The 261016-nt window shown below is 43.0% G+C and overlaps 3 protein-coding genes across 5 annotated transcripts; 1 reads left to right on the top strand and 2 right to left on the bottom strand.

Moving 5' to 3' along the window:
• The first annotated feature begins 48709 nt into the window (after positions 1-48709).
• On the top strand, positions 48710-65631 carry KCTD6 (potassium channel tetramerization domain containing 6). The gene is made up of 3 exons (XM_072598816.1): positions 48710-48824; positions 62148-62235; positions 64231-65631. Exons 2-3 carry the CDS (start codon positions 62209-62211, stop codon positions 64915-64917), a joined length of 714 nt encoding a protein of 237 aa, XP_072454917.1. The 5' UTR covers positions 48710-48824; positions 62148-62208; the 3' UTR covers positions 64918-65631.
• A 499-nt stretch (positions 65632-66130) lies between these two features.
• Positions 66131-120124, bottom strand: ACOX2 (acyl-CoA oxidase 2). 3 transcript variants are annotated; one of them, XM_072598815.1, is made up of 15 exons: positions 119809-120124; positions 111339-111524; positions 106506-106668; positions 106063-106214; positions 105207-105314; positions 97532-97651; positions 97210-97325; positions 94323-94495; positions 91601-91763; positions 90571-90761; positions 88840-89019; positions 86717-86822; positions 79862-80079; positions 75219-75351; positions 66131-67375 (listed from the first exon to the last, which is right to left on the bottom strand). In XM_072598815.1, exons 2-15 carry the CDS (start codon positions 111496-111498, stop codon positions 67313-67315), a joined length of 2046 nt encoding a protein of 681 aa, XP_072454916.1. In that variant the 5' UTR covers positions 111499-111524; positions 119809-120124; the 3' UTR covers positions 66131-67312. The 3 variants fall into 3 exon arrangements, with proteins under 3 accessions (XP_072454916.1, XP_072454914.1, XP_072454915.1); XM_072598813.1 differs by lacking the exon at positions 119809-120124 and adding an exon at positions 111606-111801; XM_072598814.1 differs by lacking the exons at positions 66131-67375; positions 75219-75351; positions 119809-120124 and adding exons at positions 76726-76974; positions 111606-111801.
• A 20915-nt stretch (positions 120125-141039) lies between these two features.
• Positions 141040-174149, bottom strand: FAM107A (family with sequence similarity 107 member A). Its single transcript, XM_072598812.1, has 4 exons — positions 173921-174149; positions 149164-149341; positions 143424-143580; positions 141040-141721 (listed from the first exon to the last, which is right to left on the bottom strand). Exons 1-4 carry the CDS (start codon positions 174045-174047, stop codon positions 141617-141619), a joined length of 567 nt encoding a protein of 188 aa, XP_072454913.1. The 5' UTR covers positions 174048-174149; the 3' UTR covers positions 141040-141616.
• Positions 174150-261016: the final 86867 nt, after the last annotated feature.

The following is a 261016-nucleotide window of genomic DNA, read 5'->3' as shown; positions in this document are numbered from 1 at the left end:
TTGCATCTCAGCTTCAGAGGCTGCATTGAGTGCACAATCATCTGCAAACAGAAAATCATACACCAACACTCCTTCCACTTTGGTCTTGCCTTGTAGCCTTTTCAGATTGAAGAACTTACTATCGGTATGGTAGTTGACCTTGATGCCATGTTCATCCTCATTGAAAGCATTTGACAACATGGCTAAAAACATCATGCTAAAAAGCTTGGAAGCAAGCACACAGCCCTGTTTCACTCCACTGGTGACTGAGAAGGCACAAGAGCATTGTCCATTATCCAGAATCTGGGCAAACATGCCATCATGAAATTGATGTACAATATTGATGAACTTCTCTGGGCAACCAAATTTTGACGTAGTTTTCCATAAACCCTCATGACTAACAGTGTCAAAGGCTTTGGTTAAATCTATAAATGCTGTATACAGACCTCTGTTCTGCTCCTGGCATTTCTGCTGGAGTTGTTGGGGAGCAACAACTCGATTCTTCCTCAGCCCTTACTGAAGTCACACTGGCTCTCAGGTATATAATCTTCTTCCAGGTGAAGGATCAGCCTATAATAGGAGGACTCTAGCAAGAATTTTTCCAGTAATGACTGAGAGAGAGATCCCTCTGTGATTGTCGCAGGACAATCCATTCCCTTTATCTTTATAGAGATGGACGATGGAGGCATCCTTAAATTCCTGGGGGATAACCTCCTTTTGCCATATAACCTGAAAAATTTCAGTCAGCTTTTGCAGGTAAGCAAATACATAATAATTTGAGGAGGAACAGAGCGCACAGGATGGAAACAGGTCACCGTGCTGGAAAAGGAGGCATCAAGCTGACCCCTGCAGGAGAATAAAGATTCTGAAAGGTGGAGGTAAGGAATGCATATATTCTTCTATGACTGATGCACAGAGGTGGAAGGCTATATGTTAAATTCTGGAATACTGACCAGTCTGATTTGGAGGATTTGAAGGGGATTGGTATGAAATAAGACTAAAAATGTAAAGGGGCAGGGGTGGGGGGAGGCCCATTGTGGATGATTATGAATGTCAGGCTAACAAGTTTATAGTTTATCTTCAGACGTAGTAAGGAGCCATTGAATTTTTTTTTTTAACAATGACATTATCATACCTGTATTTTAAGAACATCAGTTGGAAAGTCATGTGGAAAGTGGGCCAAAGGAAAATACGTCAATTAGGAGACTTATAGTACACCAGGTAACGGTTAATGGAGGCCTGAACCAAGATGGTGGATATATGCACAGAGGAAAGAAGAAGCATGCAAAAGACTTTATGAAAATAGAGTTGTTTTGAACTTGCCAACTGATTGGATATGGGGAATGAGAGAGAGGTTGACTCCAAGGCTGTGAATTTGAATGATTGGGAGAATGATGATGTTTGATGGAGCCTCTATAATAATAGTTCACAAAGAGGATATGCGTTAGGAATGAATCTTTCCAGGCATTCACTTTTTATAGTAGAACTGGTATATAGTGCACAGCTCATTCCAGAGTTTCCTTTGAGGGAATTATTTTAAAATAAAATATTGACTCCTATGAGAAGTATATTTATTCCTCATAAAAAGAAGAGCCTAACAATTTCGATTTAGGTTTTCTTTCCCTGAACATAGAGGAATTAATGTAGGAAGCTAAAACATGAATTTCCACATTCTAAGGGGTAACAAAACGTAAGTTTTTATAAGCTCAATATAACATCCAGAAATATACTCCACTAAATGCTCTCATCAAGCTGTTACAGATGCTAAGCTTTGTTCCCCATTCTGTGCTCTGTCGTTGCCAAGCTTTTATGGAACATTCCATGGAAAGTGACAGATTTTTCTAGCACTTAAAACAATTATACTAAAGCAGCATCCCCAAAGATTTAAATATCACATATACAATCTATATTTAATGGGGATTTTTTTCATTGCTCTCATATATCAAGTGGCTGAGGAGTTAATATAACTCTCTTACAGTTTTTCTGCAAGGTCTAAGAATATCTCTGCCTTTGGTGCTCCAAACAGAAGCATTTAAGAGGATGAAAGCAGGATATGGAGAAAAATAAAAGGCATTTTAAGGCTGCATGTTATAAAGCAGTAATTACCAAAAACTGTTTGGTACTGCAGCAACAAGCTTCACATCCAGGATGACCTGCTAACACAGGTACTTAGATCTGCTTTTCTAAAAGGAAAGCAATTTTGGAGGGGTCAACAATCGTCTTTAATCATCACATATGCCAACAGAGAAAATACAAGCATAGAAATAAAGACTAACAGACAGGACTTTTAACTGTCCGACCTTAAGCAGTACATACATCACAGAGCAACAGACAGATCCAACCAGAGAGAGAAGCACCAACACCTGGGTTTTCAAAGGTGGGGGGGGGGGCTCCTTAGAGGCTACTCAGTCTCATCTGGCACATGTACCTTCTTCCAAAGAATAAACCGCCATAACAAAGCCTCACCTTGGAGTATGTATACACTTTTCAGAGCCAGAGGATATCACAACCCTTGTGACCCAGTGTGTCATTGCAAATTATCAAAAAGTGTGGGCCTTTCCTACAAAACAAGCTTCTTCTAATCAAACTTCCCTTAATGAGCTCCACTTGAGGCCTATTAATGGGTGGGGAAGGTACAAAACAAACCTCCCCTAATAGAAAAACAGATCAGAGGAATAGGCTAGGTAAAAATCAGAGCACCTCATCCAACAAAAATGACTGAAAACACTGGAAAGCAGTTTGGCAAAACTAAGTTTATACTGGTTGGTTGGTTGTTGTCCTTCATCTTCAAAAAGGACCAAAATGACATCACCAATGTAACGTGAAATTTCAGTGTGTCTGACTGTGGCTGATCAGACCAATACGAACTTGGAATGCTCTACCACAGGTCTGGCACAGATAGTCTGTATGAATATTTGGGGTGGATATCCCAAATGTGCATATCCTGCATTTACTTTGTGCTGTCTCAATTCTGCTTTGCTCAAAGAGCACAGCACCTTTCCTTATGTGGGCACGCCATGCTGAGCGGTCCTGTACCAGTGTCTCCTGTGTTGCACAGTCAAATCCAAAGTTCTTGAGAGAGACCTTGAGAGTGTCCTTGTATCGTTTCTTCTGGCCACCATGTGATCTAAATAAATTGTGATTGAAATATTACTGTGGTGTAAGAAATGAAAAGCAGGCTGATTTCAGAAAAACCTGGACAGACTTCCATGAACCGATGCAAAGTGAAGTCAGCAGAACCAGTGTACAATAACTACAATATTATATGATGGTCAACTATGAATGACTTAACTATTCTCAACAATACAGTGATCCGAGACAGTTCCAAAGGTCTTACAATGAAAAATGCTATTCACATTCAGAGAAAGAGTCGATGGGTGGAGTCTAAATAAAGATCGAAGCATACTATTCAGTTTTCTAATGTTTTTTTCTTTTTATCCGTTTCTGCTTTCACAACATGACTAATGTTTTACATGGTTGCACATATATAATCTATATCAAATGAATGTTTAAAAATAGTCTTTACGTGTAATTGGGAAAAAATAAAATAATATATTAAAATTTTCTTTTAAATAAAGGATTCAAATAAAAAGATTTGCCATCTGTGAAATAGTGATAATAATGGCTCCTACTTCCCAAGGTTATGAGGGTAGTCAATAATAGTTAATAAACATTTATTAAGCACCTAGTGCCAGGGATACAGATATGAAAAAGAAAGACAGTCTCTGCTCTCTAGGAGCTTGCAATCTGAAAGGAGATCGCTGTTGTGGTTGTTTGTCCCTTGTTTTCAAAGAGGACATCAAGGGGTGATATCTTGACTTGTGTGTGAATTGGATTTAAGTTGAGGCAATGCTGCACGAAGTCATCAGTTTCACTTCTCACTTCCAGAGTCAACCGACATCCAAGGGCAAGATAAATGACATGAGACTGACCATGGCCTGAGATAGTGAATGACCTTGGCATCTTCGATGTCTGACTAAGCTTTACTCACTTCACTTCAACCACCTTTATAGCCATTGGAACAAATTGTTCTCATCTGCCTTTTCTGCCAGGAGGAGTCTTCATGGGCTTGGGGTAGACACCCCTGCCCCACAACTCACCATTGGTTACCCTCAACTTGATTTAGTCCATCTGCTAAAACAGTTTACTAGGGATGTAGACTCTGCACATGCTACAGCTACTTGGAGCCACAGGTGAGAGGTGAGTTTGAGATAGGTGCCAAAGATGGATGAGCAGCCCTGAAAAGAGCTCAGCCAAGCTTCATACAAGAGGGGCTTGTCCTTCCTGAATACCCCATAGGGGAAGATAACCCACCAAAGAAAACTGAAAATGCTTTGGGGATAGAGAGAGCAGAAGGGTACCTAGCACTGGGACATGGTAAGCAAATCACAGAAGTCCCAAATGAGTGCAGCCAGGTGGGAGATGAGAAGATGTCTAAGGAGCTGTCAGTCCTATGCCATCTCCTCAAATGAAGGGATATATCTTTCTAGTTTTCAATCAAAAGGGCAGAAGGTACCGATGAGGTATGAGTAACAAAGCTGATTGCATCTTGCAAAATGATGGTATTTTCCAGTGATGAGTTTACTAGGAGTGTGGAGATGTCAAAGAAGTCCACAAGGAGTGCAGAGGGAAATGAGATACCTGAGGAAAGGAGAATAAAAGGAGATCATCTTTGTAAAGTGTTATATAAATAATAGCTATTGCTTTTTTATTCAAAAACAATTTTGAGGTTCTGCCCCATTCTTAGAAAACTGACATCTAGAAACAAAGCAGATGCCCATCAGTTGGAGAATGGCTAAATAAACTGTGGTACATGAATGGTATATATTATTACTTCACAGTAAACAATGATCCAAATGAAAAATAGAGAGAAAAATGAGAAGATCTTCATGAACTGATGCAAAGAGCACAATACCTGGAACATCCTCAATATTTAATAAATACTTAATGACTTGACTTGACATAAGCAGAAGCAGGAAGACAATATAGACTTTTATAATGTAAATAGACCAATAATCCTTAGATTTTCTCTCCTGGATCTATTTTCCAGGTCAGTTTTTCCAATTAGATATTTTACATTTTCATCTATCTTTTCATTCTTTAGATTCTGTTTGACTGATTCTTGATGTCTCATAGAGTCATTAGCTTCTACTTGCCTGATTCTAATTTTTATCAAATTGTTTTCTTCAGTTAATTTTTGCATCTCCTTTTCCATCTGTCCAATTGTTCCTTTTAAGGAGTTATTTGCTCCAATTAGGTTTTGTACTTCCTTTTCCATTTGTCCAATTGTCCTTTTAAATTCTTCTGTGATTTCTTTTTTCATATTTTTAAAGTCATTGGTCAGTTTTTCTTCTGTTTCTCTAATTTGGCTTTTAAAATCCTTCCTGAGCTCTTCCAAGAAGGCTCTTTGTGGTTCATACCAGTTCATATTCCCTTCTGAAGTTTCAGAGGGGAGTACAGTCTCAATGTTGACCTCTTTGGTATTTGTGTTTTGGTCCTTGTCCCCATAGAAAGGTTCTATGGTCTTTTCTTTTCTGCTTTGCTTCTTACTCATGATAATCACCCTTTTCCTGGCTTTTAAAATAGATCTCTGCATCTAGGGCACAGGGGGCTCTGTCCCACAGGTCTGTGCCTAAAACTTGAGACTTTGTGTGTTGTGACCTCAGGTTCTTTCAGCTAGAAGCTAAAATGCTGCAGCTTACCCAGTGCTGGGCTGGCTGGTGTTGGAAAGCAGAGGCCAGGTGAGGTCTTTTTGGGTTTCCCCACAGTTACGCTGGAGCTGGCTCATTAAGTGTGTGTGTGTGTGTGTGTGTGTGTGTGTGTGTGTGTGTGTGTAGGGGGTCTGGCCACAGGAGGTCTCCCTTTGCTGAACTAGAGCATAGGCAAGCTCAGTGGTTAGTGATTCCATCTGGGCTAGCGTCTTCCCGATTTCCCTGGGGTGCTGAGGCACACCTGGGGTCCTGATGTTGGTGCTTGTGGGCTTCACCCCCCTGGGACTCAGGATCTTCTCCCGCTTTGCTGAGGTGGGGTTGTCTGGGACAGCTCTGGTCCTGCACTGGTCCCCTTCAACCATAGCAAGAGGGACCCTCCTTAGCGATTTTCCTAACCTCACAAGCTAAGAGACTATTTACCCCTTCTGCCACTCCCACTGTTCCAGGGTTTTTCCTGAGGAGATATTCTCTGGGCTGTTCAAGGTCAACAAGGGGAAGGAGGTAGCAGTTACTGATCACTCTGCTGTCTTGGCTCCAGAACCAGAAAATCTGTAAGGTAAATAGAACAAGAAAAAGAGAATTATAATGCCTGAACTCAGCCTCAGAAGAGAGTTGAGAAAATGTACGTCCATATTTTCATGTGGTAGGGGGAGAGTATGGGTGCAGAAGGTGATTAGATTGTGAACTCTTTCAGGGTCTCAACTGCTTTTTGCCTCTTTCTGTGTCCCCAGTTCTTAACACACTCCCTAGCACAGAGTAGACTCTTAATAGTATTGACTGAATGATTGAATACTGCACGTGTAATCAGATACAGTGGATGTAATGGTCTGTTTACTGGCTTTTTTCTCTTTATTTTAAAATCTTTGTTTCGGAGGATAGTTTTCTGGGTAGGAGAGGAAAAGAAATATTTGGAGATGAATGTGCTATAAAAAGAATAGGAATCAATTAAAAAAAAATTAACTTAAAAAGATAAAAACAAACAAAAAATAAAACTAAGGAAGGTCAGAAGAAAATCCAGGATACAAATTACATTGTAAATTTTTTTTTTTAATTTTTCCTAAGGAAAGTTATGTGTAGAGATCATACCAGACAATCAAATAAACAAATCATATCTTGCTAGGAGAGTAAAGCCTTTAAAGATGACAGTGATGCTGAAGCCCATTTTGCCAAGCTATTTATAGATAAGCAGCATCCAAAAGCTAGAAAGATGCTTTTGTTCTCTTGAATTCTTAATCATCTCTCAAATCTTTTCTTAGTTTGTCTTTTGGTTTGGGAAGGGCCATCAAGCCACTGGGTTATTTCCACTGCTGCATGGCCAGGATTCAATTTTTCAGTGGTTAAGGATGCAGATGTTTGGTAAATGTCTTTGGAATAGTCTTTAATTAACTTTTAGAAAAAGCAAATAAATTCGATTATAACTGAGCTTGAAGACTAGGGGGCTCTCTCTTCACGTCAATAGCAGTATCATGGAGAAACAATTGTCTCAATGATGTAGGAAAGGGAGTTGTGCCTGGTAGGACTTTCCAAATGTTTCAGTACTTATGTTCTCTGGCCTTAGCCACATTTTTTGTGGGTTGCAAAATCAGACTTGAAAGCCCAAATCTTGGCATTTCAGTGCTAAAGCCTTTAAAAGGGAAAGGTTGCAGTTTTAGAGGACAAGGAATGACATAAAGGAAGGACTTTGAAAGCATTTGCCATCCCAAACACACTTTAATGCTCATTGGAAAAATCTCATAATAAGGAAAATCATGTGCCCCCCAAATAACTTGTGTTTATTTTGTATATATTTTCTTATTGCCTATACAAAGTTCAAAAATGTATACGTGACCATTGTGGAGAAGAAAGTGAGGCTGGTGATGCTGTACAGCCCTCCCTCCCTCAATCAAAGTCAACTGCAAGTCATCTCATCATCTTGATGTTGTGGTCCTCTTGGAGAATCAAGGACAAACACAACACAACATGACAATTGGATGTACTTGTCTCCTCCAATAGAATGTCAGGTCCTTGAGGGTGGGGACTGTTTCACTTTTGGTTTTGTATAATTGTACTTAGTGCAGTGTCTGGCATATATTAGGTGCTTAATACTTGTTGATTGATTGGTTGAACCTCCTTTGTTACATTGGTATTGGTAGATGGGCTGCACATCCTTCCCTCTGGGGGAGGAGAGAATGGCAACGTGTCCTCTAATACTAACATTCTGAAGGGCTTCCTCTTGTCTACTTGACTGTAAATCGTACGGTGCAATGCTCTCCAAACAATCCAAGTTGGGGGTGGCCTGATGGAGGACCACAGAGAGACAGCGGAAGGGCTGGTAGACTGCAGCATATTGTCAATGATGACTTACACTCAAGAAGTGATGTAAGACATCCTTCAGGAGACCTAGAATTGGAAAAAGATACGAATTGGTGATCCCAGCAGGCATTGCCAATCTGGAAATACAAATGTATCTGTAATGGAGCAACAGATAAGACAGTCCAGGACCCAAACTGGTGTCCATAGAATGTTCAAAGAGATGGAGAAAGACCTCCAACACTTGTGTGGAAAAGAGAAGGGAAGAGATATTTATTAAGTACTTCCTATGTGCTAGGCACGGTACTGAGTGATTTACAAATGTTATCTCATTCAATCATCACAAAAACCCTGGAGGCAAGTACTATTATTATTATCCCCATTTTTCAATTGAGGAAACTGTGGCAGACAGAAGTTAAGTGACTTGTTCAGGGTCATACTGCTAATAAGTGTCTGAAGCAGGATCTGAACTCAGGTCTTCCAGACTGAAGGTCTGGCATTCAATTTATTGTGTCACCTAACAGCATGGTGTAGTGCCCAGCTTGAACCCCTATTTCATGAGCTCCAACGTTCCCTTGTTGACTCCAGGATTGGCATTCAAAGCTTTCCACAACCTGACACCTTCCTACCTTTACACCTTACTCCCCACTGTGTGCCCTTTAATTCCTGGCATCATCCTCCTTGCTGTTCCTGGCACAAGACTTTCCGTTTCCACGCCTTTTCTCCGACTCCATGCTTGGAGTCCACCATGCTTGGAATGCTCTGCCCCCTCCACTCTTCCTCTTAGATTCTCTGACTCTTTAAAAGTCTCAGTTCAAAGCCTATCTTCTGCAGGAGCCTTTCCTAATCCATCTCTTACCTATCTGCTAGTGTCTTCCCCTTTTAGATCACCTTCACTCCATACTCTGTGTCTGTCTTATCTATACTGAGTTGTTGACACGTGGTCTCCCCATGACAATGGGAGCTGTTTGAGAGCAGAGGCAGGTTTTTGTCTTTCTTTGTAGCACAGTGCTTGGCACATAGTCAGAACAAGTTCATTGATGGCTTGGAATCAGAAAGGTCTGGATCTGAATCCCACTCCAGACCATCCCTGGGCATATCATCACAGAGAAATCTCTTAACCCCCCCAGCCTCAGTCCCCTCATCTTTAAAATACTGCCAATGCATACCTATCTCCAGGACTGTGGTGACATCCAAATGAAATGAAGTACATCAAGGATTTTGTCTATTTCCATCTATCCCCTCTGGTGATGGAAGGGACCTCAGGGACTATGAAGTCCACCTCCCTCATTTTAGAGATGAGAAAACCGAGGTCCAAGGAAGGAGGGGGACTTGTCCATGGTCATATAATTAATTAACTCTCAGAGACAGGCTTTGAACCTGGGTCCTCTGACTTCTTTAAAATGTTGTGTGAATGTCAGCTGTTGGTATCATGGAGGATTTCCAGGAGAAAGAACCAAGTGAGTGGAAAGATCTGTGCTTGTGGGCAGTCTTACATCAATGACATCACAGATTAATGAAAGTTCCAGAGGGTGGGCTGACTGTTGACTTTTTAGACTCATTTTATCTTAACAGGCTCATTTTGCATATATCCCTGTTGTATTCCTTGGTTGAACCCAAGTATATAATAATGACCTGCGTTAGAGTCTCGATTTGTTTTTCACCTAACTATAGGGCTAACTCCCTGGCCAGTAGACATCAACAAACAAAGCTATTTCTCAGACATTTTCCTCTCCCTAAATTTGGGACTGTTCTTCCCTTATGAGGAGGTACCTTGTGAGCGCACAAGTATATCTGTAATTATGATTGGAATGTAACCTATTATTGGATACTGAGGACGCAATTCACAGACCATGGTTCTGTGCCCACCGTCTCCTATACATACTTGTGGTTGCTGGTCACCACCTCTGCATCCCAGCATGAGGTTGACTGGGGCCTGTTTCTCACCTTTGGGGTGTCCAGAGGCAGAGGACCCAGCATCCTCTGTGGTTTCCAAGATAACCATCAAACCATGCCCGCTATCAAACTTCCTCTGGTGCTGTATTTATTTTAACATTAACCATATGTGCAAGAATATTTATGGCAACTCTTTGCTTTAACAAAGAACTGGAAACCAAGGGTGTCCATCATTTGGGAATGGTTGAGCAAATTATAATATATGAATGTAATGGAATGTCACTGTAACATACAAAAGGATGGAAGGGTTAGTTTCAAAGAAAACTAGGAAGACTTGTTTGAATGGATTCAGAGTTAAGGGAACAGATTCAGGAGAACACTATATATGATAACAACACTGCAAAGACAAATGATTTGGAAAGACTTAAGAATTCTGATAAATGCAATAACCAACTATAATTTCAGAAAAACTGATGATTAAGAAGGCTGCCCCCTCCTGACAGAGAGGGGATGGACTTCAAGGTGCAGTTTGAGTCATGTGACATGGCCAAGGTGGGAGTTCATTATACTGACTGTGCATAGGTGTGACAAAGCTTTTGGGCTGTTTTTTCTTTTTACTTGGTGGGGAGGGATAGATAGAGGAAGCTGGTGATAGGGTTGCCAAATAGGGGAAAAAAGAACATTGAACTATATGTATATAAGTGTGTGTGTGTGTGTGTGTGTGTGTGTGTGTGTGTGTGTGTGTGTATGCGTGTATGCGTACGTACACATTGGGGGAGATCAGTAGAAGAAGACAAGATATTTCAGATAAGCAGGGTAGCTCTCACAGCTACATGATGATTTTAGAGGGAAAGAAAAGGGAGAAGAATACGCATTTTAGGGTTTAGGGTAGCTCCTGCTGTGTACTTGGTACTGTGCTAAGCTCTTTACTTATATTTCATTTGATCCTTACAACCACCCTGCGAGATAGATTCTGTTATTATCCACATTTTATAGTTGAGGAAACTGAGGTAAGTGACTTGCCCAGGGTTACATAGCTAGTAAGTGTCAGGATTTGAACTGAGGTTTTTTTCACTTCAGGCTCAGTGCTCTAACCACTGTATTGCTTAGCTTCCTCTAACCAGGGAGCTAAACATCCAGTTTGGCTCTAATTTATGAAGTACCTAAAATGGAAAGCTTGCTTTATGTATTAGAGATGAACAATTTCATCTACGACCCTCTCTGTTCTACTGTGTATGTGGAAGTGCCCATTTTAGTTGGTTTAAGTTCAGAATTTTTAAAATGTAAAAAATAATATCACATATCAAATATGATGTAAACTCACTAATCCAAATAAATCGTAGTCCTGTGGGTCCACTTCCAAAACCTAGCTAAGAGCACACAGATCATTAGTTGGCCAGTCTAAACAGACCAATATGCTAAGAGATTTAGCACCAGAATTAGCACCAGGAATTATCTAGCCCAACCCTTTCCCATTATACATGGGGATACTGAATTTCAGAGAGGTGACGTGATTTGTCCACAGTCACGTAGGTAAAAGTTGGAATTAGAACTCAGGTCTTCAGACTCCAGATCTCACATTGACTGTTTGTACTACAACATCCTCCAGTTTCACTTTATTAGGAAAGGTTGATATGATGTTTGCTGCCCAACAACTCCAGGAGAAATTCCAGGAGCAGAACAGAGGTCTATACACAATGTTTGTAGATCTGACCAAGGCCTTTGACACTGTTAGTCATGAGGGCTTATAGAGAATTATGTCAAAATTTGGCTGCCTGGAGACATTCATCAGTATTGTATGTCAATTTCATGATGGCCTATTTGCCCAGGTTTTGGATAGTGGACAATGCTCTTGTGCCTTCCCAGTCACCAATGGAGTGAAGCAGGGCTGTGTGCTTGCTCCTATGCTTTTTAGCATGATGTTTTCAGCCATGTTGACAAATGCTTTCAATGAGGATTAACGTGGCATCAAGGTCAACAACCGTACTAATGGTAAGTTCTTCAATTTGAAAAGGCTACAAGCCAAGATGAAAGTGGAGGGAGTGTTGGTACATGATTTTCTGTTTGCAGATGATTGTGCACTCAATGCAGCCTCTGAAGCTGAGTTGCATCAAAGTATGAATCAGTTCTCTGCTACTTGTTCTAATTTTGGCCTAATAATTAACACCAAGAAAATACAGGTGCTCTATCAACCACCACCACACCATCCATACATAGAACCACTGATTACAACAAATGGAGATGTTTTGAATGTTGTAAATATTCAACATTTTTTCTTGAATATTTACCATGGTAGTGTACTTTCCAAGGATGTGCACATTGATAATGAGGTTGATGCACATGTTGCCAGAGCTAGCTCAGTGCTTGGGAGGCTCTGAAGAAATGTTTGGGAGAGAAGAGGTATTAGACTGACTACCAAACTGAAGGTCTACAGAGCTGTTGTGCTGACCTCATTGTTGTACACCTGTGAAACATGGACAGTCTACCAGCACCATGCCAGGAAACTGAATCACTTCCATTTGAACTGTCTTAGGAAGATTCTGAGGATCACCTGGCAGGATGAGGTACCAGACACTGAAGTCCTTGTTTGAGCTGAACTGCCAAGTATTCAAACTATGCTTCAGAGAGCACAACTCTGATGGGCTGGCTGCATTATTCGAATACAAAATGTATGCTTGCCAAAAAGACTATACTATGGAGAACTTACATGAGACAGGCAATCACTTGGTGATCAGAAGAAGTGATACAAGGACATTCTCAAGGTCTCTCTCAAGAACTTTGGATTTGACTGTGCAGCATGGGAGACATTGGCACAGGACTGCTCAGCATGGCATGCCCACATAAGGAAAGGTGCTGTGCTCTTTGAGCAAAGCAGAATTGAGACAGCACAAAGTAAATGCAGGATGTGCAATTTTGGGATATTCACCCCAAGTATTCATACAGACTATCTGTGCCCAACCTGTGGTAGGAGAGCATTCTGAGCTTGCATTGGTCTGATCAGCCACAGTCGGACACACTGAAACTTCACTTTGTCATGGTGATGTCATTTTGGTCCTCTTTGAAAACGAGGGACAACAACCATTAGGAAAGGTAATACTTAATATAAGCAACCTCTAGGTGTCGCTGTGAAGCATGTCCTGTTCAGGACTAATATAATAAATCGTTTTAAAATTACAGAAGGGTTTTTGGAAAAAGAAACGGGAATAGAAGTTTGAGAAATGATAAAGCAATTTAAATCCTAATATTCTGTTTAGACAAAATATATCAAAGAAGAACTGGCCTGCAGGACAGCAGTCAAGTGAAGGTAACTGAGAATTTTGAGACTTTCCTTGCTAGAGAAAGAAAAATTGACCTACTTTACATGGAAAAGAAATTGGGGGTTGTGGATGATGTCAGTGCCAGGAGAAAAAGTCTTATGGATGTTTTCCTGTTCACAGAAGATCTCGCTTTCCTTTAATCAGATTAGCTGTTTATTGGAAAGCCAGCAAACATCTCAGGGCATAAATCAATCATGACCAGCCCAGTCTTGTACTCTGCACATAGGCAAAGCTTGAGTCCTAATGGAAATAAATACAGAGATGCTAACATGATAATAATGGCATGTATTAGGTCTCTGGCTTCACTAGACAAATTATGGAGGGTATCAGTTTTAGTAATATAATACTATTAGCATTGTACAGACAGGAAAAAATACATATGACACCACAAGCTGGAAATGAACTGACTTCTCCCTTGTAGCATGCCTACTTTCTATTTCTATTTGTAATAAAAGGGAAGCCCCTTGAGGGCAGAAAACATTTTGTTTTTGTCTTTGCTTGCATCTTTGGTGCCTAGCAGATGCTTAATATGGTGGGGGGTTTTCTACAAATAAATGAAGGCATTCTTTCAGCAAAGTTGGTTGTAATGCTTACATCTATACTTATATATCCACATGTATTTATTGGGCCCCTCCAATGACTTTGGTGCTATCCATAGCATAAGACACAGACCCTGCCCACTTCACCAGATTCTTATGAGAATCAAATAAGATAATACATGTAAAGTGCTTTGCAAACCCTAAAAGCACCATAGAAACATTTACTAGTATTATTCCAGGATCATTTCCCTTCCCATTATCCTTTAGGAAATTTTCCCATGTCAGAAAATCCATTGACTCTACTTTGCAGAATTGTTTCCTCTCCATTTTTTATTTGAGCATTTAAGATGTCTGGGTTCCCATATTCTCTTTTGTGAGTTGTTTCCAGAATCAGACACATGATATGTTGAATGAAATATCACAGAATCACATTCCTCTCTGACTCTCTTATGTGGCTTGTCACTTGGTCATCCCTCCTTTGGACTTTCCATGGTGCAGATAGGAGCTCCAATGGGAAACATCCCTCCCCACCAGCCTCCTGGACAGCTGCTGACGCATGTCATCAGATACTAAATCCAGATGAGACCAGAACTCCATCTCATCCCCTGGATCATCTCCCATGCTTTGTGCTTCTTTCTCTGAGCTCAGCTGATTGACAGTGATGCTGAGATGCACATGAAGAAACTTCCTCCTGGGCATTGGTCTGGAGCCATTGAGAACTTGAGGTAGGAAGTGGTCTCAGATCTTACTACTCAGTCTAGTCATTTTTAACTCAATCCTCTCCTGCCCCCCAGCAAGGGGGTGTGGAGGCAGCAGATGAGGACCAGTCTGACACCTCTAGTTGTGCACATCTTTGATCAGGGGGCCTCCCAGAAAGGAACAGGGAAGATCTGTGATCAAAATAGGACCTCATCCAGGGGTGGAGCATGTGACATTAAAGGGAGCCTCACCCCAGATGTATTTCCCCAGAAGGGATGATCGGTGATGTTGATCAGTAGTATCTAGGAAATCAGGTCATATTCCTGGCATCCTTTGCCCCAGTCAGACCACATCAATAAGTATGTGTTCATTTCTGGCAACCTCAAGGTCCAGGATCCCTTGAAAGACCTGGGAATGTTGATCCTGGAGAGGAGAATCCTTAGGGCAGACATGATAGCTGAGTCCTAGTGTTGAAAGAGCTGCCCCCAAAAGAAAGATCTGACTTGTTCTGCTTGGCTCCTGAGAGCCAAACTAGGCACAGTGAGTCCAAGTGAGGAAGAGGAAGATGCGGGCTGATGCCGGGAACAAAATTCCTAATAAAGAGAGTGGTCCTAAGGAGGAGTGGGCAGACTCAGGAGGGAGTAGATTTTTTTGGTCACCGGGGGTCTTCGAAGAAAGGATAAGGAGGGGCCTCTCTCCATCCCTTCCCCACTAGACTCAATTCCATGAGGGTAAATATCATATCTCTTCTAAATTTGGGATTTGAATTTAGCACCAGGATCTGAACAGAGTAGGCATTTATTTTAAAGCTTATTTTAAACTTTAACCACCAACCAAAACAAATATTCATATTTTCAAACTAGAAAATGTACATTTGTACAGGAAAATATAAACTTTGATTACTCACAGTTGACATATACATACATGCACATATACACATATATAGAAACAAAGAGGCACTTCCATTATGATCTTGTTAAAACATATGTATAAAGTATAATAAGCATATATGTGTATGTACATATGTGTATACACACACACACACGCACACACACTTTCTTTAACAAGATAATAACAAGTGTCCTAATTGTTTCCATATCCCATGTATTTCTATCCTGGTAGGTTGGTGGTACTGTAGATAGAGCACTAGGCCTGGAGTTAGAAAGACCAGATTCACTTATTAGTGATGTGACCCTGGGCAAGTCACTTAACCTCTGACTGCCTCAGTTGTAGAATGGGGATAATAATAGCACCTACCTCAGAGGGCTGTTGTGAGGATCAAATGAGAGCATATTTATAAAGTGCCTTGCACAGGGCCTGGCACACAATAGGTGCTTAATAAATGCATATTCTCTTCCTCTTTAGAATTCCCTTTCTTCTGTGTATTTTACTGGATTTTGAACAAATGAACAAGCATCTATTAAGTCATTACTATATGTTTTCAAGCACTTTTCTAGGCATTGGACATACCACTTTAAACGTGAGACAGTCCCTGACCACAGGGAACTTACATTCTAATGGACTGGGTGTGCCATACAATCTGGGGATTCCCAAAGATTGTGATTGGAGCTACAGGACAGTTGACCATCATGTCAGTAGTACATAGATTTACTTACTGTTCCCAGAGTGAATGCAAGAAGCAGAAAAAGTGGTGTGTGTGGGGTGTGGTCCCTGAGGTCTGGGACCCGAGGGCCACTCATGTAGGTGGGGAAAATGATAGGGGCAGCAGGGATGATAAGAAGAGGCACCCAATAGACTGTGGTTTCTTGGTGGGTGTCTGAGTCTAAGGATATTATGATGAAACATCTTGTAAAAGGTTTGCTTGCCACATATATACATGAAAGTTTAGGGATTCACTTGGCAGGGGAAAGACAAGCCCTGGGCCCTGGGCTCCTCCCCACCCCCACCTCATTCATTAATGTGGGAGAACAAAAGGGTTTTGGATTTGAGTAATTGAAAACCTCAGAATTCTGAGGTTGGTGACTAGAAGAATAGTGTATAACAGATACCTACTGAAGGTAATTTACTGTGTGGAAATTAACAATGTGAGTATTGTGAAGTATCTGACCCTAAGTCAGAGTGAAGCCCATGACACTGAATGAGACCTCAGTGACAAGAAAATAGAGTTAAGAAGACAAATTCAAACCTAGGAGCATTGATTAGGGAGAGTGGCTCTGGCTCTGTGGTCCAAAGAACCTGGGGGTAATGAATCTGTTCTAGAGAAAGTACCCATTCTAGTCAAAATTCAAAGAAAGGCCACTGAAAGGAGTTTTTCCCTTAATCTGACCATTAGTTCTATTAAAGCTTTTGCCCTTCCAAAGAAGCCATAGCAGAAAAACTCAAGGTCAATGTCAGATCCTGTTCCTCCTCTTATGAAGAAGACATAGCCCTTCTGCTAAGCACTATTACTGAAGCCAGCAGCTGGACATGGCAAGAAATTCCATAATTTGGGGTGTCCAGTGGAACTCTACCTGGCAGTGACCAGCTGCAGTCATGTGTCTGGCAAAGCAATGTAGATCAAGAAGCCCTAGGAGCCCAGTGGAGAACAAAACTCAGCAGGGAGAGACTGAAAAGGAGGTGAGACCAGCAGGAGCAGCTCAATGCTGTCACCTGGAGTGGCTGGGGCTCTGTGGTGTCAGACCTAGAAGCTGCCCCACCCACTTCAGTCACTGTGTCTGCTGCTCCACGCATGTTCCTTACTAGTGTCTTTTAAGTGTCTGATGGTTGTTATATTTTGTTGGAGAATATGCTTAGATTTCAGGTGGGAAAGTTCTCTACTTTACTTACTATACTATTTTATTAAATAACTTTGCTTGTAGCTAATTATGTCCAAATTAACTAGCATTTATTAAGCCCCCACTATGTTCTAGGCACTGAGAAAGACAAAGAAAAGACAAAAACCAGTCCCTGCCCTCCAGGAGCTCCCAGTCTAATGGGAGAGATGACATGCAAACAACTCTGCACGAGTAAGATAAATACAGGATAAATTGTAGATAATCAATAAAGGGAAGGCATTCACATTAAGGGGAATTGCGAAAGGCTTCCTGTATAAGATAGAATTTTAGCTAGACTTGAAGGAAACCTGGAGACAGATATGAGAAGGGAGAGAATTCCAGGGAAAGGGAACAGCCAGGGAAAATGCCCAGTCAAGAGATGGAATTGGTCACAGAGTCTATGGGAAAGTACCTGGTATAAGAAAAATATAAGAAGATTGGAAAGGTAGAAAGGGATCTGAATGCTAGAGAATTTCCTATGGGGTCCTAAAGGTATTGGGAATCATTGGGGTTTATTGAATAAAGGGATTATATGATCAGACCCATGCTTAGAAAGCTCAGTTTGCTAGCTGAGCAGGGAATGAATGGGAGTGGGGAGAGACTTGAGTAAGGCACACCTCCCTCCCCTCCCCCTCACCCCAGCAGCTGCTGCAATAGTCCACAGGTGAGGAGGTGAGGGCCTGGACCAGGGTGGCTGCAGTGTCACAGAAGGGGGTGTATTTGAGAGATGCTACAAAGGATGAAATAATAGGACCTGACCTCCAACTGAATAAGAGGAGCGGGGGTGGCATTGATGCCTCAGTTGTGAGATTGGGTGACTGAGAGGAAAAGAGAAGTTAAGAAGAGGGGAGAGCTGGGAGTGTGGGAACATGATGAGTTTAAGATCTGTGGGACATTTGGCTCTAGATATCTGATAGACAATTAGATATGTGAGACCATAGGTGGAGAGATCATTTAGGGCTAGAGAAAAAGTGAGGGCGGGCAAGCTGGTTATGAGCAGGTGCCACCACCACCATTTATGTGACTCTTTAAGACTTACAAAGTGTTTTACAAATATGGTCGCATTTGATCTTTACAACAACATTGAGGGGTAGGTGCTGTTATTGTCCTCATTTTACAGATGAGGAAACTGGGGTAGACAAATAAAATATCTTGCCCAGAGTTACACAGCTAATAAATGACAATGGTTGGATTGGAACTCAGGTCTTTCTGATTCCAAGTCTCGCCCTCTTTCCACCATGTTACTTTTCTGCCCTGAGTCTGATAGTCCACTCCCCTCTTTTTTTGAGGCAATTGAGTTTAAGTGACTTGCCTGGAATCACACGTGTCTAAGCTTGGATTTGAACTCAGCTCCTCCTGATTCCAAGTCCAGTGGTCTGTCTTCTTTGCCACCTAACTGCCCCTGGGGTAGTCTTAACTGACAAACTCACTGCGAGAACAGGGAAAACTATTATTATGAATATTGCAACCCTGAATTTATCATCCGCTGAATAAGAGCTTATAATATTTACTTAAGCTTCAAAGATATTTGCCTGCGTCACAGGGTAGAATTTGCAGTATTTTAACTCTCAGGTCCTGCTCTTTCAAATCAGATATATTCAGAGCCTGGAGATAAAATGGAGATTCAGCAACAACATTTTCCTAGAGAAAAGGAACGATTCAGCAATGTCCTTATTGAAAGGACTAATTTTTATTGTGGTATGAAAACGGCCCATTCCCCAAGGGCTTCTGGATGCAAGATTAAGGTGAGCCAAATATTGAGCACAAAATGAGGATCTGAGGATGAGCTCAGTCCAGGGCTCATTCACATCGAAGTTGTTACCCATCACTGGGATAACTCTACAGAAGGACAGGTCTTGTTTTGCCTTCATAAACTGGATGTAGGCTTTCGATGTTGGTATAAAGAGATTTTACAGCACAGTTTGCTGTTACAGAAGAGTCTGACACCCACTTACAGGGTTGTTTTTTTCTTTTCAGCGTTTGTGAAACCTGATCTGGCTCCTTTTTATTCCTGGAGGGTGGCAAAGTGGGTCAGATGTTTTAACAGAAGTGAGCAGTGCTAACTCCACAAATTAATGCATCTGCTGTCTGTGCCACATTAAACCCGATAAGACAGTTGGGAAAGGGGATTACAAGCCAACACCCTTAATTGCCTCGAAACCAGAGCTTCCCTTGAAATTTTGAGTTCGGTGATAATTGGCTGCAAAAAAATGATTTTTGCTTAGTAATTTTCCATCAATTGTGTTTATTTAGTTTGTTTCAGAGAATCAGTTGTCTAGGTGCTCTGGTCTTAAGTGACAATAATGGTGATTTGTTAATAACCATAGTAGCTGGCAGGTCTATAGAACTCTCAGACACGCTAAATCCTTTGTAGGTTATCTCCTCCCATCAGGATGTTAAGTCCTTTGAGGGAAGGAGCCATCTTCCTCTTGTATTCCCAGCATTTAGCATAGCACTGGATACCCATTAAGTGCCTACTTAGTGCTAGGCACTGGGCATACAAATACACTGAGTGAAATCATCCCTGTATCCCTTTGAGCTTACATTCAAGTGAGGGAGAAGCTTGTACATAGATGTGTACATACAGAATAAATGTTGTTTTCTGTTGTTTAGTCATTTTCCAGTTGTGTCCAATTTGTAACCCCTTCTTGGCAAAGATACTAGAGTAGTTTCTCATTTCCTTCTCCAGCTCATTTTGCAGATGAGGAATCTGAGGCAAACAGGGTGACCGGACTTGCCCAGGGTGACCCAACTAGGAAGGGTCTGAGGCCAGATTTGAACTTTGGAAGAAGAGTCTTCCTGATTCCAAGCCCAGTACTTGAAATGTTTGGGTGCACTATGGCACCAGCTAAATGCCCTACAGAATAAATAGGAGATCAATCTAAGGAATTATAAAGTAGGTAAATACCAGGCAATTTCAGAGGAAGGATGCTAGGAGGTGGGGTAAAGAGGGGAGGCAGAACAGGTTGCCTGCACAAGGTGGTGCTTGAATTTCATCAAAAAGGAAGTGAAGAATTCTGAAAAGTTGAGGGGAGGAAGATGTCCATTCCAGGGATGGAGGAATGCCAGTGCTGAGGCACTGAGAAAGGAAATGGAGTGTCATAGGTGCATGGGATGGAGGAGACGTCAGTTTGACTAGACCAAAGAATGTAGTAAGGGATGTAACATCTAACAAATCTGGAAAAGTAGGTTGGGGTTAGATTGTTCAGGACTTTAAAAGCTAAGCAGAGGGGTATGACCCAGGGCAAGTCACTTAAACACAGCCTCAGTTTCCTCATCTGTAAAATGGGGATGATAATAGCACTTACCTCATATAGCTATTGTGAGGATCAAATGAGATATTTGTTAACCTTTTGGCATAGTACCTGGCACATAGTAAATGCTACATAAATGCTAATTATATTATTATATTATATTATTACTGCTATCGTTAGTATCCTTGAGGCAATAGGAATCTCCTGGAGCTAATAGAGTTAAGAAAGATTGCCTTGGCGTAGAGGTATGGGATAGACTGGAGTCAGGAAGACTGATCAGGAGGCCACTGTGGTCATCTAGCTGTGAGATGGTATGGGACTGAGCTAAGGAAATAGCAGTAGGAACAGAGACAAAGGGTTTGATATGAGCAATTTTTGAAGATAGGAGAAGTAAGATTTGGTAACTGACTACACCTTCAGGATTCTAAGAATAAACCTAAGGGATAATATTACTCACAAGACCCAACCTTGTGTGTGTGCAACTAAGTGGCTCAGTGGTTAGACTTCTGGGTCTGCAGTCAGGAAGACCTGAGTTCAAATCTGAACACTTTTTAGCTGTGTGATCCTAGGCAAGTCATGTCACCCTGTTTGCCTCAGTTTCCTCATTAGTACAATGAGCTGGAGAAAGACATGGCAAATCACACCAGTATCTTTGCCAAGAAAACCCAAAATGGGGTCATGAAGAGTCATACACCTGAACAACAACATGGATTAATCAGTTGATATCTCCCCAATATCAGTTAACTAGCTGAAATCAACGAGCTTTTATAAATAGATATTGACTGAGAATGTGATACAAGAAAAGAAGTATAAAACCATCCTCCAACGTGTGGCCATTTTCTCCCTGCTACACATACTCTGCCCCTGTGGAGAAATGGGATCCAATTTTAAGTGACTGACATAAAACAGTCCTCAGCAGTCTGTGGAATGACTTCTTGGACCTGGGAGACCTTTCTTCCATTCTCAGGGTCCCCACCAAGTTCACCAAATGTGGCATCACCAGTGGATGAGTCATTCCCCTACTCAGCTGAGATGGTTTCTTGCTGGACCGGTCACTCTTCTTTGGAGATTCCTCATTGAACTTAACTGCTCAAAGGTACAAAGATGGAGAAGCTCTAGACAGTCAAGTAAGACAAGACTGGGAGCTGACTCAGATCATGAGTTTCTTATTACAAAATTCAGACTTAAACTGAAGGAAGTAGGGCATAGGTATGACCTAAATAATATCTCTTGTGAATAAGAAGTAGAAGTGTTGAATAGATTTAAGGGATTCAATCTGGTAGAGAGCCTGAAGAACCATGGACAAAGGTTTGCAATATTGTACCAGAGGTAGCAACGAAAAACATTCCAAAGAGAGAGAAGAGCAGGAAAGCAAAATGGCAGTTTGATGAGGCTTTCCAAATAGCTGAGGAGAGAAGGAAAAGGAAAGGGAAAGATATATCCAACTGAACACAGAATTCCAGAGAATAGCAAAGAGAGATAAGAAGGTTTTCTTAATGAACAATACAAAGAAATAGATGAACACAGTACAGTGAGACAGGCAAGAGATCACTTCAAGGAAATTAAGTATCAAGGGAAGGTTTCATATAAAAGTGGGCATGTTAAAAAATGACATGGACTTAACAGAAGTAGAAAAGATTAGGAAGAGGTGACAATCATATAAAGAACTATACAAGAAAGAGTTTAACATCACTGATAATCATGATAGTTAGGTTATCAAGAGTCAGATATCCTGGAGAATGAAGTCAAGTGGGCCTTAGGAAGCCTTGCTAATCAGAAGGCTAATGAAAGTGATGAAATTCCAACTGAGCTATTTAAAACCTAAAGGATGATGCTTTTAAAGTGCTGCACTCAATGTATCAGCAAATTTGGAAAACTCAACAGTAGCCACTTGACCGGAAAAGATCAGTTTACATCCCAGTCCTAAAGAAGAGCAATGCCAGAGAATGTTCAAATTACCAAACAACTGCACCCATTTCATATGCCAGCAAGGTTATTGCTTAAGATTCTGCAAGCTAGGATTCAGCAATATGTGAACTAAGAATTATTGGAAGAACTGTTTGTCTTTTATTCTCAAAGAGGACCATGACATCAGGAAAATGATGCCATGACTTGCAAGTGAACTGGATTTAAGTGAGGGAGGGCTGTGCGAAGTCACCAGCCTCACTTTCTCTTCTGGAACCATCTGGGTCCAGTGGCAAGAAGTAAATCATGACCACTGGAGGTGGCCTTGGATGCAGTGGGAAACCTTAGACTTTTTAAGCTAAGGTCTTTCCCAGGTCTCATTTGACTGCGGCAATGCCCATTCAATAATTAAACATCAGAAGAGCAAGTTGGTTTTAGAAGAGGCAGAGAAACTAGAGACCAAATTGTCAGCATTCACTGGATTATGGAGAAAACAAGGGAGTTCAGAAAAATATCTACTTCTGGTTCATTGACTGTATGGATCACAGCAAAATGTGGCAAGTCCTCAAAGAGGATACCAGATCCTGTATCTGTCTCTTCAGAAATCTGTATGTGGGCCAAGAAACAACAGTTAGAACTGAACATGGAACAACTGATTAGTTTTAAATTGGAAAAGGAATAAAATATGACTATATATTGTCAGAGCACATCATGTGAAATGCCAGGGTGGATGAGTCAAAAGCTAGAATTAAGATTGTCAGAAGAAATATCAACCATCGCAGATATGCAGACAATACCACTCTAATTGCAGAAAGTGAAGAATAATTAAGAAGCCTCTTGGTGAGGGTGAAAAAGGATAGTATAAAAGCGGGCTTGAAGTTTAACATTTAAAAAGCTGAGATCTTGGCAACTGGTCCCATCACTTCCTGGCAAACAGGTGAAGAAGAAATAAAAGCAGTGTCAGTTTTTATATCCTTTGGCTCAAGGATCACTGCAGGTGGGAACTGCAGCCATGAAATTAAGATACATGCTCCTTGGAAGGAAAGGTCTGGCAAATCTGGACAGCAGACTAAAAAGCAGAGACATCACCTTGCTGACAAAGGTCTGTATAGTCAAAGCTATGGTTTTTCCAGTAGCAATCTATGGCTATGAGAGTTGGGCTATAAGGGAAGCCGAGCACTGCAGAATCGATGCTTTTGAGTTGTGGTACTGGAGAAGACTTTTGAGAGTTCCTTGGACAGTCAAGAGATCAGTTCAGTAAACACTTAAAGAGATTGATTCAGACTGCTCCTTGGAAGGACAAATACTGAAGCTGAAGTTCAAATACTTTGGCCCCATAATGAGAAGGCAGGACTCATTGGAAAACACCTTGATGTTGGAGAAGTCTGAAGGCAAAAGGAGAAGGGGATGGCAGAAGATGAGGTGGATAGAGAGTGTCATGGGAACAATGAACATGAGCTTGGACAGACTTCCGGAGCTAGTGGAGGCTAGAAGCGGCTGGTATACTGTGATCCTTAGGGACACAAAGAGTCATATATAACTCAACAACAACAACAAAGCTGAAACTGCCAGAATACTCTACGCACTGCTCCTGTTGCTTGATCTCCAGTGCTCTTCTGACCTTTCCAAGCTCACAAAATCTGCTTGGCAAAGGCACAGTGGTGGGAAATAGGATGTTGTGGAAGGGGTATGACTGGCAGGCAGGTCTGACTGCAACAGAAAGTGGAATGGGAAACATGACTGGAAAGGTGGGTGGAGGACTGAGGTTCATTCCACTTTTGACTCTCTCCTGTCTGTTCCTCTCCTCATTTGTATCAGTCTTCCAGGATCACATTCTCTAATCTATCTAAGCAGACAGCTCTCCCACCTCTTCCAGCAATTATGTTACCAAATGTGAGGTACACACTTCTTACTTAGCCCAAGGACCTGCTCAAGTACATGACTCAAGGCTTATTTATGGGTTTTTTTATGTTCTTATTTTTCTCCCTGGTTGTCATTTCAGCAGACTCATTCAAGAGTGCTTTAAAAAGAAATAAAATTGATCATAGTTCCTACTAATGGGGATCTTAACTATTGCCGTGGTGGCACCCCTAAGGAATACAAATAAAGTTATTTGCTGTGAGCTCCCCTTAAGTAGAAGAGGCTTTTTGAATTAACTTTTAATCTTCATCGGATTGTAGACATAAGATCATAGATTTAAAGCTGGAAGGGACCTCTATCCCATGTAAGGATGAAGGTCAACTGAGTCAAATAATCAAGTTATTTGGTCCCATTTAAAGTAAGTGACAAGATGTTATGCTCTGATGTCGTTGTCAGGTAAGGACAAATAATCTGAACCAGATTGGTTGAGAGATTTGGTCACATTGTTTAGGGTCTATGTAAAACCAAGTTTGGAAGCTGCTAGCCAAGTCTATGAGAAAGAACTGTCTTAGGTAGGGAGAAGTGATGGAAGACTGAGGAGCCTCAGTCTTGGCCTTGACCTTGGTCTCCTCTCACCATCACCTTGGCTAGAGGAACACTTTGGGAACTTAGGAAGAGTCAGAGGATTTTGTACTTTTCATGAGTATCCTGGTCCTCCTAATTAACCCCAGCAGTTTTGCCAGAACATTTGATGTAGTGCCTGCATAGGGAGCAGGCACTCCCTATGAGTGCCTATGCCTTTGAGCATAGATCAGGTTAGGCACATAAAAGAAAGGCAGCTTTAGCACTCTCCAAGGACCCCAGCAAAGAATTTACCATTGGAGGACCTTACAAGGAGCCCACAAAGAAGATAGAAGGACATTTAGTAGCCAAGAGCTATGAGCCCACTTTCCCCAGAGTCTGTCAACACTGGTGGGAGATTGTGTCCTATACTTTTGAGGGGATATCTTATGCCAATAGAATAGGGTTCTGTTCCTCTGTAGTAAATACCATCTTCTAAAAGCTAATGCTTGACTTACAAAGAAGAACACTGGTGGGGGGTCAGGACATTACTAGAAAAAAAATCTCCCACCACTCTCAAGGCTACTTCTTGAATCCTTAGTGGAAATATGGCAGCTACCAGTGCTGGCAGGGTTGAGAGACTAGCTTCAGAATTTATCTGTGCTACAAGGAGTCCAGAAGATGAGCTACACCATACCTAAGGGTATCATTCTGGAGATTCCTGCTAAAGAACTTCCAGGAGCTGTGTGTTACCCCTTTTTCAAAGCTAAAATCTAGTTTTGTTATAAACTGATAATCATGTAGAAGAACACAGTGATAGGGGCTGGTGAATTATAGCATTAGAAAGATACTCCCAACCCCTCAGGGCCACCCCTAGAACCCTGGGAAGGTACATTATTGCCAAGCTTTCTAGAGGGATGTTTCTGCCGGTGCATTTAATAGGGTTTGGAACAATAGCCCCAGAATCTATGTGTGCTACATATAGATGAGGAAACCAAGACCCAGAGAGGTTCAGTGTCTTGCCAAAGGTCATATGTTGTTTGTCCTTTGTTCAAAGAGGACCAATGACATCACCAATGATATCTTGACTTGCACATAAATTGAATTTAAGTGAGGCAGAATGGTACAAAGTTATCAGCCTTACTCTCTCTTCAAGAGTCACCAATGGCAAAAAGTCAAGATGACTGTCAATGGCTGAGAATGCAATGGATCACCTTGAGGTCTTCGATGTCTGACCAAGTTCTTCATACTCCACAGAGCCTGCTTTAGTCACCTTCATGACTGTTGGAACAAATTTTTCTCATCTGCCATTCTGCCAGAGAAAGCCTTCACATGCTTGAGGTAGACACCCCATCACTCCCTGATGGGTTTGAGGATCATAGGTTACCCTCAATCCCATTTAGCCTGTCTGCCAAGAAGGTTTCCTGGGGTCTGGCTGCTGTACATGCTACACCTTCTTGGAGCCTCAGGTGAGAGCTGGGTGAAAGATGGATACCAAAGGTGAATGAACAGTCCTGAAAAGGACTCAGCAAGTCTTCAAACCAAAAGTGCTAGTCCTGCCTGAACCCTCCATGCACTCCAAAGGTCCTTTGGGCGTAAATGACAAAGCATTGACAGCATAAGGAACCCTCCTCATCTCTCACCTGCCTGCGCTACTTTGGGATTTCTCTGCGTGATATCTCCACCATGACCAAGGAAGCTCATTATTGGGATAACCTCATCATCCTATAAAATCTCAAGGACTCCATCTCATCATCACCCTTTGTCTCTCTGACAGGAGGGTGAGGTCCTGAGCTCCAAACCTCCATTTAAGGAGAGAGCTAAGACATCTCATATCTCAGCTGGTTGCATCACCTTGAGACTTCTCTGGTGACTTCTCCACCATGGCTCCACCCATCAGGTACCTTCCCTCTCCACTCTGTTTTTCCTTTTGTGTTTTGTCTTCCTCTTTAGACTATAAGTCCCTTGGGGGTAGGGATTGTCTTTCTTTTTCTTATTTATATCCCCAGGGCTTAGTACAATGTCTAGAATATAGTTGGCACTTAATAAATTTTTATTGAATTCAGTGAATTGAACCCAGGTTTCTCATTCCGAATCCAATGCACTAATCCATTTCAAAAGTATGATCTTTCCTTCTTCAATTCTACTCAAAACCTGGTTGTCTCTGGTGATCAATAAATGAGTTTGCCCTTCCAGCTATTGCATTCCTGCCATCAATCGATCAGCCAATAAACACTTATTAAACAACTGCTATGCTGCAGATGTGGTGCTAGATGCCAGGGTACAAATATAAAATCGAGACAGTCTCCGCCTTCCAGGGGCTTACATTCTCCTATCAGCGTATTTACTGTCATCTATGCCTTGTGCTTCCTGCCACCTTGGTTTTTTTTCAGACCACTCCAACTTTGGATTGTGCTCTCCTCCCAGCTTACTCAAATCTCACTCATCTTTCAAAACCCAGCCTGAATTTCATTTCCTCCCCAAATCATCCCTGCCTGCACCAAAGAGAAGTGACCTCTCTCCTTCTTCAAAAATCTTGTAGTAATTATCCTTATAAATGCTTAGCATCTGTGCCTGGTAGGCAAGGTAAGGAAATTGTATCCTCCAGGGCTATTGTCCATTGGAGTCTTTGTATCTCACTGTGACATGGTTCATTTATCACAAATGAACAGCCCTGAGCCATGGGAAGTGGAATTTTGGGGCATTCAAAATATATGCTTTTCTAAAAGTAGTTTTTAATGTGTCCCTTTTTGTGACCTCCATTGTATGTTACGCCCTGTAAGGCGGGCTGCCTCACCTGCCCCTGGCAGGAGTTCTGATGGTTCATAAGATTCATCTGACAACGTACAACTTTATGGCATCTCTTAATGAAGGAAAGGGTTGCTGTTACTTCCCAGGTAGAAAGATTTCTTTCCTTTTTTCTTCTTTTTCATATTTAACACATTAAAAAGCTAACACTCAGTTTGAATATTTTGGGAATATAGCATGTAAATGTCTTAGCACTGAAATGCTATCAAAAATAGAATATGAGAATATTCAGTTCAATAATTCAATAGTTATTGAGTGCCTACTATTGGAAAATAGAAATAAAAACAGAACAATCCCTTTACCTCATGGAGTTTATATCCCACTGGAGGGATATAATATATACACAGATAACTAAATATCACAATTAAGGAAAACATGAATTGCATCATATAATCCATCAAAAAGCGTTTCTTAAGTACCCATTGTGTGCTAAGTACCTACTGTACAAAGACAAAAAAAATGATACAGTCTCTCTTCTTAAGGAGCTTACATCCTAATGCAGGTAACAGTAAATTGATCTAAGTTGATCTAAGATTTGGCACCTGAGCTGAGTGTTGCAAGAAAAGCTTGGAGTTCGGAGAAGGGAGTCCTGTGATCCTGGGCAAGTCACAACCTCTCTGAGATTCTTCTGTAAAATGAGAGGGTGGATCTCAATGGTCTCTAAGGTCCCTTTCAGCTTCATATCTCTGATCCTATGAGATGAGGTGCATAAGCGAAGGTAGGGAAGTAGATGATAGAACATTATGTAGGGTGCATAGCAAACAGGGCCTGGAATATAGAGTGAGTGGAAGAGAGGAATGGGAAAAAACAAAACAAAACAAAACAGCAACCCTGGAAAGGTAAATTGGAGCCAGATTATGGAGGGCTGCAAATGCCTATGAGTTTGTCTAAGACGGAGGTTTACACTTTAGCAAATCTCAAAATACTTAGCATGAACTTGCTATTTAAGAAGGAAGTCAGTGGAAACCACTCTTCATAAATCATTCATAGCAATGATCATTGTGGAGCAAAGTCAGATGCCACAGAAATAAATGGGGTGATGTCAGAACTATCAAGTCATTAGCTTACCTCAAAACCCTTTTTCTCAGCCCAGTTCTCCTGTTGCCTTCCAAATGGAGAGTTAGCCATCGATATGCTTCCTATCAAATCAGCATTACAGCAATTAGCCATGAAACTTGAATGAAGTGATTTAAATGATGACAAACAAATGCCTTGGAGAACATAGGACCACAAGGTGTGGATGTTCATTGGGCCTCTAGCTACTAGTGTGCAGGGCTGTAGTTACAACTGGTTTAAGAATTACATCAATAAAAACAGAGTTTGCCTGTTTAATAAGCAAACATCTCAAATTATCAAAAGCAGTTTTTAACAGGTTAAGGTGTTATTTTGCATTTTATTTTTTATCTCAGAAACTCAGGAAATTAATAGACATCTACCTAACCCAATATTTAAAGTGTTATTGTTATTGTGATGGCACTGATGTATCATCATTCAAGCGCTCACCCCACCTATCATGTGCATCTCCCAATATCAGAGTGTGCTCTTGGGTGTCAGCCGAGATCCTTGCCCCTCTCTCATCCTCTCTGAGAACCAGTTGCGAGTATCCCCTTAGATCTACCCTTTGCAGGTAGAAGCACAGATTCTTAGATTAGCCTAGTGTTGGTGCCCAATCAGATCATAATTTGCAGCCCCCAGATTACTTTAGGATAATTTTTCTTCTCCCTTACATCATTGACTGTACATTCCATGGAGTCACCTCTAACTCAAGGACATGTCATATAAAGATACTTTAAGCAGATGAAATAGTAAAACAAAAGTGGAGGCATTATTCAACAGGAAATATAGTAAAAAAAAAAAAAAATCATGCGTTCTTCCTGATGTTCAGGTTCAGACTTTCCCAAATGCACAGAACATTTTGGGGCTGACCCAATTTTTCTCCGTATTTCTGTCTGTCTCTTTCTCTATTTCCTTCCTTTTCCATCCTCTCTCTCCTCCATCTCTCTCTCTCTCTCTCTCTCTCTCTCTCTCTCTCTCTCTCTCTCTCTCTCTTCTCTCTTCTCTTTCTCCCCTTCTCTTACCCTCCTTACCCCTTTCCTCCTCTCCTTCCCTCAATCCATCCATCTCTCTTACTCCCAGAAGGGAGCTGATGTAAAAGGGCTTCTTTCCCTTTTGCAGGCTAAAGTCCCCAAAGTTAGATGGCTTATTCATTTCTCTGAATCATGACCCATGCCTGCAACAGCTTGAGTTTCTATCCTGCAATTTCCTAGATTGTTTAGGTGCCAGAAAGAGCAGGAGATGCAGGCTGGAAGAGCTTTAGGGCACAATCATCCTCATGTCCCAGTATTAGGGGGACATTTAAAAGAGAGTCATGAGACTTTATGGAAAAGATGCCAAAAATGAAAAAGTTAATGAACACCAGCAGGCTGGAGTTCAGGAGATGACTCTGCTTTCAATTTGACTGGGGCAATCTCTAGCCTCCCCTCTTCCAAGTCCCTTCCCCCACCCTCCACCCCTCCAGACCCAGAAACAAGACTAGAAAACATCAGGGAGGCAGGAGGCTTGAGAGAAAGGAAGGATGAGGTAGCATGATGGATTGCACTAGTCTGGGGATAGAGACTCCTGGGAAGGAGAAATGTGGTGTCAGCCCTTCACCTCAGACCTCAGGACCTCAAGAGATAAGTTTGCTGAAGCATCAGGCCACAGGTTTTGCCTGGTGATTGGATAGGAAGGGAAGACCCTCCCTTACAGGCATAGGAGTAAACAGCTGTCACTGGTCCTGCAGTGAGGTGGGATGAATTAGAGAACAAGAGTTGGTGACACCCCAACCCCCAGGTCTGGTGATTTTTAGACTAAGCTTGCTTAGTACAAAGGCTTAGGGGGGAGGGAGTATTAATCTTTCTCCTTTCCCTGTGAAAGCCCCCCAAAAGGATGGGAAATTTACGTTACAGACCTAATGAGGAAAGTAGGTTGCTCAAGAGTTTGAAAGTTGAAATCCCTATTTTTGTTTTTACTAGAATAAAGAGCCCATTTAATCTCCGTGTGCATGAGTAAGCCTTCTGGTTTGCCAAAGTTGGGAAAGATCAGAATTTCAATGGGATGGGGGCTAAGCCATGCTAGATTTATGAGTTCTTGCAGTTAGTTATTCCTGTTTCTAGACAGGGCGTCTGGGAAAGACAACTAAGATGGCTGTGGACTAAGGACAGTCATTGTCAGGGAGCACATTACTCAAGGCTGAAACCATTCCTGATGTGTCCCCCCGCCATTTCCAGTCCTCTTAGGCATCACTGCCCTTCTCTGTGATCCAGGGACACTATCCTCTTTGCTGTTCCTAGCTTAATACACTCCGTCTGCGAACTCTAAGCATTTTCTCTGACTGTCCTCTATGTCTGGGATTCTCTCCCTTCCCTACTGTGTCTCCTGACCTACCTGACTTCCTTCTAAGTACCAGCTAAAACCCCACCTTCTTCTGCAAGAAGCCTTTTCTGATCTGAAAAGACTTGTATGAACTGGTGCAAAGTGAAATGAGTAGAACTAGGAGAACATGGTACATAGCAACAGCAGTATTGCATGAGGATCAGCTGTGAATGACTTAGCTATTCTGATCAATACAATGACCCAAGACAATTCCAGAGGACTTAGGATGAAAAATGCTGTCCATCTCCAAATAAAGAACTGATGGAGTCTGACTACAGATTGAAACATTTTTTTTTAACTTCCTTTATTTTTCTTAGCTTTTTTTTTTGCAACATGGAAAAGGTTTTGCAATCTTTTTTTGCTAATATGGAAATATGTTTTACAAGATTTCACATGTATAATTGATATCACATTTCTTGCTTTCTTAATGGGAAGGGGAAGGGCAGGAAGGAGGGAAAGAATTTGGAATGCAAAATTTTTAAATGCTAAAAACAAACAAACAAACAAATAAATAATTGAATGAACCAGTTTCTGATCTGCCTTAATGCAAGTGCTTTGCCTCTAAAGGTCAGTTATCTAACCGTCTCTAATTTAGCTTGTGTATGTCACATTTGTACATAGCATGTTGTCGCCTTCACTTGATTATAATAGCTTCTTGAGGACAGAACAGTTTTTCCATTTTTGCTTGTTGATTTTTTTATTATATCTTTTCTGTTTTTGTATCCCCGTCACTTGCCACTGTGTCTGGCACATAGTAGGCATTTGATAAATATTTTTTGACTCGACATGTGAACTAGAGCAGGTTGGCCTTGAGGCAATATCTGAGGATCTGTCCTTTCTTCAGCTCCGGCAGGCACACCCAGTAGAAGGCTGAGGAAGTCTTAATTGTTTCAGTGGAAGGTGGGCCAGGTGCTTTTACATCACCATTTACAGGGAGATGGTGAGATCATATGTCCCACACCATGGTGTCTCCTTAGTTTTTCTGGTCAAGAATTGCTTGTGTTGCTCAAATAGCCTCTGAAACTCCTCTGGCTTCAGTCTGTCCACGCACTTTTGTCTCCAGGTGTGGGCAGAAGGCTTTGTCCATGTGGCTATAGCCTGACAGTGATCATTTTAAAGTCCACAATGGCAGAAGGCTCTCTGGGATGACTTCTTCCTTTGTCTCCTTCACTTTGGCCTTTACTGACAATGTCACTTTCTTCCTCCACCCACTAAGGGTGTGCTCCCTTTATTCACCACCTTTTATCTGCACCTGTTCATTCCTGTCCCCAGAAGAGTCAGGCAGGGAGCTGTGTTAGTATATTCTCCATGAGAATAACACACAATCTGTATCCAGATTTCAAAATCATGATTCAGGAGTCTCACTGGCAAAAAAGGGTGAATTTCATGCTTATTGGAATCCTAAAGAAGGAAGGGTATCTCATCTGGGGCTTCTCAGGGTGGTAGGGACTTTAGAGTCTGCCTTATGAAAGATGGTGTGGAATGAGGATGAAGTAGAATAGATGTTTAGAGAAGACAGGACCAATGAGGAGAGGCACACAGTAGCAGATGAAAAATACATATGTAATGTAGAAATATTTAAAAATCTTAGGGCTATGGTTTAGCATGTAAATGTAACTTTTTGAGGGCCTGGGAACCTGAGCAGAGTGCACATCTATTATCAGTCACACTACTTATATATTTCACTAGCTACCTCCCTAGACTCTGGCATGACTGGCTTTTCTCAGGTCCTGACCTACAATTCTCATCCTTGGTTGGCTCCCACCATCAGATTTCTCTTCAGCTGCCCCAGAGCAGCTGATCATTGCTGGCAAAGGAAGGGATAACATGACAAATAATGTCAACTGAATCATGGAGGCATCTGGACAGTCCCACTACTCTGCACTTGCAGAATTCTTATCTCATTCCCCGTATGGAAGACTCCCAAAGATTTTCTCTCCTCCTTGTCACCAGCTGCACCCCAGCCCCCTTCCACTGAGCAGATGGCCCTAACCTCCCACTTCTCTGAGAAGATCAAGGCTACCCTTTGTGAATGCCTTCAGCATTCTCTCTCTCTCTCTCTCTCTCTCTCTCTTCTCTTACTCTCTCCATTCTTAGTAGAATTCTCAGTTCTTTTCCCTTGTTATCACAGCAAAAGAATTACCATTCACCTGTGTCCTTGACCCAATTCCCTTCTGCCTTCACTAGTAACAGACGCTACCCTCTTCTTGACCCTCTCCTCAGACATCTCCTTTTCTCATCTGGTTATAAACATGTTGCGGTCTCCCCAATCTTTCCCTCTTTAGACCTTCTCTTGACTCATGTATCCCATCCAACCACTGTCCCATCTCTCCCTCCCTTCACTGCTAAACTTTTTGAAAAAGTTGGTTATGCCTGATGTCTCCACCTTTCTTCAACCCTCTGGGACTGAGTTTCTTGCGACATCACTCTTCTGAAGGTAAATTCTCGAAGGTCACCCGTGACTACTTGATTGGCAAATCCAATAGCCTTGATCTCTCTGTAGCTTTGGACATTGTTGATCACCCGTCTTTGTGAATGTCCTCTCTCCTCCCTGACTTTCAGAGACTCAACTCTCTCCTGGATCTCTTCTTACCTAATCATTCTTTGTCTTCTTCACTGGCTCATACGCCAACAAGGACATAGTTCTACGGGCTGAAAGGGACGTCAGAGGTCATTTAGTCTAAACCTTTCATTTTACAATTGAGGAAATTGAGATCCAGGAGGTTAAGTGACTTGCTGGAGTACACACAGATAACAACAGGCATCAAAGGCAAGATCTTAAGCCAGGTCCTTAGTCTCCAGAGTTAGGGTTCTATTCATTGTCCCAAACTGTCTCCCAAACCTCAGCCTCTTATCCACCCCTTCAGGAGAGTATTCTGTAATGATTTGTCTTTGCTCCTCCCCTCTTTGAACTCTCTGGGTGATCTCCCTCCCTCCCAAAGCTTCTATCTCTATCCAAATGAACCTTATTCTCTATCCCTAGTCTTGACCTTTCTTTAGTGGCTTTCTGTTGCCTTTCGATCCAATGAAGCTCCTGTGTTGACCCTTCCTACCCTTCTCCCAGATAATACTATTTAATGGAGTTACAATGGCCTCTTTGTCAATCATCATATAAAACAGACACTCCATCTCCCATCTCTCTGCCTTTGTACTAATTGTATAATTTCCTCACACACACACCCCTGCCCTGCCCTGGGCCTGGAATGCCACCATTCAACATTGCGACCAATAGATAAATGTTTATTGATTGATATTGATTAATTGGAATGTTCTCCATCTTCCTTTCCACTTCTCAGAATCCTTGACTTCCTCAAATATCACCTGAGGCAGGAAGCCTTTCTCAGTTCCACCTACTTGTCCAATTAGTAGAATTTTCCCCTTAAAGATGACCTTCCATTTACTCTGTATGTATCTTGTAAGTACCTATTTATTTTCATACATCTCCCATCAGAATCTAAACTCCTTGAGGGCAGGGGCTGGTTTTCCCTCCCTTTCTTTGTAAAGCTAGCCTTTAACAAGTACCTGACACATTGTAGGTTATTAACAAATGCTTGTTGATTGAACCCTACCTCAGGACATCTAGATGTCCAACAGGTCCCTTTAACTAAAGCTCATTCTCTCCCCACTCCCTTCCCAAACCAGCTAAATTCTGGGAATGTAAATATAAGCAAATATGAAACAGTTCCTATCTTCAGGGAGCTCACATTCTAATGAGGGAAGACTTCATGTGAAAGGAAACTACAAATTGGCTGAGGCCAGGGAAAATTTACAATTTACCTATATGGGTTCATGATGGAAAAAGTCCTGAGAATCAGAATGGTTGATCTGGGCACTTTCCTTTAAATGGAAAGAATGGAAGAGCTGAAGAGGCGCCAGGAATTGAGCAAACTTCCAGGGTGAGGCGGTCACAGGGGTACAATGAACTCTCAGGCTGAGAAGGCTGCAGTGAAATGGTAGAGAAAGTCTGTAGAAGTGAGAGTGGAACCCAGAGAAGAATGGAGAATGTTTATAATGTTGATATGCCTCAGGGGTTCTCCTTGCTGTAGGCATTCCCTCCATTGGTGAATATTGTTGCTCACCCATGCCTGCCTACACTTCCTGCATGATTCTCAAACATGTTCACCCATGACTCCTCCCCAGAGGGTCCACCTGATAAACTAGAGACCCTCCTCTAGCTCTTCTCACATTTTATGGGTCCTTTTGAAAGCACTCATAATTAGCCATCTCTTTTCCCTTATCTCTAATATATACACTCCTACTCCAATACCTTGGGATGGACCAGACATGACGGCAGGGGCTCTCAAAGGCCATTCCAGCAGAGTATATGCACTTTGGCAGGTTCATCCAAGCTGGAAGACTTCATGTTCAATGAGTAGTGATGGAGTCACAAAAACCCCTTACCACCAGTAGACTGGCCACTAGATCAAGGGAACTCAACCAGAGATATGTGTCCCCCCAGGGGTAGGAGAAGTTTGTCAAGAAGGAATGTAGAATATATAGCAAATATATTATATTCCAAAAAATAGATGTATTAGTGAAAAAAGATGCTATGCGCTAAATTATTTTCTTTCTGAAAAATTAATTCATCTCTTTATTTTATCTCTTGGCATATGCATGGCAAATTCTAGAAATTTCTTTTTATGTTGAATAGGGAATATAGGAAAATTTACTGTATTATGCCATAGGCTTCAGGACTGAGAAAGGTTAGGAACCCCTACACTAAGCAATGAATTCTCTGGCCACAGCAGCCTACCTGTCTTTTAATATTAGCATTAGCTGAGCCAAAGCATTACAGTTCCAGTCAAATAGCAGACTAGGATAATAATAGTAGCTGACATTTAAACAGTGTTTTAAGGTTTGCAAAGTACTTTTCCTCTCTCATCTCGCTTGATCCTTCCAATAACCGTGTGTTATGTTGGTGTTCTTGTAATACTCATTTTGTAGATAAAAACAAACAAACTGAGACTTAGAGGGATTACATGACTCGCCCAGAACCACAGAACTGATAATTGTCTAAAGTGTTCATGGAACTAAGACTGAGTAAATTGTGTCATATGGACGTAACTCTTGTGCTATAAGAAATGATGAAAAGAAAATCTCCAAGTTTTGTATGAACGGAGGCAGAGTGAAATGAGCAACACGAGGAGAACGAGTTACACGGGTACAACAACATTGTCACAATAAACAGTTTTGGAAGACTTAGGAATTCTGATCAATGCAATGATGCACTGTGACCTCCTGACTCCATGTGTAGAATAAGACATTTACCGTTGGACAAGGCCTACGTAGGAATTAGTGGCAGGTGGGGGGGGTGCCATAAAGCACAAACTCACTTGCTGAATTCAAATGTAACCTCAATACTTGCTGTGTGACCCTGGATAAGTCATTTAACCCTATTTGCCTCAGTTTTCCCATCTGTAAAATGAGCTGGAGAGGGAAATGACAAATCACTCCATTATCTTTGCCAAGAAAACCCCAAATGGGATCCCAAAGAGTGGGACATAACTGAAACAAGTGAACAGCAATGAAGGAATTAGTTTTACTTGGTCATGCATGTTTGGTAGAAGGGTTTTTCTTATCTTTTCCCCTTCTCCACCCCCTGCAACAGGTGGAGATAGGAGGGAGAAAAAACAAATTTGTGTTCATTGGAAAAATAAAAATTTAAATTAGAAAAGTGTTTTAGGTAGGTAGGTAGGTATCTTCCTAACTTCAAGCAGAATACTCTATTGACTCTACCTGGCGGCTTCTGTCAGCAAACTGATATTCGTGAAGTGCCTACTGAGTGCCTGGCACTGTGCTGGGCACGGGAGATACAAAGGATGTCCTCCGAATCTAAAGTGTTCTTTTCCTCTTCCTTCCTTCCTTCTACCTTCTTGCCCAAAATAAACGTTTCCCAGATTTCCCAGGTGCTTCATCATTTTCTTTATCTGTTATCAAGGAGAATTTCTAAAATAACACACACGTGCACAGAAATCTTAGGTAAAAAGCCTGCCTTCGGATGTGCTACAAATCTTTGTCATCACATTTTCCAAGGGAATAAAAGCTCACTATGTCAGTAAGAGGACGACGACCGCACGGCTGCCTCACTTCTCTCTCCCCTTGTCTGGAATTTTCTTAAGGATATTTTCATCACCAACATTGGAATTAGGCACCAGCTTCGGGGCATCCATCTCTCCATTGCCCTCAGGAGTGTGTGTGTGCGTGTGTGTGTGCGTGCATGTGTGTGTGCGTGCGTGCATGCATGTGTGTGTGTGAGAGAGAGAGGATTGCTAAAAATGCTGCCCAGTTTTTCCACAAGCAGTGCAGTCCACTGTCTCCCTCTGTTTCACATTTGGATCCAGCTCATCCTCCCTCCACAGTGTTGATCCCAGGTATAGGCACTGATGAATGAAATCAGGTGTCTTTAGCTGGAGTCCATGGATCTCCATGGGGTCTCTGGAAAGATTTCAGGGGGGTCCATGAACTTGGATGGGAAAATATTACATCTTCATTGTTACTAATTTCTACTGGAAATTTAACATTTCCTTCATTTATTTAAAAATATTCTTCTGTGAAGGAATCCATAGGTTTTGCCAGATGGATTGCTCAAGTGGTTCATGGTGCAAAAGAGGTTAAGAACCCTGGACTAGATCAGTGGACTGACCATTTATCCTAATCTGAACAAAGACATTGTAAAAAATCCTTTTAGGTTTATTTTTGCTACCCTCATCCATGAAGGGTCTCTGTATCTCTCATCATCTCTGTCCATCTGTCCTTGCTCTCTCTCTCTTCCCTCTTCTGTATCTCAACCCTCCCTCTCTTCTCCTTTCCTCTTCTCTCCTCTCCTCTCCTCTCCTCTCCCCTCCTCTTCTCCTTCTTCCCCTTCATCTTCTTCTTTTCTCTTTGTCTCTTTCTCTCTGTCTCTCTCTCCTCTCTTTTTTCCCTCCCCCTCATCTCTCTGCACTCCTTTCTATCCTCTTACCTCTTGGCAGATAAGCCCAAGAACTTTGAAAGTGGCAACAACCCCTAGACCACTGTTGTGCTTCTAGCTCCTGCTCTCAGCTCAACCTAGATCATCCTAGGAACTAAGCCCTTGACACCAAAATCCTTGTCACTATCAAAAAGTTCAGTGTCTGAAATAGATATGGCTTTCTTAATGGGATAACATTAAACACAGAGGCATTGCCCCCTGCTTTGTTGTTGCATCTTCCCTCTGACTTGGGCTGAAACCTCCCAGATGAGGTCTTTCCTCCATTAAAGGGCATGCTTTCATTTTTCAGATTTCCTGCTCTTAACATGGTGTTTGGCAGACAGTAAAGGCTTTTTCATTCATTCATTCATTCATTCATTCATTCATTCATTCATTCATTCATTCATGATGTGGCTCAACTGGCTCTCCCACCAAGCCTCATTTTCCCTGTTCTTTGCCCTTCGATGAGGCGTTACTACTCTTAACTGTTTGCCAACCTTGTCTGACAAGTGAATTTGTATTCTAAACAGGTTTAGCATGACCACGCTTTGGTTCCAGCAGGCAGGGAATGAAGGACACATCCTCTAGGTGTGGAATGTAAATGGCCACTTCCTGTTGTGAAAGGTCTTGTTTCATGTATCATGAGCATCTCAATATTGATGCCATCCACTCCTTAATAATAAATTAGTGTTTATATGGCGCTGCAAAGTTTGCCAGCACTTTACCAACATGATCTCATTGGATCCTCATGTACTTGCTATTATTGTCCTCAATTTGTAAATGAGGAAACTGAGACTCAGGGAGATTACGAGACTTGCTCAGAGCGGTTTTTATTGTTGAGTCATTTAAGTCAGTCCATTCTCTGTGACCCCATTGGGGATTTTCTTGGCAGAGATACTAGAGTGGTTTGCATTTCTTTCTCCAGCTCATTTTATGGATGAGAAAACTGAGGCAAAGAGAATTAAATGACTTGCCTGGGTTCACACAGCTAGTGAGTACCTGAACTCAGATTTGAACTCAGCAAGAGGAGTCATTCTGAGCCTAGGGCTCCATGCACTATGGCGCCCCCTAGCTGCCTAAATGACTCGCCCAGGTCTTGTAGCTAAGTGTCTGGTGCTGGATTTGAACACAGGGCTTCCTGACTTCAAGTCCAGTGCTCTGCTTACTGTAGCTAAATCAGTATGTGGTAGGATACGAACTCAGATCTTCCTGACTACAACTGCACCAGTTTGAATATCCATTTGTTATCACATATAAAGACATCACATTTAAGAATTAGAATTCTACATGTGGCACTCCTTCAGTGGCCATGCCCAAATACCCAAGTTTCAGTTCTCTCTGTGATAGACCTGATGAGGCCTCTTGAACACTTTGTACAATGATGCCTCCCGAGACAGCCCATTCCACTTTGGAACAGCTTGAATCGGCGGGCAGTTTTTCCCAAATTAGTTTCTTTGCTATTCCTAGAGCCTCCATCCCCGGGGGTCCAAGAGAACATGTTCAATCCCTCTTTTGTGTGATGCCCTTAATATACTTGAACACAGCTACTGTGTCTTCTCTTCTCCAGGATAAACAAAAGATTAGTAGAATCTAGAAACTGGAGATTCTTAGCTGCCTCTATTTTCCCTTACTGGTCCCAGACTGAAAATGAGTTGCATTTTTTTGTTTCATAGACTGTCAAAGTCCGAAACATGCTCGCTCTGTGGCCAGCCCATGGATGATGAACCATCTCCAGCTAGGTTGGGTCCCAATAGGGTGATTAAAAAAGTTTGAGAGACATAATTTTTAGGTAATGTAATCATTTAATTAATAATGCCAACATTTTAATAAAAGAATGGTCATTTGGTGTCCCTGTCTTAGACCAAAGACCTTGTGGCAAGCTCACAGTTTTTATGCCCTGCTAAGAGTAGTTATTCCAAGGCTGACCATCAACTCTGATTGGCTATTGATTAATGAGCGGTTACTTTACAAAGAAGAGAGCTTACTCCACTGGCGAGCTGAGAGTGACATCATGTCACCCTTAAACACGGAGACTGTTTCTATATGCAGACCAGCCCCACACTTAGACAATTTAGGGTCTTTCTCCACCCAAGCTTGATTGAATGGAATTCACCTTGGACTAGAGAGTCCTTGTAAGGTTAGGTGGGGTTGGATAGAGAAGATTAGCTCAACCTTCAGAGACTGAGGTCTTGAAATGAGGAGAGAGAAAAGCGGAAACTCTGAATCTCCCCAAATCATTAGTTATTAATAATCCTTTCTCTTACCAGGCACCTAATTCCCTTTGCTCCCAGGATCATCCATGATACTTTTCAAACATTTCAGTAGAATATGCCAACTTTGCATTTCATTGGCGTCACTTTCAACAATCCAGGTCCTCTCCATCACCCAAAGAGTCTTTGGAGTCAGACTTTGTCATTTAGCCTTAGATTCAAGAAGGCCTGTCTTTAAATCTTGCTTTAGAGAGTTCCTAGGTAGCTGAACTCGGGGCAAGTTACTAAATCTTGTGCGGTCTCATGTCCTCGTTTGTAAAATGGGAATAACAACAGTGTGAACCCACGGGGTGGTTGTGAGGGTGAAATGAGAAAAGACATGCATATAAAATGCTTGGGAAACCTGATAAAGCATATTACATGATAGCTATTATTACTACTACTACCATCATTATACTTCCCATTTCCAGAGTGCCTTAAAGCAAAGGGCTGGAGCCCTTTGACATTCTGGTGAAATCTATGGATTTCCTTTAAGATAGTGTTTTTAAATGCACAAAATAAAATACATAGAACTACAAAGGAAATCAATTATGTTTAAAGGCAATTATCAAAATATTAAAAACAAGCAAACAGGATCATGGACCCTCATCTTAAAATTTAAGAAGCCTTTCCTCCCCATACCACTTGAAGGAGGTAGGTACTTTATCAAATTACATTGAAAGATTAAAAAGACTGAAATGTCAGTGTATCCCCTGTCAATGCTCCAACTCTCTGCATCGACCAAGCCAGTAAGTCCTCAGTTTATATCTCTAGCTCTGACCTTCGTTCAAGCTCTAGAACTCATCTTTCTGAGTGTCTACAAGTTATTTCCATGAGGATGCTCTAACTCAATTCACTCCCAAAGGGTCCTACTCTCAATGTAATGCCAAATTTCACTGAGAACTATCCTGTTTCTCTCCTTGTCAACATGGTTTAGTAGAGAGGGTGCTATGGGCCTTAAAGGACCCATGAATCTAAGGGTGGGATAAGATCAGGAAGTACCACCCTCTGCTCTGCTCCAATCCCAACCAGAAATGATTCTCTCTATAACACAATCAACGAGGGTCACCCAGTCTTTACTTGAAGACTTCCCACAAGTAGGAACTCCCCTACTTCCTGAACCATCTCACTCTACCTTTGGAGAACTTGAATTCTAAGGAAAGTTTTCCTGATGTTAAGCCTAACTTGGAATCTTTGAGACTTCCAACTGTTGCAGTCTAGAGATCTTGGGAACCCTGGAATTCAAGAGCAAAGGCCATGGGTCTGCCCTGAAAGAATTCAAATGCTCAAGCCTTCTTTTAGTCCAAGAAATTTATTAAAACACTGGTTGGGGTGGGTGAAATTTCCTAGTGAGTTTGAGCTATTTGTGATGCCAATATAAGTGGGACAGATTTTAAGAACCTGAGCAATTTAATGGGGGAAAGATTGATAATTTATACTGAAAGACTGTGGGAAGATCTGGAAGGGATTAAGGAATGGCAAGTAGTGTGGGGTGGGCCAGGTGTAGACAACAGAAGGAGCTAAGTGGTCAGAGAGCCCCAGTGAAAGGGCAGTTAGAAGGATTATTGACTAGGATGGGCCCAGTGCCTCAGGCCAATGCCAGAGATCTGGGTTCAGGGGCTTTGGAGTCCAGGTCCCAAAGACATGGTCTTTTCCTTTTAGGGGTCCATCATTAGTGCCCCATCACACCTGTGAACTATTCATTTTACCCTCTAGGATCAAACAAGACAAGTCTAATCTGTCTTGCACCACCTCAGATGCTTGATGACAGCTCTCACATTCCCTTCTCCCCCTTCATTTTTCCAGGTTAAGCACCCCCAATTCCTTCAGCCAGTCCACATATAGCCTTGATTCAAAACTCTTCACACTCTTGGTTGTCCTCCTCTGTCCTGATCAAGGTCTATCCTGAGAATAATGCTCCAAATGCACTTGGACCAGAGCTAAGCACATCAAAACCATCATTCCTCTAGGCCTAGACATTATGCTCCTCTTAATGGAGCCCAAGATTGGATCCCCACTTTAACTGCCATCTGTTACATTGCTGACTGCTACCGAGCTTGCTATGTGACTCAGTAATATTGAGCTTTGAGCCTAGAGTCAATAAGAACTGAATAAAAATCTAGCCTTAGACACTGAGATCTGGGCAAGTCACTTAACCTCTGTCTGCATCAGTTTCCCTAAATGTAAAATGGGGATAAAAATAGCAAGTATTTCTAAGGGTTGTTGTGAAGATCAAATGAGGTCATATTGATAATGTCTTTAGCACAGTGCTTAGCACATAGTAGGTGCTTTAATAAATGTTCATTTCCCCCTCCCCCATGCTTCACCCTATGCTGATCCTGCCCTTAGAGAGTGCCAATAAAACCCCAAGATCTTTGTCAGACCATCTGCTATCTCACCACTTCTCTCCCATCTTGTATTTCTTAAGCAGTAATTCCTTAAACCCAGTTGTTTAAAACTTTACAGTGATCCCTATTCATTTGTACCTTATTCAATGCAGCCCAATGTCCTTGGCTGTCAGAACCTTTGGAGATCCTGTTTGTCATCCAATGGATCTGCTAGCCCCCTGGGCTCTGGCCCAAATGCATTGCACAGGGAACTTTCCATGAGAAATCTGCTTCCATAAGCAACCTTCCTACTGTACAGGTGAGAAAACTCAAGCATACTTTTTTGCAGACAACAAAGAGGGCTGCTCCTGGCCCAATATGGTGCCCATTATATATAATTATGGGAAGAATCATTTTGATGATGATAATAAACCTTGGATTTATAGGCTCCCTTTTTCTTTCTCCAGAAGCCCCAAGCAGTCATGTAAAAACCAGCTTCATGCCCCCTAGTACCAGAGACCTTAATCTAATTGGCAATCTTAATTCTGGAAGCTCATTAAAGGATGACCTTCAGAAAAAACAGGTGATTAGAGATTTTGTATAAAAGAAAGCATGAACTAATGTTAAAAAAAAAAAAAAAACCCAAAAAGCCAGTCCTCAAGGACCCTGCAACTTTGTCTGCCAGACTGACTGGGCAGTGGTCAGATATGGAGGGTCCAGGTTCATGAGGAGATAAGGTTCGTTAGTCCAAGAGAACACTCCCCAATGTTGTGGTCTGAGCAGCATGGAGGCCAAGCTACACAAGTGAAAAATCTGAAGCAAGCTAGGGTTCCTGGCAGTGACTTTGCTTGGCTTTACATGTACCAAGTTGTGGTTGGGGCTCGTTAAATCCTGGTTTAATTAGTAGGAGCCAGAGGTGAGGGAGAGAAACTTGTCCAGACCTTGAGTTTGTCTGTGATCATTACTTCAGGGCAATTGTTAGTGTTGTTGTGAGCTCTATTCTGGGGCCCGGAATTCCTGGGATTAATCATGTCTCCTTCCCAGCCACCTCCACTCCCAAGAACTTGAAGTATTTTCAATAACTGGTTTCTCATTTCTCCCCACAACAATTCTGCTAAAAGACTGAAAAGATCTATCTACTGTGAGAATAAAAGGTTCCTTCTTGTCTTGTAGTCCATGAAATGTGGATGGGCAAGATACAGCCAGGTCGAACCCTTCATTAAGAGTCCAGGGAACACAGCAGATAGAACCATGAACACAGAAATGAAAGTTAAGAAGACCGGATTCAAATCCTGCCACAGACATTGACTAGCTTTGTGACAATGGCCAAGTCACTTAACCTCTTTGTGAATCCCATTTGTAAAATAAGGACAACAATAACATCTGCCTCACAGGGATGTAGAGAGGACTAAATGAGATGACACAGGCCAAGTGCTTTGCAAGCCTTGTATAAAGTGTGTGTGTGTGTCCTCTGGGCTCACCCATTCAGTTACATTACTCCTTCAGGGCTCTAGGGGTAACTGTAAAGATTTTACAGGTATCTCTTCCCTAACGTTATTAACTTGAGCCCCCACTGGTGTCTCAATTCCATTTTCTCACTTGATAGCAATGAACTTTTACAAAGGGATATTGAGTTCAAAAGTCACAAAAGAAACAAAGTAGAAACACTTCCTCCCAATACCTCAGGGGACAATTTTATATATACTTACGTAGCTATATACATATATGCACACACACATATATACATATTCCCTTTGGTCTCTGGGAAGAGGGGGCTTAATCTTAGCACAGTTTCTACATAACATTCCATGTCCAAGTACGGCATGACTGCCAGAAAATTCTGCATTTTAGCTGTTTTGGGGCTCAGTCCTGAAGGTCACTCCCCAAGTTGACTCCTCTGAGTATGGATGCTGAGCTGGCTACAAGACTCAGATTGTGGGAAGCTCAGATGCTCCAGTCTAGATCATGTGATGCCGACAAGGTTCCAGGCTCTAATCCCTTCACCTGAGAAGGAACGGACCAAATGCATAAGCCAAGGACTGAAGCCTGTTCTCAGAACCATGTGACTTTGACTAAAAGACCCAAGGTCTCTCCTCTGCTTATAGCAGAACCTGTCTCTCATCATGATCCAAGGAGTTCAACTAAAGGGGATGAGGTGAAGAGCTTGGACCAAAGCTGACTCAGGCCTTTTTGAAGATTTCCTTAGTCCTAGCTATGAGGCCAATTGGAAAGATTCTTCCTAATCATGTGGTTAGCAGACCAGAACCAGTCACAGAGTGACTAAGCATGTTCAAGTCTCTACATGGCCCTTGCACTACACATCCTTCTGACTCCTCCAGAAGTAGAATCTCTGGCCTCCTGAAAGGGTTAGGGGTCACCGCACCACACTCTAACAACCTTGGATCTATGTCATTGCTTCCAGGAATAAGGAAATCACTGTTCTCTGCCCTGGTCAGACACCATTGGGAATATTGTGTTCATTTCTGGACACCACAGTTTAGGAAGGATTCTAATGAAACTGACACCAAAGGGTGTCCAAATTAGGACTGTGATGGGTCTCGAGTCCTTATCACATGAGAATACATTGGAAAAACTGGGAATGTTTAGTCTGGAGAGGAGCAGAAATAGCGCTCACATGATTATTGACCTCGGGTGCTTGAAGGGATGTCCTGTGGACCTCAGAGTGTCAGGGTCAGGAAGGACCCAAGGGGCCACATAGTCTCGTTGTGCTTGAAAGAGAATGACCTCAACATAGCTTCCAAGTAATCTGCCAGCCTTTGCTTGTAGATCTGCAGGGAGGGAGGGCTCAGTCTCTCCCTGAATAACCTGTTCTTCTCTGTCTTGAATTAGTAGGAAGCTTCTTTCTTCTGCCCGGGAGACCAAGTTGTTTTCTCTGATTTTTTTCACTGTGCTTTCTAGGCCAAAAGAAACGATTACAGTCTCTGGAGAAATGTAGGCAAAGTTCACCCACAGGGTGATAAAAAGGTCCATGGTGGCAGTGAGCATGGCTGGATAGTATAATCAGGAAGGAGAGTCTTCTGTAAAGGACGTCATCGGTGAAATTGGTGACATTTACAATGGCTGGGTTGGTTACCCATGAGGGAGAGCTCATAGGCAGCCAGCATGCTCCATTGACATCCATGCAGTGAATGTCACCAATGTGCTCTTATGCATATGTACCCATGAATGCATGTATACGTGTAGGCATGTATATGCACAAATGGCTATTTGCAATGCATATAATTATGCATGTATATATACTTGCATGAATACACACAAGTCTATATTTGTGTGCATGCACATACTTGTGTACATATGTATACAAGTGTATATTTGTGTGCATGCATGCACACCTATGGATATTTGTGTGCATGAATACATACTGTGATATATAAAAAATTCTAAAGACATAGTTTCTGGGTAATTGCTCATTTTATTAATTATTGCTAGTAGATAATTAATAAAAGGGGTGAGTGGCACTCTTGAATGCCAAAGACCTCTGGTGGCTTCTGGACACTTATATGCCTTTGGAAGAATGGGTGTTCCTGGCAGGCAGCAATCAACTCTGATTGGTTAACAATAATGAACATGATAATGAGAGGTGGACCTATTCTAATGAGGGGCTGGGGGACATGACTGATCACACAGACCTGCCGGAGGAACACAATAATCTGGATTTCACCCAGATTCCACTTTCTTTGTAAGGTTTTCTAGTTGGGTGGGGCAACATTTCCACCTAAAGAAGATGGTCTAGAGGTATAATTTTTGGGGCAAGGTCAGAGGTCTCTTTGAAAGTCTGGACTTTGAAATAGGAAAAAGGAAAAGATTCTGGATTTCCCCAGTAACTGCTTATTTACTCAACACCTATACATCTGTGTGCATGTGTTTTTGTATGTATGTATACACATACACATAGTTTGTGCACATTTATTTACAGGTTTCTTCCCCCATTAAGACTGTGAGCTCTTGGAGGACTATCTTTTGCCCTTTCTTTGTATGCCCAATACTTAGCACAGTGCCTGGCACATAGTAGGTGACTTACACATGCTTGTCGACTTACCTCAACCTGCCATGGTAGTGGGAGCCATTCTCCATCAGTAACATCACGAGTCCCTTCCTTATCTCTTAGCAGGACCCGCTAAGCCTTTGCTCAGGGCTGAGGGTACAAATAGCAGGGGGCCTGCTCTTCCAATAGGGAGGGAGGAAGCCACAGGAGGAGGGGAAACCAGGGTGGACTTTGGGAAGGCACAGGGATGAGGATGGGAGTCTAGGGGGAAGAGACTGATGGGTCCTTTTCAGGAGTGAGGACAAATGGGTAGATTTTCAGAGCTGGGAGGTGGGTGGAGGCAGGGCAGCAAGGGTTGGTGGGGTGGACTGGAAACCTTTCTGGGGTCCGCCTGGACATAGCCTGGTGCATGAATATACTGGCTTCTATCCAATGAATCATTTCTCCTTATTTCTTCACTCCATGAAGTAAACTTTGATGGTGGGAATTTCAGAGCTGAGAGGGTTAAGTCTGGGGGCATGAGATTGTTGAACTGAAATGAGTGTTACAGAATATTTTAAGCATTTCTGACCAAGAGAGGAGGCCCGGGCACAGCTTCTCCCCCATATTCTGGGTATTTATTAGAGAAGATCTAGCCGTCTGCCAGTGAGGAGGTGGGAGCATTTGGTACTGCGGGCATCTTCTGAGAAAAAAGAGCTTCTGGGCCGGCCTTGCCCAGAATCATAACCAATTACATTAGTTCAGCGCGACCAGCTTACCGAAGCACTTGACAGACGTTATCTCATAAGGTCCTCACCACTACCCTGGGAGGTAGGTGCTCTTATTAGCCCCATTTTACAGATAAGGAAACTGAGTCAAGCAAAGTTTCGTGAGCTGCCAGCCCAGGGTCACAAAGCCAGCTGTTGTCCGAGGCAGGATTTGATCTCAGGTCTTGCAGACCTGGTTCAGCCTTCTACATACTCTACCTATTAATGCAGCTGAAATGCCATTATAAGTGCTGCTGTTGGGAGCCCGGGAACCCCCCCCCCCCCCGCCCCCGCGGGAGGCAGGGGCTTCCTGGGGCCTCCTCTTGGCAGTCTGCTCAGCTGTCACATCTGGGCTCGGGCTAAACCTCTAAGGTGTAACCCCAGGTCAACCCGTCAAGCAGGGGCTGAGGCTCCCCTGGGGCTGAGGCTCTATGCCGGGCTGGAGGGCACCCTCTGGCAGGGGTCGGTGGGTGGGGATAGAGAGGTTCCCCCGACGGTATAGAGCCCTAGATTACAGGCTGCCCAGTCCCGAGCGCTCTTTGGAGCGCGGCAGTGACTCCGCCAAGGTCCTACGGAGGGCGGGCAGGCTGGGACTCGGGGTCGGTGGTCTTCTCCCACTCGGCTGAGCCCTGCACTAGCGGGTGCCGCCCGAGGCTCCATCGCAGCCCGTTGGCGAGAGCTGCGATCCTGACCACTGGGCAGCGCGGCCCCCGCCCGCCTGGGGCTTGGGGAGAAGGGCCAGGAACGCGGGGTGCGGGGAGCCTGCGGCGTGAGTGGGGGTGCGTGCGCTGGGCAGTGCGGGGGCAGGAGGCGGAGGGGGGCTGCTGCAGCACGGGGATGAGCCTACCCGGATACCCCCGTTCACACGCGCACCCCCTGCACACACACCCGCACGCGCACCCCCTGCACACACACCCGCACCCCCTGCACACACACCCGCACGCGCACCCCCTGCACACACACCCGCACCCCCTGCACACACACCCGCACCCCCTGCACACACACACGCGTGCACAGTACACACATGTACACACACATGTACACACACACACACACATGTACACACACACACAGGGAGCTCCCACGGCCAGTTCCAGGCCCCGCCCCCACCGCTGTCTCCCAGCCGGGCTGGCTCCCGGCTCCTGGGTCTGGTGCTGGAGGAGGGGAGCGGCGGCGGCGGGGAGGGCTGCGGCGCCGCCAGGATCCGCCAGGGGGCAGCCGAGCGCAGGCGGCCGCCGCTCCTCCCCGCCCTCCCGCTCGCTCTCGCCCGCGCGCTCCCGTCAGGCCCGGCTGAGCCTCGCCGCCCCCGCGGGAGCGCGCCCGCCCTGCCCGTGCCGCGCCCGCGCGCCCCCGCGAACCCCGCGCCCGCGCTCGCTCGGCGGCAGCTCGCTCGGCTGGAGGCGGCGGCGGCGGCGGCGGCGGCGGGAGCAGCGGGAGCGGCGGGAGCGGCGGGAGCGGGAGCGGCGGCGCTGTGTCCCCGGCCCGGCCCGGCCCGGCCCGCCTCCCTCCCGCCCCGGCCCGGCCTGGCCTCGACTGCGGCGGTGAGTGCGGCAGGGGGCTGGGGACCCCCCTCCTACGACCTGGGCAAGCAGGGGGGCCTCGGAGGACCCCTGCCCTCCCCCCAGGAAAGTTGGAGGGGGTCTGGGCTCAGGGGAGGGGCCCCTCAGCGGGGGGCCACGAGGATGCGCCCCCTCCCCTGGAGGCGTGCAGGGACGTGCCGGGGAGACCCCGGCAGGAGCGGGGGGCAGGAGACCCCGGGGGGGCACGTCGAGGGGCGGGGGGGGAAGGAGATTCCCCGGCAGGCGAGCTCCCCAGAGGAGGGGGCTTGTGGAGGAGCGGGGGCAGGAGACCCCCGGGGGGGAGCGCCCCGGAGCAGGCGGGGGTCGGCCGGCGGGGGGGGCGGGATGCGGGGCGGGATGCGGGGCGGGATGCGGGGCGGGTCCCCCCCATCCCGGCCTGGGCGGGCCGGGCCGTGGGACCCGGCGGCCGGTGCCGCAGCCGGTCCGGTCCGAGGCCCCGAGGCTCCCCGGGCCGTGGCCGGTCCGGATCTCTCCCTCAGGACGCTGTGCATCCTGACCAGACGTGCAGACGTCCGGCCGGCCGGCCGCCGGCCTTTTATCCAGCACTTGCGCGTCTTCTTTAACATTCTGGGTACCAGAGGATGGAAAATGAGGCAGGGAGCTGGGCACGGACACGAGGAGCGGGGCCCCGAGGGAGGCCGGCAGCCCGGGTCCGAGCCCCGCTGGCCCCCGGGCCATGGCAGGACAGTCGTTGTGGCTGGCATCGGTGCCAGCTGCCCTTTATGTAGGATGTCCATGATCTTGGGGGTGTAGAACTTTGTATGGTGAGAGTGGGGCCCCCCCAGGGTGGCCCCAGGGCAGCACCGGTGCCCACAAAAGGCAGGGGCCCAGGGGAGGGCCTTCAGGGGGGTGCTAGATCCTGGTGGAGGATCTGTGGTGCCCCTGGACCCAGAGTCTCGCAGGATGAAGAGACCCACCCTCCTGGGTGCTGATCTCTGTTGGCACCTCGGTGAGAGCCTTGAGAGAAGTTCTGAGTGGTTTAAAAGACTGCATTCTCCTTAAGATTGGGGTGACAAGCTAGGCAGCCCTGAGCTGGATTAAGGGTGGGGATGAGAACTCTGTCCAGCATTTTGTGTAGTCACTAATGCAGCAAGTAGGCTTGGACCGCCTATTGCCAGCGAGGCTTCATGGTGTCATGAAACATTAATTAAGTGCCTCATGGCTGCCCTTATTGATCTTCCCTTTTTCAGAGATACTAATTTTCTATCACAAATGCCCAAAATAGAAAAAAAACCCAGTGAGCAGTAGGTTATCAAGAAGTAAAGGCTGGGTGTTTTAAATGAATGAATGAATGAATGAGTGTATAGCTAAAGGAAAGCAGCCTTTTATTTGGGGAGAAGGCCTTGTTCCTTTTAGCATAGCTGAGAAAATTGTTCTTGGGCTAGCTAATAATCCATACAGGTATTTGTATTATGCAGTAAGACCAAGGCATCCACGATTGGGCACCAACCAGTACTAGGTACTGCTTCTGCGAAGTTTTGTGTAAATATAATCACATTGTAATTGTACAAGAACTTGCAATTTAAAGGAATCTGGGGAGGACAGTCATCATCTTCTTTTATCTGGATTTTTCACACTTAGGGTTTGCTTGGCTTCGGACTTCTTTTGTGGAACCACTTTTGCCATAGCAGTCTTCCTGAACAGTATATACTTTGGGCTAGTGGGGCCCCCCCAATTCTGATGAGGCTACCATCTGGAGGTCCCTCTGGGGGACCTTGCAGCCCCTTAGAAGAGCCCGGATGGGGAAAACAGAGGCAGCGCTGCAGTCCCTTACTCCTGGTCTGTTAGCTAGAGAGCTCTGTGGTCCCTCTCTTAACTCAGGCCTTCAGCGTATTACAGAAATTTCATGTAGTGAAGTTATGTACTACATGGAAAGATGATAAAGATGATATGGTACTTAAAAACAGAAACAAACTTCTTACTCACTCCCCTCCCCCCAACCATTTAATCATCATTTTCATATACAGAACTGAAAAGGAAGGAAATCATCCTGTTTCCAAAATGTATTCCCCTAATATCCATGTGCAGCGGGGAGGAAAGGTTGTATTCCTATTTTATCATCAGAGAAATAGAGGTGCCTCAGTGCTGGGAATTAATTTCCTCTCACCCATCAAGTTAGTGATGCTGGAACTAGCCTGTTCTGCTAGACTGCACTGTGGTGATGAATGGCTAAAGAAAAAAGATTTTAAGAATAGTGCCATCTTCACAGTACTGTCTAACAGCTCCCCTGTGGCTTGGAACCAGGAGAGACTGCAAGGACTCCAGACCCATGTCCCATAGCTCTAGGGTGTGACTCAGGGTCACCTCAACTCTTGGAGCCTCAGTAAAAATGCAGGTGATGCTACCAGTGTACCTGCCTGCCTTTCGAGGCTATGGCCAAGATCCCAAGGTCATGTTTGTAAGCTTTGAAGCATGCTTTCTGTGGGGCAGCATAGTAGTGAGTGGATGGTCAGCAGGTCTCACAGCCAGAAGGACTTTGGCTCGAGAGCTGTCACTGCCACGTGGATGTCCCTTCACCTAGCCTTGTGCCACGATAGCTCTCTGACACTAAGGTACAGAGAAGGGACTGAACTTCATGAGGGGAGGGAGTGTCCACACCTGGGAGTTCCTTATACCAATGAAATCACAAGCCAGTTCCTATTGTTATAAATATAAAAACATTCCCCCCCACCCCAAGATGCAGTGGCTGCCTGTGCTAGCTTGTATGTTAACCTGAAGGACTCTTTAGATTTCTCTGAACTAGTTGCTATAAAAAGTATTCTACTTTTAAACTCCCACATGGTTCTATAACTGAGAAACTGAGTACAGAGGTAATTTTGAAGGTATGTGCAGATGTTGGAAATTTATTCTTGTCTTGTGTTTCTAAATGCCAGAAGCAGGGACTTTAGTAGAATGGCATTTTAAGTCTGTCTGGAAATTCTGTGAAGGTAGTCGTTACTGGTCTTCAGTATTATTTATTCAAGTTGTGAGGTATCTATAGAAATTTATAGATTGTGATAAAGTAACAGGCTTTGGCCCCAGGGAGTTTTGGGGTCTGACATCATGGAAGAGACAGTAAGCCAGGAAATAAAAGTTAACTCAGCTCTTCAGAATCATAGAATCTGGAATACGGTTTCTGCAGCAGTAAGGAGATTCACTTTCATGCTGGTTCTCAAGTTGTTTAAATGCTCTCTGTGTTGACGGGTAGTTGTGAGCACACCAGACACATTATAGATTTTTTTTTAAAACAATTTGCTTATAAAGCTCCCATAAATTCTTAACTGAACTGTCTCTGAATTAATTGCCTAGTAAAGTTACCTTGTCAGAATTAATGCCTTAGTCTTAATTAAACTTTGAAGCCTAGAAGTGGATGTTTTGTCAGTATCTCTTCAGGATGGATTAACTGGTTCTTTCTGCAGACACCAGGATTGAACTCTCGGTATGACTTCAGAACAAAGATCTCAGGTGAACTGATTCAGTAGGGTGGGAATCGTCATTCTGTCTGTGTGTGTCAGCACATGGCCACCTCTGGCTTCGGGAGCATTCACAGGTTTTGGGTTTTTTTGGAGAGATTTCTTTATTAGGAAAGATGACTTTAATGGAAACTTTATTTGCTTTTTTATCAAGAAGCTTTTATTCCCCATTATAAGCAATTTCTCTGAACAATTAGATTTTTTTTTGTCATTATCTTAGTAAAACTGGCCCATGTAATTCTCATTTCAGGAGAATGCGCCCTGTTGTGTGATCATTTTATTCTGCATTAGGTGCTCTCCTAGAGACCAAGTAGAAAGAGAGAATATGAAACTAAAATCAATGGTTTGCTCATTGTTAACAACTCTGATCAGTTGTTAAAAGCTCTGTGTTCTGCCTCTCCTTTTTTTAAAGACCAGTGTCAGTGGTTTGATAAAAGGAGGAGATCAAACTATGGATGAAACCAGATTCTTTTGGATTAACTTTTGTTGATGTTCATTCGTTTCATTCACATCCAACTCTCTGTGACCCCATTGGGGGTTTTCTTGGCATAGAGGTTTGCCATTTTCCTTCTCCAGCTCATTTAAGAGATGAAACCAAGGCAAACAGTGAAATGAATTGCCTAGGGTCACCCAACTAAGTAAATGTCTGAGGCCAGATTTGAACTCAGGAAGATGAGGATTCCTGACCCCAAGGCACTCTAGGCTCTATGGTGCCTAGCTGAATGTTTCATTTATCCGAACTTTTCACTTGGCTGTTCCCTAGTCATGTGGTTCTTTCCCTCACCTCTGCTTCCTGCCTTCCCTGGCTTCCTTTTCAAGTCCTAGGTAAAATTTCACTTTATCTGGGAATCTTTTCACAATTTCCCCTTAATCTAGTTAATTAATTCTTAATTCCCTATTGATTATCTCCCATTTATCTTGTATCTTGTTTGTACATAATCATTAGCATGTTGTCTTCCCCATTTGCGTTTGAGCTCCCTGAGAGCAGGGACTGTATTTTTAACTCTCTTTGTATCCCTAACACTTAGCCTTCTGCCTGGCACATAGTAGACACTTAATAAATAAATACTTGTTGACTTGACATGGTGATTTTCCCATCTCCTCAGAATTAATCAGTTAACTATATAAAGATAATTCAGATACTGATTTTCTAGTTGATCCATAACCTGTAGTCCATGATCAAAAATGATGGTCTCTCACAACGTTAGTTGGAATTTTGAAGGTCTATCAATAATTATTACCCTTTATGGCATTTTATTTGTCTCTACAAAGGATTTCCTCTGGTAACATGAGTCTTTGGCTTATGCTTCTACCCTGATAACATCACAGTTAGACGCCAGACTAAAAGGACTTCCTATGTAAGTACTTGGACTAACAAGTACTGAATACTAGACAGTTTTCTTTAGCTTGATAAATAATGCAAAGGACTCATATCTGAGTTTATTAAACAGTCTAGGGAGCCCAGCTTCACTCTCCTCTGGGCTTTGCCTTCTCTGGGGATAGGTATTAACTTCTAAGACTGTGGTTCTACCCTGGGAAGACCTCCCTTGTATTCAGGGTAATTAAACAGTCCAGCAACTGTCTCTCCTGGTAGATCCCACCTTCCTTATGGGCTGATAGAACTAATAATAACTCATAGTCATCTCCATTTGGAAAGAGTTCTTTCTGTTTTCCCGCATCTCTGTCTCTGTGTGTCTCTTTTCTCTTTGTATAGTCTCTCAGGGGAGCCTGGACTTCTCAGGACCTTCTGCTGTCTTTCTCTTCAGGGGGATCTCTCTGGAGGTTCTTGTCTTATTTCCCTGAGGATGCTCCTTCTCCTTTTGCCCTTTGTGTTTATGTCAGGTGCCAGGCAGAACTGCTTCTTCTTCTTCTTCTTCTTCTTTTTTTTTTTTTTTAGAGAAGCTAGTAGAATAGTTTGAAATGGGTGGGTGGGGATAGAGACTAAGATCAAGTTTTTGGATTATCTGTGTATTATAACTCTATTGTTGTTTTCTATCATCATGAATAATGTAGTATAGTCTGTAATTCTTTTGTGAATTCAAGAGCCATTTAAATAATTGCTTGATGGGGAAACTGATATCCTTAAGGATATCCTGAAATTGTTAATGAGGAAATGACTGTGAAAGAGGCCAGTTTCCTATTAAGTATCTGCAGTTCCACTCCCCTAGTATTTATTGAGTTGTAAGGCAGTATGTCATGGTGTAGAGAGGGCTGGCCTCAGAGTCTGGGAGACCTGGGTTCAAATTCTGCCTCTAACATACAGGCCCAGTGACCATGGGCAAGTCACTCCCCTCGTAGTGCTCTAGGCAATTGTAAGATTATACACTGAAAAGAAAGTGCCTGCCTGGGAGTTCCTTACACTACTAAAATCACAGGTCCAGGTCCTAGTTTCTTTATATAAAAAAGGAATATGTAAATAAAAATAAACCAATATATTTATGGCTTATATAAAAATTACTGTCTTTTGTTTTTATATCAGTCATCCCCCACCCTCTTGTAACAAAGAAAAACACTTAAGGAAAATATCTGCTACAAAAACTTTGTGTATAACATCCTGCCCATTAGTCCCATACCTTTCCTTTAAACTTTTTTTTTTATTAAATTTGATTTTTTCCAGTTAACATACTTTTTCCTTTTCTCTCTACCACCCCTTCTATCTCACTGGAAGAAAAAAAAAAGAACAAAACCCTTGAAATAAAAATTGGAGGTCACACAAAAGTTTCTGTATTGACCATGTTTAATAGGATATGTTGCATTCCTCATCTTGAGTCCATTGCTCTGTCACGTGGGCAGCTTTCTTCAGAACTGATCCTTTGAAATCATGGTTGGTTAATACATTGAACAGAGTTCTTAAATCTTTTCAAGTTTGTCTTTACAATAATGTTATTATATGACTTCTCCTGGTTTTGCTCACTTCATTCTGCATCAGTTCATATAAGGCTTCTCAGTTTTCTCTGAAACCATCCCCTTTGTTACTTCTTATAGTACAACAGCATTCTGTTATATTTATAGATCATCATTTGTTCAGCCAGATATTTCCCACTTGATGGGTACCCCTTTAGTTTCTAGTTCTTTGCCACCACAAAAAGAGTTGCTCTAAGTATTTTTGTACTTACAGATCCTCTTCTTCTATCTTTGATTTCTCTGGGGTATAGACCTAATAGAGTTATAAACTGGGTTCAAGAGGACCATTCCAGGTTGCTTTCCAGGGTGGCTAGACCAATGTACAGTATCACCTATAGTGCAACAATATGCCTGATTTCCTATGGCATCCCTAATATTTGCTATTTCCCCTTTCTGTCAACTTGGTACCATTTCTTTTTCGGAGATACTGGATGTAAACGTTTTTAACAATTGGCAGTTTCCTTTCATATCATAGATTCTTGTGCAGAGCATTTTCAGTTTATGTAATGGACATGATCTATTTATTGCTTTGATTACTTCTATTCCTTGTCTGAGTTAACATTCTCCCTTCAACTATAATTGTAAAAGGCATCGCCTTTGGGTTTCTTCCATTTTTAAAAAGTGATGTGACCTTTTATGTTTAGGTTGAATATCCATTTGGAACTGATGCTGTATTCAACTTATTTCTTTATTTTCATTTCTCCAGCAGCTCTTGTTGAATAGAGAGTTTATGATTATGTTTATGTTCTTAGGGTTAAATTTAGTTCTTAGGGTTATTGCACAGTGAGCTACAGAATTCGATTGCTTTGATTCGAACTTTTCTATTTCTAAATCATTACCAAATAGTTTTGATAATTGCTGCTTTATCATACAATTTGAAATCATTCTTTTTTTCATTATTTCTCTTGAAAATCTAGACCTCTTATTTCTTTAACTGGATTTTAAGCTATTATTTTGTCTAGCTTTATAATGTAATACCTTGGCAGTTTGATGTAGCATTACACCTATGAATCAATTTAGGAAGTATAGTCATTTTACTATTTAAAAAAAAGTATTTTGCAGTTTTATATATATAATCTTGAGTGCATTTTAGTATATTGACTCCCAGATAGTCTGGATGTCTTGAATGAGGTTTTTTCTTGTTTTATCCAGGTTTTTGCTGTTACTGATATAAATGCTGCTGAATTTTTGGACCTAATTTGTATGTTGCCACTTGTCTTCATTTGCTGATGATGTGAAGTTTTCTAAATAAGTTATCATGTTGTCTGTAAATAGGGTTAAGTTCATAAATCAAGGTGGTGATTATTGGTTGTTTTTTTTTTTTTTTAAAGAGGGAACTGGGAACAAGCCAGTGGATTAAGAAAGAGTGAAGACAGAAAGTATGAATGGGACTAGCTGGCAGAGGATAGTGGAGGAGGGATGGGCTCAAGGGTTCAAGCAGAGGAATTGACTTTGGCAGGAATGATCATCCTTTACTTAGAGACTGGAGCACAAAAGGAGAGAATGGGAGATGCTGAAGAGCAGTTTTGAGGTATAGATCAGTGGAAAAGAGGGAGCTCATAGTAGGTGGTTCTGTTTTTTAATATAGTATTTTCATTTGCATGCTTGAGTGGTAGTATAACCTATAGTACTATACTAAATTATAGGGAACTTGAGAGAGAAGAGGAGGGAGCATGATGGAGGCAAGTGGGAAAGAATCTAAGAGTCACAATGCCACAATGAGGGCCCATGTCCACTGAGCTAAAATATGTTTGTAGTGGATCCATTCAGCACAGTTGTTTTGATTTAATCCTGCAGTGTTCTGCAGGAGTTGAGTAAGAGTAGAAAAGGTAGCTTCTATGGGTAAATCAAATCCAAATCTTGGAGTTTGTCAAGAAAAGACAAGGGATTTAGAGCTTGAACTGGTTAACCATAGGGTCAGAATTGTGTAGGGAGGAAAGGAAAGACAGAGGATGCGTGATAGATTGGGAGAACTGTGGAGGGACTAGAGGTCATACATAGTGTGAGTGAAAAAGCAGTATGGGATGGATATGGCAGAAAAGGTGGTTGAAGAGGATTTTATGCTCTGAGAGTAGTTTTAGAATTTAGGATAATGGAGTCATGGGTGATAAGATTTTTATCACCCTTGTGACTGAGATGGAATAAAAAAATAGACCATGTGTGTTAAGAAGTTTGGTGACCTAAGAGTGTTGGAAGGGACATTAATATGTATATTGAAGACCTGAGTATGAGGGCAGGGGTAGGTGTACAGAGGAATACTGTGAGCCAGGTCCTGAACTTCTTGTAAAAGAGAGAAGAGAGATCTGAAGGTTGGTAGGTAACTACCACCAGGACCTGGACCAGAAGCCGTGGATGAGGAAATGTACCTCAGAAGAATGGATGCCACTTCTTTCTCCTCTTCTAGTCCATGAGGAGTCAGGAGAAAAGGAACTCCCCGAAATGCAGGGAGGCTGAAGCCACATTTCATGAGTTCCAGATGATGGAAATAGAGACAGACAGAGGGAACTGGGAGAAAGAAGAGATTGTAAACAATTAAACTGGGATCCCAAAGGACCGACTCCTTGTCATGGAGGGGCAGAGTAGAGGAGGGGACAGGAGTGAGACTGTGTAGGGTGCTCACGAGGGGAAAGGATTTTCACCTCTGCTGCTAACTGAATCCTAGGGGTACAGAGAACAGCAAGTAGGAGGCAACAGCTATACAGTAGGAGAAACATCAATTTGTTTGGACCTGAAACAAAGGAAAAACAAAACCCTTGTAACAAATATGCATTGTCAGGCAAAATAAATGGCCATGTTGCCACTGTCCACAACAGAGTATCTTACTCGGTGTCTTGAATCCCGTCCCCTCTCTGTCAGAAAGTAGCTAGCCAGCGAGCTCCATCCCTCGGCATCATGGTTGGCGATTGCATTGATTCAAGTTAAGTCTTTAAATGTTACTTGTCTTTGTGACATTGTTATTCTACTGGTTCTCAGGGGACCACTTTCCCGGGTCCTCTGATGACTTTAGCCTGTCAGTATGTGAGGTTGTGGTCAGACTTCTTTAGTCATCACTCCAGACATCGGGGAGTGGGCACATGTGTGTAGATGGACGGTTAGTAAATATTTGGAGTGGGAGTCCCCTCAGTCAGACTGGACTCCTGCTGTAACCTCATCCCAAGGTAGAGGAGGATGAAGTACAGTCAGAAACAACCCCTCTCTCTCAGCTGTGAATGGAGGAAGCTCACCACTGCTCCGAGTCTTTCCAAGAGGAGCAGAGCGTGTGCCAGTGGCTGGGGCCCCGGCCTTGGAGTCGAGAGCACTGGCTTTAATTGTGGTTCTAGACGCCCACAGGCCCTATGCTCCTGGACGCATCACTTATCGTATGTTCACCACCCGCTGCCCTGCTGGGTTTCAGCTGCATCGTCACCTTCATCATGCGCTTCCCAGGATAAACTCGGCATCTGGAAACGAATCCTCCCTGACCTGGCCTGCTTCTGGCCCTCTGATTGGCTTCCTAGAAGAGTGGAGCCCTCCTCCTCTAGCTTGCCTTCAGAGAAGGCTCCAAATGCCAGCCATCTCACTTTTTTGCTGCCAGTCCCCCCGGGCACTCCTCCTACCCCTTTTAGCTTCCTTTTTCATACTGTCTTCCTCCAGTAGATTGGAGGTTTCTTGAGGGCAGAGACTGTCTTTTTCTTCTTTGTAGTGCAAGCATTTAGCACAGTGCCTGGCACTTAGTTGGTGTTGAGTAAATGTTAATTGTGTTTTGTTCTTAACCTCTTTGGGTTTGAGGTTTTCTGTCTTTTTTTTTTAAATCCATGAAATTAGGGAACAGTAGTCCCAACTTCCTAGAATTCGGAAACTCAGATGAGATAATGTCTGTGAAGCGCAGAATGTAAACTACTTCTGGTAGTGCTTGGTCTGAGGCTTAGAACCGCTCCAGGATGTGTGATCTTTGTATTGAGACGCTGGTAGACAAGCGGAGAGAGCAGGTCCTAGGGAGCACGCTGAGCTCACTGTAGGGGCCACCAGCTTTATGTGGAGGAAGCCTTTCCAGGCTTCACCTCACCCTCATTACTTGGCAGCCCTGATACTCAGGATCTCATATTTGATTAGCATATAATTTGCATGTGCAGAAATAAATCTGGATTCCAGATGCCAAAGGAGATTTTGTTCTCTGCAAAAAAAGACCAGAAGTTAGAGTTGAAGCAGGTTATGCTATTTTGGTGTTTCTAATACTTGCCGGAAAGGAAAATTGTTTTCATCTAGGCTTCTTGAATAAATATAAAGATCTAAATTTCCAGGTACATGATGAATATAGTTCCTAGGAAAGCCGATGTGTTGAACAAATTACAGTAATATTTTACTGAGAAGCAGTTGGGCACAGCATTGACATTAACCTTGCCATGCTGGGTGTTCTGCCTCTTTGGCAGAAGTTTGGGGGGACTTCGAGGTACTTTGTGTTTAATTGCTCTCATGAATTATGAACTTGGGAATTGCACAGCAGCCCTGTAACTGAATGTTGGTGTTTGCCATGATGCAGATGGGAGATAGTGTCTGGCTTTATTTTATGACCGTCCAAGAGTTTATCTGTTTTGATTTAGCAATAAAAATGGTTCCTAAGAGCCCAGATCTTCCGTATCAGATAGAATATTGAGGCTCTCTGCTCCTTCTTTATTTTTACCTCCTGTTTCACTTTGTGGATTTGATAATCATGGGCTTAGTTCTTCACATCACTTATGACAAAGAATTGTGCATATCAGTCCCTGCCAGTGACCTACTGCTGCTGCACCACTAAGAAAATTGGGAGTGGGTAGTGAATGGTGGGAAGGAGTTTATAGTTTAAGTGACTAATACTGGAAGGATTTTCTGAGTCTTGACATCAAACACTGTGCTTACTTGTCCCCATAAGGAAACTGCCTCAAGAAATACTTTGTCAAGCAACATAGCCTGACTTCTTTGTTTGGACAGTGTGGTTACCATGTGTGCATGTGGACCCCTGAGCTTGTATTTCTAGAGCAAGCATCAGAAGGTGGTATGCAGAGAAAGGTCTCGAAGGTGGGGATGCAATGGAGCCCAAAGCACAGGTGGATGGCCAGGCTCTAGGGTGAGGGTGACTTCGCCTGGCTTTGTGCCTCCTGCCATTCTCTCCTTTTTAACAGAAAGCATCCGGTTAGTGATGTTTGCTGATAAGAAAAAATTATTCCAAACTGCCAGGGACTCCACAGGTACGAGGTGTCGCCATGGACATCCCAGCCTGACTTGTTGAGGCCATTAAGGACTCATTTGGGTGGTAAGGAGAATGCACAAAGGCATCCGTTGCCTGGTGATAATTTTTGGATGACTTTGATTCATTTCAATAATCTGTCTCGTGGTAGGGACTGAAGTGGTTGTTGTCATTTATCTAAGAAAAATTGGCCTTGTCTTTCTTGGGCCCATTTGCTTCAGCTTACTGTTTGTATAAACACTGATGACAGAACCATGGGACTGGGATGTTTAGTCTTCCCTTAGAAGGGCACATCACGCTTTATCCTTTGAGGCGGGGGCAGGGCTAGGTGATGTTATTACTAAACCCTCAGTGAAACTTGGAAGTGCAGCGACCTAGCATGAGAGGCATGGCAAGCTGCCAGCAGCCCTGGACATTGGTTCCAGTTTTCCCGTTAGGGAGTGCCTGTGCTGACCCTCTGTGGATCCAGCTGCTGAGGGCAGAGCACGACCACAAAGAATGGCTGCCCTTCTGACTGCCCCACAGTTCAGCTGGTTGTTTGCTTTGAGGTGGGGAAGTAGATGTTTTAGGCTCTGATTTCAGTCCCTGCTGGGCTATGCAAATGTTCTCTACATGCCTGAGTGACCTTTTGAAAACGAGTCTATGTGATCTCCTGTAGCCAGGGCCTGTTTTGGGAATTGTGGGCCAGATCCCGCTAAAGTGGGAAAAGTGGGTCTGGTGAAGGATTCAGAACAGCAAATGATTTGCTTGTCAGAAGGGAAGTAAGTCCAGGTTTTTCCTTGCATTGCCTGGAGCGTGACACTTTGCTCAGCAGTTTTCTTTGTAGGTTGATTGTGGAGTGAAATGTGACTGAGGAAAAAACTGAGGCAGACCCTGGAGCTGGGACCACGTGTGCTTAGAGGCTTCAGGATAACTGATACAAGGAAGTGACCTCAGTGTATGGCCAGATGTGTAGCATGGCATCGGCGTTGTGGCACAGGAGGGGCTCAAAGTTGGTGGATCGATTTTCAACTTAAGGTTCTGAGAGTCTCTTAGTCTCTATTACACACACTTGTGAGTTGGTTTGAAAAATTTTTCTGCAGCGTTAAAGTTCATAGAAAAATATTTTAGAAACTTCGACATTTGCTTTAGTTTTTTAATGAGTAGGTATTGAAAGTAAAATGCCTTGAAAAGTTGATAAGGGAGAGATTCCTAATTTTTACTCTTGGTGTTTCTACTCTTTCTGTTGATGGGGAGAGAGGGTTTCCTTTTTCCCTTTTCATAAATGACCTTCCTGATACAGGGTCATCATAGATTCGAATCAGGATGAAGTCATACAATAATTTCTTTGTAAAAATTCTGAAAACTGTATTTCACAGAAGGTATACAGCTGTTGATTGATTATAGCATTGGAACTCCCGGTTTTACTTGTTAAGGTTTTCCTTCTTTCCTAACTGAAATAATTCTTTTACTTTGTGAGCATGCAGATAAATCACTTGTGATTTAGCCAAAGTGGAATGCATAGGACAGTCTAAGAATTAATTATTTGTTGTCCCCAGAGACTGTGGCCCTTGAGGTAAGGAGAGGGGAGGCTGGAAGGTCTTTGAAAATATGATACAGTATAGACCTTTGTTTGGTGGCAGATAAACACAAACCATGAGTTGTGACGTTTAGTCTTCTGTGGAAGGATGTGACAATGGTTTTTCTGCAAGTCCTTAATATTCTCTTTTCTCCTCTGGGGGCTAGGTGATATTATTACTGACCCCTCAGTGAAATTTGGAAGCGCAGAGACCAAGCATCGGAGCAGATGGATAATGGAGACTGGGCCTATATGGTGAGTGCAGTGTCGTAGCTCTCTGTCTTCAGGTTGCGAAATGTAGCTGAATAACTTTTTATTTTTTCTTACATGCCCACACAGATCCTTTAACATGAATTTTCAGAACATAAATAAGTTATAAATTCACAGATGTAATCTGTAAATTAGAATAATCTGGACCATGACATTTATTACATTCTATTATTTTTGAGGTGTTGTAATACATTTATTAGTGTATTTATGTATCCATATCCAATACAAGCATCTCTTTTAAATAGTGAAGTTTAATACTGGCCAGTGAAATCAGATTATGAAATTTAAAGTTTTGCTCTTAAATTTTTTTTTTCTTCGTCAAGGTCTAAATGCATTGAAATGATGCTCTTGGAAAAATTTATCCATTTATTTTGTAGTTATGGAATTTAGTGAGATTTATTTATGGAATTTAGTGGATAAATGCCACTGCCATTAATGTTAGCCTTTTTAACAGAGAATCACAGCAAATGTAACATTATTTTTGTATTGTTTTCTACCTTTCATTAGGAAGTACTGTTCTCATTAAATCCTGATCTCTTATTGGTACAGAATAGTAAGACTAAAGGTTCATGATAGTTTAGAGAAGATGCTTCTTCTCAAAATTAAAGGCAAGATTATGACATTAACATTACAAATATAAGCAAACTGTCAGGATATGGACACTCAGAAATAGCATTGTCTGAACTGCATATATCACGGTTCTGTGGTTAGGACGTATGGATGAGACAACCACATTTAGCTTACTTACTAATGCAAATCATTTGTTCCATAGAAAACATACCAGTAAACTTTGCCCATATTTTTATCTTAGCACAATTTTTAGGTTTTTTTTTTTCTTTTTTGGGGAAGTAAACAGAGGAAGTATGAAGAAGAGCTTTTTTGGTCATCAACTCACTTTCCTTTTTGTTCAGTAAAATGATGCCATTGATTTAGGGTAGTTCTTTTTCAGTTCCTCTGCAACAGAGGTTGGCAGTCAGAATTTCTCACAGGTCTCCATCCCTGAGTAAGGATTGCAGTAGAGACCGGTCATGCCGTGTATCCAGAGGTAGGGTGGCCCATTGATGCTAATGCCTGAGCCTTCAGCCCTGGCATTGTATGTGGTCACAGAGGCAGGTCTGATGTGTTCCAGATAGTTATTTTAAATGCAAGAGTTTTTGTTTTTAGAGTGTCTGACTCTGAAGAGGCTGAAGCTTTGCCTCTTAGCAACTCTAGTTTGGATAGGGTTTTTTTTTAAGTGAGAATATAATTGTAGCAAATATCTGTCTTTCTGGTCTGCAATGTTTATCTTTCCAATTTTGGCATCCCTGAGGCAGCTGGTGGTGCAGTGGATAGAGCAATAGGATGGGAGTTAGGAAGACCTTAGTTCTGATTTGGTCTCAGACACTTACTAGCTGTACGACCTGGAGCAAGTCACTTAATTTCTATTTGCCTCAGTTTCCTCAACTGTAAAATGGGGATAATAATAGCACCTACCTCTCAAGGTTTTTGTGAGGATCAAATGAGATAATATTTGTTTACCACTTGACACAGTGCCTGTTGCATAGTAAATGCTATATAAATGTTATGTTATTATTTCATTTTTTGTTGCTTTTAATAAAAATAGACATTTATAAGATTGAATTTCAAACATACTGTATTTTAAACTACATTAATCCTTTTTGGTAATATACTCTATTTGCTATTCCCTTTGGTTATGACAAAAAGTGTACATATCTGGAAGCATATAGAAAGTAATTCCTTATTTTCAGAGTTAGGCTTTGGAAAACAGTATCTTCAAATTTGGGCAATTTCTTTTTTATTCTGTTGAAGGAGGTCCTTCAATTTAGCAGTGATATTATACCCATTGCATTTGATCCCTTCAGGCCATCATTTGTCATTGAAATTAATGGGATAAACCTAATTTCCTGTGTGCTGCTAGTGTTTGACAATACAAGCTGGTCCCTCTCTGCGCCTGAGTCACACTGTCTATTGTGTTTTCAGATGACTGATCCAGTCACACTAAATGTCGGGGGCCATTTGTACACGACCTCCCTCACCACGCTGACGAGGTATCCTGACTCTATGCTGGGAGCCATGTTTGGGGGGGATTTCCCCACAGCCAGAGACTCTCAGGGCAACTACTTCATTGATCGTGATGGACCCCTTTTCCGATATGTCCTCAACTTCTTAAGGACTTCAGAACTGACTTTACCTCTGGACTTTAAGGAGTTTGATCTGCTTCGGAAAGAAGCTGACTTCTACCAGATTGAGCCCTTGATTCAGTGTCTCAACGACCCGAAGCCCCTGTATCCCGTGGATACTTTTGAAGAGGTCGTTGAGCTGTCCAGCACTCGGAAGCTCTCCAAGTACTCCAACCCAGTGGCTGTGATCATCACACAGCTGACCATCACCACCAAGGTCCACCCTCTGCTGGAGGGCATCTCCAACTACTTCACTAAGTGGAACAAGCATATGATGGACACCAGAGACTGCCAAGTGTCCTTCACTTTCGGCCCCTGCGATTATCACCAAGAAGTCTCTCTGCGTGTCCATCTCATGGAGTACATTACAAAGCAAGGCTTCACGATTCGCAACACACGGGTGCATCACATGAGTGAGCGGGCCAATGAAAACACTGTGGAGCACAACTGGACTTTCTGTCGCTTGGCCCGCAAGACAGATGACTGACCCATGACCCCAGGAAAGACTGGTGGACACTGGCTCACAGATGAAAGGTTAAAAAAAAAATCACCCTAGTGGGCTTAAAAAAAAAAAATCTGTATTTATTTAAAGGATGTGAGGACTGGAAAAGAAATTTGTGCTTATCAAAACTTTTCTCCTCTCCCCTCCTCTCCTTTTGTCCCATTCACACCGAGTATGCATGTGCCTGTTCAAATTCTCAAGATACCTTTTTTATAAAAAGAATTCTAAAAATCATTATGGTCTATAATCTACCTGTTAACAGAACTTTTTCTATTACAGTGCTAAAATTGTTACTGTTTAAATGGTTCCTAACGCAACTACAAGGCTAAAAACACTGGAAATGGAAGAATTAGCAGGGTACTTCTGACGCTTTTGAAAATATCAAAATTGGATGGGAGACCTCGTTTCCAGGCCAGTCAACAGTGTTGGGATATGGAAGGAAGCCCTGCTCCAATCGGTTTAAAGTACTTGTTAAGTCCTGCGTTTTCTAGCTCGGACAACGTTTCTTTCTATGCATATAAATCAAGCAACCAAATATCTGTAGCCATGGAAATGTTGGACTAGAAATATTTATATTGGAGTTGGGACACAAAATGTCCCCGTGGTAGAAGTCTTACTTTTTATGCCTGGTGCAATATTATTCCCAAGTGTACTGCCTGCCCAAAAGAAGCTAATAAAAAAAGTGAAATATGGAAATTAGGATTGGATTCATTCATTATTGTTGGTAACATGCCTGTGTGAGAGCATACACTTTTTTTTCTTAAAATAATTTCAGTATAATATTTTGGAGAAGCTATCTGTAGACCTTCCGATGGAAGTGTAACGATCACAGTGACATTTGGAAGACATGGAATCTTCCTGGATGCCTAAAATGAACATGTTGGAACAGTTTCATTTCATAATGTCCAGTTCCTTTTAACCCAAGTTTGTGCTCTAGCATAGTCCTCACCGAGTATGTTACTAATGTCCAGGTTTTAGCTCACTAGTCAGTTTTTGCTGCCTGTGTGCTAGGCAGAGGAATCTGCTAAAAACGGACCAAAGCCTCTGTGGTGCTTGAGATTTTTTTTCACATTTATTTATTTTATTTTTAACTTATGGAATAAAATGAGCATTTCCATGTGGTGCTTGAGATTTAAAATAAATTTAATTTTTCTGATGTGAATGCAAATAACCTTGCCACAATGAAAAAAGTACACTGTTTCTCTTCCATCGTCATGTTTTATTTTATATGACTTTTATTTGGTTCTGTTTCCTGCAGCAAAAAGGATTAGCTCTGATAGCTACAATTTGCTGATCGCTAGAGTATCAGGCTGCTGCTGTTTCTTGCTCAGGAAGATTGCTTCAGAGCCACACAAACCCTGGGTCAAAGAACTGAGGTTAAGTCATTTCAGCTCTGGCTCTCCAGGTCATCCTGGTAGGCTGCCTGATTTTACTGATGTGATGAAAGTCCACTTCGGGACTAACAGACAGCAAGAAAGGACCCTAGCAGGGAAGCCTGGAACCTCAACCAGGGGGGCCAAAATAACAGAACTGTCCTGTGAAACTTCTTTATCCAGTTTAGTTAATGGTCAGGTTCCTGTATTATAAACAGAACTTTTACAAAACCTTAGCAAGCTGACAATTACACTGACTGTACATTGGGTATAACAGAACCGTAAATTCAGCTTGTGTTTCCTTTCTGTAAAATGCTTGTCACTTTGTTAAGTTATGGAAAACCCCCCAGTTTAAGAAGGTCTGTCACTGTGTGAGAGGCTTTTGGAGTATGGGAAGAGGCAGAAGACCAATTGAATCCAGTTTAAGAAACATTTTGAACTCATGATGAAACCTTCTCCACATCTTTTTTTCTTTATTTACAGTCCCATGGTCGAGTCGAAAAACTTGAGACAAAAGTCATTTTCTTTCAGATTTTTGAATGATTAGTACATTGTTCCATTTAATCATCTAATAGCTAAATGTTTAAATGGATTAGTTGCAAACTTGAGTTGGTAATAGATTAATTTGATTTGTGGTAGGATATTCCTTAAAAATAGAGACAATCTAGTATTTTAATTGTGAAAAAGTAGTTTTAAATCTGTATTAAAAAGTCAGACATAATGATTGCCCTTCAAAGGATTAGGCTGATTTGATTATTAGAGCCTGCTTGTATCCATAGTTTCTTTTTTGTGAATTTAAGAAGTTTGTCAATAAGTTGGCACTTGACGAGGAAAGGTTTATTTTTCACAGAATACGTAGAAACCTACTGCTGAAGCCACTCAACTAATGATTTGCTTGATTTTTCTTCAACTTAAGTACTTTGGATTTCCCTTTATCACAGTATAAATTTAGAGTGTGATTTCGTTCTACTTCTTGAATGTAAAATACAGTTTGTAGTTAGCAAATCTCATAATTTGGATCGGTTACTTTTTAAGAATGACCTCAGGTATTTCTCGTAGGCAGGATTCCCCTGTTTGGAGAAAGAAAGAGATATTAAAATGACTATTTCAACCAGGATTAATGTCATTAATGTTTTTTTGTTCACAGCCAACTCCACGTTGGAAAGATTACAGAAGATTCTCAGTTTTTATTTTTAAAGAATTCAGGCTGTGAGTTTATGAAGAAACATTTTTCAAAGATCAGCCTCTCCGTCCCCCCCCTTTTTTAATCAGTGTAGATTTCATAGTGTGGGTGCACAAGGCCAGTTGCAAAGTAATCTTTGATCTTAAAATTCCATGCTCGGTGCAGAGAATATAAGGATAAAAGCATAAACATTCTGGGGCCTCATGAATACGTATATCTTTCTGCATAAGGTTCTTTAAAACTGAGGAAGAAAAATAGTCTGTTCCTAGACAAGTTTACCTACTCACCTGAACTGCTTGCTTTTGTAGCAGCAAAGGTTAAAGATGCCAGATGTGTAAGGTAGAGTGGGAAAGAACTGCTCTTAATTTCAGAACCCAAACCTCTGCTTTGGCCCATTAAACCCCTTCTCCTCCTTCCCAATGCAGTAGAATGGACTAAGTGGAAAGAGCCATCCCTTATGCCTTTCATAGTCTGACATAGGCATCAAATTTATCAGAATTAGACATTTAAAAAATAAATTGGCATGAAAAAATATTGGTAGGCCTTTTTAAGCCACATTCCACAATTAGTGGTGAAGCAAATCAAGATCAGTCACTGAGTCCAGCTAATTGGAGGGTTTGCCCCAACAAGCAGATAGCCATGGGATAAAGACGGAGGTAGTTTGGATTCTCCCTGTTTTTTAAAAAAATACACACATATATTTTTAGGATGGCAGAATTGGGAATAATGAGTCAAAGAAAGGCAGTTTGGGGATCCATGAAATAAAAATTTTCCTGATAACTAGAGCTACCTCAGATGGAATGGGCTGCCTTGGGTAACTATGGGTTCCTTGTTCCTAGAGGTCTTCAGATGGAGGCTGGATGAATACCTGGGGATGCTGTACTAGGGATTCTTGATCAGTTGTAGGCCAAATCAAATGACTTCTGAGGTGCCTTTCAACTCTGAGTGCTGGTGACTTTTTTTAAAAAAAAAAAACACACTATATCCAAAAGTACAATTGTAAATTGTAAAAATAAAATTGTAAAATTGTAAAATTTCATGTGAAGTTTTCTCTCCCCTCTCCCTACCCTAAGAAAAAAAATAATTGCAGCATAGCAGCTGGTACATTAATTTGAACCTATCTCTAAATGCATGGCTTTTCCATTTGTAGGTATTTTAAAAATTTATACACTGTGCATTTGTCCGTCCATGTAAATAGGTTAAAATATATTTTGTAACGACTAATTCAACTGTTTCTGGAAATTTTGGAGGTCAGCCAGGTTCAATTTGAATCTTTTACCACTGAAACTTTTGGGGCCCATGAGCCATTTTAAATTACACATTCTTCTAACCACAGTCACTATATTCTGAAAATCCATATAATAATGTAGTTGATTATGTATAGAGTTGAGAACCTGCCATTACTGTAGTAAAGAGGTCACATGTTCTAAAGCCTCATTTTGCATGTGACATTGTTAAATAGGCTGACACCCCATCAGCTTTAAAATTCAACAATTCACCAGTGTGGTTCCCTGTTTACACAGAAATAGGAGTATTTAAAAGCCACTTTATAGATCCTCTTTCAGAATGATATATGATGCTAGCATTACAATGATATTCTGTATGCTGACATCCTTATGGCAGTAATACAAAAATCAGCTAATTAAAGACTCAAATGCTTTTGGGATATACAAACTATTAAAAACCATATTTTTTTTCATGGTAACTTGGAGAAGGAGTCAATTCCTTTTTGCTGTCAGTATACCTGGTTTTTCCCATGATATTTCAGTTATTTTGGATATAGAGGAGTGGGTTGTTTTTTTCCTTTGTTGCATACCAAAGAGGGAAAATATATATTACCATTTAGCCATGTGAAAATTACATATTTTGCATATGTATATATGTATCTATACATATAGATATACACACATATGTGTATACATTTACATATGTGTGTACATATACACGCACATGTGAGTTTACTTTTCAGATTAGATCCACTAGTCTGGATAGGAATACCCTTTTATTTCTCTTTTAGGATTTGTACCATAATACCACAGAATATTAGAGCTGGAAGGTATCTCAGTTTCCTCCTCTGTAAAACAAAGATGGTCTCTGAGCCTCAGAGCTAGTGATTTACCTGAACTAGTTAGCAGCAGAGATTTATAATCACAGAACTAAAGTCTAGGTTGGAAGGGAGGCCATTTAATCTAGCCCACTGATGGAAAGGAAACCCCTTGATCCTATCTGCACCTGACTGTGACCAAAATCTCCTTGAAAACCCCCTACCCCCATCACAGTGGTCCTCAAACCAATGCCAAAAAACTTCAAATTCAGTGTCCACTATTCCCTTCAGAGGCAGCCCATTCCACTTTTGGACAGCTCTAATGGCTAGGAAATTTTTCCTTACCTTAAGCCTAAATTGAAGTCTTTGTGACTTCAATTCACCACTCCTAATTCTGTATTTTAGGAACAAGCAGAACAAATCTTGTCTTCTTTTTAGGGATAGCTCTTCAAATACTTGAGGACAATGATCATGTCCCCACTAAGTTTTTCCTTCTCCAGGCTAAAAGTCCTCATGTCCTTGAGCCCATCCTCCCATGCCATGATCTCAAGGCTCTTCACCTGGTTTTCCTCCTCTTGATACTTCAGATCATCAATGATCCTAAAATGTGGCACCTAGTGCTGAATGGATGTGGGGTTCCCAGATGCTTTCCTTCTCTTAATGTAGCCCCAAGTTACAGAACCTTTCTTGGCAAATATTCTGTTGACATATTGAGCTTGGAAAGCCCCAGATATTTTTTCAGGTCTGTTGTTGTTTAGTTTCCATCTTGTCCTTACGGCGTTGATTTTTTATACCCAAGTGTAACACTTTACATTTATCCCTATTAAATTTCATCTTATTAGATATGGCCTAATACTCTAGTCTGTTAAGATTATTTTTCATTGTGCCATCCCGTATGTTAGCTCTCCTCAGCTTTGAGTCATTTTACAGTTTTGCCAAGCATGCTTTCTCTGTTTCTAGCCAGATTACTGATAAAAATGTTGAGATGAAAGCATGGCCCTTCCTTGGAAAACTCCTTTAAAACTGACATTGAACTTACTGGGTCTGGCCTTTCAATCAGTTGTGAATGCACTTATCTTACTTCTGTCTAGCCCACATCTTTCCATCTCTCCTACAAGAACAGCATGAGAAATTTTATTACATGCTTTGCTAAAATCGAGATAAACCATCTCTATAGCATTCTTCTATTCTACTAATCTAGCATCCCTGTAAAAAAAGGAAATGATGTTAGTCTGGCACAGTGTGTGCTTGATGGAGCCAGGCTTTTCTCCAGAATCATGATTTATTTCCTTTTCTGAACAATCTCTGGTCATCTTTTACAAACTCACAGTTTCTTATATGAGCCACTCTCCTATTATCATTTGTACGTTGAAATGTTTGTATTGTCGATGAATAAATTCACAAAAAGAAAATTTGATTTAAAAAATACATTCTAGAATTTTGCCAGGAATCAAAATCAAGCTTGTTGGCCTATACCACAGAGACCCCATTCTCTTCCTTTTTTTGAAAATCAAAAGAGCATTTATTTTCTCTTAGCCCTGCAAATACCTCTTATATACTCCATAGGCTTTCAGAGATCACTGAAAGTGTCTTGGCATTCATTTTTTCAGTACCCAGGGATATAGTTCACTTGGGTTTGATGACTTGAACTCCTCCAGGGTAGCTAAGTGCTTAATATCATTTCTTTATTCACTGTTTCTTTCCTTTCCTGTCCAAAGATCATTCTTAGCTCAAAGAGAAGCAGATGCAGACATTAGAAGCTCTGGCTTCTCCCTTCTGCCAGTGAATTGCATCTCATCTACTCCAAGACGTGGTCCTTTTCCTTTTTTCATCCTTCTTTGGGCTAAACATCCCACCCAGAGCTTTTTGTTATCCTTAGCCTTCTCCATCAGCCTCAGCTCATTCTGTCGGTATTTCTGACACTGTTCACAGAGGACTGAGTTATGCTTATGTATCATCCCTTGTTCCCTGTCTTTGCTTTTATTTTTTGTATATAATTTTTAAAAATCTGAATTGGCTGGTGAATTCCTTAAACCTCCATATTAATCTCTTTAGACTGTTCATTTTCCTTATCCATTGTATTGAATTAGATTGTATCATGGGCATATTCAGAATTTTATTCTTGAGAATATTCCATCCCTTGTGGGTTGATTTCCTGTTCAGAATTTTAGTTTATGGGATCCTATTTTTCCTTTGAATCTTTTGAATTCTCTCGTCCTCCAGATATAGGATATATATGTCTGACTATTCCTGATATCCCTCTTCTTTATCACAAAGATTGAATGGTTTTTGTTTCATTTCAAGTTTCCCATCATTTCCACCCCAGCAACCAGGTCCTTCCTGTTGGTGAGAATTAGATCCTTAATAGAATTTCCCCATCCATTCCTCCATTTTAAAATGGTGTTATCATTAAGTCATGAAATTGTTAGCTACCCTACTTTTAATAGTGTGAGAGAACTCCAACTGATGTCCAAGTGACCGAATTTTCCCATCACTAATACATTATTCCTTTGTGTCAGGCTTTTCTTCTGTTTCCTGGACTTGTCTGTTTCCTCTTTTGGCCCAGATGGGCTGTGGTATGTGGCAGGTTTGTTTGTTGTCAGGTTTGTTTCTCCAATGGAACTCTGCTGAAATCCTCTTCGCCATGTTTCCTCAGTTTGACATTCCACCTCCACCTCTCCTCCTTGGTACAGGTTGTCCCCCAAGCCCAGAGTGCTCTCCCCACTCCCCTTGGCCTCTTGGGGTCTTCTTTCCAGCTCAATTCAAATGCTTCCTCCTATGAGAAGCCCTTTATGATTTCCTCAATCATTGGCCTTCCTTACCCATTAACTTTGTATTTATTCTGGACATGTTTTGGATTTACACATGTTGTTTTGACCTCAGTTCTTTAAGGGCAGGGACAGTTTTGTTTTTGTATTTTCTCCCCAGTACTTTTCATAGTTCCTGGTAGTTACCAGGCATTTAATAAATATTTGTTGAATTATATAAAATAAAATGCTTCTTCCCCCTCATTCTTGGCTTTCTGCACATGAATTTGCCTTCTTACTATGTGGTGCTATTTCCTTCCTTTCTTTATCTTCCTCCCCTCTTTCTTTTGAATATACAATAAATACATGTGCACATGTATGTGGGCATATATGTGTATATAGACAAATAATATATGTCATTGTTATATTTTAAGATGTGGACCATAAATTCAAATCCAATTGTCTGATATTACCTTCACTTCCCCAAACTGCCATTTATGAAGCTCTTGCCTTTGATGAAAATGCCCCCTGGGCATCTAAGGTTGACAGCCTCTTGCTCAAGACTTTGTACCCTAGCAAAGTTTTCTAGGTCATTTGTGCCCAAGGGAATCACCACATACCTGTAGTTATGTGGTCTGACCAGAAGTTCTGGGCTGCATCTTGGGTATATGCTCTGGGAAAGACAAGAGAACTTTACTCTTGAGAGGCAGTGGGCTGTAGTTGGTAGAATGCTAGACCTGGAGCAAAGATGTGGGTTCAAATCTTGCCTCTGACACTTAGCTGTCATGAGCCTCAGTTGCCTCATCTGTGAAATGGAGAGAATGCCTCTAGTCCTTAGCCCACAGGGTGATTGTGAGGCTCAAATGAGAGAGTGCATGTGAAGTACTTTGTAGCACAGTGGAAGGGGCCCTGGCTCTGGAGTCAGCCTTTTTCCTTTTCCTTCTTCTCAAATTTCTTCTCATCCTCAGGACCTTCTCCCACAGTCCTCCTCCTCCAATCTTCTTTAAGAGTGATTCCTTTCTCGGCTCAGCTCAGCTCATTCCCTTCTTTCATCTCTGGCCACATCTCCCCAGAGGAGGAGGCCTTTGCCTTTTCTGCTCCACCTTCACCTTCCTATTTTCTCTTCTCCAGAGCTCGTTGTTGCCCTTTGTGACAATTCCAGAGCCGGGCTGATCACCTCACAATTCCCCTTTCACCTAAAAACCTTCTTTTCTTACTCCTCCCACAGCTGGGAAGGGGTGTGCACCAGCAATGCCTGTGATAGGCCTTTGCTCCACTGCACGCCCTCCAGGCCATGGGGTCTGACCATTCCTAGACAGCCAAGGCATGTCCAACTTAGGCCCTACCAAGGAGAAACTGCACTGTCCTTGCTGTTGGCAGGTTACTTAAAAGTCAAATAGAGCTGATACAGCACTCTGGGTGCAGAATGGAAACTTTCAGGAGTGGAAAAAACACTCTGGACTTACTCTTTCCACTGGTTACCTTGGGAGGGGGTAGGGGAGGGGGGGAATGTGACTTCCTTTAAAATGGTGATCTAAAATTAAACTTGATATTGACATGACAAAATGCAAATTAAGTGTGAATTAAAGCCCGAGAGCTGTCAATGCAAGGATGTGGCAAGGCACCTTTTTGAAATTTCAAGAGAAAAAAGTCATGTTTATTCACTTTGATTGTCCCAGTAACACTTGTATGCTATAGAACATGGTGAAACATGTTTAAGTACTTAGAGGCAACAAATATGAGTTCTTGTTCTAAATCAGGGGTTCTTAACCTGAGGCCTGTGAACTTAAAATATATATATATATAGATATATATATTCATTACTATGATTGGCTTCCTTTGAATTCCCATGTAATTTATTTTATGCATTTAAAAACATTAAAATACAAATTTTGAAAAATTTGAAAAATATCCTGAAAAGGGGTTTAGAGGCTTCACAAATTGCCCAAGAGAGTCCATGATGCCAAAAAGATAAAGAACCCATCTATGTTAAATCTGCTGTTACATTAATTAGATTATAGGTCACAGAACTCTCAATGCATGTTATGGATTTTTTAATTTGAAAGCTCCATGATTTAATTGCTGGGGGCACTCCTTCCAGTGACTCAGATGGCAACCCTACCACATCTTAACCTGTATGATTCTTGTCTGATGATTTCCTGAGTCTCCAAAGAGTAGCTGTATACTGCACTTAGATCACTTCCTTATGTTCTTAAAAATTTTTTTGTGGGGGGTGGCAAATCATCTGAGCATCAGTTTAGAGCTAGGAGGGACTTGGGACCCACTTATTTTAGGGGTGACGAAGGTGGACTCCAGAAAGGTAGTAAGGGACAACTGGGATTTGAATCCAAATCTTTCCATTAAATACCATGAAAAAAATGAATGGTATTAAAGGCTGTGCCTGGGACTCAGGAGAGAGATGCTGCCTTTGGGACCAAAGTCCACAGGTTTCTGGTGAGGTTCCAGACTACCCCAACTTCTAATTACATAAAGTCCTTATCTTCCTTGAAGGAAGAGCTGGTCATCCAAGGATGGTCATCATAACTCTTGTGGTTGTCCAAGAGGGCGTCTGCTCTAACTCCACCTCCATCCATGGGACACTGTTAATCTTTGCAGCAATAAATGTCACGTGGATTTGTCGCTTGAAAGCCCCGTGCTATATGAGCACATGCTTTGGGCCCCAATTTAGAGCCTGGCAGGTCGTTCCAGCTCCCCATCCCTCATTCCCAGCAGTGCCTTCCTGGCTGGAGCTTCTCACGGCCCTACGCCCCTCCCCCTCGCCGATGTGCTTAAAATACTTTTAATTGATTTCCATTAGGTTGAAAATCACATGGTGTGGCTTGTCTCTTCTGCATTCTAGAAAACTAGACAACAAGGAGATAAATTCTGGCCTTGTTCTCTGCTCTCTTGCATAATTGATGGCATGTTGCACTCCTTACCTCAGTATTGGTTGGTGATAGCTGGGCCCACTCAAACAGCCTCTCATAGGCATTTCCATCATAACAGCCAAGTGCAGAATTTAAGGACTCATCAGAGAAGTCAAAGGCATCAGTTAATAAAACTGCATCTTTCCTAAGAGAGAGAACATAGGAACTGATGAGTATGTTTCAGATGATATTCATCTGGCAATTTCCTGGTGGGGATGTATCCATTGTGTTCATCATCACCAGAGCATCCTGATACCCAATGAATCAATCAACAGTGTGGGCTTCTCTGTTTTTGCCCCAGTGCAACCCCTCTTGGGTTATAAACTGCCACAGCCAACGTCTGAGTGCTCACAGAAGATCATTGTAGACCCTCAGGTCTCTGTGTACTCTATGATGTCAAGCACTAGTCTGGCTTATATCACTGTTACTTTTTTACACAATTCAGGGTCTTTTTGGGTGCCTTGAGCAACTGGGAGGCACTAGTGGATGGAGCCCTGGAATCGAAACCAAGAAGACCAGAATTCAAGTCCTGCCTCATTCCTTTAGTAGCTACATGACCTTGGGCAAATCACTTGACATAGCAGCCACAGTTTCCTTATCTGTAAAATGGGGATAATAACACCTATCTCAAGGATTGTTGTAAGGGTCAAATGAAGTACCATATATAAAATGCTTACATAAATTATTTCTAGACCTCCTAAGATATTGTATTATGATGATCGTCATGTCTGCCCTTATACAGGCATTGCCTACTTTAGCTTTAGAAATTTTGCCACAAGACCTGGGATTTCATTGATGTATACACTCCCTCTGCTGACATTACATTTGTGTCAACATAAAGCTGACAGCTTTATGAGAGTCTCCAGCTGCTACAAAGGAAATGCATCATCTGGTGGCCAGCCTTCTCATGACTAGGTGATTCAAGTACAGACAGTTTGGTTCTTGGGACAGCAGATGTACAGCTCATTTCCAGCCCATGTTCAAGTGCTTTCTCACTTAGAAGGACTCAGGGTCATTGCTCTGGAAGGAACTGTAGAGGTCATCTGCCCACCCCAGCATTTTACAGTTGAGGGATGGATGGCCTTTGAGCCCTTGGGGTAGAGAAATGCAGATAATTGGCTGAATGCCCTAAAAGAGGCATTCGGTAGTTCTGTGGGAACCAGGTCATAAGTGAGACCATAAAAAGACAGAACTCAGGGGAGTTCACACTGCTTAGACCCAAACAACAGCTGGGATCCTGCCTAATTAAAAGCAACTCATTTTAAGTAGGATAATGTGTATGGCCCAGAGATCACTGCCTGGAGTTCTGTTTCATTTGAATATTGGGTGAGGATGGGGTTTACTTGGATTTGGTCATAATTTGGGAAATGGCGGTGTTCAGAGTGATTGTGGGATCACAGATTGAGAGCTTGGCAGAGACCTTAGAGGCCCATTGAGGTCAATTTACTCATTTTACAGCTGAGAAAACTGAGGTTCAGAGAGGAAGGCAGTAAGTGACTGAGGCAGCAGTGTGCCTGTATTAAGGGAGACTTCAACGTCATCTGTTTTATTCAGTAAGAACATATGCAAATATAAATTTAATAAAATTATTCCATATATATTAGACATGGCACTTCGCATATTTCAGTTTGTTTTTTGGACAATCTTTGTTGGTTAGCAGAAAAAGCATTGGCCTCAGAATCCAGAGGCCCAGGGTCCGGACCTCATTCTTTCAAGCTGCATGACCTTGAGAAAATCATTTAACCTTCTGGACCCCCAGTTTTTTCATCTGTAAAACAGAGAAAATGTTTTGTACTATCAACTTCACGGGGTTGTTGTGAGTAAGGGGCTTTATTAACTTTAGAGGAGGATGTAAATGTGGGCTATTATTAATAATTAGCTTAGTTCATTATTAATATTATAAACATCAATGGCATTATCACAGTATTATATCATGTATAATAAATATTGCATTATAAAATTGAAATAGTGATAATGAATGTGATATGCCTATTTACATATTCACTTTAAAATTTTATCTCCCATTAGTAGTGTGGTATATGGATAGAAATATTAATGGCTTTTGAGTCAGGAAAACCTGTGTTCAAGGTCTGCCTCTGACACATCCTGGCTGTTTGACCCTGTGCAACTCACTGACCCACTTGGTGCCCCAGGCCACTCTCTAAGACTGAGTTAAGAGGAACTGCTGATCAGCACCAGTGGAGGGAGTTTTCATGCCAGGAGCTCCAAGCACAGATTACATCCTAGGCTCTGGCCTTGCCTTCTCTCCCCACACCACCCCCAAAAGTAACAGAGGAGATGTGCTTGCTTACTAATTAATCACTTTGAAGCACCTGTGTACATAGATAACGTGCTGTAACACGAGTCAGCATCATTTACTGAGTTGAGAACAAACATGAGTGTTCTTATCCCACTTTGAAAATCTTATGGAAGATTTTAAAGCCGAGTGACAACAGTCTCTGTCAATAGCAGGCTAAGAGAATAAGAAATAGATGGAAATGAAATGCCTGCTAGTACAGTCTGATTCTGTGGAGTTTGTCTGAAGTTCATCATGTTCATCAGGTTGTTCTGATCCCCTGCACGGCTCCAGCAAACCACTTTGGGCCTAGATCACAGGATCCTGGCTCCATAGCATTAGAGAGGGATCTGAGATGGCATCCAGTAAAGTCCCTACACAGAGGCAGGAGGGTCATGGTGAGGAAGAGGAAGAGTTGGTTCATGAATCCAGGTCCTGTCTTTCTTCTGCCCCTTAGGTAGCTGACCCCCTACCACGCCCCCTCCCCCAATGTGTATTGGGGATCATGCTTTGAGAATGCTCTCGCCAAAACTGTTCCTTAGCCTAGGTGTGTGTTTGTCCTTCTTTGCTGAAGAAGACTGTGCCATCAGAGAAATGATGACATGATTTGCACTTGACTTTGTTTTGAGTGAGAGAGGGCTGTGCAGGTCACCAGCCTCACTTCTCCTCCAGAGCCATCTGAATCCAGTGACCAGATATTCATCAGGATGACTGGAGGTGATGCAAGATGAGGCAGCTGGGGTTAAGTGACTTGTCCAAGGTCACACAGCTAGTAAGTGTCAAGTGTTTGAAGTGAGATTTGAACTCAGGTCCTCCTGACTCCTATACTGGTGCTCTATCCACTCCACCACCTAGCTGCCCGCCTTAGCCTATGGACATTGTAAAAGTAGTTATTCTTTCAGATGTATCATTGAGTTTGATAGAATATGCATTTCCAATTCCTTTGGTTGTCAGTGATTTCATCCTATAGCTCATAATATGTCTGTGACTTGGAGAGAAAATCTTTAAGAGGACCAGTCACTGAAAATTCATCACATTAATAAAAGAACCACAGCCAACCTAGCAACAACCCTCTCTGAACTTAGAGCAGATACCGGAGTTCTTGACCACTTGACCTACAGTTTGTCCCTGGACCTGTCCTCAGTGCCCCTCCAGAGCATGGGGCTGCTAGTATAAAAGCAGGACTTTTCTGGAGGAGGCTTTGCAGTTTATTTGACTTGTGTGGGCCTTGAATCTAGAGCCCTGGGGTCCAGCTCACTCATTTTATAGAGGGGGAGACTGAGACTGAGACCTAGAGATGACATGATTTATCCAAGGTCACACAAATGCATATGGTAGACCTGGGATTTATGTGTAAGTAAACTGGGACAGTGACTAAGGTACAAGAAAATAGTAAATAATCCATCCATGGTACCCAGTGGAGTCTGATCCATATTCCTCCACAATCCATCCCCCTCTGGCTACAGATGTGTCAGCTCTCTCTCTCTCTGTCTCTTTCTGTCTCCCTCCTTCCCTCCCTCCCTCCCTCCCTCCCTCCCTCCCTCTCTTTCTCTCTCTCTCTGTTCCTATCTCTCTCACACACACACACACACACACACACACACACACACACACACACACACACACACACACACACACACCCATGGCTTTTTAAGATACATTTTTATTTTAGTACGGTCCTTTGCCTATTTCTGATGTTGTCTCCTTACGAAGAGCTTGCTAATATCAGATTTCTACCTAGGTCACTTTCCCTGGACTTGGGATTTCTTTGGTATAGGGAACTCCCTCTCCTAATGAAGGAGGGCAGCTTCTCTACAGCTTATGCTTTTAGCTGCCCAGACCATTGCCAGTCACACAGAGTGTGTGATTTTAGGGCAATGCTGTCTTCCTATTATATAGTGTAAAATATCTCTTTAAAGTCTAGAATAGCTTAGGTCTTTCACATTTCTTTCCCCCAGGAATCCTACTTGCTACCTTAATGAAATCTTTGTTTCCTGGAGCCAGCCTATTGTGCTATGTACTGCATCTCCCTTCCTCCCCCTTCTGCCCTCCCCGCTCACTAACATGTATACACTAATGCATTCCTTCTCTTTCCCTTCCTTTTAAATTTGGCAAAACCCAAACCAAAGTAAAATATCCTCTTACTAATCTTGTTTTGGAAGCAAGTTGAAATTTGATGGTGATGCGTATCAGTGGGATAACATACAAATGCTTTGCAAACCACTAAGTGCTACCTAAATGCTGACTATTATTGGTAGTAATAATAATAAATAAAATATCATAAAGGAATAGGCACCGACATCCTCCCTGCTACCTCTCACTTCCTACTCCAGGGGTGTTCTCAGGATGAATCACTTACCGGATCAGAGAAAGAAGGTCGAAATAGGCCAGTGTTGCCAGGTCTGCTTGGGCCCCAGACATGTAGCCATCATATAGGAAGTCGCCCAAATTGGACAGAAGGCCGTGTAAGGCATACAGATCACAGAGTCGTTTAATTACTTGGTGGATCTCTGGCTCGTTTTCAAGTTTTCTTAGAGAGTCCACAAAAGTTTTCACAGTAAAGTAGTAACAGTGAGCCTAGAAAAGATGCATTTGTGTGAACCTTTGCCTCTTAATTCAGGCAGCCCTTTGACCAAAGGAAAGAACTGGGGGGAAGTAATCGTTTTCTGCTCAGAACTGCACAATGGTCAAAGCTGGAAGGGGATTTAGGGACCATCTGGGTCAGCAGGGTTAGAAACTGCTGTCTTTGAACTTGTTTTTTAAAATGTTTGATAATTGTATTTTACTATGGCTGGTTTCCTTTGTAATCTTATGTATTTTATTCTCCGTATGTAAAAGCATCATTCTGAAGGAGGCCAATAGGTTTCAATTGCCCAAGGGTCCATGACAAAATGATGATGAAACTCTGACCTAGGTCACTCCAGGCCCGAGCAGGAATTCTCTCTGCAAGGTCTAAAATCGGGGTGGGGAATTTACAGCCTTGAGGCCACATGTGGCCTTCTAGATCCTTAAGTGGAGCCTTTCGAGTGAATGATTTGTTCTGTTAAATTTGAATTCAGTCAAAAGACTGCACTTAAGGATCTAGAAGGCGACATGTGGTCCCAAGGCTGCAGGTTCCCCACCCCTGGGTGGGTTCTATCACCTTTGCTTGGAGACTTTGGGTTGGGGGAGCTCACTGCCCCTGAGGTAGCTGGGTTTTTTTGGACAGCTCCAATTATTAGGCAGTTTTTTTGTTTTTTTGGTAAATATAAGGAGAAAGCTGTGTCCTTATAACCTCCACCTATTGTTCTTAATTCTCCCTTCTAGGCTCAGCTGAGCAAGTCTAATATTCCCCATGATAATCTTTCCAATACTTGAAGACAATGGTTCTTTCAATGTTACTCCATATAAACATTTCCAGACTCAGCTGGTCCTTGTGATATGGTCTGTAGTCCCTTCACCATGCTGCTTACACTCTACTGGACACATTCCAGCTTCCCAATGCCTTCTTTAAAATATGGTGCCCAGAACTAAACAAAATACCTCAGATGTGGCCGAGTATAATGGGATTATTACAGAACCAAAGAATTTTAGTGTTGGAGAAGGCTTCTGGATCCATCTGGTTAGCCCCTACAACATACCTGACAAATGGTCAGGTAGCATCTACTCAAAGGCTTCCAGAGAGAAGGAACCCATCACTTCCCAAAGCAGTGCATCCTGCTTTTGGAGAACTCTAATCATTAGGGAATCCAAGCCTCAATATGTCTTTTTGTCCCTTCACTCATGCCTCTTGGTTCTGTCCTCTTGGAACCAAGGAAGACAAGAATCTTTGGATTCAGTCCTCCAAATATTTGAATACAGGTATGATGTCCCCTTCAGGCCAAACATCCCCAATTCCTTAATCTGAACCCCTCATGATGTGGATTCAAGGCCGTTTCCCACCCTGGTTGTCCTTCTCTGGCTTATCAATCTTTCAGTTTCTTGCTTCTGGACACTACTTCTGTTAGTACAACCCCAAATCACATTAGTTAATGTCAATTATTTTTTCCATTTTGTTTTATTTTCAATTAGTAAGCATCTGTTTTCTCAACCTCCTCTTTCCCCTCTGTAATTCTTGCACACCAAATGAACAACACAAAGAAAAAGAAAAGCTTGGTAGTAAATATGTGTCATCAAGCAAAGCCAATTCCTGAACTGACTGTCTAAAAGTGGACGTCTTATTCTTCATCTCTGTTAGGAAGTGAACAGACTCACCTCTAGCGTCTTGGTTGGTCATTGCGTTGATTAGATTTCTGAAGTTGTTCAAAGTTGTTTGCCTTTAAAATAATGTTGTTATATTAAACTGTTCCTGGTCCTGCTCACTTTGCTTTCATTCAGGTTCATTCAAGTCTTCCTAGGTTTCTCTGACCCTATCTCTTTGGTCATGTCTTTGGGCATAGTAGTGTTCCATTATATGCAAATACCACAATTTGTTCAGCTGTTTCCCAGTTGATGGATGCCTCACTTGTTTCTGGTTCTTTGCTCCTACAAAGAGCTGCTACAAATATTTTCGTATGTTTGGCCCCTTTCCTTCTTTCTGTGATCTATTTAGGGTATAAGCTTAGTGGGTCAAAGGACATGCACAGTTGAGTGATTATGAGGTACAGTTCCAAATTACTTTCCAAAATGGCTAGACCAATTCAGAGTTCCACCAACAGTGCGTTAATGTGTTCGTTTTCTCACAACCACTCCAACATTTGTTATTTTCCTTTTTTGGCTATCTTTGCCTATCTGATGGGTGTGAGGTAGAACCCCAGAATTGCTTTAATTGATCAATGTCAATTAGAAAGGAGGTCTATGAGTGTTCCTAGGATCCATCTTTGATTCTGTACTGCTTAACATTTTTTATCAATGCCTTGGCTTACCAAATTTGCAGATGACACAAAACTGGAAGGGGTAGCTAATATGTTGGATGATAGATTCAGGATCCCCAAAGATCTCAAACACTGGATCGAATCTAGTAATGTTACACCTGACAAGAATCCACATAAAGCTCTATACTTGAGTTTAAAAAATGACAAGTACAAGATAGTGGAGGGTATGGCTTGATGCCATTTCATAGGAAAAAGATCTGGGGGCTCTTAGAGGATCACAAGCTTAATACAAATCCACAGTATGATACATCATCCAAAAAAACCCTTTCAGTAATCTCATCTGTTGCCACATGCTCAATGCGCTCTACAGGGATGAGATCCAGCTTTCATCTCTCAAATTCCAGGGCTATTTCAACAGTTGCTTAGGAGACATCTCCCCTGGATGTCCCACCAGCTTCTTAATCTCAACATGTCCAAGATTATATTTTTCCTCCTAGACTTAATCCTCCTCCTAATTGTCCCTATTTCTGCTGAAGATACTGCCTATCCTTCCAGTCACCCCAGTCTGTGACCTCAGAGCCATCTACGACTCTTAACTGGGCTTCATTTTCTGTGTGCTGTCAGTTACCACCACCCTGAGCGGGCCTGCATCACCTCTGCTGTTGGCCTCTCCCTCCCTTAACCTTCCACACAGCTGCCTAGATCATGTTTGTAAGCATCTGCTTGGTTTCTTTAGTGGCTCCCTCTACCCCTTAGGATAAAACACAAACTTCTCAGCTTGTTATTTCAAGCTTTTCACAATCTGGCTCCAGACAATGTTTCTAGACTTCGTTCACATTTCTCACATTCCCACACTTTATATTGCAGCCAAATTCTCTGTTCAGCCAAATTGCCGCTTCACCCTCCCCCCGCCCCGACATGCCAACTCCATGCCTTTTGTGCACAGTGTGTCTGCCATATCTGGGATGCTCCCCTTTGCCACTCTCTGGCAGAAACCTGTGCTTCCAGGCTAAGTTCAGGTGCTGCTTCCTGCACAAGGCCTTTTTTGATCTCCCCTCGTACCCTTATCATATTGCTTTGGTTTTTAGCCATACTATATTCCCTGGTAGAAAGCTCTTTGAGGGTGAGTTCTATTACATTTTTGCTTTCGTATTCTCAGTGACCAGCACAGCACCTGGAACACAGAAGACACTGATTAAATGTTTACTGAATTGGATGAAATTGGTCAGGTGCTTCTAATGGTGCTGACGAATGTCTTGTTGGGGGCCTGCTGGTGCTTTTTCCACCCCAATCTGGTCTTGTGCTTTTCAAACCAGTGTTAATTTTTGTCTGATTTCTTCAAATATGTCATTTAACACTTTGCGTTTGTCTCTTTTGTTTCTTTTATCATCTGCTTTGCTTCTGTTTCAGATGCTCTATAGTACTGGGTGGGGGTCACAGGTTTTCTGTCTTCCAATCCAGTTTTCTTTTAAATAGAAATGAGTTGCTTTCCTCTAGGGATGAACTGAAATTCCTGTCAAGCTTCAAGGTTTGCAAACTATAATCTTGCAATGCAGGCACTGTGACTGTTTCTAGTTTACAGGCAGGGAAACTTAGTGACTTGCCTAGGGCCCCAAAACTAGTAAATGTCTGAATTGGGATTCTGGGTCTTTCTGACTTCACACCTAACCCTACATACACCACACCATAGTGTGTGCCACACTGCCAGAGAATAGCACTGAGTCATAGGATCACAGCTTGAGAGCTGGAAGAGACCTTAGAAATCACTTAGTTTAATACCCTTCTTTATAGATGAGGAAATGGAAGCCTAGAGGTGCTAAGTGACCAGGGTCAAGTTCTAAACTAAGGTCTCCCAGAGGCCTTATAGACTACACCTGCTACTGTGACCACCTAGTTGGGGAGTGAGGAGATTAAATGATCAGGTGCCGCCATTTTGTGACTTCACTCTTTCAGCATCCCACTCCCACCCCTAACATTATCCTAGGCCAGGAGGACTTTGATAGCATTGGCTTTATCTCATCAGATTTTCAAAGGAAGCAACAACTCTTCTGTCTGTCAGGAATCTGACAACTTTCTCTGACTCCGTGACTTTTCAAATCAAATACAAAAATCTTACTCCTGCAAATCCATTTAATTTATTCCCCCTTTACATTATTTTAACTTGAGGGCTACCTCCTAGAACCATCCTGAGTGGCCTGAGGTACAGGAAGAGGGGAAGATGATGTCTGCAGGTAAAGAATCTTGTACCCAAGTAGGGTCACTGAATGTGCTGCTTTGTGAAAGGAACAGTTCTGAGAAGAAACCTCTCGGGGAAAGTCACCACCAAGTAGGTCTTCATTTCTGAGAGACCCAGCTCACCTTTCTTGTTTTACTCAGTGGTCCCAGGTTTAAGAAAGCATTTTTGCTGAGAACTAATGAGGAGGCTCACTGGTCCCTCCACTTAGTTTCTCTGTGTCTCTTTTCTCTCTCTGTGTGTCTTCTCTCTTTTTTTCTGTCTCTTCTCTCTCTCTGTCTCATCTCTCATAGTGGTAATAAGCGTTTACATTTGAACAGTAATTTACACTTCCACTTTCTAAGACTCTTCCATGTTTCTGATCACCTTTGATCCAGGTTACCTTGGGACAACCATCTATCTGTCTGGGAGACCTAGGGTTGTTCTTCTGGGTCCTTCTGCTCTGGCTGAGCTCCTGCTTACCAAAGACAATATAATTCTGAACAGGGCCTATGCTGCCTATGGAAGGAAATGGTGCTGATGTACCACAAGGTGGCACTGTCTACTCAAGTCTGCCATCTCGCAACCTGTCAAAGGACGTCCCACTGGGGGACGTTCACTGGGCTTCCTTGACCAAGCTTGCTGTCGGCAGGATTCCAGTCTCTTCTCCCCTGTAGGAGTCTCAGGTCTTTTTAGGTTGCTAAATCTTCACCCGCCCAATAGCGACCTAGGTGTTTTCCTCAGCTCCTCCCTCTCTTACTGCCTTCTCCCCATATCCAGTCTGTTGCTGAGTCCTGTCAGTTCTTCCTACATAGAATCCTCTTCCTTCTGTTGATGTTGCTACCACACTGGTGGAGACCTTTGTCACCTGCTGTAATAGCTCACTGGTTTGTCTTCCCATCTCAAATCTTTTCCTATTCCAGGCTTTCTTCCTCTCAGCTGTCAAAGTGATCTTCCTCAAACACATCTGACCATGTCATGTCCCTACTCAATAAACTCCACTGTCTCCCTATTACTTCAAGAATCAAATAGAAAATGCTTGGTTTGGGTTTGGTTTTTAAAACTCTCTACAACCTGGCCCCTTCCTGCCTTCCCAGTCTTCCACCTCACTCCCTTCCCTGTCCTCTGTTATTCAGTGCCATCAGTTTCTTTGCACATGATACTCATCTCCCACCTCTGGGCATGTGCTCTGGCTGGCCCTCTCCCTCCTAACCTCTGCCCTGTGGCTTTCCTGGCTTCCTTTATGAAAAAAGCCTGTCCTGATCCCTCATGTTCTTGCCTTCCCTCAGAAAGTCCCACCAAATCACCCTGGCCACATCTTCTTTGGACATAGTTGTGTACATGTTGTCTTCCCCAGCAGATCGTCTAGTGAGCTCCATGAAGGATCTTTAACCTTTCTTTATATCCCCAGGGCTTAACACAGTGCCTGGCACATAGTAGGTCCTTGATATATGCTCACTGACATTGCCAAGAGGAGAGGAGGAGACCCTTTTCCCAAAACACAGAAGGCCAAAGTAGTCTGTCCATGAAATTAAGTGAGACCCCAGCAGGGTACAGGAGGCAGAAAGGGAAAGGGATCTGGACCCTAGAACCCTGCTCTCCTGTGCCTTTGAAGTGAAGTCTTTAAGCAGCCAGAAACCAATAAAGCTGTATTATTAGGTGATCTCATAACTCTAAAGCAATCTCATTGGTGGGGCTTAAGGTCTTCGATTAAAATATGGAATGCTGAAGTCTTGGTTGTAAAATGAGGGCAGCAGTTGAATGATGATGAGAAGGTAATGATGGCAGAGAACTGATGACATTTTTCCCTCCCCTGAATGTAGCTGTAGGTGTGAGAGAGACATGGGGGGAGAGGGGGAGGAGAGGGAGAGCTCTGTCATATTGTCATTCATGAGAGAGAGCTCTGTCATATTGTCATTCATTGTGTGTGTGTGAGAGAGAGATCTGTTACACTGTCATTCATGTGTGTGTGTGATCTGTCATTGTTATTCATGAAAGAGTGAGAGAGAGGGATCTGTCATATTGTCATTCGTATGTGTGTATGTGTATGTATGTGTGTGTGTGTGTGTGTGTGTGTGTGTGTGTGTGAGAGAGAGAGAGAGAGAGAGAGAGAGAGAGAGAGAGAGAGAGATCTGTCATATCATCATTCATTAGCCACTAAACGACTTACTTTGGCTGCCTGGACGAGCAGGATGGCGGTCTGGTTCCATGCCACATACTGGTCAGTCCCTGAGCTGGTCAAAGCATGTAGTTTATGAGCCGAGTTCCTTATAAGCCTGAAGAAGGTAAAACAAAAACTTCATGGCAGCATTCATCCGTTGGTTCTTTTTCTGTCGGGCCATGTGCACATGGGTCTCTGGCCTATACAAAGCTCTGTTAGCTGGTACTTGAAACGCTAAAGCCCTGGCTCTTCTGGGAGTCCAGCTTTATCCTCAGTCTCTTGTGTTAGGTGGACTTTATCTGGAGCCATCCACTTTTGAGGACACAGGTTCCACATAACTGAATTCAACAGGTATTGGGCAGAAAGAACCAAAACCAAGACAAGCTGTACCTCAAGAACCTGCCATTCTGCTCCATCATGTTACCTCCAGCCCACCTTCTAAGGCCCTTCCTACCCCGGTCCTTCCCTTCCTCCCCAGGCTCCTCAGACCTTTGTCCTTCTATGTCCTCTACAGCTCAGGGACAGGGCGCTCCTGGCTGTTCTTTGTGTTAAGACCCCTCCCTCTCCACACCAGGCTCTCTCTCAAGCGTGAGATTCTCTCCCTCCTCCTTTCTTTCTGACTTCAAGTCTCAGCTAAAATTCCTCCTTCATCAAGAAGCCTTTCCTGGTCCTCCTTAATGCCAGAGCGTTCTCTCTGAAAGAGGTTAGATTCAAACGAACCCATGCGGACCCGGTCTGGAAATAATAAAAGTTCATGGAAGATAAAGTACTACAGGGTTCATCCATAACAGCAGCTATCATCTATCTATCTCTTACATATATGTATGTATGTATGTATGTATGTATATGTATATATGTGTACTTCCATAGCTTCTCAAACTTGTGCCTAATAATTTTTCTTAGAACTTACTTCAATGCACCTCTTTTTCAGAGCTAGCACCCCATTGTTTCTTCATTGATAAGTTTATCATGACCTCGGTGCATCAATAACACGAGTTTAATACAGGCAGACCAATCTGCTTAGTTAGGGTTGGTCCCTGGTGGGAGCTGCTGTGCAGTGTTACAATTTAATCCTCTTTTACCTTTACAAAGTATCTTTAATTTTTCCTGTATATAATATGTTCAGAGTTTGCATGTTGTCTTTCCTGTTAGATTGTAAGCTCTTCCAAGGGCAGGGCCCATTTTTGCCTTTTTAAACATCTGCATTGCTTAGCAGAGTGCTTGGCACACAGTTGGCACTTAATAAATGCTTGTTGACTTGACTCAACTTGACTCAGTGAAAGAAAATCAGCATTCTCAGAAGGTTCTGCAGTGAATGTTTTTCAAGCCTACCTACTGTCAGAAGGATCCTAGGCCTCTGCCTTTCCCTGGACAAGCCCAGCTGACTAGCAGGGCTTAGACAGGAAGTGATGCTGCTGACCCCGACCCCTACTGCCAGGACAGCAGTGCAGGGGCAGCTTCTAGAAATGATGGAGGCTTTGGGGAGATGGCTCAGCCACACAAGTGACTGACCCTCTGAAAACCCTGCCAGCACTGGCTTCCTGCCCCTCCTTCCCTCAGCCTCCTCTCTGCTAGCTGGCTTTCTTACTCCTCTTGGCCCCTGGAAATCAGCCCTTTGCAGACTCTGGTACCACCCTGGCCTGGCTTCCTGGTTTCTCTTCGTTCTCTTCCTAACTTAGAATCCCCCTTTTCCCAGGCAGAGTTTGACCTGTCCATTCTAGAGTTTGTTTAGTCACTAATGTGTGTCAGTCTAGCCTTAGGCAGGATATGATGCAGCCTTAAGGTTCTTTAAAAGTTTTTGTATTGCAATTCTCTCTCTTCTCCCCCCTCCCTTCTTTTCTCTATCTGTCTCTGTCTCTCCCTTTCTCCTCTTCCTGTCTCTCTCCCTCCTCATCTCTCTCCCTCTCTTTGTCTCCCTTTCTCCTTTTTCTGTCTCTCTCTCCTCCCCTTCCCCATCCCTCTCCTGCTCCCTCTCTCTCTCCCTCTCTGTCTTTCTTCATGGATGTACTCCTCCAAATTGGCCCAGCCCAAAGGGAGCCTTGGTCATTTGGAAGGGAAAGATTTGCACAATGAAAGAAGGAAAGACCATCTGCCCCCTTCTGTGTGGTTAGAGTCTTTTGCATCTCACTCACCTTGCTGCTGCATGTGCATAGGCTTCAGTGTAGAGGGCTGGGCTGAGGAAGTCCTCTATCTTCTGTGCTGGACACTTGTCTGTCTGAGTTGAAGTGAGATACCGAATGGACTGAGGAAGGGTCGTCTGCAATGGAGAGCCTTGGGAAGACTGAGCCTGTAGGTAGCTCTTTACCAGAAACCTGAAGGAAATGTCAAGTGAGTAGGTGACCTGGTTCCTCATTAGTCACTCAACAACCATCTGGCTTGTGTTTAGAAGCATCTGGATGGGCCTCTTAAGATTCTCTAGAAGTACAACTGGAGGCCACATGCAAAAAGAGAGCCTTGGATCTCTTTCCAGTTTTCCACCTGATGTAGACAGTTACCCTTGCCCATCCCCCCACCCCCCATGGGTGAGTGAGTGAGCCTCCTGAGTTCTAAGACTCTGCTTAAATGTCTGCAGGTGACAGGGAACTCTAGTCCAGAGACACAATTCTGCTCTGTGGCTGCTTCATTTGGTTAGAAATGTTTTCTTTACATTGAACTGAAGTCTACCTATGCAACTTGTGTTCATTGTTCCTAGTTCTGGCCTTTCCAGCCAAGCAGATAAAGTCCAAGTCCTCTACCACACACTTGAAGACAGTAATTGTGCCCTTAGAGTTTTCCTCCTCCAGGTTAAAAACCTCCCTAACTTATCTTATCTGAAAAATGGGGGAAATGATTCCCCCACTAGGGCTGTTGTGAGGATTAAACGAGATAGCATGTGTAGCTCTCTTAACATGGCAGGGCCTCAAGCTGTCTCAGCCATCCTGGTCTTCCTTCTGTGCATGTGACTCATTTTGTCAATATCTTTGGTAAAATGTGGTGCCCTGAATTGAACACAATATTTCAGATACTGAGATTGACCCTTGTGTGATTCTGTGCTCTGGGCTTCCAATAATGTAGTCTAAGACCACCCAGATGAGATCTTCTGGCTGTTGTGTTGGATGCCCAGATCTCTCTGACATGGACAAGCTAAGCTGTCTCTCTCTTGGAGGAGAAAACAATAAAATTGCATTTGCTAAAAGCTTGTAAAATTGGGATCAAGCCTCCCTCAAATTGGTGTGAATTTGTGAGCTCCAATTGCACATACCCTGAATCAAAAGGAGGAAGCCCAGTCTGCCCAAGAATCTCCAGTTATTGTTACTGAGATCTGTGCTGCTGAGCCTGTCCCCAGGTCCCTCAGTGACCACTACAGATGGGAAACAACATGGCGTTCAATGTCAATAGATGCACATGTTGCTGCAGCCCAGCTAGCATCAGAACAATGAGGACATGGGAGCTTTGTCCGTCAGCAGTATGGTGCCCTGGAAAGAAGTGGGTTCCAATTCTGGCTCTGACCACTGTCTAGATAGGTTGACCATCCCCTCTGTGGGCCTCAGTTTTCCCATGTCTAATGAAATAAGATGACTAAGAATTCTTTCTGCTCTAAATCTCTGAACTTGATGTAAGCTTTAGAAAGTACTTCTTCATCCTCTTTGGGGTCTTGGTTTTTTCATTTGTAAAATGAAAGGATTAGAGTAGATTATCTCCAGGTCCCCTTCCAGCTTTGAAATCTATGGTTCTATGGAGTCACAGTCACAACTGTTGTGGGGAGGGGTCCCTTTTAATGCAGGGATACATTTTGGAGAGGCTTCAAAGAAGCCCAATGACATTCCTGGTCAAAGATGTCCAGCTCCCTGGGTACTGGACCTGTGAACAGACTTCAGACATACCTGGCTATCTGCAGGTACAGCACGGTGTTTTGTCCTTCATAGGTACAGGAGGCTGTTATTTTTGTGACCAGGGAGGGCAGGCCACTCAGCAGGGAGTAGCCGTGCCCCCCACAGGCTCTCTGACAGACCTCAGCCCCCAGGATGCTGTGGTCTGATATCATGGCCTTCATTCCTGCACTGAGTGCATGAAGCTGTGCAGATAAACAGATAAGATTTAGTAGGGGAGGAGTGAGCTGGGGATTGAGGATGAAGTGAGAGGGAGGATGAGGAGGAGGGAAAACTCTGAAATTCAACCTTTTCTGCCTCCCTCTCACTGCACCCCCCTGCAAGTGCCCAGTATTATGCCAGGCATGAAATATGTACTTAATAATTGCTTACTGAAAAATGAGTGAATGGAGCTGTGATCTGGAGAGGCTTGGCCACCTGGCCAGGGCAACAGGTGCTATCTGATTCAGGGTGCCCACTCCCCTCCACTGAAGAGCTGGATAACAGGGTGTGAGTGTCACTGGGTTCAAATCCTGCTACTGATACTTCTTGCTGACATCCCTTCCCTTCCCAAGTCCCTTCCATATCTAGAACCAAGATGCTGTTAGATCTGCCTGCTTCCACTGTAATGTCCTCTTCCTCTCTCTGTTTTTTTCCAAGCTCTCACTGTCCCATGTCTGCCCTGAGCCTCCCGATCTGTCTGACCAGTAACCACTTTGTTCTAAAGCTGTGAGCTCCTTGACAGCGGGTGGGCAGGGACAGTGTTTTGTCTTTCTTTGTGGCCTCAGTGAAAGAAAGAGACAGACAGAGAAAGTGGGGCTGGGGACCCAGAGAATAAGGCATGATGGGAAGAGAGCTGAGAGGGAACCTAGAGCCATGTCTGGGAAGCATGGTGAACATGAGCATGTGGTCTGTAATAACTCGACCTTTGAGAAGCTGTGCCTTGCTTTCTTGGCAGATGGCATGAGCTTCTGAGGCTAGGCCTATGTGAAAGGAGGGAATGGTCTATAGGAATATTCCCAAAGTTAGAGTCCCCCCCCATTACCTCTGGCAGGCTGATGGTATTTCCATTGAGTATCTCTTGGTAGGATTTTTGGAAGAATTCATTGATGCTTTTATCTATGAAATAGAAGGCGTAGGCCTTGGCCAGCTGGGGAAACAGCTTCTCTTGCTGAGTTTGATGGTCAAGGATTTTCACCTCTGGCTCACTGAGAGAATGGGAGGAGGAGGAGGAGAGATTATATGGCAGTCTCTGAACCTGGGGCCCTTGTGACTGAGGCTTAGTACCTGTAGTCTCTTCTCAGGACGCCAGTCCCAGAAAGCCCAATGTGGGGCTTGGATTTTGTGCAATAATGAAATCTCCCTCTTCCTCCTAACCCAGATCTGCCCTTCTTGGTGCTCAGGCAATCTGGTTACCTTTGCTCTCAAAGAGCACTGTGATGTCAGGCAGAGAGAGACCTCGAGATCTAGAAGGCCTCCAGCTGCTCTGGGCCAGTCCCCTCAGTCTCTGAGAATATTGAGGCCCAGATGGCTTGTGTTGGCCCAAGAACAACATGTCACAAGTAAGTGGTAGCACCAGGATTGCAAATCTGGGTCTTCGGACTCCCAGGGAAGTAGGTTTTCTTCATGCCACAATTGACTAGTTAAAAGCAATTAAAAGAATTCACTAACATGTTTTGGAACCCCAAGCCAGTAGCTGGAGCTCCGTACAGTGCAACTGAGATCTGTTAAAGACCATAGCTCAAAAAGACCACCGCCCCCACTACATCTGGGGCCATCTCCAGTTGTTTTGACCCATATCTGGCCACTGGACCCAGATGGTTCCAGAGGATAAAATGAGGCTGGTGATTTTGCACAGCCCTCCCTCACTAAATCTAATTCACTTGCATGCCATGGCATCTCCTCCCCTGTGTCATGCTCCTCTCTGAGAACAAAGGGCTAACAGTAGCCACAGAATGGAAGTAACTCTGTTCCTCTGCTGCCACCTCATCCCAGTAATCTCCTGAACTTGGGGAGTTCTTTTTGGGATCATAAAAATTCAGAGTCTGCAAGTCCTCCCTCATGGTTCAAATCTGTTTGCCCACTTGCTTTGCCCTGCTGTTCAATCAGTCAGTCAATCAACAAGCATTTATTGAGTGACTGTCAAGCACTTTGCCAGGCTCTGGGAATGAAACTGTCCTTGTCCTCTGGTAGCTGACAATCAGTTCCTTACTTCCCGAAGGAAGCACATTATTATCCACAAATAATAAATGTCTCTTGATTGAAGGAGCTCCTTCCTGTAGATCCCCATTGACTGAAGCTTTGCAGTGCACCCATTCTTCCAGTCACCTGCTTCCTGTTGGTCTACGTGGCTCATGACCCTCTGTCTGCCTGCCGTCCCAAGCTGATACCAATGCGTTTCTTTAATATGTGACACTCTGCCTCTGCCCTGTCTCCCCTTCATCAGCCAGGGCTTCCAGGGAGCGACTGCTTCTCCTAGCCTTTCTCAGCCTCCTCCCCATACCTAAAAACTGCTGAACTCAGCAGAAATGTTCAGAGGAAGACACAGAGTACGAGGAAGAAGCATCTGGGCTGCCTGGCAGAAATGGTGGGCCCATTAGTGCCTGGGGAACCATTTGTTAAACCCAGATGTAGATGGTGTGTTTCCCTCTTCCTGCCAGTTAGTGTAGCAGGAGGAACATGGCATTAGGATTCAGATCAATCATGTGGAGAAATGGGCATTTAAATCCTAAAGGCATCCCTGTTTTCCTTCCCTCCCCTCCCATTCTGGAGCATGTTCTTAATGCATCCCATTCTAGGGATGCTTACGCCCTTATACCGAATTTAGCAGTTGGTAGGGTAGCTATCTCACCACAGAACAGCTTATCCCCTCTATTAATAGTGGGAGAATGCTCTTTTGGAAGATAGGACTGACCACATAGTTGTCCACAGGGGGCTGGAATGTGGAAAGTTTCCATTGAACCTCAGGACATTATCATCAATATCCTGTCTTCTGTCCTTCAGCTTTGGGCAAGAAAGGTTTTTCCTTTCTCTTCTTCTGCTCCCATGTTTTGGTCCAAATGTCAAGGTCAGAGGAAGAAGGAAGCTGGGAAGGATGGATCCTCTTTGCTTAGGAGGTGGGATGGGAAGCTGCAGCTAGACCATTGTTTGTCCTCTTCCCCTCCATCCCCCTAAATTCATCGCTTTAGGATAAGGGAGCACAGCTCTACTCCAGCTGGCTCAGAAACCTGCTTAATTCTTGCATGCACCTAACAAATGCTTGCTCATTGCATGATGGGCCACATGCTCCAAGAGAAAGTGAGAGGATGTGGGGGGCCACCTCTAATGGAAATAAAGAATGACGATCTGTTTGGAAGTCTGACATAGCTAGACACACCTTCCTAGCCCCACCCTAGAAGAACTCAATTCTACCAACAGGATCCATGTGGAAGGGTGAGGGGAGGTCTAGACTACCTCCAGTAATTCACAAAATGGCCCAGTTTAGCTAGATTCTGATAAGGGAGGCATTGTGTAACAATGGAAATAAATAACACTTTTTTGGAGTCAGAGGTCCTGAGTTCAAATTCTGCCCTGGCTTTTCATGCCCTGTGTGAATTGAGCAAGTCGCTTATCCTCTCTTGGCTTCTTCAGTCTCTTTGATTGTAAAATGGACCAGTGGAGACATATGATTTTATGACCCTTCTGTTTACAGCCAGCAATTGGAGGCAGGGAAATTGAAGATGTGAAACGGGGGCTGGAGAGGGGACAGGTAGGAATACCACCCATACCTGGGCTTGATCTTGGATTGGCGCCGGACAACTGAGTAGCGGGTGGCAATGACGCACGCCTTCATCAGGATAGGGAGGAATTCGCCTCCCAGAAGCTGGACCCGAATCACAGTCATGGCGAGGTAATTGCTTTGGGGGGTGCCCTGCTTCACGTAGGTACCGTCTGGTAACACCTGGGGATGAGATGCAGAGAACAAGTGACCCTGGGCATCGAGGGCTTAGGGGTGAGAGAGGAAGCATGTGGAAGGTCTGTCTCCTTGTTGCTCCCCATAGAATCTGCAGGTGTCAGGGCTGTGAAGGACTTGAGGTTAGGCTGCTGCTCTTACAAATGGGAAGCCAACAGCATACCATCCCCCTCTGCCTCTTGTTCCTGCCAGCTTTAGAACTGGAAAGGACTTGAGAGAACAACCAGTCTAGTGTCATCATTTTATGGGTGGGGAAACTGAGGCCGAAGGATGTCGAGCGACTGGCCCAAAAGTCACTAAGGCAGTACTGTGTGGAGCCAGAATTTGAATGCCTGTACTCCCTGCCCTCAGGGAGTTTATATTCTTCTGGGCAGATAAAGCAGAGACATGACAAAGAAGCAGTAAGCTAATTTTTTTAAACAAGCAAATCCATCCCATTTATGCATTCAAATGATTGCTGTCCTTCATTCCTAGAGAAACCTGCTAATGTGACCATTACTCAAACCATGTTTAAAACTTCTACTAGGCTCTTAAAGAAAGTCAGTGGGAAAGATGGCAAAATTCAGAGGCAGTGGAGGATGAGCAAAGTTCTCAGTTCAGCATAGATCATAGACTGCCCCACACACATGTTCACCATTTGGCCATTCATTTGTAGTTTTCTCTAATATCTTGATGATTACCATTGTCCAATCTAATGTTTCATCAAATTATTAAATCATTACATGTCTGTGTATCAATTTTTACATTTTCAGTTGATTTTTCATTATATAGATACATCATCCTCTTTTGAAAAATCTTGCTTTCTAATCTCTCTGCTTTTTATAATATCTGAACCCAGGTGGAAGAAATTTTGAAGATCACCTAATTTTTTTTTATTTTACAGATTAAAAAAAAAGAACGTCATCAGAAATGCTAAGCAAGAGGCAGTGTGGCATATGAGATAGAGAGAACTGGCTTCAAAGCTAAGAAAATAATCCCAACTCTTACACCTAATTGTATATGACTCTGGGTGAGTCCTTTAACCAGTCAGTGCTCTAGGCAAATCTTTAAAACTCTAAATTGTAAAGTGCTAACTTGAATTAGTAGAATGAGTTTTCTCCTCTGAGCCTTCCCTCTACCAAGGAAATCACAGGGTGGGGCCTTATCACCCATGTCTAAGCTAATAAGAACAAAGCTGAATTTGAATCCAGATCCTCTGAACCACAAAACTAGCATTCTTTCCAATACATAGTACTCAACTTTCCTCCCTCTCACTCTTTGGTTCATGTACTCATTCTGTCAATATGCATTCAGACCGCCCTACTTAGACTCAATCTCAAGGTGCTGAGTGCAAGAAATTTAGATTCTCTGATCAATTACTTGTAACCTCTACTTAATTATCATTCATCCATTCAGAATCACATCTTTATTTTGTGAGACTCAGTTTCCAAATATATCATTAGACTAGATTAGACACAAGAATATTGGGCTCCAACAGATTTGGGGTAAAGCGGGTCAGATTAGAGCATTGCCAATTTTTGAGGGATATGTTTTGCTTAGGGCAAGATATGAAGAGCATTGTGTGCTGACAATAGTCTGACCAGATTGAAACCTGCCCAGACTCAGTGGCCAAACTATTATAAATCCCAACACAGTGGGGCTTCCTCTTTGGAAGAAGGTATGTGTGCCAGATGGCACTTTGGGTAGCTGTTAAGGAGCACCCTCCCCCAGCTTTGAAAACCCAGATCTGAGAAGCAGATCAAAGAGTCTGCACTAGCAGGCCATCGTGGATGTATCAGGGGCCTTGCTGCTACATCTCCTTGGAAAAAGGAATTGATGAGAGAGCACTAAGTTCCCACAGAGACAGGCTCAGTGTGGATAAGTTGGAAAAGATCACCTTTACTTGGAGAATGGATGGAGGAAAACCCAGGAACCTGCAGATCTGGAAGAATGTGAGGAGAAAAGCATACAAACAGAACAATTGTATCACTAATTGTTAATCTATGGATATATGTATGTGCATGTATATACATGTATACACACATGTATATATTTACATATAGATGTATGTACATGTGTAAATACACGTCTCTCTGTTATATATATATATGTGTATATATATATATATATATATATACTTAAAAAAAGAAACTATTAAAAATTCAAGTTTCTTATACAGTCTTCTTTTGTGTTCTTTTTTGTACACTAAAATGTTTGTGTTGTTGGGGATTAAATTCATGATAAAATTTTTTTTTAAGAAATCTCAACACAATAAAAAAAAAAAGAAATTCAGCAAGCATTTATAAGAGGCCTACTGTGTACCTGACCTGGTGCTAGATGCTAGAAATACAAAAACAAAACCAAGTCAGGAGGTACTTATTAAGTACCTACTATGTGGAGCTCCTGCTCCCTCAGAAGGGTGACCTGATTTTTGGAAACAGCCATAAAAAGGATGGAGGTTTGATGCTCCTAAAGCTATTCCGTGGGACACCTCATTTCTAATAGGGTACAAGCTCTTTTCATTTCATACTTTGTATCCCCAGCACCTAGGCCAGTGCCCAGAATACAGTAGGGGCCTAATAACTGCTGGTCAAATGAATGAGTGTTCTTCAAGCCTCAGATTCAAAACTCTCTCCTCCTGATGCTGATGATCTCTGCTCAAAAACAGCGTTGAAAGTTGAAGATCAGAGGCACCCTGGCCTTCTGGCCTCACAATTTTTTACCTGGGAGAAACGGTTCAGCATGTTTTCCCTGGGAATCCTCACGTGATCTAACTGGAGGAAGCCATTGTCTGTTTGCTCAAAGCTCATTTTGGGCCCGATATCCCCTACAATTATTCCTGAAAAAGAGTAAGAGACAATAGAGGGTTTCTACCCACGTCCCTCCCCCTGCTGTCTCCCACCTGAAGACAGGAAGGGGACATGGGGGAACCTTGTCATTGGGTGACTGGCCAATGTTGTTTCCTCTAGAAGCAGTGAGCTGGCTACCATGGCCCAGACAACCCCAGAAATGGATGGGTCAGTATCTCAGACCACCAAACGTTACCTGGCAGAGGGGAGTGGTTGTGAAGGCTCCGGATGGGCACTAAGAAGCCATGCATACCGTGGCACCTGCCTGAGCAGTACAGCTGTGCCAGGATCAGAGCGTGGGTTGCCGTTTTGCCCACTGTAGAATGGAGAAAAAATGAGTCCCCACCATCCCATTTTGGACCTGGGATAGTTAGTGTCCTGGGTGAGGGGCTGAGTGAAAAGGCTGTGTGGGTCAGGGGAAGGGAAATTTGTCCAGGAGCTAGGAAGAGACTCAGGTGAATGGAACTCAGTCAGATAGAGTGATCAAGCATTGATGGAGCTGGTCAAGGACCTGGGTTCAAATTTGGGCTCTGTGACTTAATGTGGATGTGACCTTAGGCAAGGACAACAGCAGCACTTGACATTTGTAAAAACCATGATATGCTTTAGCTCTCTGGCTTCTCTGTGAAGGAAGAAAATTAAATGATTTGCCCAGGGCCACACAACTAGTAAGTCTCTGAGGTGAGATATGCAGTCAGATTTTAATGACTTTTTGGTTTAACATTCTGTTCACTGTATCATGCTGCTTCATTCAAGTGACTCCACCTCTCTGGGCCTCAGTTTCCTCATCTGTAAAATGAGGAGGTTGAACCAGATGGGATTGGAGCTCACTTAGTCAACTACTAGTTACAACTATATAGCCTACGATGTACCAGGCATTGCGTTAAGCTTTCGGGATACCAAGAAAAGCCAAAGACAGAGCTCATGGTCTCATGGGGAGACAACATGCAAACAATGACCTGCCAATAGGAAGCTGAGAGAACTGGTGGGGGTGGGGAGGTGGCGTCTAACACAACGGTGAGGGAGGGCCTCTTGGCTACAGGGGACCCTGAAGGAAAGCATGAGGAACAAACAGTCTGGATTGGGTCTGGAACCAGAAAAGAGCAGCTGGGAGGCCAATGCTACTGGAGGGAGTCAAGTGTCAGAAGACAGGGAAGGTAAGAAAGAATGGATCTGAAGGTCTTTCAGTGCCCGGTGAAGGAGTTTATATTTGGATCTGGAGGTAACAGAGAACCACTAGAATGTGAACTGGGAGATGTTGTAGTCATTCCTGAACTTTAGGAAGATTCATTGGATGACTGAGAGGAGGAAGGACTGGAGTGGGGAGAGACTTGAGGCAGGAAAACCCCTCCCCACTCCAAACAGCTATTGCCATGGTCCAGGCCTGAGGTGGTGGGGGCCTACACCAAGGTTGGGCCATGTCAAAGGAGAGAAGGGGGCATATTTGAGAGATGTGAAGATGGAATTGACAGGCCTTGCCAACAGCTTGAAAATGGGGGGTGGGAGCTGCTTAGAGATAGTAAGGAGACAACTCCTAGGTTGGGAGCCAACATGGAGGATGGAGAGTGATGTTGCCTTCAACAGCAAAAGGGAAGTTAAGAGGACGGGAGGGTTTTTTGTTTTAATTTGTTTTTGCAAAAAAAAAAAATAATGAGTTCTGTTTTGGATATGTCACATTTTAGCTATCTATAGGACATCTAGTTCAAGATGTCTAATAGACACCCAAGAAGACAAGGCTGGAGACTGGGAGAGAGTTTAGAGAGGGCCAGGTAGATCTGAGAGTTATCTTCAGAGAGAGGACAATCCAAGCATGGGAGCTGATGAGATCACCAAGGGAAACTGTATACAGAGAGAAGAGGGCCCAGGTCAGAGCCTTCACAGGAGAGACATCAGTGAAGATCCAGCAAAGGAACTGAGGCCTGGTCACATGACTAGGAAGGAAACCAGGAGAAATGAAGACCTAGAAAAAGGAGAGTATTGAGAGAAGCCAGTGATCAGCTGGGTCAAGGACTGAGAAAAGCCGATCGACTGTAAACACAGAGATCCTCAGGAATTTTGGAAAGAAGGGTTTCAGTTGAATAATGTCAGAAGTCAGACTGCTAAAGAGTGAAGAAAATGAAGAAAGATATGCCTGCACCAGCTCTAAACCTATTGTGTGAATGCTGCCATATTTAAAACTCAGATTTAACATCTTCTTCTAGCAAAATCTGCAGGGGTAAATTGGTATCCATTAATCCAAACTACAATGGGGAATGGCTGAAGGCTTTTAAGAAGGGTGATAATACACACTGAGAATATGCATTGGAGCTGGGTTCCCTGAGGGGGAAGATCTGTCATTGGCCCCGAGTTCAGATTGTCTCTTCCTTCTCCAAACCATCCTCTGCATAGCTGCCAAAATGATTTTCTTAAGGCACAAGGCAGAACATGCCACTCCCCTACTCAAGAATCTTCAGTGGCTCCCTCTTACTGCCGGGAGGATAAAATACAAACTTGAAGCTTGGCTTTTAAAGTTCTTCCTAATTTGCCTTTGTATGATTTTTCTTCCAGACATTTCATATTACTTCCTTTCATGTACTCTACTCACAAAGTTTGTAGCCCACACTTGGGTTTTGATTTCCCACTGCCATGCATTTGTCTAGTTTTCTCACAAACATGTGCCCCTTGGAGCATTTAGCTCCATTAGCTTAGGAACACTAAGAGCATGGTGCTGTGGAAAAAATGTTGGCTTTGGAATCAGGTGACTTGAGTTTGAATCCCAGCGCTGTTTTGCCTGGGTGATCTTACAAAATTTCTTTGCTTCTACCTGCACAAGGGATCCCATTCCATCTCTGCCTACAACATGAGATTGCCCCCTTGATCATTCCCACTCTCTCCCTGTCTACTGGTTCCTTCCCTACTGCCTACAAACACAACCACATCTCCCCCGTCTTCAAAAAGCATCCCCCTTCACTCAATCCTTCCATCCCTGTTAGCATCCCATATCTCTTCTGCCTTTTGTGGTCAAGCTCTTTGAAAAGCCTGCCTACAATAGGTGCCACCACTGTCTCTCTCTTCTTGACCCCCTAGAATCTGGTTTCTGATCTCAAAATCCCTCTGGAACTGCTCTCTTCAGAAACCAGCTTTTAATTGGACTTTTCTCAGTCCTCATTCTCCTTTACTTCTCTGTGGCCTTTGCCGCAGTTGATCACTCACTCCTCCTTGAGATACTTCTTCCTCCTCTCTCTCTCTTCTTCTCTCTCTCTCTCTCTCTCCCTCTCTCTCTTTCCTGATTCTCCTCCTCCCTCTCTGACAGCCCCTTCTCAGTGTCCTTTGTTGGATCCTCCTCCAGCTCCTGCCCACTAACTGTGGGACTCTGTCCTGCGCCTTCTCCTCTTTGCCCTCTGTACTACTTGACCTCATCAGCTCTTCTGGATTGAATTACCATCTTTAGGCTGATGATTCCCCTTAACTTCTCTGCTGTCTCCAGTTGCCTTTCAGACATCTTGAACTGGATGTTCAGTAAAGAGGTTACATTCATTATATCTAAACCTGAGCTCATCTTTCCCCCAAACGCTCCTCACCTCTTATCTTTCCTGTTACCATTGAGGACATCATCATCCTCCTTGGGCCAACAATTGAGGTGTCATTCCTCCTCCCCCCATATCTAATCTGGTGCCAAGGCCTGCTGATTTTACCTTTGCAACATCTCTTGAAAATGCCCCCTTCTGTCCTCTGACCTTCCACCCCCACTCTAGCGCAGGCCCTCATCACCTGACGCTGAATGGTGGCAGTGACCTCTGGTGACTTTGCGTGCTTCCAGTCACGCTGTCCATCCTCCACTCAGCTCCACTCCCAGAGCACTGACTATGGTTCTGACTACACTCCCCTCCTATCCAGTAACTCTAGTGGCTTCCTGTCGCCTCTAGGATCAAATACAAAATCCTCTGGTTTTCATTCAAAATCTTTTCTAACCTAGCCCCCTCCTACTTTTCCAGTCTTCCTACACCTTCCTCCCCAAAAGGTACTGTAAGATCAGTGACACCAGCCTTCTGTCTGTTCCCCAAACAAGATTCTCCATCTCCTGATTCCAGGTATTTTCTCTGAACGTCCCCCATGCCTGGAATGCTCTCCCTCCTCTGCTCTGACTGCTGACCACTCTGGCTTTCAGGCCCAACTAAGATTCCACCTTCTACAGAAGCCTTTCCCAGTCGCTGTTCATTGCAGTGCTGTCCTCTTCATATGTCCTCTTTGTTCTGTGTATAGTTTGTGTGTCTATATTTATCAACTTATCTCCCTCACTAGATTGTAAGCTCTTTGAAGACAGAGACTATCTTTTGCCTCTTTTTGTAACCCCAGTGTGTTGCACAGTCCTTGGCACATACTACGTGTTTAATAAACACTTATTAACTGACTTTTTTGGCCTCAGTTTCCTCATTTGTAAAATGAGAGGGTTTGCACTGTGGAAGAGCCAGGAATCTGAAGAAAAACACATTGGACCCTGCCCTCAAGGAGCTTACCTTCTATGGGAGGTAAACCTTAAGGATGCAGGAAATTAACAAGTTAACTCTAAAGTAATTTCTGGGGAAAAGGTTTTAGCACTAAGAGCAGAGGAGATTTAGAGAGGTTTTCTGTGGGAAGCCCTGCCGCATGAGTGGATCTTTGGCAGAAGCCTGGCTTTCTCTGAAGTGGAGCTGGGGCATTCCAGGTGGGCAGTTCGGTAGTGCCCTAGTGCAGGGCAATAAGCCTGGAGCGGCAGACTGGAGTCAGACTTTAGGAGGAGCAGCTTTGAAAACCAAACAGAAGAGTTTGTATTTTACCCCAGAGGCAGAGAGCAAGGAGGCCAGACTCCTCTGGCAGCCATATGAAGGGCGGTTCTGAGAGTGGAGAGGCTGGATACAGGGCCCCACTGAGCAGGTTGTTGAAATGGTGCAGGTAAGAGATGAGAAAGGCCCAAAACAGGGTGGTGGTCTTGTGAGTGGAGAGAGAAGATGTTGGGATCAAGAGGAAACATCCATCCTGGACTTGGATCCAGGCCTGCGTTTGAATCCTGCCTCAGGCATTCCTTAATTGGGTGATCCTCCGCAAGTCATAGCCTCTCAACTAGAGACTAATAATAGTCTCTGTCATACAGGGGAGGATTGTGAGGGCTAACTGAGATACTGGTGCAGTGCTCTGCAAATGTGTTAAGATTTGGGTATGTGGGGCTGGGAACCTGGGTCATTGGAGGGATGGTGGTGCCGTCCACTCAAGCAAGGAAGTTAAGAAAGGGTGGGTGGGGGCATTCCCTTCTGTGATCTGACCAAGGCATGATAACTGGAAAGGACAGATGGTGCATCAAATACAAACTGCCTTGAGGAAGTGAGGATATCTACCATGGGAAATCTGTGGGAGGGGCAGACTTGGGCAAGATGGCAGGGACAGGAAAGTCCCTATGTTGACGGGACTACGGTGGAAGAGCACTGGCCCTGGAGTTGGAAAGACCTGAGTTCAAATCTGGCCTCAGGCCTGGGCAAGTGACTGCCTCAAAAAAAGGGGGCGTTAAATACTATCCTTAAGACCCTTAACCTTGGCCAACTTCTGGCTTTCTTGGAAAGTGTGGGGAAGACTGCCACCTAGTGTCCACAGGTGGACTTCCTGGCTGCCTTGGTAGCATTCCTATGGATTGTTGATGGACTGTTTGGAATAATAAACAATCAGACTTTTTTTCCCCTTTAGGAAATGAGGGAAGGGAGAGAGGAAGAGTGCAGTTAAGAGTAGTGTTCTCATCTGCAGCACTCCTCCGGATTTACTTCTTAGAGTAAAGGTTGTTTCCCTTTAATGGAATGTTCCGCTCCTGGAGGGGCAGAGATTACTGTGTTGTTTTGTTTTTCCAGTCCCAAGTACCTAGCCCAGTGCCTGACACACAGTAGATTCCTAAGGAATGTTTGTTCAGTTGGATCTTTCTAGGCTCATTCCCCATCCAGTCCTCTGTCATACTGTCAAACTGGGCTACTTTGATGCCTCACACATCTTGGTCCTCATGCCTTTAACCAGATGGCTCCCCTGCCTGGGATGCTCTCACTCATTACCTGTCTCCTAGAATCCCTGGTTTCTTTCAAAGATCAGTTAAAGTGTCACCTTCTACAGGAGGCTTTTCCTAATCCCCCATCTAGGAATGCCTTCCTTTCCTAAGTGATAGTATATAAGGTAGGGGAGGCAGTGTTCTATACCCTGGCCTTGACAATGACAGAGAGATCAGACTTCTCAACTGAGTCCTTCAGAGCTGTGAGCTCAGTGTGAATAAGGCCTAAATACCTCTGGAATCAATCAGGAAACAGAGACTGTAGACAAAATATGGAAAATCCTGGATCAATTCATAAGGAGTGAAGGCCACTGGATGTGAACCACAGAAGCATGTTCAGATTAGTAGAGGAGACATGGTCACAATATGATGCCTGTACCATAAAACCCAAAACACAAGCTAGTTTGGAATGGGGATATTGGGGATCTGTCAGTAGAGAGGAATGACCCTTAGTGTTGAATTGTAAAGAATCAGAGGCCCAGAGGCAGCAGACAGAAATAGAAGGAACAGAAAGAAAATTCAGTCTGAGCTGTGGTAGAAAAGGAAAGACTGAGGTCCACTGACCCTACCGGCACCTAGAACCGAAGGCTCCAATTGCACCAACCTCTCTGAGGACCGAGGACAGCTCCAAGAAAAGGCTGGCTTTCCTGAGAGTCTCCTCCCAAATTCTCTTTTAAAATATATACTCCGCTTTCTGTTTTTCTCAAAAATTTTCAGTAACTTGAATTTTTTTTCAATCATAAAAAGGCCAGAGGATAGCTGGAAATAAACATGAATTTGAATTGTCAGAGAGCCAAATTCCTGCCTAAAAATTAGAAATTTTCCTGAGGAATCAATATTTTAATTGTTCTCCTAACCTTTTGCTTAATATAAACTCTAAAAAGCAACAGCAAAGGAAACCTGAGGAGACATTATTTCACTCCTGGGCTTAAAAGAAAAAGGCCAGAGGGGTGGGGAGCTGATTGTAATATAGGGTGTGGCTGATTAAATATCCAAAGGGAAAGAGGACAGAAAGAAGGGGATAGTAGGGATTCCTGGTCAACAGCAGCCCTCAGTGACATCCATGTGCAAGATATGGCACTTCTATATGTCCCTGATAGAGTGAAAGGTCTTTTTGGGTCTATGTTCCCAGGCCTTAGCACAATGCTTGGCACATAGTAGACACTTAAATTGCTGACTGATTAAATGTTTGGAATAAATTAAGTTGGCAACACTCCAAGGCCCTTTTCTTAAGGATAGAGCCTGTGCCCTCAGATCTAGCTAGGAGACTCCATCTTCTTCCCTTCTACACCCCTAGGGCCTACTTATATTCTCTACAGGGTGGGAAACAAGCTCACTCCTACTTCTGACTCCCTGAGGGTCCTCCAAGGTCTAAGATCTTGTCTCTTGTGGGACATGATATTTACCTTTACTGTAATAGAACAGAAGGTATAATTTGGCTTGTGACAAAAATGTAAAAAAAAAATTGCTTAAGGTATTGAGGCAGCATGATCTAATCGGGATTGCCGAGGGTTAGGAATCAGGGCACCTGGGTTCTGGAGCCAGCTTAGAAGCTAACACTGTATGACATTGGGCACAGGATCATAGACATAAAACTGGAAGGGACCTTAGAGCCATTTAGTGCATTTTGGAGATGAGAAAGGTAAGTCCCAGAGAGGAGAAGCCCATGGTTACCCTGTAACTGTCAAAGGCCGAATTTGAACTCAGGTCTTGGAGCCTAATGACAAACTTCACCTTCTTACCTTGACTCAGCCTACCTATGGGGATGGGTACCTGGTTCAGAAAGAGGGATCTCTGGGGCATGTGGGCCAGGGTGGGGCTGGATACTCACAATCTCCAGGCCACCACTTGGTTGCAGATAATGTTGGTGTGTTCAACACAAACTCTTGGGTGGCAGCATCATAGGTGGCTGTCGTCTCAAGACCTTGAAGGTATGTCCCTTGGAGCCAAGGAAACCAAGCCATCAATGAGTAGAGTTTCTCTAGTTGTCTTAGAAGGGCTACTGTTGGTCAAATCTGCTGCTCCTCTGATTCCCAGACAGGGACGGAGTTTTCTCTCCTTTGCCCTTCTGATTTGTCACCAGGCAGACTGGACAAGACTGGTGACCTCCTGGGATATTGGGAGATTGCCCTCCAGCAGGGCTCCCCCACAGGTTCTGACTCCCCATCCCTGACCTTGCAATGAAAGCCCCAGTTGACCTGCCTGCTTCTATTTCAGAACCTGTCCCCACCTCTCCAGGAGTGGGAACTCAAAGAGAAAGGGCTTAATCAAGCGTCTCCCTCATTCTTTGTTACGTGATCTCCAGGCTTCCCTGCAACTCAGCTCTGCCTTCCCCTTGCTGCCATGGTTGTAGTCCCTGCTCAGACAAATGTGCTCTGTTGCCTTTCCCATTTGTCACCATGCAGAGTCCAAGGAGAATGGACTCTTTCTTGATCCTTGGTGAATGAGTTTAATGGAAGGGGATAGTCAACATGAATATAATCATTATGGTTCCTCAGCTGTGTTTGTCAGTGGTCTATAAATAGCCCTGTTTGGACCAGGCAACCTTGAAAGTGAGACAGCCCCATTTCTCTGACTTCTAGGTTGCTTCTCAGGACCCCCAAAAGTTGGTGCCTGGCTATGCCTTTGGACCAAGGCCATGGTTTGTGTCCTCCCAAGTACACAGCCCGCCATCTTCTCAGTCTTACCATGCCCCATTTCTGTCTGAGCATAGGTCCCAATGATCTGGAAATTGTCTGTCAGGGGGCCCCACTTCTTGATTTGCTCCTCTGAACCTAAGCTCTTGAGGGCTCTCTGGAAGACTGTGTGTATGTTGAAGGCTGTGTCTCCTGCGAGGGCCCTGTAAGACACAAACATGCGTGTCAGGTTGGGGGTGGGGTATGTGAAACTGGGGCCCAGATGGGCTTGGAGGCAGCCGGCACTTACTGTCTTAGAATCAAGGGAACAAGTATTTAAGCCCTTCTATGTGCCAGGTGCTGAGCTTTCACAAATATGAACCCATGTCATTGGACTCCACTGATGCCATTGCCAAAAGGTCAGCTGTGGGCTGGTGAGTTGGGGCTTTTGTGATGGCTTTGCCCCCAGCCAGTTTCAGAGGCTCCCCTAGCAATGGCCACCCCATGATGATCACCTGTGGATATACTTTAGTTCAATACTATCCTCCTTCCAGCCTCTCTGCTTCATCAGCTTCTTGTAATGAATACTCTTCTGAATGGCGGCTTCATACCGCTGGTTCTGGCTCATGAAATAATTATTCTTTAGGCTGAACACAGGGTCGCTGGAGATGATGCTCTCTGCCAGACAGAGACAAGAGGTCAGCAAATGGCTCCTCCAAACCCAGCAGTGATTTCTCCCCCATTTCCCTGGTTCACTTATTCCAAAAGGATGCACTTATCTCATTGTATCCTCATCATGTCCCTGGGAAAGGAGGCACAAGGGTAGACATTTGAACTCCCCATTTTAAAGTAAGGAGATCAAAGCTTCCAAAGGCAGTCACATATCCCAAGGCCAAGAGCAACCTTGGGATTCACACCCAGGTTTTCTCCTTGCTCTAATCCATCTTGCACAGGTGTGCCTAGGCACTCTGCTATACAACAAACACTAGTGCAGGGGTTGGGAGCCTGAGGTCTTGTGACTCTATGGGGCCTCTAGACCACAGGTTCCTCACCCCTGCTTTATGCTTAGCACCGTGTCTGGCGCACAGTAGGGGCTTAATAAATGTTTATCAATGGACTGATTCAAGTGGCTCTCAATTGCATTAAAAACCTTTCCTTCTTTCCAGTTCTGTGATACTTTACAGCCTTTCCCACCCTCTACCATCCAGCCAGCCTGGCCTTTTATCCTGTTCCTCACATACATATTCTTTTCTTTTTTTCAGTTTATGTCCCCAGCACCAAGCAGGTGCTTCATAAATAACTGTGGACTGATGAAGTGGACTTACAATTCACGGTGCTCTCCACGATATCTGTGTATCCTAAATAGTTATTTATTAATTGAAAGCATTTTATTGCTTATAAAATAACTAATATAACTAATAACATACATGTTTTAAGGTAGATATAATTTTTTTAAAGATGGTAATGAAACCCTGGCAGTCCTTGAGTCCAGGTTCCTGATGCCAAGGCTGGTCCTCCAGTGGCTGCACCACATTGTCACTCACTGGAAACCAGAAATGTTCCTTATTTGTAGCTTTAAAAGGTGCATATTAGCTTAGTCAAGTCAGTAACCAAATAATCCTCTTGGCTTCTGTGATCCCTTCTGACACTTTTTAGTCTGTGCATTTTCCCACACTGTGTGGCTATTCTTGTGGTTTGTGGTTGTTCAGTCATTTCCATAGCGTTCAACTCTCAGCGACCTCATTTGGGGTTTTCTTGGCAAGGATACTGGAGTGGTTTGCCATTTCCTTTTCCAAATCATTTAAGAGATGGAAAAACCAAGGCAAACGGCGAAGTGACTTGCCCAAGGTCACATAGTTAGTAAGTGTCTGGGGCCAGATTTGAACTAGGGAAGATGAGTCTTCCTAACTCCAGGCTTAGTGCTCTCTGCACTATGGCGCCACCTAGCAGCCCCTTGTGGTTTTTTATTGTTGTGGTTTATAGAGTTTCATTTGTGCACAGCTCTTGTTCTGCTTCTAGTTTCCTCATCAGATGTCACTTAGTAGTAATTTTTTCATATTTCTTTGTATACTTCAAACTTAAGTCCTAAAAGAGAAATAACCCTGTTAAATTCACATGGTGCAGTTTGTTCAGTCATTTTCCAGGCATGTGGTGAACTACACAGAAAGTTGGATTAGGAGTCAGGGGACCTGGGGTCAGATCCCCACTCTGCCACTGCCCCCTTGTGTGACTAAAGCCTCTCTCCTTTCTCATCTCTAAAATGAGGAGGGGTGGACTAAATGACAAGACTTAGGATCCTGTCATCTGTAATCAATCGCTGGACATTTGGACCTTTCTTTCCTTTCTTCCTTCCTTCCTTCCTTCCTTCCTTCCTTCCTTCCTTCCTTCCTCTGTTAGAAGCATTATTGTTATAAACATTTCTGTATACTTATTTTATTACTATCTTTGTATAATAATCTTACCAATAATATGTTTAGGGAACTGTTCTAGTCATAGGCCTCATGAGATCAAAGGGCCTAGACAATTTTGTAACCTTTATCACATGCTATGCTGCTTTCTGAAAAGATTGCATCCATCCACAGCCCACTAGGAGTGTCACAATGTGCCTATTTTTCCTTATCCTTATCAGCCTTCAATTTTACAATACTTAAATTATCTGTCAATTTAACGGAGGTAAGGGAGAATCTAGAGTTCTTTTAATTAGCATTTTTCTGACTATTAAAGAATTTTTTTTGATGGTTAAAGAAAATCTGTGTTTCTCCTTTGGAAAGTGGTCTGCTTGTATGTCCTTTGACCACTTATCCCTTGGGGAAATGAATCTTATTCTCATAAACTTGTATCAATTCTGCCTCAATATCAGATGTCATAGAGATGGTTATAGCAAAGATTTTTTTTTTTGCCTAACCCCTACGATAATTTGTTAAATTATTCATTTTCTCAGAAAGGAGTGCAGTTATCTTTATTTGACTACTACTACCCCCATCTTGTCATAACTGTAACACTCCCACATCCACACATCACACTCAGCATAGTTTCTAGATTTCATGCTGTTAACCCTCTAAGCCTTGTAAAAACTGAACTTCCCCATCCTTCTGACCACTTGAGAAATGAATCTGGGAGCCTCCCTCCTTTTCACTTGATCCTCTTTGCCCTTTGTCCTTTTTTCCCTTTCATTCTTTATCTGTAACTTTCATAATTGATTTGTTCCTTCCCTCCTTCATCCCCCACCCAGGGCATTCAGTTCTTAATTATGGCAGTACTGCTGTTATTTTATTACACTCTTGCAATAATTAGAGCTATAGGTTTCTAGTATTAATGCCATGGAATATTACTGTTCTGTAAGGAATGAGGAAGAATTCAGAGAAACATGGGAAAAATTGTGTGAAACTATTGTTGTTGTTTGGATCCTGACATCAGGGAGGTGACGCCAGGAGCTGAAAGGGAATTGGATTGAAGTGAGGCAGGGCCATGCAAAGTCGCCAACCTCACTGTCTCCTCCGGAGTCATCTGGGTGCAGTGGCCAGATACAGAGCAGGACGACTGGAGACGGCCCCCATGAAGTGTTGCAGAGTGAAGAAAGCAGAATCAAAAGAACAATATACACAATGAGTGCATCAATTTAAATAAAGTCAACGCTGGGAGAAAAGAAACCGAAATATAACAATGTTGGTACCATACTATCAAAGTGAAAGCACCCATCTTTTCTGCTAAAAATTGGTAAACAAGAGGAGTAGAAAGCAGTACAAAATTTCAGTCACAATCATGCTAATAGGTAGCTTTGCTTACATTTTCAGGGAATGTACTTTGGAGTGGGGTTTATTTGGTTGTTTGTTGGGAAGTGTTTGTTTTGTTGGAAAAAAAAGAAAAATGAATAAATTAAGTCAAAAGTAGGTTTGAGATGCTGTATTGTTCAGATATAAAAGGGTTAAAATTATTTCACCATAAAGCTTTAAATCTTGATGGCAAAAACAGGGTATTAGAATGGGGGTGTGTGGGGAAGGCACCCTGCATGGTCCTTACGAATCCTTATGACCTTTCTACTTTCTGCTTCCTTCCATGCTCAGTTGTATCCCACATATTTTGGGGTATCATTTTACCATTGTGATTCTCTTTACTTTAGTTATATATCATTTTTATTATTTTTCCTTGAACCACTCACTCTGCAGTATAGCCTTTATTTAGATATGCATCTTTTGTTTGTTTCCCTCATTGATCACAATTTTTATCACATTATGTTCTGTAAAAGGTATGTAGTGTTCCTGCCTTTCTGCTTTTATTTATGAATTATTTATGCCCCAGCACATCACATGATTAGTTTTCATAAAGGTACCAAGCAATGCAGTAAAAGGGGAAGTCCATTCTTTAAAATTGCTTTTCAGTAATCACCACCAATCTATCAAATTAATTTGCAACATTTGCTTCCATAATCTTCTTGGGTATCTTAATGTTGGATTTGTCAAGGTCTAAAAAGGTTAGGCTCAAATCACCCATAATTATTATCTTACTATGTAAATCTTTTGCATTTCATTTTGTTTTTTCTGTAATTATCTGAATATTATGCTACTTGGTATATGTATAAATATGTATGTATGTATGTATGTATGTATGTATGTATATATGTTAGCATATATTGTTTTATTATCTATGCTACCTTTATACCATAGTTTTCTGGATTGTCTCACTTGACAGTATCTTTTTTCTTTTTTAAGCCTTATCCAAAACCATAATTAAACTTCCTTTTCTTGAGGAAGGACTGGAGATTCAGCTGAAATATAATAAAAAAATTTTTTGGTGTCTCTACTTGGTGTACTTGAGAGGAGCTAGGCTCTCTTATGATCTCTCTGCTGTCTTCTAGGAAGTAGTATTTACATAGCAGAGTGGAAAGTAAATAGATGTGGCCTTTTCTCTTAAACATACACTCTGTGTATGCCTATGGGAAAGAAGACTGGATTTGCAGTCAGAGGTCTTGAGTTTGAATCTTGACTGCCACTTGCTATCTGTGTGATTATTGGCAAAATGCTTCACTTTTCTTAAGCTTTAGTTTCCTCATATGTAAAATGGAAATTGTGAGAATTACAGGGTTATCATGAGAATCAAATGAGATAAGGTATGTAAAAGTGCTTTACAAGCCTTAAAGCACCATTTATGAATTATTACTATTACTGTCATCACATCACATTGACTTTTATTACATCTCACTCAGAATTATTTGTATTTGCATCGAGGTTTTTTTGAATCATGGGCTGCATAGATAGCATTAATCTTCAGTGGGGAAATTTGGGGAAGATTTTTTTTTTTGTGGGTAAAAAAGGGAGAAGGGAAGGGAGAAGTTCAGAGGGTTGTCTCACCAATTTGTCTCCGTTTCTGGGTAAATTCTGCACCGCCATCTAGGATGTTTGTAAGTCTCTCGACATCGAATGACTTGTTCTGCCTCTCAATGTCCAGGTCTGGGTTCACCCCTTTGTTCCAGGTACTCCTGGGAGTTGTGCTGTAGTTCTGGTTGGTCATTTTGAGAGGTTCTGAGTCCCAGCCTTCTGCAAAAGAAAGGCCCCAATGTACTTAGTCAGCTCTGGCTTGTCGTCCTGCCCTAAGCTTCCCTTCTATGTCTAATCTACCTCTGTAGTGAAGAAATAACCTGGTGAGGAGGTAAAAGGGGATGGCAAAGAGTAACTGGTGCCCTTTGATATCTGGGCAAGCAGTATCAGAGCAGGACTGAGCCAACTCCTGGTCATTGATTAAACCTGGGGAAAAGTCATTGCCTGGGGCCAAAGCTCCTCCCAGCCTCTGTCCAATCATTATTTTCAAATGTACACACATTCAATTTCTACAGCTGGTATGTGATTTATATTTGACTTCCAAGTCAGGTCAACCACAAAGGAAGACAAAGAAAATGGTGCTAAACATGGCAGGGATAAAAGAGGGGACTGTGCTAAGATATATGATCTCATCATAGGATCATTATAGAGCTGGAGAAGGCCTTGTAGACCTTATAGATGAGGAACCTGGGGCACAAAGAGGCTCGATTATTTGTCCAGAATCATGGGATTGGTGAGTTGCTGAGTCAAGATTTGAGCCCAGGCCCTCCTGATTCTAAGTCCAGTGCTCTATTCATGATACCACAATGAGATGAAAGAGGCAGCATGGTGTAGACACCAGTATGCTGGACTTGGAGTCAAGATCTGGCTTCTGATACTGGCTGCTGACTATGGACATCTCAGCCTGAGGTTCAGTTTCCTCATCTATGAAATGGGAATGTTAGTCAAGTCACCAGGCATTTATTAAGCACCTACTATGTGTCAGACACTGTGCTAAGTACTGGAGATACAGAAAGAGGCAAAAGACAATCCTTGCCCTCAAGGAGTTTATAGTTCATCCTTTGATTCCCAAGAGGAGCAACGATAGATGTCATAGGTTGATGTCTTGACTTGTGCCCAAACTGGATTTCAGTGAGGCAGAGCTGCCCAAAGTCATCAGCCTCACTCTCTCTTCTAGAGTCATCGAAGTCCAGTGGCAATTCAGGACAACTGGCAAAGGGCTGAGATGCAGAGAATGGCCATGTTTGTGTTGTCTTTGATGCCTGACTAACCCTTCAGTGCTCTGTAGCACCTATTTCAGCCACCTTCATGGCCATTCTGCCCATTCTGCTGGGGGAAGTCTTCACATGCTTGGGATAGACATCCCCCTAATTCACCACCTGTTGGCTACCCTCAACCTAATTTAGCCCTTCTGCCAAGACAGTTTGCCAGGGTGTGGACACTGTGCATGCTCCAGTATCTTGGAGCCACAGGTGAGAGATGGGTAAAGGTGGACACCGAAGGTGGATAAGCAGCCCTGAAAAGGGCTCAGCGGCTCTTATACCAGAGGTGCTAGTCTGCCTCAAACATGCCATATACAAGATACACAAAGGAGGGAAAGATGCCAAAGGCATGGAAAAAATCTTGGATCTTATTAATACTGAAAAAAGGTGACCTAGAGAACATCGATAACAATGAAGCTCTATGGCTATGCTGCCATCTACACACAATCTTTTAAGAGTCATCTACATATGAATCAAGAACTCTTGATGAGGGTATTAGTAAGGAACTAACAGTCTTTTACAAATGATATGTTGTTTTGGATTAATTGAAAGATATAGAGGGTTTAAGATCCCCTTTGCTTATTAGCAAATGCTAATTATTTTAAAAATTAGAAAAAAACAGTCTGAGAGACTTATTTACAAAAAGGTATCTCCTGCCCATACATTGAAATTGTTCATGATTCCTTGGAAAACAGAGCAACAGAAGCAGATCCTTTCAACCACCCTCTGACAAGAAACATCAAGTGCGGTACAGAACAGGGAAGGATATGCTTGACAAAGATATTCCCTGTGACAGAGGAGATCTAGCACTGAATCCAAGCTGAAGAGGGAAGGTGAAGTCCTGAAGAAGCTCCTATTTATTTATAGATGGTTCTTACATTTGAAAATTAAGGTAAATTGAGAGACAAGTTTCTGAGCATGATCAGTTTATTAGTTAGGCTGGCAGTAACCAGCAAATTGGGTCCGTGGCCTCTCTCAATAACCAAAGACCCTGAGTGAGGATAGACAGGGTCTTTTAAACCTAGCTTCTAATTGACCTGACAGCACATCATTTATATTTCCCCTGGCAAAGGTAAGATACTCCTGATTGGTAGAAAATGTAAGGAGGAGGTGGGTAAGGAGGCACCTCAACTCCTTCCTGTTACTTTCTCTTTGGGACTTGGGAATAATCCTCAGGTGACAGGCAGACATGAGTGTTTGAATCAGCTTGAATTTAAATTAAGTGGGTAGTGGGTTACAAGGTTACAAAGGTAGACAATACAAGTTAGAGATTCAGTTCACCATTGAATTGTGTTCTGAGTGGAAGTAATTACAAGACAAAAGCTTGGTAAGTTTCTCCTACAAAGTTACAAGGGTAAGGAGCTCAGACTCACAGGGTGTGGGAGAGTATGACATCTGCACCAGCTCAACTATGTCTTAAAAATAGAATTAAAATCAATTTTCAATTTTATGTGGCATTGTCTTGATTGCATAAAGCTCTAGAACATCTCAGAGCCTCCCGGAACAGAGCTGCAATTGCTCAAAGGCATCTAGCCTAACCATCCACACAGAAAACACTGGTGGATGAAGAAATGTCTGTGATTCCAAGCTTCCAACAACCACTGTGGGAGTCAAGAAAGTTCTGTTTTCCACATTCCTAAGTGATAAGGCTTGTAACCTCGCATGCCCAGACCCAAGGAGCCCATCAGACAGGAGAACATGGAGTCACATGGCCAGGGGACAGTATTGCAGGTGATCCAAAGTTCAGAAAATAGTATAAGAAACCCCATCTTTCAGAACGTGTTGTAGTCGTCCTGTAATCTTACTGGGGAGGCTACCTGGCCATTCAGGGGGAATGGATGTAAAGATTAATAAAAGCTTTCCTGATTTCACAACAGGTATCGTTTTTTATTTAAGGTGAGCATGTTTCTCATTGTTGGGGGCTTGTTAACAAAACAAAGACCCATTTTTAAAAAGAATACTAACATCCTGTTGGTGCTGTTTTATGGCAGTGAGAAGTGGAAAATCGGTCTTTAAAAAACTGGGAATGAATATCTCTCAGACAGCAAAGGAGAGGTGCAGAGTAGGTATGACTAAGCTGTTAGATGTAACCAGTGAGGAATACGTAAGGACAGGAGTAAGAGATATCAACAAGGAATTGTATGATAGGAAGAAAAGACAGGTTAATTATGTGATAAGGATGGAGGTGGCAGATGAATGGACAGAATGCAGTTATCCCTTTCACATCTCAGGGGTCAGGGGTTTGATCCCCTGGCAATCTAGAAAGTACACACATAATTTTTTGGTTCTCCCTTCATGCCAGAATAGTCTGAATTATCATGGTATTAAAAGATAAAATATGTTGATATTATACAATAATATACACATTTTTATTTTGCATTTCTGAGTTTCTAAACTTTTTCTATGTGATCTTCTGGCCTTTGTGTGTCTTCTGCCGCTTCTGCAAAACTCCCCCAAATTCCCACTTAAATTCTTATGCTGACCTGCAATATATAGAAACCACGATGGGGAAAGTCATGATGTGGAAGGGATAACTGTACTCCACTGGGACTCTTGTGATGTCAGGAGAAAGTAAAGAAGGCTTCCAGCACATTGAGAGGACCCCTTGAGGTAAATTTGTTGGAAGGACATGGACAAACATTCCATAGAATGAATAAGCATGGATGGGTGGCCACCACCTTAGAGGGAGCCACCAAAGTGATGAGAGTTCAGATGTCTCTTCTCCTCTCTCCTCCCCATCTGTGTCTTGATCTCTCTCCCTCTGCTTTTTTTTCTTGAACTCTCTCTCCCTCCCTCTCTTTCCTCCTCCTTTTTTCTCTTTTTTGTTCTTTCTCTTTGTCCCTCCCTTCCTCCCTGTCTGTCTGTTTCTCCCTCCCTCCCCCTCTCTCTCTGCATCTCTTTCTCTGGGTCTCCATCTCTCCTTTCCTCCGTCTGTCTGTATATCTCTCTCTCTAAGTCTCTCCTTCCCTGTCTCCACCTCACCCCCCTTCCTGTCTGAACACCTCTCCTGCCAGCGCACTACCCAAGGCTTACTTGTCTACTTTTCCCAATCTATTTTTCTCTCTGGGAGTGTGTGAAGCCTTGGCACCATGGCTGGATGACACCCATAGGTATATTTCAGCTTTGGATCAAGAGTCTCAAAATAGGCTCACCTAGAAATTAAACTTCCAGGTTTTAATAAAATTAATAAACTCATTTCAATGGATATTTTACTAATTACCTTTTATAAGCAAAGTCCTCTCAAAAGAAAATTGCTAATATTGCTTCAAGAGAAGCAGAAAGTCATGCTGAGTAGACTGGACATCTCTAGCACAGACTGACCGTGTAACTTTGGTTTAGGCAGGTCACTCCCTTGGGGCTTTAGGCAACTGAGATTTTGAGTTATAGACAAGAGGCCAACATGGATTGGGGGAGGGAGTTTCCACAACTTTTTTTTTTTTAATACTTTTTATCAGGGAACACAACATGCACCTATGTAGATATACACAAAAAGGTGAGCTAGACGGTGCAGTGGACAGAGTGCTGGGCCTGGAGTTGGGAAGACTCATCTTCCTGACTTCAAACACTAGCCGTGTGACTCTGGGCAAGTCACTGTTTGGCTCATAATCGCTAAAATAAGCTGCAAAAGGAAATGATGAACCACTCCAGTATTTTTGCCAAGAAAACCCCCAACGGAGTCTCAAAGAATCAGACACAACGGAAATGACCAAACAACAAAATACATGAAAGGTGAAATGAGTCATATTAGAAGCTGGTTGTAATAGGAATTCTAAAGGGTCTCAGAGGCAAGGTGGGAGTAAGTTTCGGGCATGAGAGATGATCTGTACAAAGGCCTGGAGAAGGGAAATGGAGCTGATGTACATCAGGAAGCATAAGGCCAGACTGATCGGACCCTTGGTTCTCAATTGTGATCCTTCAGGGGATCTGGGACATTAAAAAAACAACAACTATTTTTTGTACTAATACTAAGACTTTTTCACTTATTATCTAAATACATAAAATAATATTATAATATAAATAAATATGATGGAAGGGGTGTCATCAGTAACTTTGAAGAGGCAGAACTCAAGCGAACACCTCCTAGTTCCAGGCTCTCCCTTTGACAACGTCCTGCACCACGGTTCCGATTGCCTCCCGAATAGAACGCTCCTCTGGGGGGGGAGCCGTTGCAGTCCTTCACCAGAGTCTGAGTCCAGCCTATTTTGGCAGGTTGCTCTATCCCTCCCCTTCCTACTTTCTGTGTGCCAGTCCTACTGGCCTATTGGCTGTTTGCTGTGCACAACACTCTATCTCCAGATCCTATGCCTTTGCTGAGCCTGGCATACCAGGTCCACCTCTTGGCACTCCTCCCTCCCTAGTAACTTGATTAGGTGTCCCCTCCTATAGGACGCCTTTCCTGATTGTCCTCCACTGTTAGTGCCTTCCCTTCCCAACAGGGGGTTTCCCCTCCCCCCAGGACCATGGCAACTCCTTGGGAACAGGGACTGTTTCATTTTTTTCTGGGCCTGGTGCTTAAGAAATGTTTCTTGAACTGGACAGAACCCACCAAGAAAAGTAACTCTTGGCTTTCTGGGTTAAAGAGCTCTGCGTATCAGAATGAGGTAGATTCTGGGTCCAAGTCCTAATCTTCAGATAGTTCAGCACTTTAGTCCTAATTCCCAGGGAGCCGAATCCCTTTGCTTGATGCAGTGGCCGCAGACAAGAGCCCTCACCTGGACTGTCATGATCACAGAATTACAGATTTGGACCCAGAAGGGACCACGGCCAGCCCAACCCCAGCATTTTATTAAAAAGGGTTACAAGCCTTGACCGTGGTACCAAAGTATCAGAGGTGGGATCTGAGCCACAATAGTTCAACATCTTCATTTTACAGATGATTAAATCGGCCCCTGGAGGAGAGATGAATAGGTTGTATGTGGATACAGTGCCCTAAGACTTAAAAATTATATTAAGGATTGACTTTGTAAAGCCCCTGGTTTATTTTCTAACCTCATGGCACCCTAAAGTCTATTCCCCCCTTATCCTAGATCATAAAATTCCTTGTCTCCCCCATCCTGGGTCATAAAGTTTCCCCTGTCTCCCTTATCTTGTGTCATCCATCTTCCACATCCTGTCACTAAATCTCCAACTCCCATTAGAAACCCTAAAATTACATCATCATCCTACAGGCAGTGTATATAAGTCTGGTCCTTTTCTTTGTTTAGTTCCTTGCTAAATCTCAGGCCCATTGCTTTTGTGACAATAAAGCTCCCTTTGGCTACAAAGGTCTAAGTGAACTCTTTCAAATTGGAACCAGCTCTCCCATCTCTCTCTCTTCAGCATAATGGTGCCAAAACTCAAGAGTCCACATAATTGGACTCCGATAATCTTCTAGCCACTGGGATAAGAGGTAAGCTCCCTTTTCTTCATCCTCTTCCCCAGACCTTTCTTTTTGCTCCCACTGTCTCCCTAGCAGTGAGACCCCTGGAGTGCCTAGACACTGTCATCGGCATCTGAAGCTCCTCTGATTTCTGGGTGGTCAGTTGGACTATGGACCCTTCTATAAGAGGATGCTCTTCTGGGTTGGTCACATTTTTTTCTCTCCTCTTCCCAGGATGCTGGGAAAAGTGATGAGAGGCTGCTTGAAGATTATGGGGAGGAAATTCGGGGAGGAGAATTTAAGAAAAGCATCTAGTGTTCCATTTCAACACAGCCTGGCCTCAGTGTACTCTAGAAAAGTAATTTGTGATAGGGGTTTCTAAACAAAACAAGCTTAATAAGAAGTTTGGTCTCCAAAACTTAAAGAAAAGGTACTTTGCTCTGCTTGAGGGGACTTTTTATACCGTTGTTCCCCCTGTACCTTGGTTTACCCTGTATTATTCCTTCCCCTCCCCCATGGCACGTTGGGGGAGGTGAGTAGGTGGGCCTCTGCACCTGGTTTTCTTTGGGGGTCCCTGTACCCCAGTGTCAGAGTCTCTGCACCCTGTGTTGTTCCCCTTTCCTGTGGGATGTTGGGAGAAGTGGGTCAGTAGGCCTCTGCACCTGGAAAAACTGCCTAGAAGTAAGCCTTCTCTAGGTTAGTTTGATTAGGTATGTAAAATCCCAGTCTTTAAGGTTTCCAGCTAACTTACTTATTGAACGTTTAGTCATTATCCCTTTTAGCACTGGGATGAATTGTGAGCTTTTTTGGAAAGGGAAATACTTTTTACAAAGAAATATTTTGCAAAATATTTTCTGTGTTATTCTAAAGGCCTACTAAAATTCCATTTGCAAGCTAATTTGTTTTGATAAATTGATACTGATAACAATTATATCCAAAACTACTGTGAGTTTTCTAAGTTTCATTCCTAGGTTTGTTGTGTCCTTGGATCAGCCTTAAATAGGTGCTTTCAGGGAAACAGTCATTGGTTCACCCTTCAGGTTTCCTAACAAAGGGCACTCTAAATGTAAGAACGTACTTAATACATAACCCTAACCCAGAATGCCTTAGGAAAAAAACTGACCTTCCTTCCCAAGGTACTTAGGAATTTGTGACTACTGAAAATTTTGGCTTTCTGGCACTCTGAGAATTTGTGATGTTTAAAAGATATTTTGTACCAACTTGATTTCCATAAATCCCAATCTTTAAGATTTCCAGCTAATTTATTTAATGAAAGTTTAGTCATTTAGCATCGGGATGAATTGTGAGCTTTTTTGGAAAGGGAAATACTTTTTACATAAAAGTGAAAAATTAGAATCCTAGCCCATTCTGGAGATTTTGTCATTGATCATTAAGGAGTTTTGAAACACCTCCTACAACCCTGGTCCCTCCATTCTCCCACTCCTTTCCCTTGAGTCAAGAGGGTGAAGGGGGATGGGGTCAAGCTAAAGAAGTCACCAAGTCTCTCTCTTCAACAGATCCAGGTCAGTCAGGTAGAAGAGGCAGAGACAGACTTTGAACTCGGCTTGTCTGCGGCCAGATCTCGGCCTCTTTCGACACATTCTCAGGCGGTTGGTCAGAAATCCACCAGTGCCCTTTGGCTGCTCTCCCCAACAACGCCCGGAAACAAACTCTGGGGATCCCTGAGGGCCAGAATCACGTGGTCTCTGCTCGGGAAACACCCTCCCTGGCCCCCCAAAGGGCCTCCCGGGTTGGGCCGTCCTTGGCTTCTGCTCGGTGTCCCCACTAACTCTTCTGCTCTCTACCCCTCCCGCGCAGCTGGGGATCCCAAGAGGGAAGGGGAGGGGTAAGGCGGGACCCTCAGGGAGCCCACAGAACTGACCTGGGGATCCTCAAGGGTTGCCAGCTTCTAGTCCTACTGCCGGCCTTCCTGGCCTCCTGGGGCGAAGTTCTCCTTTTAAGCCCAGGAGTCAGAGGGGCGGGCATCACAGTCTCCGCCTCCACAGTCGCTATAGGAGGCTGGACATTCCATTTTCCCGGGTGGACCCGAACAGTAGAATCTTGACTGGACCTGAGAGAGATGACTCACTTCCCTGCGAGCCAGTCAGAGGCAGGGGGCAGCAGCGTCGGTAACGCAGCGCCCATGCCCATCCCGGCAGGGCAGTAGAGCGCGAGCTCAAACCTGAGCGCGGACCCGCACCCCGATTGGGTCGTAACTTGGGGCGCAGACGCACATGGATGACGATCCGTGTATGTGTGGTGTGCGTGCACGCGCGTGTTGGGGCTTCTGTGTGACCATGTGCATGCGGTGTGCATGTTGGGGGTGCTGTGTGTGAGCCCATGTGGGATGGTTGTAAGGAACTGGAAGGGACACTTTCAATTGGGGAGCCTCGTGATAGGTCAGAGGAACCTCTCTTAGCCGCAGTGTCCCCATCTGGAAGATGGGTTTCATGATAGCCCCTGCCTCACCACTCCCGCGGTAGTTGTGAGAATGAAAAGGAAGCAATGTTTCTAAAGTGGTGTTGGAGCCTTAAGATGCCATGAGAAGGCAGTTATTCATGTTGCTGATTTAGTGCAACCTTTTCATTTTACAGAAGGGGGAACTGACACCGGGGCTGTGTCTTGCCCAACACGTAGGCTCTCTACACATGTTCACGGACTCTAGATCTAGTGTGCTGTTTAGCTCCAGCCTGGGTGTATGATATTAACATTAATGTACATGGAGTAAATGGACTGAGGTGGATAAAAAGTTTTACTGACGCATTTTTTTTTGCCAGTCACTTCCCAGTATCCCTTCCCCTCCACAAACAACAGAACCCTTTCTCTTTTTAAAACATTTTTAAAGTTTTGAGTTCCAAATTCTATGCCTCCTTTCCTTCCCTTCCCCCTCCCTGGGATGGTAAGCAATCAGATCATAGGGTATACATGTGCAAAAAACATTTCCACCTTAGTTATTTTATACAAGGAGACGAATAAAAGGGGGAAAAAATGAAAGAGTGAAAATAGCATGCTTCAGTCTGTTTTCAAGTAATAAGAATTCTTTCTCTGGAGGCAGATAGGATGCTTCCTATGAGTCCCTTGGATTGTCTTGGATCATTTCATTGCTGAGAATAGACAGTCTCAGTTCTTTATCGAACAGTATTGCTGTTACTGCGGACAACGTTCTCCTGGTTCTGTTCACTATGCATCAAGAACTCTCTTAACAACAAAACACAGTTTAGCAAAACCAACTGAGACAGCCTTTGTATGATTGCCTTCCTGTAGCCGGCCAGCTGTGCTCCCTCTCTCTTGAAGATAGATTGCTGCTTCCTCCTCTGTTAGTTCTCAGGACTGTGGTCAACCATTCTGTACGATCTCAATGTCTTTTAGTATGCTTCTGGTTCCTGGTGGTTGTAGACTCTATGTGGTTCTCCTCATTTCCCTTGCTTTCTTTTTATACTAGTCTCTTAAGTTTCTTGGAAGTCTTCCTTCTGAGCAGTATCTGACTTGACAATATGATTGTGTTGTATTCACGTGCTGGTTTGTCCAGCCATCCCGAGCGTCTCTTGGCATCCATTTTTCCAGTTTTTACTACCACAAAAAGTGTCCTTATGAATAGCCAGGAGGGTAAATGAAGGGCTCTGTTGAAGGAATTGGGGCAGCTTAGCTAGAAGAGAAGACTGGGGTGGTGGTGGGAAAATAGGACTTGAGAGCTATCTTCACGTATTTGAGGGGCTGTCAGTAGAAGAGGGATTACTCATATTTTATTTGGCCCTAGAGGGCAGACCTGAGAACAATGAGTGGTCAAGTGCAGCTTGATAGCAGGGAACACATCATCTCTGCTGCTCCGAAGCTTGCCTTGGGAGGCAGGGAACTCCTCTCTCAGCAGAGGTGTCTAAGCAGAGCCTGGGTGTCGATGGCCTCTTCTGAAGGGTGTGGCTCCAATTCCCTTCTGCCACTGGCCATCTGGATGACCTTGGGCAAGTCAATTCCCTTCTCTCCTCTTCATTTCCCTGAATTTTAAAAAGAGGAGTTTGGACTAAGAGTGAATTTTAAAGTCCCATCCAAATCTATATCTATGATCTTCTGAAATTTCAAAGGACTGTACAGTCTCTTAGGACATGATAAAATAAATAGATGGATAAATTTAATTCAAATGAGGACATAGATAAATAAGAGAATTGTGAAAGGGCTAAGGCATCATATAAGGCACAAATTGGTTCCAGCTTTGGGGGAAGAGAGAGAGAGATCAGGGAAGGCTTCATGAAGGAGGTGGCACTGACTTATCCTGAAGGGGAGTTGGCACTAGGTACCAATGTAGTAGGCAGTTTCTTGGGTTGCCATATGAGAGATTTAATGTAATTTTTTATAAATGTATTTTAAAAAATTTTATTTTCAATTTCAAATTCTCTCACTCTCTTCAGTCCCTGGAGAAGGCAAGCAATGTGATGCCCATTTTATACATGTGAGGTCATGCAAAATATATTTCCATATTATCCATGTTGCCAAAGAAAAAAAAGACAAGAAAAATAAAGTGAAAAAAGTCTGCTTCAACCTGCATTCAGAGTTCATCATTTTTCTCTCTGGAGGTAGATAGCATTTTTCATCATGAGTTCTTTGAAATTGTCATGGATCATTGTCTTGAAAAGAGTAGCTAAATCTTTCACATCATTGATCATCATGCTGTTACTGTCTACAGTGTTCTCCTGGTTCTGCTCACTTCACTTTGCATAAGTTCATACAAGTCTTCCTTTTCTTCTGAAGCCGTCCTTTCATCATTTCTTATAGCACAACAGTATTCCATCACAATCATATACCACAGCTTGTACAGACATTTCCCAATTGATGGACACTGCCTCAGTCTCCAGTTCTTTGCAGAAAAAGCTGTTATAAATATCTTCAGTTTCCTATATACTGTCCATAGGGAGATGGCTCCTGCTTCTTCACCTCACCTTTTTCTTCCCATTCCTCAAGCCTGTTCTTCCCTCTTCTAGCTTGATACCTCTTTCCTCTCCCCCTGTAGACATCTTTATTGTTCAGTTTTGTTCAAGCTTTTGTGACCCTACTTGGGGTTTCCATGGCAAAGATCCTGGAGTGGTTTACCATTTCCTTCTCTAGCTCATTTGACAGATGAGGAAACTGAGGCAAACAGCGTTAAGTGACTTGGCCAGAGTCACCCATCTAGTAAGTGTCTGAGGCTAGATTTGAACTCACATCTTTCTGACTCCAGGCCTGGCACTCTATCCATTGTATCACCTTGCCTATCAGACATCTCTTTACCTATCCTCATCCCCAGAGCTGCCATTGCCAATTGTGTCCCTTATATCTGGCTGCACAATCAGGAATAAAGCTGAAGGAAAACTTGCCTAAGAAGCATTGGTATACTTCACTCATATCAGCTTTATAATGCATGGAGGTGAAAATAATGCCAAGACTAATTAAAACAGATTCAGTTGAGAAGAAGGGAAAATTAGTTACTTGTATGAACTGACGCAAAGTGAAGTGAGGAGAATACTGTACACAGTGAGAGAAGTGTTGTAACAGTGACCAAGTATGAAAGACATAGCTACTCTGTTGAAAAGACAGTGACCCACATGGTGCCCCGAGTGACTCTGAAGTAGGGGCCATTAGGTAGCTGCCCGTTTGAATGTTACTCCAGTTAAGTAGGTGCTAAGCTTAGTTGTATCTGCTTTATTGGATACATTGATGTCAACTCTAAATGTAAATAATTTAGAAACTGCCCTATGTTTAAAAAACATGATCTTACTATAGGCTGTCCCAATACACCCACACCCACCCACCCACACACACACACACACACACACACACACACACACACACACAAATATAGTTATGTGACTTGGGAGTGTCATTAATATTGTCTGAGATCATTCTAGATCACCTTAGCGTAAAGTAGGAGAAGGACACTGTCAGCAATTTATTCAGGGTGGGGCAGGCAGGAATCAAGGCTGCCAAGGCTAGGCAATTTTCCCTATCTCTAAGAGGGTTATAGGGCTAGAAATTATCTATATATCTATTGGAATAAATATATTATACATAAATATGTGTGTCTATTCCAATACATGTGTTTATATGTAAATGCATGTATAAATATATGTACATATGTATACTGTATAAACTATAACAAAGTAGAGTGAAGACTAGTTACAAAATGGCGTAGGTGTGGTGTGGAAATCAAGAGAAGCCATCGGATTTGATTTCATGAATACTGATTCCATCTTGTGCTGACACATGTATCCTCATCTGTCTTGTTTTTCTGCAAATCATCCATGAGAAATTAGAAGGCATGAGCTAGCTATTGTTTTATAAGTGCAGTTGGGTGCAATTATTTAAATCTCTCAATTCTGGGAAAGAAAGGTCTTCCAAACTCACTTGCCCACTTCCTACTTCACTGAAATTCACTCTTCCCCACTCTTGACTTGGAAAATCCCTAATTTTTCCTGCAGTTAGAAATCAAATTACCTAACTGTATACCCTGATTTATATCTAGTTAACTGTTTTCTTTTAATGATAAAAATCTCTTTCCCCACTCTGTTTGGGTACATTGCCAAGATGAGGAGGCGTGCTCCCAATTTTTCATGCAGTTGGCATCCATCACTTAAAAAATGGTTATGCTTGAAAGCTCAAACCTTTGTTTCCTCATTCATTTCAGATTTTACCCATCACAACTAAGTACTATAAGTGTGTATGTGTGTATGCATGCAAGTGCATGTGTGTACATGTGTGCATGTGTGTTTGTGAGTGCTGGGTCAAAGTCCTGATCACCTCACTTTCTTACCCTTCTGTCTGCCCATCTTCTCAGAACCCTACCCTCTCTTAATAATGAATCATCTATTTAGCACCTACTATACATCAGGCTCTGTCCTGAGTACTGGAGATATAGGGACAAAAATGAGATATTTGAACCCCAATAAAGCAATAATAGTGAGCACTAGCTCATATTGTACGTTTTGCAAAGGGCTTCACATGTTTTATCTCATGGAAAGCAAGCATTAGCATGCCTAATCAGATTAGCTGAACAGAGTCCTTCAGGCTGTAGTACTGGAAGTGAATGGGGTAATTTGAGAGGTGTAAATTTCAGACACTGGGGCAGATGGAAGGATGATACAGGTGAATGTTTTGGTTTGTCTCAGCACAGAGGCAGTCATCAACTCCATTTGTATGTTTGATATTATCCTCCCAAGATTGTTACAGTTGACAGTGAATTGAGAGATTACAGGAACACATATTTGGAGCTGGAAGATCTAGTCCAATCTCATTTTACAGATGAGGAAACTGAGGTCCAGAGATGTTAAATGACTTTCCCATTTAGTAAGTTGCAGAGCTGAAATTTAAATTCAATTCCTACACTCTTTGGAAACAAACATTGGCATTTGTAGTTTGGAATGTTTATTTCATGAATTTAAAGCATGGATAATACATGTGCAGAGGAGTTGACTTTTCATTTCTAACTATTTCCATAAAAGAAATGTCAGCAATAGTATGAAAATTCAGTTTTGCTCTTTAAGTAAAAAATTTTGAGCCATGATTTTTGTAATACTGATACACGTTGGCATACAAACAACTCTCAAGAGGTCTTAGGTACTCATACGTGTGCCATTCCACTTGATTTCTGCTAATGGCAGAGGTCTGTTTGCATTTTACCAGTCATCCAGGGCTGAAACCTTGGGCTCATCTTCAATTTATCCTTCTCCCTCATTCTACCTGAATCTGATCAAATCCTGCTAATCAACAGCATTCATCCTATCTTGTCAATCCAAGGGCTACTATTTAGTTCTAATAGCTTGCTTTTATGTGGTGCTTTAAGGTTTGGAAAGCACTGTACATATGCTCACTTATTTGATTTCCACAATAACCTTGTAAGTGTAAAATTGAAGATTGATTTTAATTCCATTTTTAAGAAAGTCAAATTGCCATATTTTTAATATTCTCCTACACAGTTTGAGTCTAAACTCCTTGACTTCCTAACTCTACCCTCTGCCTACATTCTGGAGAAATCTGGCTAAAGGTTAAACTTTTATCTTGCAATTACTTCTACCCTTTACTCTGGTAGTCTCAAGTTCTTTGATTCTCAGTTCTATTATTTTAATGTATATCTCCACCCTAGTATTGTCCACCTTTGTAACTTCACTTACCACCATGCCAGGAAACTGAATCACTTCCATTTGAACTGTCTTAGGAAGATGCTGAGGGTCACCTGGCAAGATAAGGTACCAGACACTGAAGTCCTTGCTTGAGCTGAACTGCCAAGCATTCAAATTATGCTTCTAAGAGCACAATTTCGATGGACTGGCCATGTTGTTCAAATGCAAAATGTACACTTGCCAAAAAGTCTATTTTATGGAGAACTCGCATGGGGCAGGTGATCACATGGTGGTCAGAAGAAGCCATACAAGGACTCTCAAGGTCTCTCTCAAGAACTTTAGATTTAACTGTGCAACAAGGGAGACACTGGCACAGGACCGCTCAGCATGGCATGCCTACATCAGAAAGGGTGCTGTGCTCCATGAGTAAAGCAGAAGTGAGACAGCACAAGGATGCACAAATTTGGAGTATCCATCCCCAAAATTCATATGTACCATCTGTGGCCAATCTGTGGTAGAGCTTACTGAGCGCGTATTGGTCTGATCAGCCACAGTCAAACACACTGAAACTTTACTTTATCATGGTGATGCTATTTTGGTCCTCTTCAAAGATGAAGGGCAACAACCAATCAACTTCACTCACCACTCATCTAACTCAGATGCAAGTTCCTTTGTAATCTCCTCCTCTGTGTTGTTGTTCAGTATTGTCTGACTCATCCTCACCTCATGGACTCCTATAGAAGGCACACCAGGGCCTTCTATACTTCATTACCTATCAAAATCTAACTAAGCTCATGTTCTTTGTTTCCTTAACACTGTCTATCCATCTCATCCTCTGGCTATCCCCTTCTCCTTTTGCCTTCAGTCTTTCCTAACATCAGGGTCTTTTCCAGTGAGTCCCATCTTCTCATTATGTGCCCAAAGTATTTAAGTTTCAGCTTCAGCATTTTACCTTCCAATGAAAAATCTGAATTAATTTCTTTAAGTACTGACTTGATCTCCTAGCTGTCTCAAAAGTCTCCAGCACCACAGTTCAAAAGTTTTGATTCTACAGTGCTCAACTTAATTTATAATCCAACTCTCATAGCTATACATTACTACTGGAAACACCATAGCTTTGATTTTAAGGACCTTTGTTGGAAAGGCAATATGTATACTTTTTGGTATCCTGTTCAGATTTGAAATAGCTTTCCTTCCAAGGAGCAAGCAACTTTTAATTTCATGGCTTCAGTTGCTGTCTGCAGTAATCTTTGAGTTCAAGAATATAAAATCTAATAATGCTTCCAATTCACTTTTTCTCTATTTGCCAGGAAGTGATGGGACCAGTTGCCATGATCTTAGTTTTTTTAATGTTAAGCTTTGTTGACCTGAAAGTTTGGTTGAAAGAGACAGACTAGGTGATATGTAAATTCATATTGTTTATTCCCTTAAACCTAACAGATACATGCTGCATGGATCCAAAACATAAGTTCTGACTGTCTGATATAAGAATGACCAGACTTAAATATGTTTTAGAATAATCCCAACTCAGGGTCTCTATGTCACTCAAATTTATGCTTAACCATATTATGAGAAAGGAATGTTACTAATTGAATAGGTGGTAAATACAATGAGATAAGAGAATTTACAAAGTGTCAGTTGAAATTATGACCCAGGATACCTGTATTTTCTTTACCATTAACTTGCCATAACATAGCATGTGTACATAAAATATTAAGATAAGGAAAAGTTCCGTTATTCAAGATAGTGTCTCAGGATAAGAGTCTCATCCTTAAACAGAGGAAAGAATACTCTTAAATCAGCCCCATCTGGCCTTGTTGACATAGGAAGAGGTATTCTCTGAGTTTACTCAGAGGAAAAAGAAGCTGTTAGGTCCAGACTTTTCTTCTGGTTGATTATTTCAGGCTCTGGCCCTTACTGAGGTTATTAAATTGATATTAAATAATTATCAGTTTCAAGCCAACTTTTATACTCTCCTCTTTCACCTTCATCAAGAGGTTTCTTAATTCTTTCACTTTCTGTCATCAGAGTGGTATTGAGGGAATTATGGGATTCTCACTGGACTCCTAAAAAAGGAAAAGACCATGTCTTTGAACGTAATCCAGCCCCTAAACTTTCCCACACATTTCAGCAGGTCAGGTCACTAGTGTTTTGCCTGAGGCATCCTGTCCATCCCAATCTACCTAGATACTCAATAATCCTTTTAACTCCCCTTTCATTGTGGCTCTCAGACTGCTTAACTCTTTCATTGCTTGCCCTTGGCCCACCTCAGTCTACTTACTATTCCTTAATTTCATTAAGATCTTTTCACTGACCTGGTTTCCCCTTTTTTTGTATAAAAGTATTAATCTTACCCCCATTAAATTGCCCAGATTCCCTAAGAATCTTTCCCGCTTCTATTGGCATCACAATAAACTTGATACTATATTCTGCTAAAGGAATATTTCATATCCCTTGAATAAAGTAAGTTCACTCTGTCCTTTTGGTGACCTCTCAAGGAACATAACATGCGCGAGTTGGCCATGCCTTAATGTTTTGGGAACTAGCCACTCCCGGAATCCATAGATAATACTTGGAGGATCTGGCTAGTCCTCCCAGTATATGATTAATTAGCTTATATCTTGTGGCCCCCGTATGATATGTCCTTGATGAACAAACACCTGCATTCCCATGGCCATGTGCCTGACCAGCTTGGAACAGTGTGTGGAGCTGTTGGCAAGAAGCCTTCTTTGTCTAGGTCCCTATAAACTCCCCTTGCTTGGTGCAAGTCCTCGGAATCTCACCCATGGAGAGGACGCTCTGCCTGGGACCTCTGTGCTCCCAATTCGGACCCTGAACGCTGTATCCCGGGATTCCCCAGCTGATGAAATTCAGGTGTTGGTGCTCCCCGAATTGGTGATGTTTTTCTCTTTCCTCTTATATCTATATTAATATTGCTATAATTATATTAGCATTAGGCTATATTAATTATTTCTGCTGTAGCTCTAAACTGTTCATGCATTTGCCTTTTCTGTAAATCAGTAAAATATCCAGCTTCTTCTTCTCAAATGTGTCTTATTGTAGGTGCGAATCTGAACCATAAATTTCCTTAATCATACATAATTGGATGAATCTGAACCCCTTTTGAAATCACAATACCTCTGCACATAAGTTAAATAAATAAGGTGACAATATGCAGCCTTGTTGTATCCCTTTCCCAATCTTAAACCAGTCAGTTCCATGTTTGGTTCTAATTGTTGCTTCTTGACCTGCATACAGGTTCCTCGGGAGACAAGTAAGGTGAGGACTTGTCACATTTTGTTGTGATCTACACAGTCAAAGGCTTTAGTGTAGTCAATGAAGTAGATGTTTTTTTTTTCTGGAACTCACCTGCTTTCTCCATAACAGTGAATGTTGGCAATTTGGTCTCTAGTTCCTCTGCCTCTTTGAAAACCAGCATGTACTTCTGATAATTCTTAGTTCACATATTGCTGAAGTCTAGCTTGCAAAATCTTAATCTTAACCTTACTGGAGTAAGAAATGAACCCAATTGTTCAATAATTTGAACATTCTTTGGCATTGCTCTTCTTTGGGACTGGGATGTAAATTGATCTTTTCCAATCTAGAGGCCATTGTTGAGTTTTCCAAATTTGCTGACATGTTGAGTGCAGCATTTTAGCAACATCTTTTAAGATTTTTAAGTAGACAGCTGGAATTCCATCACCTCTACTTATTATTAGCAATACTTCTTAAGACCCACTTGTCTTCATTCTCCAGAATGTCTGGCTCTGGATCAGTAATCCCATCATCATGGTTATTAGTGATGTTAGGATCTTTCTTGTATAGTTCTTCTGTATATGATTTCTACCTTTTCTTAATCTCTTCTACTTTTGTCGAGTCCATACCACTTTTTTTTTTGTCATGCTTATTTTTGCACAAAATCTTCCCTTGTTATCTCTAATTTTCTTGAAGAGATCTCTTGTCTTTCCCACTCTACTGTTTTTGTCCATTTCTTTGCATTGTTCATTAAGAAAACTTTCGTATCTCTCCTTGCTATTCCTTTGGGTATATCTTTCCCTTTCTCCTTTCCCTTTCTCTCTCCTTCTTTCCCTTGTTATTTGTAAAGCCTTGTCAGGCAGCCATTTTGCTTTCTGACTTCTTTCTCTTTGGAATGTTTTTTGTTATTGCCTCCTATACAATATTACTAACCTCTGTCTATAGTTACAGTGCATTAGTGTCCCAATTTTTCCACTTCCCCTGAACATCATTCATTTTTCTTTTCTTGTTAATCTTGTTAGCCAATCTGATAGGTGGAAAGTAGTACTTCAAAGTTGTTTTGATTTGTATTTCTCTAATAAAGGGTGTTTTGTAATTGTCTTCATATGATTCCTGGTTTTGTCTTGGCAGGTAGAATCTCAAGTATTTTATATTATCTGAAGTTATTTTGAGTGGATTTTCTTTGTCTCTTCCTACTTGATTTTACTGGTAATTTATAGAAATATTAATGATTTCTGTGGATTTGTTTATTGTGCTGAAACTTGCTAATGTTAATTGTATCCATTAATTTTTGGTTGACTCTGTGTGAACCATAATATTGTCTGCAAAAAATCTGGCAACCATGTAGTGGTAACCTCCTCTTTGATTGAATTCATAGATGGAACTGGGGAGGGCAGACATTCAGAAGGCAGGAGGTGACCAGAAGAACCTTATCTTTCCCTTTGGTCTGTCTTCTTCCTGTCTGGAGTGTTCTAGTGAGACAAGAGAGGCAATGGGATGAGGCTGTTGACCTTCTCCTCTAAGACTGGCTTGTGGTTGGACTCTTTGCCTTGGCATTTGTTCTCTTGTTTCAAGTGAAGGATATTAGAGGTGAATTTCAAAAGGACAGGAGAGTGAGTCACTGAGAGGGCCAGGAGTGGAGTCTGTGGTGAGATTTGTAGCCATTTTAAGGCCCTGATGATCCATGAATGACCTTTGGAACTCAGCCCAGACATAGAAGAGCCAAGGACTCATCTCATAGTGATGCAGAGTTGGATGCAAGCTTGGTGAGGCCAAAGTTATGTAGAAATTGTTAAATTTGAACCCATTCATCTTAGAGCTCAAGGTAGGACAGGAAAGAATGTTCTGGGGGGAATTTGTATTTCTGTTTGAGCCACGTCTTAGAAGGAAAGATCCCTTTATAAAAGCTAACTGATTTTACTTGATTAAATGGGATAAGAGTGCTAGTCACTGACAGCTAACAGTAGGGGGCAGCACACAGGAATTGTGAGGCTTGAGAGATACTCCAATTTCTTAGTGATATTCCTAGAATCCTGTGGGAGAGATATAGCCAGACTTGCTTTGGAAGAGTGAGGTTGTAATATTCACTATAATTATATTTCTAAATTAAACATTTCAACAAGAATTTTACTAAGGGCTTTACTATGTTCCTTCTCTGATCTATGTGACAGGAATCCAAAGACCAAATGAGAATTAGGTCTCCTCAGGGGATGTGACATGTAAATACATAAGTCAACACTCCATAGTTTGAAGTAGGGGAGGATGGGGAAGGATTCCTGCAGGAGGCAGAAATCACACTCCAGAGTCTGAGAGGATATTTTCTAGTATTTAGCAACAAGGGAAGCTGAGTATACAGATTCAAAAATGATATACTGGCAAGATAATTCCTAAATTTCCCCCAGATCCAACCTGGCTACTCTGATTGTCCCTTGACTGTCACTCTCTCCTCTTTCCTTTCTCTTCCCTCCTGCCCCCAACACCATGAACCTAAAACCAAGTTTGAGGTTTACCCACTGGAGCTCTCCATTGCTCCTTCATTGACTGTTTAAACAAATCCAGCCTCATTTTCAGCCAATTAGGAAGTATCCTGATAGAATAGTGACTCTGTGTTCCTGTACCCTTAGATCACAGTGGACTAATGAGATAGAAAACTTCACCTTGACCTGTCTGTTCAAATAAGGAAATACAAACAATTGAGAACCATTTTCATTGCCTCATGATTAAAATGTAATGTGAGACACATGTCAGTCTTTAAAAACATAGTCCACTTTTTTTTTAAAGCATGGAAGCCCTCCCCTTTTCCTTCCACTTGAAAAAAAGTAAACCTTTCCCACTTTTCTCTACACAAGAACAATTTAATGTCTTTGGTTTTCATGTCACCATCATTTTTGGACACATCCTTTGCCCTACCCATCCCCCCCACCCCTGCTCTGATCCTTTATTGGGAGCAAAAACTTCGGTGAAAATAACTGTAACATTGACCCCATGAGACATTTTGGGCAACTTTCTGTGTTTATAGTCTCCTGCCTCTCTTCCAAGAGGAGGGATATATTTCATAATGTGTTCTCTGGCTTTTGCACTTTAGAACACTTGGATTTTATCTTCCTTCTTAGTGTTCTTTTCATTTGCAGTGTTCTAATCATGTTTTCCTGGAGGCAATAGGGAGCCATAGAAAATTCTTGAGAAAGGAAAGGATATGGTCTGACTTGTTCTTTAGGAACACTAGGGAAGCCCTGTCTCCTTTTCTGCATCCCACTTCAAGTAGTTAACCAAAGACCTCCCAGCACAACAGGATCTGGGCTTGTTATTGCCACCAAATAAGACCTATCACTGAATCTATTGGGAAGCAGTGTTCAACTGGTAAAAAGATTATTCAACCTTCAGTCATAAAACCTGAGTTCAAATCCTGGTTTTGAAACTTACTACTATCTGCGTGATCTTGGGAAATGATTGAATGAAAAAGCATTTATTAAGTACCTACTGTATACCAAACACAAGGGTTACAAATAGAAAAGCAGATATAATTCTTGTTCTCAAGGACCTTGTATTCCCAACGAGGGGAGACAACACATCGGAGGGTGATGACCAGGGTGAAGTAATTTTGTTTGAACAGTTGCAGGGATGATGGTGGAGCCACAGGGGAGTAGAATGATATATCCTTTCCAGGATGAATACCAGAATTGATTTGATTATGGTCCTAGAACTGGGAATTGGGGGTGGGTGGTGTAGTGTGAGCTATAGATCTTCCCCCTCCATTGATTTAGGAAGGCTTGTTTTGTAGGAAGGCCAACACCTTTTGTTAGTTAATGAGTCTCTGGCTCTGAAAAGTATATATATGTACTCTGAGATGAGGTTTTGCTTTGGGGGTTTACTCTTTGAAAGAATGTTGGTGTGCCAGATGAGACTCTGGGTAGCCATTAAGAAGCCCCCACCCTCTTTGGTGCTTCTCTCTCTGGTAACTATAAATACTTGTAATGGTCAGGCAGTTGGATCTGTCTGTTGCTCTGTGATATACATATTGCTTAAGGTCAGATAGTTAGAAGCTCTGTCTGTTGGTCTTTATTTCTCTGCTTATATTTTCTCTCGGTATATATGATGATTAAAGAAGATTGTTGACCCCTTAAAAGTTGCTTTCCTTTTAGAAAAGCAGATCTAAGAACCTGTGTAGCAGGCCCTCCTGTGTATGCTGGGGTACTTGCTGCTACAAGTGGCAAGATGGTTGGGAGTAAAATGAAGCATTGTTGGGGTCACTAGATATAGTGGGACACATGATCGCTAATCAGGAAAAGTCACTGAACCTCTCAGTTTCCTCATCTGTAAAATGTATCTGTTCAATGAGGAGTCAAACTAGGTGACCTCTAGAGTCCCTTCAGCTAAATCTATGATCCTGAGGTCCTAGTGGCTACTAAGTGAAGTTTAAACCCTTAGCCAGGCATTGAAGGAGTTCTCTACACTGGCACCTTGCTACCTTTATTTTGTGTTACTCCTTTCCAACCAAACAGGACCACTTGTGTTCTCTGTGGACTTCCTGTACCTTTTCACCTTCTGGACCTTTGCTGAAGCTCCTCTAGACCCTCCTTCTCTTCCCTACTGAATTCTTTTACTTCCTTTAAAGTCCAGCTCAAATTTTACCTCCTCTAGGAAACCTGATGCCTGGATGCCCAATCCCTAGTCACAGGGTTGGCCAATAATGACCTTTTCCAGCCTTGGGAAATGTGTCTCCCTAATACATTTATCAAGGCCATGACTAGTCCCAGTAAGGCAGCAGAAGGCAGCCAATAAAGAAGATATGTTTGGGTAGTAGGAGGTCTTTGGGGCCCCTCAATATCATGCCACAGAGCCCAATCTCTAGGCATAGGGCTGGCCTGCCACAGAGTGGGCAACTTTGAACATGGCCATGGAATGGAGGTGGATTAAAATCTCCTGAACTCTCTGAGGAGCAGGAGTTGGAGGGGCTTTCCCTCTTAATTTGTGATGTCTTGGGAAAAAAAAACCAAAATAAAATACCCCTCCTCCCACAGAAAACCCTATTTAGAAAAAAGTTTAAAATTTCTTTTTAATTTACAATTCTCATTTCTTCTTGCCCCACCTCCAAGGGAAATCAGACTTATGGTTATATTCTTTTATTTCCAAAGGGTTTGACATCTTAAAAAATATATATATTTCAATATTAAAATATACAAATGAGCCCTTGAGTGGTTTTATTTTAATATTAGAATGTCATAAGGACTTGTAGAGTTTGAAAAGAAGAATCAGATTCAGAAAACAAAGATTATACTGAATGTAAGTTGAAAGAGTAAGAGAAAACAAAGTGAGAAGAGCAGACGTGTCAATCAGAGGGGGGCCAGAGGGGATTAAGGGTATCTCAGGGGATCTGTGAATTTAGCTGGTTATTTTCATTCTTCTCTAATGAAGATTTTGCATTTCTTTCAATTAATTAAGAGCAGGATTCTGAAAAAGGGTTCAGAGGTGAGTAAAATAAGGATATTGGGAAGACTTTTCATAATAAAATATGGGAGAATATTATATTTTCTAAATAAAATTTCTTTTCCATAAGGCCTGTCTTTCTGAGTACCTGATTTCCAGGAACCCAGGGCTTGTGGACAGTTGGGCCCCTCCTCCCTTCTCTCTGTGATAGTGCTGTGGACTGTAGCTGAAACTTTGAATTTGCTCAGATCTCCCCTTTGATTGTTATGCTGTTGTCACATCAGCACTGCAAGCTCCCTCTTCTCCCCCTCCTCTCCTTTTTGCTTTAGTTATAGAATAGCCACATCTGCAGTTAGTTAGGTATTAAATAAGGAAGTGTGTTTGGATAAATGGATCATTCCCGGGTCTTGTCTAGTTTTCTTGCTTAGATTGTAAGCCTCCCTCCCAGCCAATGGAGAGATGGGATAGTGGGGGGGTGAGGTGGGATTCTCTGCATTAGGATATATGATGGTGTTTTATCCTCTGTAAGCTGCCTCTTTCCATTAGCCCCATCCTGATGGAGCGATGCCCCTTTCTCACAAGAATTGAATAAAACATTCATTTTCTGTTCTTACCTCAAGAAGCCTCTTAATTTATTTAAAATTTTGGGTAAGGGACTTTTAACCCACACAGAGATATCCCAGACTAAGTGCTGAAGGGATCTAGGACCCCAAAATGTAAAGAACTCCTGAACTAAATGAAAAAAAACTTGAAAAATGTATTTTCCCCCAAGAACAAGTCTCACACACTGTGGTGTAGTAGATAGGTGCTGTACTTGAAGCCAGGAAAACGTGGGATTCAAATCTTGCCTCTGATCTTTCCTAGCTTTATAACCCCAATAAGATGCCTCAGGAAACTCTCTAGGACTTACTAACAAAATAGTAGTTGTTTCTCTTTTACCCAGGAAACCCGAGGGTCTTCCCCTCCCAGTTTGATTTTTTTTTTTTTATTAAAAAGGCCATCCCTTGAGTAACTTAAAGAAGCATATTCATTCAATGGGTGTATCTCACTCAAAGTGAGAATGTGATAAGACCTTAGCCTGAAAGGGCCAGGGTCTCACATTGCATCCAGGGTCATCTCCAATCATCTTGATGAATATCTGACCACTGGACCCAGATGGCTCAGGAGAAGAAAGTGAGGTTGATAACTTTGCACAGCCCTCTCTCACTCAAATCAAAGTCAAGTGCAAGTAATGTCATCATCTTGATGTCATGGTCTTCTTCGAGAATGAAGGACAAACACAACCAACCTATTGGCTTGAGGCATCTAGGTGGTATAGTGAATAGAGTTCCTGGAGTCAGGAAGACTCATCTTCTTGAGTTCAAATCTGGCCTCAGACACATACTATCTGTGTGACCTTGGGCAAGTCACTTAACCCTGTTTGTCTCAGTTTCCTCATCTGTAAATGAGCTGGAGAAGGAAATGGTAAGTCACTTCCAGTATCTTTGCCAAGAAAACCCCAAATGAGTCTGAAAGGACTGAATAACCATGTTGGTAGAAGGGGTAGAAGTGTTAGCATGAACTAACTGTGCTTTAAGATTTATAAATATTCTCTCATTTTTGTCTTTACGATCCTGGGAGGTAGGTGCTAGTGTTATTCCTATTTTACAGATGAGGAACCGAGGCAGACAGAGGTTAAATGACCTGCCCAGCATTACACTATCTGAAGGGAGATTTGAATTCAAGTTTCCCTAACTTCAGTCTCCTGTGTCATCCAGGTTCCTCTATATTTAGGAGAGAGAAGAGTGAGAAGACAGTTAGGCCACAGTAGACTTTTAGATTTTCTATGTATTGTGTAAACCTTTGGTCCAATGTATTTGTCACTCTGTGTTGTTTGGTGAATGTTTCAAATTCTGTAGAATCATGAGACAAAGAAAAACCTTGTCAATAGGATCTGTTGAAGGACCTGGGGAATCTGTGGCTACTTCAGTTTTTGAGGGACTGTCAAAGGGAAGAGGGAGGAGGCCTATCAGAGGATCACAGAATTGGATTTGAGGCTGTTGAGTCTACCTCCTTCAGAGGAGGGAAATGAGGTTCAGGGAAAGGCAGTGACTTGTCCAGGGTCAAACAAGGTTCTAAATGGCAGAGGTGGGTTTTTATGTTCTTTCGTGCTCTGTACCTACTATCTGTCTAGACTTGTCCTTCTTGGCCTCAGAGGACAGAACAGGGGTGTGCAAGGAGAGAGGCAGGTTTAAGTTGGATGCAAAAAAATACGGTCCTAACCATGAGGGCTATCTCACTGTGGAATGGGTCATGGCAGGGAGATGTGGGCCTCTCCTCCATGGAGGTTTCCAAGGGAGGCTGGAGGACCACTTGTTGAGGATGTTATTAAGGGGTTTGGGGTCAGGTGAGGGGGTGGTGGGACCCAGTGGCCCCTGAGGTCCCTCCCAACTGTGTATATGAAGAGGTGAGTTGACCCCAGATGGACAGCCTAAGGCTGGTCTCAACCCCTAGATGTTAAAAGAGTAAGGAGAAGGGCCCTCTTTAACACACTGTATGAATTCTCTATGGAAAGACATGAAAAAGAAATGGTGGGATGAGTGTGGATGAATGGGCTTCAGTCTGTGTTCGGAGAAGTACCTTCCACACTGATGAGATACCCTAGCAAAGTATGTAAGTGCTGTGTGTATTTTCTGTCTATGCAGAAAAGTTGGAGAAGTGCTACAAACATTTCCTTCTTGTGTTTAATTGCCTGAGGCTGCAGTAGCTTGCTGTTTTTTGAGGGAGAGAGAGAAGGGTATTTGGTATGTGATGAAATTCTTAGACTTTGAGTCAGAATTTAGGCCAAAGAGCAGGTGGGCAAGGATCAGCTATGCACAGAAACGCTCTCTGTTTATTCAAGGGTCAGTGATGAAAGGTCTTCAGATCTGGACAGGTCCAGGACAGAATGATTCAGCCAAAAAGATTATCACCCTACAGATCAGCTCTCTGGGGTCCTGCTCTTCCCCCTTGCCTCCTGCTAGCGGTCAGCTCCTTTGTACTTATTATCTGTCCTGTGCTATAGAGCAGGGAATCAATGACACTTTGTTGGATTGAATTACTTTGACCTGGTTCACACACCCTGTGGTTTCTTGGAATAGATGATGTGTAGACATGTGGCCACACTTGGACAGTGCTGCTCACGGCTCTGCCACCTGCCACCTTTGGGACACATGCCCAGGAGCTGCTGGGTAATCCAGCTTTGCTGATGTGATCTGTGACTGCAGGGTAGAGTGTCCCTGCCTGGGTGTTAGTCCTGACTGCTCCCAAGTCACTGTGTGGTCTTTGACAAGTCACTGTGTCTCCAAGCCTCAGTTTCCTTCTTGTATGCCTGAGTTTGGGTCAGATCAACGTTTCCTAGACTCTGTTGCTCATATTATTATTGTTGTTTCCATAGTTATAACTCGGGGATACGTGGTTGGTCCTGATTTCTTCTTCCTCTAAGTTTCATTTTTCTTTGTATTTGTTTATTCCCTTATATTCCTAGACTAACTTCTTTTTGAGGGAGGAGGGGTTCCTGGGCAGGGTAGAGGAGGATCTCAGCTCAGTTACCCTCTGATAGCTTCCTATGTTCCATGTTCTAGCAAGTTCTTCTTGCTGACTGGTTGCCTTCTGCTAACTCTCTCACACTAATGTTAGGCAGCTGCTGCTTCATTGGTGAAGGGAATTCCTCACCATGGGCTCTCTACGCAGATACCACCACAGCTCTAGAAAGCAACTTCCTTGCTGAAGTCTGTTGTATCTGTGCTGCTGAAGGACTACAGACATGGGATAATGCCCCAATTGTCTCATCTGAGTTCCAGCCCTCATTCAGTGTCTGATGTATATCCCACAGCTGCTTGTCACGTCATGTGTCTCATCTCTCTGGCAGTTCTGCCCAATACACATCATCTTTCTTAACACTGTATCCACCCCTTTTATTTTGTCCCCCCTCCCTTTTATCCATACTCTTCTGGACTGAATTTATGGGCTCTGTCTATGTATTTCCAGTCCTTGTATGCTCTGTGGTCTCGTTGAGGCACAGCATGGAATAGATCTGGGGTCAGACCACCTACCTCCCGGTTTCTCAATTTCTCTGGATACTGTCTGTAGCCAGGCCATTAGAATTCTCTGAGAGGAGACCTTGGGCACATCAAATTTAAAGCTTTCCAAACTAGGATATTGGAATCATGAATCTAAAACTAAAATACACCTTAGGAATCATCTAGGCCAACCCGCTCATTTTACAGATGAGGAAACTAAATCCTGAAGACATTAAGTGACTTGCCCAAGGGCAAACAGAATGTGAACTCAGAGCCTGTGCTCCTGCCCCATCACAATGCCTCAGACAAATGAAAAGTCCTTGTCTTCTTACTTCTTGGGTCTTTGAGAATCTATGGATGCCAGGGGCAGAGCCACTGGTCAGATAGAGCCATAATATTGTGAATGCCGGGCACCATTTAGGTTCCTTCCTCCATCTCTCTGAGCTTCTCCCCCAGCCCCCTTTCCCCTCTGACATTCCCCGTGCCCACTTGCTGGAATCCTCTCTCCCTTTCCTGGGCCTGCTTTTCCTGCCCTACTCAATTGGCCCACATCCTTATCAACTCAGAACAATAAAGAGACATTTGAAGTGAGCTTTAGAATACTGGAGAACTCTCATCTTTATTTTGGAGCCATGCATCATTTTTGGTGAAAAACGTCAGCATTGTCTTGCTGGGGTCACATCCAGTTGCCTTTTTAGAAGGCAGACTCCACAATACAGATCACACCTGCCTATCCCACACTTCCCTGGAGAGCATGGGTGCATTGGAGAGGAGTGTCTTCCAAGAAGTCAGCATGGGCTCATGGAAAGGGCATATTCTTGGGATGAAGAGATCGGAGTTCAAGTCCCCACTTGACCATTAACTAGCCAGGTGGCTCTGGGCTTTTCCTGATCTGAGACTCAGTTTCCTTGTGTATCTTTCCCAAGGGAATTGGACTCTCTTTCCAAAGTCCCTTCCAGCATTACCAGGGAATGATGTAATTCAATTCAGTTTAATTCAATTCAACCAAATATTTGTACCTGGAATTAGTCAGGTAGGAAAGTAGAATCAGTCTGATAGATTTCTTGTGGTTGATTTTCTTGGCCATCAAAAAAATATGAATCAACAGATCTTTTTTTTTAACTGAACTTCTAGAGCTGGGAGAGAGATCTTTCACCTCTAGTTCTACCTTTGATCTCTTTTCACAAAGCCTGGAGAATGGAATTTTAAAGATGGAAGATGATGATCTTGTTTTGTTTCTCGAATCTTTTTTCTTAAAAAAAATTAGTGTAGGAGATAAGCTCAGTGTGAGTGACAGGCTGTGTCAGTTAAAAGAGACCTGAGGCAATCTTGGGCTGTCTTGAGAGGCACAGGCTCTGGGGGTAAGGAGGTGCCAATCCTATGGTGCCCCTAGCCAGGCACTTTCCTTGAAACTCCTTGTCTTAATGGCACTGAGGGCCTGGTGGTCTGCCAAGGACCAGGCACCAGTATGAACCTAGTTCTTCTTGTCTCTGAAGTGGGCTTTCTCTTCCCTGTGCAGGACCTGTCACAGTTTTGTTTTAAGCTGTTTTGTACTCTCCAAGCTTCCTTTGGTCTGCCTCTGATATGCAGTTAGATTAGGGAGGTGCTTAAATATGGTTTAGCTCTTAGCCCCTGGGGTTGCTGGCATTGGGGTAGCTAGCATGAACAGACACACTGGCTTTGTATGACTCATCCAGATTGAACTAACTCTGGCAAGGGACTGGAAGGAGCAAAGTGTGGTCCCAGCTGTCACTGCTCTCTCTCTCTGCCACCCTCTGCCCAGCCCTTCCCTTCCTGGGCAGAATTTTGTTCAAAACAATGATGATATAGGGTTCCAGTTGGAGCAACAGAGGTGGGGACACCTGGGAAGAAACATCCTCCAGTTTTCTCAAAAATACAAGGCATCACAAAATGGCACAGAAGTCAAGCAAGTGCAAGTAGCCAAGGGTTGGGGGGTGGGTGGGTAAGGAGACAAAGGATGCCCCAGCAAGCAAAAAAGTAAATGGAATGAGTGGTCAGAAGGAGCCTAGTAAGTCAGGTCTGAACACAAGATCCCGATAGGTCAGTTGCTCCTGAGGTGGGGGGAAGCAGGGACAGGGGCAGGGAGGGCATCTTGGTGATCACCTGTCATGACAACCTAGCATGATGCCTTCCCCCTAGAAGGCAAGGCTGATCCTGACACCAAGAATTATCTCCATGCTGATGACCTCAAGCCCCATGGGTGGCAAATCTGGGGAGAAATAGGAACTCAGGCTTCCAAATACTTGGCAGCATTTTTTTTTTTTTTGGCCAGATGGGGCCAAGCTCTGATCAGGACATCCTAGCTTACAGTCCCTGGGCAGATTCAAGCCAGGGGTCATTTGTGTGGATCAGGTAGGCCAGACCACAGAGAAGCAGCCACTAAGGGGCTCCTGTGACTCTCAACCTGATAACGTCAATGACATCTGGTTTACCAAATCTCAAACTTTCCCTTCAGACAAAAACACTTGTGTGGGGGCCTCCGCTTTCCTTCAACATACTTGAATTTCTGATGTGGGCAGGTCTTTGCTCAGAATACACCTGGGGGGGGGGGTTGTTACTGAGGAAGAAGACAATTAGATGTTAGTGAGCCCAAAGGGAGGAGAGGCCCTGGCAGTGTGCCATGGCCATCCTCATGGGAAGATTCCTACTAGTAAGTGCTACATGTACCTTGACCATTAAAATAACCCTGTTCTGAACCCAGAGCCACCACGAGGCATTTTAGAGCAAGCATTAGTTCCGGGAAGGAGTCCCAAGGGTCTGATTGCCGATGTCCATGTGGTACACAGAGATGCCGGGGTACAGGTGAGTGTGGATGCTGCTGGGGTTGAGGCTCCGGGAGTCCATGTAGCTCTCTCCTCACCTGCTAGACTTGCTCCTCCCCCACTATTGTGGCAATGCGCCGCAGATTTTCTTTAACTTTAATAAACTCAGGTGCCTGGTCTTCTTCCTTTTTGGTTTCTCTTTCCATCTGAAGAAAAAAGAAGTCGATATGTCAGGAGTGAATGCTGGGACTATTCCTTGATCTTAGTCAGTTGATGGACAGGTGTTTATTAAATACTTACTCTGTGCCTAGCACTGTATTAGTGGACCTTGACTTGGGAGACCTGAGATTGAACCTAACCTGGGCAAGTCATGTGAATGCAGAAGTTGGAGTTGGATGGCAACACCTTGGCCAGCTCCACATACCACTCTCCTGTAGATTTGGCAACAATGTAGTCAGTGAAAAGAGCCCTGGGTTCTAATCTCACCTCTGAGACTTACCATATACAGTTCCCAGTGTGACATTGACCAAGTCACAAGTTCTTTCTTGGCCTATAAAATGAAGGGATTGCATAAGGTCCCTTCCAACTTGAACCAGGACCCTATAAAACCTAGACCCCCTCCATGGTAAGTGACTCCTGCAGGGCCATTCAAATACAAAGGAGATGAGCAAAAATTTGACCCTGGGTCTTCTGACAGCAAATCCAGTGCTCTCTCCACCACACCAAGCTCTGAAAAACCAGTGACTCTATTTCCCCATCTATAAAATGAGAATCATAGTTTGGTAATAATACTTAGCATTGATCTGTTGCGTTAGAGCTTGTAAAACACTTCCCATGAGATGCTAAACTCATTTATCGACCTATATAGTTTATGTTACCTACCTCACAGGGTGGTAAGGAAGAAAAGACTGCCTCTTAAAGCTCTGTGTAAACATATTTTTGTCATTATTTGGAGCTATTATCTGGATTTCTTTTTGCCCTATCCTAATTTATTCAGCTGAGTCTGACTCTCTTAGACCCTATTTGAAGTGGTTTGCCATTTCCTTCCCCAGATCATTTGACAGATGCGGAAACTGAGGCAAACAGGGTTAAGCGACTTGCCCAGGGTCACATGGCTAGTGAGTGTCTGAGGCTGCATTTGAACTCAGGAAGATGAGTTTTCCTGACTCCAAGCCCAGGCTTCTATCCACTGCACCATGGGGCAGTGAGTATAGTGCTGCCCAATTCCAGAGGAATTGAATAATAACCCCACTAAGAAGCCTAACCTCAGGCTCTAGCTTCACAGAACTAGTGTTACATGGAAGGAACCTTAGAGACCCAGACAGGAAGAAACTGAGGACTGGACAAGTTAAACACTGCCCAGAGCAGAGCAGGCAGGATTTGAATCAAAGCTCCCTGGCTAAAAACCCAGTACTCTCTTCCTCTATTGATCCCTTTGGTTCTTTGAGACTCAGTTTCTCTGTCAGTAAAACTGGGGTAACAGTCTGTGCAGTCCCCACCTTGTCGGGAAAGCCTCTAGTAAAACATAAGATGTTATTTCAAAGTTCTTATTCTCAGAAAGGCCCTCCATGCCCTTGCCAGGCTTTGCTGGGCTCCCCAGCTCCACTAACTAACAAAGGAGGGTTTTGTTTCACTCGCTGACGCAGTAAGAGCCCTGATCTCACATGCTGCATTCTTGGGAGCACAGAATGTTCTTCCCAGAAAGGTCCTGGGCCATCTCCCCTAAGCCCCCAGAGGCTGCCTCATCCCAGGTGCCCATGGGGCTGGCGGGGCCTAGCTCCTTCCAGGCCCAGACGCCTCCATGTGGCCGATCCTTGCCTCCCCACCATGTGCCCTTCTCCCCCTTGTCTGCCCTGTATCAGGGCCGCCCCTCGCCTGCACACGTCCTGGACTCGGGGCCTTTTCTACCTCTTCCAGTCGTTGCTGTCTCTTCAGGAGCTCCTGCTCAAATGGCGATTTCAGCTTCTTGGCTTCTTCTTCCTCTTTCTTCAACCGAAGCAGCTGATTGCGCCGCCGGTGCTCCAGGACTCTCTGCAGCTCTGGCTTGCTGTCCACTCCCAGGCCTCTGCAGGTGGCAGGGTGCAGGTGGGGGCGAGGGAACAAGGGAAGAGTCTTACTGGAAAAAATATCTGGATTGGATTCCCTTCCTACCCCTTCGGCTGACGGTTTCCTATTGCTCCTTGTGAAAATGAGACCTTGGGATGAACATGTAGAAATGAAGGGGATGCCTCATATTTTGGCTTCTGGCTCCCCACCACCAAGGGAGCTTGGGGAGTCTGTGAAGCTATTTGCCTGTCAGTAAAACAGGGGCATAACGGGGATTTCCTGCAGACTGCCACCTGTTTGGGAGTGTTACTCCAACAATCAAGGTGTACTTTTGGGGTGGTTGTTCTTGGGCCTTCCTCCCTGAAAAGGCTCAGTGAGGTCATGAGGATAATGTCCCCACTTGCTCATGGACTGAATATAAGGATGGGTGGAATGAACAGAAAGTAAGAAAGGCTCTTGGCCTTCCTGCTCCCTCCTATCTTTGACGACTCAGACGACAGCAAGGAGGGAGTCACCTGATCTTAGGGATGGACATCCCTGCTGCGGGACCCCTGACTTCTCCCTGGGCCTTAGCTCATGCCTGCAAAATGTAAAGAATCCTAAGCCTTGCACTACTTACCTTACAAGGTGTAGAGAGGAAAACTCGCTGTAAACCTTAGAGTGCTAGAGAAATGTGAGCTCAGCCTAGTGCTGGCACAAAATGCACCTGGAGGGGTTGTGGGGAGTGCATTTTTCTTTCCTAGAACTAAATGCACTGTGAAAAGAACGGTGAAAATTAGAACTAGGGTGATAGTTATTTCCTCAAATAGGAGCAGGATTCCTGTTAAGGCAGGATCTCTGGCTTAGTGGATAAATCATAGGCAGCTGACTGCTTGAAGTTCAGAGGTTTTAAATTATTTGCCCAGTCACACAACTGCTAGACCAGAGGCGAGGTCTGACTGTAAGCCCAGAGCTCTAACATTATGCTGTGCAGCCTCTCTGATGGTATTATTTTTTTTTGGGTCGTTTTGTGATTTCATAGGTATAGGAACCCTCCGTCTACGAATGCAGAATGGCAAAATATTTTGCCATTTATTGTCTTGGAGAATTTCTTAAGGGCAGTAAGAGATTAAGTGGTTTGTCCAGGGTCACACAGCTGGTATGTATCAGAGGCTGGTGGTCAGGATTTGGACTGAGGTCTTTCTAACCTCAAGGCTGAATCTCTAATGGCCACTTACTAGGGCAAGAACTAGAACTCCCAAAAGTTGGTAGTTGCTGCTGCTGGGTCCAATGACCAGGAAAAAAAGCAGGCTTTTGACTCAGGCTTAAAAAAATCGACTTCATGAGGACAAGATGGAAATTCATCTGAAAAAATCTTGAAGTCTTAGTGGACTGCAAGCTCCAAACAAGCCATTCATGTGATTCAAAGCCAGAAGAGCTCTTTCAGTCTGGGGCTACATTAAGGGAAACCTTGTTCTTAGAAGTCAAGAGGACACAGTCTCTGATCAGATCATATCTGCTCACTTCTGGGCATCCCAGTTTAGTGGAAAGCACCCAGGATGCTGAGTGACCTTCACATCATACCATACTAGGATAATTTGAAGGAGCTGAGGAGGTTTAATCTGGTGAAGGGAAGACTTGGGACAGGATGCCTGGGTTCCAGTATTTGAAGGGAAGAGGGATCAGATGTATTTGACCTAGCTCCAGAGGGTAGAACAAGGGAGATGAGGAAGGTAAGAAGTAAAATTGAGGTTTGAGGTCAGGAAATATAGGAAAGAAAAATTTGTGATTCTGTGACTGCGAATGGAGGAGTCTGAAGGCCTCATTCCTGGAGACATCCAGAGGCCCGATGAATTGTGGTCCCTCCTGACGAGGTGAGGAAATAACTGACTGTTCCCAGTCAAAGGATTCCACTGGAAGAAGGGACCTCCACGAGAGGTCCAGAAAGAGCTCCCTCGATAACATCCCAGTGTTTAGCACTTAGTAACTGGCACATAGTAGGCACTTCGCAAGAGCTCATTGATTGATTGATCTCATCCTATCCTTTCTTGAGGACCTCCAGGGACGGAGAATCCACTACTGACCATTCTCCTTTTGGGAGGTGCTCACAGTTAGCAAGTTCTTCCCTCTATATCAAGCTGACTTGAACTTCCCTCTCCCTCCAGAGCTCCTTGTTCTGCCCACCAGGGCTATCTTTGTATGACTTGTATAAGCCACAGAGGGCATGGCAGGAGGCAATGAAAAGCCCTCCCTGTTGCCTATTGTTTTCTTTGGGGACATTGTGGGCTTATGACCTCAGCTGGCTTATGGCAAACTCCCTGAACTCTGAATGAAAGCCAGAGTTGAATTATTTCTTAGGGCACAGAGGCTTCAGGCAAAGCTCTTCTGTTTTTCTAGAAATTGGGTGCCTTTCTGTCTCTGTCTATCTCTGTCTCTGTCTCTCTGTATGTCTCTGTGTCTGTGTCTGTGTCTGTCTCTCTGTCTGTCTCTCTCTCTGTCTGTCACTCTCTCTAATGGGGGAGAACTGGTCAAGAACCACTATCCAGCGGACTTCATTGGCTCTGTACTTCTGACTCAATGCCACAGTTAAAATTAAGACACAAAGTTCTTAGCATGATCAATTTGCTAGCAATGCACAGGCATCCCAATAGGTAGGCCCTCAGCTGCCTCAGATAAGCTAAGACCCTGAATGGGGGATAGAACAAAGGAACAGGACAAAGAAAAGGGTTTTGTGGGCAGGGAGCAAGTTATAATTGGTTAAAAGAACTTGATATCCCTAATGACAAAATCAATGATCAGTTGGAGGACTGTGGTGTGGGAGATAATACGATTGGTTGAAATTGGGAATGTGGGGCTAGCAATAAGCTCCTCCTTCCCTGCTCTGACCAAGAAATGTTGTTCATTGTTTGAGTCCACCTGCAAGGTCACAGAGAATGGACCAGATGTCTTTGGATGGCAAACCAGACATCCTTGAAGGATAGTTTGATGATGCAAAGATACCAGACCAGACTCCCTGGTGTTTGTCTGCATCCCTCAAGGATAGCAGGTGTCCTTGAGTCAGGAATAGAGCACTGATTACCGGGAGAACTGGATTTTTAAACTTTACTTATTCCAGGCCCGCTGAGCTTCTGAACTAAGCTCAAACACAGAGAACCATGACTTAGGCAGTTGCAGGGCAAAAATCAGTTAATTGTAAATGATCCTATATGTTATTATTTTAATTTATTGTAATTTTAAATTTAAATTAATATATTTTTGGCTTTTGATGGGATCCAGCTAGTAAATTAATAAATAAATTTAATTAAATTTTAATTAATTAATTAATTAAATTTTAATTTTTTTTAAAAAAAGATAATATAGCCTCACTCTAAATATTTCACTCAGTCAGATCTTTGGGGGAGGTGGTATCATTACTTGAACTATAATCGTCCTTGAGAAGGAACAGGGGTTGGCATTCCTTCCCTTATACATAGCCTTTATTTAGTGTTTTTGGTCTGGATCTGGGGTTTCACTGTCATGGGGGACTCAGTGTGGAAACTATTTTGTGAACTTACTAAAGTGCCTTGCCCAGAGTTGCACGCAAAAGACAGAGTTAGTCTTTGAGAATAGTATGGAGACGCTGAGAGGTTAAATGATGCCCGCAATCACAGAGTTAGTGTGTGATAGCAGTGGGATTTGAACCCAGCTCTTTAGGCTCCAAGTCTAGCAATGCCCTGCCTCTTTTACCCATTTTCTGCTAGTTTTGCCTCAGGGACCAAACAGAACCAAACTAATCCTTCTCCTGGGGGAAAGCCCTTCAAGTCACAACTACCATATTCTTTTCTAGGAAAACTACTATCACTCTCATTTTACAGATAAAGAGAACTGAGGCTCTGAGAGGTATACAGTCATCTAGCTCCAGGGATGGCCTGATGCCAACCAATAGGGAAGATGGGTTGCATCTACCACCCCCACCTCCAGTAGCCAATTACAGACTTGACCCCAACATGGCTACATGACTTCCCCCATCCATTACTGACTACCACTCTTATCCCCTCCTGATGCTGGCCTCCCTTGGTGCACTGTTGTTACACACTCACAGTGGTTAACGCAACCTTGATCCAGGTCTGTCAGTGGCTGGTGAGAGAGTCACTGCTCCTACTTTCCATTTTTCACTGGAAACAGAATGAGTACACTATGAATGAGATCCATTGCCCATCTCATATCATTATCTTTCCCTCCTTACCAAACTTCCCCCTTTCCTTCAAGGGCACCAGCATCCCTCCAGGCTCCCAGGTTTGTCATCTCTGTCATTCCACTTGACTGCCCTCTCAACTGAGAACTGCTCCATCTCCAAGGATCTCATAACTGCCAAAGATAATGGCCTTTTCTCCGTCCTCATCCTTCCTGATGACTCTGCTGCCTTTGAACTGTGGACCACCCTCTTCTCCTGGGTACTTATTATCTCCCCTCTAGGTTGTTGAAAATGATATGTGTCACTTGTCTAAATTCTCATATTTATATAATTAAAAGTTAAAAACAGAATTTTGAAATGTGTTAAAAAATCTTCAGTGGGTTTGAACCCATTCATTAAAAATATAAAATTGCAGTATCTTCTGACTGATTTCTAAGAACAACTATTGACATCAGGGAAGATGGACATTTACCAGTTGGATTCCATCAAAAGCCCTTGCATGATTGGTGGATGGCACTGAAAAATGAAGATCATGTTTTAGTGTGACTGGTGATATCCTCCTTCTCTGGGGACCTTCAGAAGCCTTTGTGGCACTTTTGAAAAAGCTATGATGTTGAAACCATGTACTGAAATAAAGCTTTAAATCCCCATATCACTGTTGTTGTTCAGTCATTTTCAGTCATTTCTGACTTTTCCTGACCCCATTTGGGGTTTTCCTGGTAAAGATACTGGAGTGGTTTGACACTTGCGTCTCTAGCTCATTTTACAAATAAGGAAACCGAGGCACAGAAGGTTAAGTGACTTGCCCAGGGTCACACAGCTAGTAAGTGTCTGAGGCGGGAAATTGCTGTATCACAAGGAATTTAATGAAGATTTCAAAAAGTTATGAAGCCTATTCCATCCCATTGCTTTCATGAAAAAATTATTGATAATAATTTTAGTTAGAGCAAAAAGGTTTTTTGTGCCCCTCTTAAGCAAAAAACATTTCCAAAATATTTCATATTTACCTCACCCTTTTAATTTCAATTTTTGTGTAAGATTAGTGATGAACATTGTTAGTAATATAATTATAATTGTATTATGCTGTACATTTTAGTTAGCTATAATAATTATAAGCGAATAATATATAAATATTGTATTTATAATATATAATATACGAATGTATACAATATATAAATATTTATGTAAAATATAAATACAAGTGAATAAAATATAAATGAATGAATATACAGTTCCTGGATACATGCATAACTGAAAGGGGTACATAATTAAAAAAAACTCGAGACCACTGAAATAGTTCGTATATGTCAGAGGTGAGACTTGAACCCTTTAAATCCAAATTTTTTTTTGGTACCCAGTCTCCATGACAACCCAGGGGCTGTAGCTGAGGATGCTCAGGGTATCCCTAGGTCTAAGCAATGGGGTGTAGAGTCCACACCCACCCCTCACCTTCTGTGGTTCATGAGCAGTTCTCTGTGTAGCTCCTGGTGACTTCTGGAAGCTTTTACAGGATTCGTCAGCTTCTTGGGTTTGATAAGTTCTGCGTTCCAGTCTCTGTAGTCTGGATGGGCCGTGACTCCCCCAGCTCTCTCTGTTCTATCCCTCTGCATTTCAGAGTACAACGAAGCTGTGAAGAGAGGGGCAAGGAGGGTGCATAAATTAGAAATGGGGTGCTTCCTCAGGGAAGATGGTACTGCCCAAACTTACCTGTAGCAGGTCCTCCATTCCTGAGCTATAAGCAAATTCGAAGGATCAGAGTTTTAGAAGTGAAATCTACCTTTCTTAACCTATCCCCTCATTCTGCAGTTGGGGAAACTGAGGCTCAGAGAGTTCAGGTCACTAGCCCAAGGTTGCACAGGAGTAGGGATGGAGCCAGGATTCCAGACCTCCTCCCCTGGCTTCAGATGCAGGGCTCCCTCTCATGTAAGTCCTTAAGTCCAGTCCTGAGTGCTTCGGGGCTTGTACTTAGGACTTCATCGGTCCTTCAGCTCCCACTGAGGAATTCTTTCTACCAGTGTGGAGCTGGCTGTGCAGGTTATAATCTTGGGAGCTGCTTGTGACCAGTGAGAGGCTACATTTAAGTTTGCTCAGGAGCAGACAGTACCTATGTCAGAGGCAGGACTGGAACTCAGGTCTTCCTGACTCTGAGATCAGCTCTCTTCCACCAAGCCACACTGCCTCTCACTTCCATTGGGCAGATGGGGAAGCTCAGGCTTGTTTAGGTTAAATGACTTGCCTATGGCCACACAATCAGTCAACATGTATGTATTATTATAACTAATAAGACACCTGCTGTGTGCCTCTGTGCTAGGTGCTGGGAATACAAAGGCAGAAATAAAGCAGTCCCTGCCCTTGGAATATTACGTTCGGTAGGAAGAAAACTACCTTTAAACTTACAAGTGTCATGAGTGGAACTTGAACCCAGGATTTCTGACTCTAATGAAAAGAAAGGAAACAAGCATTTATTAAGTGCTTACTATTTGCCAGATGTTTTACAGATATTATCTCCTTTGGTCCTCACAACAAACCAGAGAATGCTATTACTCTCCCCAATTTACAGATAAGGAAACTGAGGCAAACAGGGTGAAGTGACTTGGCCAGGATCACACAGCCAGTAAGTGTCTGAGGCCAGATTTGAGTTCAGGTCTTCCTGACTCCAAGCTTGGTGCTGTATCCACTGTGCCACCTAGCCACCCCTTGAAGTAGGAAATTGCTTCTTAATTGGCCAGCACACAACACCCTGGAACCATATGGGAGAAGTCCATAACTATCACCAGTCCTATCCTCATCCTGTTTCACACTGCAATACCTTCACTTGCTCTCTGTGGAGCAGGTGGTGTTTGTGGATTAAATGCTTTTTAGAGAAGTTTTAACCTGGAGAAAAGAGGGAGTGAGGGTCACTGGGATATGCAGTACATTTATATACACATGTGTAGTGTACCCAGCATATTTTAATAGGAATAAATGTAAAATCTTACACTGGAGTTTAGAAATCAGCTTCCACAGCCCAAGGCAGGGGAGGCCTAGCTAGTGGGTGATTATTCTGGAAAAGAACTTGGTAAGTTGATATCCACTTGGTAAATGGACCTTAGGTTTCAATATGAACCTTTAGCATGCTATAACAACAAAAAAGCTAATGTACTCTTGGGCTGAATTGAGAGGAGTAGGAGGGAATATCTAGGACAAGGGGGGGGATAGTTGCACATCTCTGTCCAGGTCAGACCACAGTGGGAATGTTGTAGCTAGTTCTGGGACCCACAGGGTCATAGACTTAGCAATGGAAAGGATCTCCAGTTCTCCCTCTTGTGGATGAGGAAAGTGATGCCTAGGCAGGTGAAATGCATGCCCTTGGTCATGAGAGAAGGAAATGGCAGGGTGAGAATTCAAATCAAGGTCTCTTGACTCTAAACCCAGAGCTCTTTCTTCAATGAAACATTTTTCTTCCCTACTAGGCTCCTGATCCTGCCAGTTGGGCTCAAGATAGGCCAGAAAGTGTCCAAGACCAGGATCCAGTTCAGATTCTTCATTGCAAGAGGGAGGAAGGTGAAGGGGAGAATCAGGTCTTCTTTAAAGCTGTTTGAAAAGACAGTAATACAAGAAAAATGACAAGCAGGGCTTCCAGGTTTCCTGGTCTCCTCATATCCAAATATCTCCAAATGAAAAAGTTTCTATTTATCTATTGCTGAAACACTGATGCAGAATCAATCCTCTCAACACTATAGCTTAAGGATAAAGACTCTATGGGCAATCTGTAGAAAGAAATGGGTCTGAGACTCCACTCACTCTGAGGCATATTACCCAAGGACTTCAAGACAGAGAGAGGGACCCCACAGATAGAAAAATATTCATGGCAGGACTTTTTGTGGTAGCAATGAATTGTAAACAAATGAGATGCCCATTGATTGGAGAATGGATGGCCTTTGAAGATTATAGAATGTCATTGAACTATACGAAATGATGGAGAAGAGGAATTCAGACAATCATGGGAAGACATCCACTTTTTTTCCTGGTGAAAGGAAAAAAATCCCACATTGGTCTGTCCAAAGAATATATGTCTCCTTCTATGTTTTAAATCCACCACTTTTCTGACAAGAGGCAGGCCAGTGATTTTGATCTTTAGTCCTCCAGAATCATGGTTGGTGGTTGTGTTGATCGGGATTCTTTGTGGTGTTATTGTATAAACTGTTTCCCCCATTTGTTGTTGTCTTGATCAAAATGGGAAAGACTTGTATGGACTGATGCAAAGTGAAATCAGCAGAACCAGGAAACCAATATACAGAAAAGACCATAAGAGATACATATGAAAAGAATAGTAATCTTGGTCCTGAAGACTGTGTAAGGAAATATGGCTCCCTCTCCTGTTAGAGAGGTGGCAGCCTACAGCAGTGTAACGTCACATACACTTGTCAGAATGGTTCCTCGATTGATTGGTTCAATGCAATTTAACAAGCATTCATTAAATGCCTGCTGTGCCCTGGGCACTGCCAGGTGCTGGGAACACAGCTGCAAAAACACCAGTTCTTGGATCGAAGGAGGTTGTGTTACACTTGATGAGAAGCAGAGCAGGAAGGAGAACAATACTTACAAGTGTAAATGCAAATTACTTTTGGGTGGGGAGGAGGCAGGGGATAGGTGGGTAAGTAGGCTGAGAAATGTCACTTAGGTTTCACCTTGAAGGATGCTCAAAGTTTCAAGGGAAAGCATTCCAGGCATGGAACACAGCCAGGGAAAATGCCTGGAGTCAGGAGATGGCGAGTCTCACGTGAGGAACATCAAAGAGGCCAGTGTCTTTGGCTCAAAGATTGGGGGGAGGAGGGTATAAGGTATAAAAAGATAAGGAGCTCAGGGATGGACTTCTGTGATGGGGGCAGAATTTGAGAGAGTGGGGAGCCCCCATGCCAAAATTTCCCCCCTATCGGTCTTGCTCATGTCCTACATAATCACTAAGTGATTTTTTTTCTGGTTCATGTATGTCCAGTGTAAGACAGTGTTGTGTAATAACAATAATACTATGTGCTATCTTCACAACAACCCTAGGAGGTAGGGCTGTTATTATTTCCATTTTGTAGACTAAGAAACTGAGGTAGAGTTAAGTGACTTATCCAGGGACACACAGCCAGGAGGTGTCTGAGGCAGGGTTCCCAACTGCCTGGAGATCTACTATACTAAGTCAACTCTCACTATTTGGATGTCACTTGTTAAAGCAGGATTCCCCCTCCCCCCACCCCCCCCTTTTCCTGAATAAGTTTGTCCAGTTTTTCTTGGGGTCTGTACCAGCTAGAGAGAGAAGAGGGGAGGGCTCTCTGGGCTACTTGCTGGGAAGTTTTGTGGATATCTCTTGTTTCTGTGTCACCGTGGAGAGGCCCTTTGTTTCTGCTTGCCCTCTGGACCCATGCAGGATTTTGGACAGTGACTGCAGAGAGCTCACACGTGCCAGGTGTCAGAGCAGACCATTCCAGTGAGGGTCTGCCTCCTCTCCTCCTTCAGTCTACCGGCCCTTTCTTCCTCTGTTGGAGTCGAAGTTTTTTGAGGACCAGGCCTGACTTTCTGTTTGCTTCTGAATATTTCCTGCTGAAGTGCACCGTACCTCCAGGGCTGACCGGTCACTGCCAAGGGCTGGGGGGCTGTGATAGGTGAAGTAGGGCACTGATGTTGGAGTCAAAGGACCTAGATTAGAATCCTGGCTGTACCATTGTCTCTCTGTGTGCCTCAGTTACCCAAACTGTGAAATCAGTATTGGAGCCTTGGGGTCCCTTCCACTCTAGATCTATAATCCCCGTCCTGGGTTCATATAAAGGATTATTTTGTTTCTGAACAACTTTCTGGCTTTAGTTTTAGTTCTGGACCTTTGGGGAGCACTAACTCTTTGAGGAATTAGTCCAGTGCAGAGAAAATCATAAATAGGCCAAAGATTTCTATTCACTGCCTTTTTCTGCCAAATCTAGAACCTTCCTGAACGTCAGCCTGGGTGTTACTAGTGCTCTGGTTTAATGATCTATTCAACCCCAAATAATGGCTTGTTTTTAATGAATATCCTCTAAACACGCTACTGGCTGATTCAAAGACAGAATCTGACCCCCTTGGGGATCTCTATCTATATCAGCACATGTTCTCCTCCTCTATACCTACTCCTGGCATACTCCAAAGACAGAATCTGGCTTTCTTTAGAAAGTCTTCAGGAGCCCTACCTACATCAGCACCTATGCGCCCCCCCCCCCCCCCACTCCCCTACACCTACGTGCCAGGTCAGTTCTGACTTGATTTGATTGAAGTAACTAACCTGCATTGCTGATAACTCAATCCATGGACAGGAATCCTTAGTCATGATCAGATCAAGACGAAAGTGCAAAAATATCAGTCTTTTCAAAACCGGTTTCTAGATGTAACTCAATCACAGTTGACTATTTCATAGGATTAAAGTCATAGCAAAATTCATGTGGAAAATCTCATGTGTAAGAATTCCAAGAGAAACATAGTTTTTGGAAGAGGAAAAAAGAATCATTAAGAATCATGTGAAAAGATGTTCATATTCTCTGATAATGAACAAAATGCAAGGAATACAAACTTAGGATACCACATGATACCCAGTAAGGATTGGGTACAGCTGCCATTTCATTGGCATAGGGAACTTTCAGGTTAGGACAATGCTGGTCAGCATCTTCTCTATAACCTACAGCCTTAGAGACTTCCCTAGAGCACTGATAGGTTGAGTTACCTGCCCAGGTACTCTGAGTTACTCTGCACTCAGAGGGCCACCACGCTATGCTCTTGTCATCTCTCTATAGGATTGCTGCTGTATCCATCCTAACTGGTCTCCTTTTCTCCATGATCTCCCTTCCTTAAACTTCCACACGCATGGCTACCACACTGAGAACCCCCAAGTACATATCTTATCGTTTCACTCCCCTGCCTTTAGGAAAAATGAACTTGCCTGTCTGGTATAAAATCTGGTTCTAGAGTGTTTTTCCAGAATGATCACCTTCCACTTACTCACAAACAAGTTAACATTCTGGCCAAAATGGTCTTTGGCTCCTCCTCCCCACACACAAAGTCTTATCTCTACTTTTGTGTCTTTGTACAAGTTGTGTACATTTGTGGAATGTGCATTCCCTTGTTGCCTTTCTCTCTCTCTCTCTCTTTTTCTATCTCTATCTTTTCTCCCTTCCTTTCTTCTTCCCTCCCTTTCCACTCTGTCCCTTTCAGAAATACATTTAAGTTGATAGCTTTTATATCACCTCCATTTCCCAGAGTATTTTCCTCACCTCCACCTTCCAAAGAGCCATTGCTTGGTTTCTAGCAAAAAAAAAAAAAAAAAAAAAAAAAAAGAGGAGAAAAAAATCCACTTCAGCACAACTAACCATCATATTGAAAAAGTTGGACATGATTACATGCTGTTTTCCTCCATAGTCTCTCAGCTTGGATCTGTTTGGTATGTGCTTAGAACATAAGCTCCTTAAGGACAGGGACTGTTTGCCTTTTGTATTTGGCTCCCTAGGGCCTGATACAGTGCTGGGCACACAGTAGTTTCTTAATAAGTGCTTCATAAGTGCTGTTTCTTGTCTTCCCAGCACCTAGCCCAGTTCTTGACACAAAGTAAGCACTTCATTAATGTTTGTTGAATAAATAGATGAATGACTGGATAAATTATGGTATATTACTATGTTGGGATGTTACATTGGTCGATTATTTTTTCAGTTGCGCCTTACTCTTTATGATCCCATTTGGGGTTTTCTTGGCAGATACTGGAGTGATTTTCCATTTCGTTCTCCAGCTCATTTTACAGAAGAGGAAACTGAGGCCAGCAGGGTGTTAAGTGACTTGCTGAGGGACACACAGTTAATAAGCTTCTGAGGTCAGATTTGAACTCAGGAAGATTCCAAACCCAGTGCTCTATCCACTGCACCACCTAGCTGCTGTTATATTGTCATGAAAACAATAAATATGAAAAATACAAAGAAATATGGAAAGACCTGAGAATAAGGTCTGGTGTAGCTGGAGGACAGAGCTCTACACTCAAGCCAGGAACACCTGTGTTCAAATCCCACCTCATCAGACTAGTCATGCGACCTTGGGCAAGTTTCCTCTGGGCCTCAGTTTCCTCATCTGCAAAATGAGGAGGTTATACTCAGTGGTCTCTGAGGTCCCTTTTATCTATAGATGTATGATCCTATGTCCTTTCCAAAGCAAGATCACTAAAGACATATAGACACACATATTCACTACCACTTCTGACGGTACATGTCTTCCACATTTCAATGCTGGAGTAGAAAGTCTGGGAGAGAGGTGGTTGTTGACAGATTCATGACCTGGGGCCACACTGGCTCTTGGTTTTTGGCTTGAAACCCAAGAGGGACAACACCATACATTGGAAAGAGCCTTGAATCTGCAAAGTCAAGAGACCTGCTTTCAAATCCTACCCCTGATACTTATACCTTATGAGATCTTGGGCAAATCACTCAGGCAAATGAATCTCATGAGCTTTCATTTCTTCATTTGTAAAGTAAGGGGGCTGGACTGTATGATCTCTGGGGTCCTTTTCAGCTCTAAATATAAACCCATCATCCTATAGCACCCTGCACCCTGTCCTGGGCTATTTCCTCAACTCCCATTTGTATCCCAGAGGGTGGGTGATCACTACTTCTCCCCTCAGATTCTAGGGGTAACCCTGAGGGGTAAGGTTGTTTATAGTACTCTTACTCATGAATCCCCATTCAACTAATCAGCCAATAAACTTGATTATATTGTGCTAAGAACAGAGGGTACAAAGGAAGGAAAAAGATAGTCCCTGCCCTCAAAGAATGAGCTCATAGTCTAATGAGGGATTGTGGGATGGCCTCTGGGGTCCCTTCTTCCAGCTCTGGCATTCTTTGACTGAGACTCCAGGAGTATGGAACCATTTTTAGCTGCCAGGACAAGGGGAAAGCTTATAAAGAAGCAGAGAAGCCCTCTCAGACCAACTGCTCTGCTCCTAGGGAGCAGAGTGGCAATACCACCTGTAGAACAGACTCTAGGGCAGGGAACATGGAGGCTCCAGACTGACCAGTACCTCTCATCAACTCTGTGCTAACCATCTCTGTCAACTCCTGAGCAAGATCCAAAGATCTGTAGTCATGGACACCATTAGACTATTGACTCCGTCCCTCCTCTTTCCTCTGGGAGACTTTTGAAGATCTGAGGTTGGAGAACGGTCAAGGATGGGTGACCATAGGTAGAAGTCTGAAACTCATCTAAGCTAACGAGGACTGGGCAGCAGCATCCACTCCCAGGCAGGGGAGAGCGGGGCTGGCCAGGAGGTTAAAGAACTGAAGCCAGGATTGGGTGAGGAAGGCTGCTGTCACTTCCTTGACCAGGGTGATGCTAAGGACAGAAACTCGCTTAACATCTGGGACCTGGGTGGGGAGGATTGGGCCAATAGAACAAGGTCACAGTTCATGTCTCAGGGTTCTGAGGGACCTTCGAAGGGACGTTGCATCCCGTTCTGCCCCAGTTCTCCTCCATCTGTTGTCACAATTGGACAGAATTCTGGGTCTGGCTGAGTTCAAATGTGGCCTCACACATTTATTAGCTGTGTGACCTTGGACAAGTGACTTAACATCTGTTTGTCTCAGTCTCCTCAGCTGCAAAATGGAGATAATAACCTCCCAGGGTTGTTGTGAGGTTCTTATGAGATAATATTTGTAAAGTACTTAGAACAGTGCCTGGCACATGGTTGGGGCTTAATAAATGCTTGTTGATTGACTTACTGATCTAATCTAAAACCTTCATCTTACAGAGAAGGAAATTGAGGCTTAGGGAGGTTAAGGGAATTGCCCAGGGTCACAGGTTGCCTAAGAGATGGGCTTTGAACTTAAGGTTTTTCTTTGAACAATGCCCTGCTCATATCCAGCAAATACTTAATCACTCAGCCTTTGCTTGAAAAATCCCAGTGAGGGAAAAGAAGGTGGTTAATAATAACTGACATTTACACATCCCTTTAAAGTTCACAAAGTACTTTACATCCATCATCTCTTTTGATGCTCACAACAACTCTTGGAAGGAGGAACTGCTATGACTGCCAGAAATGGGATGTGAACCCAAGTCTACTTGACTCCAGGTCTAGTATGGTGTCCATTATGCCATTCTGGCTTCCTATAGTTTAGCGATGTTGGGGAAGTCATTACTACTCTCTGTGCCTCAGTTTCATCATCTACAAAATGAGAGAGTTCAACCAGATGACTTCCATGGTCCCCTCCAGCTTTGAGTCCATGATATCATGACCCTGCATCCTAAGGCAATCTCTTCTTATGTAAGCTCTCATCGCATCTTGGGCCCCTTGCTCTGTCCCCTGGAGCCCAAGAAAGAAAGCTCTATCCCAGCCAACTCTTTCCTCACCACTGGTTCCTGGTGCAGCCCTTTATGATGCCAGTTAGAAGAGTGTATACAGGTCACCTCCCTAGCAGTTAGTAAACTCTCAAGGCTGGGATTCTCATTCTCCCCTTCAGGTCCCCAAAGGCAGTTCACCCACTCTTTCTAAAGTGAGTTTTCTTTCTTCTTGATTACTTAGAGGATTTCCCAGAGTGGCCACCAGATGGCGAAGTATCAACACAACCTTGGCATAGGTACTTGGCATCTGGAGGGACCATGGATGGTGTAGGCACAGAGCAAATAGCCGTTTCATGTAAAAATCAATTGATTTGTTCTGTGTCCCTGGGAGAGAAGAAGGGATTACCAAGAGTGGAGGCAGTTACAGAGGACATTTCACATGATTTCACTGACCTCTACTGGGTCAGCAAAAGCTTATCTGCTTGTGGTATAGGCAAAGTATGTTATTCCAGCCTTGCTAATATTCTAAGAGTTCATAGGCTAATAGATAAATAGAGTGGCATGGACCTTGGAGGCCACTGAGTCCAAATTCCTCATTTTAAAGTGAAGCAAACTGAGGCACAGAGTTAAGTTACATGCTCCGCGTCACAAGGCTAGTAAGGTAGAATTTAAATTCAGGTCTTCCTGACTCTAAATCCAGCACATTAAGTTCTGTTCAAGAGAAAGTGAGTCCCCATCAGCCAGACAGGACAGAGACCAGCTGGGACAGACTTGTCCTATTCTAGCCCAAAAGATTCACCTTTAAGTTAGGTGATCTTGCCAAAGTGTCCTGGGTAGGTTCCCAATGATGCCAGGAGAGGAGCCAGTCTCTGCTGCTCTGCCTTCAAAGAAAAAGAATTGTCCCGGGGGCAGAAATGCTGGCTTGGCCTCTGGGGTGGTAGCTCTCTGCAGCTAAGGAATTTCGATCTGCAAGTGAGACAGCAGAGCACAGTGCACTGGAAGTCTGGAGACTCAGGTTCTGGTCTCAGCTCAGCCTTCAACTTGTCAAGTGACTTCTGATAAGCACTTGGCCTCAGTTTCTTCACCTGACAAACAAGGCTGGCCCATGTAGTAGATAGGGCACTGGCCCCAGAATGAGGAAGACTGAGTGTTCTCTCGACAGTGGTTCCTGGCTTTTTAAGTGAAACGAGGACGTAGGGCTGGGGAAAGCTATCCCAACAGCAGACACAAGGCACAGCTTAACTCCATTCTGCCCTGTGTCCTTCCCACGTTCATTAAATAGGGTATCCCTTATGAAGGTAAGCATGCCAGATTTGGAAGAAACTGGGTTCAAATCTTGGCAAGACCAGGGTTGTCTGTGTAACCTTGAGAAAGGTACTGAGCCTCTCTGGGCTTCAATTTTCCCCATCTGTAAAATGAGAAAGCTAGACTTGATGCTCTGTGAGGCTCCTTCCAATTCCAAGTGCATAATCCTATTTTTTCTATGACTAACATAGGGAAAAGTTCTTAGAAAAGTTGGTGACAGGGGCAGCTAGGCGGTGCAGTGAATAGAACACTGGTCCTGGAATCAGGAGGACCTGAGTTCAAATCTTGCTTCAGATAGTTGACATTTACTAGCTGGGTGACCTTGGGCAAGTCACTTAACCCCAAATGCCTTGCCTTCCCCACCTCCAAAAAAGAAAAGAAAAGCCAATGACATATTTGTAAACACCCTCAGAGAATCAGGGATGCAGGAATTTTGTGCTAAGATGACCCCAGCAATAGGGAAGGGGCATATTAAAAAGCAACCAAAGGTGGTATAACTTCTGTCTAGAAGTGGAGAAGTATGTCCCAAATGTTCTGCAGTAAGAACATCTTGGCGGTCTTCTCCTAGATGACTTTTCAAAGTCATTTGCATTGGTTAAAAGGTCTTAATAACATCATAGAATCTCAGCATAGGGAGGGACTCCGGTGACCGTCTACCCAACCCCTGCCAGAAGAAGAATTATACATAACATCTCCAGCAAGTAGCCAGCTAATCTAAGATAAATCTGCCACCCTGCAATTTCTCTTTAGGTCTGCTTTCAGGAGTTAGCGAAGAAAAGGGAGATCATTCACCCTATTAGCCCATCCTTCAAATTCTTAAAGACAGCCATCACATTCTACCTAAATCTCTTCTTGAGGCTTATGATCCACGGTTCTTCCATTGAATCTTTGTATGGTTGGGTTTCCAGGCGTCTCACCATCTTGGTTACCTCCTGGACATTCTCAGTTTATCAGGTAATCTCCTTTCTAAACCATAGTGCCCCGAACTGATCCCAATACTCTAGCTGGGGTCTGACCATGGCCAAGGACAGTGCAGTTGTCAAGTTCTCTTGTCTTGGAGGTCATGCTTCTCTTAATTCACCCTTAGAAAACATTGCCTTTTTGGGTTACTATTTCACATGGTTGACTGATATTGAACTTACAATCCAAAAAAAGTCCTGAATTTCTTTAAAAACAAATAAAAAAGAACTATTTTTCTACCTATTCCTTCCCCATTCTACATATATACATACATACATAAACATACATATGTATGTAAAATTGACTTTTTGCATCAATTTGCAACTGATTTTTTGGAACCCAAGTGTCAAACTTTGCATTTATTCAATTTCATCTTTCTAAGTCCAGCTCGAGTCTGATGAGTACTTTTTTGGAGCCTGGCTCCATCATCTAAAGTGTTATCTATTTCTCTGAGCTTTGTGTCATCTGAAAATTTGATAAACATACCCTATATTTCTTCACTTGTCATTGATACAAATGTTAAATAGCAGAGATATAAACATAGATCCTTGAGGTACATTACCAGGGATCTCCATCCAAGCTGACATGAATTCATTAATGATTCCTCTCTGATACGGTTCATTCAGTCAGTTCTCAATCCACCAGATGGTCTTTTAAAATTCATCTCTCCATCTTTTCCACAAGAAGGGCCTGAAAGCCTTTGTTGAATGCAGGAGTAATTTATGTCTATGGTGTTTCATTGATCTATTACTCTAGTAACTCTCCCCAAAAAAGACAAGTTAATTTGGCATGATCTGTTCTTGATAAAAACCATGCTTGCTTTTCATGATCACAACTTTCCTTTCTGAATGTTTATAAGTCATCCCTTTAATAATACATTCTTGAATTTTGCCAGGAATAAAAGTCGTGTTTACTGGTCTATGCTTTGCATGTTTCCTCCACTCATTTTCCTTAAAAAAAAAAACAAAAAACGATGGCATTTTCTCTCTCCCAATCCTGTGGTAGTTCACCCATCCTTTTGTTGTAGGTTAGTCATTCAGTCATGTCTACTCTTCATGACCTCATTGGGGTTTTCTTAGCAGAGATACTGGAGTAGCTTTCCATTTCCCTCTCCAGCTCATTTTAGAGATGAGGAAATGGAGGCCAACAGGGTTCAGTGATTTGCCCACACAGCTAGTCAGTATCTGAGGTTGGATTTGAACTCAGGTCTTCTGAACTCCAGGTCTGGTACTCTATTCAGTGCACCACCTAGGCTGCCCCTATTTTTCATTCTCTTTCAATGGGCAATGAAAGAGGTTCAGCAATTATATATTTCCATTTTTTCAATTCCCGTGGGATCTAGGTACCCTGAGCCTGGTAACAGAAGCTCACTGAAGGCACTGAAGGTGTTCTCTTATGACTCATTTTGGATTTCTATATTCTACTAACCATTGAAATTAGGTCCTTCCTAGGCCAAAGAGCATTCTTTGAAAAAGACAAACAGCCTCGGAATAAGAGCTGGTCAGTCCTGCCTCCTCACCAACCTGTACATCTGTCCTGCTCCTTCTATGACTTTCCTATTGTTTTACACAGAGCTAAGAAGTCCTTGTCATCAGCAGCATTCAGGAACCGTCTCAACTCATCTTGACGTTACTCATACAGACCAGGTTACTCTTCTGTATTAATCTGCTGTCCTTTACTCTTGCCTCCATCTTATAAACATGGCTTTTTAAAATCCTGCCCATGCCTTGAGGAAGGGCAGAAGAAACTGGGTATGTGAGGGTAATGGAACATTGTTATACCTTCTGATGTTATAGGCAGAGCACTGGCCTTGGAGTCGGGAGGACCTGAGTTCAAATCTGGTCTCAGACATCTAGTAGCTGTGTGATCCTGGGCAAGTCACTTAACCTCAATTGCCTCAAAAAAACAGATGTTATAGGTACAAGAAGCATCTTGGTGCCAGGTAGACCTGGGTTTACTAGGGACCTGATCATAAGTAAGTCATCTATCTACTCAGCTAAGTGAGCTAAGACTTAAGTTGCTTATCTCACCCTATACTGATGAACTCTCTCTGTCTCTGTCTCTCTGTCCATCTCTGTCTCTCTCTCTCTCTCATATACACACATATAGGCAGAGGCAAGAAGAAGAAAATGATGTATATGAGGAATTCAGAGAAACATCGGAAGATTTGTATGAACTGATGCATAGAGAAATGCATCAGACCAGACCACTATACCCAATGATGCTAGCAGCATAAATGGAAAGATGCCCAAAAGAAAGATGAATGTGCAGTGATGGCAATGATTGTCTTGGTCCCCAAGACAAAATGAAGCATATTTTCCCCTTATAAGCAGAGAGGCAGGAGAGTCTGGGGTGCCAGGCTGCATTTGATGTGTCAGACACTTTCGCTGGATCAGTTGTCTTGGCTGTTTTAGAAGCCAGGATTCAATGCTGGGGCAGGAGTCAGGGGGAGGGCTAGATCTAGAAAGGATTATTGTATAATAACTAAATCATCAACAAAACTTTTTAAAAAAATGAAATTCTGAGATTTTGGCAAACTCCTCATGTAACTGTGTAACCACAGCACTCTTTTTAGACAGCTTCTTATTTTCCTACTCACTGGAATAATCTTTGTATCTTCTGAAATTCAATTCTTGATAGTTTTCCATCTCCCTGGGCAGATTGTTCTCACAGAATTTTAGGTTACTAGATTCCCTCCTCTCTCTCCTGTTGTCTTTTTCTCCCTCTCCCCTTCTTTCTTCTTTTTCCCTTTTCTCCCTTCTCATTCTCTCCCTCTCCTCTTCTCCCCTCTGCTCTCCATTTCTCCAATCCTCTCCTCTTCTTTTCTCTCTCCTCCTTTTATCTTTCCTCTTTTCTCTCCTTTCTTATTTTTCCTTCTCCTCCCCTCTCCTTCTCTCCTCTTCTTTTTTCCTCTCCTATGTTCTCCTCTCTCTCCCCCTCTCTCCTCTCTTCCCCTCTCCTTCTTCTCCCCTCTCCTCTTTCCCTCTTCCCTCCTACCCTAACCATCCCCCTTACACACCCACATCCACATATACTATGTCGGACCAAACACACACCTATCTATTGATATTGGTCAAAGGTCCCAGTTGTCTTGTTTAGTTGCTTTTTTTTTCTTGAAACAACCTTGCTAAGCTTCTAGGAGATGAACCTTGACAGTCTTAGAAGCAGCCTGGTCCTAGACTGGGGGTCAGGAAGACTTGGGTTTAAATTCCACTTCATTCTCTTATGATCTGTGTGACCCTGGGCAAGTCACTTAACCTCTCTGAGTCTCAATTTCCTCATCTGAAAAATAAGGAGGTTGGAGGAAATAGGCTCTATTCCAGCTCCAAATTTAGGACTTTACAAGTCAAGAGAAGAAAGCAGATTATTGATCTGTGAAGGGGACATGAGTTGGAGGCACTGGGGCTCAGGGTGACCAAAATGGTACTCAGAGTCAGAGAAGCCCTTTAAGAGAAATACCTAAAGAAACAGCACTAAGGAGGAAGCTACCAGCTTATTTCTCCTTTCATAATTTTTTCTCCCCTTCATCTTCTCTCATTTTGATAACTATAGCTTGGTTCCTAGAGACCTTTTGCTGGGTTCTCTAGGATACCACGTGGGTATCCACCTCTGGCTTTTCTTTTGTTTTACTTATAAATATGATGGTTTGGGCACAGGGTGAACAAACTAGAGCATCTATATGAAATGGAATATTATCACTGTGTAAGAAAATAATAACAAAATAAAAATAATAAACATAAGGAATTCAAGAGAAACGTGAGAAGACTTGAAGGATGAAGAGGGAAGAAAGCAGAACCATTCAATGACTATAATGTCGATGATGATACTAACATGAGTCAGCTCTGATGAATTGGAAAGAACAACATTGGTCCTGGAGAACTTCAAACAAAACCCACCTTTCTCTTTGTTTGAGAGGTGGGGCCTGGATGCGTGTAGACTTTTGTACAGCGTCAGATGTTGTTATGATGTCACTTCAGTGTTTTTCTTTGTGACAGAGAAGCACTTAATGTGTGTGAAGAGATTTAAAGAGAAATCCTTGTGATTTAAAAACAAAAGGCAAACAATATTAAAATTAATAAAGAATGAAAGAAAGGATGGAGGCAAGGAAAAAAGGAGGAAAGGAAGGAAAGGGAAAAGAAGGGAAAAAAAGAATGAATTAATGAAAGAGGAAGGAAAAAAATGAAAAATAAAAATAAATGAAAAAGGGAGACAGGGAAGAAAGAAGGAAGCTAGAAGAAAGAAAAAATGAAAAAAGAATGAAAGAAGGATGAATAGAAAGAAATTTTCGGAATTTTCTACCTGTCCCAGAGCTATTCATCAGAGTCAATCTCTATGTCCCATGACAGTGATGGAAATGACAGGAAATATCATTGAGCAGGGAAATATGGAAATTTCTGTCTTCTCCTTTTTGCATATTTAATGTACTATTGCAAGGAGTTTAGCTCACCGAGTTTAACCACTTTGTTGTTTTGGGTATGGGAAAATCATACAGATGACTGGATTCTGTGAACCAGCTTAGCCTAGTCTACATCATGATGAAGGAACACACACCCCTAGAACGCCTATATCCAAAGATTCTTGCAGGTTTTTCTTGGGAACACATGTACTAGGTACGATGTTAAATAATCAGATAACAGCAGCTTGAAACTCCAAGGTACCAAGGTATCTTGTTATCATGGTAGTCCAAGAGTTAAGAAAGGAGAATCAGCTATAGTTATCCATTTTGCAAATGGGGAAATTGAGGCCCACTGCATGCAAGTAATTTTCAGATCAGGCAACAGGATGATGGAAGTTTTGGCTAGGGGGATAGGGTGACACCTCCTCACTTAATTTAATTGTTCATTTCTTCAGACTGTCCTACATTCTGTTCTCCCCTGAGAAAGTGGGAATATATAGCCCATTGATACACTAGCTGATGCTGCTGGAGAGTGAGATAAATGTTATTGATGTTCTAGGGATAGAATCAGAGGATCATAGAGTTAGGGCTTGAAAGTCTCTTAGAGGTCATTTGATGCAATTCCCTCATTTTATAATTGGGAATACTGAGGCCCAAAGGGATTAGTGCCACGCTCAAGGCTGTACAGGTAGTATAAGAGCCAAGATCGAGCCCAGACCCACAAGATTGACTATGCATGGCTTTCCTCCTATCACAGATTCTAAGATGGAGTTATAACCTTCATGCAAGGGTCTCTAGTGTCTGCTCTTCTGGGGGGTTAAGTCTATCTATAACCCTAAGGTCTTCTCACGTTTCTTTCTCGCACCCATTTCCAGGGAACTGCCATGAGAATGTAAGGAGCCAGTAGACATCAGCCAAGTCTCCATGACAACTCAAACTTCTTCCCTAGATCTTATACTCAGTCTAAAATTTCAAAAGCCCCCTTTTGAGCCCTCAAATGCATTTCTACAAAACCATCGCTATAAACACAAACAACCACGGCCCTCTGAAACTGCTCTTGGCTGGAAGAATAGAAGGGGGTGGGGGCATGGTGGGAAAATAATAACTTGTCATGGGATACAGTACAGAGGAGGGCACAAGGCCACAAAGAAAAGGAGCTTAAGCCTTTATTAACAAGCTTGGAGCACAAAGAAGTTACCCACTAGAGAGCTGGGAAAGGCAAGAGGCTGTTTTGGGAGAGAAAGAGAAAGTGTGTGGGGGTAGAAGAGAGGAGAGGAATTAAGACTCTTGTTCCTGGAAACCACCTTCCACTCAGTTGCCATTAGGGATGGTTAGTTTGGCCCTTTATCCCAGGGCCTGGGCCCCATCGGTTTCTCTCTCACACATTTTCATTCTGTCCTTGTTTGCTCTTCTGGGGTAGCAGATGGAGAAAAAGATGGAGAAGGATCAGCCTCTGAGAAGAGTGTGTGAAAAGGGAATGGATGGCTAGAAACCTCAGAAGGCACGGAACTCCATCCTGGCCAAACCAGGCAAATTCCCAAGATTCCAGGCCACAGTTGTCCCTTCTCTGACCTTGCAGGGAGCTAAAGTATGCCACCTGATCACTCAAGCCCAGGGAAAGTTTCTCAGTGCCCTTTAGGGCCTTGTTCTACCAGTAATGCAACAAACTTCTAATACTAGCTTTGGGCAAAGTACTGCGCAAGAGATGCGGTGGCAGAGCCATTACTTGCTTCCTACTGTCCCCCCACCATGGCATCGGCTGCTGCTAATCACACAGGGCTTTAAGGTTGGCCAGTTGATTTACATACAGTCTGGTATTTACTACTTCCCTTCCTAGCTTTATTACTTGTTATTTCCCTTTCTATATTCCAGGGGTCATGCAGACGGACCTTTATGCTCCTGTCACATGAAGCCTCCATAGTTAGCACTGACCGTCCTGCCCCCTCATCAGAATTCGTCCGCTGCTGCTTAGAATCCTTGGTCTCCTTCAGGGCTCAGCTCCAGGCTGTTCCTTCCAGGAGCCTTTCAGATCTGCCAGCTGCCAGTATCCTCTGGCAAATTACCTTCATTATTTGAGATGTATCTCTCTACGTGCAGGTCGTCTCTCCTATGAACTCCTGTGGGCTAGAATTATTTCACTTTTATTTGTGTGTCTCTGTGTCTATCAAGTGCCTCGTTCAGTGCCTACAACACAGTAGGTGCCTCATAAGTGCACACTGATTGATTGCTTGAGAGGTGTCGGGAGGAGGGAAGATCATTTCTGATTTATAAGGTGAGGAGTTATTTCACAGATCAACACATGTCAGTATATCCTGTGACGTTGATTAGGACCATAGGATGCCAAGGAATGTTAGAGACCACTGAATCCAACCCTCTCCTTTTACTAGATGAGGAAACTGAGGTTCAGAAAACTTAAGCAATTTCTCCAGGGTCACATAGCTATTAAGTATTTGAGGAAACATTCAAACCCAGGTCTTACTGACCCCAGGAGGGCTTAGAGGTCAGCATCCTACCTTCTTTACCACACTGCCTCTCTGGGACTTTGGAGGTCATCAAGTCCAACCCTCTCCCTGCCCCCCATTTTATAAGTGAGAAAAGGCAGACAAGGAAGCTTAAACTACTTCCTGAAGGACAGTAGAAGAATTTAAAACAGATTGAAGTGGAGCTGGGCTTGGCATTCCCCCAGAATAGGAAATTGTGCAAACATGACATGGGAGTAAGAGTAAACAGGATGTGCTCCTGAATCAGGTTTATTCCTCAGCCTAAATGGAGGAATGCCTGACAATCATCAGGCAGGACTTGGTGATAAGGTGGTAAAGACAGTTTGGGGTCAGACTGCAGATGGTTTTAGAGTTTGGGGGAAAAGCCTTCATTGGATCTTAGATCCAGAGTGAAAAGGAACCTCAGAAGTCATCAAGTTAGATGGCTTAGAGGGTCACACACAGTTAGCAACTGGCAGAATTAAGATCTGAATCCAGCAGTCTGAACAGTTGTTGTTCAATCATGTACAATTCTTCATGATTTCACTTGGGATTTTCTTGGCAAAGATACTGGAGTAGCTTGTCATTTCCTTCTCCAGCTCATTTTACAGATGTGGAAACTGAGACAAACAGGGTGAAGTGTGCTAGGGCCACACAGCTAGTTAAAGTCTGAAGCCAGATTTGAATTCATGAAGTTGAATCTTTCTGACTCCAGGTCTAGGACTCTGTGCACTATGGTGCCACCTAGATGCCCCAGCCTGAACAGTGTGGTGATATAATCAGATCTCTGAACTAATAAAATTAATCTGGCAGTGGTTTGACAGGCAGGAGTAGGAGAAAGGTAAGAAGCCCAAGAGACTTTGGCTATAGTGCAGTCAAGAGGTAGTCAAGTACCTGGACCAGGCTGGTGGGAACTATGGGAATAAAATGGAGTACATGCATTGGGAACGAAAAGGCTGGGCAGCTTAAGAAAACAGGAAGGTGAATGAGGGGCAAGGAAGAGTCAAAAAGGGCACCAAGATTTTAAGATTCCCTGGCTAGGGGAATGGTTTTGCCACAGCAGAGTGAGAAGGAAGAGACAGTGTCTGGGCAAGAGAGGATTTTGGTTCTGGACATGTTGAATTTGATGGCCATCCAAGATGCCTAACAGGCATTGGAAATGTGGGTCTGGACCAAAAAAAAAAAAAAAAAACAACTAGCAAGGCATTCCTTGCTAGTCAAAGGATATAAATAAATCATTTTCAAAAGAAGGATGAGGAACTATCAGATACCATATGAAATCATGCCTCATATCACTGGTAATAAGAAAAAAGCAAGCAAAGACCACTTGGAGGTAAATTAGCAAAGAAGATACTAACTGTTGGAGGGGCTGTGGGAAAACAGGCACATTGATGGACTCTTGATGAAACTGGGAAGTGGTTTGGCTATTCTGGAGGAATCACATGAGGAAACTGGCAATTCCTTTCAGCCCAGAGACCACCATATCAAGAAAGCATATACCTAAAAGAGGTTAAAGTCAGAAGTAAAGTTCTGAATTCTAGTGAAATATTCATAACAGCATTCTTTGTGGTAGCAAAGAATTGAAAGCAATGCAGGTCCCCATCAATTGGAGTGTGACTGAACACTATGGTATACAAATGTAATGGTATATTATTGTGTAGTAAGAAATAATGACTGAGGAATTCAGAGAAACCTTGGATGATTTGCATGTACTGAAACAGAGTGAAGTAAGCAGAACTAGAGAAACTCTCTAATAATTCATAGGAGAAGGATACTGAAAGGAAATAATGACAACTGTTCTTGGTCCCAAAAGACAGATGAAAAAAAATACCTCCCTCCTTCTCTGCAAAGAGGCAGAGGAACACAGGATAAGGGCAGAATGTTACCGACATTGTCAGTAAGTATCATACTTGTTTTTTTTTTCTTTTATTTTTTCTGTAAGGGAGGGCTTCAGTTCCAGGGTTGGTGGGTGGGGGAGACAAGGGACATATCTAGAAATGACTATGATAACATAAATCTTATTTAACAAATTAATGAATAATGCACACATTAAATAATGTGGGTCTGAAACTTGGGGTTACAGATGTAAATTTAGAGGTTTCTGCATGGAGCACTAGTTGAAACACTGGAAGGAGAAGTGGTGATAAAGGAGAGTTTAGATCAATAGAGGACAGATGGACAGAACCAGCCTGGGCTACAGGGTCAGCAAAAGGAGAAATGCTGAAAGGGATTGAGAATGATCCATGACAGAGAGGGAATCGGAAGGGCAGAGAATAGAAAGAAGTGGGCTATCAACATCCCAAGTGTTACTGAAAAATCAAGGGAGGGAAGAAGAAGCAGCTTGACTTCTGACCACTTGATTGGTCATTTGGCCATTGGTGGCCTTTGAGGGGAACTTTTTGGGCCAGTGTTGGTGACAGAAGCCAGACTGTGTAGTGAGGTGGAGATTACTTTTTTTAAAAGTCTGATAGTGAAAGAGATGAGGTAGTGGTTTGCAGGTAGGAGATGGGAAGAAAGGTTTAAGAAAGTAGGGTTGTTTTTTTTAATGTGTTGCTTTAAAAGAAATCAGATTTGAACAAGGAGGCCATTGAAAGAGAGACTGAAGATGTCTGAAGGTCGGTAGTGTCATAGGTCTTTAAAATGGAAAACAGTCGTTACATATATCTGTCAATCACCTCATTTTATAGAGGAGGACACTGAGGCAATGAAGATGACTTGACCTGCCCAAGGACACAATAGGAATCTGTAGTCTGAAGGGACCTCAGAGGCCATTGAATCCAAGCCCCTCATTTCATTCCCTCTCAGAGTAGCCCTAGAGGAAGAGGTAGCTCTCCAGACTCCACATATGCAAATGTGTTAAGAGTTAACCAAGGCATTTTCATACGAATTGAGGATAGAGAGAACATGGCAGGCCATGGCTGGTAAGGAAGAACCAGAAGGAGCTATCAAAGTTGGCTGTGTGACAATTGTTAGGGTGTCTGTAGCAGGATCCAGAAGATGGGAATCATGGGATCTCAACATTGGAAGGGACCTTGTTGGCCATTTAGTCCAGTGCATACTTGGACAACAATCCCTCTGCAACAGGTGAACATCCAGCCTGAAGTGCTCCTGTGAAGGGAAAGAGATGACTTCCTGCAGCCATCCATCCCCTTTCATATGAAACTCTCCAAGCTGGGATTGTTTTTTTTCAATCAGGCTAATATTTGTCACTTTTCATCCTCTACCCATCACTGCCTTAGGGACAGTTATCATTCTGGGTCTGGAGTCAGGAAAAACTGAGCTCAGATGCTTAGTAGCAGTGTGACCCTGGGCAGGTCACTTAACTCCTCTTGTCCTCAGTTTCCTTTTCTGTAAATGATAATAACAGTCCTTACCTCCTCTGGTTCTTGTGAGTCCCAAATGACATAATATTTGGGAAGCACTTAGCCCAGGGGCTGGCACATAGTAGAGGCTTAATGAGTGATTGTTTCCTTCTTTCCTATCCTCTGGGGCCAATCAGAATAAGCCTAATTCCACTTCAGCATGAAAACTCTTCAGATACTGGGATGCAGTAGTTAATATGACCCTCTTCATCTCTTCTTTTCCCATCCAAAAGCCTCCTTTATAACCCCCTCTGTCATGATCTCAGGGTCATTCATTGGCCTGGTGGCTCCCCCTGGACATTCTCCACTTTGCTAACATTCTTTCTAAAGCCTCCACACCTGAATGTGATTCTGTGGACATGGTCTGACCAGAGCAGAGAACAAGAGAATGCTCTCCCACCTTTCAATGTAGTCTAATAGAGGAGTACTTTCTTAGCTGCCATATACTGTTGACTTAGACTGAGCTTGTAGTCCATTGAAACCCTCAGCTCTTTTTCAGACCTAATGCTCTTCAAATTCTGACAGCTCTCTTTGGGGATGTGTCATTTCTTAGCTTTATATTGATTCAACACCAGAACAGTTGCAAACTAACCAATGGATCAACTGAGTCCAACTATGCAATGTTCCATTCCCCCATCTCTGGCCACTTGGGACCAAACTTGGTCATTAGAACTGACTCCATTACACAGCACCAGCTCAGGACTACATTCTTAAAAACTGGCATCGCTTACACTCTCACACACTGTTTATTACAGTGCCAGAGAGCACAGCATCTCCAAGGTGGAGGGGATTTTCAGAAGACACCCAGTCTGCCCTGTGCCAGGAAAAGACTCCAGGGGATCCCTCTTCTGACACTTAGAGGACAGAAGGGGAAGGAGAGACGGGCACAATGGCCTGCAGAGAGGGTGGCTGCTTTCAGTCCTTCTGCCATGGCAAGGGGATGACTATGAATGCACACAGTTCAGGCTGGTCTCTGTCCTACAATAAAAGATGAAAGAAAAAAGGAATCTCTTTCCTGCTAAGGGATGTAAAAATATGCCTTTAAAAATAGAAAAACTTCCAAGTAAAAATAAACAAACAAACAAAAAAAGAAAGGAAGGAGCTGAAGAGGGATCTGAGTGCCCTGATGTGGGTCAGGGCATGAGAGGGGAGAAGAAGGTAAGAACTTTAAGAAAGGGAAATATGAGTGACAAAAGTGGGGGCATGAGGATTAGGTGATGGACTCTCCCTGCAGAGGGCTGAGCTGAGCCATCCTGAGAGGAGGCAGGGCTCTAAGGAGAGAGGTTACTCAGTAAGGGTCAGAGGAAAGTCAGTGGTGGCTGGTGACTCTCTGCTGAGGAAACCAAGACAGCTGTTTGTCAAACTGTCAATCAGCAAACCTTTGGACATAGCTACTACGTGCCAGGTACAGTCCTAGAATCTGAGGAGAGTGAGGCAGAAATGAAACCCACATCTAGGTGCACATAGCCACAACAGGACTTGACAAACTTGCTTCCTACTTCCCGTGATAAATCTAGGGACACATTACACTACCATAAGAAAGTTAGCAAACATGGTAGGGACATTGAAGTCCTGGGCAAGAAAATGAAGACCTTAGGGGCCCCAGTGGTCTCTTCATCATGTTTGTCAATTAAAACAGAAGTTTTGGAAGAGAAAGACAGATCTGAGGAGTGAAGAACTACTTGAGTAGTTTACCTGAAAACAAAAAAAATTAATTTTTGGACCAAGGCTTAAAATATAGGAATGATACACTCTTGGCTAGGGATGGATTGTAGATAGTAAAGGCTAAAAAATATATTTGCTCAGAGATCTGCAATGCTAGTAAAAGAAAGGGACTTCAAACTGGAAAGGGAGGAGAGTGAAAGGAGAAACCAACTTTCAGGACCACAGAGCATGGTTACAATAACAGCAGTAGAGACACCCCATAATTCTCAGGAGTCAAAAATGCAAGAAGGAAGTCAGCAATGGAGCTCGTGGCCACAGAGGTCCATACACAAGAGCACAAATTGTGGGTACTAAGCAAGATAAATGAGAGAGCCCAAGGAGCCACTTGGTTTTCATCTATAGGACTGAAACCTAGAGGGATGTATAGAATATAACTTTACAAAGAATCACAGAAAATGAAAGCATCCCAGTGTTGGAAGGGACCTCAGCAACTTAATCCAATCCATACTGGAACAAGAATTCCCCTTACCTTAAGCCTCCACACTTCAAATATAGGGAGAGTCCCCTACCTCTTTAGCAGGTGATTCCACTGTTAGATAAGATTATTACCTGTGAATGTGGGGGTGGGGAGAGATCAAGGAAGGCTTCCTGGAGAAAGTGGAATTTGATTGAATTTTAAAGGACACTGAATAAACACTAGTTTGCGGATCAGGGTTCCATCTTTTCCACCAAGGAGCTGTGTGATCCTGGACCGGTCCCTTCACTTCGCTGAATTTCAGTTGTCAAATGAATATAAATGGGGAGGAGGGAGGGTGACTGGAGTTCTGAATTCTCTTCCAGCTTGGGCATTCCATGATTTGAAAGTTTTTTTGATATATTTTTTCATCCCCTGCTTCCAGCTCAGATCTCTCCAGACAGCGGACATTCAATCAGTCCAGGCTGACTGACTCCCACCTCAGAAAGGCTGCATTGGTCTCTCCAGGCAGCATCATTTTGTGTCCCAGTGCAGGCTTCTGAGTTTAGCTATTCTCAGCATGTCCCGGAATGATCCACTCCAGGAGCCGCTGAATCAGACCAAATCCCTCCAATTTTGCTGTCTGATGCTTCCCAAGACTCCAGGAACAACACAAAAAAGCCCCAGCTAGCCTTGGGCTCCAGTGCTGGCAGCTGGCAGGGCCCCAGAAAGGCACTCAGGGTGCCTCACTTGGTTACAGAGCTGGGTCTACCTCTTTGCCCTTGACTGAAGCATAGACTGGCAGATTTCTCATGGATCAGGTTTTTGAATTAGAAGGAAGATTGAACCCGCAGAATTATGAGCACTATTGAAAATATCTCTCTCAAAATGAAATTGTAAAAGAAATAGGAACCATCCGATCCCTTTCCCCCTTTACAAAAGGCAAGCTATTTCCCCTGAAACTAGGAGTTTCTTACCTGGACTGTAGGACTTGTTAAAAAACAAACTAAAAGAAACCAAAGAAATACCTCCTTGATAATCATAATACCCACAGTTAGAGAAGTGCCAGCAATCATTTAAAATCAGTCATATTAAGGAATCACATGTCTGGTAGTGGGACTAGGATCCCGACTTAAAACTCTTCAGTACATGATGGCCAGAAAAATGCCAGGATGGGCCAGGACAGGTGCCCAGGTGGACACTGGCACAGGGAAGCAGGCAAACACATTCTTTGCCCAGCTGGGGAGCAGGGGAGAGGGTCCCACTCCAGGCTTGCTCTTACCTGATTTAACCAGCATGGCTCGGTAGAGACCTGTTGCCTCAGGGGGCACCCTGATCCCCATATCTCTCTGGGCCATGAGTGCCGGCCGGGCACGGGGGAAGCTAGTTGAATCTCGGAGGCTGCACATGCTGGCAAGTGTGCATAGCTTTTTGGCAGGAGCTCTGCTACTGAGCTCTCTCTCTCTCTCTCACTTCAGTAAGATCTTTTCAGAGACGGAAAGCAGTCATGTGAGATGGGCAGGCTCAGCACAGCCCCTGCCCTCCCCTGCCAGGCGGTACATTTTGATCTGCTCCTCTCACAAAACCTTTCCTGGGTGATTTCAGGGGATTATGTTACTGTTGAGAGGGCCAGGCTGCTGGGATCCCAGGGCCAGTATGGATGAACATCCACTTTTCTTCACAGTCTTCCTGGAAGGAAGGTAGCATTATAGATGAGGAAACTGAATCACAGAGGCACCAAGGTTCAAATGCTGACTTTGTTACTTACAATCTTACTTAAGTCACTGGGGTATCACTGAGACTTTTGGTGCCTCAGTTTCTTCACTTGTAAAATGAAGAGATGGGAGTAGATGACTTTCGAAGTCCCTACCAACTCTTGACCTATAATCTTGGGAATTTATAAACCAGCAGCCAGGTGGAGAGAGTGCTAGTTCTGAAGTCAGGAGGACCTGAGTTCAAATCTGACCTCAGACACTACCTCTGTGACCCTGGGCAAGTCACTTCACTCTGCCTCAGTTTCCTTACTTGTAAAATGATCTGGAGAAATAAATGACAAACAACTCCAGTTGCCAGGAAGACCCCATGAAAGCAGCTGAATTCTGATGAATTTTAATGAACAGCCTTGGTCCCAGAGATCTAATGTAGAGAGGCACGGATTGAATACATGGAAGATTGTATAAAACATGTCCACTGTGGCAGCTATTTAAATCTGTATCAAATTTATCAAATTGTTCAAATCTTCCTTTAAAAACAATTATCAAATTTAGGAGGCAGAGCCAAAATGTTAGAGAAAAGGCAATGACTTGCCTGATCTCTCCCCCAAACCCCTGTGAATACCTTTAAATAATGCCATAAAAAATTTCTAGAAAGGTAGAACCCACAAAAGGATGGGGTGAAATAATTTTCCAGCCAAAAACAACTTAGAAGGTTGGTATGAAAGATCTGTGCCACCTGGGTGAGAGTAGAGCTCAGTCCAGTACAGGTCATGCCAGTATAGTCTGGCCCCAGAAAACCAGGAGCAGAACTTGGGAGCCACTGAATCAGCAGTGGCAGTGGCTACCTCTGTAGTAGCAGCCCACAGACAGTAAAGGAGTCAAACAACTGGTCAGAAGGAGGTTACAGTATCCTCTTTGCTAGCACTGAGGCAAGACTCTATTGCTTTGCTCATACTCTGATCTGGGTCGCAGTTCTGGGTGGCAGTCCCAGGGCAAGGAGAAGCACTCTAGCACATTACAGCTTGCAGCCTCAGTGGAGCAGGGCACCCCATCACAGTTCCAAGACAGAAAAGAGTGCTTGTGGTCACTCACAGACCACTGTCCTGAGAGTAGAAACACACCTCTCCTTAGATCATACCACCTTGGAAGAACTGAAAACTTACAGGTCCCTAGAAATATCTCTGAAAATATCTGTACGAAATCCTTGAAGTATGGGACAGTATGCCCTCCACCTTAGAAGCAGAGCCCCACTTTAACAAGGAGTTAAAAGTCAAGAAATAGACTGGAAAAGTGAGCAAGCAGAAAAAAATTCTGATCATAGGAAGTTGCTATGGTGACAAGGAAGATCTAAACACAGAAGAACACAACAAAATCAAAGCTCCAGCATCCAAAACCTCCCAAAAAATATGAATTGGTTTTAAGTTGTGGAAGAGCTCAAAAAGAATTTTGAAAAATCAAGTAAGAGAGGTAGAAGAAAAATTGGGAAGAGAAATGAGAGTTATGCAAGAAAATCATGAAAAATGTGTCAACAGCTTGGTAAAGGAGACACAAAAATAATTGAAGAAAATAACACCATAAAAAACAAACTGGGCCAAATGGTAAAAGGGGCACCAAAATTCACTAAGAAAATAAAAACTCCTTAAAAAAGCAGATTTGGCCAAGTGGAAAAGGAGGTACAAAAGCTCACTAAAGAAAATAATTCCTTAAAAATTAGAATTGAGCAAATAGAAACTAATGACTTTATGGTAAATCAAGAAACAATAAAACAAAACCAAAAAGAATGAGAAAATAGGAGACAACATGAAATATCTCATTGGAAAGACAGCTGACCTAGAAAATAGATCCAGGAGATATAATTTAAAACTCTTTGACTACCTGAAAGCTATGATTAAAAAAAATCATCTTTCAAGAAATTATCAAGGAAAATTGCTCTGATATTTTGGGAACAGAGGGTAAAATAGAAATTGAAAATATTCACCAATCACCTCCCAAAAGAGATCCTAAAATGAAAGCTCCCAGGAATATTATAACCAATTTCTAGAACTCTCAGGTCAAGGAGAGAATATTGTAAGCAGCCAGAAAGAAACAATTCAAGTATCATGGAGCCATAGTTAGTATAACACAAAATTTAGCAGCTTCTAACATTAAAGGACTGGAGAGCCTGGAATATGATATTCCAGAAGGCAAAGGAGCTAGGACTGTGTGAAATCCTCAACTGTTTCATTTGCTTCTCAACTTTATTTTTTAAAATAAATTAATGTATTTGTTTTCAGTTTTCAACTTCTGTAAGTCTTAAATTTTCTATCCCTCCTTACATCCTCCCTGCCTGAGAGGGCATGCAATCTTATATGGATTCTACACATACATTTTTATTAAACACATTTTCATATTAGTCATATTGTATGGAAGAATTAAAAAGAATAGGAGAAACCAAAGCAAAACAAAATATAACACAAGAGAAAATAGTCTGCTTCATTCTGTATTCCAATTTCATAGTTCTGGTAGAAGGATGAACCTGCTGTAGCTCTCTCTCCCTATATCCCATAAAATATCTGTAAAAAATGGCTATAAACAAATTCTAGAACAGCATAAGCAACAAAATGACAGAGTGAAAGAGATTTCCAGGCCAAGACAGCCTGTAAGGCTGACAGGAAAGGTCTAGCGCACTGACTCAGGACAGAGAGCAGCCTAGCCTTGGCCGTGTGGCAGGGACAGGACTGGAGCAGGCTTCAGGGTACAGAATAACAGACAGCAGCTGGGGTTCCCAGATTTCTCAATCCCAAAACACCAAAGGCAGCTTCAAAGGTCAGTGAGAAAGGTCAGCTTTCACCTGGGTAAGAAGGGAACATGGTCTGGCCCTGGTCCTAGGTTGGTGGCAGTTGCTGTGGTAGCAGCATTCATTTTAGGAGCCCTCAGCCTAAAGACCCCGGGGGAATTGATCAGCTGATATGGGTCTCGACTCTGAGTGGCAGTCCTGGGGTGAGGAGGAGCACTGGCCTGGTGGATCTGGTGGAGGTTCTGGAGAGGGAATTCTACTCACAGATCCTGGGCAGAAAACTTGTGGTTGCTACCAGACCAGAGTGTAGGCCAGGAGAGGAGTAAACTCCTCTCCCTTGATTGTGCCACCTTGGAGGAACTGAGAACTTACAGGTCCCTAAAGTATACCCTGCACTTGACAAAGGACTCAAAAGTCAAGTAATAGGCTGGGAAAATGCCCAAAAAAGGGCAAAAAAAATAAGACTATAGAAGGTCACTTTCTTGGTGAACAGGTATTTTTTTCCATCCTTTTGGATGAGGAAGAACAAAGCATACCATCAGAGGAAAACATAAAAATCAAGGCTTCTGCATCCAAAAAATATGCAATGGTCTCAGGCCCTGGAAGGACTCAAAAAGGATTTTGAAAATCAAGTAAGAGAGGTGGAGGAAAAATTGGGAAGAGAAATGAGAGTGATGCAAGAAAATCATGAAAAATCAATTCCATAGTTCTTTCTCTGGATGTGGATGACATTTTACCTCAAGTCCTTTGGGAATGCTTTAGGTCCTTGCATTACTGTGAAGGACTAAGTCTATCAGAAACAGTCCTCATACCCTGTGGCTGTTACTGTGTACAATGTTCTCCTGGTTCTGCTCATTTCACTCAGCATCAGTTCATATAAGTCCTTCTAGGTCTCTCTGAAGTCCTCCTGTTCATCATTTCTTATAGCACAGGAGTATTCTATTGCATTCACATACTATAACTAGTTCAGCCATTCCCCAGTTGATGGGTATCCCCTTGATTTCCATTTCTTGGTCACCACAAAGAGAGCTGCTATAAATATTTTTGTGCATGTGGGACCCTTTCCCATTTTTATGATCTCTTTGGGATACAGTCCTAGAAGCAATATTGCTGGGTCAAAGGGTATGCACATTTTTGTCGCCTTTTGGGCATAGTTCCAAATTGATCTCCAGAATGGTTGGCTCAGCTCAGAGCTCCACCAACAATGAATTAGTGTTCCAACTCTCCCATATCCTTTCCAACATTTATCATCTTCCCCTTCTCAACTTTTAAAGAAGCAATGAAGAAACAAGCTATGCAGAGAACAAAGACACCCTACAGCATAAGCCTAGAGGAGGCACAGATCAGAGTTCACCCAGTCTTGTGCCCTTGGATCATCTCTGGCAAGCTCATGGCTACAGAAGGAAGCTTTCTGGGAGCCTGGCCCCTTCTGGGGCCCCATCCCCCCACTCCAGTTCATTTTAATCATCCGCTTAAGCAAAGCATTACTAGGAGAAATCTGCTGCCAAATTCAAGAGCTGTGATGCATTCTAAAACAAACAGACTGGGGGGAATTTCTGCAATGGCTGCCTGATCTGAAAGAAGTGGGGTTCCCAGAGAATGAGCTCTGCTTCCCCCTCCCCATACCCCACCAATGCCCTTCCTCTTAGCAACTTGTTTAACCTGTGGAGGACTTAGAGGGATCTCTAGTCAAGTCAGACCTGTTTCTTCATTGTAAGTAATTAAGAAATTGTTTGTAAGGCCCCTTTGAGCTATGATCCTATGCCTGGCAAGTCATTCAGCTTCTTACTTCCTCAAGTTTTAGAGACCTCTAGAAGACCTGGGTTCAAAATCTCACCTGTACCCTCACTGACTCCTTGGGTTGCTCTCTAGGCTTCTATTTTATTATCTATAAAATGAAGGGACTACCTTCATTATCTATATTATATATTTATTTATTATTATGATATTATTATATTATAATTATATTATAATAATATTATATATTTGTATATTACCTATAAAATGAAGGGACTATCTATAAAGCGAAGTTGACTACCTCTACTGTCCCTTTTATCTCTTTGGATCTGCAAAATGGGGGGGATGTGTGGACTTGATTGCCTTTAGAGTACCTTCTAACACTAAACCCATGGGGAGACAAAAGTAATTTTTCAGCCTTACCACAATGGATGATGTTTCTGGAAAGCCCCTGAGAAGATAAGAGGGCATATTTGGAGCACACCTTGGACTCTAGTTCTGACACTTATTAAGAGACCCCTGGGTACCTAACCTAGTGCTAGGCCCTGAGAGTGATTCAAAAGGAAATTAGCTCAGACTTCTTCCCCTGAGTTGTTGATAACTAGAGACATAAGAGGCATAGAGGACTGTACAAAACAGGAAGAGTTGGACAAAGGCCTAATCAATCTCAGAGGAGGGAGAGAGACTCAACCGGCAGGCACCTGGGGGTCAAGGTAGGTGTGAGGGTAAGGAAAGGTCCCTAGAGGAGGGAAATAGGTTTCAAACCAGCCAGGCCTTGAAGGATGGGGAGGATTCCAAAAGGCGAGAGCCTGGGCATAGGGAAGGACAGGAGTGAAGACTTCTTCCCTTCTCTGACCATCACTTTCATCATCCAGAGAATGGGGACAATCGTATTCTTTCTTGCCTGCCTGGCAGGATGGTGGTGAGGAGGAAAGCACATAGGAGAATTTAAGGTCCTCTCTAAATACGAGCAGTGGTTCACAGGAAGGGAAAATGCAGGACCCATTTGGGAGGCAGAATGGAGCATCAGATGGCATGCTGAACCTGAATCCTGAAAGATAAGGTTTGAATCCCATCTCTGCCACTAACTAGCTGTGTGACCATAGGCAGCTCGCTTATCTCCCTAGGCTCCCCCTTCCTCAGCCTCAGTTTCCTCCACTGTAAATAGGAATTAAGCACACAGGGTGAAGAAGTGAACACTTGCGATAACCTATCTATTAGCTAGGGGCCGTATGAGCATGAAGTCAAACCCAATTTGTAAAGGAATTATCACAGTTTAGAGAAATATCAGGGTGAAACTGTATAATTTGGCACTCACTATATGTTCAGATCTGGACTAATTACTGAGCAGTATATTTCTGAAAGGGTTCAGGCCCTTTTGAATCACCCAGTGTTTGAAGGATGAGTCTCAGTCTGAGGGCTGTTGGGAGCTTCACCCGAGACACTGTATATAAAGTGCTTTGTTATCATTAAGACACATAACAAATGCCAGTGGTTGTTATTCAAGGAATGGTGAGTCCAAATTAGTCAGTCAGTCAAGAAGCATTTAGTAAGTGTTGACTATGGAGGAGGGAAGTTTCTTTGGCCAAATGTTCTAAGTTAGTCAAGCATCCTGAGCAGCTGCTGCCTGGAGCTGTCCATGGTCCAGTGGACCTGGATCCTCTGTCAGCCCTTGACCTGTATGTAGCCTTTGTCTGGCTGGAATTTTGTCTTTCCCCTACCATAGCTGTCTGACCTGAGTGGGCACACTGCCTGGCTATCTCTGCTGTCTGTCTGGCGACTGCTAGCTCCTGTTCTCTGGAGTTTTATATTGATGCAAATAGATACAAGTATCTTGTATTTTTAAATATATGCTAATATGTTATTTAGCTGCAGAACCCTGGGCAAGTCATTTAACTTCTCAGCCTCAGTTTCCTCATTTGTAAAATGGGCATAATAATGGCACTTGCATCATAGGTATGTTGTGAGGATCAAACAGATGACATATAACTTTGCAAACCTTAAAGTGCTAAATGCTGGTTGTTATTGTTTCCCCAATAAAGTGGATGGATTTTTCCTTCCTTCCTTCCTTCCTTCCTTCCTTCCTTCCTTCCTTCCTTCCTTCCTTCCTTCCTTCCTTCCTTCCTTCCTCTCTCCCTCCCTCCCTCCCTCTTTTCCTCCCTTCCTTTCTCCTTTCCTCTGTAGCCCCATAGCCTAGTATAATGCTTGGCACATAGTAGGTGCTTGATAAATGCTTGTTGATTGATTGGGTGGGGTCAGGGCAGGTAAGATGAAATCATTTGACATTCAAACTTCACAATCCAGTACAATGTAAGTTCCTTGAAGATGGGAATGCTTTCATTTCTTCTGTATGTATCTGTCTGTCTGTCTGCGTCTCTGTCTCTGTCTCTCTTCCCTCCCCATCCCCCCCCCCCCAGAAAAGTGCCTGGCACACAGTAGGCAGTTAATGCACTTTGGCTGAATTGAATTGTTGGTGGTTCAGGAGTGAAGGAGGGGCTTCTGCCTGGAGCCATAGCAAAAGGAACCCCCTATTCCCCAGGTCATCCTTCCTCCTCTGTTTCAGAACTTTGAGAGACTTTTGGGCATTCATGAAGCTGACTGCCCCAGCAGTTAGGGAGAGTCAAGAAGCCTTCTTCTCAACTCATCAGGGTCATGCTCCTGGGGAGGCTTCTTCTCAAGAACAGGGCCATATATCCAATAACAATTCAACATTTATTTATTCAACACCCCTGTGGTGTGTCCATTGGAATGTGAGCTTCCTGAGGTCAGGGACTATCTTTCTTCTTGAATTTGTATTTCCAACACTTAGCACAATGTCTGGCACATGGTAAGCACTTAATAAATGCTTGTTGACTGACTGGCTCCTAGGTACTGTACTAGGCATTAAGGACATAAAACCAAAATGGCCCCTGCCCTCCAGGAGCATCTATTCTCCTGGGTTAGCTGCTCATCACAGAACAGCTACATGGCCATCTCTGTCTCTGGGTCTTTGTTCCTTATAGGAGACTGGACCCTGCAGACCTTTCCAGCTCCATGGTTCCAAAACCAGTTTGGGACAATTAGGGGTTCTCCAGAGACATTGAGTGCACATGCCCAGATGACTTCATGAGTCCCTCTTACTCATTGACAAAGTATGGCAAACATCAGGTCAAGGAGATCTGCCTAAAGAAATCTTTTCATGTCCCAGGAAGGCCCCATTTTTCCAGCTCACCATTGAATGAGTGGTAGCCAGAGCATTTTAATTAGCTGGTTTTAAATCTAAACCCTGGCTGCCATGTTGGGGCTTCTCAGAGATGTATTTGGCAGCTTTGAGAAAGCCAGCAGCTCTCTTCTCATAGGGAGAAAAAATCTTGGGATTATAGATATAGAACCAAAAGGGAACTTAGAGGCCATCAGATCCAACCACGTTATTTTACAGATGAAGAAACCGAGGCCCAGGAGTTTGACTGGTTTGCTCAAGATCGGGTCTTTAGAAATTATTTTTAATTTCTCTGGGGCCAGGGTTTGGGGGACAGGGGTGGGAAAACTGGAATCTTCCAGATCTCAAAGTGATGGAACTTCCAAATTGATATCACTAAAGCATGAATCCAATCATATCAGAACTTTGCTCAGGAGGCATCAGTGGCTCCCGTCTGCTTTCAGATAAAATATAAACTCTTTTGCTTGGCATTTAAATCACATTAAATCCCTGTAATGGAACCCATATGCCAGTCAAAATGGCCACTGGATGGTTCCATCTTCTACCTCCTTGCCTTGGTTTTTATTCCTGGAATGTTCTCCCTCTACTACTTGGAACACCTATCTCCCTTCACAGAGCATCATGCATCAACAGCCAGAAGGGACCTTAGAAGTCAGGCAGCCCCATCCCTTCATTGAACCATGGAGGAAACTGAGGCCTAGAAAGACATAACACTCATCTAAGATTACACAAATAGGTAAGTGGCAGAGGCAGGTCTTGACCTCAGGTCCTTATGCTCCAACTTGAGCCCCACTTTCCCAACTCCCTGCCTTCAAAGAGCTTACTTTTGGGGGACACAATAAATCTATAAGCATGTGTACATATGTATACATACATTATATATTTACATGTACATACACACACAACGAAGGCAAAGTCATTTTGGTGAGAGTGGAGCTCTGACAAATCGGGCAGTCAGGAATTTGGTGGTTCTGTTAACATGGCAGGGCTTCATTGTTTTTGGAATTACCCTGGCAAAACAACCATTCCAAGAAGTGAGGATGGCTGGGCACCCTCCCCCACCGAAGAACAAATAGTCATCAGTCTGTTGAGTCCTGCTGGATTCTTCTCCATCATTTTTGAAGATTCATTGGCTTAATATCTTTTGTTTTGCCTGCATTTCCCTGTTTCTCCTCCCTTTTCCCCTCCCAGAGATTCTTATAACAAAGAATCTTTAAAAGAAGGAGTTAAAAAAAAAAACCTCAGCAAAACACCCCCCAAATCTGACAATATATTCAAGACTCCACCCCTTGGACCCTGCCTTCCCTTCCCCTACCTTTGCCAAGTCGGGGAATGGGGCTTCAATGAATGGCACAAAGCTACAAATAAAGCAAGTCCCACAAAAGAGACAGGAGAAGAATGCTGCTCTAATAATAGGCTGCCCTTTATCTGGCAGCTCTTCCCTTTACCTTCTGTTTTCTTGAGTGCATGGAAACCTGGCTCTCCAGGGTGGGCTGTGCTCCTTGCTACCCTCTCCAGTACTGGGTGTTCTTCCTCTCGCCCTCCCTGGAGCGCTCACCAGGAGGAGCCCAAGACGTTCTCCTGGCTCTTTATGGCCGCTTTCAAAGCCTCCCCTGCCTCTCACCCAAGAACCTCCATGCTTTGGGGGCTGAACCCATACATCTTTGCCATCTGTTCCAAATCTCTGTTGAGATGGGAGGGTGTCACTGTGGATAGAGCACTGGACTAGGAAACTAGAAAACCCAAGTTCTGATCCTGCCTCAGACACTTACTAGCTGTGTGATCCTGGGCAAGTCACTTAACCTCTCTCTGTCTCAGTTTCCTCAACTGTAAAGAAGAAATAATAAGAACACCCACCTCCAAGGGTTGTTGTGAGGCTCAAATGAGATAATAATTGTAAAGCACTTAGTATGGGGCCTGCCACATAGTAGGTGCTATATAAATGCTCTCCTCTTCCTCCTTCTTCTTCCTTTTCTTTCTTCTTCTCTCTCCTCCTCCTCTTCTTTTCTACTATCTTTTTGGTCATGATCTCTCATGTATAGCTAGCATTTCTATAGCTTATATGGCTGTATACCCATGTGTTTAATACTCACTCTCTCTCTGTGTCTCTTTCTCTCTCCCTCTCTCTCTTTCTCTGTCTCTCTCCCTCTCTCTGTCTCTCTTGCTCTCTCCCTCTCTCTCATATATTATGTTATTTTCTCCTCCACCCTGGGAGGAGCTTATAACCTTCATGTTGGGGTCACATCCTCAGCCTCACCACCCTCCGAGTGCACCCCTGCGACAATCCCACTCTCTGAAGTGTCCCTCCAACATCAAAGGCCCTTCTTTCTACCTCTCCCTTTGCCTCAGCCCCTTGACCCTATTCTTCCCCCTCACCATGACCCGGTGCCAGTACCTTCTTCCCCCAAATCGTCCCTGCCCCCATCCTTCATCATAATTACAAAATGACTTTGTAATTGCTTTTATATATTTCCTATTTATTTTTCTCTGTACAAATCCCACCTCCCTCCAGCAGAATATATCCTCCTTGACAGAAAGAGCTGTTTAATTTTTGTTTTTGGGTCTTTAGCATCTGCCACAGTGACCTAATAGAGGGCAGCCACTTAATAAGTGATCATTGAATTGAATAGAAAAGGATGAATTAATTCCTTCATAAAGACTGATGCATATGAAGACCTGCCTGAGTCTGAATTCTACCTCAGACTCTTGCTAGCTAGGTGATCCTGGGCAAGTCATTTCAGCTTTAGGGTCCTCAGTTTCCTCCTCAGTAAAATGAAGGGGGTTGGATTGAATGGCCTCAAGGCCATTCCTAGCTCTAGATGTATGACCCTGTGACTTTTTTAGGTCTCTGTCTAGAAGGGAGATGACCTAACATGAAGATCAGCTGTTTTTTACAGATTCTTCTCTTTCCTATCTCCTAAGTCAGAAATGATTGTTCCCTGCAGTGCCCCCTACAGATTTCAGTCTATGATCCCATGATCCTAAGAATTCAAAGAAATACAGGAAAACTCACCTGGATGATGAGTTTATCACACAAACAATGAAGAGAAAGCCAAAAAATTGATGGAGCAAAATTCAGGCAACAGTTTAAAAATGCCAGTAGTTGGCATTTCTGTAGCTCCGGGGCTCTCAACACCCTTTCTCCAAGAAGCAGCCTGGCTTGGCCCATCTTCCCAGGAAGAACGTGGGAGGTGGAGTGGCAAATGGAAAGAGAATAGGTGAGCCTTTGGGAATGTCCAAGAGACTTATTGGGAAGGAGAAGAGACCACCAACCCCCACTCTGGGTGAGGGAATAAAATTTGGAAAAGCCTGAATCCTTCACTCTAAGTGATCTGGAGTGGGGAACTGAGACTGGGTCAGACAGGCTGCTTCTGACGTGAAGAGATTTTTGCTTTTTGAGTGGATTCTTGAGCTCCCACAAGAGCCTAGAGCCATCTAGACCCTGGGGTGAAGAGGGAGAATCCTGGGCATGGCAGAGGGCCAGGAGGTAGATTGGAGGAGGGGTGTACTTACTGTATCCCCAGGGCAGGGCTTTGGGTTATTGAGAGCACAGCAAGCTCCCTTCTGGTAGCTTTCAGCAGGAGTGATGTGGCAAGTTAAGTACTCAGAGAAATTCAAGTTTCCTTCAAGTTATTCTATGACTTTGGAAATTCATGATGGAGGAATGTCTGGAGAGCAGCAAAAGCTATTTTGGGGAGGGTGTGAATCTTAGTCAAGCACTTCTGGATCTTGGGAATGTCATCAATGTCTTAGCAAATGGAAAGAGAGAAGATGAAGAACATGCCCCTCACAGAGAGAGCATAATAACTTGATTGTTGAGAGTCCCTGGGAGGAAATGGACTGACTATCAAAGTAGATGGGACTTGTCCTTGTCTGTCCAACAGGCTAGCTCCAGATTGTACTGCTTCTGGAGAACTGATTGTTAAATCTTCAATGTGGAGAACTGATTGTTAAACTGTCAATGTGAGTATTAATTTCCATCTTGGATCAGTCAGTACTACACACCAAGGCTTGATTTATTCATTTGTTAATTGTTTAGACTTAAGAAAGTGATGGGGAAAATGTCTCAAATGAAGATTTAATTAAAAAGTATGCCATGTGCACATTTTCTCCCCCCAGTGATAAGGTTGTTAAACATTTTCCAGCATACCCCTCCATATATAGTCAAGTATGCTCACTGTGCCTGAGACGTTAAATCTTTTATTTGAAGAGCAATGTATCTATATTGTGTATATACAATGTATCTGTATACATTGTGTATATATAAATGTATCTGAACAGTGTCACATGACACAATACTTAAAATTTGATAAAGAGCAGAAAAGAGATGAGAGAGGTAAAAGAGAAGCCAAAAGCTATGAGGAGCAAAACAGGGTCATGGGACCATTGGCTCAGACCAGGAAGGGACCACAGCGGTAGTCAAGTACAACCTTCTCATTTTACAGAAGAGGAAACTGAGGCCCAGATAGGAGAAGAGGCTTGGCCAGGGCCACGCAGGCAATAAGGGGTGCAGCTGGGGTTTGAATCCAGGTTTTCTTTCTATGGTATCACAGATAGTTAGTTCTTCCTGAGAAAAGAGAGGCAGGTGTGAGGCTTGAAAACCAGGAGGAAAAGAAAATGCAAAAATCTTATCCCAATGACCCCTGGGACAGTGAACCACCTCAGATCATTAGTGTACACAGCTGGGAAGCTGGTTGTAGAGGAAAAGCTGTCAAGAGCTTAGTGAAAGCCAAGAGTCTGAATGTTCATGGGAGGAACACCAACAAAGACACTGAATTTACCCTGAGAGACAGGATGGCAACAGCAGCAGAGAAAAAACTGGATTAACTTTATGGACCAGGGATCATCTTAATCTGGTTGTAAACATTCATATTGAGAGAGAGAGAGACAGAGAGACAGACAAACAGACAGAGAGACAGAGAGACAGAGAATGACAGAGAGAGAGACAGAGACAGAGAGAGACAGAGAGACAGAGACACAGAGAGAGAGAGAGACAGAGAAAAGGGGGAGAGAGATACACACAGATAGAGAGAGAGAGACAGACAGACAGAAAAAGAGAGAGAGCCTGAGAATAGTGATAGAGGCAAAGAGAGGGCAGCATGGTACAGAGGAAAGAGATTTGTCCCCGAAGTCAGGAAGTCCTGGGTTCAAATCCTACCTCAAATTGATATTGGGTATTTGACCCTGGGCAAATCACTTAATCAGTCTCTCAGTGCTTTAAGCAACTATCTAAATTCTAAATTGTCCAGAAGATGCTGACTTGCGTTGGTAGAAAGACTTTCCCTGCCTGGGAGTTCTTTGTACCAATGATATCCAGTACCTATTCCTATAAAAAGGGGAAAGTTTTCTATGCATTTGTTAAATCACATTCTATCATAATAGTTAGAAGGTTTGAATAAAATCTCAGACTGAACTTACCCATCTCAGGCCCTGAAATTGTAAAAACCAGGCCTTAAATTAAGTGGGGAGCCAAAGGGGATCTCAGACAAGGCCCATATCGAAAGGTCACGCACTCTTCTCGGGCGCCTTCCAAGGGATTCAACCTCGGAGCTGGAAAGAACAAGGTCAGTCTCCTGGGCTCACTGCCCTGAGTAATTCTAGATGGCTTTGTTTCTGACTTACCTGAGCCATTCGTACTGTGTTTCCCATTTTCATTGTGAAACCTGGACTGAGGGGAATATTCTTTCTGCAAAAATAGAGAAAGAAAAGAAATAGGTGAGCTGTTTCTGGTGTGTGTGTGTGTGTGTGTGTGTGTGTGTGTGTGCATATGCACATGTATGTGTATGCACATATGTGTGTATCTGTCTGCTGCAGGCTATGGGAGGAGGAGGATGGGGGGCCATCTAAGGGGAGACTTGGAGGGGAATCCTACAAACCCTGACTTATCCTTCCACTGTTCAGTTGCATTCAGAGATGCCTTTTTGGGAAGGAGAGGAGGGAGGGCTACTTTGGAAAATGAAGGTAATGCAAAGACAAAAGATGGTACTAAAATTATTTTTTAAAAAGGCTGTATGCACCCAGGGAGTCATAGGGCCACAGATCCCAAGTTAGAAAGGATCTCAGAGCATATGTAGAACAACCCACTCACATTACAGCTGAGGAACCTGAAGCCAGAGAAGCTGGTCCAAGTTACGTGGCTAAGGTCATACGATAGTTGCCCTACTGTCTGAAGAACAAGGAATCCTATGGTGAAGTTCTTTCCCCTCTCAGGGCCCCAAGGATGTCACTGCTCTAATCAAGTAGGCTTCACACACGGCTTCATTTAAGCAGGTCACTGATGAGAGCCACCTGCAACCCCAGTGCTCCTATGGGACTTGACAGCCCAAAAGTTAAAAGGTCTTAAGAGAACAAACAGGAGTAAGGTGACTCTAGCTAGAGATCTCTGGCTGCTGTATTCAGCACACAGCACCTCCCTGGAGAACTCACTTCAGCTAAACCTTCCAAATCTAGACGTTGTCCATTTGATAAAAGATACACAACTCTATCGATTGAAGATACTACTTAAAATGCCAGTTTGCACATCCTAGCAGGATCAAAGTTCCTTGATCAAAGTCAGAAAGAAAGGCCCATCCATGGCAAGATATTCATGACAAAGAATTGGAAATAAAGTGGGTGCCAATGGATTGAGGAATGACTAAACCAATGGTGATAAAACAATATTTTTTTGCCCATAAAGAACTACAGATATGAGAAATTTGGAGAACCATGGGAAGACTTTATGAACCAATGAAGCCTGACATAAGCAGACCTAGGAAAACAATATACAAATTGACTATAATATTGTAAATGAGAACAACCAAACCAAACCAAATGCTATGTAATTGTAATGGTTATCTGAGCTCCCCAGAAGAGGTAAGGAATGCATTGCCCTCCTTTCAGAGGAGGGGGTCTATGAGTATGGGATGTGGCATAGACCCTTAGGTTTAGTTTAGTTATTATATTTGTTACTTTTGCTTAATTGTTTTCCTTTGTTATAAGAGAAGAATTGGCTAGAGGTAGGGAAAAGAGATGAATAATATAAAAATAATTGTAGCATAAAAACAAAAGGAATCAGTGAAAGTTCTGTTTTGCTTTTGTTTTTAAGAATGTAAGGTCCATCAGGGCAGCTGTTTCATATTTACATCTATGTCTGTCTACATCTGTGTCTGTGGCTCTGTCTGAGTCTATGTCTGTGTCTATGTCTATGTCTATGTCTCCCTCTCTCCCCTCCCTCCTCCTTTCCTCCTCTAGTCTTTATCATCAGAGCCTAACATCATGCCTTGCATAGAATAGGTACTTTATAATGCTTGTTGAGTTGAACAAAAAAGGTAAAAGATATAGTAGAAAACATGATAGAAACAGAAACTAGAAAGATAGATCTCTCCCACCTTGCCCATGTTTTCCTTTTCTCTAGGTGATGATGGTGCCTAAGTAGAACCTCTTCTCACCCCAAAGTCTTATTTTGCAATTTGCAAAGGGCCTTCTTACTCACTTATGGATTGGACTACATTGCCTTCTTTCCACTCAGAATTTTGATAACTAACTATACCAATGGTGAGAAGCCCCTTCAAACAAACATGGTTGCTATTCAGCATTTTTGACTTTGAAAAGAAGGACTGTGTATAGTAAAATTACATCCAGAAAGAGACATTTGCTCAAAAGAAGTATGGTATTGCAGATATAGAGCTGAAAGTCAGCTTAGTTAGAACTCATCTAACTCAACTCCCACATTTTGTAGATTAGGTAAACTACAAGTGGGCCTGGGTAACCTGAGACCCAGAGAGGTCAAGTGATTGTTGAAACTCATACATTGAATAGTAGAGTCAGGATGTGAATCTAGGTCCTCTGACCCCAGAGGGAAGCAAGATGGTGCAAGGGATAGAATGCTGAGATTGGAGTCAAGAAGACTCATCTTTGTGAATTCAAATCTGGTCTCAGACACTTACTAGCTGTGTGACCCTGGGCAAGTCACTTTTTGTGACTTAGCTCCTCATCTGTAAAATAAGCCAAAGAAGGAGGAGTTGTACATGACTGAAAACAACTGATCAACAACTTCTGGCTCCAAAGCCAGCTCTCCTTTCTTTCCACCATATATCAGATCAGAAGAGTCTTCAAGGACTCTGGAAGAGGGTGTGATACTGATGACTTTGTGCAACTCTGCCTCACTTCAATCCAATTGATGAATGAGGCAAAATATCACCTGTAATGTCATTGGTCTTTGAAAACAGACAAGCAACAGCAGGAATAAGGTTCTGAAGTCATGATACAGAGTGAGCCAAGTAGTCAGTCACACTGACTCCTTTTCCAGATCTCCATTAACTCTTGCTGTGCTAAGTGACAGAAGGGAGACGTCATCGGTCTCTGGCTGCATCAGAATTATTCAAAAATTTCATAGCAGGCAATTATCAGAGCTTGGTGTGTAAGGAAATGGCTTGTACGTTCCTGCCAACTCTACCATGCATAAAGAGAATTCATGAAAAATAAAATTAGCTTTATATTTGGCAAAGCTCCAGAAACTGAAGGTAGTCATTTCCTCTTAAATACAAGGCACTTAGAGGAGAAAAAAGGAAACGTCTCTGAAGCCCAGAGGTATGATGGATTGGTTAAGTGTATACAGCAGTTTTGCTTGTTTGGGATCAAAGTCCATGTTTCCTTTGCCTGTTTTGGGCTGAATGGAGGGGCAGCACCTTGGGAGTTACCAGAAACCCAGAGTCTGGCTCCCAACTTGGGATGTGTAAGTTAGTCAACAAGTACCTACTATGTGTTTGGCACTGTGCTAAGTACTAATGATATACAAGTAAAAAAACCAAAACGAAATTGTAGCCCCTGCTGTCAAGGACCTTCCATTCTGATGAGGGAAACAATGTGTCAGTAAATAGGTGCATATGTAATATCCACAGACTAAATGGGAGGCACTGTGACTTGTCCTTCATTCTCAAATAGGACCATGACATCAAGGAAGTGATGCCAAGACATGAAAGTGAATTGGATTGAAGTGAGGGAGGGCTGTGCAAAGTCACCAGCCTCCCTTTCTCCTCCAGAGCCATCTGGGTCCAGTGGTGAGATATAGATCAGGATGATGGGATGTGGCCCCCCAAATGGGAAGCAATCTCAAAAAGAAGGGAAAGGACTTGCATATGGAAGAAAGGGGTTCCTACAGAAGCCTGAGGGAAGCTGGGGAAGTCAGTGAGGAGAAGTGAAGAGGGAGAACATTCCCAGGAAAACCAGGAAAGGGGACCCCCAGTGAAAAGGCACGGAGATACGGCATGGAGGGTTGTGTGTAGGGAACAGTGGAGGCCATTGTCTTGGCTTCATAGAGTTGGAGGAGGGGGATAGAGTAAGAAGACAAGAAACATAGCAAGGAGTGAGGTTGGAAAAGACTTTAAAGGCTAAATAAATAATTATATATGGGAGGTGATAAGGAGCCACTGGAGTTTCTTGAATAGGGGGAGTGCTAGGGTCTGAGCTGTGCTTTTGGAAAATTCCTTTGGCAGCTGAATGGAGGATGGACTGGAGAGGGAAGACTGACGGCAGGGAGACCTACTAGTAGCTATTGAAAGCCACTCTAACAGAGGCATGGACAGCTAGATGGCTCAATGGATAGAAATCTGGGCTTGGAGTCAAAGGGACCTAAATTCAAATCTAGTCTCAGACATTTATTGGCTGTGTGATTCTGGGAAAGTCTCTTAACCCTGTGACTTACAGATCTGTTTCCTCATCTGTAAAATGGGCTGGAGGAGGAAACAGCTAACTACTCCAGTACCTTTGCCAAGAAAACCTGAAATGGGGTCACTAAGAATCAGACACAGCTGAAGAATGATGGAACAAGAGTAGGCAAGGCTCAGGGACTCAGATCTCTCAATCTACCCTGATGAGATCAAACTTCAGGGAATTTGTTCCCATTAACCAAAGCAGAAGAGAATGACTTGTAAACAAGACTATTAGCTTGTTAATGGGACTTCTTTCTGATAGAAAATGTCCATGAAGCACACTTCTTGAGTGGTGACTAAGACCTTCCAGAAGACAACATAAAAGAATCTGTTTATTCACATCCTTGCCTTGATCTGTAGCACCTTCAAATGTGAGCATTCATGCCAATGATATGTGTCCCAGTTCATCCTATACTACTTCTTATCTATATCCTCAAGTTAAGTCAACAGGCAATTTATTAAATTCTTAAACTCTGTGTCAGGCACAGTGCTAAGTGCTAGGGATACAAAGAAAGGGAACCTCTGCCCTCAAGGATCTTACATTTTAAGGTCCCCCCCTTGTATACAGTCTCTAGCATTCTCCGGACTGTTCCCTAGATTTCTTGACATTGGGTGGACACCAGTTTAGCACATTAGCTGTCCATCAGTTACCTCTCTGTTGAAATGTGAGTGGCCAATCTCCTTTTCTGGTCAGATACCTCTGTGAGGCCTGTTCTCATTCACAACTACTCATTGTTGGTATGTAGTACTCTTTCCAAGCCCACCATGTGCCCCTCTGGGCTTCCCCATTGGGTGGACTGTCAATTTTAATTCTTCACAGTCTTTGGTATTCCTTGACTCACAGCCCCATAGCAACATCAAAATGAAATTGTTGTTACAAAGACAGGCCTTGGCTTTAAGGTGAAGTTTAGGGCAGTTAAAAGTGGTGTACAATCCCAATGGCTTCCTGGTGGAAGGGATAAAGCATGGCCTTAAAGTCAGGAACATCTTGCTTCTATCCCACCACTGACATACTATCTGTGTGACTCTGAGCAGGTCAACTTTTCAGTGCCCATGCAACTCTAAGATTACGAGCTTTAGAGAAAGTGCCAGTCTGCATCGACAGACAGTTTACTGACTGGAAATTCCCTAGACCAATGAAGTAACCAATCTAGTCTGAAAAAAATCCATCCTGCTCTTCGTCCTATTTAATTCTGGGCCCATTTGTGGCCCTGATCTGTCTAAGATACATGTACTAATGGACCAGCTCTTCTCTGGATGGGAAAAAAGACCGGGTAGGCATGAAAGGTGTCTTCCTGTACTTGAAGGGTTGTCTTGGGAAGGGGGGTAATCTTGTTCTGCCCAGCCCCAATAGGGCAGAACAAGGAACAAGGAATGGGTGGAAGCTGGAAAGAGACAAAATTAGACTTGATATCAGGGGGGAAACCACAACAAGCTTCCTAATTCTTAGAACTATCACTAAGTAGGATGGGCTATTTTGGAGATTGTGGGATTCTCCAGTAACCACTTGATAAGGGACTTTTGAAGGGGTACTGCTCAGGGTCAGTGACTCCTGAGGTCCCATCCAACCCAGAGATTCTATCATTCCCTTGATTTCTATTTCAGTAACACATTTACTGCCTCTCCTGGAGTCAATAACAATATGGGCTGGATTTCATAAGCCCCTGAACCCTAGTTGGGAACATGATTTGGGATGCTTACAATATTCAGCTTTACAGTTGCCAAAGCACTGCGGAGGAGAAGAGCAATGAAAAGAGAAAGGCTGCGGAAGAGGAAACCCCACTGTTCTAAGGGAAAACTTCCAAAGGCTCTGGAGCCAGCAGCTAATGCATTGTCACTTCAGGGGTCTGGCCTCTTTTGCAATGTCATTTTGTCAGAGAACATTGGGTACCACTGACTTTCCCAAGAGATGTTTATTGGCCAAGGTTTTATATCTGGGAAGTGGGGGGGGGGGGGATATCTGATCCATCCTTCCCTGATCCATCCATTTTATCAATTGGGCATGAGGAAGATGGTGTCCCTAGGCTGTTCTATGTCTAAGGGGAAAGTAGGGTGTCAGATTTTCCAAATGCAGGGGCCTGGACTGATGCCTTCTGTAGTTCTTGGGGCACAAACAATAGAAATCCTGAACAATTTGCTTTCAGCACTCGACCTCTTGAGCTCCGAAATCAAGATACTTTTCGTTTGGTGCTGCCTCCTTCTCTTCCTCCTCCTCCTGAGACCATCAGATGATCCTCTTGAAGGTTCTTTGGAGAAAAAGTCCCAACCTAGAGAATTGTTTGGGTTCAGGGCTACAGTTACCTCTGGCTTGTATCGAATTCCTTCAGCTGAAATGTGGTAATGAGGTCACCATCTTCGAGTAAGGCAAGCCTCCCAAATCTCAGTCTCCAGGGTCGTCTCACTGTCCCTTTCCTGTCAGGCTCCCTCTCAGGTTCCCGTGCCCCAGAAAATGCCCCTCTGGGTGTCTTTCTCCAGCCAGGGCAGCTTCTACTCTCACTGAAGGAGTGGGGAAGTTTCCACCCACTTCACTGGGCAGCAAAGGCAACAAGCATCTTTTGCACCTTGATAGTCTGGGTCTTGGGGGGGGGGGTATTCCTTTGTGACTCCGAGGTATTGTTTGCATTTTGTACTGACTCTGAATGGACCTTTCCTTCCTATTACTCCCTCTTGGATTTTGTTATTGCTATCTTGAAAGGGAGCTCTTAAATTTAGGGCAAAGTTTCCTGAGAGGTCACTAATGTGGGAGGGCATGGTGTCATGGAAAGAAATTAATCACAAGTATGTATGAAACACCTACTATGTGCCAGACATTGTGCTGGTTGCTGAGTGTACAAAGACAAAGTAAGTACAGTCTCAGCTTCAGCCCTCAAGTTGCTAACAACCTAATGGGAAAGCAAAGAGCTCAGAATGCATTGGGCACAGGCAGCAGTGGTAAATATGTTTTTAAAGACCTGTAGCATGCATACAGTAGGGCTGGTCCTGTATTCAATAGGGGGGTAGAACAAGGGAGTTTACAAAATGTAGATCAGACATAGCTCCTGCCTCCATGAAGTCTGGTACTAGCATTTGTAAAGCCCTTTGAGGTTTACAAATTACAAATATTATCGTATTTGACACTCACAGTAATCCTGTCAGGTCAATGCTATTATTATGCTCATTTTACAGAGGAGGAAACTGAGGCAGCAGAGGTGAAGTAACTTGTGCAGGATCACACAGCTAGTAAGTGTCCGAGGTTGGAAAACTTGGGTCTTCCTGATTCTACGTCCAGCTCTTTTCATTGAGCCATCAAGTTGATGCCGACACAGGTAAATATGATACACAAAGTAAGTTCAATTTAGAATGACGAGAGTGAGCTATGTGAGGTCTGAGAGAGAAGATGATTTATTGACAAGGGGGATCAGTGAAGGCTTCTTGGAGGAGGTGATGTTTACATTGGGCTTTAAAGGATAGAGAGGGATTCAACGGGTGAAGGGGACAGTAGAATAACGTTGCATCCTAGGAAGCTGTAGCAGTAAAGGCAGGAAATCAAAGGGCACAGGATTGTCCATGACTGGAGTGGAGAGTGTGTGGTTGGGAAGATGATGAAGGAAAGTTGGAAAGAGAGGGTGGCAGCAGACTCTGAAGGATTGTGAATGCCAGGCAGGGGAGTGAGGACTTCGGAAAGGAAGGGAGGAGGAAGCTTCCCAATGGAAGCTATTGAAAATGTTCAGGTGGGTGGTAATGAAGGCTAGTGCTAAGTATTGTCAGTGGGAAGAGAAAGGAGGGCACTGATATGAAACCCAAGAAATTGGCACTATGCAGTTGAAAGAACACAGATTTGGAGTCAGGAAACCCTGGTTACAGTCCTGTCTCTGCTAATTATTCATTGTTAATCTTTGGCAAATCACCACATTTCTTTGAAGTTTCTTCATATGTAAAATGATGGGATTGGACTCAAAGATACCAACAGCTTCCTTCCAGCTCTGAATCTTGTCATTTCAGGTTGGGGACATGGCATCAAATGGGCCCGGACACTGTTTGGATATTGAAGAGAATGGAAAGGAAAGGATCCAAGTAACTTCAAAATTATAATCATGGTGGACTGAGTGAATGATGGTGCCTCAAGCAGGAATGTTGGACAAAGTTAGATGGCTGGAGAAAGATGCTTCATTGAATTTGCAGTGCGGGTGGGACATCCAGGTAGAGATCCCCCATAGCCAAGTTGAGAGGTGGGTTTAGAAGTCAGGACTAGAGATAGAATGGTTCATGAATCCAGAGCTTGAATGGCTGTGTAGTCCAACCCAAACCTAGAGGTGAGGAAAGTGAGATCGCATAGAGACCAATAGACTTGTCCAGTGTCACACAGGTAGGAAGTTTCAGAGACAAGATTTGAATCTAGGTCTTCTGAACAGAGTTCCCATGTTCTTTCTACTTACCACTGTTGTTTTTGTTCAGTCGTATCTATGAATATACTGGAGTGGTTTGTCATTTCCTTCTCCAGCTCATTTTACAGATAAGGAAACTGAGGCAGATGGGGTTAAGTGACTTACCTAGAATCACACAGCTAGAGTCTAAGGCTGGATTTGAACTCAGGGAGATGGGTCATCCTGATTCGCAGCCCAGCTCCCTGTGTACTATGGTGCCACCTAGCTGCACCATACAGCTTGCCTGTGAGTGGTAGTTGAAATCCTGGGGGACCTTGCTAAGAAGGGCAGGTGTCAAGGGAGAAGAGAAAATAGCCTTTATATGACAGAATGAGGTTGTGGGGTGATTGTAGGTATGAAGGAGGTTAGGTAGAGTATGGTTTGGTAGGAGGATCATACATGGAAGGGACCTTTGAAGTATTCTACTTAACCAGAATGGTTAATCAACCTGACCAAAGCAAGACAGGTGGTAAATAGAAGAGCCAGGTTTGAAAAGATTGAAACCCAGGTACCATACCAGTAGCTTTTGACAACTTGATGGAATATTTTTAGAACTCTGGGCCTCCAAGTCAGGAAGCCCTGACTTCAAACCCAGCCTCAGACACATACTAGCTGGGTGATTCTATGAGTAAGTCACTTAACCTTTGTTTGCCTCAGTTTCCTTGACCTGTAAAATAAGGTCAATGACAGCACCTACCTCCCAAGGTTGTTTTAAGGATAAAATGAAATAATATTGTAGAGTGCCTAGCACACAGTAAGTGCTTACTCCCCCTTCTCCTACAAAGGACACACCAGTTATATGAGCAACTAGGTAGCACAGTGGATAGAACACAGGACATGGAGTCAGGAAGAACTGAGTTATTATCTGGCCCCAGTCACAATTTGCGTGATGTTGGGCACATCACTTCACCTGTCTGCCTCAATTTCTTCACTTGTGAAATGGGGATCATACTAGCACCCACCTTTCAGATTTAATTTGAGGATCAAATGAGATAATATTTCATAAAGTGTTTAGCATAGTGCTTGGCACATAGTAGGCACTTAAAAATGCTCCTTCCCTTCTCTTCCCTGGCCTGCCCTCCAAATCCAGTGCTTTTTCCACTGGACTTCACTGAATCCTGGCTAGTGTCAAAAGATGTAGAGAGGTCCACCAGGATTAGAGCAAGGAAACCCAGTTACATACAGTGCGGTCAGTTATATCAGTCTGGCCAGAATTAGACTAGCCCCACAAACTCAGATTTCCAGGACCTAGCATTTGCAGAGGGGTTTGTAAAGGCTGAAATGCAGACAGATCAACCCAGGTGCTCCTCAGGTTACTATAGATCAGGACATTGAACCCAGGAACCTCCAAAATACCATAGGAGAGGTACACAGGAGAATGTGACCTTCACCTCTTCTGTCAAGCCTCCTTTAGTAATGCTGATCAACTGTCAAGTGCAATGATCCCAACTTATGAAAATGACAGTTTACCAAAGTCAGAAACCTCTTATGTAAGGTCATCCTTGGGCCACTGCAGTGGGGAAAGGAGAAGAGAGGAATGACAAGGAAAAACATTGCAGGAAATGGAATCTAAATCTGCTTTTTGCTGGGATAATTCTTACCAGATTGTGAAAATGATTTGTTTTACCCCAAGATATTGAGGAGCAAGATGCTCGGATTGTAGGGCATTCACAGTTTGTAGAGATACGCAAAATAAGTGAAAAGCCTGGAAGCCAAAGGAGTGCCCATCAATTGGGAAATGGCTGAACAAACTGGTATGTAAAAGTAATCGGATACTATTGGGCCATAGGAAATGATGAAGGGGATGACTTTAGAAAAACCTGGGAAGATTTGTATGAACTGAAAACTGACTGAAGTCAGTAGAACCAGGAGAAGAATTTATACAATGAAACATTGTAACAGAAATTAACTTGGAAAGATTAGAGAATTTTGATCTATACCACGGCCATCCATAATACCAAAGAACTGATTGTTTGTTATGTCACCCACCTCCTGGCAGAGCAGGGATGGATTCATGGAATAGAATGAGGGGGCACAACCAAGGAGGGAATTTGTTTGACCTGACTATATGCATATTTGTATGAGGACTTTCTTTTTCTTTTTTTTCATTGTGGAGCATGGATAGAGATAGAAGAAAATATATTTTTATTAGTTAAAAATCAGTTTTATTAAAAAGAAACTACTGAACAGGTAAATTTAGAAGGTGATAGGAATATAGTCAGAAAAACCTCCAAAGGATAGCTACACCCATTTCCTGTCCCCCAAAAACCCATAAAGAAGAGTTTTTGTGTTTGGGGAAGCAGGACCCTAATGCACTCCTCTGAGGGTGGGGAAGACAGAGACCCAAGGATGCTGCTCCCTTTGAGGGTCCTGGAGCTGGTTGCTTATCTGGAATGGTTCTTTTGGACAGCAATGCACTGAGGGTTTGAAGATCCTGAGTTACTGGGTGGGCTTTTGCTAGGGATACCTAAAACTGGGTAGGGTGGGAGTGGGGTGGCAAAGTTCTTAATGTAATTTAATAGTTTCTGTGAACTAGAGAGAGGCAATGTGGTCCAGAAGGTAGAGAACCAGTCTCCGTCCGAGTCAGGAAGATCTGAGTTCAAGCTAGATACACACAGGCTGTGTGACTCAAGGTGAATAATTTAGTCTCTGAGTCTCTGTCTGTTACAGAACAGGTGTTGATGTGCCTCGGCAGATAGCTCCTCCTTCCTCCTCAATAAAGTCACAGAGACCCCAAATCCGACCCCTACAAAGAATGCTTACCCCTAAATACTGAACTCAGATGTTCCTTTACTGTAGGATTACAAATGCTTTCTGTGTAGCTAGATGGTGCACTGGTTTGGAGCAAGGATGGCCTGAATTTGTTCTCCCTCAGGCTCTCTAGCTGTGTGATTCTGGGCAAGTCACATAACCCTTCTGGTCCTCAGTTTCCTCATTTATCAAATGAGGGCATTCATTGAACTTGAGCCACCTTTAAAATCCCTTCCAGCTCCGAGATCCCCAAATTTTGGTGCCTCGGGACACAGCCCCGATGATCTCACTGGTTACAGCTCCGTCTCCACCTCACCTTTGGGGTAAGCCCCAAACCCAACATCGTCCCCTGTGCTAAGGCTATACTCTCGGCAAAGAGAGGATCAGGGCAGGCTTCTCTACCCGTCCATAGAAGGACAGGCAGTTGAGTGTCTACTCCTCTAGCTCTCTACCCCACACCCCTCCCCTCCTCATTACCCCACAAGCTGTTTTTCTGGAAGTCACTTGAGCTCAGATTCAAGTTGGCATCTAAATTAGTAAACAATTTCGACATGTGCTCTTAAAGTTAGCCACCAACAAAACGTCTTTGTATTTCTCCACAGTTCCCTGAAGGTTATTATGCCCTGGGGCTGGTTGCTAGGTGATATGTATCTGGAATGATTCCTTTGGACAATGCACTGAAGGTTGGAACTGCTTCTCCACCCCCGCCCCTCCTTCCCTCCCTCCTTCTTGTCCTCCTCCCTCCTTAAGAAACTGAAATTCCTGTACTCGTTAACCCCAGGTAATAGGATATAGACTGCACACCCCTTCCTGACCTGTTATGCTTTGATATTGCAGAGCAAGCTGGGCTATAAGCCCCCAAAGGCAGAGCTCATGCCTTAGATTTCCTTTGCACCCTCTCTAGCAATAAAGCGGGAGGAAGCATAATTGTTTCTGGGGCCCCTTTCTAGAAATCTGTCTGCTGGGCACTCAGAAGGCTAGGCAAGAAAGGAGAGCTGTCCAGAATTTTTGTACCTGGGCAAATGGCCAGAACAGTTGAGGAAAAGGGCTGCTGTAAGAGACAAGCAGGACAGGGTGGGGCAAGGGAGAAGCTCACTTTGGAGTGAATCTGGTAACTCCCAATTTGAACTCATTACTCTTTTTTTTTTGAGGGGGGAAAGCAAGGCAATTGGGGTTAAGTGACTTGTCCAAGGTCACACAGCTAGTGTCAAGAGTCTGAGGATGAATTTGAGCTCAGGCCCTCCTGATTCCAGGGCTGGTGCTCTGTTCACTGTGCCACCTAGCAGCGCCTTGTTACTCTTACTAACCATCTGCTAAGCTCTGTTGTTTCTATGCTGCAGGATTGCAAGCTCTGTCAGAGGTCTCTAAATTTAGAAGCTTGAGGCAAAGACCTGATTGTTCCACCTTAGTTATAGCTCTCTGAATGCTTAGTTGTTATAATTCATGATCCAAAACTGATAAACAACTTTCTTCAGGTAGGGATATAGGTCATCACTTAAAGTCTTGAACATCACAGTGAAGAAAATCTTTTCTTTTCCACAGGGTATGTGGGTAAGGAGGGTGGGTTTGTTTCAGTTTTATCTAATATTTGCCTTTTTATGTATGTATATACTTACCTACCTGTCTGTCTATCTATCTATCTATCTGTCTATCTATCTATCTATCTATCTATCTATCTATCTATCTATCTATCATCTATCTATCACCTATCTATCTATCCATCTAGAGCCATAATTACCAGAAATCAAATGGGGCTGCCAACCCCTATGGGGGAGGTGTACTTCAACCCCTTGATCAATCAATCAACAAACCCTTATCTATGTGGGCTATAACTACTGTGTGCCAGGTACTAGGGATAGGAGTACAAGGAATACCTACTCTCTCACAGTCCAATGATGACCATCTCTGTACCTTGCCTCCTACTTCTTTGGCATCATGCACTGGTATAGCCACCTCTGAGCCAATCTGCCAGGGTCCATTGCCATAGTACCCCTCCCTCAACCCCATCAACCCCAGATATATAGAGACTGAACTCCTTGGGTGACAGATTATCCCTTCTCTTAGCATGGCTGCCCTTGGGATTGAATTAATCTCTAAAATATTACCAAGACTCCCCCTCCCTACTGCCACATTAATTTCCCTAAGGTTCAAGCAGTTCTAATTCTGTCTCTGCATCTCTCTTTCTGTCTGTTGTCTGTCTCTCTCCCAGCTGGTCTTAGAAATAGTACTGAGACAAAGTACTGTTAGGGAATTGAGGAAATTTTGTAGCAAAATTGTGTAGATTTATGTATTACTGAGAGACTGAATGGGGGGAAAAACTCTCCAACAAATCAGTTAATTTCTAGCATTGAAAGATTGCCTGGGTCCAAGTAAAGACCAACCTTATAATCCCTTCAAATCCCAGCTAAAATCCCACCATCTTTCCTCATTTGATCAGAAGATATGATTAGTTTTCAGACATGATAATCAAAGCTATCTATAAATATATGAAAAAATACTCTAATTCATTGGTTGGAGAAATGCAAGTTAAAGCAATTCTGAAGTAGTATATCATACCTTTTAGACTGGCTTATAGAACAGAAAAGGTAAATGACAAATATTGGAGGAGATATGGGAAAAATAAGACTAATACACTGTTGGTGGAGTTGTGAACTGATTCAATCATTCTATAGGGCAATTTGGAACTATGCCCAAAGGACTATAAAACTATGCATACCCTTTGATCTAGCAATGCCACTAGGAGGTCTGTATCCCAAAGAGATAAAAAACAAAAAGGAAAAGTATCTATATGTACAAAAATATTTATAACAGCTTTTTTCTTGGGGGTAAAGAATTAGAAGCTGAGGGGATGCCCATCAATTGGGGAATGGCTGAACAAGTTGTGGTATGTGATTATGATGGAATGCTTTTGTATTACAAGAAATAATGAGCAGGATGCTCTCAGAAAAACCTGGAAAGACTTGCATGGGCTGATGCAAAGTGAAATCTATTGCATACAAAGTTACAGCAATACTCTAAGATGCTTAGCTATTCTCAGCAATACAGCAATCCAAGACAACTCTGAAGGACTTAAGATGAAAAATTGCTATCCATCCTCAGAGAAAGAACTGATGGCATCTGAGAAAACTTTAAAAAACTCTTTTTTTGAATTTTTTGGCCTATGTTTTTTTTCACAACATGACCATTATAGATACGTTTCATATGACTACACATATATAACCTACATAGAACTACTGGCCTTCTCAATGGGGGTTGGGGAGGGAGGAAGGGAGAGAATTTGGAACTCAAAGTTTTAAAAATGAATGTTAAAAATTGTTTTTACATGTAACTGGGGGAAAATAAAATGCTAAATAAGAAAAATAAAATAAAAAGAAAATCCCTCCATCTTCCAGAAACCTTTCCCCCTTAATTCTTGTGCCTTCCTTCAGTACTTTTCTCCAGTTTATTCTGTATATATCTTGTACAAAGGAAATTGTTTGCATGTTGTTTCCCCCATTAGAAGGTAAGCTCTTTGAAGGCAGGGACTGTGTATTTTCCTTTCTTTGAATGCTCAGTGTGTAGCTTAGTGTCTCGTACATAGTAGATCCTTAATGAATGCTTGTTGACTTAATTGAACCCAAGTCAAGTAGAAGAGCTGAATCTCTGATTGAATCTTGTCCATCCAAATCCTTAGGTCTTTCCCCTGGAGCTGTCATGAAATCCAACTTTTCTTCTCTTGTATTTCTTTGGATAATTTTTGTGCCCTAGGTACAAGACTTTGGAGCTATCTGATTGCGTTTCATGTTTGTTTATTGTGCCATCCTGGCAATCTCTTAGCTTCCTGATTCTATTATCCTTCCAGACTCAGGATAATTTGTACATTGGAAAACCTGACTTCTATGTTTTCATTCAAGTCATTAGTAAGAATGGTGAACAGAAGGAGACTGTATTCTGGGTCACTCCAATAGAGATCTGACTAAGGGAATTTGTTCTATGAAGTTTACATTCAGTCAGAGCACTGCACTTGAGGACCTAGAGGGCCACAGGTTCCCCACTTCTGGACCAGATCATTCTTTATTATGGAAATCTTGTCATTGACTTGACTATCAAGCCACTTAAGGCAGCTGAATGGCACAGTGGATAGAGCACTGGACTTGGAACCAAATTTGACCTCATCAAATCTGACCTCAGAAATTTACTCTCCATGTAATCCTGGGCAAGTCACTTAACTCTGTTTGCCTCAGTGTCCTCATCTGTAAAATGAGCTGGAAAAGGACATGGCAAACTGCTCCAGTATCTCTGCCAAGAAAACCCCAAATAGGGCCAGACATAGCTGAGACAACTTGACAACAGCAAAATCCAAATAGCAGTCTGGAGGCTGTTATGTGGTATGGTGGGTAGAGTGCTGAACCTGGCGACAAGATGACCTGAGTCCAAAGTCAGCCTTAGGTTGTTTCTAGTTGCATGACTTTGGGTAAGCCATTTAAACTGTCTCCCTCAGTTTCCTCACCTATAAAATAGGAATAATAATAGCAAATGTCTCAAAATGTTGTAAAGATCAAATGAGATATTTGTAAAACACTTTGCAAATCCTAAAAATACTCCATAAATGCTAACTATTAGTGATTATGTACTAATCCCTACTACATTTGAGGGCTTACATTTATAATTTTTGAGTGACTAGTCTACCTTTCTTTATTTTGTCCAAAGGAATATCATAAAACTTTGTTCCTAGTTGAAATCCTGGCGAATTAGATGCGCAGCATTGTTGCCCCAATCAATTTACATCAGAAAACCAGAGGATTGGAACTAGAGAGCTGGAAGGGAGTGTTAGAGAACACCTAACCCCAAATTTCTCTTTTTATGGTTGAGGAAACTGAAGCCCAGGGAGATAATGTTGCTCCAAGTCACAAAGGTAGTAAGATTCAGAGACACTTTGGGTATTAGAATATATTGGTGCACTCCTAATGCATTTCACAGATCTAGTAACCTTTATAAAAAAAAAAGAATATTAGGTTAATTTGACTCCATTTTTCCTTAGTAACCCTATGGATGGCTCATTACAGTCCCATTTTCCTTTCTAAGTTGCTCACAGACCATCTGTTTAATAATCTGTTCTAAAATGTTGCCAGACACATAACTCAAGCTCATTGGTCAAGAGTTTCCAGGATCTCACTTTTTTCCCTCTTTTTGAAAATTAGGATGCCATTTACCCATCTCCAGTTCTCTGGCATCTGTCCTGTCCTCTATACTCCAGGCACTTGAAATATTGGCAGCCATGGCTCTCCCTTCCATGAGTGACAGGGAGAATCAGCTCTTTGCAGATGCTAAGATTTATTCCTCCTCAGGGATTGGCATAAGAGGCGGTGGGGACCATTTGGCTAATCACACTGAGTACCTAGCCTGCAGAAGAGGGTAAGTGAGATGGAGAAGTCCATGTCAATTTAATCAAGAAGTCAATTAAGTGCTTACTTACATATCCAGGCACTATTCTAGGTGCTGGAGGACACAAAGAGAAAAAAAGAAACATTACCTGACCTCAAGAAGTTCCTATTCTATCAGAAGAGATGAACATTAAGATATGGTCATAAATTGAAGATAATTTGAAAGGAGGAGGTACTAATAGTTGAAGAGGGGAAGGGGCATGATGTGGAAAGGCTTCTTGTAGAGCCTTATGTGTGAGTTGAGTTTTGATGGAAGTTAGGGAGTCTAAATGGTGGAGAAGAGAAAGGAATACATTTTATTTCTGGGGGACAGCTGGGCCAAAGGGAGGGATATGATGATCAGTTGAAGGAATTGGGGATGTTTGACCTGGAGAAGAATCAGGTGGGAGATGAAAGCTGTCTTTAGACTTTTGAATGGCTCTCCCATGGAATGGACATTAGCCTAATACTATTTCATCCCAAGGGGCAGAGACAGGAAGCAATGGGTGTCAGTGACAAAGAGACATTAGGATAAAGGACTTCTACCAATTAGAACTTTCCATAAGTGGAATAGACCATGTTAAGAGGTCATGGGCTCCCTCTCATTGGAAACTTTGGGTGACCACTTGTAAGGTATGTGGGGATAACTTCAACTAGGTGTTAAGCTACATAGCAGGTGAAGTCACTTCCAAATCTAGAATTGTCATTTTCTGGGAAAGGGGAATGGGAAAAAGTAAGGTCAAAAGGGAAGAAAAATAAAAGTGTATCAAGGAAGCACTTTGGATGGTAGGGGGATGTAGGGCAAAGGTCGTTGTCCTTCTGATCTTCACCCACTTTAGTCCCTGTGATTTTCATGGAACATGAGGAAGATGATAGGAAGCTTGGGGTAGGCAGAGAGAAGTCTCGCATTGTAACTTCATCCAGCTCTTCTGCAATTTTGCTAAATGAAATACTTAGAGATTTTTTCTAGGGTCAGGAACATGATACAAATTAAAATAAATTTCTAACATTTAGATAAGAATTAGATGGAGAAAGTCCAAACATCAGCAAGTGAAATGAAGTTTTGGGGTTCATAAAGATAAACATGAAACAGTCCCAGCTCTTGAGTAGTACATGTCCTATTAGGAGAGGAAAAAATCCAGCCAATACAACACATATAGAAAATGATCCATAACATGTTTTATTTGTCAAGTCGAAATGCCTAAAGATTTTTGTAGCTAGCTGCCTGGGTACAGTTGACTGGGAACTGAATCAAAAGAGTATAAATAATCTGAAGTTCTGGGCTTTGCAAGATCTTGGATCCTAGTAACTGCCACCTCAGCAAAGAAGTCCCACTACAACAGCTGAAGATCAGCAGATGGAAGCAAAAAGCAGTTCAGCAAAGATGTGTAGCTGAAACAGCTGCTGGAAGGAGATGCTGAGCAGCGCCAGGCAGAGAAAGGGTAATATTACCATGGCGCATGTGCAGATCTGTAGTGTTGGAGCCATGAGTTGCCCCTAACTCATGTGTTTGCCCTTTGCATGCGTTCCCAGATCTCCAGTATTCCCTGCGTGTGTTTCTCTCTTTTACTCTTGTGTTATGGAGAGAGGAATCTTTTTTATCACTTATTTTGTTACTGCTAGGATTGAATGTTTCTTATTTTGAAGAAATGTGTCCTCTGGTTAGTCTAATAAAAGGAGCACATCAGTGGGGGCTCATGAGCTCTGGTTTTTGAGTGGATGATGACCCATAAAAAGCCTTGAACTTGGTGGTACTTGAAGGTAGAAGGAAGCTAGAGATTTTAAAAAGTGAAGGTGAGGAGGGGTATCAGTCAGTCAATGAACATTTATTAAGTACCTATTACATGTTAGGCAGCATGCTAAGCACTGTAGTATTGAAAAGATCATAGGAACATAGATGTAGAATTAGATAGAACTTTAGTCCCATCCCCTCATTTTACAGATGAGCAAACTGAAGCAAAGATAAATTAAATAACTTGACTAAGATCACACAGGTTAAGAAATGGTAGTGTCAGGATTTGAACCCAAGCCCAGCATTCTTTCAACTGTTTCATGCTGCTGTCACACTTCCTTTGAGGATGCATATTGGTTAGTACCTGGGACAGAGAATTTCAGTGCCCTAGGGAATCTGACCCTCAGTACTTTCTGTTACTGGTCTCCCCATTTCTGATGCCCTTTGCACCCTGCTTAGGGGACCCCCTGACACCCCTCCTAAGTGTCTGTAGGCAGCTAAATGTTGAGGCTGTGGTTCAAAAGCCAGTGCTGACCCCAGAACCATCTGCCCCCTGAGAGGGAGGGGATATGCAAAGTTTCAACCCCACATCTCCTTACACCTTGGTCTTCTCATGCCTCTGTTACTGGGGATCAAGGGAAGGCTATCAGCAGGCACGTGACCATTTTCCTTGCTATTCAGGAAGAAAATTACAAATACTGAAAATAGCCCTGTGCATTCTTTTACTTATGAATAAGTGACAATTTGATGTAGCAGGCTGGTGACGCATGGGTATTTTCTTTCCTTTTGGCCCCTCACAGCATCAATCCCACACATCCACTGACGGGTCCTGGGGATCTGAAGCACTCAGAACAAAAGGCAAAAACAAATCTCTTGCTCTTAGTGAGTGTGGAGATTAGGCTTTGGTTTCCTCTCTCCCCGGGGAATAAGGGAGAAAAGGACAGATCTTTCAGAAAGCTGCCAGGAAGAAATTATGGCTACGGAGATTCATTTAACCCTCTAAAGCCAAGTGGTTGGGCCCATGATGGGAGATGATTCTGAGGAATAAATAAATATGGGGCAGCCTGGAGTAGTGGGTAGAGCACAGGGTTGGGAGGCAGGAAGGTCCTCTTTGGGCCTAAGGGCTGTGCCCCCTGCATGGACATGGAGTCAAGAAGACTTGCGTTTGAATCCCTTCTCAGACACTTACTAGTTAGTGACCCTGGGCAAGTCCCTGATCTCCTCTGGCCTTCAGTTTTCTTATCTGTTGAATGAAAGGGTTGGATTCAATGACCCAAGATTCCCTTTTCACTTTCTCTATGATCCTATAAATACCCCCCTAACCCCCTTCTCACCTTTATCTCTTGGAATCCTTAGCTTTCTTCAGAGCTCACTTGTGATGCTACCCCTACATGAAGTCTTTCCTGCTTGCCACCCGCACCTCACAGTTATTAATATCACTCCTTTTTTACTTTGTGGTTGTTTCACATATATGTGTATGTGTGTGGTAGCTAGGTGGCACAGTGAATAGGGCACCAGTCTTGGAGTCAGGAGGACTCAAGTTCAAATCTGTCTCAGAAACTGGCTATGTGACCCTGGGCAAGTCACTTAACCCTGTTTACCTCAGTTTCCTCATCTGTAAAAGGGACTGGAGAAGGAAATGACAAACCACTCCAGTATCTCTGCCAAGAAAACCTCAAATGGGGTCACAGAAAGTCAGACATGACTAAAAACACAACTCAACAATGAGAAAATACTACACACATTTTTTTCTCAGTGGTATTTGATTGTCTATAACCCCATCTGGGGTTTTCTTGGCAAAGATACCAGAGTGGTTGGTCATTCCCATCTCTACCTTGTGGTAGTTTCCTAATAAATACTTGTTGAATGAATCCCTTAACTCAGTACCTGAGACAGGGGATTTCAGTGCCCTCGAGCCTATGCCCCCTGCCCTTTCTGCCACTGGTCTTCCCATCTCTGATCCTCTTTGTGCTCTGCTTAGGGGGCTCTCTGGCACCCTCCTAAGCACCTTAACACTGAGCACAGTGCTAGACACCTTGTAGCTGCCTAATACACACTTGCTGAATCAAGGACTTAACTATGTCTTGGTAGTTCTAAAGAATCTTGCAAAGTGCAGGGCCCAAGACTGCTTCTGTCTAGAATCCCCAGCTCCCTTTGAAATACATCTCAGGAGCCTCCTCCTACATGGGGTCTTCCCTGATTTCCCCAACTGCTGATACTTCCTTGAAAATTCATCATATTTTCATATTGCATATACAGGGTGCCTCATAAGCTTGAGTAAGTGCCATTGGAAGTCTTGCAGTAATATTTGTTGATTGATTGATTCAAAACCAGTCCTGGTTCTTACTCACCCTGTGATTTGGGGCAAGTCATTCCATCCCCACCCCAGCCTTACTTTCCCCATTTGTAAAATGGGGATAATGAAAGCTAAAGCATTGGGCCTGTCCAGGATGTTGTAAGACTCAAAAGAGAGACTGCAAACTTGAAAGTGCTATGCAAATGTCTGCTATCATTCTGTCCTTTGTCAGGGAAACAGGAGAGATGGACTTGTAGTCTGTGAATGACTTAGGTACTATAGGGTCTATCCCTAAGTGGTAAGAGGTGGTGTAGTAAACACTTTGGGACTGGGATCAGGAAGACCTGAGTTCAAATCTAGCCTTATAAACTTATTGAATGTGTGACCCTAGAAAGTCACTTAACCTCTACCTGTCTCAATTTCCTCATATTGTAAAATGCAGAAAAGCCTAACCACAAAGTGGTTGTGAGATCTCAAAAGGAGATAATATTTGTAAAGCATCGAGCACAGTGCCTGGAACATAGGAGGTGTTTAATAGATGCTGCTTCCTTCCTTCTTATGCAGAGACAGCATGTGTCAGAGGTGAACAAATGCCTATTTCCTTCCTATGAATACATGGATAGTATGTATCAGAGGCAGGGAACAGATCCAAGACTCTCTGGCTCTGAAGTCAGCCAATTCCCCACTAATCCTGGCCTTCCTGGAGACAGTAGGTGTTTAAAGCTAGTTGAATGGAATGGCACGTCTTGTCTTGGGTTAGTACACTGCTGGGACTCACATCCTATGACCTCAGTTCATGGGCTGACTTTGTTCCTAGAAGTAATTAATGAATATTTTTTTTTGGCAAGGCATTCAGGGTTAAGTGACTTGCCCAGGGTTATACAGCTAGTATGTGTCAAATATCTGGGGCCAAATTTGAACTCAGGTCCTCCTAATTCTAGGGCTGCTATTCTATCTACTGTGCCATGTAGCTGCCCCTAAGCAGTATTCTTGACTGAGTGAAAGAGGTGATTTGTTAAATGAGTGAATCCTTTAGGGGTCAAGGCAAGATATCCCTGGTTGGCTGGTAGAGAGGTTAGGCTGAATTAAACACCAGGATCCATAAATCTCAGCTTGGGTTTTCTAGGCCAAATAGACTTAGATTCCATTTTTTAGGTTGTGGGATCATAGACTTCAAGTGAGAAGGGATCTTAGCTGTCATGTAATCCAGCTTTCTCATGGGTAAAATGTAAGCTTCCAGCCCTGAGACACTATTAATAGGTCAATAAAGGAAGTATCTTTGAGGGGGTGATTCCTGCACTTCTGTCAGGGAACTCCCCCAACCCTTCACACTACATTGGTCATGACATATTGCAGCAGACATACTCAATAGGAGACACTGAATAATAGTAATAAAAAAGAATGAAAGACAGTTGGGAGTAGGAAGCAGCTTCAAGAAGTCCTGGAAGCAGGGAAAAAAGCCAACCATAGATTCAAAGGACTACAAGCATTGGCATTTGGGATTGAGCTTCAGAGAGGAGCTGGCTTAAAGAGCTTTGTTGAATGAACTGCCCAGCAGAGATGCTGATCACAGGGGGCCAAAGCACGAGGGTACCTTGAGAAATGAAAGTTTATGAAGGCCCTGCAGTACCTGAAGCATGAGTCTCCTTGGCCTTCTATGTTTTCTACATATGTTTTACTATCCGTGTACTCTGTTTGCCCTAACTGATGTGCGTATTTCTCCAGAGAGCAAACCCATTTTTATGAGAGGAATGTCCTTGCTATGAACTTTTGTAAATACCTTTACTTCGAGGTATGTTTACTGGCTGATTATTAAAGGAAAACTCACTGGTGGGGCTCCTGAGGTATAGTTTTAGAAGTGTGAACCCACAGAGCACCCTTGAATCTGAGGAAGTAGATAGCTTTCTGAGGACACAATAGGAAAACATGTGAGTGCTAGGCTGGGGCGGTATACACAGTTTATACAAAAGAAATAAATAATAGCTGGACTCACTGAAAAATCATCCCCAATTATGGACCCTTGGGAAGAGATTGTTTCAAGTTTTGTTTGTTATAGGAATGAGACATGGATGTCAGATGGATAATGAAAGATGAAACTTTGTGGATCTTTGGTTTGGAATAAAAGACTTCTTCAGATGAATGAATGACTGATAATTTGATAATTACAGCGCAGTCTTGTACTGTAAAAATCAGGAAGTCTATGAGGTCAGAGATATAGATCTGGAAGACTGCCTAGTTCAGCCCCCTCATTTTGCTGATGGGGAACCTGGGGTCCAGAGAGATTAAGGGAATTGCGCAACCAAGAGCATGCAGCAACAAAGCAGGGATTTTAGCCCCCTCCATCAAGCATTCTTTCCACTTCAAGCCTCTTTAAGACAGGCTCAAGTTTCTCACTTCCAGGGCCTGAATTTGCCTTCCTTCTTCCTCTCCTTCTCTCCAATGAGGAAACAGGCCATCTTTGTCTTACCTGGCTTGCTATTACATTGCTTAGTCTTCTGGGGGACAAGAGATATGGGCTGAAATATTTCCTTGAGAACAGCCTGGTTCCCAGTCTGAAAAGGAATAACTCAGGGGAGAAGGAAGAGGCGGTTGCTTGTGTTTCCAGTCTGTATTCATTTTTTCCGTATCTTTAGTAGTTCACCTCACATTTATGCTGCGCATGTTTTGTATAGATTTGGATGTTGTTTGCATGTTGTTTCCCCATTAGAATGTGATCTCCTTGAGAGGAGAGACTGTTTTTGTCTTTTTTTTGCATCCCCAGTGTCTGGGACGTAGTAAGTACTTAAAAAAATGCTGGATGACTGACTGACTAGAATTTAGAGCTGCAAACGGTCTTTGAGATCATTTAGTTCAACTTCCTCATTCTACAGATGAGGAAAACTGAGGCCCCACAGTGATCTGGTGACTTGCATAAATTTTCAGTAAGTGGCAGAGGTGGGATTTGAACCCAGGACTTCCAACTCCAGATCTAGGGCTCTGTCCACCACACCATTCTGCCCGTGTGAGGCAAGCTTCTTTGGGGTTCTTGTTGCAGTTTTTGAGAGGACATGGAAATGAGCTGTCATTAAACCAGAGGATTTAGCTCTCCTAAAGAGAACAGACAGAGTTTGGAGGCTAATGTTTCTGTCTGACAGATGAGGGGACCAAGGTTGGGAGAGGGGAAAAGTCTTGTCTAAGTTCCTGCCAGTGACTTGTGGTAGCGCTGGAACTCTAACCTCCCACCTCTCCCTTCTGGGGCTCTCCCCTCTACCAAGCTGTTTTCCCTCCAGATAGTGCCAAGTATGTGAGATGTACTCCTTTCTCATGGGCTTGTGAGTGGGCTGTCTGGCTGCCCTACAGCATCCAGAACTGGGGATTTCTTTCTTTGGGTGGCTACTTTTGCCTGAGGAGGGCCAGGCAAGCAAGGACTCAGTTGAGTAGCAGAATGGCTTTTCACAGCCGCACCAGGCACCGGCCAAGCTTTGCCAAAGGCATCTTCTCAGGGCTTAATGGAGTGGGGAAGGAGGGCAGGATGGGGAAGCATGAGATCTGCCTGCTTTATTTGGACTCTCAGGCCAGAGAAGGAAATCACACAAATGGCTTTCATTGCTTCCTGCCTTGGCTATTGAAACAGTTTCCTAATGGCCCTCCAGCTTCCAGCTTCTTCCCTTCTCTAACTCATGCTTTACACAGCTGCCCAAACAAGCTTCAACACATTTATCCATGCCACTCTCCTCAAGAACCAGCAGTGGCTTCCTAGGACATCTAATTCACAGCAGGTTTCTCAGTCTGACATTTTAAAGCCCTTCACAATTAGGCTTCCGATGATAAATATTTCCAGGTTTATTGTGCATTACTCTTTCCTTATCCCTGGGTCCTTTCTGGAGTCCACCTCCTCTTCACTTGTCACATTGCCCTCACACAGGTATTCTCTCCTCTTCCCTGCCCCCTTTCCACTGTCTTTTCCCATTAGAATATAAGCTTCCTGAGGGCATGGACTTTCTTGCTTACTTATATGTGTCCCCAGTGCAAGCACTGTGTCTGGCACATAGTAAGACCATAATACATCCTCTATCTATCTATCTATCTATCTATCTATCTATCTATCTATCTATCTGTCTGTCTGTCTATCTATCTACCTATCTATCATCTATCCATCCATCATCTATCTATCCATCATCTATCACCTACCTTTCTATTTATCTATCATCTATCTTCATCTATCTATCTATCTATCTATCTATCTATCTATCTATCTATCTATCCATCTATCTATCTATCATCTATCTTCATCATCTATCATCTATCTATTATCTATCTATCATCTATCTATCCATTCATCATCTATCTATCTTCATCTATCTATCTATCTATCTATCTATCTATCTATCTATCTATCTATCTATCTATCTATCTATCATCTATCTCTCTGTCTATCATCTATCTATTCATCCATCATCTATCATCTATCTCTCTTCATCATCATCTATCATCTATCTCTTATCTATCTATTCATCATCTATCTATCATCTATCTATCTAACTATCTATCTATCTGTCTATCTGTCTATCCATCTATGATAAATTGGAAATAATCTCAGAAAGAAGACACTAGAATGAAGAGGAATCAGGAAAGGCTTTGTGTAGAAGGTAGGATTTTAGTTAGGACTTGAAAGAAGCCAGGAAAGCCAGGAGGCAGGGAGGAGGAAGGAGAGAATTCTTGGCACAGGGGGACAGCCAAAGAAAATGCCCAAAGCTGAGAGGTGGCATGTTTTGTTCAAGGAAGAGCCAGGAGGTCAGTGTCACTGGATCACTGGTGAGGGGGGGGGAGGAGAGTGTATGATATAAGAAGACTCACTCCCTCTTTCTCCAGTGATTTTGCACATGCTTATCTGAGTTCATGTGGTGTCTCCCCAGCTGACTATAAGTAGGGACGGGACTGTTTCCTACTTTGTTTTTTTATCCCCAGCCCCAGTGCCATGCCTTCCTCACACATTCATTTTAAAATTTCAGCTCTGTTATTTCCTCTGTTTAGGGAATTTCTGATATGGAAAGTGCCCCCGCTGCTACAGATGAACCATACACCTGTAACTAACTACCTTAGAGAACCACCTTTCCACAATGAGGATGTAAATGGTTTGCCCAATTTCACATAGCCAGGATGTATCAGAGGTGGGGATTCCTTGATTCTGAAGCTGTCCCTCCATCCACTACTCTGTGTTGCCTCTTATCTTGCACTTAGTAGGAGCTTAAAAATGCTTGCTGAATTGAATCTATTTGGAAGCATCTCAGACAAAAGCTAGTCCTACCTCTTTATCTTTCATATGAGGAAACTGAGGCCCAAAGAGGGGAAATTGCTTGTTAACAGTTGCTTAGGAATTAAGTGGAAGACCTGGGATTTGAACTTGGGTCTTGGAACCCTAAATCCAGGGCTCTTTCTACTTCATTACCTGATTTCTCATGTATAAGGGCCTATTCTCTTGGAAAAAGAGATCTTACCCTTTAATAGGGGATTAGAAGGATGCTGGACACAAGGATAAAGCATATATATTACCTCATGGTCAATAACTCTGACTCACCCATATGAGTCAGGTTTGGAAGTAGCTCAAAAGGAGAAGGTTAGGACCATTTGGACAGACACTGGATGCAACCAGAATCTTTTGAAATTCAATTGAATTCAGGGAATATTTATTAACTGTCTACTATGTTCAGGGCTGCACTGGCTAAGGGGGAAACAGAAGGACAGTGGGTCCAGTACTGACATCCCAGGAGTCCTCAGTGAAGAGCAGCCTACTTCTGATGTAATGATAAAGTTGGAAATCTTTTCTTGAATGCCCTGTAGCCTCAGGCAAGCCCTCTGGGCTCCTTCCCCTACTGTCCTCATTCACCAGCTCCAGGAATAGTGGGCAAGTAGCTGACCAAATTACCAGGATCACCTTGGGTGCAGGAGGGGAAGGAAGATGGTGGCCTTAGCCAACTAGTGTGTCCATCCTTGCCATCCATAGACAAAAGACCATTGACAAGTCGAGTTAGGAGCAGAGTCTGGTGACAGTGATGCAACTGCCCCTTGGCAATGTCTGAGGAGATACCAGAAGAATTTGGGCCACACTGCCATCTATTGAGCAAGGGTGAATCAGCAAGTCTCAACCGTCACAGGAAAGCTTCTCCTAGTCTGGAAAACTTACCTGTTCCTTGGTTCTAGAAGTCAGTCAGGTCTCTTTTACTTGTAGAAGTCTCCCTCTGAATAAGTGCACTCTTCACATACTTCCTCCAGGAAGGCTTCCTGGATTAATCTGACTCAGCTCTTTTCATTCTACTCACTCTTTAGAAATTAAGTAATCATACATGGATCCCCACCTCAATTATTCAGAGCTTATTTTAAGATCATAGAGATGAAATGATTTTTCAAGTTCACACAGTGATAGAGTCAGGACCCAAACTCTGATCCTTTCATTCCTCATCCTTGGCTCTTTCCCCATCTTGCCCCTCCCCTACCCCAGGTAACCCAGAACTTATCCATGTGTCAGGAGGGAGCAAGTAAGGGACAGAGTGGTCCTCCTCCCCCACCCGCCCTGCCCCATTCTAGGCCACTCACAGCCCATCTAGGTAATAGAGAACCAAGGAGAACAAGTTTGTGTATGGGGTCTCTTTCTCTGTCAGTCTTCCTGCTACTGGTTACTCCTGGATGGATACTGACCTCCTCTCATTTCTGTCCCTGAAAGAAGTAACCCAGGATACTTGTGCCACTTGGACCCTTAGATCAATTTCCCCCTTCTCAATGGCAGGCCCTTGCAAGCCCCCTACCCTACAGAGTGGACACTGCCATTCATACTGCTTGAATGAGCCAGGAATGATCAGCTCCAATCCTTCTGGTAAGATAGATCTGCCAGTCTTGCCACTTTTTCTGACCTCTGTGCACTGCTATCTGACTTACTGTTTCACCCTAAGGGCCCTTGGGTTCTGCCATCTGCCCTCCAACTGAACCCTCCTGTACGTATGGCCTCTCCCAATCACAGGGTAAGCTCCTTGAGGTGGGTAATGTTTCCCTTCTGTTTTGATCCTGAAGACTTAGCACTTAGCAAATGTCTAACAAGTACTTTTTCATCATTCATTCATTTATTCATTCACTTATTCATTTCCAGTTTTGTCATTTCCAGTACACTAGTACTTGTGTTTGGGTTCTATTCCAATCAATCAATCAATCAACAAACATCTATTAAGTGCCTACTATGTTCCAGGTACTGTGCTAGGCTCTGGAGAACATAACAATAAAAATGAAGTAGTTCCTGCCTTCCAGGAGCTTATATTCCCTCCAGTGCAACTCAATTCCATGCAACTCAGATTCAACAGGTACTTTATTATATGTCCACCGTGTCCTAGGCATTGGAGATACAAAGTAATGCAACAGCAGCGGCAGTCTCTAACCTCAAGAAGTTTATATTCTACTAGGAGAAAATACTATGTATACACAGACAAGCAAATTTAAATATACATAAGAATATGCCAGCCATGGTGCTGCACCCTTGTGATTCTTCTGTTGGGGAGACTGAGGCTAGTGAATTGCTTGAGCTTGGGAGTGCTGAGCTAAAACCAAACAAGTGTCTGTACTAAGTCTAGCACCAGTATGCTGAGCCCCTGGGGGTGGAGGGGGGTGGGAGGTCATTAGATGGCTTCCATTAGGAGGGATAAAACAGGCCAGGAGGGAAATGGAGCAGGTCAAGGCTCCTCTGTTGATCAGAGGGGGCCAACCTATCAGTAGCCTTGACACTTTCAGTCTGGATGAGATAGGGAGACCCTGTTTTAAAAAAAGGTGTACTATATTTGTATACCAGTATGCAGACCAGTTTGGCTGAAATAGAGTCCACAAGGGGCAGTAATAGGTGGGAACCAGACAGTAACGGGTCATAAAGGCAGAATGGAAGAGTTTGCATTTTGTCCTAAAAGCACTGGGGAGGCACTGAAACTTTTAGAGGAGGGGAGTGACCTAGTTGTGCTTCTGTATTTCCAGATGTGTTGCTTTCCCTTTGGACTGTAAGCTTTAAGGACAGGGAGTACATATATTCTCCCTTGGCACATTTCCCCACCATATCTAGTAACTACCCCTATAAATGGCATATGCTCAATTAATGTTGACCCTGTCTGGGATTCTAAGTAGACCTTTGTGGGAATCTCTATGACTGCCCAGAACTTGGCTCAGTAATGCCCAGACTCCCCCAGAGGGTGAAAGAGACAAAGTTCAGAAGCTCAAAGGTAGAGATCAAGTGAGGATAAGCCCTTCAGACCTGGAGCCAGGAAACTGCTCTCACCACATTAACCAGATCGTCCCTTACACCCACCTACCCTCAAGCAACAGACCCTGACATTTGATGAGGATCAACACATGACGTCTAAGGGACCAGCAGATGGGCAGATGGAGAATTTGGTAAACAGGCCTTCCTTTTCTTCCTTTTCCTGCAGTGAGACAGAAGATGCCTGCTGTTCTCTGCCTTACATTTAGCAATTAGGTGAGGCACTTTTGGAATTAAGCTATATCATCGTGAGATTTCAGACAAAGGAGTGGTTACCTGTCAGGGAGCCTTGTCTCTGTGCTTGCCTTGGACAGATAGAATGGGGCCAATTTGGACCCCAGAGATGGAGGGATGCTGGGAAGTGATAGAGTGGGGTTGTGTATTATGAAGGAAAGAGACAATTAGAATTATAGATCTAGAATTGGGAGGATCCTTGTGTACCATCTAGCTCCCCCCTCTCTTATTTTATAGATGAAGAAACTGAGGCCCAGTAAAGTTTAGTGACTTGCCCAACTTAGCCCAGGTAGTTAGTCTCAGTTGGCATTTGAACTTGACCTTTCTGATGGCATACTCAGTATGATCATACATATCATTATCTCCATGTTACAGATTATAAAATGAAAGCTTTGATGCGTTACATGATATACCAAGGTGGAATCCAGACTCTAGGTTCCATATTAAACAACCTATCAATTTTGTCAAGTTGCCCCTCGCCTAGTCATTCCTTTTATGCTGTTACATATTAGGAAGATTTCCTCCTTGTATTGTATCTTCCTACTAAACCACATACTTAATGAAATTGTTACAATATATCATCTAAAACGTTTATCTCTCCTACTTGTATCTCATTCTAGCAGAGTTCAGTGAACACCAGTAGGGGCTTAATGTTTGTGGCTTGGCTGCTTTATTGATTGATTGAATGACACCTGTAACAATGGCCACTTTCCAGAACTTCGAAGTCCCTTCCCATACTAACCTCTGTCAGAAATTCCCTCCTCTCTCCTACCATCCCTATTCCTACTTTGTTACATCTTCACCCTCAAGGTGAGCTCTGTTTAAAGTTACGTTTCAATTCTAAACTCCTTCCTGCCTTCATTTCCTAATCTGGGATGAGGCAATAAATCTCTAAATCTTTCTTCTAAATCTTCCCCTCTAATACCAGGGCCTTCCTTCTAAAACTCCCTCCCACTTACGCTATTCATATATTGTCTGTGCCCAGTTCTTTGCCTGTTTGTCACCCTCATGGGAATGTGAGCTCCTTGGGAGCAAGAACCATTTTTGCTTTTATTTATATGCCCAACGGCACTTAATAAGAACCTGCTAAATGTTGACTAGCTTACTGATGCTAATCTAGACCTCTTGTTTACTAGGGCACAGCAGTGCTAGGCAACTTTAAATCCATTGGGATGATTTTGAATGTCTCTGGACAGGGACAGACACACACAAGGGATTGGCCGGATGTTCCTGGACAGCTCCAAGAGACCAGAGCTCTTGTGATGAATCAATCACACATTTATTAAGTGTCTACTATTCCCAGGAATTGTTCTACATATTGGTGATACAGAGACAAATGGGAGATAGCTCTTGCCCTCAAGGAACTTAATTTCTAACAGGGAAAACAGCAGGTAAATAACTGGGTACACACAAGACATGAATAGTGTAACTACGCGGGAGAAGGCACCAGTATCTATAGAATTTATCATAAATTATTCACTTCCTCTACTGCCCCCATTTCTAAATCTATTACTCTTTGTACCACAATAGTATTTGTGAGAGACTGTTAAATGCTTTGCTAAAATCTAGGTAACCTAGATCCCCAGCATGGCCCTTGTCTCTGGTCTATAGTGGTGTCCCAAAGAAGGTAGTGAGGTGAGTCTAGCATGAACATTCTTGATGAACCTGCCTTGACTCTTAGGGATCTCTATTTTCTTTTAATTTAGATATTCACTAACCATGCTTTTAATAGGTTCTAGAATTTTGTAAGGAATAGAAGTCAAGTGGCCTATGATTTGCAGGTACTAATTTCTCCTACGTAATGAAAATCAGGGCAAGAGTTGCCCACCTCCAGACCTGCAATACCAATCCCACTCTCCATGATTTTTCTTTAAAAAAAATTAAATTGAATGTTATTTTAATTTTCACCAATATCATAATACTAATAAATAGGAGACAGAGAGATGACCTTGGAGTCAGGAAAAGATCTATCAGACAATAGTCTGCGGTTCTAACCTGCAGAAAAGTTGTCCACCTGCATTGGCAGAGGGAATTTCCTCACATGGGAGTTCCTTATTTCAATCAAACCACAGGATAAGCCTTACTTGACGCTAGCTTCTGCTTTATTTCCCATACATCCTTCTTCCCTTCTCTACCCACAGAAAGCCATCCCTTATAATAAATAATAAAGAAAAAGAGGGGGAAAAAGGGCAGTTCAACTAAATGAGCTGACATATTCAGTTCAATATTATATGTTCTATCTCATATCTGTAGTCACCTACCTCTTGGAAGAAGGGAATCTCTATGACCTTTCAAAGATGGTGGACAAACTTGACAATCATGCCTTCCAGTCCTCTCAGTAACTTAGGATGCCATTCACCTGGGTCTGGTGATTTGAACACTTACTATCTTTCCACTTATCTTGGGTGTCAACTCTCTCATAGTCACTTTTGTTCTGCCTTTCCAGAGCCAAGATCGTTGTCCTTGGCAGGGAAAATGGAAGAAGAAAAAGAAATTACCAGCTCCATCTCCTCTGTTACTTTAACTGTAACATAAATAACATATATGTAACATAGCCCCACCTTTAGTGCCAGTTACATAGCTTCTAGTCTGGCAAGGATGATAATTTGGAGATTAAAGACCATAGGTTAGACAGAAGAGCTCTGTCCAAGAAAGAGCATCCAGGAGCCTGAAAGAGGACAGTGTGGAGGTGGGGGTATCCAGGGGCTGTGGCTGTAAGCCCTGGGAGTCACCTGAAGCATATATATTGACAGTAGCTTCTTTCCGAACTGGCCCAACATGCCCAGTAGAAAGAAAACAGGGGAGAATGGCTCAGGGCCCTAAGCACAGCCCACATGAGGAAAGTGAGTAGGAGGTGAGTATGGCTGAGAACCAGGCTCTTCTTGTAAACAACTGATCCAGGCTTCACTTTGCTGCTTGGGGAGGGCCATACACTTCCTTAATGTTCTGTGTCTGTATCTCTGCTCCTTCTGGTTTCCCCCTTAAATTTCCCCTTTTCTCTCTACCCACCTCAGCCTTCAACATTCTTTGGGATTTCGCTGTCACCTCCAAGCTGCAACCATTTGTTGCTCCACCAGCTTGCTGCAAGCTACGATGATACCAACATTTAGGGGATGTCCAGAAAATGCACCCACATCAAAAAGGGCTCACCCTCTAATATCCCAACTATAGTCCTCAAGAAGGGGCTTCCAAATTGTCAGTAACGATGGAAGATGCAGGTGGTTTCAACTGAGTCACGGGCTCAACAATTATATTAGACTTCAATACTGCAGTGGAAGAGGGCAGACAGCAATCCACCCCACACAGGTACACAGGTTGAGAGCTAGGGGATCATGAAATAATGATAAGAAAAGCTAGCAGTCATGGTACACATATGGTATCATATGTAATAACACACAAGTGCTATAACAGCATATATATGCAATAACAATATACATGGAATGACATGATCCATATTTAATATATAAGCTACATGATATGACATCTAGCACACATATGCTACATGCATGATAGCACATGGACTATATAGTGCTTTAAGGTTTGCAAAGTATTGTGATTTTCCCAACAACCCTGTGAGGTAGGTACTACTACTACACCTATTTTATAGATGAGGAAACTAAGGCTCAGAGAGGTCGCACACGCTAGTAAGGATTCGAGGCCAGGGACTGTTTTTTGCCTTTCTTTGTTTTTCCAGGGCTTAACATAGTACCGGGCACATAGTAGGTATTTAATAAATGCTTGTCCACTCGGCTTCCTGACTTAACGACTAACACTTTATCCACTGCGCCACCTAGTGTCTGGAGCAAGAATCAATCTTGCCGATTCCTAAATCCAGCCCTACCTCGTTAGGACACCTGGCTGTGGACAGGGTGTAGACAGAGACTAGAGCTGCAAGGGACCCTGGAGGTCATCTAATTTAACCTTCTTATTTTACATATGAGGACCCAACATCAAGTACAGAGTCTAACTGTTGTCTTTCACTCTTGCTACGACTTCCTCCCACCCCCTTTTCTGGACACCCATGTCATGGGTGCCATTCCCTATGCTTGGCACACTGTAGCTCACCTTGACCCAATGAAGTCATCCATTGTATTTTGCTTGACCCAAGGTTTGAATTCTTGGAGGACTGTGGTGTTTTCTGATTCATAGTCATTTAGCATCACTAGTACTAGTGCTAGTACTAAGCAGGCAAACTCTTGTTTCAGGGAGAAGCTGGAGGTCCTTGACAGCATCCGCCAGCTCCCAGAGCCATCGAGCCTCCTCCCCTACTCTAATTCTCTTTTTTGATTCCAGGATCCTCCCATGGCTCTTCTGCACAGTCTGCCCATGGTACCAACTGGCTAGTTCTATGGGCAGTGTTTCAGCTGCACTTTATAGTCTGGTAACTGTAGCATGTTATGAAAATGAACATTGGAATGACATCATGAGAAAGGCAAACAGAAGGATGGTGGGCGCATGGAGTGTAGAAAAAAGAGGGATGTGTAGCAGGTGAATGGCAGCTCGCCACAGCTTAATGAAAATATCTTAAGATGTGCGATTTCCATTTCCTCCCGGGCTCCATGTGACTGTGCACTCCTTGAGGGCAGTGACTATCCTCTCCCTACCCCAGTGGTAATTAAGGTTTTATTGATTTGCATACAGTAATTAGTGGGAAGGTCTGCTGCGCCTAGCACCTTCCACTTCATGTATGTAGAACTGAATCCAATGCCACAGACAGGGGAGTCACAGCATATATGGATCAAGTAAAGAAAATGGGGTGATAAGCTTGAAGAAAAGACTTGATGTGGGGTAAATTGGCCATCAGGATATCTGTCTTCAAGTGTTTGACAGTCTGTCGTACAGAGGGAGCATTAGACTTGTTCTGTCTGGCCTCAGTAGTAATACATGAGAATTTGCACAATGCTTGCTGTCCCAAGGTTGGTCCGGTTGCATTAGGAGGCAGGGAGTTTCTCATTCCTGGAGGCCTTTAAGAAGGGGCTGATGTTGGGAAAGATCAAAGGCAAAAGGAGGATATGGCAGAGGATGAGATGGATAGAAAGTATCATGGAAATAAGGAACGTGAGCTTGGACAGACTTTGGGAGTCAGTGGAAGACAGGAAGGCGTGGCGTTCTGTGGTCCATGGATTCATGAAGAGTCAGATATGGCTGAATGACTAAACAACAACAAAGAAGGGCCACTTATCAGGTTATGCCATAGAGGGGTTTCATTTCTAGATGACCTTTGGGACCCCTTCCAACTCTCAGATTCTGGAATTCTCTTGTACTGATTTCACATTTGTCTCCCCTTCTACTTCTTTCCCATCCCCTAGTCTTTTTCTTGAAGAGGCAGAACAGCCATCTCTGTGGATGCTTCAGCACAGACATCTTGGATGCAGAATTGTAGAGGGTCCCCCTCCCCACACCTCTGAATTAGGTGTGGTTGTGTGACTGTTGGATAGAAAGTATTGTTTTTGCAGGGACTAAAGTAATATTGGGGGTGAGGGTCCTCTGACAGATAGCTTACACCCAAGAGCTCTTGCCTTCCAGCCCAGGTAGCCCTTGGCTCATTCCCAGAAGCCAGCACCACTATTTCCTCTAGCACCTATCATTTCCATGGAAGTTCAAGACTCAATACTCCTTTTCTCCTGTGCAGTTTGGCCATCTAGTGGTTGACTGGTGTCTTACTAAACTACAGATTTGAATCATCCCTTTTTAGGTGGATAGAAAAATCCTGTTCTTCCACTGACTGCTAGGAAACCAGATGGGTCACTTGTAACAGTAGGGGCTTCATAGCAATTGTGATGATCCACCTCCCCATCCAGTACACAAAATGTCATCCCCACCTGATCAAATATGGCTTCCAGCCTCTGTCTAGGGTAGCAATTCCTCTGCAGATGCAACTTCCTCTACAGGTGCTACAGCCCAGACAAAGTCCTGACACCATCCAATGGTTCAATATTAAAAACAGAAATGGTTTTTTATAAAATCGATAGATAAATGAAAGTATATTATCATCTGCATTAGTGCTGAACCCTAAGGATCACTGAGGTATTTCCATCGGATTTACAGCAGAAACTTCTCCCATTTAGGATGATAATTCCCTGAGGGTGGAGACCATATAGTTTTTCTATATAAAGCTACAGTGTTGTGCACACAGTAAGTGCTTAGTAAATGCTCGTTCTTTCATTCAGGCTTAAGGACTGACAATTAGCTGGAAAACTTGACCACAATTTCCTGACTCTGGTAGCACTTTCTTTTACCTGCCTCTTTTTGGGGTAGGTTCCAACCTCAGCCCTGCCGATCAGGTTTTTTCTGTTCCCCCATGGGTAACCCCATTCTGTCTCTTCTTTAGCCAGGTGATTTGCCATGACCGGAGTGCATTCGGCTTCTCAAAATCCCTACCTTCCTTCAAGGCGCAATGCAGTCACCCCCTCCCACATGAGGACTTTTCCATTATTCCCTCTAGTTAATTGTGCTTTCTCACAGCTAAGTGGTACAATAGATAGAATTCAGGAAGACTTGAGTTCAGATTCTGTACTTACTTTGTGACCTTGGACAAGTCACTTAATCACTCTATGCCTTACTTTCCTTAACTGTAAAACGGAGATAATAATAGCACCTGTTTCTTAGGCTTGTTGTGAAGATCAAATGAGGTGATAGTGTATAGTGCTTAGCAGAGTACCTGGCACATAGTAGGCACCACATAAATGTTAGTGATTCTTCTTCTTCTTTAAATTATGTTGTATTATCATAGGAGCATACAATCACAGATTTAGAGCAGGAAGGAACCCTAGTTAGAAGGCCTTTAGTCCGGTTCCCTTGTCTCACAGAGGATGAATTAAGGCCTAGGTAGATTTCATGACTTGCCCAAGGTCACACAGCCAGGAAGAGGCAGAGGTGAGATTCAAACGCCACTCCTCTGACTCCAAATTCAGTCAATTATGTTGCCTTCCAACAATTTTGTCTTTATTTGTGTAAGCTTTGGAGGAAAGGACTTTTATTTTTAGCTTAGGGCCTGAGAGACAAGAAGGGGTCAAATGACAACTCTCTGGAGTGTGAAGAAATCAGATTAAAATGAGAAAACATTTAATAAAATAAATCAAAATACAGCAGACTATACATAATGCCAACTTACGGTTTTCTAAGTTGCTAGGTAGTCGCTGGGATCGTTATGGACATTTATTGGCCCTGGTTTCTGTTTGAGTTAATGCCACTGGTTTAGTGGATATGGAGTTGGCCTCCAAGCCAAGAGGGCCCCAGATTCAAGTCCTGCCTTGGCATGTCTCAGCTGAGTGATCCTGGGTAGGTCACTTAGCCTCAGTGTTTTAGGTGACTCTTTAAGACTATGAGTGGCTGAGAAGGGGCATTGGGGGAGAAAGAACTCTCTTCTTCTGGGAGAGCTCAGTACCCTGATGGGTCACACCATCACTCCCTGACCTCAGAAACTAGGTCAGTTTTCTGTACATAATAGGCATTTTCATCGAGTTACATTGAATTGAATTGATTCTTAGTTTCCCTGCCACAGTAGAGAGCCCCCACCAGTGTTCTTCTTCTGGTCAGGTCATGATTATTTGACTGAACCTCTGCCTCCATGAGCTAGACTTAGACTACCATCCTCCACTGCTTGGACTCTACCACAACCAGGGCAATATATGCTGACCCATTACTGTGGGTGGGAAGATCCTAAGTCCATTTGGTCGTTTTAGGAGGAGAACATAACTCTCCAAGGGCAGGCCTTCTAGCTCTGATGATATAGAATCCACAGCACCTTTCCCTCAAAGCCTGCACTACACCCCTCTTTCCTCCCTTAAGCAAGTCCAAGGCTTAACTAATTTTTATTGGCTCCTGATTTTTTTCCTGTCATCACCTTTCTGAAATCTATTAATGCTGTGGAAGGAGTTTCAACTTCTTTTCTTTTATCACCTTACTCTGCTCCTGAGAAAGGATAGAGGGCCCTTATTTATATGTCTTAAAAGTAGAGGATGTGGCCAGGAAAAAGGCAGGGCAGCTCAATACAGTTAAAGGATGAGAACTTTATTTGGGTTGGGGGTGGGGAGTACCTTTATTGGGGAGTGTTTGTTGACCAGTTCGTAACCAGAGGATGATTGAGTGAACCTCAATGCCTGGAGCTCCCCTCTTCCCTCATCTCCTGGCTTTCTTGGCCTCTTTCAAGATTCAGCTAAATTCACACTTTCTTCAGTAACCCTTTCCTGGTCTTCCTTAATCTCAATCCCCTTTCCCTTTCTATTTTTCCCAGTCTATATCTACTTTGTACAATTATTTGCATATTGTCTCATCCATTAGACTGTGGCTCCTTAAGGGCAGCCCTTAAATTTTTTTTTTTTTTGCCTTTCTTTGTATCTCCCATGCTTAGCACAGTGCCTGACACATAGTAGCCATTTAATAAATATTGGGGGACTTTTGGGGGATGGTTTTATTTAGTTGGCTAGATCTGAGCTGGAGATAACAATCAAAGTTCCAAAGAAAGGTCTGCATTACAAGGATGTAGACAGCTTAAATAGATAAGGAAATAATAACAAATAAAAAGACATTTACAAGTTCAAGAGAAAAAGATTCTTTTATGTCAGTCTTGGTCCTTTATGCCAACAGAGAATTAGCTTTCACTCTTGTAACCTGCCTTTGGTCACACCTGAAAGAAGTAGAGAGACTTGGGAGGAGGCACCTGGCACCTTCCATAGAAAGTCCCTAGATTCTCAAGCTTGGTCTCCCCTGACTTTTGGGAAAGGGGGGTGTGAGTAAAAGAATCAGGAGCCATCACAAGTAAGACCAGACAGTCGAGATCTGGCTACTGTAAATACTTGTGATACTCTTGGAGCATGGGCAGGGGATCAAACTGATATCACATTCTTCCTCGCTTTCCTTTCTTTTTTTCTGGAAGAGGGTCCAATGTCCCTTTGGCTTATTGACTCACTTTAATTTCCTACCTCCTTTGTCTGTCTCCAGGCTGCTTGGGAGGAGCTGAGGTTCTGGTGGTGTTGTTCCTTTTCCTTATATATTTGCTCTAGTTTCTAGTCTTCTAACATGCAATAAAAAGGTTGGCCACCATAAACCCAAACCATTTGTTGTAGCTTGTTCATTGCCTATGTATATAAATGAAAAGATGAAAGAAAGAACATCCTTTGCTTTAGAGAGGAGCTTTTTGGTTGAAATGATGAAAAGGGCTGGACCTGGGGCTAAAGCTGGAAGGCAGGAAAAAGTGGAGATACAGATGTTAGACTTTTTTCAAGACTGGCAAAATAAGCCGACTCAGATACTTCTAATAATAATATTAGTAACTTCTATTCAATTTATGTGACATCTATTAAAATATAAGCTGATTAAAAAGCCAGAGGAGTTAGTGTGGTGGTGTTCAGTTGGCCCTGGAGAGCAGAAGGGTCTCTTCATCAGAGACTGGAGCAAAAGGGGGAGGAGTAGGGGATGATACGGAGGGGTATTTGAAACATCAAAGTGGCTAGATGGAAGAGTTCACAATCCATGGTCTCAGTTTTCTTGGTCTGGTGAGAGAGGTCCATTACTGAGAGTCAGAACTTTAATGCAGCTCCCCTGACTCCAAATCCTAACCCTTTCCCCATTATTCTATGCTCCCTCCTTATAGGAGAGTAGGGTATAGAGCTTCTGCTCTGTAGAGACTTTAGAAATCTTCAGTTCCAACCCTCTCATTTTACAGCTCAGGTAACTGAGACCCAAGAGGTGAAAATGACATTTCTGGTCACATAGTTCATCGGTGTGGCCTCTGTCATTGGTTCTACTTTATTCACTTGCACATTTTTGTACAAGTTCTTTCTCTCTTGTTGTCTTTAATACTTACCCATCTCAGATCTCATTGACAGACATCACGCTATTTATCTGTTCCCCAGTGGTTGCACACAACAGTTGCTTTGGCTTTGCTTCTTTCTCCAATGACACATGATGCTGCTATAAATATTTTTGAACACGGAACCATTTTGCTTTTCTTTTTGAGAGCGCTCTCAAGGAGTCCTTGGAAGAGGAACAATCATTTTCCTAATTGCAATGTGCAGCTAAATTTCTCTCCAAAAAGCTCTTCCACATTTGCCATCCCAGCACAAACCATTGATAGAGTGGAAAATTTCTGGTTTGGATTTGGATCTTGGATTCAGTCACATGCTTCCCTTGTTTGTCCCATGGACTACATGACCAGGGCACTGTCATCTAAAGGCAGCTTGCCCTCATGGTGTGCAAAGTAGCAAAGAAATGATCAGCCTCTGGCAGGGAAGAGAAGCTGAACTTAGATACAGAAAGTGACACAGTGAGAAATTAACCTTCTCGGGTAACAGTCATAGTTTACTAGAAGCCTTCAAGAGACAGAATGTCTTAAAACCAAAAGAGTGACTTGGTGGGAATTTCAGGCATCATGGAGGGCTAGGGTAGATGAGGACTCTTGATCTACCTTATTTCATCTCCTGGGGAGCATTGGCCTCTACTTATAGGGTGTGGTTTGTGTTTGAATCTCTTAGGTGCTGAACACATTCTTTGCCAATTGTAAGGATTAATTACTGTTGGAAAAGGCTGGAACTTTGTAGAAGAACATAAGGAAAGGATGTCATGGGGAAATGTATGATAGCACGGTGGTCCAGAACACTATTGGAACTGGAGAGAATGTTGGCAAATATTTAACAACCAGATCCCCTGAAAAAAATAAGTTTAATCTGCATTATTAATATTTTCTTCATCACTTTTTAAAGTCTACATGATCAGTAAATAATAAATCAAGCCCTGATTTGTAGTGTTTGCTGATTTGTGAGATAGAAATACTCACACTAAAGACTTAACGATTGACTCTCCCCAGAAGGTTCAAGCTGGCTCCAGAACATCTGTGCCTTAACCCTAGCAGCACCAAACAGGATTGTTGGGAGCCAAGATGTTACATAGAAAACCTGGGATTGTTTGAGTTAACTCACTGCCTGGTAAGATGTGGGCTCTTCTGGCAAGGAGAGTATGAAAACAGTTTTAAGACGTTGGCAGAGAAGCTCTTGGGACCCCGGGGAAGCTCTGGGATGACTGCTTATAGCTTTTATCATCTTGTGGATTGCCTTTTCCTGGGGGCTGTTGGAAGTTTTTTTGTTTGTTCATTTTTTATCAAAGGGATTGCATGGAGCCTTTGATTCTGAGTGACCCATTGTACCAGACGTAGAATTGGAAAGATAGGGAAGGAAGATGGATGTGACAAGAGCAAGAAATGATGGTAGCTAGCCAAAGAGTTCTCTTGGTAAGGGGAAAAGATCCAGGCCTCCAGCACCTTAAGTGGACTCCCAGCATGGAGGAATGTAAAGAGGACTGGCTTTGGGGGTCATGGGACCTGTGTTCAAGTCCCAGCTCTGCTACCTACTACCTGTGTGACTTTGGCCATGTTGCTTAATCTCTCTGGGTTTCAGGTCCTCATCTATAAAATGAGGGCATTGGATAGATGGCCTTCAAGGTCCTTTCGTCTATGATGTTGACAAGAATCAACTAGACTGGTTAGGCATAGAGAAGGTGCACTCTACACTAGGTAGAACTTCTAATCAGTGACAGTACAAATGCATAGGAATATTTGAGTCCTGATTGACACCTCATTTCCTTGTGGGTGGGGACATAATAACATGACCCTCTCCAGTTCAGTTGCAGCCACCACAACTCTCTGAGTAGGAGGCAAAAATGAATCCTGTGCCTGGGTGGTGAAGGCAAATTTCTGTTAAGGGGCATGGAACAGCTCAATTCAAAATGGCCTTTCCCCTAAAAGAAGTAAAAATTAAAAAATAGCATCCCACTGACCCTTTAGTCTGATATGAGCTTGGAATATAGAGGCAGAATTAATCTCTAGCCCTGAAGCCAAGGAGCTAGTGGTTAAAGCAAGAGAGAAAATGAACTTGTGATGGGTAAGAGCAGAGTTCCAGAGTTGGAAGGCACCTTCAAGGTCATCTCATTTTATAGATTAGAAAACTGAGGCTCAGGCTGGTGAAATGACTTTTATATATGTAATGAGCAGCAGACTTGGGATTTGAAGCCGGGTATTCTGACTCCAAATGTCTAACAACACACAGGACTTCTGCTCAGTTACCCTCAGCTCATCTCTCTTCTCGGGCAGGTTAGAGGCCCTCCCAAATGTTTCTTCTTTTCTCTTGGCTGTATTGAAGGAAACTGGTTTGCCTGTCTAGTGAAAGGACCACTGAGGTTCAGTCCCCTCTCCCTCCCTTCCCCCATGTCCATTTCTACAGGAGGACTGGTGGCCTCATCTCATGGCATGTTCAACAGAGCCAAGGAGGACCATTACTTGGGAATTAAATGGAATGTCCTGAAAGGATGCTTTTGTCTTCATGTTTGTCGCTACCCAGTTTGGGGGAAGATGAAAGCAAGACTGTACTGATGGACATATTACTGACAAATCTGGTGTTTGTGTAGTTGTATTTTTAAAGTCATTGTTAAGTATTATGCTCTCAACTTATTGGGCTCATTTTAGATGGAAATGCGCATTAGGTCAGCTAGGTGGCACTGCAGGGGATAGATGAGTTGGCATGGAATCAGGAAGACTCATCTTCCTGAGTTCAAATCCAGCCTCAGATATACTAGCTGTGTGACCTAGAGTGAGTCACTTAACCCTGTTTGCCTCAGTTTCCTCCTCTGTAAAATGAGCAGGAGAAGGAAATGATGAACCAGTCCAGGATCTTTGTTGAGAAAAACCCAAATGGGGTCATGGAGAGTCAGGCATGCCTGAATAACAGCAGCACATTAGAATTGAGTCAGGAGGTTTTCTCATAGTCACAGGATCTGAGAATACTAGGCCCTAAATCTGGAAGATGCTCTAGAAACCACTGAGTCAAACTCCCTCATTTTATAGATGAAGAAAGGAGTACACATTGAATCATGGACTTTGAACTGGAAGGGACCTCAAAAAACATATCGTTGAGTCCAGAGGAAGAAACTGAGGTCCCTAAAGGTTAAGAGACTTGCCCAAGGTCACACAGGAAGTAAGTAGCACAGTTTAGATTTGAACCCAGTTCCTGATTTTCAATCCTGAATTCTTTTCACCATGCCCAGATACTTCCATAGACTGTCCTTTGTCTTTCTTTGTAACCCCAGTACCTGGCACATAGTAGGAGTTTAATAGATGTTTATTATTAAATTAAGTAATTAAATTTGCTATCTCAGGCAAAGTTGTCTGTTTTTTGACTGGGATTCAGCCTACCAGAGTGTCCTTTTGGTCACTTGCTTAAAATGTCCTTAGAGTTGAAGGCTTAAGAGGAGTTAATGGAACTCACAAAATCTGTCCTTAGGTGATTTAGCAGAGCCACATTCAGAATCATGAATGGATGGGTTCCAACCAAAAAATGGGGCAATGAAAACCTCAGCCTAGCCCAACGAGCCTCCGGTGCACAGAACGTGGGGACAGATATTTCCAGTGGATTTCCTCAGTCAAATCCTGAACCTAACACATTCCAGTGTCAGAAGAAAGTTTGGTGAATTTCACACAAATTGTGCAGTCACAACCCTCCTGATGTCACACACAGACTATCTTTTCTTGGTCCAGACCCCATAGGGCATCTTAGTTAAACTATTTATTTTTCTTCAGAGGAACCATGCAGATAAATAGGCATTAATTCTAAAAGTCTATTTTTGGAGGGTCTTGCCAGTCAAGGATGGGAACAGAATGACTGTCTTTTAGTATTCTCTATCAGGAAGCAACTCGGTTGGGAGGTGATTGGTCAACACCACTTTTGGGGGATCTATCATAGTCTACTTTTCAGACATGTTAACTAAGGTAGGGCAATCAGGGCTCTGTCTCAGGACTTGTATTTGGAAAGCATTAGTAGTGCTTGTAATTCTTCAGAAGGCCAAAGTAATTGAGCTTGAGCCTAGTTAACAAGAACAGTTAGTTAAAATAGGAAGTTACCAGATGGTGTGCTTTTTTCCCAGGTGAAATTCTTCCTAGCTCACCCCTATTCTGCTCCCTTACCCAGGGGTGATGTCCTCAGAAGCATCTCAGCTCATGAGGGCCAGTATGTAAGAGTCTCTGTCTCTGCCCCAGAAGGTTCTCTATCAGGATCTCAAAACTTTGTTTCTTGAGGTCCCAGATCTTTCTCCTAAGGTCTTGATTAAATTTGTCTAAAAATGTTGATTTCATGTCACCATTTTGGGTTCTTGCCCCAGGTACCCAAATTGCTTGTTACAGCTCCAGTGCTTATGTTTTTTTTTTTGGGGGGGGTGGGATATTTTTTTACATCTATTCATTCATTCAACCATCATTTACTAAGTACCTACTGTGTACTGAACTCCTCTTGTCTCAGAGAGATTCCCTCAGTTCTCATTTGCTCTTTACAAACCTTAGTGAGGTAAGTTGGACAGATAAACTGAGGCTGAGAGAAATGAAATGAGTTTGTCAAGATCATGCAACCAGTAAGTGGAAGTGGTTGGTTGAGCAGAGAAATGAGATTCCCATCTCTTCCCTTATAGAACTCAGACTCCAAAAGACAAGTTGGCTCAGGGGAAGGTGAAAGTTTTTATGACAAGAAATTCACATTATTCTAGTGAGGAAGAATCCCTTTAAGGGAGGTCCTTCAAGAGCCCAATAGGACAACCTGCCCAGAGAACTCACTGCTAAATCAAGCTTAAGAAGATGGCAATGAGGGCACGAACCTGCAGATGAACCTGAGTCTAGTAAGGTCAAATAATGAATAGCTAGAGTGCTTGATTTTTAATTGGGAAGACCTGAGTTCAAATCCTACCTCATACTTATTAGCTGTGTGATCTTGGGCTATCTGCCTCAGTTTCCTCATCTGTAAAATGAGGACAATAATAGGCCTGCCTCTCAGAGTTGTCATGAAGATTAAATGAGATAATATAGGCAAAGTGCTTTGCAAATCTTCAGTACTATGTAAGTGCCAGAAAAAAACCAATGCTATTTATTTATTCATTTAATAAACATTTATTAAATACCTGTCATGTGCTAGGTACTCTGCTAGGCTCTGGAGATGAAAAGAAAAAAACCACATTCCTGCCTTCAAGGAGTTTACCTTCTGTGGAGAGGGAGGGGAATACGTGGTGTATGCTGACAAATATATACAAACTATACACGAAGTAGATTTGAAATAATTAATGGTGGGTGGACAGAGGGAGCACACTAATGTTTGTAGTCATTATTGAGTTGTTCCAATCATGTCCCACTCTTTGTGACTCCATTTGGGGTTTTCTTGGCAAAGGTACTGGAATGCTTTGCCATTTCCTTCTCCATTTTACAGATGTAAACAAGGTTAAGTGACTTGCCCAGGGTCACACAACTAGTAACTATCTGAGGCTGGATTTGAATTCAGATCTTCCTAACTCCAGGCTCATCACTCTATCCAATGTGCCACCTGGCTGTCCTCACTACCCATTCAGCCACTCACTACTCAAGCATTAAGTGGGGCTCAGAAAACTGCCTGGGAATTGCCTTCCTGGTTTTTGGGCTGCCTTTTAGGGTTGTTTCCTTCCCTGCATACTTCTCTTAATAAACGTTTCTCAACCACACGAGGGCACTTTTCTGTGATTGAATAAAACCAGACAGATGTCATTGTTCTTTAACAACTGTTCAATAAACTGGTCCAGATTTTGACCGTGTAGGTATGTGGTTGTTCTTAAACTCATCTTTGTTTAGACACCAAGTCATGTCCACTGGAGGAAGGTAATAGAGGGAAAGATGGTTGTTTAGCATGCTTGACAATATTTTGCCCCTCAAAGGGGATCAGTAATGCTTCTGTGAATGCTCTGCCTCATCGCTTCTACACGGGGAGAATATTAGAGATGACCTAGATATGGCAAGTTCAGCTTATTAATCCTCGGGAAAATTCTCCCAGCTTTTGATCCTCAGGAGTTTGCCTTACACTTTGGGGAATCTTCCTCCCCTACCAGATAATCTCTAACCCAAGTGCTGCTTGTCATTGCCCCCTACTCTCCATCCTTGACCCCCTCTGCCATCCCCTTCCCTTTTCTGTCTGTCCAAAGTGAAGATCCAGCATACTGGGACACAGAACAAGCACCTCCATCCAATAGCTGTTCTTTTGAGGGCCTCCCCTTCTGCTAGGTTGCTATGGGCTTTGAAATCTGATCCCTGACAGCTTCTTACCCACTATGGCAAAGTGGACGAAGTGATAGAAAACAATGATTGCTTCCTTAGCTTACCATTTGTTCTGGAACGATATGACTAAACCAGAGATGATCTTGGGAAAGTCAACTCTGAGTTATGCCATTATAATGTAAAAGAGGGTCAAAAAGAGTTTATCTCACCTATAGGTACTCTGCCTGGCTTTTGGGGGAGTGGTAGACTGAGGAGCTGTAACCTGCCTTTTTCAAAGAGGGTTTCTAGTCACTATGGCTGAGCTTACTGGAGATAATGTGGTCAGCATTTGGCCTTGAAAAACTGGGATAAATGCCTAGCTGTTAGTGACTAGGAGACAACCAGCACAGGACCATACCAGAGGGGATGCTATTCTGAAAATCACGCAATGAAATCACCAGAAGACACCTGTGATCTTGTAGCATTGGAGGCATCTCCACATGTGTTTCCCTGGACACATGTTCCCTGTATGATTCCTTCATATGTGATTTCTTTGCATGACCACTCTCTCCACTGATGACATACTTTTGTGGGAGAGTGTGCTCTAGGTTTATAGGAGCAATATTCTACTGACATTTTTCTTGTTACACTATTAAATGTCTTCACTTTAAAGTACTTGGGTCTTCTGGTGGACTAAGAAAAAGTTAGGACATTGATGCAGGCTTGAGAACTATAGCTTTGAGAGAATGTGGACTCAGAAAGTACCTTGAACTTGGAGTAACTTTTCCAGAGACCTTTTGTGCCAAAAGGAGTACAACATGTGCTACATATTATTTGGGGATCTGTGAACTTTGGTGACATTATAAAGGGGTCTCCATGCTCAAAAAATTGAGAACTATTAATCTAGATCAACGAGCAAACAGTTGAAGAGAATGAAGTGCCTTGCCCAAGGTCCCAATATAATAATAATTCATAATGGTAATTCATATTTTTATATTAAAATTTTTTTTAAAGTTTTTAAAAGAATTTAAAAGTATTTTAAGGTTTCCAAAGCACTTGCATATATTTCATATTATTAAAATAATCCTTATGTACAGATGAGAAAACTGAGATCCAGAGAAGTTAAGTAATCCAGGGTCACACAAATAATATGTGTCTAATACATCCTGTTTGTTTTCCAGGTTGCTTCTCTAGTAACCAGAATTTGAACTCAGGTGTATAAAATAATAAGATTATAGATAGAGATGTGGAAGGGACCTCACATATCCAATCAGCTGCAAACTTTGTCATTTCTAACTCCAAAACGTCTCTCAGATCCTTTCCCTTCTTTCTACTCCCTTGGCTGCCATTCTAGTTCAGGTCAGGGTCCTAGACTTCTTCCTGGACTATTGCAATAACCTCCTAGTTTTTCTCCCTCACTCAAGTCTTCCCACCACAGTCCGCCTTCCTGACAGCTGCCAATGTGATTTTCCCAGAACTCAGGTCTGACCACATGACCTCTACAACCTCATTTGGTTCCCTAGGACCCCTAGAATATCTGAGTTCATAGCTAAAGTTACTTTGGGTCTGTTTTGTATATTATCATACACATGTATGTGTGTTTACTTGTTTCTTAATTAGAACGTACGCTATTTGCAAGCAGAGGTTGTTTTCACTTTTTCTTCGTGTTTCTAGAGTTTTCCACAATGTCTGACACATAGTAGGCACTTAACAAATGCTTATTGATTGCTTTCCTGGATGATTGCTGATTGAAATAGGGGGCTCTCATCAATCATCAATCAACACCCAACTCAATGATCCTTACCACAACTGCAAGGTCGAGGCTGTTCTTATCTCCATTTTATAGATGGAGAAACTGAGGCTTATTGAACCTAAGTGACCTACAAAAGATTCTACAGCTGGATCTTTCCAACTCCAAGTCTCTTGCTGTGCTCAGTGCATCGCCTAGGGTCTGCACTTAATAAAATATTTGTCGAATTGAATTAGGAGACAAGGGCAGTATTGTTCACAGGAAAACCACAGCATGGCATTAATGATGAGCTTTGTTCCCCGAGGCTGCCAGCTCCTCAAGTTGCGATTATAGAATATGGGTTCTCGCAGGGGGTAGAAAAACAGGAAATTAAACTGTGGCTGCCTATTCTCCTCTTGCCTCTTTCCAGCTCTGCGTCAGAAGCATTCAGCCCGGCTGTCATTCAATAGCCCAGCTCCTGGGCTCAGATGTGACTCACTAGCCCCTGCCTTTCTTTCAAGGGGCACCCTGTGTTTGGCAAGACTCCCCATCAGCTCCACAGAGCTGAACCGAAGCTGAGAGGACTTGAACAGTTCCTTCTGTGTTTGGAAAGAATCCTCGTTAGCTCAAGAAAACAAGTACTTGCTTGATCTCACAGGCTTACTGCCTCCCAGGGCTAGAAGGAGCCTTAGCAGCGGTTAGCTCTGACCTATGTGTGGGAAAAAAACCAAACCAAACCAACCCTCCTCTCCAGTGTACCCAACAAGGGGCCAAGCAGTCTTTCTTGAAGACCTCCAGGGATGGTGAACTCATTACCTTCATTCCACTTGTGCAGAGCTCTGATTGTTAGGAAGTTTGCCCTGCTATCAAGCCTAAATTTACTCTCTTAAACATCTACCCACTAATACTGCTTCTGACCTTTGGGGAGAAGCTGAACTGATCTAATCCTTGTTTCCCTTCAGATACTTGAAGACAGCTATCGTTCTCTGTGACTATAGGAACTAGACTGCCATTGGCTAGCCATATGAATTGAGCAATTCACTTAATCTCTGCTTCAGTTTCTCCATCTGTACAATTAAGATAATAATAGTACCTTTTGCTCTAGGTTGTTGAGACATGTAAAGTGCTTTGCAAACCTTAAACTATGGCATAGATGCTAGCTATTATCACCATCCTAGATGGCTCAGTCAGGTGGGGAAAAGCTCAGTTGGGGGCAGCAACTCATGGGGAGAATGCACACTTTGGTGGACACCCTCTCAGCATCGGTGCCCTTTGGGAAAACCCTGGGAGTCCAATCCTACATATAGTCCTTAGGGACAAATTCAAAGTTCGGAGCCTTTGGTACCCTCGCTCCCCAGTTGCTTCTGACTATATTTCTTAGCATTACCATTACAGGGATGGCCACATGGGTGGGTTCAAGAGGTCTGGCCAGGGAACCAAAGCATACAAGTTAGTTGGGAGAATTTGCTGGTAACACTCCCTTCAATTCTCATCTAGTCTGGTCTCTGTTTCCATCTTAGAGTTGGAGGAGTCGTACCAAGGTCAAAGGCAATGAGAATGATGATGGTAAGAAACAGTAAGGATAGTTAGCATTTTACATGGTGCTTTAAGGTTTGCAAAACATTTTGCACATATTTTCTCATTTGATCCTCACGATAATCCGGAGAGGAAGGTGCTATTATTATCACCACTTTACAGATGAGAAAACGTACTCAGAGACTTGTACTCAGCTTGTGATAGGGGGAGGAAAGATTTGACCAAGGCTTCTGCTGAGTCCAAGTCCAGTGTCCTAGCTGCCTCCAGAGCAAATACCTAGGGATTTCCAATCAAGGAACTTTGTAAAATATTCCCTTCCCTCCCAAAACTCTCCATAATTCCATGTAAAACCACTCTCCCTCCTTTCAGAAGAGGAATGCTCCTATGATTCCTAACTTCCTCAGATAATCTGAAGAAATTCATGGCCTGCGGTTTAGGCACATAATATCCTCCAATCCAGGATTCAGAGCTCCAAGGGGACTTGCTAATGATCCACTCAAGGACACATATAGTTCCCTTTTCTCCAAGTCCAGGATCTGAGGGATACTTTAGAATGACAGGAGCAACAGCTCACATTTCTATGATGATCCTTTCGGTACAGAATCATAGATTGAAAGTTGGAAGGGACTTTTGAGGCCATTGAAACCCAACCCTTCATTTTACTGGTGAGGAAACTGAGGCCAGAAAGGAGAAAGGACTTGGCTGATGGTACACAGTTGGATAAAAATCTGTCTGCTACACCATAACATCTCTGAAGTTCTAGCTTTAAGTGACCCCACCCATTTCCCCACCTTCTCCCATGCTCCCCAATATGTTAACTGATTCTGCCCTGCTTGGTGCCTTACAGAAAGAAAGGTTTTTGATTACTGAGGGGAAATGCAATTGACAACCACTGCTGAAAATCTGTGGGGAGGGGCGACTAGTGGTTTTCAGAGGACAAGAATGGTTTTCTGGGGGCCCACTTAACATGGGAACCAGCATGCTCACTCAAATCCACTTTCTGTGGGAGGTGAATGAATGTCAGCCTTTCCCAGTTAGAATTCATTAGTAAGATGATATTTTCCTCTCTTTTGCATTGTAAGAAAACAAACCATGTATTAAGTAGGAATTTGCTATGCTCCTTTGAGGACATGGCTAGCTGCAATTTAATGCTCCTTAGAGAAGGCTATGAATGAGGCAAATTCAGATTTCTCAGGGAGAGACCCTGGCTAGGACAGGGATCAGACAGCATCACAATAACTGAGAATCTCTGAAACTGAACCTGGTCTGTACTTTGGTAAAGGATGTGTGCCCCATCTCTTCCTCGATGCCTCTGATTGGTCAACAATAAGTCCCAGTCCAAGCCTCACCAAGTCACTGCTTGGGTTTGGATGATTTAGAGTGAATGTAAATAGCAATTGCTTTTGGCAGAAAACCTAAAGATCTTCCCCAATCAGGTTGATTGTTTTCCCTACTAGGTAAAAGAAATGTTATTTCTTGCCTAGCCTTAATCATCGATTAGTTGCTGCCTCAAACAAACTGAGACCTGAGACCTGAGACTTTAAAAAGGCTTAGGTCTCTCACTGCATTGGGGGCCATCTCCAGTCATTCTGATCTACATCCTGTCACTGGACCCAGATGGCTCCAGAGGAGAAAATGAGGCTGGTGACTGCACAGCCCTCCCTCACTTGAATCCAATTCACCTGCTTCATGGTATCACAACAACAGCAGTTGTCTCTGTCCAGCCTGTTTCCTCCAGGGCATCTGAGTGCCCTGATTATTCCCAAAACACTTCTGGAGAGGTGGGGGAAACCACACATTTCCCCCACCATTCCTCCATGGCTACACCTTTGTAGCCTTCATCAACAACCTCAGTAGCTCACCATTTTATATAACGATAAAAGCTCTTTTCTTACAACACCCCTGTGAGAGTGTCTGACGCCCCTCTCTAGAGCTAATTGATTTTGCAAAATCCGCAGTCCACAAAAATGTCTAGCTTTCACGATGCTCCCAGCAGGGTCAGTTTTAATCAAAGGCAGAATGAGTCATTATGTAATATGACTACAGGGATACTAGAAAGGCATTTGCTTCTCCATAGTCTTCCTCACCTCCCTCTAATACATGGAATTCTGGGATCAGAACTTTGTTCCTTCATCTTAGTGCTTTGGGCTTTAATGCCTGTGGAATTGTGAATTTAATGGTACTATTTATACTAAAATTTAAAACGAGCAGAGGCTAATTATGGCCCATATCAAAAGCCCCCAAAAACTTCTTCATGGCTGCCAGAGATCAGAGTGAGGCTCATCATCACCACTAGCAGCTCAGTGGTCAGTGCCCGCATTCAGGTTCACTGCTGTCAAGATGATGGATTTAGTTAGATAGTCACCAAGATGTGCTGCCTTCAGAAATGGGTAGGCATGAAGTCCAAAATGCCAAGTGACTCATTAAAATCAAAGAGTACCCGAAAATGACTATCAGATCGTGATTAATGAAAACTTTTGGACAATGTCAGACCCTATGTCTTAGGCCTGGCACTTGCAGGAGCACGGTCTGGGACAAAATACTTAGCCAAGATAAACAAAGGTCTGTGAGAGACTAAGGGGGCGTTTGGGTTGTCAGTGGGAGAGAGAGAGAAAGAAAGGAGGAAGGAAGATCAGAAGAGAAGGGAGAAAGAAAGGAAAGACAGATGAAGAAAGAAAGAGAAAAAATGAAAGAACAAATGAAGGAAAGACAGAAAAAGGAAGAAGAAAAGGAAGGAGAGAGAAAAATGAAAGAAAGAGACAGAAACAAAAGAAGCAGAGACAGACAGAGACAGATCTGTCCTGGAATTATTGCATATATGTTAACTGATTCTGCCCTACTTGGTGCAATACAGAAGGAAATGCTGATTACCAAGGGGAAATGCAGTTGACAACCACTGATGAAAAGCTGTGGGGAGGGGAGGGGACTCATGGTTTTCAGAGGACAACAAAGGCTTTCTGGTTCCCATGTTAAGACTCATGTTTTGAAACTTTGCCATGCTTCCCCTTGGCAGCACATTTCTGGTACTCCAGTGTGTTGGTGGCAAGGCATCATGGCAAAGCGGAAGGAGTGCTGGATTTGGAGTCAGGACCACCAAGGTTTAATCCTGCCTCAGATGCATCCTGGCTGTATGTCCATGGACAAATCATTCAGCTCCTCCTCTGAGCCTCAGCCTCCTAAACTTTAAAATGAAGATAATAAGACCTACACTACCTCAAAGAAAAAGGGAAAATAAACACCCACAGAGCAAGGTCATGATTAATGTGAGTTCAAATAATATGAACTTCTATTTAGTGTGAATTATAAAAGGACACCAGGGCACATTTAATGTAAGACAAAGTTCAGTATCTCCAGTATCTTTGCTAAGAAAACTCATGGGTGAACTGGTGCACTATGGTCCATGGGGTCACAAAGAATCAGATACGATTAAACAATATCTTGTCAGTCTGTACTTGGTTAATGTGGTTGCACTGTGCTTCTCAGTGCCATATTATTTTTAAAAAGAGTTCTTAGCAAAATGGACAAAAGTAAGAGAACTTTAGATGGAATCATTGCCAGCGGGGGCAGGGGAAAGAAGAAGAGGCTTGGTATTACACAAATTATTATATTTGTTGTTCAAACATGTCTGATTCTCTATGACCCCATTTGAAGCTCTCTTGGCAAAGATACCGGAGTAGTTTGCCATTTCTTTCTCCAGCTCATTTCACAGATGAGGAAATGGAGGTAAACTGGTTTAAATGCCTTGCCCAGGGTCACACAGTTAATAGGTATCTGAGGCTGGATTTGAACTCAGGTCCTCCTGACTTCAGAGTCTGGTGCTCTATCCACTGAGCCATCTAACTTGCCCCAAACTACTCCATTATTTATAATAAAATTAGAAGTGCATTTCTGTTACATGACATCAATAAACAGATAAAAATTTAGTATTCATTGCATATTTCCATTGGTTAGAATTAAGTATCATATTTCCCATACAATTATAACTTTGAATAGTGCAAATTTGAATAATGTGACCACTTAATGGAACTGGTTATTTAGACTAAGTGGTATCTATGTTGCTACCTATCTCATGGTGTTCTGGGGAATCTCAGCTGAGCTAATGGATATAAAGCACCTCTTAAGGCATTGGGCACTATTGAAATGTCAATTATTATTAAAAAATTACTGACCAAGATGCTGCAGGCTGCAAGACACAAACACCCTTTCCTCTGCAACACCCATCTCTGTTGAGCGGCATCCTGTAGTGTTAGACTGAAAAATGGGTTCAACAGAGCTTTTGTGTGTATTGAACAGTTTTCCTGAAATTTCCATTAATGACCAACTTCTCCAGGGAGGTGTGTTCATACATGTGTGTACATATGTGCATGGGTGAGCTTAAATCCTAAAACTTGAAGGACAAATGACTGTGTTGGGTTTTTTCCCACTTTTCCTAAGATCTTCCACTCTACTCCCTTGAGCTCCTCTAGTGGTTGTAGTAGGTACCTACATTTTTAAAGATAATTAACATCTGCATCTTTTTTCTTTTTCTTCCCTTCCCATGCCTTCCCTCACCTTTCCTTGCCTTCCTTTCCCTTCCCTTCCCTTCCCTTCCCTTCCCTTCCCTTCCCTTCCCTTGCCTTCTCTTATTTTCTATTCTTTCCCTTCCTTTCTCCTCCCCTCCCCTCATCTCTTCTTCATTTCTATATTTAGTAATTGCAGACAGCCTGGATTTGGGATAAATATAAAAACTTTGAAGATACAAGTACCTGAAGACACAAAGAAATATGTCTGTGTTGACCATGGGAGTTTATGAGAATTAAATCTAGTTCACAACACACAGTTTGTAGCAGAATAAAGGAACATGTTCAAATATTAGTGCCAGCTGGGCATGGTGGTGCCATCTCTCCTCTGCCCCCGCCCCCCAGTCCCTGTAGCAATTCCTGCTGCTAGGGCAGGCTCAGGTTGGTGAATTGCTTGAGTTCAAGAGTTCTGAGCTGTGGTAGGGTGAAAGCTAATCAAATGTCTCTTCTAAGATGGGCATCAATATGTGGAGTCCCTAGAAATGGCAGGTGAGCCACTTGGGCTACCTAAAAAGGGCTGAACCAGCTTCCAGGTTGGAAATGGAGCAGGTCAAAACTTCTGGGTCAATCAGCAGTAAGGTTGGGTCTGTGAGGGGTGGCTGTATTTCCAGCCTCGGTGAGGTAGGAAGGTCCAGACAAAGAAATAAAAGAAAGAAAAGAAAGAAAAGAAGAAAAGAAAAGGAAGAAAGAAAGAAAGAAGGAAGGAAGAAAAGAAGGAAAGGAAAAAGAGAAGAAGTCAGCATCAGTGGCACCCAGACAAAGGGGAGAGAATAAGAAAGGTTCAATTATGATTGGCCACCATTAATCAGAGGACCTACGTCTCTCTGGCACCTGTCATTTTGCCTTTTTTTACACATGAGGAGAGGCACCATGTCATGGGACACTGCAGTCTCCAGCTCTCCCTATGAGGCCACATTACCGCCTCACACCATTTATTTCTTGGATGGTGAAATGAGCCATAACTACAAACCCCAGCTTCCCCCGTGGGGTCCTCATCACAGCCCTGCCCTGGCTGCTCCATAAAGTTCTACTGGGGAGAAAAAGAAAAATCAGAGGAGGAAAAGGACTCTTGCTTGGGAGTAGATGGGAAAATAATGTCTGGTTGCAGAAAGAAGACAGACCCATACAGTTTTAGTTTGCTTCTGTCTTCTCTGTTAAGGAGCAGGATAGATGACTTGGAAAAGACAGAATAAAACAGCTAACAGAGACTTGATACCCAAGATACGCAGGGAGAAAGTAAAAGCCCCCACTGCCCCAGCTGCATTTGGGTCACCCGGCCTAGATGAACTAACTACATTTTAGGCAAGTGAATCAACTGAGGAATGTGACCACTGAGCACCCATCCGTGATTCTTGAAGGACTGAGTGAAATGGGAGACTGCAGGACTGGAGGATGGCTGATCTTGTCCTGATTTTAAAAAAAAGGAAAGGAAAGAAAGGGAATAGAATCTTCAAACTATGGTCCAGTGAGCCTGACTTTGATTCCTGGCAAAGTTCTAATATGTATTATTAAAGAGCTGGTTAGTGAATGGACAGAAGAGGAAGCCATGATCTCAGAGCCATCACAACCTTATTTCACTTTCTATTCAAGGCTGCTAAACTGATAAATCAGAGCAATAATGCAGATATTATTCCCTAAATCTTGGTAAAGCTTTTCATAAAGTTTCTCACTGTGAAGCAGATGGAGAGATATGGGCTAGCTGATCAAACAACTGGATGTGCTACTGGTTGAATAGCTGAACCCAAAGAGTAGTCCGTCATCAATGGTTTGATGTTGACTTGGAAAGAAATCTCTTGCGGAATTAGCAAGGAATCCATGCTTTGTCACATAATAATGGGTAAAAGCAATTGCTTGCAGGTCCAAATCACAGGCTATGGAAGGAGCAGGGCACAGACCGTAATGAATGCAATTGACTGGTCACATAAACACCTGCCTTTGGGCACAGAAATGTCCCCTCTTTACTCTTAGGCACTTTTCTCCCTCTTGTTGGGAGCTTCTGGATAGATGCCAGTGAGGGTGGGATGGTGCCTTCTTGGGGACTGGGGGGCTGACAGTCAAGGAGAGAAGAGCTTGTCCTGTGGTTCCTGGATCTGAATCTGCCTAAAGGAGATGACAGCTTGGTTTTACAGTCATGACTCATCTCTGCTTCCTAGAGTACCTAAACTGGACCCTGACTCTAGAGACCCTGGAACTCAGTTCCTGAAGCCTACAGGGCTGACGCCAGGCACTCGGCAGTTTTGATTTACTTCTCTGGGCCTAGAATTGTAGAAACCTACCCACAAAGACGCCATTTCTAACAGTTCTGAGTTAACTCTCAGGGAGGAAAAGGAATCTTAAACATTTTTCTAAAAAAAACTTTACTGTTTAAGGTGAACCTTCCTTTCCTCTTTCCTCCCTTCCTTCACTTCCTTTTTCCTCCCTTCCTTCCTTCCTTCCTTCCTTCCTTCCTTCCTTCCTTCCTTCCTTCCTTCCTTCTTCTTTCCTCCCTCTCTCCCTCCCTCCTTTCTTTCTTTCTTTCTTTCTTTCTTTCTTTCTTTCCTTCTTTCTTTCTTTCTTTCTTTCTTTTTCTTTCTTTCTTTCTTTTTCTTTCTTTCTTTCTCTTTCTTTCTTTCTTTCTTTCTTTCTTTCTTTCTTTCTTTCTTTCCTTCCTTCCATCCTTCCTTCCTCCCATCCTTCCTTCCTCCTTTCCTCCTTTCCTTCCTTCCCTCTTTCATTTTAAAAGTTGGGTTTTTCCTAGTTGACATTGTCTCATTTGACATTTACAATAATTCCAAGGTTGTCAGGGCAGGTATTGTTATCATTTTAAAGATGGGGAAACTGAGGCAGTGTAGGGTGGTGAAGAAGACATGAAGCTTGGAGTCTGAGGACCTGAGTTCATATCCCAGTGCTGACACTTATTCTGTGGCCTTGGGCCATTCATCTTTGCTCTCTAAGCCTCTGTCTGCTCATCTGTAAATAGGGAGACTGGACTCTATAACTTCTAAGGTCCCTTTTATCTCTAGATCTACGATCCTATGAAGCCCAGAGAGGACAAGAGGACTAAGGGGAATAATTAAAGTGAAGTTCATAGGTCCCGTGCTCCACTAGATGGTTTATGAGAGAGACTAACGAGAAATGAGATTGGTGGGGGTGAATCTTGGCTTCTTCCACGTCTCTTGTCATCCCATAGCCCAGTTGAACAAAGTTAAGACTCCTATACTGAGCATGTCCTATGTGCCTCATCCTGTGGAGGTGGGGGGAGGAAAAGAGGGGGATAAAGAAGAAAGAGAAGATGGACTTCCTGTCTTTGAGATCAGGATCTTGGTTCAAAGCAGAGATTTAGTGAATTAACAAAGCGATAAAAATAGCACAACAGTAGCTCCATAGATCATGAGCTCACTCCCACAAATGCATAGGGATCACAGACAGGGAAAGTAGACATGAGGATTCTGTGTAATGAATGTACACCCAGATGTCCAGATAACTCATGCCTCTGATCCAGAAGAGCAGCTGTCTTCTTGTGATGGCGTCATGCCACCCCCTGCCAGTCTTGACCCTGACCCGCCATTACTGTCAGTGACTTTCTCCTTGGTGTGAAGTCTCCTTCCAGCTGAGCTCACAAGGCTTCCCTCTCCCCTGATCTATGATAGCAAATGCTGGCACTACATGGTATGCCATCTTGAATTTCATCTGTTTTATGGGTGTGTGTCCTGGTCTTCACCAAAAGTGTAAGTTCTTTATCATTTGTATATCATCCACAGCATCAAATACGGTGTTAGACACAGTGTAGGAACTCAGCAGATCCTCATTTGATTAAAAACAAGCATTTTTAAAAGCTCTTACCATATGTTAGGTACCGGTGATGCAAAGATTAAATAAAGAGAAAAAAAGAGCCCTGCCCTCGGGGAGTTTATATTCCACTCTGTGGATCCATGTAAACAGAGAAGCAAACATAAGGGAAATTCTAGTAATCTTCAGGAAAGGCAGAGAATGATCCCTCGGGGAGGCAGGGGTGGGGTGGGAGTGAGGAAGGGTCTCACCTAGGAGGGAAAACCTTGACCTGTGCTTGAATGTAGCATCCCGAGGCCATTGAGGGAATTCCAATATCTAGGGCAGTGAGCTAAACCCTGCTTGGGTTTTATTGTAACTACTACTGAGTGTATGTCACATTTGCACCTGTATAGAGAGCTAATGTGCACCAGTAGGTAAAGGGCTGACCTTGGAGTCAGGAAGCCCTGCTTCAAATCTCATCTCTGACCTCTCTGGGTCTCTGTTTCCTATGCCACAAAAGGGGTTACCCAGAATGTTTACAACTAAGTGTCACTGTGGATAGAAGCCTGGAACCAAAATCAGAAAGCCCTGAATTCAAATCTAGCACCAGAAACTTACTAGGTATGTGACCTTGGGCAATTCACTCAACTAACCTCTGTCTGTCTCAGTTTCTTCATCTGTAAAATGGGGATAATAATCGCATTTAATTCCCAAAGTCATTGTGAAGATAGAAATGAGGCATTTTTAGTTTTTTGAAAACCGTAAAATGGTATATAAAAGCTAGTTATTATTATATCTACCTTACCTGTTTGGTTTTTTTTTTGAGCCTTTTTCAGTAATGTCCAACTCTATGACCTCATTTGGGATTTTCTTGGCAAAGGTACTGGAGTGGTTTGTCATTTCCTCTCCAGATCATTTCACAGATGAGGAAATTGAGGTAAAAGGAGTGAAGTAACTTGCCCAGGGCCTCACAGACAACAAGCTAAGCTGTCTGAAACCATATTTGAACTCACAAAGATGTTTTCCTGATTCCAACTCCTGCAGTGTATGCACTATGGCGCCACCTAGCTCCCCAGGTTTTTATGAAGACTCAAATATATAATGTAGAAGTGCCTTGTAAACTTTCAAATACTAGGCAGTGTCAATAATTATTATTATCATTAGCCCTCCTTACCTTTAACTGGTAATACAATACAAATGTGTTTCTTCTTTCCTTTCCTTTCCTTTCCTTTCCTTTCCTTTCCTTTCCTTTCCTTTCCTTTCCTTTCCTTTCCTTTCCTTTCCTTTCCTTTCCTTTCCTTTCCTTTCCTTTCCTTTCCCTTCCCTTCCCTTCCCTTCCCTTCCCTTCCCTTCCCTTCCCTTCCCTTCCCTTCCCTTCCCTTCCCTTCCCTTCCCTTCCCTTCCCTTCCCTTCCCTTCCCTTCCCTTCCCTTCCTTTCCTTTCCTTTCCTTTCCTTTCCTTTCCTTTCCTTTCCTTTCCTTTCCTTTCCTTTCCTTTCCTTTCCTTTCCTTTCCTTTCCTTTCCTTTCCTTTCCTTTCCTTTCCTTCCTTCCTTCCTTCCTTCCTTCCTTCCTTCCTTCCTTCCTTCCTTCCTTCCTTCCTTCCTTCCTTCCTTTTCCCTCTCTCTCCTGGGAAACTTCTTGCATGAGAATAAGAGCCCCGGCAATGATGTGGATGTGGACCATTAATCTCTGAGATGAAGCTGGTCCTGCTTCAGACACAGTCCCCCAACCACTGAGGCGCCATTTAGTATGTTAGGAAGTACCTTCATCGAAGGCTCCCAAGGGGCCTACTTTGGCCCATGTGCCTTCCAGAGTGCTTTAGTGCTGGGCTGTCTATAGCAAATGGTTGATGATGGAAGCAAGCTTATAGTCCTACTTGCCTCACATCCTCATTTTCATGGAATGTTCATGTTCTGTTAATGGAAATATGCCAGTGAGAGCCAAGGGAATAGTGGTATGGAGGAGAGGGGATCTCTGTCCATGTACAAAAAGGGAGGAAGGACTGTCCATAAGCTGGCATAATCGAAGGCATGACCCATTTAAAAAATGAGGAAATGAAACCTCTCATCATTGAGACGCAGAGGAGGATGGAAGGGAGAATAAAATACAATGATTTCCAAATCCAAATTTGTTTGATTTTTTTATATATCCCAGACTCGTTCCCTATGAAGAGCTTTATCATCCAAAGCCATAACTATTAATATTTGCTTCTCTATCGAGCACAAAACACATCCTCAGTTTTTTGGGGGGAGGGGGTTTGAAGGGAAGGATGTTGGAAGAGCTCATTCCAGTGCACTGTAAACTAGCATTCTATTTTAACTAATTATTCTTACCAACTAGGTTTTAGGTCCTGCTGTTTCTACACTTATGAAACACTGTAAGTGATGTCAACATCCACTAATGGCACCATCCAGACTCAGTTCTTTGGAACCAAATCCCAACTGTCCCAACCTAGTTACCATTTTCTTCTTGCCTTCCATGGACTTGGAATGGAAAAAAAATTGTTTTTTGTTCCATAATGAAAATGAGACATCAGAACAGAGGAAGAGAAAGAAAGAGAGAGACAGAGAGAGAGAGAGAGACACAGACAGAGAGAGAGAGAGAGAGAGAGAAAGAGAGAGAGACAGAGACAGAGAGAGACAGAGAGAGAGAGAGAGAGAGAGAGAGAGAGAGAGAGAGAGAGAGAGAGAGAGAGAGAGTTCTCTAAGCCTCCATTTCCTTATCTGTTAAATCCAGAGGTTGGAATACAAGACCTGTAACAATCGACATTCTGGGACTGTAGAGAACATTTACATAAGAACCCAGACCCAACAGAATAATTGAAATTTGCCCAAATGTGAGGCTGGTGAAGCCCCCTCCACTCCCAACATGGTGGATCCACAGGAGCAAACACCAACCAAACAACCCAAGTCACAATGAGAGCAGAGGTTGGAGTTGGGAGAGATCCCAAAAAGAAGCCTTCTTTTGCTTAGAGATCTGTTTATTCTGGAGTTAAGAAAGGGTGGAAGGGATCTTTCTGACATTTTGTCTTAGGGGCCCAAAATTTAAGATTCCAGGTAATTTTGGCAATTCTCCTTACACATTCACATTAGAACTGGGAGCAAGTAATGGAACTTTGGGGTTCATGAACCAGTTCCAACACTTTAGGAGAGACAACGGGACATAGTGCTTAGAGACAGCACTACCCTTAGAGTCCAGAAGACCTGGGTTTGAGTCCCACTGGTCATGTGATTCTGGTCAAGTAATTTTGTTTGTCTGTACTCAGGGCAACTTGAAGACCCTCAACTGCAGAGGAGATGCCAGCCTGCATTAGTAGAGGGAGTTTCTTCCTCTGGGAATTTCTAATGAAATTACCAGTCCATTGACTATTGTGGCTGGAATTGTGATTTTTATGCTAAATTGATAGAAGCTCAATGTCCAGCACCATACACGGATGATCCCACTATGTGCTTTCTTGGTCAGACCACATCTGAATGACTGTATTGGGTTCCGGGTGCTATATTTTTAGGAAAGGCATTGGAAAACTAGCAAACTCCAGAGGATAGTGACCAGGTCTTTGGGAACACTCAAAAGTATGTCATAAGAGAGAAGGAAATGAACATATTTAGCCTGGAGAAGTCTAAAGTGGGACAAGACTATTATTTTCATATTTAAAGAGTTGTCATATGAAAGAATCTTTTCATTTAAAATAACTGTAGAATATGTAGAATGTTTGAGAGTCTGTATATCCAGACACACACGAAAACTATATGACTATAACCACAGAGTGCTTTTTAATATGGAAATACAGACCTAAAAATTTGGAGAAATATTATTTGCTCATGGATGGGTCAAGACACTATAATATATGTGACCATGCTACCTAAATTAATTTAGTTATTCAGTGCCATACCTGTCAAAAAGTCAAAGTATTACTTTATACAGCTAGAAACATGGCTAATATGAAAATATGTTTAATAAGAATGTGTGTGTAGAGCCTTTATAAAGATTGCATGCCATCTTGGGGAAGGAAGGGGAGAAAATTTAAAACTTATGGAAGTGATTGTTGAAAACTGAAAAATAAATAAATTTGGAGAAGAAAAAAAGAAAAAATTGAGCTAGAAAAATTTATGACAAAATTTATCTGGAGAAATGAAGGGTCAAGAATCTCAAGCGAAACAATAGAAAAACTGGAAAGAAAGGAGACTTCATAGTGCAAGATCTCAGCCTATACTGCAAAGTAGTAATTATAAAAATTCTTTTATAACTGATTTAAAAATAGAGAGGTCAACCAGGGCAGCAGATTAGCTATATATATATATATATATATATAAAATTATATATATATGTATATACATAGCTATATATATTCATCCTATATATAAGGATAAGAAACATTCTTCAGTTGATAAATGGACAAAGGACATGAACAGGAAGTTTCAAGCTATCAATACCTACTTGAAAGAAGTTATCCAAATCACTGGTAGAGGCATGCAAACGAATGTAACTGAGATTTCACTTCACACCCATCAGACTGCCAAAACTGACAAAGGAGAAAATGACAAATGCTGGAGGGGCTGTGGAAAACAAATACAGTACGCTGATGAGCTCTTGATGGAGTTATGAACTGGTCCAGCCATTCTCAAAAGGAGTTTAAAACCACGCCCCCAAAACTGCTAAACTGTGAGTGCCTTCTGACCCAGCAGCACCACTACTATGTCTATGCTCCAAAGCCATAAAAGAAAGAGGAAAAGGTCTGAAATACAAAACTATTTAGAGCAGCTCTTTTTGTGGCTCTAAGAGTGTGTCTATCAAATAGGAAGTGGCTGAAAAAAATTATGGTATAGGAAGGTAACGGGACAATATTGTGTCATAAGAAATAACAAAAGGGACAGGTTCATATAGACTTGTATGAAGTGATGCAGAATGACGTGAGTAGAATCAAGTGAACAATTTATACAATTATAACAACATTGGAAAGACAAAATAATATAAAAAAAATAAGAACTCTGATCAATAGGGACAAAGAATATTCTTACCTCCTGACGTTGAGGTGATGGACTCAAGATGCAGGGTATAATTTTTGAATAAGGCTAATAAAGGATTTTTTTGTCTGACCATTTTCATTTGTTATAAGGATTTATTTTTATTTTATTTTTTCCATTGGGTACTGGAGGGGACAGAGGGAGAGAAAAAGTACTTCTACTGGAAAATCTTTGGTGGTTCTCCATTGCCTGTTGAATAAAATATGACCTTGGCATTCAAGGCCTTTCATCATCTGACTCATCTACCTTTCCAGTCTTCTCATGTACAGCTCCCCTTCAATTCAACATAAAACATTATTAAACATCTACTACAGATGAGAAACTGTGTAAGTTGCTTGTGACACTAATTTAAAATGAAAAAGTTATTGCCTTCAGGAGTTTACATTGAATTTGAGAGATACAGCATTTATGCATATAAATATATGAGGCAGTGTGGAGAGCTGGTCTCATGGCCAGGAAGCCCTGGGTTCAAGTCCCTCTTTGGACACACATTGGCTGTGTTACTCCGGACAAATACATACTCCAGATAATTTTCTAAGAACATAAGTTGCAGAGAAGGTTCTAACTTGCATGAGTAGAGGAGTTTCTTCACTTGGGAGTTACTTATACTAATGAAATCACAGGTCCAGTTCCTAAGATCTATCCTGGACAATTCAAGATAATTTGAGGAGGGAAATAGAATTAATAATTGATGGGGATCTGGAAATTTTGTGGAAAATATGGGACAATTTTTGAGTCTTGAAGGATGCTAAGCACTCCAAAAGGTCATAGTGCAAAGATCTGGAGGGAGGAGATGAAATGTAGAGTTCAGGGAATAGCAACGAGTCTGCTTAGGTGGCATATGATGGGCAAAAGGCAGTCTAGAGGCAGACTGGGATGGGATTTAGATATCAAACTGAGCTTGTATTTTATCCTAAAGACAAACAGGAGCTATGGTAAGTTCTTGAGCAGAAAAATGGCGGCCAAACTTGGGCTTTATGAAGACCATTTTGACAGTGGTGTAAACAATGGATTGTGGAGTGGAGAGACTGGAATTGAGGTGATCCATTAGGATGACGTTATAATGGTCCAGGCAAGAGAGTAGTGAAGGTAAGCAGTCATTTAAGAGAGTGAGAAGGGATCTGCTGCTAGAGAGAGTCACGTAGTCCATGCTCCCACCAAACTGGAGTTATCTCCTTACTTCATTCTTATCCTACTCCTTCCCCCCTCCATGCCTTTTCCCATTCAATTCCTCAGAAACTTCCTTTGATTGTTGAAATCCCTTCCTTTTTTCTATACCCACTATGAAGGGGCCACCTCCTCCCGGAAATCTTCTCTCATATCTCAAGTCCTCCCTTTTCCTCCTCCCTCCAGGAAAAGTGATCAAACCCTCCTCAAACAGCTCATTAATAGCCCTTTGCCTGCGCACATCTTCTGTGCTTCCAGAAGACTCCCTCACCCCTTTTCTTCGTTATGTGTAAATGCGTACTATGTGTAAATACCTTTCCCTTCTACTGCATTAGACTATGATTTTTTTTTGACAGTGAAATCTGTGTCACATATATTTCTACCACCTGAACACATATCATAGTGCCTTGAACCCAAAATGTGCTTGTAGAATGAATTGATGAATGAATAAATGAATGAAATGAGAGGGCTCAATTCCAGGAGTTGTGATCAGGGAAGGAGGAGATGACATTTGAATTGAGAATATTCATGGGAGAAGAACAGATCATTTTGTGGGTTGCATCTCCCTCACTAAAACTCTGAAATCCAAACCCAATGCCCAGTCTTAATGAATAAATTTCTATTCTCATAGGAGGGAATGGGGGGACTATGTGTTTGGAGTGCTGCATCTACACGTTGCTCTGTTGGCTGGTTTTACTTGGCTAGCTTACTTACACAGATAAAGTTAAGAACCTCTGCTCTCAAAATATCGCCTGTCAACACCAACATGAATCGTAGCAGAACCAGCATCTTCTTCAAGAAAGCAGAGAGGAGTGGTGTCCAGTTAGGGGTGGCTGACCTCCTGTAGCCCTAAAAGAATTTCTGACTTAATGGATAAGTAGAAGAGTAAACTGTCCATGACTGGCTGGCAGGGTGGCTAAGTGAGAGCAGGGCAATCTTTCTAATTCATTTCCAAATGCACCATTTAACTTGGAGCTTGCTGAAATGGAAAATGTGCAGAACTAGGCAGGACTAGAATTTGCAAACCAAGCTCATTCATCATCAGAAAAGATAATTGTTTTGGGATCAAGGATGGCCCAGCCAGCTGTATAGAGCTTAGGGTCTTAAAGAACTTACTATGAGTTTCAAGTCATTTATCAAATTTAGTGATTTCTCCAATAAAATGGCCTGGTTTTTTTTTCTGGCTTCTTTATCAGGCAATCTGTTTTTTTCATGGAATTAAATAAGAACAAGCATTTTGATGGTATTATGAAAGAATCCAAGCAGTTTGGTCAAGTGGGCGGAGTGCTGAGTTTGGAATCAGGAAGACCAGACTTCTGCTGTGTGATCAAGAGTTAAGTTACTTAATTTCTATGTACCTCAGTTTCCTATTATGTAAAATGATACTGGCTTAGATGACTGTAAACTCCCTTTCAGCTCTAAATCTGTGACCCTGCCTTGTCTACAAAATAATAGATTATGATTTGCATTGGTAGGGAATTTACACACGAGGAGTTCTCCTATGCTGAGAAAATCACTGATCCTCTTCCCCTTCATATGTTAAGATGGTCAGAAAATAGGATTTATGGGCAGGGGTTTAAAAAATTGAGATTCTGAGTCTGAAGAAACTGCATGTGCTAGTGTGAAGAACACAAGGTTTGGAATCAAAGAACCTGGGTTCAAATCCCCTCTGCCATTTACTGCCTGTTTGAGCAAGTCATTTGACTTCTCTAGGCACTTGTTTACCCATCTGTAAAATAAGGGGACTGGACTAGATGGTTTCTAGAGGACTCTTCTTTCAGTAAATATGTCTTCATAGAGCCTAATAACTAAAGTACTTGATGGTGTTCATTTCCTTCCTTCCTTCCTTCCTTCCTTCCTTCCTTCCTTCCTTCCTTCCTTCCTTCCTTCCTTCCTTCCTTCCTTCCTTCCTTCCTCTCATCATCTCTCTTTCTCTTCCTCTTCTCATTCCTTTCCTTTCTTCTCCCTTCTTTTCTTCCTTCTTTCTTTCCTTCCTTCCTAACTTTCTCTTTCTCTCTTTTCTTCCCATTCTTTTTTTTAAGCCATCACATCTTTAGGAGTTCTGTAGGCTAACACTTGTCTGAGATATCTAAAATGTGGTCCTGAATGAAGGCAGAAGGATGGACTTCAAGCTTATAAAGATTATCCTGAATACGTGCATGGTGCTCTTTGGAATTTCCTTCACTTGGATGGCAGCCATGTTCCCAGGACAGACATCAGAAACTTGTAATGTTGTTTTCCATTTGAGAGAGATATCAAAAATTCAGCGAACATTTGCTTTGCGATTGTCAGAACTTGAGGAAGGCTGTTTATGGCATCTTCAGCCACTGTGGACCTGCTTGAAAACTTCTGTTAGTGTTCAAGATCTGTGGGAAGCAGCAAATCCCCTTCAGCTGAAGGATGCTCTTTGATCCCACTGAAGTCTGATTCTAGAGATTAAACAGATTTGCTTAGTGATAAAAGGCTCATACAATCTGAGCATCTGAGAGTTGGAAGGGACCTCCAGGCCAATGTGTTCAACACATACCTGAGCAGTAACCATCACACAGCATCTCCAACAGTTATCAGTACCAGCTTTCACATAGATCTTTGGGGCTTTTAAAGCACTTAACATATTATTTCAATGGATCCTCAAGATAACCCTGTGAACTTTTAGTACCTCCATTTTACAGATAAGGAAACTGAGACTGAGATAGGTTAAATGACTTGGCCCAGGTCACACAGCTAGCAAGTATGTGAGGCAAGATCTGAACTCAGGTCTTCCCTCTCAAAGTCCGGTACTCTATCCACTTTGCCACCTAGCCACTTCAACAAGAAAGCATATGTTTCTAGCTTGACAACCTCAAGGAAATGGGGAACCATAACCTCGCATGGCAGACTGTTCCACTCGAGGGTAGCTGTAATGTAGGAACTTTTTGCTGAGTAAGCCTAAAGTTGCATCGTTATAATTTCCACATCCTTGTTCCCAGCTCTGTCCTCTCGGGGCATGGAAAACAAGTCTAATCAAACTTCCATTTGACAACCTTCAAATACTGGAAGCCAACTCCCATGTCTCCCTTCCCACTTTCATGTTTCTCCTCTCCAGGTAAACACCCCCAGTTCCTTTAACTGATTCTCACATGACGCGACCTTCAGTTCCTTTATGATCTTCTTTTACCTTTCTCTAAATGGTCCATAAAAGTTTCCTTCTGGATCTTTTCGTGTCTCTCTTAGCAGGGAGACCAGTCCAAGCTTCAAGCCTAGCTAACAGTGACTTGGGAGAAAGATAAATACTGCATGTGCCATGCTAGTCCCTTCAAAATCCCTCTTGCCCGCTATACTTTCAGATTTTTAAAAAATCCTTTTTAAAAAGTGAGACTAAAAACTTTTATTAAAGATGGACTTTCAAGCAATAGTCAACTCTTTGATTCTGTTCTTTCCTACACAAGATATTCCCTCTCCCATCTGTCATTGTACCCCTTGTGCCTAGAATTCACTGCATTCTCACCTCTACTTCTCAGGGTTCCTAATTCCCTTCAAAGCCACCAAAGGTAGATGCCACATTCTGCATACATAAAGCATTTCCTGACTTCCAACCTGCCTTTGTCTTTATTTCCTCTGTATTTGTGTATGCTTATAGGGACATGTGTTGTTTCCCCTCATAAAATGGAAAATCCTTGAGGGTAGTTTCTTACATTTTTGGTTTTATTTCCTTAGGGCTTAACATAGTGCCTGGCACAGAATAGGTGTTTACAAATACTCCCCCACCCAGTATTTTGCTTTTCTGTTTGCATCCTCAGTGCCTAGCACAGTGAATGAGACTTCTGTTTGTGCACTGTAGGGAACATCAACCACTGACATGACTACTAGTCTTAAGAGAGCTCCCTGGGGGCACAGGGCCACATAGCTAGGAAAAAATGGGTGCTTAATCGATTCTGGCTTGTTGATCATGGTTCAAAAATGAAGGATTGTTTATGGGCAGCCTGTGTACTATGTTCCATCAGGATACAGACAAATTCAAGAAGCCCAGAGGGAGGCTTTAGGAGGACAGGGGGATTGGAGGGCATTGATGAGTTATGAATTCTATTGCCAGAGGGAATTCCCACACCTATATAAAATACTTTACAACTTCCCTGCAGAGTAGGACATTGCTACCCCCATTTTACGGATGAGGAAGTGAGGCTCAGAAAGGTTAATTAACTGGCCTTTGTTCACACAGCTTGCACGTGTTAGAGATAAGCCTCAAACAGAGGTCAATCCAGAGCCTTTTTCACATCCGTAGACATCACCATGGCCTCTGATGTAGGATGCCTGTGAGAGAGAGCACTGGCATTTGTGGGCATAGTTTTTTGGCCCACAGGGACAGAAATGTCCATCTCTGGCTGGTAGCTACCATCTCAGCACTTGTGAGAATATAGGTCTTTGCCTTGGGAGTCCATCTCAGACTTTGTACAGCCTGGAAACTTTTCTGAAGCAAAAACTCAAGCCCTCAAATAACAATTTGTGAATCACTTAATTTGTTTCACTGTGAGTCTCCAGCTACCAAACTCAATAGAATTCAATAGCTTTGGGTTGCTGTTACTGTCCTGGTTCCAGATGATCCCCAAGACATCTAAGTTGGCATCAGTATATAAGACAAAGTATTTACCTGGGTCAATCAAAACCAACACCAATCGGTGTGGGAAGATGATAATAGTGTCTTTGAAGGCTGATCCTTCTTTGCAGTAATTTCCAAAGGACAACAAGGGATCCAGTCTGTTCTCAAACCTTACTTCTGAGTTTCCCTTCTGCTCTCCTTTCTTACAGACCTTTCCAATAAGCTACAAAGGGGGGAGATTGTTGAGGGACAGTGTGATGAACACCTCACATTTCAGAAATAACCAATAATGACCTCAGAAGTGTCTGAACCATGATCATTCTCAGGATGTGACCAGGGACTGAGTGCCTCTCTCACAGCCTGAACTCGCTCTATGCTCAGACAGGCTGTATTTAATGGATATTTGAGAGTGAATAGTCTTCCCTATCTCTCATCAGTTCTTCTGACATCTTCCAAACCCAATGACATCTTACAGACAGACAGTACCACTAGGTACTTCAAGTCATCATCGTCTGTCTGTTATTATGAAAGCCTCCTTCTTACTGGGACCCCTGCATCCTCTGCTTCCCCTCTCTAGGCCATCCTTCACACAGCTTCCAAAATAGTCTTTCTTACACATGAGCATGAATAAGTCTCTCCTCTGCTTAAAATACTTCAAGGGCTCCTTAAAACCCACAAAATAAAATCCGGCAGTATTAGAATTCTGTGAATTGATGCAAAGTGAAGGAAACAGGGCCAGGAATTACTCTGGTGCAATGGAAAGAGTGGCACCCAAATCTGAACTGAATGCTATAGAATTGTAACGATAATGGTAGTCGCCATTTATAAAGCATTTTAAGGTTCATACAAAGTGATTTGTGCACTTTAGCTCATTTTGTCCTCACAGAATCAGGTGCTTTTATAATCCCAATTTTACAGATGAGTAAACTGAGTCAGGGAAAGGTTTAGTGATTGTCCAGGGTCACACAGCTAGAGGGTATCTGGAGAAGGCTTTGAACTCAGGTCTTCCTAACTCCAGGTCCATCATTCTCCTCACTACATCACCTAGCTGCCTCAAGTTTGCTTCTTGAAGAGGGGAAGTGAGAATGTATCCACTTTTTTTCTTTGTAGAGGTAGGGAACTATGGAGGCAGAACCCAGTATATACTGTCTGACTCTACTGGTGTACTGGCTAGATTTGCTAAACTTTTAAAAACATATTGTTTATCTTTCATTATAAGGAATGGTGGCCTAGTTAGGGGAGAGGGTAGATATGTAGGAAAATAAAGGTGATGTAAAAACAAAAGACATTAGAGTCTCATTCACCTGGCATTGAAGGCCATACAAAGTCTTGCTCCAATGGACCTTTCTTACTTATTTCACATTTTTTCACTCCATGTATTTTGTGTTCTGGTCCATCTGAAATATCAAGCTGCTCCATCCATTCTACACTCCATCTCTTTTGCTGCCTTCACACTGGTTGGTCCCCTAGCCTGGAATGTTCTATGTCTCCTCTCTGACCATTAGATTTCTTAGCTTCCTTTACTTCTCAGTTCAGGTGCTTCTTCTTCCATGATTCTTGATTCTTCTAGATAAAAGCATTCTCTTCCTCCTCAAATGTTCCTAGAATGTTCTGTCTCAGCCTCTCCTTTGCCCTCCTCACACCCTACCTTGTCACAGTTCTATCTGTCCCTGGGTGGACCATAAGCTTCATGAAGAGACAGACTTCATCCTTTGAGAATGTTTGTGTTGCTAGTGTCCAACCCAGTGCCATACAGCTGGGAGCAGATGCTTACCACTTGTTTGTTGATTTGAATTAAATCTTATAGAAATTAGTTTCAGTAAGTGGGAGCAATCATCTGGGGCCTGGACATCGTGCCTACTCTGTGTTCTCAGAAGTCTGGGATACAACAGCCCAAATCTACTGTCTTTAGGTGTTTGGGAATTTTAACAGTGTCTGGAGTAAGTGTAGAGGGAAGTTTTGACCTCAGTCCTTAGGAAGACATCTGTAGAATGTTTGTGAATCGATGGATGGATGGACTCCATCTGTTGGAGAATGGCTGGACAAACTGTGACACATGAATACAACAGAATATTATACGAGAAGAAATGACCAGTATGAGAGATTCAGAGAAACTTGGGAAGACCTTTACGACTGATGCAGAATGGAGTTAGCAGAACTAGGAGACAGTATACGCAAGGGCCATGATGACATAAATGAAAAGAGTAAAAGAAATGCACTAACTTGTGAAGCTCATCTTGGTACTGGCTCTGAAGCCAGAGGCTCCGGAGTCAAAGTCCATCTCTGAAATTCACCACCTGAGTGACTGAACAAATCACTTAACCTCAAAGGACTTCAGTTTCCTCATCTGTGGAAGAGGAGGGTTGGACTAGATCCCTTTTTAACTCTAGGTTTTGAGTCTACAAATTGTAACAACCAACTTAGGTTCTGGAGGTCAGGTCATGAAGCATCCCTCCCTCTTTTACGTAGAGGTGAGGGAGGTTGGGGGCAGGAGGCTGCACGTGCTGTTGGATGAGGTCATTTTATGGTTTGTTTTTTGCTTGTTTGCTTTTCTTTGTTATGACAACAGGTTCAGTTCCAAGGCGCTGGAGATGAGGAGGCATGACTGTGTCTGGAAATGAAGATGTCGTAAAAACCAAAGGCATCAATAGAACTTATTATAGCAAAATAAATGGATGGGTCCATTAGAGTCATTAGGATCAAATCAATGTTGTGCCTGGATGGAGCCAAGCCAGTCGCTCAGCTGTTTGTCCCTAGACATCACAAACAAATCAGTTTATGTTGATGATTCTGGAAAGAACATACATCCAAAGGAGTAATTATATTAAAGTCAAGGACACAGGCTATTTTTCTCCCTTCAAAGTGGGCAAGATAATGTTCTTCCACGATGGATAAATCCTTAGGAAGCTTGGAGTCAAAAGGCCTGGCTTCTATCCCTGCTGTTGTTCAGTTGCTTCAGTCACGTCCAACTCTCCATGACACCATTTGGGGTTTTCTTGGCAAAGATATTGGAGTGGTTTGCCATTTCCTTCTCTTGTTCATTTTACAGATGAGGAAACTGAGGCTAACAGGGTTAAGCAATTTGCTCAGGATTCACACAGCTAAGAAGTGTCTGAGGCTGGATTTGAACTCAGGAAGGTGTATCTTTCTAATTTTGGTCCTGGACTAGCTGCTAGCTTCCATTGTTGATCTAATTAGCTGAGTGACTTCAAGAAAGTTCCATAACCTCTGTGGGTTCTCATTTAGGATCGCTGGGTCTGAGCCAGAAAGACCCTCAGAGATTATCTCATTCAACCTTCTCATTTTACCAAGAAAGAAAATGGAGCCCAGGGTTTCAGTGACTTCCTGAAGTTCCCCCAGGAATTGAGTAGCAGACTTGGAATTTTGCATTTTGGACTTTCGTCCTCTAATTCCAAATTTAGTTTTCCTAAAACACAAATCTGGTCATATTACTCCCCTACTCAAGAAGCTACAGTGACTCCCTAGTGCCTCTAAGATTAACTATAAAGTTCTGCCTTCGATATTTAAAACCTCCCCACTCTGACCCCAGCCTACCTTTCACTTAGTGTACAGGGTATCCCAAGAGTTTTAGTACTTAAGTAAAGTTAAAACTTCCCTAAGACTTTTGGGATACTCTGGCTAACCCAGCCAAACTGACCTCTCTTCCTTACTTGTTCAGCCATTTCCTACCTCCAGGATGTCCCTGGTGACTGGGATACACCTCTTCCTCCCTACTCACCTCTGGCAATCTCTAACTTCCCTCAAAATTCAGTTGAAGCCCCGAGTTCCCCATATTTATATGCTCCATGGCCTAGAGCTGCCATTGTGTCTACCCCAGCTCTCATTCCCCTGTGCATGTTTTATGTCCATATACAGCCATTCATGTGGCTTCTCCCAAATTGAGTGTAAGTTCCTTGAGGGCAGATGTTTCCTTTATGTCATGGCCCACACATGGAAGGTACTTGCTAAAATGCTTACAGATCATTTGTGTATCCTACCACAGCCTCTACTTTCTTTCTCCTCTATAGCATACAGACCCACAAGGGAATTTCATCAGTGTGGGGAGGAACTCTGTGGGTGGGAGTTCTTAGTCTAAATCTGTTATTTAGCAGACCTGTCCTAAGGAGTGGTCTAAGATTTAAAGAGGCCTGGGGTTATTTCATTGTGTGTCAGAGAGAAGATTTGAACTCAGGTCTCCCTTGCTCCATACCCAGCCCTCTCTTCACTGCTGCCATTATATAACACTGTATCCGTGCTGGAGTAATACTAATATGTGAAACTGATAAAATTGTGAAATTGATAAAATGTGTGAAATTGGTAAAATTGTGAAATTAGCTAATATCTCGTTAGTACTTTAAGATTCACAAGGGTTCTCATTTGTTCTTCACACCAACCCTGTGAGGTTGCTGAGGAGAGAGATGAAATGACTTGCCTAGGGTCACATAGGTAGTAAATGTCTAAGTCTGGATTTCTTCCTCCAGGTCCACTGTGCTCATGTATCTCTAAGGAATGTGCTTTGGATAGCATAAACTGGGAAATCAAAAGGAAGCATTCTTATGACTGTTAGGCAGTTTCAAAGCTAGGGTGGTTCCCTCTCCCTTCCTAAGACGTTACAAAGCTTCTTAAAATCCACCCTTTAGAAAATGGTGGAGGGCGTCCCTGCCCACGGTTTGCAGAATCCTGAGCCAATGAGTAGCCAAGCGGTCCATTGTTCCCAGCTCTGCGTCTGGGTTGTAGTGTGTCTTGTGAGCCCAGGGATTTGGAAAGGCTAAGTGGTTTCTGGCTTGTTAATTGATCAAAGAGAACCAAAGCATGTGGAAAGTCTGGCAGGGGGATGATGTCCCTGGCTGACCAATTTCCCAGCACAAAGCTTGTTGCCAGTAACTTGTTCTGGGTCCCCCAGTCATCCGCCCCATCCCGGCCCAGCCTCCACTTCCCTAGCTCCTCACCCTTTCCCCTCCTCTCTCCCCCTCTGTTTTGCTCTCTCCCATTCGGTCTGGTCATTTCTCTTTGCTAGCCTGAGAATGGTTCATATATTATGGGAGATGGGAAATAGCTGGAGAGACACCTGTCTGGGTGACAAGGATATGCCGCGAGAATGAGGCAGAAGAGGCGCATTCCGCTTGGGGTGGGGTGGGGGTGGGGGTGAGAAAAGGTCCCTGGGGCTTTTATCTCAGCCACAGTAACAGCTCATTTCCATAAGCTCTTTAGAGTTTAGGATTAGAGATGAAGCCAGAGTTAGAAGGGACCTTAGAGATTCAACCTACTGAGGTTACAGACGAGGAAACTGAGGACCGAAGAAGGAAGTGACAGCCAAAGTCACACACAATAATTGACAGGGCTGAAATATGCAGCTCAGTCGGATTCCAGATTCAGAGCATTTCTTTGCACCTCCCTTCCCTTTACAAAGTCTTTCCTGAAGACAACTCTTGGAGGTGGATATTGGAAGTGTTATTCTTGCCTCCTTATACAGATAAGGCAGCTCACTCGCTGTGGAATCAGTGACCATGGGAATAGGGCTCCCTCCACAGGCTGCCTCTCAAAAGTGGAAATCTGATTTTCTTGTCTCCCCCTCCTGCGCCCAGAAAGCCTCCCACTTTGTCGGGAGGATTTGGGTAGTTAGTTGTCTTCTACTTCTGATTGGGTGCCCCGACCACCACAGGTGCTATTTAGAGAAATAGTATGGTAGATGGAGACTATGCTTTGGAGTCAGAAGGTCTGGGTTTCAGTCTTTTCTTTGTTCTATTGCAGTCGGTAAGTCATTTAACCTCTTACTTTCCTTAAGGAAAATGGGCACAATAACATTTGC

Source organism: Notamacropus eugenii, chromosome 3 (assembly GCF_028372415.1).
Source record: "Notamacropus eugenii isolate mMacEug1 chromosome 3, mMacEug1.pri_v2, whole genome shotgun sequence".
In the NCBI taxonomy this organism is placed as follows: domain Eukaryota; kingdom Metazoa; phylum Chordata; class Mammalia; order Diprotodontia; family Macropodidae; genus Notamacropus; species Notamacropus eugenii.
The sequence above is the reverse complement of the archived record's forward strand: the minus strand, read 5'-3'. Positions and strand labels throughout refer to the sequence as shown.

What these genes read in the sequence shown, in the direction of transcription:
- FAM107A (XM_072598812.1), bottom strand. Translation starts at nt 174,047, where the DNA reads ATGTGCAGCCTCCGAGATTCAACTAGCTTCCCCCGTGCCCGGCCGGCA. An exon ending in AGCCATGCTGGTTAAATCAG is followed by an intron (nt 149,342 to 173,920) that starts GTAAGAGCAAGC and finishes CTCTCTTCACAG; the next exon opens with CTTCGTTGTACTCTGAAATG. An exon ending in CTGCTCATGAACCACAGAAG is followed by an intron (nt 143,581 to 149,163) that starts GTGAGGGGTGGG and finishes TGCCACCTGCAG; the next exon opens with AGGCCTGGGAGTGGACAGCA.
- KCTD6 (XM_072598816.1), top strand. Translation starts at nt 62,209, where the DNA reads ATGGATAATGGAGACTGGGCCTATATG. An exon ending in ATGGAGACTGGGCCTATATG is followed by an intron (nt 62,236 to 64,230) that starts GTGAGTGCAGTG and finishes TTGTGTTTTCAG; the next exon opens with ATGACTGATCCAGTCACACT.
- ACOX2 (XM_072598813.1), bottom strand. Translation starts at nt 111,786, where the DNA reads ATGATTGGACAGAGGCTGGGAGGAGCTTTGGCCCCAGGCAATGACTTT. An exon ending in GAACTAAAGTATATCCACAG is followed by an intron (nt 106,215 to 106,505) that starts GTGATCATCATG and finishes TGTGTCTTACAG; the next exon opens with GGCCCTCGCAGGAGACACAG. An exon ending in CAATCCAAGATCAAGCCCAG is followed by an intron (nt 91,764 to 94,322) that starts GTATGGGTGGTA and finishes CCATTCTCTCAG; the next exon opens with TGAGCCAGAGGTGAAAATCC.